This window comes from Cervus elaphus, chromosome 29 (genome assembly GCF_910594005.1).
Source record: "Cervus elaphus chromosome 29, mCerEla1.1, whole genome shotgun sequence".
Classification (NCBI taxonomy): domain Eukaryota; kingdom Metazoa; phylum Chordata; class Mammalia; order Artiodactyla; family Cervidae; genus Cervus; species Cervus elaphus.
In genome coordinates, this window is record NC_057843.1 from 42,162,227 (window position 1) to 42,426,627 (window position 264,401).

Sequence of the window (264,401 nt, forward strand, 5' to 3'; positions counted from 1 at the left end):
GCAGAAGACACCACCCTTATGGCAGAAAGCGAAGAAGAACTAAAGAGCCTCTTGATGAAAGTGAAAGAGGAGAGTGAAAAAGCTGGCTTGAAACTCAACATTCAGAAAACTAAAATCATGGCATCTGGTCCCATCACTTCATGGAAAATAGGTGGGGAAACAGTGGAAACAGTGACAGACTTTATTTTGGGGGGGGGGCTCCAAAATCACTGCAGATGGTGACTGCAGCCATGAAACGAAAAGATACTTGCTCCTTAGAAGAAAAGTTATGACCAACCTAGACAGCATATTAAAAAGCAGAGACATTACTTTGCCAACAAAGGTCTGTCTAGTCAAAGCTATGGTTTTTCCAGTTGTCATGTATGGATGTGAGAGTTGGACTATAAAGAAAGCTGAGCGCCAGAGAATTGATGCTTTTGAACTCCAGTATTAGAGAAGACTCTTGAGAGTCCCTTGGACTACAGGGAGATCCAACCAGTCTATCCTAAAGGAAATCAGTCCTGAATATTCATTGGAAGGACTGATGCTGAAGCTGAAACTCTAATACTTTGGCCACCTGATGCGAAGAACTGACTCATTGGAAAAGACCCTGATGCTGGGAAAGATTGAAGGCGGGAGGAGAAGGGGACAACAGAGGATGAGATGGTTGGATGGCATCACCGACTCAATGGACATGAGTTTGGGTAAACTCCAGGAGTTGGTGATGGACAGGGAGACCTGGTGTGCTGCAGTCCATGGGGTCGCAAAGAGTCGGACACGACTGAATGACTGAGCTGAACTGAGCTGAAAAAAAGAAAGCAAAAGGCAAAGAACTGAAATTGTCTCCCTCAGTCTTTTCTAACTAAAGGTGGGAAGGAAGTGCCACCTTACTATGTGCCCAGAGCAGGAGAGAACCAGAATACTTGAGGAACATCACTAAAGACTATAATCCACCCATGTGGTAACCCCCTATTCAGTTCACCCTCCTTCACATACAGCATGTTCATGCGTCTCTCAAGTACCCTTGGTGCCCCGAAGTCCCAACCAGCTTCAGGATTGAGTTCCAAGTTCAGGCTCTCAGGACTGTTCCTACTTTAATGAGTGAGTGCAGTTTCATCCACCTGGAGTATGGCTGCTCGTGATCTGGAAACCATGAGCCAGCAAGTGAGCTATTTATGTCCCCTTCCCCTGCCCTGATATGCAGAGGCTAAACACTCCAGCTGGGGAAGAGAGGAAGAGAAGATATGCAGCGGTCACGGGTCCACCGTGATTCAGAAACAGACTGAAGGTGGGCAGACACTCTGAGAGGCCCCCACCCCTCCACCCCTGCAGGGAGGGCTTGGCCCTGGCCTGTGTTTTCCATGGCTGTTGGCTCTCCTTTGCCTTTTCATCACTTTCCTTGGTAAATATTATCTGAATAGGACATTAGTCAGTGACCTCCTTGGGGATGAAAGGCTTTCTCAGTCTGTCTGCTGCCCCAAATGTGGCTGAGGAAACCAAGGATCATTTATAACTGCAGGAAGTCACAGGTATTTTTAGGTCAGACTAGTGATTCTTTTAGAAACATGGTCAGGGACTTCCCTGGTGGTCCAGTGGTTAAGAATCTGCCTTGCAGCATAGCAGATGTGAGTTTGAACCCTGGTCAGGGAACTAAGATCCCACATGACGCAGAGCAACTAATCTCATGTGCCACAACTAGAGAGTCCGAGCCACGAAGAAAGACCTCACATGACCCAACAAAGATCCCACCTGATGCAACTAAGACCTGATGCAGTCATATAAATAATAAATTGATTAACTAAAAAAAAAAACATGGTTGACTTCTTATCTGAGTCTGCATCTACTCAGATTCTTATGCCAGGAGCCATGTACATGTACATGTCTTTATCTACATATACTTCTTGATTTGCATTAGTTCTTGGCTTTGTGGCCCCCATGTCTCTGACCTCATGCATCTGTGGATACCTCGAGTTCACTAGGTTTGGATGGGGAAGACTCACCCTTGGTGTCTCTTCCCATAGCCATGGAAACCAGCAGTGTTCCAGAAGGTAGCTGCTCCATTAGCTGGTCCAGAGGGAGAACAATATGAACATGGAGTGGAGCCCTTAGCTCACCCTTGATGAAAATGTAGTGATGTGAGAAATAAATTGTTGTGGTTTAAGCCGCTTAACTTTTTAAATTAAAAACATTTTAAAACTTTGGTAAAATATATTTAACATAACATTTACCATCTTAACCATTTTTAAGTACTGTTCAGTGGTCTTAAGTATATTTACATTGTTGTGCAAACAATCTCCAGGATTCTCTTCATCCTATAAAACAGAAACTCGTTCTCATGAAACAGCAACATGTTGACCTCCCCTCCCCGCTGCCCCTGACAACCACCATTTAACTTTACGCATCTATATATTTGACTACACTAGGTACCTCATAAAAGTGGAGTCACACAAAATTTGTCATTTGGTAAATGGTTTATTTGACTTAGTATAATATCCTCCAGTTTCATTCATGTTGTAGCACGTGATAGGATTTTCTTCCTTTTTAAAACTGAATAATATGTCACATTTTGTTTATTCATTTATTCACAGATGGACACTTGGGTTGCTTCTTATTTTTGGCAGTTGTAGCTGCTATGAACTTGAATATACCCATATCTCTGTGAGATTCTGCTTTCGATTCTTTTGAGTATACACCCAGATGAAGCCTCTGAAATTTTTATGTTGTTTGTTTGTATAGCATAACTGATTCCATCCTGACAGATACTGCTATTAACTAGTCAAGTGTGCAGGATCTGGGAAAACTCATTTTACTCTGACACCCGTGGATAGTTGAAGATGGACTGCTCTTATACGCTTAGTTTTTTTTTTTTTTTCAAATGACCTGAACTAACCCTCACCTTTGGGGCACCTGACTCAGTCCCCAGAGAGGAGGTTTAAAGCCCGGCAAACATGTACCCTTCCATTCATCACACATACCTGTCTCAGAAAAGTTTTCTTCCTTCATCTCTAATTTATCCTTTGTGCTCTCCTTCCAGCCAAATAGTTATTAACATTTATGTTTATATCTCTAGTGCCTGACAATATGGTTGAAATATAACTATAATTTCCCCCTTAGTATCAAGGATTTTCCTGGGCACTAGAGATGTAAATCTTAAATGAGGGTTGTTCTAGGCCCGAAGGACATAAATATTATATGGGACGCACACTGTCTTGATACCTCGCATTTGCCCAGCCAGACCCACTCCTCACCCTCTTCACCCTGATCTCTGCCACAGAAGGGCAGTTCTGTGGACGGCATCCCTGGGCTCCCTGCCCTCTGGCATTGGCCCTCAGCCAACAGGGAGCCCTGGCGGAGACTGGATAGTGGGAATGGACTGAGATAGGGGTGTTGATTCCCCTGCTCTGTCCTTGCATGGTTGTGTCATCCTGTCCATGTCCCTCAAATGAAGGAGGCCCTGGCACATGACTCCTCCTGGCTTTACCAGCTCTAGGTGCTCCAGCGTTTTCTGTGACTTCCCAGTACCCAGACTTTAGCTTGGTGAAAGGAAAGGAAAGGAAAGGAAAGTGAAGTCACTCAGTTGTGTCCGACTCTTTGCTGACCCCATGGACTATAGCCTACCAGGCTCCTCCATCCATGAAATCTTCCAGGCAAGAGTACTGGAGTGGGTTGCCATTTCCTTCTCCAGGGGATCTTCCTGACCCAGGGATCGAACCTGGGTCTCCTGCATTGCAGGCAGATGCTTTACCGTCTGAGCTACCAGGGAAGGTAGTTCGGTAAATTATCCCTCTTTCTGAGCTTCCCAGTTTGGATGTGGCATGTTTCCTATTGAGACTGGTCCACAACTTTGCCTTATCAGGCCCGTGGAAAAGATAGACAATATGCACACTATATTGTGACAAGAACGACAACGCAAGAGGCTGTGGGAGCTAACCTGGGTGAGTAAGAGAAAACTTTTAAAGAAAACTGTTCTGCCAAGCACCTTCTGTATCCAGATTGGGCTTCCCTGGGGGCTCAGATGGTAAAGAATCCATCTGCAGTGCAGGAGACCTGGGTTCGATCCCTGGGTCGGGAAGATACCCGGGAGAAGGAACTGGCAACCCACCCTAGTATTCTTCCCTGGAGAATTCCTTGGACAGGGGAGCCTGGTGGCTGTAACCTGGTGGGTTACAGTCCTTGGAATCACAAAGTGTTGGACATGACTAAGTGACTAACGCTTTTACTTTCACACTTTCTGTATCTAGAGCAAGGTGCTCTAGATATGCATTTTCACATTCAGTTGTTGAAAGCACTCTTTCTCAGTGACTACCATGTTCAAAGCAGTATTCAATCTAGAATACATTTAGATTTTAAGGCACAATTTGATAAATGAAAATAAAGCAAAATAAATAGAAACGAAAGTATTGTATGTGCACTAGTGTTTTGCATGAAGGAGGCATTCCTGAATAAAGAAGTGCTACTTAAATCAGCCTCTAAGTGGTTCACATGGCCTCATCCCTAAGGAGATGCAGAGTCAGCTGTGCACATATGGTGGGGCTTTGTCCATGAACAATTGATATGTTCCTGGTTATGACTGCGGTCATCTGCCATCCCTCTAGTTCTTGGTTAGTGTTCCTGGGCTGCAGCGAGCTTTATTAATGTTCTTAAAAACGTCAAAGTCATTCCGCTAATCTGTAATTTCCTGTTGATCTTTTTCCTTTACTCTCTCAACCATTCCCGTAGTTACCTAGAGCTACTGTCAGATTTACACTTTAACATCTTCTTCTGCTTGTCTTTTTGCTTCTTTGTGATAGGTCTAGTGCTATACTTATGAACAGTTTTTCAGCCATGATAGGTGCAAACTGAAAGTAACTGGCAGAAAGAGAGGCTTCAGCAGAGTTACAAACACTGCAAAGCGCTCTCATCTCACCATGCCATGTGAGTCATCTTAGCTGAGCGCATTTACAGTTACTCACTGGCAGAGGAGAGTCTGTGGCCCATGCAGTATGGAGGAGGGTACTGGGATGGATTGTTTATTTTCTATAATAAGGATCTAATTAAGGAAAATATTTCAGAATGCATATTCAGTCCACACAGCATTGTGTCTAATGGCAAAAGGGGATAGGTGTGCTGCAGGAATAACTCAAAGTGATCACGGATGGAAGAGAAAGTGCTCTGGGACACAGGGTTACTTTATTATTGAGGCTCATCATTGGATGTTGATAAATTGATGAATATTTTGCTTAAGATGTGAATGGTTTGTTGGGGGCGGGTAGGGGGATAAGTAGGATTTAGATATGCAAAAATGAGAGATAATGGCCACACATGCAAAGGCTCTGAGGGGGAAATGGGGGCAGGGAAGTGGCAAGTGTGCAGGAAGGAGAGTGTGCTGGAGAGGTGGGTGAGGTCAGAAGAGGGAGGGTCATGTGTGCAAGATCAGGAGACTGGACTTCATTTTCCAGGCTGTGGACACCGGAGAAGGGATGGGTTCTAATCCAGGCAACCCTGACTGTAGTCTTACCAAGGACATTCCACCCTCAGACAGAGGGAGTGTCCTCACTGTAGGCATAACCCTCTTGATAAAGAAATTCTTTGTGGGTTTGAATAAACTGTTCTTAAGGGATTCAAAAAGATCCTTACGGATGGTAATGACACATCGAGGCAAGTGTAGATGAGGCGAGTGGTCAGATATTCTGGTGGAAGATGGATCTTTCAGCAATTTGCCCCTTTGTATGCAGCTGTAGTCAGAATCTCAAATATTAATAAAGAACATATATGTCCAGGTCCAACTATAATACAATACTGATATTTGCTTGGGGTACAAGAAACTGAAAGAGAAAGAGTAGGCTTGACATGTTTGAAACTGTTTTAAAATAAAGGTTTCACATTTTTTTCCTCCTTTATATCCTCCTGGGGTTTCCCAGGTAGCTCAGATGGTAAAGAATCTGCCTGTAATGCAGGAACCTGGGTTCGATCCCTGGGTCGGGAAGATCCCCTGGAGTAGGAAATGGCAACCCACTCCAGTATTCTGGCCTGGAGAATCCATAGACAGAGGAACCTGGCAGGCTACAGTCCATGGGGTTGCAAAGAGTCAGACATGACTGAAGAGACTTAGCACACATGCACGCACATCCACCCATTTCCCCATTCATTCTGAACTTTGGTTCTTCTGGTGGGTTCTAAGCAGAGGGGTGACATGACCTGACTCAGGTTTTAGCAGCCACTCTGGCCATGATGTGAAGAGGAGGGTCGAGGGCAAGGCTGTAGCAGGGGTCACTTAGGATAGGAAAAGGGCCAGAGGAGATGACAGCTTGGCCTACAGAAATAGTGGTGATAGTGACGAGTAATTAGGTAGACCTGGGTTATATTCAGAGATGGAAACAATGGAATTTAGTGGTGACTTGGATGTGGGGAGTAAGGGGAAAAGAAAAACAAAGGTGAGTCCTAGTTTTTTTGACTTGAGCAACTGGTACAGAATAACATAAAATAATCCCAGTGTTTTTGTTTAGTTGTGCATTTCTATTTTAAAATATGTAAAATATACTTCTGCAAGAGGTATTATTTACATGTGTGCTACATATGTGCAGTTTTATTACATACTATATATGGATTGAAGGATGGAGGGAGAGAAAGAGAAAAACACACAAAATTTTAAACTCTGGTTTTCCTACAGAAGTTGGGAAGGGGAATAAGGTAAAGAAGGAGAGGACGGATTTTCCTTTTTTAATGTATTTGCTTCTGCTTCACTGTAATTTTCAATTAAAGATGTATGAATTTTACCCAGAAGGATATAACATAGCTGTTAATACAACTGTAATTTCTGGATAATAAGAATATGATTGTTTCATATTTGTGTTAGCGGGTTGTGTTAGTTATCAGTTGCTATCTAAGGATATCACTATAAACCCAGTGACTTAAAATAATACACATCCATTATCTCACAGTTTCTATAGGCCAGGGGTCCAGGCACAGCTTAGCTGTGTCTGTTGCAAGGTTACCGTCAAAGTGACAACTGAGGCTGTGGTGTCATCTGGGGTATGAGTGGTGAAGGAACCACCTCCTTACTCACATGGTTGTTGGGCATATTCAGTTTCTGGTAGGTTTCATTCTGAAGGCCTCACTTTCTTAGGGGCTGTCAACCAGAGACGGCCCTCAGCTCCTCGCCCCATGGGTCTTCCCAACACGATCATTTGCTTCCTCAAAGCCTATAACGAAGTGAGTCTCTTTGCAAGACAGACATTACAATCTTATGTAACATCATCACAGAGGTGACAGCCTATCGCCTTTGCCCAACTGTATGGGTGGAAGCAAGTCACAGGTGCCACCCACTTGTAACAGAAGAGACATCACAAAGGTATGGACATCAGGAGGCCAAGATGATGGGGGCAGCCTCACTAGCCTTGTGGTAATAATTTACAGTGCACATAGAGCTTCTTTTACAAAAGTAAAAGTGTCAGTCACTCAGACATGTCCAGCTTTCTGTGACCCCATGGACTGTAGCTCGCCAGCCTCCTCTGTCCATGGAATTCTCCAGGCCAGAATACTGGAGTGGGTTGCCATTCCCTTCGCCAGGGGAATCTTGCCGACCCAGGGATTGAACTTGAGTTTCCTGCACTGCAGGCAGATTCTTTACCCTCTGAGCCACCAGGGAACCTCTGTAACAATGTACTACCTAAAAATATTGTATTGATTTTTGAAAATTTGAAAAACAACCGAGAAACAGATTATTTATAAAGACTAAAAGGCATTCATTTCTTTGTGAAAAGCATTTCTTAAGTTAGTTTCTGATTGTTTCCTAATGTTGAAATATGTTCAATACAGCTAATAGGAAAGATAATTTTTCCTTCAAAAGACCCTTTACCTCAAATAGGCGAGGGGTCAGTAAGGATTAAAGAGCATAGAAATACATACTCATTGTCTCTGAGGGCCATGTCTAGAAGGTGATGCTTCCTGTCCAGCTTGTCAAGTCCTCCTGGAAGTTGCCCTTCTCAGAAAAACCAACAGTTTCCTCTGGGACCTGTCCCTTGCCTGGGGACTATTGTGCTGCAGTAGAAGGAGACCTCAGCCAGAATGTGGAGAGCTTGGATTCTAGCTTCGAACAAACTATTTCTGTGACATCAAGCAAGAGGTCTAACCTTTCTGGGTCTTTGGTTTTTGTATATTTGAAGCAGGTATAAAAATGATAGTTGCATCAGTTGATTCTTTAGAAGCAGATGGATGAGATGAATCAATCTACAACAACCTGGCTTTATAGAAGTTCACTGTATAGAGTCTAGCCACCTGTGTTTTCTCAACCTTCATGATGACCTTACCAAGACCCAACTCACACTGATTCACTGTGACCTAATTCTGCATCTCAAGAGGGTTTTTTCCCCACAGATGTCCAGCTGCCTCTGCTATTTGATTCAGGCTCTCACATGGTTTAGTAAATACCCCCCAGAATGTCAGTCCAGCTCACAAGGACCCACCCCTTCTTTGTCTCTCTTAATTAACCTAGCACACCCCTGGCCTGGCCCAGTAGCAGGCCCCCAACCCAACTAGGCCAGTCAGTTTCGCATCTTTCAGCTCAGTTCAGTTCAGTTGCTCGGTCACATCTGACTCTTTGCGACCTCATGGACCGCAGCACGCCAGGCCTCCCTGTCCATCACCAACTCCCTGAGTTTACCCAAACCCATGTCCATCGAGTCTGTGATGCTATTCAACCATCTCATCCTCTGTCATCCCCTTCTCCTCCTGCCTTCAATCTTTCCCAGCATCAGGGTCTTTTCCAATGAGTCAGCTCTTCACATCAGGTGGCCAAAGTATTGGAGTTTCAGCTGTAACATCAGTCCTTCCAATGAACACCCAGGACTGATCTCCTTTAAGATGGACTGGTTGGATCTCCTTGCAGTCCAAGGGACTCTCATGAGTCTTCTCCAACACCGGAGTTCAAAAGCATCAATTCTTCTGTGCTCAGTTTTTTTTATAGTCCAACCCTCACATCCATACATGACCAGTGGAAAAACCATAGCCTTGACTAGATGGACCTTTGTTGGCAAAGTAATTTCTCTGCTTTTTAATATGCTGTCTAGATTGGTCATAACTTTCCTTCCAAGGAGTAAGTGTCTTTTAATTTCATGGCTGCAATCACCATCTGCAGTGATTTTGGAGCCTCAAAAAATAAAGTCAGCCACTGTTTCCACTGTTTCCCCATCTATTTTCCATGAAGTGATGGGACCAGATGCCATGATCTTAGTTTTCTGAATGTTGAGCTTTAAACCAACTTTTTCACTCTCCTCTTTCACTTTCATCAAGAGGCTCTTTAGTTCCTCTTCACTTTCTGCCATAAGGGTGGTGATATCTGCATATCTGAGGTTATTGATATTTCTCCCGGCAATTTTGATTCCAGCTTGTGCTTCCTCCAGTCCAGCATTTCTCATGATGTACTCTGCATATAAGTTAAATAAGCAGGGTGACAGTATACAGCCTTGACGTACTCCTTTTCCTATTTGGAACCAGTCTGTTGTTCCATGTCCAGTTCTAACTGTTGCTTCTTGACCTGCATACAGATTTCTCAGGAGGCAGGTCTGGTGGCCTGGTATTTCCATCTCTTTAAGAATTTTCCAGTTTATTGTGATCCACACAGTCAAAGGCTTTGGCATAGTCAATAAAGCAGAAATAGATGTTTTTCTGGAACTCTCTTGCTTTTTCGATGATCTCATCTTTAGGAATCTGGAATTGGCTGCAAGAGCTGCTGTCAGAAAGACATCCTTACCCTTAGCAACTGTCACTCTTATTCCCCATCTCACTGGGGTCCTCAGAAGAGAGGAGCATTGGGAAGGAAGCTGGACCGATGGCCTCAAGCTTCCTCCCAGCTACTAACTCATTCTTTCATTTGTTCTGGAAGTATTCATTGGTCTATGACTTGTTGGCACTTAATGACTTTTCAGAAGGAAAGCTATGACAAACTTAGACAGTGTATTGAAAGCAGAGACATTAGTTTGCCAAAAAAGGTCTGTGTAGTCAAAGCTATGGTCTTTCCAGTAGTCATATATGGATGTGAGAGTTGGATCAAAAAGAAGGCAGAGAATCAAAGAATTGATGCTTTTGAACTGTGGTGCTAGAAAAGACTTGAGAGTCCCTTCGAGAGCAAGGAGATCAAACCATTGAATCCTAAAGGAAATCAACCCTGAATACTCACTGAAAGTACTGATGCTGAAGCTGAAGTTCCAATACTTTGGCCACCTAATACTAAGAGCCGACTCATTGGAAAAGACCCTGAAGGCAGAAGGACAAGAAGACAACAGAGGATGAGATGGTTGAATGGCAAGACCAATTCAATGGACATGAACTGGGCAAACTCCAGGAGATAGTGAGGGACAGGGAGGCTTGTTGTGCTGCCATCCATGGCGCTGCAAAGAGTTGACCACAACTTAGTGACTGAACAACAACAACAATGATTTTTCATTTAATCTTGACAACAACATTACATCCATTTGGCTTGCTAGAAGTTCAGTAGCCACAAGTCAGGAGGCAGGTGTTTATTATCTACATTCTATAGATGTAGAAACGAATGCTTGAAAAGGTAAAGAATGCTTAAAAAGGTAAACGAATGCTTAAAAAGCTGCCCACGGTCTCAGCTGTGAAGGGGGAAAGCATGAGTCTAAAAGAGGTCTGATTGCAGAATTCCTTCATTTTACTCCTGGAGCTTGGGAGCACTTGTTCTCCCATCTCACAGAATTGGGGGTGGCCTGGGGAACAGATGTATGACGGGAGGGAGGACTTGATCCATCTCAGATGATGCAGGTCTGAGGACCATGAAGTACCCCAATGCAGACACAAGGGGGCAGAGAGCCACAGGACACACAGCTCCCCTGGCCTGGGCAGAGGGTATGGGTCTTGCTTCTTGCTTCCTGCATACTCTTAAGATATGTACAGCCATAAACTCTGCATTCTTTTACATTAGGAAAAGAATATGTACAACTATTAAATATATACACAAACTGTAAAATATTTCATAATTCATTACAGGAAACAGGGAGGACTGAAGAATAAAAAATGAATGTGGAGATAAAAAAATCAGAGTGAAAAAAAAAAGAAATCAGAGTAGCGACAAGTGTCAACACTGTAGGAGACCAAGATTCCATTAAATTTGCTTTTTTTTTTTAAAAAAAAAAAAGCATTTTCATTGAGATGAAACATTGCAAGAGTTTATCATTAAACAGTATTTTAATTCTCAGTTTTTGAAAGAAAGTAGACCTCTTTAAATTCTCTTTTCCTTATCTTTACTGGAGTGAAAAATATCTTTCATTTTTTATAATTTTATCTATTTTTGGTTGTGCAGGGTTTTCAGACTTCAGGGTGGTTCAAGCGGGAGATTCTTAATTTTTGCAAGGTTTTCTTGCCTGGGCTTTTCTCTAGCTGTGGAGAGCGAGGGCTGCTCTCTAGTTGCAGTGCGTGGGCTTCTCTTGCTGTGCAGCACCGGCTCTAGGGTCTCCTGCATTGGCAAGTGGATTCTTACTGAACCACCAGGGAAGCCTGAAAAAATCTAATTGTAGAACAGGAAGAGTATATAATCTCATTTTATAGGAAAGAAGTTTACTTTAATGATGTTTTATTCTAATCTCATAATATTTTAGAATGTTAGTACAAAGACAAAATCTTGGGTTTCTAACACAGGCCAAAAAAGGCTCATCTCTTGAGATTTCCCTGAGAGCGAGTGAAGTTAGGGTAAGAGCCAGATCTAGTTGAGCTGGTCCAGGGAGCCCTCCTCGGGCCCTCATCTTACTTGGTATGAAGTACGGTACGTCCAATAACCTGCAGGACAATGCAATTCTGCCTTTATCGTGCTTTCAAAGATGGAGAATCTCCCACTTGAACCACCATGAAGTCTGAAGCACTCTACTTTATATGCCAACATTCCTGGCCATTTAAGTTTCACGAGTGAGAAGAAACACTCTGCAGGGGAGGAGGCAAGCTTCCGGTCTAGTGAGGATGGCGGCACTGATGCTATCAGGCCGAGAGTGGAGAGAAGAGGGGCTGGGATGGTGCATCACCGCCCTGCCCCGAAACTCAGAACCAGTACAGGAGGCTGGTATTGGCCCGTCGGAACCCCTGACCAAGCTGGCTCCAGCGTCCACACTGACCACCTTCCTTCCCACCAGATGGAAGGATGTGTTAGGAGTGTGTCATACGGACAAAACCACACACACATTATAACCCTTGTTGGGGCCATGCTTCTCTGGATCATGCAGACACATTTCCTTGGCAAAGAACCCAGTGTTTGATGTTCGGAAGTGGAGAGAACTCAAGGAGCCTGAGCTCTCGTATGAACACACTGGGCGGAAGCTCTGAGTAACAAAGTGGATGGCTCGAGGGCTTAAGCTTAGGAACCCCCGTGGCAGTTTGGTTTGGCTCAGTTGGAAAGTGTAGGGGAAATGTGATGAGGCTGAACTCAAATTATGATGATGATTATTTCATGAAGCCAGACTGAGCAGGAAAGTGAGGGAGCCATCTGGTGGCTTTAAACAGGGAATAATACATCTGTGCTGAATAGGGACAAGCCTTGTGGTGGGGAGACCAATCCTGACACCCTCCTGCCAAACCAGGAGTGGGGGTGTCCCGAACTAAGGAATTGGCAGTGGGGGAAGGGAAGGGACACGGAGCTGCAAGGGAGGTGGGGCGGGTGGGCTTGGTGATCACCCAGCTAGTGGGATTGGATGAGGTGATGCATGTGAAGGGCTTAGCATAGAATCAGGAGAACAGGCAGGAACGGACAGATGTCAGCTGCTACTGCATGGGAGCACAGCTGAGGGAGCTGTAACAGAGGAGGGGATTGTGAAATACATGGGAGTGAGCCCTGAACATTCTACAGGGCAGCCGAGGGGAGTGATGGAGTCAGCCCAACACTGAGAGAAACACCAGAGTGAATGGAGCCCTGGCACTGCTCACAGCAGGTCCTAATTCCTTCATCCTCACACCCAACAAAGACAGGCAGCAGATTTCTCAGAAAACCTTCTTGCTCTTCCCCATCAGAGCCGCATGCCTAGGTTCGGTGCTGCAGTGGACAATCCAATCTGAACGAGGACGTCCACAACTTGGTCCATTCACACCAGCCCGTGCTGTCCATGCTCCTGGGGTAACTCGGAAGATGCTATTTCTGTGTGAGCGCCTGTCTGCTCTGGGAGCAAAACTTAGGATGATGAAAGACCATCTTGCCTCAAAGAAAAAAATTCCCTTATGCTTAGCAAAATAGTTAATGCTTCTAGAACACCTGTGCAAGTTTGCAAAATGCTTTCACAAGCGTGATCTCATGTGATTTCCTAATCACTTGGTGCTCCAAGCAGAAGGGGCTTGGACAAGGCAGCTGTGGAGTCTCTTTGTTTTTTTTTTTTTTAATAATTTTATTAATTTATTTTTGGCTGTGCTGGGTCTTCCTTGCTGCACAGCTTTCCTCTGTTGTGGCAAGTTTGTTGCAGTGTGAGGGCTTCTCATTGTGGTGGCTTCTCTTGTTGGGGAGCATGGGCTCTAGGGCACAAGGGCTCAGCAGTTGAGGTTCCTGAGCTCTACAGACAGGCTCAGCACTTGCGACGCATGGGCTTAGTTGCTCCACAGCATGTGGGATCGTCCTGGATCAGGGATTGAACCCTGTCTTCTGCATTGGCAGGTGGATTCTTTCCTACTGAGCCACCAGGGAATCTGCTCTTTGGCTTTTGTTCTTAAACTTTCTCTCTTCCTGGTCAGTGAGTCCTGGCTGTAGCTAGGGCAGGAGAGGTGGGTGCTTGTGTGACCCTTCTGGGGCCTGCACATTTCTGGCGGGCGGCTGAGCCTACAGGTTTTGCTGGTTTCCTACTGCCATGGATTCCTTTTGACCTCACCTCTGGACAGGGTCTTTGGCTTCCTTAGAACTCAAGGGTGCCCATCTGTGAAGACTGCTGGGCAAGAGGGGGATCATGGGCTGTATATGCAGAGCCAGGGCTGGGAGGTGTTCTACTGAGTTTCAGAGAACAGTTCTGGAGCTGCAGTCTCCAATCTGAGGCAGGAAAAACAGTTCCCCCATCCCTGACTGCATCACCTGATTTCTGTATTATCTGAATTCTGATACAGGAAAGCTTGGTTAATACAGGTGGGTGGGTGGGTAAGATTGGAGAGGAAATTTTCAAAATGGCCAGATACATAGACTCTCGCAGTGCATTTGTGCCCTTGCTTGCTGTTTAGAAATTTGTGCATCCTCAGTTGTGTCCAACTCTTTCTGACCCTAGGGACCGCAGCCCACCAGGGTCCTCTGTCCATGGGATTCTCCAGGCAAGAACACTGGAGCGGGTTGCCATTTCCTTCTCCAAGGAATCTTCCTGATCTGGGAATCAAACTGATGTTCCTTGTGTCTTCTGCATTGCAGGAGACTTTTTTTTTTTTTTTTACACCACTAGTGCCACCTGGGAAGACTTAGCAATTTGTAGCTTCCCCAAAGGAGATGTCAGAAGCCAGCAACTAGTTGCTTCGGGAGGACACTTTAACAGTCTTACCAAAACTACAGCCCCGTGTGCTGTGGTAGGTTAAGTTCTGTCCTTGTTGACCCATCAGCTGAAGTTCTTCGACTTCCTGGCTGAAACCACAACCTAGAGAACTCAGACAGCCACACAGAGCCTCTCGGGACTCAGACTTTCTAATAATACATCTTCTCGGCAATGCCTGGAAATTAAGCGTCCTTGTTTGTTTTACTGGAGACAGCGGGACTCCCTCCAATTTTCCTCCTCCTTAGGATGGGAGTGATTTCTTCAGCACTTGCTTTTCTGAGTATAAGAAGCTTGGAGAAAGCAGCTATGGATTTTCTTTGGTTTTCTTTCTAGAAGCTTCCATCGTCCTAGTCAACAAGTCACATGATGTAAATAGACCTGGGGCAGGGCTGTCGGGAACTTGTGTGACTCTTCTGGGTTCTTCAGGTAGCTGGCTTCACCCTAACTCCAGTGGCTGTGGTAGTCTGGAGAGTGACACTCAGAGGCACATGGAAAACCAACTTCACTCTCAGCGGTCAGGGCACCCCCAGGGTCAGACTCCTGTGCCTTTAACTGAGCAGAATCTAGAATGTTTCAAGGAACCAGTTCCAGGCCTGGAGGATGTTCCTTTGCCCTGAAGTTTCCAGATAATCCAGGTCAGGGGAGAAGCCTCTGTCCCTTGAGACCCCATGCAGACTTTAGAGCCATGGGCATTTGTGTAAAAGGCAGGTGAGATTCAACTTGCAGTCTTTTTTTGGGATAAACTTTCTTCCTGAGTTAATCTCAGAGAAAGAGCACTTGGAATTGAGTCTCTAACACTAGAAACTGGGATGTGTGGCTTTGGTGAAGACAGCTTTTCTCTCTATAAGGCTGGGGGCAGTGTGGTAGAGTCATTGAGTGTAGGGACTTTGGAGCTGGGTTCCTGGCCTGGCTTTGTCCCTTAATTGCTGTGTGGCAGTGGGCAAGTTCCTGAACCTCTCTGTCCTTATTTCCTCCTCTGTTAAGAGGGGAAAGTAATGCTCTACAACTACCTCACAGGTCTTGTGGTAACAAGGAAATGAGTTAACGTGCATGAGGCACTCAGAACAGTGCCTGGGAGGCAGTTAAGTGCTATATGAGATTTCGTTGTTGTTATTTTCACTATTTCAAACCAGAGGAGAACCTGAAGTAAAAGGATGTCATGTTCAGTAGCCTGGAGCCTAGGAGGTGGGAGACTCAGTCTGTCTGATCCGGCTTCCCAGTAAGTAATGGGGTGACCCTGAACGACTCAGAACTTCAGTTCCTTCACTGAAAATAAGGTGAGATAACCCAAGTCTCCATCCATAGATGGACAAATAGAATGTCACATACATATACAATGGACTGCTATTCAGCCAGAAACAGCAATGAAGTTCTGACACAGGCTAAAACATGGATGAAACTTGAAGACATTATCTTTTTTTTTTTAAGACATTATGTTAAGTGAAATGCACCAGACACAAAAAGACAAGTATTACATGATTTCACTAAATATCTAGAAAGGCAAATTCACAGATAGAAAGTAGAACTAACGTGACCAGGGGCAAAGCTGAATAGGAAATGAGTAGTTATTGCTCAATGGTTACAGTTTTGGGTGATGAAAAACATTTCAGAAATAGATGATGGGATTGATGATTCAACACTGTGAATATATTCAATGCCACTGAATCGTACACTTAAAAACAGTTACAACAGCAAGGGACTGCAGCTTACCAGGCTCCTCCGTCCGTGGGATTTTTCAGGCAAGAGTACTGGAGTGGGGTGCAGTTGCCTTCTCAGGAAAGTGCTTACAGATACACTGATTTCGTAACTCCTGACTGGCTCATGCGTGGGTGTGTTCACCACTGGCCACTAGGGGGAGCCGACACGCCAGGTTGCACAGATGAATGAAGTGAGCTGGAGGGCTCAGAGGAAGTGGACAGACAGCCGTCTCAGCCTTGGCGGGGACCTCAGCTTGCCTACACATCCCTTAACAAGCACCCTCACAGAGGGGCCAGCAGTGCTCATTCGAACTTTATTTAGTTGAACAAACATCTGTTTTGTTGACTTAGCTGAATGAACTTAGTTCCTGGTCCCTGTCTTCGTGGGGTGCCATTTAAATGTGTTGAGTGTGGGAGAACATCCCCGGTGGTCCAGTGGTTAAGACTGCGCCTTCCAATGCAGGGGGTGTGGGTTTGATCCCTGGGTGGGGAGCTAACATCCCACATGCCTCATTGCTAAAAAACCAAAACATAAAACAAGCTGTGTTCTAACAAATTCAATAAAGACTTTAAAAATGGTCCACACCAAAATATCTTTAAAAAAACATATGTTGTGTGGTGGTTGTTGGATTTTTGGCTTAGGACTCAGACCCCCTTCCTCCTGGGGCAACATAGAGCTCCTCTCTTCCCTTTAAAAAAAAAAAAAAAAAAAAGCTTTATTTTTGGCTGTGCCAGGTCTTTGTTGCTGTATCGGCTTTTCTCTACTTGTAGGGAATTGGAGCTACTCTCTAGTAGCCTGCGTGTGCAGGCTTCTCATTGTGGTGGCTTTTCTCGCGGAGCATGGGCGCCAGGGCATGTGGCCTTCAGGAGTTGTGGGTCTTGGTTTCTAGAGCGCAGGTTCAAATAGTTGTGTCAGAGGGGCTTAGTTACTCCACAGTATGTGGGATCTCCCTGGACCAAGGATCAAACCCATATCTCCTGCATTGGCAGGTGGATTCTTTACCACTGAGCCACTAAGAAAGCCCCCTCTTCCCTTTTTGCACAACTGCCCTTCAGATGTATCTCTGAATGCCTTGCATGAACGCCGTGCAGAATCTGTCCCGCGGAGCAGGTTCTAAACTGTACGACTCCGTGCCAGGCACCCTCCTCAGCCTCAGCACACGAGGCTGGTTGTGCATGCCATTTTGATTGTGGGGAAAGTGAGGCCTCTAGAAAGGAATTGCAGATGTAGCAGAGCCTGGCCCTGGTGATCCTGGAGCCCATGCACAGCAAACAATCTCCAAGCATGTCAGCTGTGGTGAGGACGCCTGGCCTGGCCTGGGCTCCCTCCCTCCCTGACACGGATGCAAGCAGACATCCATCTCAGCTCCTGCACAGCTTCCAAGTCCGCCTGAAGCCATGGGCCAACAGGCATTTCAGACTTCCTCCAGGAGCACCAGGAGCATCAAGCCTCAGCTGGTTAACCACATCATCTTCAGTGGCTCTCACCGTGTTCGATAGTTAACACAGTTCCTATCCTTGTTCTTCTACCGTCAGGTGTGAGAAGCAGTGTTAAGGTAATGACTGCTGTGTGCTCCAGTGGGACCAGGAATGCATGCTTCAGTATTTGAGTAGATTCAGTAGTGAGTAGACAGCTTATACCCAGAGTAAGCCAGAAGGATTACAATACCATTAAGGGATTCCTTTCACCTCATTAGCAAGCAGTAGAGCTCTCCTCTCTGCCAACTGCCCCATCCCCAACCTCGACATTCACACCCCCAGCATGGTACAACCAACGTCCACACTCTGTGTTACATGTTAGGCTAGGGCCAGCTGTCTAAGAGTATTTTTTTTTTTTTTGAAAGTCGCTCAGTTGTGTCCGACTCTTTGCGACCCCATGGTCTATACAGTCCATGGAATTCCCCAGGCCAGAATACTGGAGTGGGTAGTCTATCCCTTCTCCAGTGGATCTTCCCGACCCAGGAATCGAACTGGGGTCTCCTGCATTGCAGGTGGATTCTTTACCAGCTGAGCTATCAGCCAATCAAAGGGTATGGGTGATACCTTTTAGCGAGTGCCCAGAGACTGAGCTGGACTTATGTGGTAAGACTGGCTCAGAGCAACTCCATGGACAAGAATTCAGAAATGATTATGGGGCTTTTCTCTGTTGGCCGCAGGAAGTAGCCACAGCCTGGGGTGAAAATCAAGCTTGCCAGCTAAGTGCTTAAGAGGACTCCAACACGACTCATGTCGGTCATCTCTGATTCTGCCAGGAGGAAGCCAGAGGCTGTGGAGATCAAATTCCCCTCCCGCTTTCTGGTGGAGGCTCCCCAGAAAGAACAGACTGGAGCCATCTAGCTGCTCCCTCAATTGTACCCCACCCTGATCCTTCTCAAACGTTATTTACTATGGCGACTTCCCAGTGGTCCAGCGGTTGGGAGTCTGCCGTGCAGTGTGGGGGACATAGGTTCAGCCCCTGGTTGGGGAACTGGGATCCCACCTGTCATGAAGCAGCTGAGCTCATGAGCCACAAATACTGAGCCCATGTGCTCTGAAGCTCAGGAGACACAACTAGAGTCTGCGTGCCAGGAAGAAAGAGCCTGCATGATGCAATGACGATCTTGTGTGCCACAACTAAGACTCCGTGTAGCCAAAAAAATAAATATTAAGAAAAATGTTTACTACAAGCTCCCTGGTGGCTCAGATGGTAAAGAATCTGCCTGCAATGCAGGAGACCTGGATTCAATCCCTGGGTCAGGAAGATCCCCAGGAGAAGGAAATGGCAACCCACTCCAGTATTCTTGCCTGGAGAATTGCATGGACAGAGGAACCTGGTGGGCTATGGTCCATGAGGTCGCAAAGAGTCGGATATGGTGGAGCAACTAACACTTTCACATGTTACACAAGCTCCCAAGACTCTTTTATGACAACACTCTTCTCTTCCCTCTGATTTTGGGCCCTTTTCCCACCTCACCAGGATTTTCAACAAGCTACCATTTTCTGTCCGCTGCTGAGGTTCACAGTCACTGGATGCTCTGTGGCAGATAACTCTAGTTAGGAGCTCCCCTGTGGTGACAATCACGGTAGTTATAAAGGTATGCTGAGGACTTACATAAGGCCTCCTCTGTAAAAACGTTCTGAAACATCAGCCTCAAGAGAAGATGTGATTGAGTACCTCCATACTTTACCGCAGGTATTTAAAGAGGGTAATGAAAATGTATCTCTTAAGCAACCACCAAACCCTGGCCAGAACTATCATTGGGGGAGGATTTCACTGTGAAAGATTTACTGCATTTTATGGTTCTGAATCCTTTACTTTTTTGTCTACAGCCAAACACTCTGACGTGGCTTTTCAGTTCTTCTCACAAGAGGCAGAACTTGCTTCCTCATCTCCTTGAATGTGAACTGGTCTTGTGACTTTCTGAGGCTGAAAGAATGCCACAGAAATGATGACATGCCAGTTCTGAGCCTAAGCCTCGAGGAGCCTTGTTCACTTGTCCTTCTTGTGTTTTTGTTGCAGCCGTGAGAACACGTTTGGGCTATCCATGTGGCAGGAGGCATGTGGAACAGGCCTGAATTGCCTCGGCTGCCTGGCCAAAGCCGGCCTCAATCAGCTGACAGAAGTGAGTGAGACTGGCCAAGACTGGCAGAACCACCCCAGTGACCACCTGGACATGTGAGTAGCACCTGCTTATTGTTGTATGCCACAGGCTCTGAGAGCTGTGTGTTACACAGCATTATCGTGGCCATAGGTAACTGACACACCCACTTAGAATCAAGAGTGGGATGTACCCCTGGAAGAATTATTAGAAGCAACTTTCACCTTCAAATAAAACGGGTGCCTGTAGGTTGTTTCTTCACTAGCATTGATTACCCCAAAGTGAATATCTTTCTCTGGTCTTCAATTCTAGACAGATTTAGTATCTGGGTAGAAGCCAGCAAATGGGCCCAAGTGAAAAGTCATTCTTCATTATTAGGCATCACATGAACAGAGGTGGAGAAGCAAAGACAAGAAAAGTGACACCTATCTATATTTTCGTAGACTTCGGATAATATGTGACTTCCCTACCCAGATGTGGTGGGATGTTTGTAGCAGTTAGTATTTCCCATGTTGGCATCTACATGTAGAGGTCAGTACACATACAGATCGTGGGAAAGTAGTCTTTGTAAGACTTACTGGTGGGTAGTGGCAGTGCTTGGCTTCTGTCATTTCCGTGTAGATCAAAAGCACAGAAACAAACCTAGCAAAGCAAATTCATAGTCCCAAGTTCACTATGCTCTAGCGATTGTAGGATTACTGGCCTCCTGAGCTGGGGTCCCAAACTCTTGACACATGAAGATAAATAGAAGTACTCTCTCCTACCTTTTAAAATATTACGTAGACTAGAACACAGAGCAGGGTTTTTAAGATAGACACCAAGCTTCTGGCTATTTGGTTATACATACAGTCATATATTCTGACAATGACTGAGTGGGGCATATAGAGGAACGTCATTAATATTCTTTGGCCATTCAAGGCCTGTCATCAATCAATGTCAGCAAGTGTTCTTTCTGAAAGTGAGTCTTGTCTCTGAGAGATTAATTTATAGGTGGGGGAGCATATCAACAAGTTTCCCCCTTTCCCAATGAAACACTGACTTCTCCTCCCTCTTACTCATCTCAATTCAGTCTCTGACCCTGGGACTATGGACACGCACGTCATGCCTTTAGACAGGGAAATCCCTCAAGTTGGTTCTCGGTCCCAAGGGCCCCAGAGGCCGTCACTCACAGATGCCTCTGTTTCTCCGACCTTGGCATGGGTGTCTAGATGACCACTGTCCTGGCTCTGTAAAGGGAAACCATTGTATGCCTCTGCCTGATGGTAGAGTAAGAACACAGAGATGGAATTCAGAGGTGGCAGCTGAGAGACGGCAACGTTGCACACCCGATCCTCCCTGCCTCACTCCACTCCCCCCTGCCTCACTGGGGTTTCGGGAGGAGGCCGTGACTTCTCTCAATGAGCATTCATGAGGGAACAAGCCAACACAAAGAGACACTCAGTGGGATTAGCATAAATAAAGATTTCTTTCTAAGTGTTATGTGTGGGTCATTTTTTTCTTACAAGACTGCTGTGATTCAAGTAAAGTCTTCTGACCAAATTTTAAAACCCAATTCTGGATGAACACAGGCTTTATAAACATTCGATATTATACAAGCTGTAGAAAGAAAGAGTTGCCACCAGACAATCATAGCTTTGCAAAATTCCGTTTTTAAATTGGGGAGCAAAAGTTCCACACATGTAACAGGCTAACTGTAACACTTAAGTCACAGGAAAATGCAAACAAACAAAGGAAATCCCACAAAGATTAGAGAGTGCAGACACTTAGGTGTCCCATCCAGCAGGCACCTGTGGCTGAGACAAGGGGAAGTCCACTTATAACACTCCTTCCCTTGAGCTGTGGTTCTCAAAAGTGTGGTCTCCAGACCAGCAGCATCAGTATCACCTGGGAACTTCTTGGAAATGTCAGTTCTTGGGCCTCTTCCAAGACCTACTGAATCAGAAACTCCGGGTGGGGCCCAACAGTCTGTGTTGTTACGATCCCTCCTGGGGATTCTGATGCGTGATCAAGTTTGAGAAATGCAAGTTGGTAAGACACAGTCAGTCTCACGAGATAGTTAGGAAAGGGTTTTCCTTCCCAAAGAGATTGAGTCTTTAGTACACAAAGACATCTCAGTAGTGGGTTACCTTCTCTCCTGTGCATCAAGGATGGTCCTGAACTGAGAGCATCCTTGGAAAACTAAGAAAGAGCCATTCAAATAGTCTTCTGTATTCTGTGATTCAGCCCCCAATGACACTGTCCCTGCTGTCCACACATCAGCTGCTAAGCCCTTTGGTGACAGCAGCACCCACTTCCTGGCACCAATTTCTATATCAATAAAGAAAACCTAAGTTATGCTGTGGTTAACAAATTGCAGCCTAACATCCCTAACTTACTGTCATCAAGATTTACTGTACTGTCCATAATACACCTGCAACACAGGGCAGCACTGGACCCTGGGGCAGCCAGGCTGATTTCCATCTGCACACTTGAGTCCATGACCACCATGATGGGGAAAAAGAACCTGAGGAGCTGCACACTGGCTTTGAAAGCTCCCATCTGGAATGAACACGTCATGTCATTTCCACTGAGGGTTCATGGGCAAGGCAGGTCACACGGTCACGCCTACTGTCAAAAGTGGGAGGGCAATACCCAGAAAAACAACTGGAGGAGCTGAGAACAATCGGAATGACTCCTGTCGCAGGTGATACGCTTGGGTCACAAAGTCACTTGTGCAAAGCTGCACACCGACATAAAAGAACTGGCAGGGGCCTCCTTCTTCTGCCACTCCTGGTGCCGCTTGCGTGCTCCTTCTGTGCAGACCTGGTACCTCTTTTGTGAAGTGGCAGCTAGGAGACTCCAGCACTCACCATGGCAGATAAAAAGCCCAAGGAAGAAGTCAAGACTGAGAACAATGATCATATTAATTTGAAGGTGGTGGGGCAGGATGGTTCTGTGGTGCAGTTTAAGATTAAGAGGCCTTGATGCACTGGGAAGACCCAGAGGAATCGGGTGGAGGGGGGATCAGGATGGGGAATACATGTAAATCCATGACTGATTCATGTCAATGTATGACAAAAACCACCACAATATTGTAAAGTAATTAGCCTCCAACTAATAAAAATAAATGGAAAAAAAAGAAAAAAACAAAACAATATACAAAATGCATATAGTAATATCTTAAAAGAGTTTACACTTTATCCCAGGTTAGAAACTCTTGCCACACTTAGAGATGTGGAAAGATGTGCCTTTAAGAAAACTTGAATATGTGCCCTGTGAATGAATGAAACAAAAACCAGCAATCAAAATCAACAGATGATATTTAACTTTCAGGGACCAAACACATGCAAACCTAAACAAGGGAAGAATCTTCACTAGAGAATTTGAAGAGACCTAGGAAATCTTAGAGCCTATCTCAGCGTTGTTAATTGCAGGGTCTGCTATTATATAATTCAATGTAATTATATAATTCAATGTAAGTACTTTTAGCTTTTTATAAATCCCCTAGTTGCCTATTGCAATGATCTCTAAGATGGGTTGGGTATACAGTAGTTTTATAGCAATAAAGAACTGTCTTGTCGAAAAAAAAAAAAAAGATTAAGAGGCCTCTTAGTAAACTAATGAAAGCCTATTGTGAACGACAGGGCTTGTCAATGAGGCAGATCAGATTCCAATTTGACAGGCAGTCAATCAATGAAATAGACACAACTGCACAGCTGGAGATGGAAGATGAAGATACAATCGTATTCCAGTAGCAGACAGGAGGTGTCTACTAAAAAGGGAACCTGCTACTTTACTCCAGAATTCTGTTCTTCCAGACCAAGAAGACATTCTCAATTAGAAAACTGCAATTTGGTTCCACCACACTCTGACTACTACAGTAATAGTTTCTCTATTCTTTCATTTCCCCTTCCTCATTCCTTTATTGTACATAAAGTAACTGGTGTATGTATACAAGCATATTGCACTTTTTTTTAAACTAAATGGCCAATGGTATGTTATGATCAACATAAAATGGAGATGGGATAGGGAAAAACATTGATTCCATGAAAATACCCCCTTTTCTCCATTAGTGGCATGCTCATCAGCTCTTATCTTTATATTCCAGTAAGTTATTTTGCTCTCACTGTTTAACAAAAAAAAGAACAACATAAAAATTCTTGCATACCTTGTTCGATTGGAGAATTTTAATGTTTTTCATTTATCATTGTAAAACCAAGAACAATTTTATAACTTTTTAGTACGTAGCTGTTACATGTAGGGCAATATGTCTTTAAGCAGGGATAAATTACTCTAAAAGAAATGAATCCTAGACAGTTTTCCCTTCAAGTCAAGCGTCTTGTTGTTTAAATAAACTTGTTTACAAAAAAAAACACCTGGCAGGAACTGGCAGGGCATAGAGTTCTTAGTCTTACATTCACTATCTCTTTGTTCCTACAAACAAAATCAATATCTTTTTTTCCCCAAGAATATCTTAATTCATAAAATGTTTTTATTTTTTAATAAAAAATATTAAAGTTAATACACCCACAGGAAAGTACATAAATCATGAGTATACAGCCTGACGAATGATCACAAAGTAAACCTAACAGGTCAGCTACATAAGGCTAGGGGCAAGATTGCTGTCAGGGGTGCCCAGCCCCTCTCAGGCCTCTCCTTCCCCTTCCTAATGAGAACCCCCATCAGACTTCCAACACTCATTCATTCAACTCGGATTTATCAACCAGGGACCGGAACTCTTCAGTCCTGGCAGGTGTTACAAACCCAAGCAGGAAGGCTGATCTTATGAAGCTTCCTGTCAGAGGGCTGGCTTTTCTGGGGAGGGACATATTTCAGACAGGGTTTGGGGGTGTGTATTGCAGGGAGAACTCTCTGAACTTTCTGAGACCTTTATTGATGAGTGTTGCCTTTATTACCTGTTTGTTTAAGCACATTCAGCATTTCGTAACAGCAGATGGAGTCACAGCCAGAATCTCTTTGCTGCCTGACACATGAGAAGTAAGAGGCCCGCCCTGCTGGCACGAGGTCCCCGACAGCCAGCCTCTCCAGCATTGAGCTGCCCCTGACACCCCTGGGCAAACAGCTCCTGCCCACCTGCAGCTCAGGGGTTTTCTCTTCCTCCCCTTCATAGTGGTTCTAGGGCTGCGTTAACTGGATCTTTCTGAGTTGGGGAATGGGGAACAAATGTAAAACATATGTTTTCCCCAGGTATAAGAATGCCATTTGGTCTTAGGAATATTTTTTATGCAGCTTCTATTATCTGAAAGTTAGGGATATGGTGCCCATTCCCTTGTCTATGAAATCAGTAGTTTTTATGGAGAGGCAGAAGGCAGCTGGTTTCCTAAAATGCCAGCCCTTCGCCAAATGTCCTCAAAATCAGGCTACACCGGTACTTTGCCTTCCAGCTTCTCTACAAAATCCTTGCCAGAATTCAGGCCAGGTATCTCAGGGACACCATGACGAGTGCTGAGTTGCTCCATCTTTCACCCTTAAAGAGCTGATGTGACTTCCCAACTCCTCCCCATAGGAAGTAGCCAGGCCTTTGGTGGGGAGGGAGGGCAAGCCTGGGCAGCCCTGGAACACTGCGACCAGCGGTTTAGCCACATCCCTTCAACAAAATGTACTTTAAATATATTTTTATGATCAGCTGGGTTCTAAATTACAGCCATGCTGAATAAGAAGAGAGTAAACGTATGATTAGTAATTTCCGTATGGCAGAAAGCACCAAACAGTCTCTGGCTAAGGCCCAGGGCTCAACAAGAACTGTTCTTTCAGTAAAAAAGAATACAGAAAATGGCCTTTATTCCAAAGTCAAAGCCACAGGCCGTGACCTTCTCTTTCCTGTACAGTAATAAGTCTTGCTTCATGAGGAAGTGGGGAAGGAAAGAAAAGATGAACTTAGGAAAATGCTCCAAGAGCTGTCTGCCTGCTTAACTTCCATCACTCATTCATGTACAGAGCCACCTCCTCCTCCTACACCACAAACACAGTAAAAAGATCCTGGGCAGCCCTGATCCCTGGCCGTCTGGTAATGACTATTCCAGGAGATGCAGAAACATCACTGAACGTGGAAAAATGCCACACGAAGACTACTCACCAAAGATAATTGATTCAATGTCAGGTTTCTTGTTTGGCTATAGCTCTCCCCACCCCACCTAACTTGTTTGGAAAAGAACATATGAATAGCATCTCATAATTCAGGAATGATAACATTCTCGGTGTGGACCAATGGCCACACTGGGAAACACCTGGGATGCTTTGATAGCAGAGCAGATTCTCAGACCTTAAGAATTGGAATCCTCAGGGTGGGGCCCAGAATTTGCATTTTCATCAGCTCCTTCAGGAAATTCTTATGCATGCTGTGAACCAATTACACAAAAGCCTCAACAAAAATAAAACTGTCTCTACTTGCAGCAGGCTCCCTGGACCCCAAAAGGTTTTAAATCATTAGGATTTAAAGAAATGTTATCGCCTTTGAGGGAAAAAAAATAGCAGTTTTCTTACCTGATTCTATCTGCAAGAGCTGTTATATATCTGCAGTATTTCATTATTATTAATACAAAAGTCTAGGATAAAATTCTTCTTATTAGTGTACTGGTAACTTAGGAGAAGGGTCCAGTACTGCATGTATTTTGGGGACTACTGCCAAGAGCAAGGCCTCCTCCCCCATAGTAAGCATAGGATTTAGTCCATTTAATCATGATGGTGGAGGACAAGGGGTCAGTTTTGCTTTTTTTTTTTTTCAACACTACAGTCTCAAGTTTCCTGCTGCTTTATACCTTCTGTCTTGGGGAGGATTCCAGGTTAGCCTCCACATTTCTAGGACAAGGATGTCCGGGAAATTGGCTCTCTGTCACTTAAAGGTTAAGCCTTCTCTTCACTAAAGCTGGACAATACACTGAGGAGTCTCCAGCCCTCTGTTGCCCTCACTTGGGGAATGTGCCCAAGTCTCCTGCCACAAATCCCTTTATGGAATGGTGCCTCCATAAATCGCAGCTGTCCCAATGGGGGAAGTCAGGCTGGTTTTATAGTGTGCCAAGATCCCAAGATAAAAAGCATTCTAAGTGCCCAGAGCGAGCAGAGCAAACAAGGCACAAGCCAGCATATGTTACCCAGAAGTTAGCTCCATAAATACCTCCTTCCAGATACAACAAGCACTCATTTGCTTCTGCAAAACTCAGCATAAGAAACCTGAAATGCAGCATGCAGATGTAGGAATTCATTTTCTTATGCATGGAAGGTATGAGTGCCTTCCATTCTCAAATGAAACAAAGAAAATTCTGAGGACTGCAAACCACCTGAGATACTTCCTTGCTCAAAAGGCGTGTCATGCTGTTAAGTGGCAGAAAACTCACAGCCCCACTTCTCAAACACAAACTCTTCCACTTTAATTTATTGTCCTATTTCAGGTCTGAGGGAACTTGGGTTTGAATAACTATCTGAAATGAAATTTAGCACAGATCCCAGAGCAAGCAGATCCATCATGGGAGGGAAAGGGGTGCTCACGACTCCAAGTACCTCAGCCCTCACTTTCCTGGTTCAGTGATGCGTCTCCCATACACCCGGGCTCTCACAAATGGCACCGGTTAAAGTTCACCACCAGCAATTATGCCAAAACACAGTTGCATTTTGGCTGCCATGCTTCTTCATTTCATATGAGAATCATTCCCTTCACTTTTTACAAAGTATCTGAAAACAGGTGCTGCTGAGCCAACAGCACGCTGGAATAATGTGTGTATAGTTTCATCTTTCCCTTTTCATCCCTGCAGGTTTCAACCAGTCACCCAGCAGCTGCCCCCCAAACTAGAGTCAAGGACCAGTGCTGCTGCACCAGAGAAGAGTTAGCTTAGGAGTTAACTGTGAGGTTACCTGTCTGATGAATTGTCTGCCTAATTAGGTCTTAAGTCTGAGACTCCTGCTGTGCAACCTGAGTAATGAGCAGAGCTGGAGATGAAGTCATGCGCTTGGAGGCGTCTCCCTTTGCTGGAGCCTAAGACGAGTGGACAGGGCAGTCACCCTCCGCCCATCAGCTTTCGCTGCCACTGCTGTAAGTCAAAAGGATCGGGGCAGACAGCTGTCAGAAATGAAGCAGGGACAAGTAAAAGAGCTTAATGAAATTTTATTTTGAAAATATGGCAAGAGTCTAAGGCACTTCAAACATTTAAATACATATAAGACCAAAGTAAATGTGACATGGGATAAAGGAATCCATAAATACATGGAGAACTACACTATGTTTCTCTAGAGGCCAATGGATAGCCAATTTCTCTAACACAATTCAACTTTCATCATTAGACACAGAATTGTGCAATTATTAATAAAAATACGGCAACATTACATGTCGTTCTTCATGTCTTCAGTTACTATGGAATATAAAAGTTCAAAATACTGTGTCAATTTTATATAGATACCCTTTGTATAAAATGTCATATAATACAGCCACCTAGATAAAACCAACTGAATAGACTTCCTTTTGTTAAGTTTTATACTTATTGAGACATTCCACCTTTTATTTTTAAAACCAGAAACCTACCAGCCCAGGCCTGATTCATTCATGATCAAAGTCATCTCAACTTCCTTATTTTAAAATAATAAAGACAAAAGGAAAATCAACAAAACCATCCTGGAATGGAGCTTTCAAAGAACTTTCCAATGGGTCCACATTTAGTAAATATACCAATGGGTCCACATTTAGTAAATATAAATACTTGTGGAAAAGTTTTAAAAACACCATGCCAGTGAGAACTTGATACTTTTCAGCAGTGGTGGGGGTGTGGAGAGCAGGAACAGAAGTAACAGAAGTTGCCCACTCAGGTCAGGTTACAATTTCCTACAACTGTACATAACGGAGCAGAGACTCAACAGCAAGTGTGCCCTACACAGAGGGAAGATGGCCAGAAGGGAGGCCTGTGTGCCCAGCCAGAAATCTCTTGCTGGCTCAGCTTCCCCTGGCAGCTCCAGCCTTCAGCCCCCGGCTTTCTGTGTTCTGTTTGCTGGTGAGCTCAGGCACAACGTACATTCAGTCTGTCAGCCCAACAGGAACAATTAGCAGCTTAGTGGTGGCATGTAAATGGACGGCTATTTGCACACAATCAGTCAAATGACCCTCGGTGGGTGGGACCAGGAGATGTCTTCCTTCCAAGTCTAGGGGTGCCCTAGAGACCAGGAAAGGAAAGGAAAAAAAAACTGGGGGTTAGTCAGTGACCTCAGGTAGATGCGTCCTCTGTGACACAGGAACTCCATGAGTACCACGCATGAGCCAGAGCCAGGAGGGCTGGAACCCCATACACGGTCCTCCAGCGGGAGCTGCTCTCAGGCCAGTGGGCTTGGCAGAGCCACCTCCAGCTGTCCTGGGAAGTCAACTTCCTGCTGAGAGGAAACGCTGGGACCACGGGCTGCTGCTCACTGTCTGCTTTAAGAAAGATGCCAGGAAGGCAATGTGCATTTATGGGCTCAAAATGTGCCATTTGGTTAACTCTGTCCAGAACAAATCCTTCCTGTAAGGGTGTGAGGACAAGCAGGCATCCAGCATCTGCTGTGCTAACCATTAGCACTCCTGGCCCTCTGGGTGGGGCAAAAATGATGAATTCTTACACTCTAGACTCAAACTTTGGTTTTCAGAATCATCATGAAACCTGCGTGTCCTGTCAGTTCCCTGAGGAAGGGGGCCAACTAGTCTGGTGGCTGTCAGCCTGTGTACGAACGCCAGGTGGACAACACTGACCGGAGACTGGGCTTTGGCGAAGTTGACGTGGGCGTACAGCAGGACGGCAATGTCCTTGTGTCCGGCTTCCAGGGCTATCGAGAGCGCGGTGCTGCCATCCTGGAGATGAGACGGAAACAAAGAAGGTTGGGTTTCTCAAACTTCCCGGTAGCCAAGAGCTAACAGCACCGGTCCCTCTTGATTGGGTAAGGCTCCCCAGTCTAGCTGTTTGTTCAGTTCTTTAGGAAACTCTCTGGACCTCTTAGGCGCCAAGCCTGAACGATGTCAGAATGATAGAGGCACAACCCCTCAGACAAGGATCAGCCCGTTGCCAGTGTCATCGCCTCACAGTGGTCAGTGTGTATGTCTGCACACAGGGAAGTCTCAACAAAAACAGGCTGCCCAGGAAGGGCTCTAATTCACTCAGCTAGCCCATGGGCAGGGGGCAGTAGGCAAAGGCAGGGATAGAAACGTAACTTTTTTTTTCTTCTTATAATTACAAATGAGCCATCAAGCAGTGTGGTGTCTGTTCTAATGCCCTGCAATTTGCCAAGAATCTCTTAACTTTCCTCTTGGGGAGGGAGTGGGTCCTACAGCCCTAACCGCCCTTGTAGAACACTCCAAGTCACACCTACATTTAAGCACTGAATCCTGCTGCTTCACAGGAATATATCTTATGGATATACGAGGGGAAACACTAAATATGGGAAAGAAAATTTTCAGTTAGGATTCCATTAAAATGCAGGAATTTAGATGGATATAAAAGTAAAGTTATGAACAACCCAGATAGCATATTAAAAAGCAGAGACATTACTTTGCCAACAAAGATCTGTCTAGTCAAGGCTATGGTTTTTCCAGTGGTCACGTATGGATGTGACAGTCGGACTGTGAAGAAAGCTGAGCGCCAAAAAATTGATGCTTTTGAACTATGGTGTTGGAGAAGACTCTTGAGAGTCCCTTAGACTGCAAGGAGATCCAACCAGTCCATCCTAAAGGAGATCAGTCCTGGGTGTTCATTGGAAGGACTGATGCTGAAGCTGAAATTCCCAATACTTTGGCCACCAGATGCGAAGAGTTGACTCACTGGAAAAGACCCTGATGCTGGGAGGGATTGGGGGCAGGAGGAGAAGGGGATGACAGAAGATGAGATGGTTGGATGGCATCACCGACTCGATGGACATGAGTTTGAGTAAACTCTGGGAGTTGGTGATGGACAGGGAGGCCTGGCATGCTGAGATTCATGGGGTCGCAAAGAGTCAGACAAGACTGAGCAACTGAACTGAACTGAACTGAAAGCTGTATCAAGACAAAACAGCATACTGGACATCAACTATACTTTAACCAAAAGTAATTAACAATAATAAAAAGACAAAATATGGCACAACTTATTTTCTTTCTAGTCCTGGGATAAGGATTCCCTTCTGGTCACCAGCGGCAGGGAACAATCTGTGTGTGGTTTGAACCTTAGGGTCCTCCCTGCCACTCTGAATTCTGGGAGTTACTTTTCTTCCAGAGGCCAGATGGATAGCCTCTTGCTCCTTGAAGGATAAGGAAGCAAACAGGGGACCAGGATTTCTGGAAGTCACTGCGGCTCAATGGCCTCTTATTACGAGATCTACAAGCTGTTCTTTGCTGAGAGTAGAAGAGCAAACAGAATCAAGGCACATGAAACACAGACTGCTTTTAAGGAAAGAGAGCGGGAAGCTGGCCCTCCCCTGCAGCGGATGTGAAAGGAATCTGGAGCAACTGCAGCTCACGTGCTCCTGGGGAGGTTACTGCAACTGCGGACGCCAGTCAGTCCTTCCTGCCAGTGAATGCCTGCACTGACTGGCTCTTCCTGCTGGTGTGGGCCTACCAGGATCTCAAGTGTAGCGCAAAGGAGAATGTTTTCCCTCTAATCTTTTAGTGCTTGGGGCCAATGGAAGCCCCGGTTTCAACCTGTGCTCCAGAGAGATAAACTTTCAAAAACAGAACCAACCCAGCCAGTCCTCTGGGACCTTTGGACCTCTGAATCTTGTCACCACCCAAATGTTAGTTCCTGTGCCATGACCTATTGGTTCTCCTCCTCTTTGGTCTGGAGACACCCAGATCAGCAGCTTTCCTCAGAATTTTTTCCAGTTTTCCAGTCAAGGGGTTATCTGGGAATGGGAAAGTTTGGGAACTGGGAGAGGAAGGAGATGAAAGCGACAATGATGGGAACAGCCCGAGAATGATGTGCTGAAAGCAAGCCAAGATAGTCCGGATCCCCTAGCTGATGAAAGGGCACAAATTATTCACTCGGATGGGCCCCACTGACGGGTTTCCAAGTGGGCCAGGGGTGCGGGGGGGGGGGGCGGGCTGGTCCTCTTCACTCCGTGCACCTGGCCGTGACCTACACCGAATTCGCTTCTGCACTGTGGCTCTGCTTACCTCCCTTTAGTATACTGGTTCTCGTACATGCCCATCACCTTCTTCCTTTTATAAATTTTGGAGTGAGACCTATTTCACTTTCTGCCCTTGGCTTCAGTTAATGGGAATATTAGTCTGTACACAGAAGATGCTGCCAAGCTGGGCTGTGAAGGGAAGTGGCCTGGATGACAACACAAATCCCTGAGGAGGATAAAGGAGGATTTGCTCTCTCCCCTGGTCAAGCAGCACCGCCTCTCCCCCAGGTCCCTGCATGTCATTGGTCTTGAGGCCCCACCCGTGGAGACAGCTTACATTGTCCTCCAGGTGGCCGTTGCAGCCTGGCTGGGCCAGCAGCAGCTTGACGATCTCCACGTGCCCATGCTCACTGGCGCACATCAGGGCGGTGGAGCCCTCATCGTCCTGAATGTTGACATCAGCCCCGCAGGCCAGCAGGCCCTTCACCATGTCGATCCGCCCATGACTGACCGCCAGCATGAGGGCTGTCTGTCCTGCCTGTGAGGAGAAACAACAGCGGACTTGAGAAGCACATGGTGGGTTGGCAGGGTGTGGCCCACAGTGGGGCTGTGCTGGGGGAAGGGAAGCAGGGAGAATGACGACGGGAAAGAATCGACAGGGAATTACTTGGGGCTGGGTGGTGGCAAGCAGGGAGAAACTCACTTCTCGTGAGCTATGAAATCATAAGTAAGACCCTAAAGTCATGAGTCAGTTTTCCCTTTGGCTTGGAGGATCTGTCTCATGATAGCAAGGAGCTACAAAGTTCAGAAGATGGTCACAAGTCAACTGTGATCACATCTAGGTGAGGGGCCCTGTGCAGGCAGGAAGACACTGTGATCTGGAGACAGTCAGGGAGCAGCAGCCACTGGGTAGGTGGTGGGGACTCCCAGTCACCCACAGGCAGGCTGACCCACAATTCACGTGCACATGGCTTCAAACAGATGCACTGCAAGGCAGAGAAGGGAGAAGTTTCCACTGTGTGGTTAAGCCAGCGTTTCATGGGTGTGTTTAGTCATCAAGGACCACTGGGCAGCCACACGGATGGTGCTCAGTGGTTAGGAGCGTGGCAAGGGCACTTGTGCAGGTCACAGCTATGCCAACTAGCACAGAATCTGCAAGTAAGTGTGCTCACCTGGCTGGCTTTGGCGTTCACATCCCCACAGGCGAAGAGCTCTTCCACAACTTGCATGTCTTTCTCTGCTTCCACGGCAGCGAGGGCTGCCAGCATGATGGGGGTGTACCCTGCCTTATTCTGGTGATCCACGTTACACACGTCTGCAAAAACATGAGTCTCTTGAGGCAAGAGCCAGTCTTCTAACAGCATCAGTTGTCCTCCTAAACTGAAGGTATGGAGTATGGGAAAGCCCAGCGAAATGGCCTCCAGCAGTCAAAGTCCCAGAGTGAGTCAGAAGGAAATGTGAGAGATGTTTTCATACCGAACCAAAGAAAAAGTTTTTTTCTAGCTCGTGAGAAATGACAGCAAGCTTTCACAGCCCCTCTTGTTTGCAAATAGTGGTTGAACTAAAACAGCCTGGAAGTCTGGGAGGCTGTTCCAAGTAATGGTTGCTTTGAAGAATACAACATAATGTGGGATCTAGACACTAATCTCTGTCTAGAACATCACCGTTTTGGAGTGAAGAAGGTGATCAGAGCTACAAGAGAAAGAAAGATTTGTAGAGGCTTATGCAGGAACACTGAATATGGTGTTCCCCACTCATAAACCACGGCTCACTCTGAGACCCTGAGCTTGATGCTCCGACTCATTTGGGACCCTTCGAATCAGAATCCAATCACATGACACCCAGCTCTATGAACTGTGGTCTGACAGCAACTTTAGTTAAATCCCTTACAAACTGTCAGGGACTCCTAGACTCAATAAACCAGAGCTCTTCTAGTCCCGTAATTCTTAAGGAGTCTTCAGGGCCTAAATTAGGCTTCCCAGGTGGCTAAGTGGTAAAGAATCCATCTGTCAATGCAGGAGACGCAGGAGACAGAGTTTGATCCCTGGGTCAGGAAGATCCCCTGAAGGAAGAAATGGCAACCCACTCCAGTATTCTTGCCTGGAAAAGTCCATGGACAGAGGAGCCTAGCAGGCTACAGTTCACAGTGTTGTAAAGAGTCAGACACGACTAAGCATACATACACACACAGGGCCTAAATTATCCTGCAGGCATCCTTAAGTTCCTTCAGCACTTTCTAATAAAATGAAAGGAATGGACAGTGCAGGCAAGAAACTTTTTATGTGAGACCAGATATAATTAAAGTGCTTAGGGTGTTTCTGTCATTGAGATTGAGAAGAGACGGTATGGTGAAAACGTTCTTAAGTTCTAAAAAACTGCATACTGGGGACATAATGGTATTTACAATAGTGCATATTTTTTAACATAGAAAAGGGAAAAGAAAAGAAAAAAATCTGTCTGGTGGAGAAGTGGGTGAACAGACATGCTCTTCAAGGCTTCTTACTATCTCTGGCATTTGGCTCTTTGCTTATGTTACTGGTATTCTAGATTCACAAACACTCTTTATGGAGCCACAACCCCAGTCTATAAAGGTGAGCATTATAAAAAGTGAAGTAAATCCAGAAAAGTGATTAACCAAAGCCATCCAACAATGGAACTAAAATAATTTAGTTTACCAAAATATTCTGCCCATACAAAATTTCCAAGGGCAGATTAAACTGTTACTTTCAGAACCAATCCTGAAATCCTGTTCTTAGCTTTCCCGGATATTATCCATGTCTCTGTTAAAACAGTAACTTGTGCTGAGAGTATCACTAACTCTGTTTATAGTCTGGAAAGTCTGAAGGGAAGGAGGTTTGGAATTTCCTCCTTTAAACTGGAAACAGTTTTATCCTAACATGGCCCCTAAACTGAGAACAATCAAACTTAGAAAAAAAGATAGATTTGTTTGGTCTCTGCATTAATCCAGTGTTCCCAAAACAAAGCAGAAAAAAATTCGGACAGCTGGGTCAAGAAGCAGAATGGGAAAACTGGACAATTGCACTGCATATTCTAAATCAGATGTTCACACTGCATTCTCATTCATCAGATTGAGGTACTGTGGATTCTGTATCCATCAAATTAGAAGTAAAAATACGTATTTCAAAAAGAAATCAAGTGACTTACAGACTCAAGGTATCGATAACTTGAACAAAAAGTTGAAAGCTCCCTATTACTCAAGGCGACCCTTCTATGTAACACCCTCTCACTCCATGTTTAATACATCCATTGGCTATATTCTCAAATGGTTGAGTTCTAATTACTAACAAACATTTTCACTGTTCTTATTACTATGATTCAGATTCAAGAATAACACTTTCTTTTCTCAAAGCTGATTCCCCAGGAATAGGGTGCATTTTGGCGGGAACAGTGATGCTTCTACCACAATCCGTTGCAGCAGCTTTGCCTGATCGCCACTGTGATTAACTGCACAGCTCGGCAAAGTGGCTGGAGAGGGGTCATGGCCCAAGCAGAGAGAGCAGCCCACAGACAGGAAAGCTGTGGCTCTGGCCCCAGGAGGAGCGTTCTGCCTCTTGAGAATGAACCCGGCAAGCCTACCTGAGTCAGCGCAGGCGGGAATGTGAGTCATGTGTGTTACCAAATGTCAGTCATGTGTGCTGAACTGCAGCACGAATATCCTCAATGGCACCTTCCAAAACAGATCTGGAATCTGCTTCAAGCCTCCCACGAATGACTCAAGAATGAGATTCCTACCGTCTCATGGGGAAAAGCAATGGAAAGGTTTTTAGAAGGGTCACAGAACTGAGGAGTGGGTCGGCTAGCTCCTTCGAGATGAGTCACAACCTGAGCCTGCTGGAGGAGAGAAAGGGATTGCCAGCGCACCCGCGTCCAAGAGCATCTTCACGATCTCGAAGTTGGAGTGGGACACGCTGTAGTGCAGGGCGGTATTGCCGTTGCCGTCCGCCATGTTGATGACGTGACGCAGGACTTCCGGGGAGATGGCCTCAAAGGCGGCTATGTAGTCCCCCACCATGGCCGGGATGGCCGACTTCTGGCTGGACACGCGGAACCACTCGTGCTGGAGGGTGTTCAGACAGAACCGCTGCCAAGACACGAAGCGGTTGGCCATTTAGTAGTTCTATTTATAGACCTTTCTCAGACCTAGCTGAAAGCCCAAGAAATCAGGCCTTTTATAGTCAAAGTACATGCAGATAGAATCCGGTCTCAAAGAACAACTAATAAAACCCAGGGCCCTCAGAGAAGCCTCAAATTCCAGACTGAAGTTTATCTTCTGATGTGCACACATGCACATGTTCTAACTTCTACACCATCATGCAAGAATTATACCACGATGCTCAAATTCTGACTCTGCTATCGACGAGCTGTTCAAAGCTGGGTAAGATACTTACTCTGTGCCTCAGTTTCCTCATCTGCAAAATGGGGGTAATAAAAATATCTTTCCTTCACCATGTTTGTGATGACAAATGAGGTAATACATGTTAAGTCACTTAGGCCAGGGTCCATTTATTATTGAACTATTAATATTATGTAGGGAGGTTGGTCTTGAAAATGATTTTCATAGTAATCAGGACAGGAGAAATCATTTGACACAATTAGGTTGCCTTTTCCTGTCCAGTCCAACTTCAGCTCCTTCAACATCCATCTCCACACCACTAGGCTGGAGACCATAACCATGCAGGCACCTGATTCTTACTACATCCCAAATAAAAATGTTCAACCACAGAAAGAGAATAAAAAACAAATTACTTTTTGCTGAAACAAATTACTTTTCCCCATCAGGATCATCTGTATCTGGTCATCAGCCCCACTTGCCGTCCCTTAGGCTGTGGACACATGAAGTTGGCATTTCATAGTTTGGGTCACTTGAATGAAAAGGGTCCTGACCAGGAAAGAATTCATCTAATTTTTCTTTTCTTCTGCTCACTCACATATTCAGATTTCAATTCCTCTGGATACCTCACACAGAAGGAAGGGCAATTATGTCATTTGGGTGTCAAACTCTGTTATAGCTACATATTCAGTGTCCTGATATGGTTACATGGCCCTGGTGTTGTGATCATTCACATTTGGGACTTTTCATAGCACAGTACTTTAAACATGTCTTTACTGAATGAATATTCAATTAACAAAAAATGGACCAATCCTGGAGTGTGTGCTAAGAATATGCTTGACAATTGGGGCCCCAGAAATGTTAAGTCCTCCCTGAGGATCACATAACCTAGTATTATGGGTAGAGTCCCTGGTGGCTCAGTGGTAAAGAATCCACCTGCCAATGCAGGAGACACAGGTTCGATCCCTGGGTCGGGAAGATTCCCCGGAGAAGGAGATGGCAACCCACTCCAAGGAAATCCCATGAACAGAGGAGCCTGGAGGGCTATAGTCCATGGGGTCACAAGAGTCCGACAAGACTTAGTGACTAAACAGCAATAACAATGGGGAAGGTAAAAGTAAAAGTATATAACAGCTATAAAATCTGGGGTCTGAAAGCATCAGTTTTAAGTTCAGGTTAAACCTAGAGGGAAATATTAACACTGCAGTGACCTTTCCTGGTTTTATTATTTGTGACCAAGGTACAGACAGGCACTTAGTCTATACTGATAAGAGTTCAACATGTACATAAATGCCCCCCTAGCCCAGGGACTTCATTTAGTATTTCCTTCTGTAAACATCACTGCCATGCTCCTTTTCCAGAACAATATTTGAGGGTTAAGATTCAGCTGGCTCTGATAAATTTAAGTTTCTAAAGCAATATAAATAGATGTGAAAAGACAGCATAATTAAAAAAAAAAAAAGATGCCATATAACAAGGTAATATGATTTAGTTGGGATTAAAAAAACCACGGGATGAGAACTGAAGACAGATATCATCCATTCTGAGCACTAACTAGCAGCTACTTATAATCTTTAGGGCTTCAGTTAAAGCAGGATAGACCAGGATAGAGTGTCCTGGTGGGCACACGTATGTCCTTCTCCTGTGCTAGCCATCACCAATTTTTCTTCAGATTGTATTTGTTATATGAGGAAAACTATTTGCCTTTCTAGCATTAGGTAATTCCCTAAGTCTCTTCCAGTCTTAACATTTTGGTTTTATAACTCTACAATTTTGTGAGACCTATGAATCAACTTTCTCATCAGCTGTAGACTTTGATTATTTAACATAAAACTTCACATTAAATCTTCCACTAATATGCAAAGATTCAAATGAACATTACTATCTAGAATAACATGAAACGCTGTATCTTCTCAATGCACTGAATTCAAGTGTCTACCAGAAGGTTGGTCTAACCTATGAAAGAAACTGCAAATCTAAACATCCCTAGAGCAACATACTTGGCAAGAACATGTGATTCACCATGGCCATGGAAATATTTATCTGTCCCATGTTATGCTACTCATGTCCTTAAGGCAACTGTCTACCTCTTTGCTGCATGCTTCTAAATCTCTCAAGCTGTGAGAGGCCAACAAGTGCAGTTATTTCTAGGTTTAAAAATAGTGACTGCCTGCATTCCACATCAGAGCATAATACACAGTTTCATAATTGAAAGGAATGCTGACCTCGGCTCAGATAGGTTTCTCTTAAAAACACAGGCTAACTTAAAAAATTTCAGGACTCTGCTTCCAGGATCACAAGGTTCTGTAAGCACCCGGACATGCAGAAAGATGACGAATGGATGCAATTAGCCCTCCTTTCCATGACAAGTATTTGCCTCGCAGATGCTCAGCCCCCAAGAAAAGTACAGGCTGGAGAAAGGAGATCTGAAGTCAGGCCTGAGGGAGATATTCACAGAGTGGTCCGGTGCGCAGGGCAGCAGGATGGTCACTCTGCCTACACACACTAGGAACAGTCTGGGGGGAAAGAGTGCAGGCAACAACAGCCCAGGGGCAGCCTAGAGACAGGGTCTGTAGGTCAGACTCACCATATCCTTGCTGGTCAAAGCTTTGGGGTCATTTATATTATTTTTCAGTAAGTTGCATGCAGACAACATCTTTTCACTTAATTCATATCTAGAAAGAGGGAAAAACAGAAGAAAGAGTGCTCAAGACTGACTACAGAAGGAAAGGCATTTTTACCTCAAACTCTATAACCCTTTACAAGACCAGGAGCCCCAAGTCAACCTCAGCAGGTTGTGGTGGTGCTAGGTGCCTGCCTGGGAGAGTCCAGACATCCGAGGTCGGATGCTGCACACAGAGCCAAGGCCTCCAGCCAGAGCTCTGGCCTTAATTCATGAGGGTAGCTTTCAGTTTCACCACTTTGGCTTGTGTGGCATTATGGAGATTTTCCACTTCTTTGGTTCTAAGTTCTTAAACGTATTTTTACTCTTGAGGGGTTGAAGAGGTCTGAATTACCACACACCCATTATGCTGACCAGTAAACCACACATCTGAAATCACGTTTGGTGACTCTGGAAGGGTTTGTTTAACCCACACGAAAACAGAAACTTAAAAGTCAGATGACATATGGTATATAAAATATACCTCAATAAAGCTTAAAAAACAACAGATATCAAAATATTGAGCCATTTGAAAATACTTGAAGTATAAAGACACTTACCTTGTGTTAATGCAGTTAAATACTCATTTGCCAAATTAAAGTTTTCTGAAATGTTCTAGTTATACTTCACATGGTGAAAAAACATACTGAAATTTCCATCTGTTCTGCTCTCTCCTGTTCTATAAGCATCGATTCCATGTTTGCTAAGTCTTTAAAATTGGCTATACTTTTAGTACATGTTTTAGCCAACCAGAGTATTTGATATTTCAGCTGCTGTTTATGACAGTCCCAAAGCCATTCTTGTGGTGATCCCAATCCCTCAATGAGCAACAAACTATGGGCATGTCACTGATCACATCATCTCTACAGTAAATGTAACCTTTGGTAGAGACCAAAAACTGTTCCTGTCATATATTATCAGTATGGACCCATAATATCATTAAGGACACCTGTATAAGGATAAATGGGTAATGGTAAAATCTGAAACTTTAAAATGTGAAACATGTTGGTTACAAAAAATTCTAATATGCCTTTAACTACAAATGGGGTTGTTAAAACAATGGAAGCTTTAGTGGTGCTTAAGAGTTACGTGGATGGTGCCTCCACATACAAAGTTAGATATTAAACAGTTAAAGAAACAAAGGTGAACAGATACCAAGCCCTTCTCTTTGCTACCATAAGAGATCTAGCAGATTATTACTTCTGCACTTGTATCTACTAGCATCAGGACAAGAAGGACACACCTCTAAGGAACGGGTAAAGTTTAGCCCTTTGTTGGAGACTGGAAAGATTGATCTATTAAGATTCAATTGCACAATCTGCACAACCAGCCAATTCTACTGCTAAAGTACACCAAACGTGGGAAGGGTGAGGGGAGGGGGAGGATGTACCACACCTCTCTCTGATTTCCACCTTCTCAGGTTCACATTCTGGAACCTGCATTTCATCTTCCACCCTGGTGGACGTGAAACCTTCCACATTAACTGCGTGGTGGCCTTCCGCCATTCCCCGAGTGTCTTCATCCTCCTCTTCCTCCTCCTCTTCCTCGGGAGGATACTCAGGGACATCACACTCGTCATCTGACTCGGAAGAAGAGCTTTCATCTGAGCTGGAATCATCACTGGAAGTGGTTTCATACCTAGGTGGCAATTGGGAGTTCAGGAGATGCGAGGTACACCCATGAAGACCCAGTGACAGAAATGTTTATGAAGGGAAAGCTGCTAAATGACTCCAGAAATTTCAGAGCCTGCACTTAGAAGTTTGGAGTAAGGTCTACTTAGAAATCTGGTGGTTCTGAATGGGTTCTCACTTAAAAGGGATAACCAAGGTTGTTGAGCAGTTATCAGATAACCACTTGTAGAAAGTAATATGTATATATATAGCACCTCTGGCTTAATGTTAATCAAAGGAAACTTATTTTATGGAAACCAATTCTGCGGTTGTTCATCTTTCCTGTTCCTTTTCTTTCCCCTTTTCATTCTTCCTATTTTGTACCTTTAATTCTCCCATTGTCCAAGGTGAACAGATTATGTAAGTGACCAACAGTTCCTCTGGTACACACTCTCCAAACTGTGGGACACATTACCCAATAAAACATTAATGACTTGGAAAGCAGACACCACTAAGTTAAACCTTTATGGCACACTTTACAATAAATATCTCAACTAACTCTGCACTATTGTTTCTTGTTAAGCCCATGTATGGATTAATAGGATTAACTGCTTTGATTCAACTGTAGGAGGACAAACAGGCTTGACTATTTATTTACCTTGGCCAATTACAAGAGAAGGAATAAAACAACTAAAACACATTCCATTTAGAAAATGAAGAACTGACGGCATGGTGAGGTTACTCTTCGGGCGAGAGGCCCTACTATTTTGTCTGTAAGCCTGGAGAGCCAAGCACAACAACCCGTCCTGAAGGAGTGGATGACTGTCCCTGGCTCATGGAGCAATGCTCTCAGTCTTTGTTGCTCAGTCCTGCCACAGGCAAGTTACAAGCTGTCCAACAAGGCAGGCAACCTGCTGCCTGCTGCTTTCCTTGAAGACCATTTGTTTCACATCAAAGGTGAGAGGATGTAAAGGACTCAGCTTCATCAGGTATCCTTTCAAGAGCGAAATATCCTTACAGAGAGCAAGAAGAGAGAAGAGAGGCCCAAATGCACCTTTATGAGGAGGGAATCTTCTGTCACCCTATGCAGCAGCGTCCTAGACTAGCACCTTTAAATAGGACTTGGGTAGACAGGAGGCAAAGGAAACAGACCACGTATCAACACTGGTACCTCCATCTTTCCTTACCCTCCATTAATGCCAACAAACTGAAGATTCTTTTTTGCTCCATTTGAATCTTTGTTGGCATCTTTCTTCTTCATGATGGACTTCAGCGTACTTTCATTATTTGCACATACTGTGGAGAAGTGAATCATGGTGATCAAAATTAATATAATTCATACCCATATAAGTAAGTGAATAGGTATTCTTTATGTACATTCATTTTTTATTTATGTAACTAGAGATCTTGGCATGTATATATAAGAAACTTGTCCAAAATCCATTGGAAAATTGTGTGCATGCAGAGAAAATAATTCAAAGTTCCATTAATAACATTCTTTAAATGGAAAAAAAAAATCCATTAGTCCTTCCAGACATAACAAAAGCAGTGACAACTAGCATCTATATCAGGCTTTACTGTTTATAAAGTGATGTCATATCTCACTTGATCCTCAAAAACCATCAAGGCACTAAGACAGGGATTATTATTAATTTTTTTTTTTAAGTTGAGATAAACCTAGAAAAATTTATACCTGCCAGACTGTGAAACAGTGAAATGCTGTTTAAAATATTTTGTAATTTGCAACATCAGATGAGTTTTCTTAAGGGGACCTCATGGCTTTCTTTGATAATCTTAAGAGAGATTCTACGCCTACTTCCTAACAACTGTGTAATCATTCTTCCAGGTCAATTTATAAGGAACACGGGCATTAGACTGGAATGCTGACAACTCTGGTCCTAGAATCTGATGCTGAGAAGGGTTGTGAGTGAGGAAAGTTACCATAGAGGCCAGCGGCTATCTGGTCGTCTGTCAGGTTCACTGGAGACAGTGTGCTTTCCTGAGTGGGGAAGGTATCCTGGCTGCCGATGGGCTTCTCTTCCATGGTCCCCACCTCCTGAAGGGATGTCTGTGAGTTTAATGGCCCTCCTGACTGAAGGCCTCCACACTTACAGGTGTATTCCAAATTACTGCCTGTGAGGAAGGAGAAGGATGTACAAATGTGTGATGCTAGGACCAAATAAAATGGGCTAAATGGTTTTAAGAAAAATTCTTGCAGTTCATCCTTTTCTCAAGCACTTTTCTTGTGTCTTCTTTCTGCATAATTAGCACTACTATCCAAGCCATCTAAAAATCAAACCCCCAAGGCCTTCTTGACTCTGATCTCTTCCCTTTGACCACATCCGGATTGGTCCTTCTAACTCCGCAGTGCCTCTCTTCTGTCTGTCCTGGCGCTACCACCTTACCTTACACGGGGCCACCAGTGCAGCATCCTGACTGTCCCTCTTCCTTCACATTTACCCCTCTCCCATACTGCTACAGAGGAGAACTGCCACTCAGCTCAAATCCCATCCTTATTCCAGCTCAAACGCAACTTGAAAAACCTAAAAATCTCTCTACCACTCAGAAAACATAGTTCATACTATCAATACTTAGCCAGATAATTTAACATCTGCCATTTGGCACTAGCTTACCTCTCCAAGTTTATTTCCTGCTATACCTGTGGTCTTTTTGGGGTGCATCCCAGTAGGTGGAACTCCTCCCAGTGTAGAAAGTGGGGTCTCCTGTTTTCTTACAAGCACACCTGCCTTAGTTTACTCTCTTCTACCTGGTGCTGCTCCTTCCCTATTCTCCCTCACATGGCCAACCCTCCCATGACTTCCTCTTCCAAGCCTTCCCTCATCTCCCCACTGGAAATTAACTCTCCTTTCTCTAAACTCTCAAGGCTTGTCTCTGAGACTCTCCTACAAGATCTATAATACAAGGTACTAGCTGATTCCTGTGACAATCTTAGACTCGCTTCTTGTCTGTAAATATTTTAAGGGCCTACATAACTAATCTAATCAACTTTGTTTCTCTCACTGCATCTTCTAGATTGCTTTTGCTTATGTTAGGTACTTAATATTTGTTCACTGATGAAGCAGAAAAATTGGGTTATTATGTAATTAATATATATGTTAATTAATAATTATTAATAATAATTATTTTATAATAATATTTTTATTTATAAAAATAAATTTTATTTATTATTTATAATAATAATAATAATTTTATATATATATATAAAACCCATATATATATATATGTACAGCACAGAATTTGTGGGCTTCCCAACTGGCTCTAGTGGTAAAGAACCCACCTGCCAATGTAGAAGACATAAACACAGGTTCGATCCCTGGGTTGGGAAGATCCCCTGGTGGAGGAAATGGCACTCCACTCCAGTATTCTTGCCTAAAGAATCCCATGGACAGAACAGCCTCGTGGGCTACAGTCCATAGGGTCGCAAAGAGTCGGACATGACTGAAGTGACTAAGCATACACACACATAGAATTTTCAAAGTGGCTGACATTTCCTAATCCTGTTCACCAACAGCACAATGCTTCCTCCTTTAGTTCTGTAGGCACTGGGACCTCTCTGGTGCTTTCTTCACAAATCCACCTCCCAACTCAGCATGGACAGACAGTACTGAATGCAGCCCTTCAAATAATGTTCAACTGCCCCACGATCTGATGTGACCCCTGACAGCAAATAAAAAATGTCTCCAGTGCCTTTTCAGGCTCCAAAATCACTGTGGATGGTGACTGCAGCCATGAAATTAAAAGAGGCTTGCTCCTTGGAAAGAATGCTATGACAAACCTAGATAGCATATTAAAAAGCAGAGACATCACGTCACTGACAAAGGTCCGTCCAGTCAAAGCTGTGATTTTTCCAGTAGTCATGTATGGTTGTAAGAGTAGGGCTATAAAGAGGGCTGAGGGCTGAAGAACTGATGCTTCCGAACTGTGGTGCTGGAGAAGACTCTTGAGAGTCTCTTGGACAGCAACGAGATCAAACTAATCAATCTTAAAGGAAATCAACTCTGAATACTCATTGGAAAAACTGATGCTAAAGCTAAAGCTCCAATACTTTGGCTAGCCAAAGCAAAGAGCTGACTCATTGGAAAAGACCCCAATGCTGGGAAAGATTGAAGGCAAAAGGAGAAGAGGGTGACAGAGGATGAGATGGTGAGATAACATCACCGACTCAATGGACATGAGTTTGAGCAAGCTCGGGGAGACAGTGAAGGACAGGGAAGCCTGGTGTGCTGCAGTCCGTGTGATCACCAAGAGTCAGACATGACTTGTCGACCAAACAACAGCAACAACCAGTGCCTTTGCTTTACTTTAAGTAAACAAAGCAGGGCATTTCTCTTCATTCCTCCTTTTCTAACTTTATTCATCATTACTTCGAAATTACTACAGTAACCTCCAAAGAGTCTCAACAGTTAATCCTCAAGTGCCAAAACACTTCCTAGAGAAACACTTTCACTAAGCACTTCCGCATTCAAGAACCAAAAATGATTCTTAAAATGCAAATACATTAATAGTTTTATTGTTATGCAACAAACAGTCACAAAAGTAGAGAACGGTATAATAAATCCCTCTGTTTCCATCACTAGCTTCAATAATGATCAGCTATCTGATTTCATCTATACTGCCTCCAGCCATTCCCAATGATTCTTCTGAAGCAAAAGGTGAAGATCCTATCACTTTCATTCATAAATATTTCAGTATATATTCCTAAAACATTCTTAAAAAATAAGCATAAAGCTAAAACCATCAAATCTAAAAAAAAATAATAATTTGAAATTATTATATATCTAGTCAGTATTCAAATTTATGCAGTGATCTCTTAATGTTTTTTAATAGTGTTTGAATCAGAACCTCAGTCCTATATTTCCATTGGTTAATATGGTTTTTAAGTGTTTTAATCCATAGTTCTATTTCCTTTTAAACACAGCTTTAAAAATATTTTTTAAATTGACATATAATTTATATAAAATAAAATGAACAGAATTTCAGTGTAGAGTTTGATGAATTTTGGTAAATATAATGCATGTGTGAGCACCTCCCTAATTTAGCCACAGAACATTTCTGACAACCCAGTAAATGCACACTTCCCACCTGCTGTCCTTTTCTAGATAATCTTCTCACTGGAGGCAACCACTTCTCTTCTCCAGAACTTAGTTTTGTAAACTAGGGCTTTTAAAAGTTCCTCCAGTCAAGGTCCACCTTCTCAAGCAGGTGCCTGAGGATCCTTCATGGTGAACATGGACAGCTTCTTCTTGCCTGGGGTAGTTAAACTGCTCAACAACTCCTACCCTCTACTCACTCTGACTTAGTAAAACTCACCTCTCTGCCCTTCCTTACGAGGCTGTCTTAACAGGCCTGGAATTTCAGCTTCCTCTACCAGCAGAATTCCACTCATTCTTTTCAAGGGTTGGCATCATTTCTACTTCCTCTAGCCTTTACCATTACACAGAGATCTTTACCCCTCACTGTTCTGCAGTGCTTACTGTCCAGACCAGAATACATCCTGCCCTCTGTTTCCTTGGTCTTACACATCCCTTATGTGAGAATGTAAGCTCCTTGAAGTCCCTCCATGCTACATTATCTGTGTCCTCTGCAGTGCTCTGAACAGTGCTGGACAACTGAAAGATTTCAGTAAGTGCCTGTGTAATTGAACAGAAAGACACAGGGATTCTGCTAAGTATAACGAGCAAGGCAAAGAACAACGATAAATGTTAAACTAGTTCTCATTAGCTGGATCAGAGGAAATGTGTCACCTTTATTGTCAGAAAATACTTTTCAGATTGTGTTGAAACTCTGGCTGCTCTTGAGTGACCCAGAAACAATTGCCTGACCTTGATAAAGACCCATTGTGTTTAGTGGGCATAGATAAGATGACACACGCACCAGCATTAAGGCTGACAAATGACTGCTGTGTTCAAGTAAAACACATGAAAAGCGCAGCCAATAAAGTCAAAACTGAAGTGGCCAACAAAATTCATTGGTCTCAACCTGGTTGCCCTTAGAATGCTTGAGTTGGGCGTAAGATACAATGAACTATCTGCAGATGGATCCAGTGTTTGTGGTTTTTAAAGCTCTACAAGTGAGACTTCCCTCAGTGGTGAGGAATTGCCTGCCAATGCAGTAGACACAGGTTTGGTCCCTGGTCTGGGGGAATCTTGTATGCCTCGGAGCACTTAAGTCCGAGTGCCACAACTATCAAGACTGTGCTCCAGGGCGGGGGTGGGGTGGGGTGGGGGGTGGGGGGTGGTCCGTAACTACTGAAGCCCTCGAGCCCTAGAGTCCATGCTCCACAGCAAGAAAGGCTACCACAAACAGAAGCCTGTGTGCTGCACCTGGAGAGTGGCCCTTACTTGCCACAACTAGAGAAAGGCCCACTCAGCAACAAAGACCCAGAACAGCCAAAAATAAATGAATAAATTAAAAAAAAAATTTTTTTTAATTCTGCAAGTGATTCTAATGTGCAGCCAGGATTAAGAACCAGTGAATTAAATTAACCAATAAAAAATTTGCTGAAAACAATGTAAAACTTCACTGCAGTAAACAAGAGTTTAGATTTTCCTTTAAGAAGAGCCAACTCATTGGAAAAGACTCTGATCCTAGGAAAGACTGAAGGCAAAAGGAGAAGGGGGTGGCAGAGGATGAGATGATTAGATAGCATCACCAACTCAATGGACATGATTTTAAGCAAACTCTGGAAGATAGTGAAGGACAGGGAAGGCTGGTGTGCTGCAGTCTACAGGGTCACGAAGAGTCAGATACAACTTAGCAACTGAACAACAAAAACTGATTTCACTCTATCAACTTGGACCATGTAAATTATCAGGAATTATTGGTGCTTTAGTTAGCAGTCCTGGACCACTAATGGTAGAAATCCATGACTAACAGTAAATGCCATGCAGACAGTAAGGGTAAAACAACAGGAATAATCACCAAACACCTTCAGAATTCTGGTACACTGCCCAAGCTGCTCAAAATTCCCACAGTGGGCAATAGTTGTGCAGGTACCACTGGGGAATGAACAGGGGAGGGGACAACTGCAATCTTTGGTCATTAACTCAAACTTATAATGGCCATAAATGCCAGTAAAGCATGAGCTCCGTTTTACAACTTGACCAGATTAGTGATAACTAAGACACGGCAAGTGACAGAAATCTGTGTTCCAGAAAATAAGAGCATCCTTGAAGCATTCATCTAATTCTAAAGTACACTTAGCATTTAATATATGGATAATTTTACTACAAGCTAAGGCAAACAGTAATGAAAAATAAAAACTTTTTTCTTATGTTTTTGACTTTAGAAATGTTAAAGCTATGTGCACTCTAAGTCACTTCAGTCGTGTCCAACTCTCCATGACCCCATGGACTGGGGCCCGCCAGGCTCCTCTGTCCATGGGATTCTGCAGGCAAGAATACTGGAGTGGGATTGCCATGTCTTCCTCCAGTTGTCTCCTGCTTTGGCAGGCAGGTTCTTTATCACTAGAGCCACTTTTATATATTTAAAAAAAACCAACGAAAAACAGAGATAGAGAAGCTTTTAAAGAAATCACCTTCTACAGTCTCCTCTGTGATATTTATTTGTCTAGAATGGGTATTAGTTGTTGGCACATAACAAATATGTTTCTAAATTTGTTAGAAAATTGGCTTTTATAAATAAAATGGATTTTAAAAGTTGCTTTGTTCACATACTGTAGCTCTTCTGGCATGCTAACTCATATTTTTATTTATAATGCCAAGTGCTTTCTGAAAACACAACTATGAACAGTGTGGCCAACTATTTAATTATGTTATTTTTTTTTTTTTTCCAAAGAAAAAAAATTTTTTTTAATTGGAGGATAAATGCTTTACAATATTGTGTTGGTTTGTCGTACATCAATCAGCCATAAGTATACATATACTCCCCCATCTCTGGAACTACCCTCTCAAACCACCCGCCCCCCCGCCATGTTGTCAGAGCACTGGGCTGAGCTGTGTTATACATCAACTTCCCACTCTTGCGACCCCATGGGACTGTAGCCCACCAGGCTCCTCAGTCCATGGGATTCTCCAGGCAAGAATACTGGAGTGGGTTGCCATTTCCTTCTCCATAATTATGTTATTGTGCCAGATTTTCAGTTAAACATTTGATTTGATTTTTAAAGAACATCTAGCTTACTTGTCAAAAAGAAGTAGTACTGAACTTTCTGAGTCATAATGGAGGCCATTCATTTAGGCATTTTCTCAAAGTGTAACTAAGAATTCAAATGGGTCTAAAATAACACTTCTATTTTTTCCATAAGGAAAAGGGCTTGAGCACAAATGTTCCCTTTTCAGTGTACATGTTGGTTTGGGGAACAGACAGTAGAGATTATTCATGAATGATCACCTTCATTGGTACACATTACTTTTGAGTGGAAAGTATGTAGCTTTGATGGAGGAGACAGGACAATCCCTTTCTGTCTGTAGGCTCATCTCTCAGAGCTCTCCTTGAATACCAATGCTTGTGGCCACCAACATAAAGTCACTAAATGGTGAGAACTGCAGCGTAATAATTTCTAGGGCCATTTTAGGATTTTCCTGAGACCTACCAGACAGCTGTCATGAATGGATCTAAAAGTGGATATTTGGAAATTAAAATGCTAGAGTGTATCAAGAATCAGATTCTCCCTCACCACAACCCCACCCACATTTAATTACACACCAATTCTTGATCCAGAAAACACACACTGACAGGCTGCATTAACTAAAAATTGGGTTAAGCCGATGTGCTCTTGTGTTCTTCCAGACACAGCTAACGCTGTCCTCTCTATTCTAAGCTCATCTTCTCCCTAAACCTCAGGGAACTTAACTGCAGATGAATTCTTCAAGCACTTTTATTTTTACATTATTTGGTGGCTAACATATAACATAACCTCCATAGGTTATCATTCATATTTCTGGTATATGTGTTTTTTGCTTCCCAACTGGATTGCAAGTTCAAGGCTTATACCACTCTCTCTCTCTGTTTCAGTACCACACTTTGCATACAAGTGACAACGAATTCATAGCTATTAACTGATCTGAATAGAGATGGGGACAGAGCAAACTTTAAATATGTTTACTGAGATACAAATGACTTGCTGATTGAAGGAAGAACCAATGATTGTAACCATCAACCATTACCAACAATTCCCTTCAGCATTTATGAATGGACATCCAGGAACTTAATGCCACTTCTGTTCTTTAAAACCACCTATCTCTATGCTTTAGCCAGAAATGAACTGCATACTTCACAGATTCATTCAGAGTAGAAGTGTCAAAGTAAACTTGCATCTTTTCCCAGAGTGCATATACTTATTTCACTAATACTCATCTAAAATGATAAAGCATCAGTTTCTCTTTTAAGAAATTATTTTCAAACAAAAGTCAACTGAAGGGCTCACAAGTGGGGTGGACCGATTTTACATCTTTATAAAAGATTTTTCTCAGAGCTGAAGTGCTTTTCCCAAGGTCAATAACAGATGTCCTAGGTCTGTAATTTCAATCTGGGCATTGGAGGGGCGGGGTGGGGGTGGTTAGCTATCCCTTTTCAGAGTCTGATAAAAATTATGCACTTTCTTTACAAAAATTCCAAACACAAAACTATTTTATGAAGCTATGGAGCCCAGATTAATAACACTCACTTTAAGGCTGTTTATTCCACAATATTTCCTGGAAATAGGACCTTAGTGTGCCTTATTGAGTGGTAGCAGTGGGTGGCAGCAGAAAATCACAAATTTGGGGGAAAAACCCAAAACCCTAACCCTAATTTTTTCCTCAGATGAATCTGATGGGCAGCCTGGTGAAGAGCTAATTTTATAGAGTAATTCTGCTGAAAGGGACCCATGCAAGAAAAATCTAAACCTACCCTCTCATGACACAGGAGGAAACGGCAGCCCAACACCGCTCACCCCAGGTGTGACTGCAAGTTCTTGGGCAACTAGTACCAGACATCAGCTCTCTGACCTCTGGGTCAGAAGACTTTTACATCATGCTCTCACACACAATGTTCCAGAAACATTTGGTTTGGATTATTCAATTCTCTTATAGCATTACTAAAAGAAAATTGCGATTTTAAAGAGAGGTACTGGGACCAGTAAATGGTATATGATTTGAACTAAGAAAACTAACTAGAAATGACATTTTGTAACGACCTTATTTTCCCTGTTTTTGCCTTGGCTCGGATCTCTGTCTACAGAATTGCTTTCACAGTTACGGGAATGACTTCAAGTTCATAAATTTTTTTCTTTAGCAAACCCAAGATAACTAACAGTGCAAATATGGAAGCTGATTTAAAAAGCAGTTCTTTTATTTGAGTATGAGAGATGAATTTTCTATAAATCATGTGGCAGGCAGTTAAGTTCCACAGTTAAAGATAGTTCTGTTTGTTATTTGCTCAGAGACAATCACATATTTTTAGAGTGTTTGTAACTGCAAGTCATTTGTCTAGAATATTCTCTCTCCTTCTCCTCTTGCCAGAGGTAAAAAACAAAGAAAGAAAAAGTAACCCATTCCTCAAACCAAAACAATCCAGCTGATTCACAGAAAGAATAAACATGTTTTTCCTGAGGTTTCTGAGAAACTTATTTCCTCAACCTTTTATTCCATGAAAGAAAGTATTAAATACATTAAAAGTACTTTACAGATCATCTTTGATTATGATCAAATTCAGATGCATCAAAACTGTGACGTTATCTCTCAAATTCTGAAAAATATGTCTGTGATGTTTCATGTGAAAAATACATAGGCCAATATATATAATTCAAATACCAAAAAATGATTTCTCTGAAATACAGAATTGCATCCCTGAACGTGCCAAACACAAGGGGTTACTCCCGTGACAGCACAAGGAAGGCTCTCAGTATTTTGTGTTCTTCTGAACTGTTAACTTGTCATAAGCACATACTCCAGTTATAACTTCAAGAAACTGAATAGGAGTGCTAAGCATTATTATCATGCTGTTAAAATAATGCTATTTTGCATATTAAAAAGTTGTACCTTCCAATCTTCAACCCTTGGAAAACTGAAGAGGATTCTCTGGGCTTGGTACTAGTATACACCTAGTTTGATTTGGGGCTTCATTTTGAACTTTGACACAGATTATGGAAGAATCTGAATTGAAAATTTATTCTTCTCTTTTTGTGTTTTCTCATTGTTGTAGTTCTTTATCTTGATAAAAGTGTTACCTGGAGAGGTATAATAATGGGGGGCAGGGGAAGGCGATGGCTAGGCAGAATGATAAAGACAAAAATCTGCATTAAACACAAAAGACTATTCATAGCATGTTTGTTTGGCAGTTTGTTCTAGACCTACCTTTCCATTTTTGTAAGCATGGAAAACAGTTAACAGCAAGGACAGCCAGCATTTATACTTTGTGCTGCAGACTATTCCAAACGCTTCATTCATACTGATTCACTAAAGATTCATTTCAACCCTGTGAGGGAACAAAGACAACCTGTCCTAGTGACGAGAAGGAATTCGAACCCAGAACACCTGGCTTTGGAGCCCAAATATAAATTCGTTAAACTCAAATACTAGGTTCACATAAGTGATCATTTATATACCGAAATGTATTCTAGATTGTACCTGAGCAATATTCTGTAGTGTTCAGGGTGCACAATCAGCTGGAGTATACTTGTATATCAGTTGTCATTGTCATGTTCCTTCATTAGAACTTTAAAGCAAAATACAAATGTGATGGGAATTAGAGAGATACTTTAAAGTTGTTCTTGCATGCTCCAAGAGGGAGCTGCCACTATGATCAAATAAGTGCTATGAAAAATATTTATGTTTTGTTCATGAATGTTGTAGGTTTCCTGCATTTTAGCTGATTAATTAGGTGTTCATGTGCAGGGTCAGATCTAAACAGTGATGTCTGGAATGTCACTGTGACTGGAAATAGACCAAAAAACACTGCAACACGGCCAGACAAAACCTCCACCCGAGTCTTGATGCTCCGGGTATCAGGCAGATTACACCAATGATACAGCTGAATATTTCTGGCAAGAATGTGAAATAGAAACCCTGGTTTGGGGAGGAGGGAGGGAGGCTGGCAGGAAAACGCTCTTACAATGGATGACGTGTTGTACCATCTGTGTCTAGAGGTATTTAAGAGTCTCATTTTGACTTCAACATCTGACATCATGATTTTTAAAAAGTAGTGGAAACAGACATATTATTAGTTACTTAAGACCTTGCTTTAGTTCACACATCATTTTAATCCCTTTACTCTAACTAAAATGACTCCCTGTATATTCATTAGACTCTTGATTCCAAAAGGCAAAAATCTGTTATACATCAGCTGTCACTGTCATGTTCATTTTTTCTTCCACAGTAGGCTATCTGTTTCACAGCACAGTTACTAAAAACTAACAGTAATTCAGGTTTGCAGGTGAAACCTTGGAAGCTATAAAAATACTCTATTATGAAAAAACCGTGAAAAAAACTAATCTATTTTAGTCTATGTTAACCATTGCCTTTTTGGCTATAGAGGGAAACAAAGAATTTGAAATTTTTGTTAACTTATATTTAAGTCTCTGCTGCATGTTTTCACATAAAATTAAATTTAATGCACACCAAACCAATCATTTGAAGCATTTTAATTCATTTTATGTGTAGCACTTGGCTAGAGCAGACAGTGTGCATTTAGTAACTCTGCAAACCTCACACTACTGTTTAGCATGTCAACAAAAGAAACCAAACTGGCACGCCAGCAGCACTACCCCAAGGACAACAAAGGTCCCTGTGCTCACTGTAAGCCAGTGATGAACGCTGAAAATCTTATGGGATGGATGCCCTTCAAACGGCCATTTCACAACAAAGTATAAAGAAGGATGACTTTCCTTCCCTAAGTCACATCGGTTCATGAGAGGTGAAGAGACAGGAATGGAACTCAGTGGTAGGATGATAATATGCGCAATGAGAACCACATACAACTGACAAGAGAGCTCATTTTAGTGTGGCTCACAGCCTGTGTCACCAAATCTTCCAAGGTGATTTCTTCATTGTAGACTTCAATTTAAAGAAAAGCAAGAGTGAACAGGAATCCCAATGAACAAGGGAAAATAAGAGAAAGACAAAAAATCTAAGCCTCTAACAAAAGAAAGTGTTGGAAAAGCCTCCCTTCTCTCAGAGTTCTGGCTCCCTGTCAGAGAGGCCTTCCTGGACCATTCTATCTCCAGAAGTCCCCACCTCTCCACCATCACTCACTGTTTCTCTAACTGGAGTTCTTTTCTTCATAACATGTATCACTTCCCAACATATTTAAGTATATTTTTATTGCCTGTGCCCCAACTGGAGTAATGTTGAGTATGAGAACAGGACCCCATATCTATACTTAAAACAGAGCAGGAATTTAATCATTATTTGCTGAATTAATGAATTTGCATGAATTTGGACAGAGTCTCTCTCCCCTAAAAGTTTTAGTTAAAAATACTTCATACCGGTTTTTTTATTGATCGTATACAGGTAATTGTGGTTGAAAACAGTGCAAGACTTTTTTTTTCAGGCTGCCCTGTGTAAAACCAGCAAGTAAATAACTAAAAGACATCTATCAAACTAGCAGCCTCAGAAGACAGCCCCTAAGCCAGCCAACTCTAGTTTGCTTTTCTTCTTCTAGTCTTAGTCCTCAGCCAGGGGAACAAAACTATGAGATAATAAGAATCAGCAGAGCTGTTTATGGGTTTAGATTCTTGGTTTTCGTTCTACCTATTACCATTCTAAAGTTTTCTCTATGGTTCCAAAAATTGGCTCTAGCAGTTTAAAAAAAAAAAAAAAAATCCCTCCTGGATTTCCACTGTCCCCACCCTCCCTCACTCCTAGGTCCCTCAGAAGTGCCACCTACCTGTGACCTTACCCAAGCTGGTTTTCAGGAAGTCAGGGTGCCTGAGCTCTTCAAGGCTTGCAGACTTCATGACAGAGTTGATTGATGATAAAGTGCTGATGAGCTGGGAGTTGAGGGAGCCAATCTGTGAGTGAGGTTCCCCAAAAGCTTCTGCCAGTTCACTGTAGTTCTCAGCCAGCAGCGCCTGCTGTTCCGCTAGCAGCTTCTGGACACGCTCGATGTAGTGATCCAAGCCTGTCTCCATTCCAGATGGTGCCTGGGGCTGGGGGCTGTCCACGAACTCTCCTACAGGCTCGTCCCCAACACCTACACTCCTCCGGCTGCTTGTCGGCCCCACCGTCAACTGGGGAGGACCACATGCTATGGTCCTCATTTTGAGGCCAACCAGATAGTTGTCGTTAATACTGATCTGCCCCACGCCTGACTCTTTGGTCTTCACAGCTGATGGCCTGTCAAACCCAGCGTTGCCAGAGAGCACCGTCCCCACTCCGATGGACCGCATCTTGGTGGAGCTGACGTCCTTGACCCGGCCTTCTCCCACGGCTACCGTCCGCATCTCCACAGTGCAGGTGCTGGTCTGCTTATCCACGGTGCTCAGGGAAGTGTTGGTACAGGATTCTGTGAGTGTGGCCATCTCAGTGTTGGTGAACTGGCTCACCTGTTCTAGAACCGTGCTGGTGTGCTGGCTCACAGTTCGAGGCACGGCCATGACAGCAGCTTCCACCTGGCTGACAGCCTCTGTGTTCACGCTTCGGGAGGTGCACTCCTTTGGAGAGCAGATGGTCACAAAAACAGAACAATCTCCGCAGCCGATGGAGCGCACTTCTTTGAGATTCAGGTTGGTCCTGAGGAGTGCCAGGTCATTCACGGACTCCTCCGTGTTGCTGCCCGTTTCACAGACACTGATGTCCATACCTACGCTCTTGTCACACGTTTCCACCGACCGCCCAATACATCTGTCATGCATTTCCACCCTTTCCTTAACAATCCACCAATTCATGGGCAGCTCAGGTCCCACCTCTTTATTCTCATGATCGGGCTGGCAGGAGATGCCTACATTACTTGTCTGCACGCATGTTCCCACACATGTGTCAACCACATCCACGTGACTGCCAGCCATTTGGTCTCTGGTGGGTACCACTGCCTCCACCATCTTGCTGAAAACAAGCGGCTGGGCCATCATGGCTTTATCAACTTTTTTCCTTGAGCCAGCAGCTTGCAGCTCTTGCTTGAGTTTAGTCATCTCCCGGTCATGGGTGGTTTCTTTAAGCTGTACTTCCAGGCGATAGATCTTATCCTTTAAGGCTTCTATAGTCTGTTGTTGCAGCTCAATTTCTTTGTCAGCTTCAGTAGTCACTCCAAGCATGGCTTCTGTCACACTGACCCCAGAATTCCTCGTCTCAGTGACCATGCCCACGGCGGCATCCTTACAGGACCTGGCACCCCTGCGGTACACAACAATGTCGTTCATGTCCTCGTTGGCGCCCACAGCCACAGACCGGCACTCTCGAGGCCGACACTCCCCGTTCTCCCTGAGCTCTGAGGAGGCCTCGTAGCTGCTGTCCTGGATCTTCTGCTCCAGGGCCTGCATGTCTGCTGTGAGCTGCCGGAATTCTTTTATCCTCTGGGTGCTCTGCTCCACGCTCTCCATTTCTTCCTCCTCGTAGTCAATGTATAATTCCCCACCACTCCTCCGGGTCCTGGACAGCTGTTCCAGCTGGGATGCATTCCCAGCACTGTAGGACCGCTTTCTCACACCACAGACATCATTCTGGGATGCCGCTCTTTGGTTTTTCAGCTGTGAGGCCAACTGTCTTTTCTCCTCTTGCAGGACAGAGATCTTCACCTGGAGCACAGGGATGGTTCGCACCTGCTCTTCCAGCTCCTTCAGGCGCTTCAGGGCGATGGCCATCTGCTCCCGGATGTGCTGCAGGTGCACGGGGCTCACGTTGGTCACGGGGGTGGAGAGCCCTGAGCTCAGGGGGCTGTGACGGATGGAGCTGCCCATGGAGGAGGTGGCGGCAGCAGCCGGGGCACAGCCACCATAATCCCCATTACCTTGGTAGCCATTCTGAAGCTGGGGCATGGTGGGATTGTGGTTTCCAGAACCCAGAAAGGAGGAAAGGGAGCTGGTGGAGCCCATGCCTCCAAAACTGGCCAGCCTGGGCCTTCGGAACTCACCAGGTGCCATCTGCATGGTGACTCTCTCCTGCTCGAGTCTTCTCCGGGTCTCCATCAGTGTCTTGGTGACATGAAGGTTGTGCTTTGGGAGTTGTGGTGATGGTGGTGGCAGCTGTCGGCTTTCGGGGATGGTAAGAAAAGTGGGAGAGGTCTCCAGAGGGGCAGGTGGCTTTGGGATTGGGGTTGATGTAACTTGGCTTCGGGCTAGGAGGAATCTGGGGCACTGCCTGTTGTCATCACTGTTGGAGGATGAGAGGGATTCAGTGGAAGTCCACACGCCGTGCTGGCCAGGTGCAGCCCTGGAGTCTGGGCATGGCCCAGATGGCTTCCGCCTCTTCTGGATGTTCACTTTCTTGATGGTGTTTCCTTTCTGTATGTCATCCACGTATTTGAGGAAATCTAAGTCTAGTTGGTAACCATAGGGGGTCTCCACAAAATAAGGATCTTTTTGTTCCCTGTCTTGTTCTCCATTCAGAATATCATCTGCTTTTCCTGAGAGAGAGAGAGAGAGAGAGGAGATTATAATGCCATTAACACACACAATGAAAAAAACTAGTATTTGTGTATGTTGTAGCATGGTAAGCAAATATGATTTAAGAGCTGCCAAATCTATGTTCTAATCCTGAATCTACAACTTAACAAATGGGTGTTAACAAACCTCTCAGAACTTCAGTTCACCTCTGAGTACAAATGGAAATACAAGTATTTAAGTCATAAGGCTGTTAAAAGAATGTAATGAGAAAATGATTTTTAAGAGCCAGGCACATAGTAAGTCCTAACCAAGTACTTGAGTTTTTTAAAGAATCATTGAAGACTTGAAAGCATTTTCAAGTAGATAATTTCATTTTCTGTCTACAATCCCTTGAAGTATAGCAGTCACTAAGACTGCTATTTTATAAAGTGTACTCTGAGGCAGAAAAAGTGAGAAGTCTTAAAATAACGGACCAAGTCGGTGGACAGCCAGGAAGCCTGGACATGAGTTCGCCCACCTACTGCTCTTTTGGAATATATAAACAGTGGCTGAGGTACCCCAGTGCCTGACCACCCCTACAAGATCACAATTTGCCTAGACACCTTCCTTGCAGAGAACACTGGGGCACATGGGACATTGAGTGAGTAACTCCAGCAGCAAGGGGGCCAGGACAGTTTGTGGATAGACTACAACTATATTTTGTGGCTTCCTATTTAAAAACAAAACAAATTCTATCCCAACAGAGGAGGAGAAGTTGTTTTTGTTTCTTCCCCCCTCTTTGACTTCTTCTGGACAAAACATCCACTATTTCAAGAATACCTTGTTTTGTATTTGTGATGGCTCCCAACAGACGCAAAGGGAGAAAGGGCAAACGTACTCCAAACACTGGACCATACGGCATCTGATAAATGCTACTTCTGGCTGAACCAAATGTTCAGAAAAGGAAATATGAAACTTTCAAGGCACAGATCTTGCTGCTGACCTGAGCTATGCATTTCAAACTGAAAACCAAGGTTGTTTTTGTTTACATTGTAGGATTAAGCAATGTGTTTGCCTAGAGTCATGATAACAAGTTCTGCATCTGAGTGTTATGGGAAGGATCCCGAAGTACTGACTGAAAAGCCATCAGTACCCCTACCTCTAGTGTTAGTTGCTCAGTGCTGTCCGACTGTGACCCATGGACTGTAGCCCACCAAGCTCCTTTGTACATGGGATTCTCCAGGCAAGAATACTGGAGTGGGAAATCATTCCCTTCTCCAGGGGATCTTCCTGACCCAGGGATCCAAGCCTGATCTCCTGCATCACCGGCAGATTCTTTACCTTCTGAGCCAGAAGGGAAGCCCTATGGCTACTCCTATCCTGGGCATAAAAGCCCACCTGACTGGGTCAAGGCCCAGGTACTTGCAGCAATCTGGATTGCTGCTCTGTGCTTCCCACACTCAACAGTGCCACATGTGACACCCCACAGTGTGAATGCTCTGAACAAACCTTTTGCCTCCATCTGCCCGCTTCTCTCTAAAATGTTGGAAAGAAAAGTACAAAAAAGAAAACTGCCAGAGAGAGGAATAAAAACTACCCTTCGTATCATCATTTAAAACGCCATTAAGTTGTTTTAGCTGTTAAAATTTGTTAATAAGATTTCAATTCTAAGGCACGTGGATAAAGAATTCTATTGGAAAGAGGTGCTCAGCAGCAAACATTTTCTGATCTAAGGAAGGGCACGCTGACGAGGAGCGAGGCGCCGGAACACTTGTGCTCCCGCTAAGAGAATGTGTCTTCTTTCTTTCCTTTTTAACTCCACAAGGACAACATGCTCACTCAAAGTATGCAGCCAGACCTGTTTCCAGTGCTGTCTGAAACTCCATAAGCAAAGAAAAACTGCAGGCTTGGGACAGGTAGATTCTAAGCTGGGCTGGCTCAGACCTTTGAGGCCAGCGCTCCCCCCTGCCGCCCGCCCCGGCCTCGGCCGGGGGACTGAGCCCCTGGTGGGGGGCCCCTGCCGCCCTCCCGCCTGCCGGCCGCACACCTACCCGGCGCCCGCTGCGCTCTCGCCGGCTGGCCTGCCGCACTCCAGCTCGCGGGCCCAGGCTCTCCACCCTTCAGGGAAGGAGGGTGGACACCGGGAGACTCGGCAGCAGGCCGGGCGCACACGCCATAGGCCGGGGCCGCACCAATGAGGTCTCAGCGGCCCGGCGACCCCACCCCCGCACACTGAGCCGCTCCGTCCCGCGTTCGCACTGCAAGCAGGAAGCCCGGAGCTTTCTAGAACGTGTGTTCTTCTTGCCAGTTCTGCCAAGAGTCAAAATAAAGCCGGCAGTTTAAACGTCTCCACAGAGAGACTCTGTCTCTGTCGCACCGGTCCCTTCCTCGTGAAAGAGTGTGTGTTCTGCTGTGGCAACTGGCGGCCTCGGCTCCGGGCCACCTGAGCAAGTCGGGGCACAAAGGGCCCCACTGTTCACGGCGGGGTCTCAGCGCCGCCCCCCGCGCGCACGGCTTCCCAGCGCCCGGCTCCGCACACCAGAGTTATCCCTGAACAGTGATCTCTGCTGAGCCTTTGCCACGACTGAACGTTTCTTAAAAAACACTTTTTAAAAACCACCTTGCTTAAACAAACAAACAAACAAAACACCTATGCTGTACACACATATATAAATACAGTACACTAGTATAATATTGTAAAGCAACTATACTTCAATTTTAATAAGAACACGAAAAGGAATGTTTAAAAATCTTATGCACAAACCATTTAAAGAAAAAGTTACTCATATCTCACCACCTAGTGGCAATTGTTAGTATTTTGGTATAGCTCTTGTTTTTCTGTGTATGTCTTAACATAGCTAATTTTCCAACTTAAGCGTTTTCCTTAGAAAGGTTAATTTTTTTATTACTCTTCAAAACTTTTAAAGTGCATTAACGTCAAGGTTTAGAAAACAAAGCATGTCACACTTTCCAGAGAAATTCAACCGACTTATCTTTAGTTATTTCTGAAGTTCAGGAAAGGTACAGGTCACGCTGAATTATCCCCAGATGAACTTTGGACTTCTAAATCTGGGAACCAGGGGAGGTTAGAATTTAACCGTGTTGAGCTTGATTATTTCCTAATAGTGTTCGATTCAGATTCTCCCGAGGACTTGTAATCCAAGTTTCATTCTCTAACAACTAAAAAGGAACGTGTATTTCTCAAGGTGTCATTTTCCCAAACAATTCTTCATAGTACAGATTATTCTACTGTTAAGTAAAGATACCTAGTGTTATGATTATCTTATTTCCTGCTTTCTAATGTGCCTTTACATACATGAACACAAACAGAGCATTTACAGTGCCCTGACCTCCCGACTTTTTTTGTTTGTCTTTTCTCTCTGTACTAGAGTGAGAGCAACAAATTTAACTTTTAAAAGCTCCTCCCTTGCTCTCCCTTCCAACCACACAACATGAATTAACAAGATGCTATGAATAAAGATGTTTTATAATGTTTACTGAAGTAATAATTGAATATACAGTATAACCGAGATCTCTGAAAAACATGTAAATACTCTGTAGTCTGAAGTTGCTTGTTCTATATTACTGTTAAGGACATTTCTTATATGATGCTGTTTCAGTATTTATCTTTAGGTTCTGGAATCATGGGTGATTTTAATGTTTTTTTAATGGTTTAAAAAATTTGTACAGCATATAGGTATTCATCTTTTAAAAATATGATTACAAGTCACTGTTTTGAATATTGAAATAATACATTGAAATGTATTGGAATGTATTGAAATAAACTCCAAGATACCTCATATGACAGAGGAATGTATGGGGCAGTCATAGCAAAGATAACTAAATGTTCCTCAGTATGTGCTACCTCACCCTTCTACATGAATTGGACTCCCTTTGTTTAATTGGGTAAATATAAACACAGTATTTCCCCAGCTTCTTTCACTGTTACTATGTCCATAAGCAGATATGTCATGCAACAATCCCCAGAAGCCTCCCTTACAAGACACAGGACTAGTTCTTTGACATCCTTTCTCTTTGTTACTTCTTCTGTCCTGCTGTCTGGAATGCAGATGTAATGACTGGAACAGTAGCTGCTATTTTGGACTTGGGATCACACTGAGGGATGGAGGAACAAGGTGCTTGAAGGAACTTGGGTCTATAAGAGCTTTGCGGATCAAAGCACTATACTACTCCTGGAAAACTTACCTCTTTCTATGCATTTATGTGAATTTATATTTAATTTTGTTTAGCTATTGTTTGCTTGGAGTTCCTGTTACTGAGAGCTAAACTGAACTCTAATGGACACAGTACTCTTTGCCCAGTGTTGTCTTCTCCCCCTCACAAAAAAAAGAAAAAAGAAAATTAGGACCAGATATTGAAAAATGTTTAATAATAAACTGGGGCGATATTACATTAAAACATTTTCATCACAAAAAAATTGATAAATTCAAGAATTAAGGAAGTGTAAAAACAACAATGAAAAAAAGTTTATAAATAGGTTATTAAGGAGATTTGTTAACTGCCTAAAAAGCCCTTTTGGACTAACAGAGCTTATATGAAGCCAGAAACCACTGGCTGTTATCTGCAACTGGAATCCGGAAAGTAACAGCTTCCAGTTAAACAGTCTGGAATCAGAGGGGTGTCCCTGGTGTTTACAAGAATTTTCTGAATGTCTGGAAATCCAGAGGTAGAGACTGCTCCTGGCACCACCTCTACCTTCATTATATAGCATTTATTCAAAGCTCAATTGGGTGCAGAAAATGGTCCTATTCAGTGGAAAGAGGAGGAGGAAGGATTTATAAGAAATAAAAGGAGGTACAGTCTAGATGTGAGATAAATGCCAAACATCTGAAACATAACACTAAGTTAGGTCAATTACAAAAGTATATTATCAACAAGAACAATCTGATGATATATGAAAAAATCTGACCAGGAGATGAGTTCTGAAGACAAGGTAAGTGATGACAGAATAAAGTAGAAAGAGGGGTTGATGAGCCAGGTAAGAGCCTAGTAGTGCAAGGAAAGAGGAGGCCAGAAGAGGAGGCTAGAAGAGAGGGGTGACCTAGTACAGAAGGGGATACTGCACTGGGTCCTGGAGCAGGGGAATCTCATCACTGAGAGACTGCACACCAGGCCATGTGCTAGGGACTGAAACGATCAACAAGGAGTGTCTTCACAGCTGTGTGTGGATTAGACCCCGGTAGGGAAAGAGATTAAATTCCAGGGGACCAGTTAAAATGTTACACAGTACCCAAATGTGATGTGAGGACCAAATAAAAAAAATGACTCATATATTTACCCTATATGTATAGTTAATACTGATTCTCAAAAGACAATTTTAGTAACACCTTTCTCTCTCCCTCCCCCTTTCCTTCCCTTTCCTCTTATTACTATTTTCCAAGTACTGTTGTAGGAGCTGCGGGACACAGTGAACAAAGGAGACAAGGCCCCGGTTCTAACAATGCTCACAGTCCAGTGCGGGGGGCAGGGGGAGGGGGCTCAGGGGAGTGCATGGAAAAGAAATAAAAGGCAAGGCAGAAGCAAAGTGAAGAGGCAGAACCACCAAAATTTACATTTGTGTGTCAGCCTAAGTGGATGGGCTTATAATAGTGCTCTATGTCGCTTTTCAGGGTTGACCTACTTCCTAGACATCCAAGGTCAGAGTCCCTCTATCATCTTCTATCCCCTAACCCAGTTTGCACAGTTTGCAAACTGGGGAAACCAAACACCAAATGTGACAGCACCAACTGCAGACAGCGTCTTAAGTCCAGACCAGATCCCCAAGTATTCAGAGAAAAGCTGAAAACAACAAACTGATGGTAATTCTACTCTTTATTTATATGTTCACCAGCTATAAAACTAGTGCTCTGTGACAGAGCTAGTGCACAGACTCAAGAACAATTTGAAATGTTCCTTGCAATTTTTCTGCATTAACAAAGTGAAATGGAGATATGGCTATTTCAAAAGTCATTTTGTTTAGATTCATAAAGTGTTATATGGTTTTAACTTTTCAAAGAAGCTAAACTTAATGTCCAAATAATATTTGGTTTGGGAAGACATAAAAAGTAATGTAGTGGCCTGGAGGTAGAAGACTAGAAGGTAAGAAACTAGCCTGGGAGTACCAACCTGTTAGTGGTGTTTCTTAAATGGGGGTGATTTTGCCCCCCGGGAGATATTTGGCAAACTCTAGAAACAATTTTGCTTGTCACAACTAGGAGAAGGGGTGCTTTTGGCATCTAGGAGGTAGAGGCCAGGATGCTGCTAACATCCTACAATGCTCAGGACAGTCCTACCTTCTCTACAAAGAATTACCCGGTCTAAAATGTCAGTAGAGTCAGCCCTCTGAATTTGTGGATGTGAAACCTATAGATAAAGACTGTCAACTGTGCTATGTCATTTTATATAAGAGACTGGAGCAACAGTGGTTTTTCTGTCCCTGAGGGTCCTGGAATCAATCCCCTGAGAATACTGAGGGCAGACTGTGGTGTTGAGGCTGAGAGTGCCTGTACTAAAGACAGTGAGCAAGAGTAAAAAAATCACATATAGCAACTGAAAATTTGGCCATGTAAGCTGTGTTCTTCAAGTCTTCCATTTTTCAGCAGGACTACAGCATCAAGCTTAAGTGACAGGGTAATAAAAATGCCAATTTTGAGCCAGAAACCAGTAAATACTTTTCTTTTTTTTATTTAATTTTTTAAAATACTTTTCTATATACCCTACCACAGTGAGCCATTCTTTACTCTGAGTAAAAAGCACTGGAGGTTTATGAAATAATATGTCCTGGTGGACTTTTAAATGGGCAAAACTTTGATATTATTACTCTATCTATTAATTAGGATACAAAGACTTCTTTGTCCTGGTTTCACCACTGCATACTCTAGGCCCAATTACTGACTAGTGGTGCCATGAAAAATAATTGCACCCATGTGCCAACACTCTTTTATGTGTTTTTCTTCAGCAGATATTCTACCTGACTATTGAAACTGAAGAACTCTGCTAATTCCTATTACTGTATTGTCCCCTCTCACATGAAGCATGAAGATTTTTGCCTAAAGAGCTGAGTCAGTCCCCAAGAAGCACATAATTAAACACAGATTCCCATACTTAAAAGCAGCAGAGTGCAAGCATCCTGCTGTTTAAAGCAGTCAAAAAGATTCAACATCAGCTGAGGCCGAGAGGCAGGAAAGAAAAGCAGTAGGATCAACTCTGAGATGAACTTGATGAGAGAGAAGTTCTCATGGAGTTAATTACTCAGAGTATGAAAGTAATTGAGTTAGCAAATCAACTCTCCCCGGCATAGAGCAGGGATGAAGAAGACAATGATGTGGAACAGGTCCTTCTAGACAGGTTTAACAGGAAACTTCTGATGACACTTGTTCGAATTAAGACTGAGACCCAAGGAGCTTCTCACACCAAAATCTACGGGAAACCTTATTTTTTAGAGAATACACAATGTAACAATATAAGTGTTCCTCCTGTTTTTTCCAAGAATGTATGGCAAATGAGATTTTTCTCTTGCTCTTCCAATTACCAAAGAATTGTTTTTCTATCTGCTCTTTTCCCTTATCCATCCAATCATTCATTCAAATGATAAGCACCTATTAGAAGTCAGGGCTGGTTCTATAAAGCCTGAATCCCTGTTCTGTGAAGTTTATATTACCTACTTGATTTCACCTAGACTTCTTTTCGGGTTGTAGCTGTTTTAAATGGCTACCCAAATATGCTTTGTTCAAATAAAATGACAACATGAAGGAAAGCAAAAGTGGCTGCCAGAAGTTCATGGGAAATACCAGCTCAACATAACTCAGTTTTACAGGCTTGGTTTGTTTATATGACTAAGTTATAATGTGCTGTTGTTTCTTATATCTGGAACTCTTCATTACTGCTTCTGGCTTTTCCCCCTCAATCTTCAGATCTCCTCTCATAGCTCTTCTTATCTCTGCATTTGTAACCTGTCCCCACACACATTCCACTGTCTTCCATCACTGCTTCTTTTCATCCTGGTCCCACATTCCAGGTCTACCTGTCCCCACACCCCAGAGACGGAATGTTGACCTAGGGAAGCTGCAATTGTCAGGCTGAAAGATGGATTTATTCTTTCATTCAGTATGTATTTATTAAGAACCTACCATGCAGCAAACACTGCTAGGAGTAAATCAAAAGGGACAGAGAGCCTACCTGGATAGAACTTGTGAACTCTGGGAAACAAAGGATGCATAAAAAACTAACAACTAAGATAAGTGCTGTGAGACTAAAATCCAGGAGGTATGTGAGGACAGGGCAGGAACCTCTACCTGGGCTGGGCATAGAGAGTATTCTGCTAGGGTGCTGTATTTGAGGGGTCCACTGGGCGAAGTGTTTGTTTGTTTGTGGGGGTTGGGGGATATTTGTCAGGGAGACCAAGATGGGAGAAATTCTAGGCAGAGAAAACAGCGTATGTGAAACCTGCAACTTTTAGGAACTGAGAAGAGCTTTGCATGATAAGGAAAACACAAACTGAGGCAGAGGGGACTAAGCCCCAGTCACACAGGTCCCTGTGAGGCAGGTTTGTAGTTCTCAAGTGTATCAGGTAGCTACTGAACACAGGAGTGAAAAGATGAGATTTGTATCTTAGCAAGACTGCTCTGGCTAGATGCTGGAGCATGTATTAAAATTCTCTTCAGCAACCTTCATTAAGTTTCCACAGACTGCTCAAGTCCCTATGAATTTTTCTTGTGGTATCACAAATTCCTTTGCACTGTGTGAGTTTTAGTTACTGAACTAGGTAATAAGTGCTAGCCCTAGTGTTAAAACAATGAGAACTTAAGAGCTTGCCTGCATTTGGGGGCAGTCTGTGGCCCACATCCACATCGTCCCCCTAAGGTATTCAAGAGGAAACTGAGAAGGCCTGACACATCACAACTCCTCTGGGCGAGCTGCAGACAGGGATAAGGTCTTTGTATTCATCCTCTGGGGCTCTATCCTTGACCTCATTCTGCTAATAAGAAAGAAAATATTTTCTTTAAACCAATGGATGACTCACTGTAGAGAAAAATGATGGGATTTCCTTTTCAGAAGGTGATTTAAGTACAATAAATCTAATCTGGGAGGGACAAGGGTGGCAGGAGTGAGGGCAGGAAGAAAGAAGAGAGGACATTTTAGGGAATACAGGCCCTGATTGAGCCTGTTGAGATGCAGAGCACAAACGTGCTCCATATTTGAAACTAGAATGGGCACAGCAGGCGTCAAAGATGTCTGTGAAGCAAAGCTGGCTGACTGTGGCAGCCAGCAAGTGTCCTGGCGGAGGAGAGAGGGACAGATGGGCAGCATGCTAGTGCCAACCTGTAGTGCTCCCAGCTTCAGCCCCTGATTCTCTGCCCACGCTGATCAGGGGCTGAGCTACCCAGGGGAAGGCTAAAGACAGAGAATATGGACTGGGAGAACGTAAGAAATACATCCTGAAAATTCAAGACTTCTACCCACCACAAGGTCTCTGACAAGCTGAATTAATTTCAGATCAGCTGGCCTCTAACCACCTGAGTGCTCTCTGCCTGCCTGACAAGGATCTTGCTGCAGGGGACCCCTATTGTTTGAACTCAGACAGCAGGTTCTACCTACTCCTTATTTATCTCAGTTGTCAGCACACATCAGATTAGCTATTTAAAAAGAGTGTCAGGGGTCTAGTTAGCTCCCAAACTCACTTTTGGTTTCCACTGTCCAAACCTGGGATAATTTGGGCATCAAAATAATAGGATTAATGATAGCAGCAGATGACAGTCCACTGAATAAATCAGGTATCTATGAGTCCATAATGCTATAAGAAATATATAACAGAGTTCCAACTTATGTTTCAATAAATAAATAGTTAAGAAAACAGTAAATCACCATTTAACAACCATTGTAACAGTAGGTGACTCAAGCAGGAATCATCAACGGATGCTGAATCTAGTGTGCAGAGACTTCCTACTGAAGAACAGGAATTTTGGCCTCAGGATGCCTTGCACAAAACAGCTTTCAATCCCTAAGGAGAAAATGGTGATTCTATGGAGCAGAAAGCTGATCAAGAACCACGTGGACCAGGTGATAAAGGCTACAATCACATGTCCCTGAGGCCCTGCTCTGAGAAAGCACAGTATCAGTCCTCCTGGGTTTCTGCTTGGAAGGTATGGCCTAAATCTGGACATGTCAACAGATTTACTTGAAAGACATCCCATAAAAGGACAGGTCTCTTTCTATCTTTCTTTAGGCCATGCCACACAGCTTGCAGGATCTTAGTTCCCCAACTGGGGATTGAAATCAGGACTCTGGTAGTGGAAGCATGGAGTCCTAACCACTAAACTGCCAGGGAATTCCCAGGTCTCTCCTTTTAAAACTGTCAAGGTCATCAAAGAAAGGAAAGGCTAAGAGCTATTTCAGAGTGAAGGAGATTAAACAGATATGACAAAAGCATGTCTTTATATATACACCCACACATACAAGTACATGTATACATACAGAAAGAGACGAAGCAAATGTGGCAAAATATTAACCACTTGGGAATCTGAATGTAGGTGAAGGAGGCAAGAGAGTTTTTTTATAAATTTTCTATAAGTTGAAATTATTTCAAAATAAATTACATAAATGTAGATGATGATAACCTTCCTCTACTTGTGCCCCCAGTGTCTCTGGGGTAAGTGAGAGCAGCCAGCCCGTCACTGGGGACACAGCCAACACTCTGCTGCTGCTCATATGCAAATAGAGCAGTCTGTTTTTTATCAAGACTAATGTCTCCGCGCTTCTATATTACATATTCTTTGAGGAATTTTACATTTGTTTGAGGTATCCCTGGAAACTTGCAGAGCCTTCTCAAATATTAATCTTGCAGATTGGTTGCCAGGAGCCCCATTACAGAAAATACAGTTCTGAAGTTCATTTCTGTCGCATTAAAAGTCTTCAACAATTTGGCTCAATCCAGCACTTCCCAGTCCCCAACCCTTCTTCCTCCTAGAACCTCAACATACCAAGGCACTTTCAAGCCTCTCTGCCTTCGTTTACTCTGTTCCCTCTTCCGAGCATGCCCTTCCCCAGCCTCTTCCACTGATCACAGCTGGGGCCCAACCCCAAATGTCCCATCATTTGTAGAGTCTTCTCTTATTCCTAAAATTGCTCTGTCCTGGGAAGAAATGGTCACCTTCTCCCCTCCATCCTCCTGGAACACTTTGTAAACACACTGACCTGTGCTGTGAGCACCAGCTGCCTGCCTGTCTTCCCCCACCAGCCTGCGGGTGTGCTGGGGACAGAGCCAATTAATCCTTATTTTTCTATGCCTCAACGCCTAGCACAGTGCTTGGCACATAGCATGCTCAGTATTTGTTGAAATGAAAAGCTTCATGTCTAGGCATGTACCATTTAGATAAGTCTGGGAGGAAGAGCTGTAGTGATTAAAATCAGATACTCTGGGACCAGAGTGCCTGGGTTTGAAGCCTGGCTCTGCCACTTTCTGTTGGCAAGTTAGATTCTACTCCAACTGTGTAACTGGGAAAGTAATAGACCTGTTTCACAGTGTTACTGTGGAGCACTCAGAGCTAGGTCTGTGGTCTGCTATTATTATTTACTATTATTGGATCACCCTCATTGTTTGGTGAAGCATACATTCCTGGCACACTAGTCCAGAACTCCTCTCTTCCACCCTGCTTTTTTTCTCCCTGCCCATGGAGCTAGGGTTTGAGGTGTCTGTGATATTTTGCAAAGTCAAATAAATGAGTCTGCTAAAATCTTGAGGTCTACCTGGTTTCTGCTGGCTGGGCCCTGCAGTGGAGGTGCATGTGTCCGTGTGTGCACACTAGGGCTTAGGGTGAGTGGAGTGTGGATGCTGGTTAGGTATAGAGAGAGCCCTACTCCAGTGTCAATTATACATAGGGAGGAGGTAATATAAAACAAAGGCAAAAGCAGACAGACTTCTCCAACCTTTAAAGATATATTATAACCAAGAGGAAATATTTTCTCCTTACAATATCAAACAGTTAACCCTAAAGAAAATCAATCCTGAATATTCATTGGAAGGACTGATGCTGAAGCTGAAGCTCCAATACTTTGGCCACCTGATGAGAAGAGCCGACTCACTGAAAAAGACCCTGATGCTGGGAAAGAATGAAAGCAGGAGGAGAAGGGGACAGCAGAGGACAAGATGGTTGAATGGCATCACTGACTCAATGGACATGAGATGGAGCTAATTCAGGGAGATGGTGAAGGACAGGGAAGCCTGGCGTGCTGCAGTCCATGGGGTGGCAAAGAGTTGGACACAACTGAACAACAATAAAAGGACAAAGGTAAGCACTGATTTTTATGAACTATCCTTTTCTATCTCTAATTACGTCATGAGAGCAGAATATTTTTTAACACACTATGCACAGATGTGTGCTGTAGAATCACTGAATGCACTTCCATGTAGTTGTCCAGATTGGGGGGATGGGATAATTTTTTCACAAAACAAGTACAGGAGCTATAAATACTTCTGAGTTCACAGACCAGCAATGGGCAGCAAGGGTCTGGAATCACACACACAGCAACAAGGTCTGTATGTATAAAATGAGGATGTTGGTGGAACTCAATGATTTCCAAAGGTTGCTTCCAGACCACGACTCTCTCACTATACTTCACACAAAGTTCATAACATCACCTGTTAAGTGATCAAGTGAAGAAAGGAATAATTAATTGAAGCAGCTGTCAGGTCAGATGAACTCAGGCAGACGGAGCCAGGGGCCTTGCTCTCTGCCCCCTCCATTTGCAGCACTTTCCAGCTGCATGGTAACAGCTAACACAACCTAACAATCCCCAAAGGCAGCTTCCTTTTGCTGTATCATCATCCCACCCTGGGTAGGTCTTAGGGGTCTCGAAGCCAGGCTGCAGGTGAGCAGTGAGAGGAAAGAAAATGGAAAGGGTTACAGTTCCTGCGAATGGAACAGGCGATGTGTTAATAAAGGACACACTATAGCAAGGAGGCATGCGACATTACAGAGGCCGTGAGGGTCACACAACGGCCCTCTTCTCCAGGGCTCAGTGCCAACTGGAAGATGCAGCCACTCTACCCAAAATCTGTCTCCTAATAGTTGAGATACCTGGGCTCTTTAGGGCTTGTTCTCACCAGCCTCAGCAGTGCTGTCTTCTAATGTCCACCGTCTGATTTAAAGACAACTGCTGAACTGGAGCCTAAATTTATCATGCATGCACAGAAGGGAACTAGCTTGGGGACTAAATGCTATTTTCCAAACTTTCTTCAAAAATAACACACTGCTCTAAGCGTACACAGGAAATGTGCCAGTTCAGAGGGTAATTCTGTGAAAAGCAGAGAACCAGCATAAGCTAGGACTTTGGGACAGAAAGGCTTTTCTAACAAAACATTATGCCTTTTGGCAGGGTGGGAGAGGCTAAAGTAACTCTATGAATCCCAGCCCTTATTTTGTTTTACCATGTTTACATAGGAAAAAGAAACCAACTTCAAGGCACACTGAGCAGCTCATTAGAAAAACAGCTGAAAACAAATGACCAAAAATGGAGTTACCAACAAGAAAGGAAACTCTGGGAGTTAAGCAAGCCAAGAACTCAAACTTTAGCATACATATACATGCAACCTCTCATTCCCTTGACAATGACATCTTTATGTTAGAGCCATGGCTAAAGCTGAAACTGTCACTGAACCAAAAATCCAGGACTGAGTTATTCTTTCCAGTCTGTAAGAAAAGCAAATATTTTTCATAACATACAGAGCTTGAGTTTATATTTCACCAACCCCCACCCACACGTCACACTCTCCCCTGTTTTTCTTTTTTTGGGGCTTTCTTACTTACCCACCCAGAAACAAAATAACTTGTGATTTTCAGCCAGCAGGAAGCCAAATCTCGGGCCCACTTCCCTCAGCGTTATAGGGCCTGCACACGTTAGCAGGCAAAGAGCCCAGGAGCTGCTGCAGAGCATTTATTTATACCCATTTGGAATTTCCTGACCAACTAACAGCCTGCTGGCCACGGGGTTTAATTCCAGGACTCTCGGCTTCAGTGAGACAGCAAAAACTACTGACAAACAGAACCGCTACGAGGATCTCAGCAACACAGAGGTGAAGACAGGTCTCTCTGAGGCCCCTTCCGGTTTTTCAGACAAACTATGCTCACGTTCCTCAGACACATGAAATGCTGACCTAGAAATGGAGTTGTAAACCTGCTAACTCTTGGAAGAACACAGAGAGAAAGGCAGCAAATGCTTCCTCATTCTTCCTGCTGACTTGGTCCCTCCTCCTCTAAACCATCCAGGGCTGAGAAAAGCTCCCAGTCACGACCTCAGCCAGGGCGCAGGGCTGGTCTATGAAGGAAATGATTCAGTGCTATGCTGAACACAGGATCAGCTGGAGGCGAGTGATTCCTTTTCTTGGTTCATTCTTCTTTAATGGAACATGCAATTTGAAGGCTAAAAACACTCCCATTTGTAAACCACAGACCCAAACCTTTTTTTTTTTCTTCATAGTTCCTTAAACATTTTATCCCAACTGGATCACATGACTTTCAAAGACACAGAATTAGTTCCCAAACAAGTGCATTCTGTTTTAGGGGGATAACGTCTTTAAGTGATGTTTTGTTTCTGTTTTAAAAATCTAGTAAGAATCATCTTTCCCTCTAATAGTTTAAATTCATTCTCCCTAAAAAAAGAGGGAGAAAAAGTCCTTTCAAATCTGTTCTTCACCTGTGTGCCTAAGTACACTGGGTAAATGTGACTGATTCTAGTGGAATAAGACTGACTGAACTCTATCTACAGGGCAAACAAGGAAAGCCAGTTCTAAACAGTAAAATGGAGATTAACAAAGATTAAGGATGACTCTAAAGGGCCCGTTTTAAGAGGACAGCTATGAGGAGAGAGGCAAAGTTTTACAAGAATCCCCTGGATTTACAGTGTCTACCTGGTTCACCTTAGTGCTGGCGCACATCTTACCTCACTCCACTTAACTCCATACTTCACCCTCTGCTCCACCTGGTACTAAATGCTTTAAAAATGACAGTTTTTGAAACAAGACATTTTCCTGTGTGAAGCTACAGAGATCAAACTTTTTAAGATGATATGGGGCTCATCTGGGCTTGTTTTACACTAAATAAACTGATTCAAAGAGAAATAACAAACTAATAAAGAACAAAGTTTCAAGTGCCAGATACTTTGAAATATAGGATCAAAAAAATTCCAAATTATTTTACCCAACAACACCTACATTTAGTTAGACTAATTTCCCCCTTGTTTCTGGGCTTTATAATTTATTGAGGTATTTACTTACCATAAAATTCACCCATTTTAAGAGTACAGTTTTTGATGGGTTTTAGTTAATGTATACAGTTATTTACCCATCCCCACAATTCAGTTTTAGAAAACATTCATCATCCTAAAATTTCCTTAGGCTTGTTTTATCATTTAGAAGAGAAGTTTTCTCCTCTGTGCTTCTGAGAAAATTTTGTTACTATTTAGTTACGTTATTATATTCCAAACTAAGCATTAATATCAAAAGACTTGTTCTTAAGAATTAAACTGAGGAAGACAAAAGCATCTGAATGCAGTATTCCTTTCCTGGAAGGAAAAAAATTCAGTTAAATTTTTATTTTATAAATATTGTGTTCTGGTAAGAATAGAGTTTATTCCAAAAAGCAGTTGAATATAATTATTTTGTCTGTGTGCTTCTATGAAGCCGAGGTCTAACAGGAAAAGTCACTGTATTCAATAAATGTCTAGTCCTTATTCAAGGACAATTTGGGTGGTGGCTCAGATGGCAAAGTGTCTGCCCACAACGCGGGAGACCCGGGTTCAGTCCCTGGGTTGGGAAGATCTTACTCCAGTACTCTTGCCTAGAAAATTCCATGGATGGAGAAGCCTGGTGGGCTATAGTCCATGGAGTCGCAAAGAGTCGGAGACAACTGAGTGACTTCACTTTCACTTTATCAAGGATGACACAGGTTGGGATGGGGGAAGAATTAAAAATAGGAGCTCCTTCTGCCTGAAAAGTGTCAGTCACAAAGGTTCCCGCTGTCGGGAGAAAGACACACCTGCCTGTCTCTACTCTCCCTTAATTTATACACAAAAGAAGCCACTGAACGCGATCTGGGAGGATGAAGATGTACTCAAGGCTTTTCCTCTGACAGGCGGACAGTAGCCAGCAAAAGTGACTCCCTGTGAGAAGGGAAATGGGCTGCAGACAAAGGTTTCTGTGACACCATGCTGGCGGGCAGTGTCCCAACGGTCCTTCTCCCCTGGATGGTGGTGCAGGACGGCAGCCAAGCATATCTGTACCCACAGTACTTCTGATGCTTATGTAACAGGCTAACTGCATCAAGACTCTTCTCCCCAGAGCACCTGACCCCTAGTCTAGAGATAAAACCAAAGCTAAATGAACTACTGAGTAGTAACAGTGGATTACATTTTGGACAACTTAAGGTGCGTAATTCCTGACACAGCCTGAATTCACCTTCCCCTAATGTGTTCCTTTTCTACTTGTTACCAACTTCTTAACACCCTTCCAGTCCCAAAGACAAAGGACAAATGCCCGTGAATCATCAGTTTCATAAAGCCCTCCTTACACCCATCCTTCCTCACTGTCCACTGTGCACAATTATTTTGGACAGCACTGGTCTGAGGGCTTGGTACATGTATGAACTCATCTCATCTTCAAGACAACCCTATGATGCAGCTTACGTCATCCATGCTGCTGCTCCACTGACGTGTTAATATGCCACAGCACTGGACAGTGAGCACTCTTCCCTGGAGCCCTGAGAGGGCACAGAATAGTGTGAGGGGGAGGGAGCCGGCATTTCCGAAGGGTGGGGAGGAGAAAGAACATGCTACTTCTCCACTTCTGCTTGTTCCTTCCTCTTCTGGTGTGTCACCACCCCCTTCTCAATCTTTGCAGACAAAAATTTTCCCAGTTTGCAAAGACCAGCTAAATAAAGTATCAGTTCTGTTGGAAGCTGTCCCTTATCCTAATGTGGGGTCACCTCTTCCATCCAGGCTTTCAGTGAAGCGTGCTTTCTCCTCTATATGATTCTTGCACACATCTGACATCCCTACAAACTTATGGGAGCCCTTGTCTTCTTCATTCAACCAAGGTTGTGCCCCCGGCACTGCAGATGCCCAGGGCCCATTCGATCAATGTGATTCCTTCCAGAGGAGCCACACTTGAAGTGATTGTTTCCTTTTAAAGAACTGTATGATAATGTCAAGGACTCTGAGCCCATGCCCTGATTTCACAGCTGAGGCAGGACTCTGGGCCAGGGTGGTGGCAATGCTAACATCGGCTCTGCCAATCAAGGGGAAGGTGCCAAGGCTGGAAGCTGTCAGAGCGGACACCCCCATGCCTCAAGTTCCCTACCCTGCTGCACAGTCAAAGCACCTGGGGCTGCTTCCAAAAATGCTGAGTTGTCCCCCCATCTCCACCCCGATGAATCAGAATCTCCCAGGGTGGGGCCAGGGGCATCAGCAGTTTAGAAGCTTCAGAGGAGTCTATGCCACGGCCAGGGAAGAGAACCTCAGCTGTGAACTCTGAAGTTCTTAAGTGTGTTCTTCATCTTGGCTTAAAGGAAGCTGACAGTCAAAATGGGGGCAGCCCCTTAAGGAATTCAAGTAGCCTCAAGGGTCAGATCACAAGTTCAAATACCTTCAGCGGCCAGGTTAACAATGCAAAGGAAGGAGTTTGGAGGGGTTTGGGAGAGACTAGAAGGCACACGTCCTCTCTGGGTGACTATGGCCCTGTGGAAGTATACACTCAGTGATCCAGAAAGACGTTTCAAGAGTTGAAGAAACTGGTATTTTTATATGAAATTATTTAATGGAAAAATCTTGGCCATTAATTAAAATTAAAACAAGACCTTGGGTTGGTAAAATAGAATGCACTCCCAAGCCTCAGTTTAATACCAAGCAAGGACTTCACCATATCCATTTGGGATCCAATCTCATCCTGTTTCTGTCCCTTTCCTTTTCCCATTTCCCAGATGGCCAGCTGCTTTCTCCCTCTCATTTAAAATTGCTAGAGTCCTCGTTGAAACAAATACAAAGACAACAACCAAAACAAGAGCCTAGGATCCCTACTGCCATTTCTCTCACAGGTAATCTTCATGTGCAAAAATGCTTAATGTGCGAAAAGACCCATAAGTCTTTATCCTAAAAAGAGACAGGTTGATAGCAAGGTGCTCTGCTATCATGCTCATGGAGGGCCTGCATTATTTCTGCTATATTTGAGACTTCCCCTCAACCCCTGAAGAATTCAAATACCTTATTATGCTGTGTTAATCATCCTTTCCTGCCAGACTGGTGAAGGGATGTGACACTAAAACCTGGGTGTCTAACAGAACTGCAATGACTGAGAAAGTGTATGCAGTTCCTTTCCTCATCACCAGGGCTCCGTCTCCACCCATCTCCATCTTAGCCTGAGGGAGCTGACAGGACCTGAAGGGGATTACAAGGTTAGGACAGGTCTAGCAAGGACTTACAGCTCTTTCTCATCATAGGTGTGGACAGCATTGGGTGGACTGTCCTTTAGCTTCCTGGATTAGAAGGATCTGCACCTAAAACTTATTATCAGGGAGATTTTCCAAGGAGAGGCCACAATCAACATGAAAAGGGTGTGCCCTAGCGGAGTTGTGTGATTCCAGCTGGGAAAGTGAAATTAGGAAGAGGACGCCATGTATGATGGGCCTAATCTAAAAGACCAAAAAAGGATCTTGTCTTTGTCAAACTTGACCTAACAAAGTGCATTTCCCCAAACACATTTAAGGCTTAAATCTGGAGTCACACTGAATTTCTACACATTCAGTTCAGTTCAGTCGTTCAGTCGTGTCCGACTCTTTGCGACCCCATGAATCGCAGCACGCCAGGCCTCCCTGTTCATCACAAACTCCTGGAGTTTACTCAAACTCATGCCCATCGAGTCGGTGATGCCATCCAGCCATCTCATCTTCTGTCATCCCCTTCTCCTCCTGCCCCCAATCCCTCCCAGCATCAGGGTCTTTTCCAATGAGTCAACTCTTTGCATGAGGTGGCCAAAGTATTGGAGTTTCAGCTTCAGCATCAGTCCTTCCAATGAACACCCAGGACTGATCTACACATTAGGCTTTCTTTATGGTTTGGGTTGCCTCATGATTATTAATTTCATCAAATTTAAACTAGAGACTTTCTCACAATATATTTTCCTCCAAGGTTTGAAATCAACATTTTAAAAAGCCAAATGACAAAATGAACTGGGGCTTGAAACTAAAAGATTTAAAACTTTAAGTGAAATTACCACAGAGGCTATAAAGGCTGTAAAATGATGAAGCAGCAAGGACGGTTTATTTCCTTCCATGTAAAAGAGGTGATAGATCTGTAGAGACCTTTCCAAAAAAAAAAAAAACTGTGGGTGAGAAAGAAGGTAGACCAGTGGCCACACTCCCACCTTAGAGGCTACTAGCTCAGGTTCTCATCCAATTTCAACCAATGCACCAAACCGGAGTAGCTAATAAGCAAAAGGAATTGATTGGAAGCCCTCCTCACTCTGGTTGGATTGTTAACAGAGAAAGAAACAGAGAGGTCAAGGGAGCTAGAAAGAGCTTCCCAAACAGCCTCTGACAATATTCCTCTCTGGATGACCACGGTGTACCTGAACCCAAGGCATTTAACAGACAATACCATTTTAGGCCTATCTTAGGGGACATGATGGAGAAAATGAAGATACTATTAACTTCCACTTAGATTTGAGGTATGGGAAGGAAGAATGCAAATGAGTATGTGTGACAGAGTGGAGGCCACCTGTTCATGACAGGGGACTACCCAGGTGAACAGGCTGGGAGAAGGTTGCCCAGCATATGACAATTTAAGAATGGGAACTGGCAGGGCTCAACTTCACCTCAGATTCCTAAGCAGGCACTATGCCTGTATCTTACTCTATTAGCTGCCCAGTGTTAAGGCAGCACCAAGGAGGTGGGCTGTAAACCTTTGTTGGTTGAACACTGGCTATTTTGGGTATATTGCAAGCCACGATGGGCATACCATCATACCAGGATGAAGATGACATGAATCCTCCTCTTAAGACCTCAAAGGTACAGATTAGTGAGACACAACCACAAGTCTTACATAAAAAAGAGTGACGGCGACTATTGAACAGAATACAAAGCTCTCCAGGAATAAAGAAGAGGAAGGGGTGAATTCACACTGGGAGTATCTGAGGACACTTGTTCGAAGAGGTGAGACAGAAAGCAGGACTTGAAGCATAAGAAGGGTTCATATGAACAATTATGAGAAAGACAGCCAGGTCAAGAGAACAGTGCTTTGGGCAACACCACTAAGAGGGGAACAGGATAGGTAGCAGCTGGGATGGTGGATGAGCCTCTGCTTCTTTCACATGACTTTGGACGGAGCTATTCTCTTACTACCTGGAGTCAGGGAGGCCTGGGAAGGCCAACCATGATTTCTTCAGGCACCATGACTGAACAAACAGAAATAGACTATGATTTTTCAAAATAAGGCCAAACACAAAGGCTCTGAGTGCAGAGCAGAAAACAGAGATTAAAGTTACTGAAAGCTAAAATGTTTGGAGAGACAGAAAAAATAACAAAAGTATTAGAAAGCTCAAAGATCCTTAATCTTGCCAGCTATCCTTAATAAAACAAAATCACTAAGTAGTGAGAATAAGGCAAAAGACAGACCAACTTTCACAGAACCTCAGTATTGGTCCTTACACAAAGAAGGGAAACAGGCGCCCTCTGCCAAGTATATTTCTGTATAGTCATATAAAAGTGAGCTACTGAATGAATGAACTAACTGAACTGAATTATTTCTACTGAGCTTTGCATCATTCTTTCTGGTAATTCCCAAACCATACCATGCTCATTTCAATTGACCACGATTTGGAAAGCCTACCTTTTCATCATCAAAGTGTATAGAGGACAGAAAACCAAAGGATAATACCCTAGAGGAAAAGCCCCCAGATCTAAGCCCCCTTTACCTTTCTGGAAGCTTTTCTGTCTTGGATTTCTTCATTTAAAATCAGTATCCTGGGGTGGTGTAAGTTCCAGAGGCTGTTTTCTAGTGCCCAAATAATGTCTAAGCACCACCTTCAGAGAATCCGCAGCTCGTTATATGAGCACGTAGAAGGCAATACTCACAACTGCTGGGATTCCTTACAGGACAGGGTGACAGGTAACCGACCACAGAGCTTTGATGGGATATGACTGTTTCCCCTCACACTGCCAAACAGCTGTCTCTGTGGCAGAGCTGAAAGCTGTATAAAGTGTGGTGCTAATGGAAAAATCTGGTGGCACAGGGCTTCGGAATTTTGCAATCTTTTCCTGTAAGCTGCATTGTTGGAATGGTTTGACATGCGAACCATTCCCTCCTCCCTGACTGGCCTATGGACTTCCAGGTCTCCACCCTGCCGTGCTATAAAAATCAGTGCATCATCGGGCTGACTCACCACCTGAAGAGGCGGAGTACCAGCTAGGGGACATGCTGCATGCCATTAGGTACTTCTACCTGCTCCTCCAGGTCATGGGAAGACAAATCAGTCTTTGTCTCACAGTTGGAGGGAACATGCCAAATGGGCTGCCTCAAGAAACATTTCCAGGGGGTGGTCCTGATTTGAATGAAGCATCCTGGTCAATCAGTCTGAAATGCTAGGGAAAAGGAAAGTTTCTTGGTGGATACCCTCTCTGAGTATCCACCAAGATAAGGAGGACACTGAGAGCAGAGGGAGAGTGAACTTTTTTATGTTTTAGTTAGAAGAATATAAGAACTGATGTGTGTGACTAAGGCTTTAAAGATATTAAGCAGCCGGGCTTACGAATTATTAGAAATATCCCCTCTGTCACTCACTTATATTTCTAATCTAGGAATATTCTCCCCTTTTCTTTCAAGAGATTCTTAAATGTGCCTGCTGTATAGAACACTTGAAATGCCTTCAGCTAACATATCGACGTAAGAAAAAGGGGACTCAGAAAGTGGACAGGGAAATTTTGGCAGTACAAGCTGAATCAATGTTTTCACAAAGTTATTTGCAAAGTTGATGGAACTTATCAACTAAACCAAACATTGTGAGACTAAATTCAGAAAAATCCCATGACTAGCATTTGATTCTATCTAACAGAGACCATGTCCAAAATGCATAAGATCCCTTGGAGAGAGAACTGTTCCAATCAAACAAAATCACAAAAAAGGAACTAAAATAAATTTAGGACTTGTGATTAATGAAAAGAGCTATAAATAATAAAACTGCTTTCATAAACCATTACTCTAGCATCAGCTCCTCTAAATAAAGGTTTATATGATGAAATGTAGTCATGTCCACAACCTCTTATCCAGCTGATAGAAACGTCACGAACTACTCAAATCTGGCTTGTCACAAACAAGACAGTGTAACAGTACAAAGATTTAACTTTCAGAATAAGAACAAATCCCATGAATCCAACAATTTGTTTCTTGGCCCAGTTGTCCCTCATGTCTATAGTTCTGCTTTTCATTCTGTTGGTTAGAAAAGCCTTCTAATATTATAGAATATTATTTTATCTTCATTTTCAGCCATGGCTTGCTCCAAGAACTACTCGGATTAGAAATCTGGTCTCTATTTTAAAAGATCCTCAAAACAGCTACATACTTATTTTTAAGTTGTGAGATCACTTGTCCATATAGAATGGCCAGATGAGATCACTGATGCTATATATACAAGTGGGCTGCATATTTCAAACACTTTTCTTGTTTTCAGCCTTAATAAAGAACTGCAACCCAAAAACAGAACCAGGCTTATTCTCTAAAACATGAACATACTTTTCCTAAAGCATATGGAAATGAGTAAATCAGTTATAGCACACTCCAAATATATCTAACAGGGCAGCCAAGAGAGGAAAAACAGAATCATCACTTTTTTTGGACTTAGAACTTCTACAACTGTTTGAATGAATCTTATCAAGGCTCATTTCCTGGTTGGTTCTTCTTTGAGGTTTTCATTAGAGAAAGTCCACTCAATGCCATTTTAAAACACACTGCCAGAAAAGAGCAAGAATGCATTATTTCCGTGAATGTGAGAACACCACTAATTATTTTTCATGCCAGATAAAATTAAACAGCCTTTTATAGAAAAGGTCCCCAAAGCAGAAAGTGAGCTTTAGTCACTCATTTTCCTCCAAACGCATTCAAAGCTTTCTTAGAAATTACACAAAGGAGATGAACAAGAATTATCCCGTACAGAGGAAGAAGGAAGTTGATGGGCTCAACTAGCCTACCCAAAGTTCTTCCAGAAAGAGGGGAAGTGTATAATCAGAAACAAATGCCGATACTCACGATGGGAAGCTGGCGGATGAGCAGGGCACAGAATATTCAAATCCCCGTAGAAGGGCTGTTGTTGTAATCCTGTGCCTCGCTATGCAATCACCAAAAGATAGCAAGAGCTCAAGTTCTTAACATAGCGAAAACTCCCTGTTGGGATTTTGTGCTTTTTTCTTTCTTGCTGGCACCCACGGAGCACCTAGGCAGAAATCGACAATGGAAGGGTACCTTTGCTCAAGACCTAGGACTAGTAGGAGTCCGAATTCTATTTTTCTTACACCCAAGTAGGCTGGTACTTGCTGGGAGATAAGTCATCCTTCCTCGGCTTAGCCGGAGAGCTAATCGCCTGTCTGAAATCTGATGCTTAACCCATTATGACTCGCTCACGGTTTGAAGCAAAAATATTATAAGGTAAAGCTGGCTACAGCTTAAGACCAAAGCCTTGGAAGTTTATAAAACAGGCAAGCCCTGACAAGGGAGAGACTCTTCAGAGCCTCTTTGGGGCTGGATGAATTCTGGGGTTCTGATTAACCAGACAAGCAAAAGACTCTAAAACCCAGGGTCCCTGTTTGTAGGTGGTCTTGGCATTTTAACACTTAGGAAATTCAAATGTAAATACTTCTTACTTAAAAAAATAACTATCTTCCCACATGCCATCACTATAAGAAAATAAATTATTTCACTTAGAAATTCAGTGTGGAATTAGCCTTCAGTTAACTAACTAACAGTTTCATTTGAAGTTGAATTGATAATCTAATTAAATCCAGTTATTAAACACATCAAATAAAGGGTGAAACTGCATGAGGTACTAAATATACAAATATAATTTATGTATATATATATATATATATACATATATATGTATATGGTATTAGAATACACTTGGTCATTTGGCTCTATAGAACAATTCACACTAAGGAAAAAAATAATCCCTGTCAGGAGAGACATGTTATTTATAATCATTCTACTTTTGGGTTTTATGTAGTTTTCTGAAATATATACTTTCCCATTGATCTGTTCAATTAGATCTTCATAGATACTACACTTCTCATTTTTAATGTCAACAGAATGCCTCAAACAAAGAAAAATGACTCTCTACTTTCAATTTCTGGGTTAGCCATGGGGGCAAGTCATGTTTTGTCATCTGAACATAAAAGGGAGATCGAACAGAAGAGATCAAAATCCTGGCTAGCTCTTACATATGTTTTTATGTTGGGCAATTGTTACCCTCTCAGCTCTCCTGATAACCACTGAACATACCATTTAAGGGAAAATGCATTTAATCCTCTTGCAGATTGCATCAGGAGACCCCGGAAAGTCAAGAAAGGTGCCCACAAATTAAAACAGCCCCAGTTTCTCTTCAGCTCACCCTCTGTCTTTGGTGTAATACAAACACAGAGGTCAGGTCTGACTCACCACCACAAACACACCACCTCTGCCATGCTCTCTGACATTCTTTACAGATGGTCTTGGAAAACACCAGGGCCCCTCCAGGCAGACCAGTCAGTGTAAATTGGTCTTGTTCTTGACAAACAGCATTCATATCCCTGCTGTCAGGTTCACCGCAGTGCGCTCAGAGTTCTGTTTGAGAAATGCTCCTGCCCAGAAAAAATATTTACACAACGGAAAGTAGGCTGCACTGCACCATAGCCGTCTACCTTCTCTGCCACGAGACTTTGACTCTCTCTGATTGACCAGGTCTTATCTGTGGCCTTTGCACCTCATTTAACATCAGCATGGAGACAAAACTTGGAGCCAAATAACTGACGAGGTAACAAGATTTTATGAAAGTTATTTAAACATTTTAAATTAAATATTTTTATGCAAGTTATTTAATTTAAAATGAGAACCAAATGGTTAATGCAGTTCAATAAGTATATTGAATGAATAAATATGTATCTGTCTGGGAAAATATACATGTTTAGGCTGTGAAAGAGAATAGCAAGAGGGGAGAAAATGTAATAGACTAGCAAAGGTAAGTATTAGAAAAAAATACAAATGGTGATGGCAAGCATAAAAAGTCATTCACTAAGGCTCATATACCTATTTCATTTAACTGTCAGATACAAGACAATAATTAAGTTCTTTCCCAAACATCCCAGCATCTGACAGAGCCTGGCACACGGCACCTGAGCAGGTGTTTATTAGATCATGACAGAGATAGCAGGACAAGGAGGATGGTGATTTCTCCTGACTTCTGACCAGCACTTTACATCTTAAAAAGTGTTTTGACGGTTATTGTTTTATTTTTTTCTTCATAACAATCCCGTAAAGAAGGTAGGACAAGTATTATTATCTTTATCTGACAAATAAGTCACTTGTTATTTGACTTCCAAAGAGACTCTAAACTCTAATTAAAGTTTCACAACATTAATTAGTGTTCAGAGAGGCATCAATCAGTACACTGTTTACAATATGATGGGAAAACAGGAAAAAGCAGACTGTCCCTATCCCTAGATTCTGCAGAAATACACCAATTTTTCTAACCAATGACTCCCATTTACTTCCTACTTGGCTATAAACAAAGAGAACAGTTAGTCATGAATAATTTATGATGTTCATACTTCATTACATTAACAAATGACATTATGGCACCCCACTCCAGTACTCTTGCCTGGAAAATCCTATGGATGGAGGAACGTGGTAGGCTGCAGTCCATGGGGTCGCAAAGAATCAGACATGACTGAGTGATTTCACTTTCACTTTTCACTTTTATGCATTGGAGAAGGAAATGGCAACCCACTCCAGTGTTCTTGCCTGGAGAATCCCAGGGACGGGGTCGCACAGAGTTGGACACGACTGAAGTGACTTAGCAGTAGCAGTAGCAGTAATACCATAATAAAATGCTTTAAATTAATAAAAACAAAACTGAACCAATCAACAGAAGTAGGATGAAGGATCTGGTGAAAAAGACATAAAATTATGACAAACAATTGATACTGAGGGGGTGGGCAGTAAGAAGGAAGATGAATCTGGAAGGGCTTTACAAGTAAGTCTGCCAGGTTTAGCAAATAAGAGGACACCCAGTTAAATTTGAATTTCAGATAAATAAAGAGTTCTTCAATAGTGTAAGAATGACTCTCTTTTATCTGGATACTCTGTTCACATGGAGACTTCAACTTCTACTAATGTAAGATTCCTAAAGGCAGGGGTTTCTGCATATTTTGTTCCCTGCTCTATCCCCAGGGCCCAGTACAATGTTTGGCACATTATAAGTGCTCAAAATCACTGCAGATGGTGACTGCAGCCATGAAATTAAAAGACGCTTACTCCTTGGAAGGAAAGTTATGACCAACCTAGATAGCATATTAAAAAGCAGAGACATTACTTTGCCAGCAAAGGTCCATCTGGTCAAGGCTATGGTTTTTTCAGTGGTCATGTATGGATGTGAGAGTTGGACTGTGAAGAAAGCTGAGCGCCAAAAAATTGATGCTTTTGAACTGTGGTGTTGGAGAAGACTCTTCAGAGTCCCTTGGACTGCAAGGAGATCCAACCAGTCCATCCTAAAGGAGATCAGTCCTGGGTGTTCATTGGAAGGACTGATGCTGAAGCTGAAACTCCAATACTTTGGCCACCTCATGCAAAGAGTTGACTCATTGGAAAAGACCCTGATGCTGGGAGGGATTGGGGGCAGAAAAAGGGGGCGACAGAGGATGAGATGGTTGGATGGCATCACCGACTTGATGAGCATGAGTTTGAGTAAATTCTGGGAGTTTGTGATGGACAGGGAGGCCTGGCGTGCTGCGATTCATGGGGTCGCAAAGAGTCGGACACAACTGAACGACTAAACTGAACTGAACTGAAGTGCTCAATACATGCCATGTACTGGTAAAGTTTATTTCTTAGGCTTAGATGGTATGTACATGAATGCCTGTTATATAACCTTTACATATGTTTTAATGTCTGAAATGTACAGTAATATATTTTACAAGTTACAGTATTAATTAACCACTCTTATAAGGGGGAGGGGGTTAGGGGATGGAGTGGGAGTTTGGCACAAATAGAAGCAAACTATTATATATAGAATAGATAAACAAGGTCCTGCTGTATAACACAGGGAATTATAGTTAATATCCTATGATAAATCATAATGGAAAAGAATATAAAAAAAGAATGTACATATAGGTATAATTGAATCACTTTGCCGTACCAGAAACTAACATTGTAGATAAGCTATGTGTTAGTTGCTTGGTCGTGTCTGACTCTGTGCAACCCCGTGGACCTAAGCCCACCAGGCTCCTCTGTCCATGGGATTTCCCAGGCAAGAATACTGGAGTGGGTTGCCATTCCCTTCTCCAGGGGATCTTCTCAACCCAGGAATCAAACCTGGGTCTCCTGCATTGCAGGCAGATTCTTTGCCATCTGAGTCACTAGGGAAGCCTACTTCAATTTTTAAAAGATCAATACTTTTTACCCAATCTAACTGAAGGACTCAGTGGGGAATGAGACTGTAAAATGACTTGTGAATGGTCCCTTATTCAATTTAAACTCTAGACAGGGATGTGAACATGGGATGATCAGTCTTCAGGTGTGTCTTGCAGCAAGGGCACAGTGTAACGAGGTTGTGCTTTTCTCAGTTGTCTTCTTTTGCATCTGCTATATTCCTCAGACCATGAAAAGTGTTTCTTTCGCCAGTGTTCTGACTCCATCCTCACATGGGATTTCTGGTCATGTTCTGAGGGGCCCAAAGCAGTGATTTTTCAGGGGGCGGGGGTAGGAAGGAATATATGCTCTTTGGGGCATAACACATCTAGGGGAAGTATCGTTTAGGAAAGCATATTTAATATTATACTTTATTTTTGAAAATGAATAAAACATGTATTTACTTCACACTTAACACTCTACTAAACTATACAAATAATGCAGTTTTTTTTTCTCATGGGAAAGAAAGATCAGCCACCAGCCTTTATTAGCTTCCATAAAGCTCTCTTTATCCCATCTTAAATCTGAGTCTGTAAATGTTCTTAAGTTAACTACATTTCAAAAAGTGTATTTATAACTCACATACATTTTTGTATTGAGTTTGGCTTTTTTTGTTTTTTTTTTTTACAATGGCTAGGTATTTCTTCTGTAATACAAAGTGAGAAAAGAAATGTACAAATTCTTATAAGTATAATTTCAACTATGAAATATATAAAATTTATAAAATGAAATAATGCCATTTGCAGCAACATGAATGGACCAAGAGATTGTCATACTGAGTGAAGTCAGTCAGAGAGAGACAGACAAATATCATATGATATCACTTTTAAGTAGAATCTTAAAAAATGGTACATATGAACATATTTATGAAACAGAAAGAGTCACAGATATAAAAAACAAACTTATGGTTATGGGGGTCAGGGGTGAGAGGGGATAAATTGGGAGACTGGGATTGACATATACACATTACTATATATAAAACAGATAACTAATAAGGACCTACTGTATAGCACAGGGAACTCTACTCCATAATCTGTAATGGCCTATATGGGAAAAGAATCTAAAAAAGAATCGATGTATTAGTGACTAAACAGCAAATAACTAAATCACTTTACTGTGCACCTGAAATTAAACACAACATTGTAAATTAACTATACGCCAATAAACTGTTTTTAAAAAGTAAAATAAAATTTTAGAAAAGAGAAAAAAATAAAGGCTATATGCAAAACAAGCAAAACATTTATTTTGGAGTGGTGGTATTACCAGTAGTTCTTGCTTTATTTTTTGGAAAATACTAAGCTTCTATATTATAAAATTTTTCCTAATGAGTTTCATATATATGTGTGTGTGTGTACATACACACACACACACATATATGTATGTGTGTGTGTGTATATATATATACATGCACATATACACACATATATGTATATACAGTTTATTCATGCACATGTATCTGTGTGTATATATATACACACATATTTATATACATATATGCATATATAAAATAAAGGTATGTGTGACTTAAGTCTCTGATCAGATTTGTTTACAGGCTTACAGAGGCCATGGTGACTAGAATATACAAAGACCTTCTGTTGCCTGGTCCAGACACCTGTCTGCAATAACAAGTCATGCCCTGACACCCCAGAAGTCACAAATCAGAGAGTTTTTCTTTGCTTTCAGACTCAGTCCTTAGACCTGCTAGGCAGGCTACCAAGTGAGGAAGGAAGGTTATAACTGTATCATCAGACTTTAGGAACAAAGGAAAAGTGATACTCCAGGACAAATCAAGTTGGAAAGGCATTAGGGTCATTTGGGGTAAGTATCTAAACCCCTGAATATAGAATTTTGCCAGAGATACCAGAGTGTTTTGGAGAACAACTTCAAGCCCCCTTTCTCCGAGTGTGTGAAAAGAATTAGGGGCAGGAGAGGGAAAGGAGATGATAGCATCATGGGGGGATTGAAACCCACTCAAAACTCTCAAGAAACTTCACAGTGTTTCGATTTCTGCCCTTATCAAATATTTGACTAGAGAAACAAGTAATAATCCTGACTTTTCTTTCTTCACTTAGGTAAGTTACTGAGCTTCTCTGTGCCATGATATAGGGGCAACAGTGGTGATGGTGGCAGTGATGATAACACATACTTTCATAGGATTACAGTGATAATTAAGTATAATAATGCAGGCAAGGCATCTTGGGTACCATGGTAATACTGAGAGTTCATTAAATGTTAGGGATTGACAGCAATCCTAAGCAGAATCTCTTAAAGTCCTGAGAAGTCGAGCAGCAGAAAGGACAGGAAGAAGAATGAACGGATTAAGATCAGTTGTTCCATAATTAGCAATTGAGTTTATTTGGGTTTGATCTGGGGCAAGCTGTAGTTATCTTGTTAGAGGGGATGCTTGTAGCTGGGATTGCTGACATACAGTCTCATAGGGGGTGAGTAGGCCCATTTCAGAGATCTCCCCCTTTTCCTCCTGATGTTTTACAGCTTACACAACACATGTAGGCATGTTTCTGATGCTCTCATTGGTTCTAACCCTGCACATACTTACTGATGTTTTACACATGGAGAAATAGCCCTGCCCCATAATTCATGGTTAATGTAGGAGATGGGTCTCCTGACTCCAACCCTACATTCTCTTCATTACCAGTGCTCAGAGACAGCAGTGTGAGGACCTTGGATTCAAGTGCTCCACAAGAATTCCCATATATACAATTACTGCTCTCACACGTCCTGCTATCTGGCAGACAACTTAAAAGAAGAATGAACACTTGGAGTACCACTTTGGAGAGGTTGTCATCTCCTGCCATATATAGTCTCATATACTTTTCTCAGTGTTTGTCCTACAAATTTCTCCAAAATCTTATATAAACAATACAAATCATAGATATGCAAAATATATAGGCTTCTAATATAATCAAGTAAGAATCAGAATACAAATCTTTATGATTCATAATATCTGTAGCTTACTGTATATTTCTTTTTGGATAAGTTAAAGAATGAATATACCCTTCTCTTTGGGCAAAAATCAAACAAAAGCTGCTCGGGAATGGATACTAAGGGTTGGTTTTAAGCATTCAGACTCATCTCCTCCCTCATTCTTTGATCCCTCATAAAGAAGTGCAAGAGAAGTATACATTATTGTTGCATTAGCATTCAGGATTTTACATTTATCTTTCAACACTCCAATAGAGTTGCCTTAGATAATAATTTACCTAACTGATTTTTGTACATAAAAACTCTAAAGATAAAAGCAGATTCTGCAAGAGATTAAACAACAACAAAAACTTTAATGGACAGAAACTGCTTTGAAATTCTAGTTATCTAGGCAACTTATTATTATTTATCCATTATTTAAAAAGAAGCAGTATTAGTCTGAGCAAAGACACACACTCATGCACACAAACACACACACATACACACACACTCCAGAACATGGAGTTACCTGAGGCACAGCCATTAACCTTTGTGGTGTGAGCCATGCTGGCTTGAATCCAATGACAGATCCAGAAAGGAGTGAGGAGTCATGCAAATTTTATGCATCAAGTTCCCAAATGCATTCAACCTGAAACAATAAAGAGAGCCCCATCAAAATGAGTCATTTAAAAATATGTATAACACCAAATCTTAGCCTTCTGTTTACAAAGATGACTGCTAATGGACAGAGCAAATCAGAAAAGTGGGGAGAGACACCTGTGGAGCAAGGTGATGGCTGCCCTGTATCTGGCCACTGGATGTTTAGAGTGATGCACTTACAGATGCTCCCGTGAACAGGGGCTGCAAGCAGGTCTCTAAACACAATACTTCTATTGGAGATAAAATAGGTTCTCCAGAAATGTGACTTTTTGAGGAAGGTGTCCTTCAAATATAAATATGTATCATTTCACAAACTATTTCTGGTTTTTAAACTTATCTTCCTTTCCAAATTTTGATTCAACAGCTTCATTTTCTCAACTGCAATTTCAAAGCAGTTGTTGCACCAAATGTTCACATTTTTTAAAAAAGATTAATTTCATGTGAATTCTCTTGTGAGATCTCAAGTTTTTCACTGATCCAGTCTTTTAAAACATAAATCTCATCCAGGCAGTCCTCATCTTAAAAAAAAAAAAAAAAAAATTCTGCTCTGTTCTGTTGGATAAACTTCAAGTGACTTAGCAAGACATGCAGTTTTGAAACATCAGGGTTTATGTTAGGCAACATATTTCTTATTTTATATTGATTTTCTACTTTAAAGTTAACTGAGATTACTACAAGACATTACAATCACAACATTTAAAACAAAAAGAAAAAAGCCCACTGCTCCAACCTTTGCTTCCGCAAAATTCCTTTTGAAAAATATTGGCAAGGGAAGCAACGAAGGTACAGACAGGAATATTCCATTTCTTCCATTGTGCCCAAATTCTCACTCTAGACCAACAAAATCTGAAGAAATTGAGCTTAACAAATTCCAAGCTGAGAGATAAAGTGAAAATTGAAAAACCTATATAAACTCTCCCAAACAGGAAAATTCTAAAATAATAACATATCCATGTATCCTGTATCCTAATGCAGCTATTGATGTCATTTAAGAGCTTTTAATAATACAGTGAAATACTCAAAGTATGTTGATTAAAAAAACTATTCTGTCATAACCCATTTTGTTAAAAATACATATTTATACATCTATTTAAAACAATTAGAAATAAATACACCAAAACATTCATTGTGGTTGCCCTTCAGTGATGCAACTATCCATGATTTTAGCTCCTTCATTACTTTTGTAATAGTAATTATTTATAAAAGAGACATTAGATACTTCCTGTCAACTTGGTTTTGTTTGCTTTAAAATCAACTGGAGAAAGAAAAAAGCATTTTAAAATGCTATGCAAAAGGAAACTATCAAGCCACGGTCATGGAGATGGTAAGAGGTCAGAAATGTAAGTAAACAAAAAGGAAGGAAAGGGGAGTCGGCTAACCCCTTTGATCACACGGGGTGAGAATTCCTTACTGCTTAGCTGGGAATCTTTTCTTCACTGTCTGAATGGGTCTGCACTATGGTCAAAGCTGACTACTGTGAAAGCACTCTGAGGGACCTTCTACAGGCTGCTTCTGACAGGCGTGCTCCCTGGTGTGGCTTTTCCAGCTACGGTTGAATACTGCTCAGCTTGCCTGCAGAGACTCAATTCTCACTCTTCCACTGGCAGGCCTCCCAGCTCCCTGCTGGTCCCCAGTTTCTAACTGGCAGCTCACCAAGAGGACAGGACAGCTCTAATTTCTCTGACTATATGGTCATCACCTGACATTCTGTTGGAAATAGGCCCTGGTCCAGGTCCATGGCACTGAACTTGGGAGAGTAGGCAAATCCAAAGGCAGGGATAAGAGTGAGCATTATGTCTGACAAAGGTAGCTTTGTTAATAAAATAAGGTGGGGACTGGGAGAACTGAAGGAGGAGTGGGGTGACAAGGGGGCAAAAGGAAGAAGCCCAGCTTCTGGAATTATTCAAGCAATTATACTTTTAAAAGCCAACAACAGCAAAAACTGTTTACTGGTCTCAGTCAAGCCCCATGTGTGTGTGTATTCTTCCTTCATAATGGCTTGTAAATACCATCACTTAAACTCTTGAGGGAAAACTGAAGGCAAGAAGAAACATGCTGCTTGTGTTATGGGTGAATGAAGTATGTGTCAAGGTATTTGGATGGATATGTGCCCAGAATCTTCCGAGTCAAGCTTCATAAACTTTGGTCCAAGGTCCTCTCCTGTTCTTGAACATCTTTCACCTGGCAGAAGATCTTTGTCTCAGATCCAAATTGGTCTCTCCCACCCTCCCCCAAACTGAACAATAAAATCAAAATGAGGAGGAAACCTCAAATTAGGAACCACACACATATCACTGGTAAAATAACAAGACATACCTGTCACTGGGTGTGGATCCTGGCAGTGTCTGTGCAGAAACAAGTTTTATATTGTGTTATCGATCTTTCCCAGTTATTGTTCATGTCTGACAGGTGGCTTCAAATTGTGAGGACTTGGTCTTCTTAATGATATGCAGATTCTTATGTCAGTGCATTGTATAAACCATGAAAGGTTTGGCTGTGATCCACTCTCTGTTACAGATCAATAAACTGCTGCTTTTCTCTCTGAGAGAAGACTGCAAACCAGTAAATCTTAACTAGTACAACAGTGGCTTGGTTTTGCTGGCTAAGAAAAAGCACTTCTTTGAATGGATTTAGAAAAACACATCCACAGAGAAAATAATTTGCATTCTCGCCTGTTTATTTATAGAAACTGATTTGTGTTGAAGAACAGCTCCCCAAGTATGGTGCTGAAAACAACGTAGATGCATGAATTAACCTCGTAGATACATTAGTTTAATATGAAACAGATATGAAAAAGAGCTCACTTGATGTTTCATAAGAACATCAATGAAAACAAATAAGCAAAATTGAAATTTGATGTGCACTCTGAGCCAGTATTGCCAACCAGTCAAATGCCAATGCCCTGCTTGCAACCAAGATTATGATGGTGATGGTGACAACACTGATGACAATGCTGATGACCATCAGTGCTGATCAAGTGCTTACATTAGTTACTGAAATCTAAAACATCATCTACTCTACAGTGTACCGTTAAGTGCCACTGGTTAAAAAAAGATGTTGCTAATTAAATGCTAATAAAATGCTCCTAAAAATTACATTAATTGTAAGATATATCCTCATTTGAGAAGTGTTAAAATGTGCATCTTGAAATTGGTGAAATAATGTTATCTTTAAGGCACTTTAAAAGAACTTAACAGTTATTACATTAATAAAACCTTACAACAATCCTATGAAGTACCAAAATCCTCTCTCTACATTTTACAGATGGGAATCTGAGGTTTAGAATTTGCTGAGGTCACATAGCTGGTAAATGAAAGAGCTGCGTTTTAGAGCTAAGCAATGCACCTACAGCTCATATGCCATGTTTTGTGATTAGTGACTTAAGAGTGACAGCATGACTGCCGTAAGAAGTAAGAACTCATATGCATACAGTGAAGTCCCTTTCAAGGAGTTACCTAAGGGATGTATATGCTTACTGCAAGGATGCTTTGTTTTAATTCCTTTTAGGTAGAAAGTTATGTTTCAGAATTTTATGTAATATTGGTTTTAAGGCAATTACATTTCAAACTTTATTCTTTCAGATTAAATGTTTAAGAGCTTGAGGAGGTACCTCCTCAATATACCATGGTATACTCAATATACTATGACACAGAGGGTATATTTTAGCACTTAATGGTCATAATCTCTTCCAGACTCTACAAGATATCAATCTTGATTATTAATCTTGATTCATTAGACTTTGCCATGAATGCCATTTGACTCTTTCAAAAAAATCAGTGCTTAAGAAATTTTCCACCACCGAGAACATGTGGGAGATTGTCAATGGAACTGTAGGAGTTTAAAAAATGGACAGGATAAGACTGGTATAACTGGAATAAGAAACTTGCTGCTCAGAATGACAATGATGAAAGGGGAAACAACCATTTTGATGTGCAAGTTCTAGAATGTCTTTTATAACGTATTTTTTTTTAATAACTTATAAAGTTACAGAAGCAATGTAAAGAATTTGACTTAAAATCTGGAAAAGACAAAACATGCCAAAAAATGACAATTTACTATCTGACAATCCTAATGTTGTCACTGTTACCACCTGAGACTCTTTTCAATATATTGACTATATGCATATTTTGATTACCTCAATGTGTTTTTAATTCTACACCATCCTAGAATCTGAACCAGTCACTATTTTGTTTCCATTTCAGAGACATAAGATAAACTATCTTATGTCGGCGGCTGCACGGCGCAGGAGCTACCCCATGTCCAAGGTCAGCAGCAGCGGTCGAGAGGAGCTACCCCACGTCCAAGGTCAGGGGTGGCGGCCAGGAGGAGATACCACACGTCCAAGGTAAGGAGCAGCGGCTGCGCTTTGCTGGAGCAGCCGTGAAGAGATGCCCCACGTCCAAGGTGAGAGAAACCCAAGTAAGATGGTAGGCGCTGAGAGAGAGCATCAGAGGGCAGACAGACTGAAACCACAATCACAGACAACTAGCCAATCTGATCACATGGACCACAGATTTTTCTAACTCAGTGAAACTAAGCCATGCCCTGTGGGGCCACCCAAGACAGACAGGTCATGGTGGAAAGGTCTGACAGAATGTGGTCCACTGGAAAAGGTAATGGCAAACCACTTCAGTATTCTTGCCTTGAGAACCCCATGAACAGTATGAAAAGGCAAAAAGACAGTACACTGAAAGATGAACTCCCCAGGTCAGTGCCCAATATGCTACTGGAGACCAGTGGAGAAATAACTTCAGAAAGAATGAAGAAGAAAAAAAAAAAGAATGAAGAGATGGAGCCAAAGCAAAAACACCCCCCAGTTGTGGATGTGACTGGTGATAGAAGCAGGGTTTGATGCTGTAAAGAGCAATATTGCAGAGGAACCTGGAATGTTAGGTCCATGAATCAAGGCAAATTGAAAGTGGTCAAACAGGGGATGGCAAGAGTTAACGTCGACATTCTAGGAATCAGCGAACTCAGATGGACTGGAATGGGGGAACTTAACTCAGATGACCATTATATCTATTACTGTGGGCAGAAATCCCTTAGAAGAAATGGAGTAGCCATCACAGTCAACAAAAGAGTCTGAAATGCAGTACTTGGCTACAATCTCAAAAACGACAGAATGATCTCTGTTTGTTTCCAAGGCAAACCATTCAGTATCACAGTAGTCCAAGTCTATGCCCCGACCAGTAACACTGAAGAAGCTGAAGTTGAATGATTCTATGAAGACCTACAAGACCTTTTAGAACTAACACCCCCCAAAAATGTCCTTTTCATCATAGGGGACTGGAATGCAAAAGTAGGAAGTCAAGAAACACCTGGAGTAACAGGCAAATTTGGCCTTGGGGTACAAAATGAAGCAGGGCAAAGGCTAGTAGACTTTTGCCAGGAGAACACACTGGTCATAGCAAACACCCTCTTCAAACAACACAAGAGAAGACTCTACACATGGACATCACCAGATGGTCCACAGCGAAATCAGATTGATTATATTTTTTGTAGCCAAAGATGGAGAAGTTCTATACAGTCAGCAAAAACAAGACCAGGAGCTGACTGTGGCTCAGATCATGAACTCCTTATTGCCAAATTCAGACAGAAATTGAAGAAAGTAGGGAAAACCAACAGACCATTCAGGTATGACCTAAATCAAACCCCTTCTGATTATACAGTAGAAGTGAGAAATAGATAAGTAAGGTGAAAAGACAGCCCTCAGATTGGGAGAAAATAATACCAAATGAAGAAACAGACAAAGGATTAATCTCAAAAATATACAAGCAACTCCTGCAGCTCAATTCCAGAAAAATAAATGACCCAATCAAAAAATGGGCCAAAGAACTAAACAGACATTTCTCCAAAGAAGACATACAGATGGCTAACAAACACATGAAAAGATGCTCAACATCACTCATTATCAGAGAAATGCAAATCAAAACCACAATGAGGTACCATTACACGCCAGTCAGGATGGCTGCTATCCAAAAGTCTACAAGCAATAAATGCTGGAGAGGGTGTGGAGAAAAGGGAACCCTCTTACACTGTTGGTGGGAATGCAAACTAGTACAGCCGCTATGGAAAACAGTGTGGAGATTTCTTAAAAAACTGGAAATAGAACTGCCATATGACCCAGCAATCCCACTTCTGGGCATACACACTGAGGAAACCAGATCTGAAAGAGACACGTGCACCCCAGTGTTCATCGCAGCACTGTTTATAATAGCCAGGACATGGAAGCAACCTAGATGCCCATCAGCAGATGAATGGATAAGGAAGCTGTGGTACATATACACCATGGAATATTACTCAGCCATTAAAAAGAATTCATTTGAACCAGTCCTAATGAGATGGATGAAGCTGGAGCCCATTATACAGAGTGAAGTAAGCCAGAAAGATAAAGAACATTACAGCATACTAACACATATATATGGAATTTAGAAAGGTGATAACGATAACCCTATATGCAAAACAGAAAAAGAGACACAGAAATACAGAACAGACTTCTGAACTTTGTGGGAGAATGTGAGGGTGGGATATTTCAAAAGAACAGCATGTATACTATCTATGGTGAAACAGATCATCAGCCCAGGTGGGATGCATGAGACAAGTGCTCCGGCCTGGTGCACTGGGAAGACCCAGAGGAATCGGGTGGAGAGGGAGGTGGGAGGGGGGATCGGGATTGGGAATACATGTAAATCCATGGCTGATTCATATCAATGTATGACAAAACCCACTGGGAAAAAAAAAAAAAAAAGATTTAAGGGACTAAATCTGATAGAGTACCTGATGAGCTATGGACGGAGGTTCATGACATTCTCTACAGAAGGCAGGGATCAAGACCATCCCCAAGAAAAAGGAATGCAAAAAAGCAAAATGGCTGTTTGAGGAGGCCTTACAAATAGCTGTGAAAAGAAGAGAAGCGAAAAGCAAAGGAGAAAAAGAAAGATATATCCATTTGAATGCAGACTTCCAAAGAATAGCAAGGAGAGATAAGAAAGCCTTCCTCAGCGATCAATGCAAAGAAATAGAGGAAAACAATAGAAGGGGAAAGACTAGAGATATCTTCAAGAAAGTGAGAGATACCAAAGGACTATTTCATGCAAAAATGGGCTCAATAAAGGACAGAAATGGTATGGACCTAACAGAAGCAGAAGATATTAAGAAGAGGTGGCAAGAATACACAGAAGAACTGTACAAAAAAGATATTCACTACCCAGATAATCCCGATGGTGTGATCACTCACCTAGCGCCAGACATCCTGGAATGTGAAGTCAAGTGGGCCTTATGAAGCAACACTACAAACAAAGCTAGTGGAGGTAATGGAATTTCAGTTGAGCTATTTCAAATCCTAAAAGAGGATGCTGTGAAAGTGCTGCACTCAATATGTCAGCAAATTTGGAAAACTCAGCAGTGGCCACAGGATCTGGAAAAGGTCAGTTTTCATTCCAATCCCAAAGAAAGGCAATGCCAAAGAATGCTCAAACTACCACACTTTTGCACTCATCTCACATACTAGTAAATTAATGCTCAAAATTCTTCAAGGAAGGCTTCAGCAATAATGTGAACCATGAACTTCCAGATGTTCAAGCTGGTTTTAGAAAAGGCAGAGGAACCAGAGATCAAATTGCCAACATCTGCTGGATCATCAAAAAAGCAAGAGAGTTCCAGAAAAACATCTATTTCTGCTTTATTGACTATGCCAAAGCCTTTGACTGTGTGGATCACAATAAACTGGAAAATTCTGAAAGAGATGGGAATACCAGACCACCTGACCTGCCTCTTGAGAAACCTGTATGCAGGTCAGGAAGCAACAGTTAGAACTGGACATGGAACAACAGACTGGTTCCAAATAGGAAAAGGAGTACGTCAAGGCTGTATACTGTCACCCTGCTTACTTTACTTATATGCAGAGTACATCATGAGAAATGCTGGGCTGGAAGAAGCACAAGCTGGAATCAAGATTGCTGGGAGAAATATCAATAACCTCAGATATGCAGATGACACCACCCTTATGGCAGAAAGTGAAGAACTACTAAAGAGCCTCTTGATGAAAGTGAAAGAGGAGAGTGAAAAAGTTGGTTTAACATTCAGAAAACTAAGGTCATAGCATCTGGTCCCACCACTTCATGGCAAATAGACGGAGGGAACAGTGGAAACAGTGGCTGACTTTATTTTTTGGGGCTCCAAAATCACTGCAGATGGTGATTGCAGCCATGAAATTAAAAGACACTTACTCCTTGGAAGGAAAGTTATGACCAACCTAGATAGCATATTAAAAAGCAGAGACATTACTTTGTCAACAAAGGTCCATCTAGTCAAGGCTATGGTTTTTCCAGTAGTCATGTATGGATGTGAGAGTTGAACTATAAAGAGGGCTGAGCAACTAAAAATTGATGCTTTTGAACTGTGGTGTTGGAGCTGACTCTTGAGAGTCCCTTGGACTGCAAGGAGATCCAACCAGTCTATCCTACAGGAGATGAGTCCTGGGTGTTCACTGGAAGGACTGACGTTGAAGCTGAAACTAATACTTTGGCCACCTGATGCGAAGAGCTGACTCATTGGAAAAGACCCTGATGCTGGGAAAGATTGAGGGCAGGAGAAGAAGGGGACGACAGAGGATGAGATGGTTGAATGGCATCATCAACTCAATGGACATGGGTTTGGGTGGACTCCAGAAGTTGGTGATGGACAGGGAGGCCTGGCATGCTGCAGTCCATGGGGTCGCAAAGTTCGGACACGACTGAGCAACTGAACTGAACTGAACTGAACATGCTAAGATTTGCCTCTTTAGGTACAAAAGTGGGCATGGATACATCCAGCTCTCTCACAGGCTCTCTCCCATCCACATCCACTCTACATCACGGAAGTACATCAGCATCTTTCCAAGAGTATGCATAAGGAAATGCTACCAATGAAGAGATTAAAACCATCTTGGAGCCTCCAGATGCCTCACAGCCCTGCATGGCTCTGCTCCAGCTGGGTTGCTGGGAACCACACAGCTTCCTCAACACTTAGAAGTAATGGTGGCAAATTTTCTTTCCAGGAAATTTTCTGTGATGGACATTTATCAGCTCATAATCTAGGCTGAAACCAGGTACTTCTCTGTAAAAAAAAAGAGTAAAAGACAGTCTGGAGAAGAGTAGACAAATTAAAATTAGAATTATTAAAGTTTTTTAAAAGTTTACCACCTTCACATTTTTTACTTTAAAGGGAAGTAATGTTATGACTCAGGACAGGCATGTGAAATGGTATTTATTGACTGCACTGGTTCACCTCTAAGGGGTTTAGGGAAAACAGACCATAGCAGAATCCTAAACCTTGATGTTATAAATAGTCTATATTAGTGAAGTCTTGCTCTTACTTAGCAAGCATCTCTCCTGGTGGTAGATTATGAGTTAAAGTATCAGTGCTTTTGCTTAGTCAAATATTAAAAAATCAAACCAGTTACTGATAGAATTAGTTTGGAACAGTTTGAAAGGCTTTTCCTTCATTTCCTATTTAAATTATTTTAAATGTGCAGCTCTTTATTTACTGCTGTAGCAGACATTTTCCCTTTATTTCCTTCTGGATTCTTATGTGATAGTCTCTGTAATTACTTTTAAATTGATCAATATTGTTAATAACAAGTCCAAGGGTACCTGGACTAAATAAAAGGGGATCACAACACATTCTTAGAGTCTTATCTTCCAAAGAGTAGGTTTCCAAGTGTGGTTCCCAGACCAGCAGCAAAGCATGACCTTCTGGGACCTACTCAGAAATGCAAAGTCTCAGGCCGCTCCATACCTCCTGAATCACCAGCTCCAGGGTGGACCTTAAGTCCAGGAGGACTTTAAAGCCAATTAGTAACATTATATAAATGATCTTATTTTTAAGTAGTTTGCTTAGGCATTTTACTATATTTAAGGAGAGGTAGGTCAGGGCTTCTTCAGTTATAATATCATGGGGAAAGGACACTGGATCTGGACCTTCCAGGAATGGTTTATTCAGACCAGTCCTTTGATTTTAATTTTCAAAAAAATTTTTATTTTCTAATCTTTAGAGCAGAAAGGTTCAGCCATGCTACACAGAAACTTCTCAGATATTCTTATATTATCGCCAGAAGAAACAAGTTTATTTAAGGGAAACTTAAAAGAGGTCAAGTGCCTAGATCAGAAGGTACTTTATAATTTGCTGCCTGACAAAAGTTCCTCAAAAGTTAAACTGTGTTATCAATACAGCATATGCACTTCAACTGAAAACGGTTATGGGAAAAGCTGGAACCAGAAACCGAATCCAGAGATGTAAAAAGACAGCACTAGTATCTACTGTACCTCATTCACAGTCAAGTTCAAGTTGCTCTAAACAGGCCATTCAAGCTATTCCAGTAAGGCTGGAATACTGCTTTCCTTCAGCTGAAATAAATCTCATTTATGCTTTTATATTTTTAATATAGACTCAGAACATTCTCTGCTATTTTATTGTTTCAGGCTTTCCAGCTGGGATAAGCAGACTGCTTTCATGACTGTGCAAAAATCTAGCTGATGTTCATCTACCCATGCTTGAGGGCAAATTCTAGTTTACGCATGGTGGGGGTGTTGGCATCGCCGTGGAGATTTCATTTAAAACTGGGAAATGGCTGAGAATCCCTGTTTCCTGCTGGTGTTCCATTCTACTGAGGGATGCTCCGGGTAACAGCAGTGTAGTGACAGCCTGACCGGTCTCAGGTCACACCCAGGAGGAAGATCTTTGTCCTCTTGTCAGCATGGGAACTGTGGACTCCTGGGGTTATTCCCACCAAATTCAAATGGGGAGAAGTCAGAGATGCTCCTTTCAGTGCCAATTCAGAAGCCATCAATCACCTAACACTTCTGCCACAGGCCAAGGGAAGCCGACTCCACGACAAAGACTTAAAACCCTTTCTCCTCATTTAAGGTCCTGCCTCTTCCTTCTTGAGCATCTCCATTCCCCCTTCTAAAAGACTCGGACAGCAATGTCTCAACTCCATCATGCTAGGAAAAGTAACAGAGCATGGAACCCACCAGAGAAAAGGCTTCACCCCTCACCCAGGGCAGAAAGGTTGGGCTCAGGCCAAAAACAAACTGAAGCCATGTACCAAGAAGTCTGGCTCACGAAGTGTGCAATCTAGCAGCACTTTGCAGCCAAATACCATCAGCTTCTGAAATGAGGGCCTTGGGGCATTAATGAACATTTAGGTTTCTGCGTAATAATACCAATTGGGCAGAGTCTGAGACAATGAGGTAGAGAGCAAGATCCCAAATTCAGAAAGACAGGGAACAATGAGATCCAGACTTGGGGGGACAAAAGACCTGATAGTATATGTCTATCATACTAAAGCAAAGTTAATTCACAAACATTTGAAACTACAGATAGTATTAGAGAGAAACAAAAACAAAAATTTCTAGCCATCAAGGGAAAAGAAAAGTTCATTAATGGCACAACAGCTTTATTTTTAATTTAAAATGTCTGGCAACTGTGTTTCTATTTGTTCTACACTATTTTAAAAAAATAACGCTTGTGTTGATGGACATTTACATGTGTTGGTCAATATTTTCTAAGCCCCTTGCTACTCAAAGTGTGGTACCCATGTCAAGAGCAGCAGCATCTGTGTGACTTCTTAAAAAAAGTAGAATCTTGGACCCCACTGAAGATATACTGAATCAGAATCTGCATCCTAAGAAGCAACCCAGGTGATTCGTACACACACTGATGTGGGAGAGGCACTGGCTTAGCCCTATTTTACCCATCAGGCCTTATGCTTCTGAATAGGTTACCTTGTATCCCAAGGGACCCACAGCACTGGAGTTATTATACAGGTCCAAGTACATGACTGGTAATTATATGGTGATATGGTGTTAATTATGGTAATAATTATCCATGAAGTACTCTGTAGGGTTGGGGCCCAGACAGAAGTATTTTTTAAGGAGACCTTCCTTCCCTGGTGGCTCAGAGGATAAAGCGTCTGCCTGTGATGCAGGAGACCCAGGTTCGATCCCTGGGTTGGGAAGATCCCCTGGAGAAGGAAATGGCAACCCACTCCGATATTCTTGCCTGGAGAATCCTATGGGCAGAGGAGCCTGGCAGGCTATAGTCCATGGGGTCGCAAAGAGTCGGACACAACTGAGCGACTTCACTTTCACTAGGCGATGCCAATGTGCTATGTTTGAGTCACTGGTCTATTTAAGTGGTTCTCAAAGTGTGACCCCGGACCAGCTAAATTACCAGGGAACTTCACAGAAATGCACATTTCTTTCTTCCTACCCTCCTTCCAGCCCCCTGCTTTGCTCACAGTCACACACACGCGTGCATGCACCAAGACTGTAACTGTCTTTACAGAAAGAGAACTCAATAAAACCTCAGAGTTCTCAGAAGGCAGGTGTTCTAGTGTCTCTTTTACACCATTTATTGAACACCTGAAATAAAAATATGTTTTATAAAGATGGCATAAAAATCAATTTAAAATGAGAATGAAGACAGATAGATACATGTCTAGGGGCTGAGGGCATCATAGGGTCAAACATGCAATGGATGGAGGAACCGTGGCTGAATGGTAGGTAAATTCTACTGTCCCCTGGTGATCTGCAGGGTGTTTACCTGATAGCAATAGTAGTTCCCCAAGTCTGAAAATGCAGCATCCCAACACTCCCCAGAGATTCTGCTTCAGTGAGTCTGGAATGGAGTTGAAATGTATATCCTTCACACACATCCAAGTGGTTCTTGTTATCAGAAAAGGTTGGAAAACACACTGCCTTACAGACTTCTACTCCCTAGGTCACTGTTCATCAAAGTGTGGCCCTGGACCACCCATGCCAGCATCACCTGGGAACAAGAAATGCATATCCTTGGGCCCCACCAAATCAGAAAGTCTTCAGGTGGGTCCAGTGGTCAGCATGTTCACAACTCCTCCAGCTAATGTGAAAATCATGGCACCAGGCTATTTTCAAAACTCTAAAGTATTATAAGTGGAAACTGCCTGCTCTTTTTCAGACACATAGGTTTTGGTGAGAAGTTCTAGCCTCATCTGGGGCCCTGTCTGTGTCTTTCTCATGGAAGGGACTGTCCTCTTCCAAAGAACAGCATGAAAGAACACACTGAAGACAGTCTTTGGTTGTCATCATGAATTATTCACCTGGACAGGAACAGAGCAGAGTGCACTGCTAGAATGAAACCAGTTACGCTAGTATGGTAGGAGATTTTAAAAATAACATAAAATTTCACTTTTATTGGAAAGACAAATCCAGCAGTAACAGGAAACAAAACAAATGGCTAATGCGGTGAGATGGCCAGATCTTCCTAGTTCCTGTCCTTTCTTTCTCTCTTTCCAGACTGTTGTTCTCTCAGAAACATGTTTAATGCATATATATGGAATTTAGAAAGATCGTAATGATGACCCTATATGCAAGATAGCAAAAGAGACACAGATATAAAGAACAGACTTTTGGACGCTGTGGGAGAAGGCGAGGGTGGGAAGATTTGAGAGAATAGCACTGAAACATGTTATTACCATATGTGAAATAGATCACCAGTCCAAGTTCAGTAAGTGAAACAGGGTACTCAAAGCCAGTATACTGGGACAACCCAGAGGGATGGGATGGGGAGGGAGCTGGGAGGGGGGTTCGGGATGTACACCCATGGTTGATTCATGTCAATGTATGGTAAAAACCACCACAATATTGTAAAGTAATTAGTCTCCAATTAAAATAAATAAATAAATTTTTAAAAAAGAAACAAGTTTAATGCAAAGGTATGAAAACCAGTTCATAGTCTCACTGTGTTCAAAAGCAAGAGAACTTACTTGAAAACGTAGAGAACACAAGATAACATTGACAATAAAGCAACAAGTCTCAGACAGCTTTTGAAACCCCTAAGCCAAATGCAAAGTTTTGTGGTTTCTAGCAAACCTACATTGTTCAAGAGAGAGGTTCTGAGGCTTTATGAGGCATCCCAAAGAGGCCGGGACCCAAGGAAAGTCAAGAAGCCCTGAATTTTCATATATTTCACAGGACACAGATCTGGACAAAAGGTCTAAGAAGTTAATGTCCTAAGTTACAAGAGAAAACTGATCCCCTTACCTGGAAACCTCTTTTCCTCTGGCCTTTAAAGCTGCTTGTGAGAACTGGTGACTCATCCACAGCAGCAGAATTCGGGCATAAGCTATACAGCAGTCCAAGACAATGAGCCTGGGAACTGTGTCTTCATCTCGACTTGGCCTCGAAATACCTCCAGGGCTATGAGAAAGTTACTTATACACTCTAGACCTCCAGTTCTTCATAGCTGGACTTGGACAGCCCTACAGACACTTCCAGACCTGACAGACATTCAGTAATTCTGTTCTTCTAAATCCTGGACCCAAAGGAGCATGTGAGGCTCCCTAGGGCTGATATTGCCAGACAGGGTAAGGCTGAAGGGGACCTTGTGCATAGGTCAGCAGGACAGGGATCTCGTCTCACAGGCCCCCACGGCCTCCCAAGTTCTTCCTGGTACAGCAAAGGCCAGTCAAAGAACTCCTGCCAATCAACATCAAAGGGTTGCTGCAACAGCAGGGCTCTCATTTCTCCTCCAATTCAGTCCCAGAGTGGCTGCTTTTTTCTGCAACTTTCAAATTAAGTTATCTTTACCCTCCTCAATGTAATAGTACTACATTTCCAACAATAAAAGTTGAGAAAGAGGAAAATCAGCTGTAATTTCATTACTATCAACATTTTGCTATATAGCTTCCTAATTCTTCTCTGTGCTCACATACACATGGGTGTACTTTTATATTTTTCTCCAAATATGTTATTTTTTTATTTTAACATTATTGCCATCTTTTACAGGTTCAGTTCAGTCACTCAGTCATGTCCAACTCTTTGTGACCCCATGGACTACAGCACACCAGGCTTCCCTGTCCATCACCAACTCCCAGGGTTTACTCAAACTCATGTCCATTGAGTCAGTGATGCCATCCAACCATCTCATCCTCTGTCGTCCCCTTCTCCTCCTGCCTTCAATCTTTCCCAGCATCAGGGTCTTTTCAAATGAGTCAGCTCTTTGCATCAGGTGGCCAAAGTACTGGAGTTTCAGCTTCAACGTCAGTCCTTCCAATCAATATTCAATACTCATTTCCTTAAGGATTGACTGGTTGGATCTCCTGACAGTCCAAGGGACTCTCAAGGGTCTTCTCCAACATCACAGTTCAAAAACATCAATTTTTCGGTGCTCAACTTTATAGTCCAACTCTCACAACCATACATGAATACTGGAAAAACCATAACCTTGACTAGACGGACCTTTGTTGGCAAAGTAATGTCTCTGCTTTTTAATATGTGATCTAGGTTGGTCATAACTTTTCTCCCAAAGAGTAAGGGTCTTTTAATTTCATGGCTGCAGTCACCATCTGCAGTGATTTTGGAGCCCCCCCAAAATAAAGTCTGCCACTGTTTCCACTGTTTCTCCATCTATTTGCCATGAAGTGACGGGACCAGATGCCAAGATCTTAGTTTTCTGAATTTTGAGCTTTAAGCCAACTTTTTCACTCTCCTCTTTCACTTTCATCAAGAGGCTCTTTAGTAGTTCTTCACTTTCTGCCATAAGGGTGGTGTCATCTGTATATCTGAGGTTATTGATATTTCTCCCAGCAATCTTGATTCCAGCTTGTGCTTCATCCAGCCCAGCATTTCTCATGATGTACTCTGCATATAAGTAAGCAGGGTGACAGTATACAGCCTTGACATATTCCTTTTCCTATTTGGAACCAGTCTGTTGTTCCATGTCCAGTTCTAACTGTTGCTTCTTGACCTGCATACAGACTTCTCAGGAGGCAGGTCAGGTGGTCTGGTATTCCCATCTCTTGAATTTTCCAGTTTCTTGTGATCCACACAGTCAAACGCTTTGGCTAAGTCAATAAAGCAGAAGCAGATGTTTTTCTGGAACTCCCTTGCTTTTTCAATGATCCAGCGGATGTTGGCAATTTGATCTCTGGTTCCTCTGCCTTTTTGAAATCCAGCTTGAACATCTGGAAGTTCATGTATTGCTGAAGCCTGGCTTGGAGAATTTTGAGCATTACTTTACTAGCCTGTGAGATGAGTGCAAAAGTGTGGTAGTTTGAACATTCTTTGGCATTGCCTTTCTTTGGGATTGGAATGAAAACTGACCTTTTCCAGTCCTGTGGCCTCTGCTGAGTTTTCCAAAATTTGCTGGCATATACAGTGCAGCACTTTCACAGCATCCTCTTTTAGGATTTGAAATGGCTCAACTGGAATTCCATTACCTCCACTAGCTTTGTTTGTAGTGATGCTTCTTAAGGCCCACTTGACTTCGCATTCCAGGATGTCTGGCTCCAGGATTAATATCCTGGAGAAGGGAACAGCTACCCACTCCGGTATTCTGGCCCAGAGAATTCCATGGACTGTATGGGGTAGCAGAGTCAAATACGACGGAGTAACTTACACACACACCTATTAATATATCTCTTCTTTTGATAGCTGCATAGCATCCTCTTTCATATTTATGCTATATTTGACCTTTATTTTTGAGTATTCAGATTCTAATTTTTTCCTATTACAAACTCTTTGAGGAACATATTTTTACATACAGCTTAGTGTACTTATTCAATAATTTGCTGTGAATCAATTCCAAGAAGTAGATTTGTGAGAAGAAAAGGATGAGCCTGCACATTCTGATGGATAATGTCAGGCTGCCCTGCAGAAAGGTGCCAATTAAAACTCTCACCAAAGCTTTGTGGGACGGTCAATGAAATTGGACTCCATGCCGACCTAAGTTTCTTGTTTTCAGTACAGAAACACACCCTCAACTCAATGTATTTAAAATCTCTCTGTACACAAGTAATATGTTTTCACTAAGTTTGTATTTAATAACAACAATTTTAGTTGCTCAATATGGAATTCTACGTTCATTCTTCATCCTTGGCTCAGAGTGATTTATCTTTTATAAAACTCAACACTGTCTCTGAGGGTAAATTTATAGAAAAAATGAATTCTTTCATTCAGAAGTCTGAGGATGAGAAATGCCTGACTACCACATGATATGGGTCTTGGTATGTAACCAATTAGTCAGAACAGAGATGAGAATAAATTCCAGACTTCTGTCCTAAGACTGAAGGGGTCATGATGTTGAAGGAACACAGTTACGGCTGGACCCAAATTACCTTCTGGAACAAAGACTCCTTCACCCTCTCAGAAGAGGTATCTAATGCACACACATCCCCAAAACAAGTAGATGCTTAAGAGAGAATGCTGGTAAAGCAGAGAAGAAAGTTCTAGCTATTGCTGGAACAGTGAGACCAGATTCCTTAAATTACCATTATGGAGCAGAAATTTATACAGCCAATTACAGGTTAACATAAAAAAAACTTTTGAAGTTATGAAACAAAAGTAGACTTTTTAAAAGAAAGAGAACCAGGAATATGTGGGGGAAATACAAAATTTATATGTACTAACAACATTTATTTTGGAGGTGCACTTGCAGAAATAAAACTATAGTGTTAAAGACACATGTATATTTTATATATAGTACTGTATGATCATAAAACTCTTAGTTGCTATGCTTTACAATAGAAAAGGCTCTGATAAAACCATCTAAATCCTTCTTTTGTAGATGAAGGACATTTTGTAAAATAAGTTAAATAGCCAGAATATAGTCAAACAAACTAGTCAGTAGAGGTCTGTGTCTTTATTTAGAGAAGTTCGGAGAGGAAGGCACATCACAGCTTTTACCTATGAAAGAGGCAGGAGGGGATGGAACTTTCCTTTTCTGAATTTCCTCTAATTTTCTATTTATTTTCCTAATCTTTTGCTCCCTACTCCTTTCCTCATAACCCTTAATAGATATAAAAGGAGCCAGTTCCTGGCATCCCAAGCCCATGCAATGTATATTTCTTTATTCTTCTCACTAGCAGGAACATTGGGCCTCTGTAGGGGATACCTCAAGGGTTCTTTTTAAGGAGACAGGGAACAGTGTTTAAGCCCTAAGTGTCCAGACAGCTCCTCTTGCTCTAACCTCCCACTAAAACACAGCACCTCCTGACAGAGGAGGGGCGCTCCTGCCTGAGTCACTGCGGTGCAAGAGTGACCTCCAGAGTCAGAACCCATCTCAGCACTCACTTCCCAACAATTCACTAGACAAGCAGTGGCCCGGGGTCCCGCAGCACCAGCACCACAAACGCAGAATCTCAGGCCCTCAGCCCAGACCTACTGCCCAGAATCTGCATTTCAACAAGAGTCCCACATTAAAGCGAGAAGCACTGTTTCAAGGGAGATCTTTGTACCACATTTGCCTCTCTACAAAGGGAAACGGGGTAGTGGTAAAAGGATCCATTCCACTGATTCTTCTTTATTTTTTGAATTTCCACCTTCACTTTCAAAGTCTTAAATCATACACATTTCTTCAGGCCTAATGAACACACAGCCCAACCCCAAAGTCCAATACTGCTGTCAACAGAGAATGGCAGAGTTATGCATTTGCTTTTTTTCCTTTTAAGGTTTCAGAGGTGTTTACTATTTGTATTTTTTATTTGTTTTGCATTTGCTTTTAAACTAGCAAATTTGCAGTGAACTTGATCAAACTGCCATGCTTTGACGACCCTGGGACTGCATACACTAAAACAGTAAAGTATCCTCTTGATCTGTTTTTAAAAAATTGAAGTATAGTTGATTTACAAGGTTGTGTTAGCTTCAAGTGTACTTTTTCAGATTCTTTTCCATTACAAGTTATCACAAGATATTGAATATAGTTCTCTGTGCTATATATAGATATATATATATAGGTCCCTGCTGTCTATCTCTCCTTGACTTAAAAACAAATTATTTATTTCTTTATTTTTGGCTGTGCTGGATCTCTGTTGCTGCACAGGCTTTTTTTCTAGTTATAGCAAGCGGAGGCTACTCTCTAGTTGTGGTGTGCGGGCTTCTCGTGGTGGTTTCTCTTGTGGCGGAGCACGGGCTCCAGGGTGCATGGGCTTCAGCAGTTGTGGCTCCCAGACTCTAGAGCACAGGCTCAGTAGTTGTGGCACATGCGTTTAGTTGCTCTGTGGCATATGGGTTCCTCCCGGATCAGGGATTGAACCTGTGTCTCCTGCATTGGCAGGTGGATTCTTTACCACTACCAAGGAAGCCCTTCCCTTGACCTTTATTTAAAAATTCATATTAATGCTGGCAGGAAGAGACAAGGAGTATCATTCCATTATAATAGGGATTGCAAGTAGACACACAAAATGGCACCTTTCTCTTTGTAGAATTCTCTGTTTTGGACCTTTCGCTCCAACTTTCTCACTCTGAAAGGGGAGGAGGCTGTGGCAGAGAGGCTGCAACATGGGCCCGTCCCTCTAAGCTGAATCTTTAATCACAACACAAGAGCCATACAGGTGGGGAAGGGGCGATAGACATGTTTTACAACCCCACTGGTTGGCTGCTGTGGGTGAATAATGGTCAAAAACTGGATCAATACCATCTTAATGCATATGTTCACACTAAAGGAAAACCTTGAGGGGCCCTTAGGAGGAATGTTAGCCTTCAAGCTCCAACAAGTCATACCAAAGTGAGAACCTTTCAAGTGCAAAAGCTGCTGTTCTGAGTCTGGGTGAACAAACACATGCTCTAGTCGTAACAGCTCACTAGAACCCTGCTGTGATATGAACTGATAATCAGGCACAATACAGTGACTTAAATCTCTAAGTTGAATTCCACGATATTACTGGACCAAGTCCACACTCTGAGATCAGTTTCCACAGATCTTTACAATTCCACTAATTTTCTGGTTCCTTCCTCATTTTCTCTTATGCCTTGAGCCAAGGTGGCCACATAACATATGGTCCAGATTGGAACATTTTTAAGTATGCTAAAATGATAAAGAGATGGGATGCTAGGACAACAGGCAAAACCTAAGACTGTCTCAGGAAAACTGGAACATATAATATTCCTACCTGTAAAGAACTAATAGAAACAAAAATAGGGAGGGGAGGGAAAAACAATAAATAGAAACACTGGGAGACTGCTATAAAGACACTCTAGAAACCAACTACAAAATGGCATCTTATATATTTCTCACTGCCATGGGGTTCATTCAATACACCCTTATTAATAAGATATAGTAAAAATGCACTATGAGTGCTAACAAAGGCTGATAGTAATGTGTTATGTCAAAAGAAGCTATGTTATTTCCAATAACACTTCACATAAACGCCAGTGAAATAATTTCTAGGATGCAAGGCTCCTAACAATACAATCTCAAAACACTCTCCTGGGAATGAATCACATTTGACATGCATTGTTTTTCTCACTTTATCCAGAGTCTCATAACTGGGTTATCTAAATGGTTTCAGGATTAAAATTCTCCCAGCTTCTATTTTTAAACCAAACATGACAACAAACACGTCCACACTTTATAATTTTACAATGCTTTCACATGCATTATCTTAGCTAAGCTTTCCAATAGCTTTGTGAGATACCTTCTCCTGAAACAGATAAGAAAACTAAAGCTCAGAGAAGTGAGCTGCATGCATGACTTACGGTGCAAGTGCAATGATTATGTCACCCTCGTTTTCTGAGTATCTGACACTCAAAGCCTAGGATACCTGGTATTCAAAACTATTTTTAATTAATTAAAACTCCTTTTTTGAATGAATGAATAAATTTCATAAGAAAAGGAATTGGTCCATATTTATTCCTGCATCTACGATCTCACTTTATGACCCAGAGAAGGCAAATCTAATGCATATACAGAATTTTTTAAAGAATATGGGGATGATCCTAATAAATAAAGATGAAAGGAACAAAGAATTTACTATTAAGTAGCTAGTACATCTTAAAGGAGAAGGAATATGCAGAAATGGTGATCTCTAATAGGTAGTAGATGGGCTGGATGAAAGTGAAAGTTGCTCAGTTGTGTCCAGCTCTTTTGTGACCCCACGGACTATACAGTCCGTGGAATTCTCCAGGCCAGAATACTGGAGTGGGTAGCCTTTCCCTTCTCCAGGGGATCTTCCCAACCCAGGGATCGAACCCAGGTCTCCCACATTGCAGGTGGACTCTTTACCAGCTGAGCCACCAGGGAAGCCCAAGAATACTGGAGTGGGTAACCTATCCCTTCTGTAGTGGATCTTCTCAACCCAGGAATTGAACTGGGGTCCCCTGAATTGCAGGAGGATTCTTTAAATCCAGAAGGCTGAAATGTACTAGAGCAACTAGATCCTTTAGTTTTCCACCTGATTTCCTTGGACTTCAATATCAATGCTATGGATAACACTTTCCCCAAACTACTCACTGAAGGTCTTGGATTGGAGCTGGTGTTTCATGTCTCTGTTATACATAACTATGGGCCAAAAGAAGTGAGGTCCTTCAGCGTCTTTACTATTTGTTCTTTTGAGTCAACAAGGAAAAAGTAGCTTGGAACACTTCATGAGACCCTGGCAAGAACTTTTGCTTCCAACACACTTTCCTTTCAGTGTTTTTCCTCACTTGATACCACGGGTGCACACAACTATATTGAGTTTTCTCCTCAAAACCACTCCCTTAAAGCAAATTGGAATGATTTTTTTTTTTTTTAAGTGCATGTATGTGTGTATACTCAGTGATGTCCAACTCTTTGCTACTCCATGGACTGTAAGACCTCCAGGTTCCTCTGATTTTCCAGGCAAGACTACTGGAGTGGGTTACCATTTCCTTCTCCTAGGAATCTTCCTGACCCAGGGATCAAACTCGCATCTCCTACATCGGCAGGGGGGGTTCATTACCACTGAGCCACCTGAAAGTGAAAGTGTTAGTTGCTCAGTCGTGTCTGACTTTTTGTGACCCCAGGGACTGTGGCCCTCCAGGTTCCTCTGTCCATGGAATTCTCCAGGCAAGAATACTGAAGCCGGTTGCCATTCCCTACTCCAGCAGACCTTCCCCACCCAGGGATTGAACCTGGGTCTCCTGCAGTGGCAGGCAGATTCCTTACCATCTGACCTACCTGGGAAGCACCTGAGCCACTTGGGAAACCTTAAAAAACGAGTGAGGATTAAATACACATTTAATGGAAAAAGATTATAGAAACTAAAACACTACACTTTTTTTCTGTAACTTTCATTAGTTTGAGATCTGGTCAGTGCTAAAGGTAGATAATTATAATAGAGTAATGAAGTTTCATGGAAAGGCAGAGAAAAAAAACAAACAGGTATGAAGTGATAGTTCTTCTTAAATTTCAGCTTCTGTAACTGTTTATCATATTTCAACAATATAATAAAAGTACAATATAGCATACTTATAATACCAAGAAATATCATAAAATATTAGTATGTAATGAGATATCTACCCAGAACTTACTTATCTAGCCACTCTGGAAAACTAAAGAGAACAGTTTCTGGAAAACTAATGAGAACAGAAAATAATCAAATAAATAAACCATAAGTAAAATAATATCTATGAACTTAGCTTATACAGAAATCCCAAACCCATGGCCAATTTACTCTTCTCTCACATGTTCTAAATATTAAATTTGGTTGTTTGGGTACCATATCCCCAGTAGAAGGTCTGTACAGTCAAAGCTATGGTTTTTCCAGTAGTCATGTATGGATGTGAGAGTTGGACTATGAAGGTAGAGTGCCGAAGAACTGATGCTCTCGAATTGTGGTGCTAAAGACTCTTGAGAGTCTCTTGGACTGCAAGGAGATCAAACCAGTCAATCGTATAGGAAATCAACCCTGAATACTCATAGAAGGACTGTCACTGAAGCTGAAGCTCCAATATTTTGGCTACCTGATGTGAAGCGCCAACTCACTGGAAAAGACCCTGATGCTAGGAAAGATGGAAGGCAAAAGGAGAAGGGGGCAGCAGAGGATGAGATGTGCAGATAGCATCACCGACTCAACGGACATGAATTTGAGCAAACTCTGGAAAATAGTGGAGGACGGAGGAGCCTGGCATGCTGCCGTCTATGGCATAGCAAAGAGTCAGACACGACTTAGCAACTGAACAAAACTCCCTAGTAGCCCTGGTCAGATTATAAAGTTATGGGGATTGCTTGAGAAAGTCATAGTAACTCAAAGGCAAATTCCTACAGCAAGAGAAGAGATTTTAAAATAATGTTTAAAAAGCTGAAATGTTGGAGCAAACATCCCTATAGCTCTATGTTTCCTGGGGACAATAATCTTATTATAAGCATAGACCTAACTTTCTGTAAGAACCTTAAATTTTGTTCAGTATATTGTTTAAGAAAGTCTGTAAGAAATGCTCTAAGTTCTTTGGCTATGTTTTTCTCTTTAAAAAAATTAAAGGTATAATTCACATGCAGTAAAATTCACTCTAAAGTTTTAGTATACAGCTTTGCAAGTTTGGACAAACATGTGGTCGCTTCATCCCCATTGCAATTGAGATACAGGTTAGTTCTATGACCCGGACAAATTCCTCTATGCCCCTCTGTAGTTAATCCCTTCTTCACCCCTGTCCTCTGGCAACAACTGATCTGGCTTTCCAGTTCCTATTTGGCTTTTCCAGAATGTCATATAAACAGAATTGTGCATTATTTTTAAAAATGTCTGTAAGGATATAATCAATTTCAGAAAATTTTCAAACCAAAATGGTTCAAGTGAGAGAGGGACAGAGAAGATATAATTTGAGGGATAAATTCTGAGCCACTGAGAATGCTCAGCTCTCCAAAACAGAATATTCTCTGGTGAAGAAGCACAACCTATATTTTTACTGAAATATTTTAAAAATAATGCCTGGGGATACTTATACTTTCCAAAGGTGTGTATAACTGTCTAGTTAGGGACCCTAAACAAACTTAGAAAGACATAAAAGTAAAACAAAGGGTCAAGCAATGACAGTATTAGATGCTGCTCTGCTCTTAACAGTTAGTCCCAGGAGTCTACCGTCATGCTTTTGGTCCTCTTGTTATTCCTGCATGTAGTCTAGACTACTACTAAGCACACAGTAAACACTTAACAAACGCTTGTTGGAAAAAAACATTTAATTTTGTGGCCAAGCCAGATCATTAAGGCCAAAAATTAATTTGTGATCAAATCACAAAATAATGCTTGCCATTGTTTCAGTTGCATAAACCAATGTGTATATTATTAGTTTTTAAACACTAGAGATTTCATTTCTTAAAAATATGACATCTCTTATTTCACCGATTATTAACTTTAGGCCTAATTCTTAAACTCCTAAAAATTTCAGAGCAGTCCTTTTTACCCAGGTCAATGGTAATACTTTTCTGAAAACAGCAGTTACATACATAAAAAGCATGGGTATTTACCATCTTAACTTGAAAGCACAGTGAGTACACATCAACTTAAAAATCTGTACTTTGCTTAACTGCTTTCCCAGAAGACTATACATAACTCAGTCTGTTAGGTTAGGAGTCACTCCATTTCCGTTACAGAGGTTAAAAAGACCAGCCTTACCACAAACATTGAATGGAGAAGAACCAATCGTGGCAAAGAATGATGCATTTTTTATGTAATGACACATCAACGACTGCACTAAAATATACATTTTCCCACATACAAGACAAATCAAAGCTAAACCTAGTTCATTTATGTTAAAAATCCTTTGCTTTTAAACCAGATTCTTAAGGGAGAAACCTCCTAGAATCTGAAATAGAATTTTGCATGGACAATAAACAAAAAAATGTATTGCAGAAAGGATCATATGCTGTAAAACAAGCATTTAAAGAGTTAACTAATGTTGAGAGTTGTTTTTAAAATGACAAAGAGCAGATCTTAAAATAAGGAGAATAAAAGTTATAGTTATCAAATAGCTATTTTAAGGTAGTAGATTTGAAAAAGCCTGTGAAAGTTATGAACCTTTTCACCAGAAGATGCACATACGTACACACAGAGACACACACATCTAAATGAGATTTCAAAAGGAGAGGGAGGACTGTCTCCCTACCCTCAACAGATCCAAAGTTTAAAACTTTTGTTTTAAGGTATAGTGAAAGTGGAAGTCGTTCAGTCGTGTCCAACCTCTTTGCAACCCCATGGACTATACAGTCCATGGAATTCTCTAGGCCAGAATACTGAAGTGGGTAGCCTTTCCCTTCTCCAGGGGATCTTCCCAACCCAGGGATCGAACCCAGGTCTCCTGCATTGCAGGCAGATTCTTTACCAGCTGAGCCACAAGGGAAGCCCTTTAAAATATCAGATCTTTCCAAACTGTGATCTAACCAGACACTTTAAAATGACCATTACTTTGCTCTTTTTCAATGTTTCCAAATAGGTTTTCCTCTTTTTTTCATTTTGTTTATAAAAAGGTTCATAACATATTAAACATGGAGCTATAAAGGAGAAGAAAAAAATGATAAATTTACTCAGTTGGAAACATACATTAGGTTTTCCCAGGTGGCTCAGTAATAAGTAAAGAACCTGCCTGCCAATGCAGGAGATGCAGGACACATGGGTTCGATCCTTGGGTTTGGAAGATTCCCTGGAGGATGAAATGGAAACCCACTCCAGTATTCTTGCCTGGGAAATCCCATGGACAGAGGAGCCTGGTGGGTTTTGGTCCATGGGGTTGCGAAGAGTTGGACACGAGTCAGCTACGGAGTACAGCACACACAAACCCGCATTAAAAAATATTCTACAACACTAGGGATACTTACCCTCATCATCACTCCAACACTGGCTTAGGAGAGGCAAAGGCTCCAAGGAAAGGCACAGAAATAAAACTCAAAATACTAAAAGGAAGTACTAACTTTCTTCCATCGATAATAGAAGCTAAACAGATGGAAGAGAAGAAAAAACGTGACAAGTACCTATTTACTGTGAATGACACAGAGGGAAATTAATTTGCTGTTAGAAATTCAATTACATTTCAAATGAGAATTACCTGCCACATAAATTCTTGTCTAGCTTGAATTTTTCTCCCTCTCAAAGATGGCGAATTCTATCAGCTGATCACTCACAAAGCCACAAACCATCCCTCAGTTCTCATGGCTGAGTGTGCCCATGAGACAGGAATTTGGGGTAGGAAATTTACAAAAGCACTGCTGAGATTAGCAAAATCAAACACTTGTTCAAAACCAGACCTGCCACTAAATTCCACTCTCCAATTTTCAGTTTGCTGAAATCTAAGTCAATTTAGAAGTGTTACTGTGAAAGTAATGTTTGTTTTTTAAGGTTTGAGAGGATAAGGAAATGAGTCTTCGCATGTTACCCTCAGAGTAGGTTGTTCTCTCCCACTACTTTTGGAAAGCATAGAGTGGCATGAGGATGTCTCCTTCAAGTTCCTTAGGTGCAAAGCCATTTGCTTTAAAAAATTATTTGGAATTCCAATGCTCAGAACACCCTGTACATTGCTTTGTTTATGTGTTAATGATAGTGGTGGTGATGATCTTATTAGCTATTTCACAGAACAATCCCTGTTTGGAAAAGACAGAAAGAATATTAACAAAAATAGGATTATCAAGATGGATGTTCTTTACATTCAATAACCAAAGTACATGTGATAAGGTAGATTTTAGTGCAGGAAACAACACTTAGGTAAAGGACTTTCACTTGTTTATCTGATAAAGACAGAGTAAATATACACAAGCTCAGACTACCTCTAACCATACTGCACACACCTAACTGCATTAATTATCACTTTCATGGGGAATCACATTTCTTACAGATGAATTTCTCACCATTGCAGATCTTTCCCCCACACAGGACTATGTTTTTCAGGTCTGGAGTATCATTGATGGTAAATGAAAATTTGATTTGGGCTAACAAGACAGCTCTTGCCTACATCTATTTAAAAATTGAAAATAAAATGGAGCACGCTCTTTCAAAATTTCACTGCAACCTAGGCAGACATTTTAAAATGTTGATGTGTGTTCCAAAAAGGTTTTCCATTCAAACAGACTTCATCTGCCTGAGCAGTTAGGACAAAGCTGAATAGTCAAGAGTCTAATACTTTACAAAGCATAGGATTTGGGATGAGAGATTTGGGGTTCCCTAACTCAGGTGTGGAATTATTCTAAAATAAAGCTATGTACCATGAAGACTTTACCTAGAGCCTGAGACAGGCAGGCAGGCATGTGTGCGCGCATACACACACACAGGAAGGCAGAAGGGAATGGCACTGCTTGGTAAAATCATCTAAGATCAGCAGATGGAAAGAAGATGGGCTCTTGAGAAACTTACTGCAAATGATAAGAATGAGAGAAAATTAAAATGGAGACACATATTCAAGTAAACTATAGTGGAATATAATCCTAGACAAAGTAGAAGGACAGCTTGGAAACACCTGATGAAGCCTGGTGAAACCACCTGTTTAGCATCAGATCTCTGCGGGAAAAGTACTTAGAGTGTTTTTATGGCTGAGCCTGGTGGGCTACAGTCCATGGGGTCACAAAGAGTAGGACACGACTTAGCAACTGAGCCCACACATGGGGATCCTTTAGGAATGCAAGACTTACACGGAGATATGGTTTTTTATGTACTATGCATTTTATGACACTTTTAAGTCATCAACCTTGTTTAGGTGAATGTATTAAAATACACAGAAATAAATGTAGTTAAATCCATCTGTACTGCCGCAGGTTACAGAGAGTAAACAGGTCCTAAATTGTTGACCTTGTTAGGTCCCTCTGCTCTCTGGCCCCAGCACTGGCACAGTCAAATTGACTGGCAGCAAGAACCATCCTGTGGAGGAGTCAGAAGGGAACTTCAACACTTAAATAATTCGAGGATCAAAGGAATCTATGGGAAAGAACTGTGGGGAACCAAGTGCTTCAATGGCAGAAATCAAACTCACCAAGTTTAAGACAACAAAGCTAGGCTCTCCTGAAAGGATGGACAACTTTTGTTTGCCCAGAACTTGGGAGTACAGAACCAAAACATTCTTTGCCAAATATTCTGCCTCAAGTTAACAATACACATTGGGACACTTCACAGAGCTGATGCCAACAAGATAATTTAAGCACCAATGGTGAGGAACCATTTATCTGAGATTCTATCACTATGCTTATCCTGAGCAAAATCAGAGCATCCCTGACACAGTACCTATAGTTACATCCATGACAAGCTATAGCTAACCTCCTGGAAATGCAAGATGGTGGCCCAGAAGGCAAAACCTCAGGAAGGTATAGGAGAAGAGAGCTCCTCTGTCTATGGGATTTTCTAGGCAAGAGTACTGGAGTGGGTTGCCATTTCCTTCTCCAGAGGATCTTCCCGACCCAGGGATCAAACCTGGGTCTCCCACATTGTAGGCAGACACTACCGGCTGAGCCACCAAGGAAGTTGAAGATAGAACAGAGGTGGTTAATATGGAACAGGTGACTTCAGCCAAGGAAGCTTTATAACTCCACAAGTAAGAAAAATAGCAGGAGCAGGGAGCCTATGTGAGTGAACTCACTGCCCCTCCTTTCCCATTCATTCAGTCAAATCCTGTTCGTGATCAGCCTCTGATAGAGAAGGTGTTGTCTACATTTCATGTCATGTTGGACAGGTCAGGGTTCCAGGCAGTGAGATGAGACCTATCTTTCTTCATGGCACTGGTCTGCCAAAAGAATCCCTGGAACCGCAAGAGTCTATGATAATGTCATGAAAGTATTCAGATGTTTTAGAAGCTGATGAAAAGCCTCAGATGATTACAGTGTCAGTGAGAAAGAACCACAACAGTACGCTTCTTGGATGAGCAATGTCTTAGTCTACCACTAATGATGGAGAACATGTAGCTAAATTAATTTGCCCCTCAATGACTGCTCTACTCATACCTTAATCACTATTTTTGATAAGAACCCCTGGATCTTCAATTTCAGTTTTCCCAACAGTGACTGCTGCTATATAAGCTAGGATATAAAACAGTGGACATTCCATAAGGGCTTACAGAAAATGAAGCTGACAAACAATGCTCAGGATCTGGGAAAAACTATACTCTCTTGATAGAAAACGACTGAGCTCCAGTCCTCATTACTGCCCAGAATGATCTGGAACAGAAGGGAAATGAGATGCTTGTGACCCCGGTGAGGAAAGGGAAGAGGGAAGGTGGATACTAAACAAACAGAAACAAGCACCTAGCCTGCATGGTTAGATGAGCAAATAATGAGAAACAAGAAGACATGCCAACTATCTGGTACAAGAACACTGAGAAGTCTGAAATTATTCTGATAATAATCACCAAGGATTTGGCGTATGGATATCTAAGAGCAATTCCTCACTGTCTCCTGGGAAACTCCTAAATCTCATTTTATGAAAACAGACTGGGCTCTATTTCGGACCAACTGACACTTAAATATGACACCTGAATGTGCACATTTTAAAAAAGCTCCTCCAATAATTCTGATGTATTGGGTTGGCCAAAATGTTCATTTGGGTTTTTCCATAAGATGATATGGAGAACCAGAATTAACTTTTTGGCCAACCCAAAACAATGAAGAAAGAATCACTGTCTGAGAGGATTAGAAAGATGGTCAAACTAAGAACATCTAAAGCCTCTATGTACCACGCATAGGTGGTTCAGTGGTAAAGAATCTGGCTGCCAATGCAGGAGACACAGAAGCACGAGTGTGATTCCTGGGTCAGGAAGATCTCCTAGAGAAGGAAATGGCAACCTACCTCAGTATTCCTGCCTGGGAAATCCCATGGACAGAGGAGGCTAGCAGGCTATAGTCCATGGGGTCGCAGAGTCAAACATGACTGAGTGAGCACACACCATGCAGAAACTCAGTTTATGATCCCTTATAAAAGGGCTAAAAAGGAACGTGAGTGAATGGATAAAGAGAGAATATTAATAAATTGTGAATGCTATTTTTACTTTTTATTGTTCTTACTTTCTAATAATAGAAGGGATGAATATTCTATTTTAAGGACCAGGGCTTCCCTGGTAGCTCAGTTGATAAAGAACCTGCCTGTAGTGCAGGAAACCCAGGTTCGATCCCTGGGTGGGGAAGATACCCTGGAGAAGGAAATGGCAAACCACTCTAGTATCCTTGCCTGGAAAACCCCATGGACAGAGGAGTCTGGTGGGCTGCAGTTCAAGTGGTCGCAAAGAGTTGGGCATGATTGAATGAACTAACACGGTTCTCAAAGGGGCTTCTTATCAATAAGATGTAACAACATTTCCTTCTATGGGTTATACTGGTCTTAATATTTTGGAGAAAGGGTAGGCACAAATAAATTCAGGATCTCTGGTTCTCTGAAAAGTACACTAGGAACAAAGAGAAGAGCAGACATCATGCCCAAGGACCTCAGAATCTCGTCAGAGAGATGTGACCTTCACAAAGGTGCCAAATGATGAGAACAGAGAGTGGGCAAGGAAAGTTCCATGGAGCAGAGGACCTGGGAGAAGGGGATACCTAGGGTATGGAGAGAAAGAGAGCAGGTTTACTGACAGTCAGGCACAGGCTTTGTAACGGTCACCATGGGAGGCCAAGATATCTAGGGGTGGGTTGGGGAGGGGGCTATATAGTGGGAAATACGCAAGGCCTGTAGTCCTGATGACTGACTCTTCCCATCTGTTCTACCTAGGTTGGTTACTGTAGAAGCATCATTCCCCTTGGCAGTGACTGGTTTGGGAAAGGACACGTGACTCAATTCTGGTCAGAGGGCTTTAAGGAGACAGTCTCTAGGAAACTTCTGAGAAAAGTTTCCTCAATCCTAAAGGAAATACACAGTGCTGGCCTGGATGTGGTGCTCGGTGCTTCTGCAACCATTCTGCCACCAAGCGGAGGGTGAACCAGCAGATGGTGAATAACAGAGTGAAATGACATTAACAGCCTGGGCTTCTGATATCATTGGGCTACTGAATCAACCTCAAAAGCTGCTCTCTAGACTTAAGTTATGAAAAAGATAAAATTTTCTTATTGTATAAGGCAATTTGATTTGGGGTTTTCTTTGGTTGTTACTCACACTTAAAACATATTCCAACATGAGTACTAGAAAAATGAGCTGGAATGAACTTTTGGGGGTCCCCAGACCAGGTTCAGCAATTTGCAAGATGGGCAAAGAGAATTTATTAATTAGGAGTGGCACTGCTGGTACTAACCTGAATGTCAGGAAAAAGTATAACAAGTATTATTATTTTATTAATACCCATAAATCTTTCATTCTTTATTTATTTCCTTATGGGACAGAAAAAGTAAGTGAGTAAAAAAAGTCAAGATTGGTTAGAAAATGGTACAGAAACTCATAAATTGTGGAGAGAAAAATCTGTTTTCTCTTGTCCTATTTGCTTTGCTAAAATATTTCCTTTCATTATATTCTTTAATGAGGTACCGAGACAACGTCCCTGTGGTAATCAATTCTAAGTTAAACCCTCAGTGCAGCTTATAAGAAAGGAAATGTCCCCCAGTCTCTTCACACACAGACAATGTGTAGATACAGAATTATGAAAAGTCCCATTTGAAAGGAAGGCTGTGCTCTATGCCCTGAAGGTTGCTACACTTGCATCTGAAAGTAGAAGTTATTAAAAAGACAAAAATGATCAACTGCTTTATTTTGCATGAAACCTCCATCTGCACCAGTTACAGTATATATAATGAGTAATTATCTTCTCCTAGTAATTATCTTCTCTAGCCAGTTTTAAAATATTTTCCATTCAAATTTCCTTTTAAGATTAACAGTACAATTACCAAGCCATTGATTCTTTTAACTTCTCTTAGAACCTCAAGGGAAAGCACAATTATCTAGACAAATAATCACATGCTGTGGATATATCATCCCAGAGATCAAAGTGCTGCAGTATGGAATTTCAGCAACATTTCTGGCCAAGAAAATCTGGCTGCTAATATCTGATTGTAAAGGAAAACATGAAATCTGACTTCAGTAGAAGTTTGATGCCATTTTGTAAGACCTGACCAATGACTGACCAGTCATCCTAAACTGAGGGTCACATGCCCCTTCTTTTCATTCAAATCTTTATTAGGTGACTACTAAGGTGCTGGTCCTAGGGAGGCAGGGATCAATGATATTGCCCTTGAACTCACAGAACACAGAGTAATGGAAGGAAGTTATTACAACATACTGTAATTTAACTGTATGTTAAATACTGATCCTATTAACATGAGCTGAGATGTACAGAAACACAAAGGAATGGCAGATTACCCAAACTGGGATATGGGGAAGGGTTATCAGAGGACATTACTCTCGAAAGGAACTTTAAAGATGACTAAGTTGTTGGCCCTGAAGGAGAGGATGTGCAGTCTTCAAAGAAGACATATAGCAGATGCAAAGGCAGGAAGATTCCAAAGCGGTATGTATGAGGGAGTTGTGGGAAAGTAAATATGCAGGGCTTCCAATCTGGCTCAGCTGGTTAGGAATCAGCCTGTAATGCGGGAGATCTGGGCTTGATCCCTGGGTTGGGAAGATCCCCTGGAGAAGGGAAAGGCTACCCACTCCAGTATTCTTGCCTGGGGAATTCAATGGACTGTATAGTACAAGGGGTCACAAAGAAATATGCAAGGGCTGGAGATGACTAAGGGCTTTGTATGCTAAGCTGTGAGGATCACAAGAAACTGTGGAAAATTCTGAAAGAGATGGGAATACCAGACCACCTGACCTGCCTCCTGAGAAATCTGTATGCAGGTCAGGAAGCAACAATTAGAACTGGACATGAAACAACAGACTGGTTCCAAATAGGAAAAGGAGTACATCAAGGCTCTATATTGTCACCCTGCTTTTATTTAACTTATATGCAGAGTACATCATGAGAAACGCTGGGCTGGAGGAAGCACAAGCTGGAATCAAGATTGCCAGGAGAAACATCAATAACCTCAGATATGCAGGTGACACCACCCTTATGGCAGAAAGTGAAGAAGAACTAAAGGGCCTCATGATGAAAGTGAAAGAGGAGAGTGAAAAAATTGGCTTAAAGTTCAACATTCAGAAAACTAAGATCATGGCATCCAGTCCCATCACTTTGTGGCAAATAGATGGAAAAACAGGACAAACAGTGGCTGACTTTATATTTTTGGGCTCCAAAATCACTGCAGATGGTGACTGCAGCCATGAAATTAAAAGACACTTACTCCTTGGAAGGAAAGTTATGACCAACCTAGATAGCATACTAAAAAGCAGAGACATTACTTTGCCAACAAAGGTCCATCTCATCAGGCTATGGTTTTTCCAAGTAGTCATGTATGGATGTGAGAGTTGGACTATAAAGAAAGCTGAATGCCGAAGAAACGATGCTTTTGAACTGTGGTGTTGGAGAAGACTCTTGAGAGTCCCTTGGACTGCAAGGAGATCCAACCAATTAATCCTAAAGGAGATCAGTCCTGGGTGTTCATTGAAAGGACTGATGTTGAAGCAGAACCTCCAATACTTTGGCCACCTGATGCAAAGAGTTGAGTCATTTGAAAAGACCTTGATGCTGGGAGGGACTGGGGGCAGGAGGAGAAGGGGATGACAGAGGATGAGATCGTTGGATGGTATCACCGACTCAATGGACATGAGTTTGGGTAAACTGCAGGAGTTGGCAATGGACAGGGAGGTCTGGCGTGCTGCAGTCCATGGGGTTGCAAAGAGTCGGACATGACTGAGCAATTGAACTGAACTGAACTGAACTGATGCCAAGCTAAGGAGTTTGGATTTTATTTTGAAAGCAGTGGGAGTCACTGAAAGTCATCTGAGCTCCAAAGCCACAGGTTTGGGTTGGTTTCAGGAACTGATAACCTGGCTGACATGAGGAAAATGACTTGGTGAGTGGAAGAGGAACGTGAGAGCAAGGAGACAGAGTCTTAGTAATTGTTCCATCCTGAAGTGTGAGCAGCATAACTTTCACAGATAATTCTGTCTGCTGGGCATAAATTGCCCTGTATATTTAACCAGTTTTTAACTCAAGTTGTGAATTCAAGTCTTCTGTCTCAAAAGCAAAGGAATAAGAAAATATCTGTCGGTGGGTGGGATGCAAACATGCTAACACTGAACAGAACCAGCAACATCAGATACGTATCCTCCTAGAACTGCTTGTACCAAGGCAGCTGTTCCCATCAACCAGTCACATGCTGACCCTGCCTTTTTTTTTTCCCCCAAAATTTATTTATTTATTTTAATTGGAGGCTAATTTCTTTACAATATTGTAGTGGTTTTTGCCACTGCAATTTTGCCACTGATACATTGACATGAATCAGCCACAGGTGTACATGTGTTCCCCATCCTGAAACCCCCTCCCACCTCCTTCCCCATCCCATCCCTCAGGGTCATCCCAGTGCACTGGCCCTGAGCGTCCTGTCTCATGCATCAAACCTGGATGGGTAATCTATTTCACTTATGGTAATATACATGTTTTAATGCTATTCTCTCAAATCATTCCACCCTCACCTTCTCCCACCGAGTCCAAAAGTTTGTTCTTTGTATTTGTGTCTCTTTTGCTGTCTTGCATATAGGGTCACTGTTACCATCTTTCTAAATTCCATATATATGCGTTAATACACTGTATTGGTATTTTTCTTTCTGACTTACTTTGCTCTGTATAATAGGCTCCATTTTCATCCACCTCACTAGAACTGATTCAAATACGTTCTTTTTAATAGCTGAGTCGTATTCCATTGTGTATATGTACCACAGCTTTCTTCTCCATTCATCTGCCGATGGACATCTAGGTTGCTTCCATGTCCTAGCTATTGCAAGTAGTGCTGTGGTGAACATTGGGGTACATGTGTCTCTTTCAATTCTGGTTTCCTCGGTGTGTATGCCCAGCAGTGGGATTGCTAGGTCGTATGGCAGTCCATTTCCAGTTTTTTAAGGAATCTCCACACTGTTCTCCATAGTGGCTGTACTAGTCTGCATTCCCACCAACAGTGTAAGAGGGTTGCCTTTTCTCTGCACCCTCTCCAGCATTTGTTTGCAGAGTTTTCGATAGCAGCCATTCTGACCGGCATGAGATGGTACCTCATTGTGGTTTTGATTTGCATTTCTCTTATAATGAGTGATGTTGAGCATCTTTTCATGTGTTTGTTAGCCATCTGTATATCATCTTTGGAGAAATGTCTGTTTAGTTCTTTGGCCCATTTTTTGATTGGGTCGTTTATTTTTCTGGTATTGAGCTGCATGAGCTGCTTGTATGTTTTGAGATTAATTCTTTGTCAATTGCTTCATTTGCTATTATTTTCTCCCATTCTGAACGCTGTCTTTTCACCTTGCTTATAGTTTCCTTCTTGTGCAAAAGCTTTTGAGTTTAGTTAGGTCCCATTTGTTTATTTTTGCTTTTATTTCCATTGCTCTGGAGGGTGTGACCCTGCCTTTTTGTTAAGACAACACTCAGGTCTTGACTAAGTTTTCTGTAGCCTCTCTCGTTTCCCCTTGCTGACGTTCCATGGAAAACTCATCTTTGCTTTCAATTAATTACCTTTATTCCTAGCATTATCCCCTTTCTTCTTAAAATGAGCACTCATGTTCCACTAAGAGATGAGCTAATATATGCAAAGTGCCTAGAACAGGGCCTGACATATAAAGGGTATGAAGTAAATAAACTATTATTATTTTCTGCTGTTTACTGCACTTTTCTCTCCCCCAGTATAAGCCTTGGGAGGTCCTGAGCCCAGTTCTCTCACATTTGGACTGTAAACTGCAACTCCGAAACACCGTTTCTCTAGTGAGAATTCAGTAGTGTTGCTCTGGACCTTCACTAGCAGAAAGAAGATTCAGTATTTGTTATTTATATTTGCTTCAGAGACCAATGCATTTTCTCTCAAGACATGTGTCTGGATATTTATAATCTGTTTGTCTATGATGTGCCTTACAGGAGCCACAAGGATAGTTAAGTTACTGAATCATAAAATGTCATTGCTTTTCCTAGCAACTCATCTCAGCAGATGGCAAATGACTATTTTTACTGCTTGTTTCTCTATTACATGTAGAAATATTTATTAACATTGTATTTCTGTTGCATGTGTGCAACCAAGTTAGGCAGCTGCCAGGAAGGCTGGGGGAAGGGAGAGTGAATGGTCATACGTTCAGGATTTTGTCTGAGCAGGTGAGCAAGCCTCACCTTGGGGATGGAAAGCAAGGAACACCCACTAATTCCTCTGAAGTAAAAAAGATGTTAAGCAAGGCAACACCAACAGTCACTCAGAGTTGCTCTCGCCGCATAAGGCTACATTTCATTAAATCTGAGAGGTCACCATCACAAAATGGACAGTATTTTGTGTACCACTGAGAAATCAAAAGCACTTATGTGGGGAACTGAATAGACAGAGGAGTCCTACCTGAAGCTGAGGCACCAAAAAGCCACAGAGAAGTAAGCCTGCCACACAGAAAGAGATGGCAATGAGAACCCGGAACTGCGTGGAGGAAGGGGACCTTCCCAAGGACTTGAACCACAAGCCCATACGTGGGCAGGCTTACATCCTGAATTCCCACTGCCAGTTTGGTCTAAACACCCTCAGGCAGAGACTCTCATGCCTGGTCTCAGTTTGGCAATGCCCAGTGACTGGCAGAGGCAAACTCTCAGAAAGACATGAACCTCATTGGCAATTATAAGATGCATCCCAATCTCAGATATATTAATGCATAAAACTAGGTACACTGGGGAACAGAAATACAGAAGTGCTCACCTACTGTGAGGTCTATCCCAGGCATTATTTGGAGTCTGGAGTGGAGAAAAACGAAACCCAGGAAGAGGGCAAGACAGAAACCAAAGTTCAAAAAGCCAGTTATCCAATAGGTAGCCTAATGCAGGGGATGAAAGCACACAGGAGGCAGGTAGGGCACCAGAAAGAGGTCTGGACAAGTGGGCTGGGCACGGGGCTAAGCCTCCATCCACTTGTTTCTCTGGCTTTCAGAGTGGGGACAGAATCTCTCCCAGCTTTATGTCCTTATCAATAAAATGCAGAAAATACTTTCTATAGGATTACTGAGGAAATAGAACAAGCAACTGCATTTTATAAGTATTTCATATACTATTAAAAAACACTGTGACAATAAAAATTATGCTTATTATTCTTGATATAAATATCTTGAATGCTCTTTTAGTCAGACTTTGTGATTTCTACTTTATTAATATAATTGTCACTTAGCAGATAGCTATGTATAGGTCAGGCACTTAATAAATCCTTATGAACTAAACAAATAAACACTACTACTTTGGGCCCAAACCTTACCCCACCCTAAATTTCTGAGGGCTGGGTACCATCATTGCTGAAAACAGAAAGGGGAAAAAAAACAAAACACCTGACCCCTGCCTCAGTCTAGAACATGATGTATTTACACTTAAATAAATACACAGATCCTACACATCCACCCTTGGTCTCCCTGAAACTCACATCACAACAAAATCAAAATATTAGCAGGGATGAAGTGCAGGGATAAGACCAACAGATTGAAGGCAGAATCCAGGAGGCAACATTATAATGGACTCAGATAGATAGAAGATAGGCAGCTTCAGTATGGGAGGGTTATTCATTACTGGCCAAAAGACCCTCAGCATCACCAAACAGTATCTTTGACAGAAGAGACCAATGTCCTGTGGCATTTGCCAGTCAAGCTTATTAACAGAGATCAATAGGGAAAGGAGGTCCTTGCCAAGGTACATGTTTGAAATGGGAGGGGAAATAAAGTCCTAGGCTGGATAAGAAACTTGAGGTGAAAGATGAGGGCCTCCATTTCCAACCTGAGTGGACCTGGGTATTCTAAGGAGATGCTGTGGATGAGGGAGAACAGGAGGGAAGGGAGACTTGGGTTTATCCAGCCTCTGTCCTCATCTATCACATGCCTCTGAACTTAGCCATCAAATGAGGAGCAAGACAGGATGTTCTATGGCACAATCTGTCTCTCACACTTTGTGATTTCAGATGCTGTTAATCAAGAAATCTCTTGCTCACTCCACTCTTGGGCCAGGAGTAGGGGAAGAGTGCTAAGGAGAGAACAAATCAAATAAATAGGAATGAACAAAGACAAAATCGGTGGCTACAAAGCCATGAAATTAAAAGACGCTTACTCCTTGGAAGGAAAGTTATGACCAACCTAGATAGCATATTAAAAAGCAGAGACATTACTTTGCCAACAAATGTCCATCTGGTCAAGGCTATGGTTTTTCCAGTGGTCATGGATGTGAGAGTTGGACTGTGAAGAAAGCTGAGCACCGAAGAATTGATGCTTTTGAACTGTGGTGTTGGAGAAGACTCTTGAGAGTCCCTTGGACTGCAAGGAGATCCAACCAGTCCATCCTAAAGGAGATCAGTCCTGGGTGTTCATTGGAAGGACTGATGCTGAAGCTGAAATTCCAATACTCTGGCCACCTCATGTGAAGAGTTGACTCACTGGAAAAGACCGTGATGCTGGGAGGGATTGGGGGCAGGAGGAGAAGGGGACGACAGAGGATAAGATGGCTGGATGGCATCACTGACTTGATGGGCATGAGTTTGAGTAAACTCCGGGAGTTTGTGATGGACAAGGAGTCCTGGTGTGCTGCAATTCATGGGCTCGCAAAGAGTCGGACACAACTGAGCAACTGAACTGACTGACTGACTGACAGAGAACGGTAGAAGGGGTAAGCTGGAAAGAAAAGATACTCAGAAATACTGGTGTTCACACAGAAAATACAAAAAGTTAAAGGGAAGGTTCAAAAAGTTGAATAGAATGCAGGGAAGTTTTTGAAGTAATTTAAGGGTGGGTTCAGGATGAAAATTATAATTTGGAACAATGGACAGTGGCTGAAATTGGGAAATGACCTGAGTGATCGGAGAGATGAGCAGTCTAGAAAGAGGGCCAAGTTCTCAAAGTCTTCAAGTATACAGTATGTTCCCCAGGCCAACCCACTCAGGAGACTGATTGTTTTAAAGTATGAGTCCATGTTTGGCAAAAATGGCTTGAAACTTCTTTTCATTGATTTTATTCTGAACATTTGTTTTAGTATCTCTCAGGATATTTCTTTGGGGGTTATTTAGTTAACAAATTGGGGGAAGGCAGAGACCTATTCAAAATTTTAAAAAGTGATTAAACAATTTTGAGTTCTGGTCTTTTCTAGACATTCTGTACAGAAGCAGGGATATAGAAATATAGAACTTTTGACAATGGATAATTATCAGAAGATTCAGCACACCTTTCCTGTGGATAAAAAGAGAAAAGACAAAAACATGGAGGCCTGGAACTCTCCCAGAAATAAACCATTTTTCTGGGAAACTTGGATATAAGGTTTATTTTACCTAGGTCAGACTACTAGCCAGCATTTTTGTTGGACTCGAGTTCTTAAAGATTTAAATGTTTCCTATTCTCAACCTTTGGCTTACAGCTAAATACTTAACAGTTCTTATCTGGGGGCCCTACTTGATAAGAACTTGGGAAAATGTACTAAAAATATGTCTTAACAAATCTTTCTCACGATAGGAGCAGACTTTTTCCTCTTGGAGGAAATCTGGCTCTTATTGCTAATCTGTAGGAATCTGCTACTGAAGAAGGGCCCTGTAGGCTTGTGGGGTCTGCTCTGGACATTAACAATCTTAACTGCTGTATCACCTTGGCAGCACCTTTCAGATCCCAGAGCATCTTGTAAATATGGATTTCTCTGACAGTTACATTAGGTTGCACTGCCATTTTATTTAGAAATAAATTTAGAAATCAAGGAATAAAAAAGTTAAATAGTTTTCTCAGGGTATAAGCAAGTCCTTTTCAAGATTTCAATTTTAAACTAAAGACTGGGTGTATGCCTCTTGTACTTAGAGGCAGTGTCTCTTTGGTGGTTTATTTAGGAAGTTTTAAGTTGCATTTTTAAAGGAGATAAAAATGCTTTTGTGTAGTGCAACTTTTAGGATGCTTCTCTGCAGCTCTCCAGGTACATAATAGATTCACTTGAAATTTAAGTAATCATTTACGCATTTATCACTTGCTCCCATTGGATTTTAAGCTTCTTCCAGGACAAGACCCATGCCTTACTCACCCTCAGCCATCTTTCACCACGCCTAGGGCAGTGCCGCATCATACAGCCTTAGGGGCCATGAGTGAGGAGGTTCAAAGATGACTGTCTTCTTTTTGCTCCAAGGGAAGTCTTTTACAGAGGTTGAAAACACAAGTCATCAATTCCAAATAAATTTTATCAGGTTCCAGGAACTGCTCTACTGGTTCAAGTCAGACTACTCCTTTATCCCCTTCTCTTCCTCCCTTGTCGAGTGCCAAGACACAGCACAGCAACAGAAGTTGTCACAGCAAAGTGTGTGGTATAAGCTTAAGGAAGGGTTGAAAACAATTCAGTGAAAAATATACTTCATATTAGAAGGAAAAAGCTGACTAAATTTCACTTTTGAAATTCCTGATTCAGTATTTCTCTGAATATCATGCAAAGTTTGCATTTGCTCTCCCTTTGTTAATAAGCAGCTTATGTACAGGCCACCAAGGATACAGAGCAATGCATAATTAAGTCCAAACCCCCATTACATAGTCTGAGCTCTGTCAATAACAATCTATGAATAACTAAACCTCTGCACTTGCGCAAACCGCTTACCTCTTATAAAGATACACTCTTTTTCTTTTAAACCTTGAGGGACTATTCAGAAAATCAGTACTTCAATCTACACAATACTTCGAAGTGTGAAATTTTATACAGCTTTGTATATTTGTACAATGAGAATGAGTGGTAGAAGAGGTTTTTACTGCTGTTATTGTCCAAAAATAACTATTCAACAATTCAGTGGAATTCTAGAATTATTTTTATCTTCCTCTGTTTTTCTATATTGATGACATTTGTTAGAAATGAACATGTATTTTTTTTTTTACCAAGCCAATAGTTTTATTTTTTTAAATAAAAAATTTTGAGTAGTAAAAATGGAGGAAATGGGTTTTAGACAAATTAAGAATTTCATGACAGTGAAAAAAAAAAAAGTGCTGACAGGATTCATGAGTACATGGATTCCTGCTAGGTTTACTCAAATGTGTGAGAGAGAGGGCCTCAGTAACCATGCAGAACTCTTGGGGGACTGGTAAACCGTCAAATGGATACGCTCTGAGGCTGGGAGTCCTGAGTTTCAAGTGTCAACTCAGCCACTACCTGGCGTGGGACTCTTGTCAGATAGTTTAACCTCACTGTGGTTTCCTTATCTGCAAGAGGGACTCACATACACACACACACACCACACACCATACACACAGGAGTGACAATAACACAGTCAAGCAGTTTAATCTGGGCAGTTAAGGTCTGGGTTTCAATCAGTGTCTCCAGGGTGGCAGGCAGGGAAGTGAATGTGCCAGAAAGATGCAAAGCTGCCTGGTGGTGACAACAGCACCCATCAGTCTAGGCACCGGAAAGCCTGGTCAGAATATCTGATTTGGCTCCACTTTACTGGGACAAGTCACCTTGCCTCTATATCGGTGTCCTTAAGTGTTGGTGGCAATGTGGTTGTCTTTCTACTTCCTGGAATTATTTTGAAAATTAAATAAGATAAACACAAAAGCAACTTGAAAGTAAAAACAAAAACAAATTTAGAAGTATTCTGAAATTATTTCAGCACTTTAGCCCTTAAAGTTTAGATAAGCCAGATGGGAGAAAATAAATTAAAGAATTTGACCTAAGAGTCAACTCTGATGAATCAAATTTGACTACTACTTTTCAATCTGGAATAGGATCAATTAAAAAAAAAAAACCACATTGTGCACAATGATGTTAAAATGTGAAATCATATATACAGCACTAAGTACCCAGGGGATGTTCAGCAAATGAAAGTGGCTTGCACAGAAGCAGAAGCCTGGGCCTCCTAGAGCATTTACAACACCATGTGGTAACTGGATGTCCACCTTCGTGCATCTTCCACCAGGACGTGTGTGAGCTTCTAGATTGCACAGGTGATTCCATGGGTTGGGGGTGAGGCCTGGGTGAGTGTATTTAAGAAATCCAACTCACTGAGGATTTTGATGGTGTATAGCCAGGGTTTAGACCTACTAACCTAATCCAATACGGTAATCTCCGTCTTCCTCACAACTAAAGAGGTAAGATATTAACAAATCATCCTTCCATTCTAGTGAGAGGGAACAATCAATAATAAGACTAATTTTTACTGGGTACAGAATTGTGCAAATCCCTGTTGCATGCTGAGAGGATTCAGGAAACCTATTCATGACTGACAAAAGACAAGTACACCTAGAAAACTTCTTCCAAAAATCTTTCTGAACTTCTCTTGTAGGCTTTCTCTTCAAACAGTTAAGGGGCTCCAATATTAGCTTCAGGAGCTTTGGAATGATCAAAAAGTCAATGAATCCAACAGGTAAGTTTATAGCTGTAATCTGCCTATTTCATCCAAGATAGCCTTTCATTATTTCTTGTCATGGGCTTCCTAAGGCAGTTTTGGGAATTTGTTCTTATATTCTCGTTCTCTCTCTCAATATCTCAATATCAAGAGGCTTAAGCAACACCAGAGGTTCTCAAGACAAGCCAAAGCCTTTTGGCAGAGCGTCCAGACTGTATTCCCTTCACTGGTAAGGGCACAGTCCACACAGGAGAGTAATGTAAGATGCCATATGGGTTATGTACATGCGGAGCAAGTGAGAGAGCAGGCAGGGCTGGCAAGTGGGTTCTGAGCTGTGCTTGTCTGCTTAGAGGAGAGGGCAACTCATGATCTTGATGAGAGAAACAGAAAGAAAATGTCAACACTGGATGGAGGAATGAATGTCCATTAGTCACGGGAAAGGAGGAAGTGGATGATCATGAAGTTTCAGACTCTCCATCTCTAATTGCCCAGAATCTGTGCTCCTTGAAGATTTAGAAACAGAGTAGATTCACCAGTACTAGATGATTGATGTCTAAGGCCTTTAAGTCTACTTTTTTTCCCTCCAGTAATGGGCCACGGGGATGTTAGAAAACCCTGTGTGGATTCAGATTCCTTTTTTGACATGATGCCTTGAGAATCTCCATGCTGCTAAGTCAGTATGAAACTCAAACCTGACTTGAGTGCATGTGGGGGCTTTCCATACACACGTTCAATAAGGTCAGTAATGCTTCATAAAGCTCACATATAATGATCTAATTCTGGCAGAATACAAAGAGTTCAAAATTAATTTATCCTTGATAGCACTTATTAACCATTTACCCTGCTAACTTTATCTGATATCCATCAACAGTTCAGTTATTCTTTTTATTAGATGAAACCCAAAAGTACAATTCTTAGCTATAATACATCACTTTCCTCAAAGGGTGAATATGGACTTTAACGAAGGAGCATGAAAACCAGAGAGACAATTAAACATCTTAGATTTCTGGTATTGAGTATTCTGAAATTATTTTGGCAGTTTAGCCCTTAAATAAAAGTTTAGATAAGCCAGATGGGAGAAACGCAAATTAGAGAATTTGACCCAAGAATCAACTCATAAATCAAATGATTACTACTTTTCAATCTAGAATATGATCAATTCAGTTAGCAAACTGGTGCCTTATATTTAGGTCAAGAGAAAAACTGTCAACAGGACTGTAGTCACTGAAAAAAAGAAATGCTACTTTTTATTGCTAATTCTACTCTATCCCAACTTTTATTTTTCTTGCACATTATTACCTGTGGCTTAATCTGACCCACAAAATCTGGCTTTAGATGATGGATTGTTAAAGAGTCAGTGTCCTATTCCAAGAAAGCGTGGGAAAAGAATGGGATGTGGTTAATGACACTGAGTAACACAGAGTAAGAGCTTTTCAGAAGATACCAGTGGCTGAACAGTCTTGTGGCTTGCCCAGACAGAAGAATTTAAACCAGCTAAATATACCTGGAGAAACACTCCCACCTGAGGAAAATCTATAGATTTTAAAGTATTTTTAAATTATAGCAAAGAACTAAAACTTTAATTAAAAACTTTTCATATGGGAATATATTATATATAAACCCTCTGAAAACTACAGTAATGCTAACTCGAGAAAATCTGTGTTCTGTAAACTGTATGTACCTAACAATTTGAAGGCAAGATTTCTTGTGGATTATGAAACATCTTTATCCATTCTGTCCCTAGCTGAATACTGGAAAGCTATTATGATTCCATAGCAGTTCATCTGATTATAAAAGAACGGCATATTTAGCTATTCTGATTTAATGCCAGCTCTTCTTTTTGTAAATACACATTTTCAAGGTTTAAGGCAACTGGTATGTTTGATTGCTCGGTTGTGTCCAACTCTGTGACCCCATGGACTGAAGCCCATCAGGCTCCTCTGTCCATGGAATTCTCCAGGCAAGAATACTGGAGTGGCAGATCTTCCTGACGCAGGGATTGAACCTGGGTCTCCAGCATTGCAGGCAGATTGTTTATTGTCTGAGCCACCAGGGAAGCCCTAACTAGGCCCACCCAAATCTGATGCTATGCAAAGGGTAAATTATGCTTAGCATCTGTCCTGAGGTATAAGTTGTTAGGATACCAGCTCACTGCTGATTTAGTTTCATTCTACCTGTTTTCTCTTGCCCTATCTTCCACTCAACTAGATAAAAAAAGACCAAGCATTGAGATACCTCTAAGTACTGTATGGCTTGAAAAATTACACTTATAAAAACAATTTTTGAGGCATGATATGATACCTATCCCGAGCCTCTCAACATCCCCTACTCCTTTAAGACAAGTATGGGCTATGAAGAAAGAACTGAAGATTTGGCCCTACAGGGGATATTTAAATGACCTGAGCATGTGCTTCTTTAAAAAGAGTGGCTTGCACTTAGTTATGGCTTATAGTTTTTTTCTCCTAAGGGTGCTATGGATTGTCACCAATAGATAGTAAATGTAAGTTCAGAAAACGTTAAGTCCACATTTAAAACCATTTTCTTAATTTACAAGTTACCCGAATAAACAATATTAATTCCCTACTTCTTTCCTCCAACAGCTTTATTCTCTATTTTAAGGCTGCAGGTAAGTTTGTTCAAACTACTAGAAGGAGGAGATTGTACTTGGAATAATAGGGTGGAGCCAGTTCTGCCTCAGGACAGACAGGAGATGGTAGGAGCCAGAAGAGAAAAGGCAGTCTCCCCACCCCATGTGTACAAGGCTTTCCTACTGAATCAAAGTATCTCTTCCCAGACGGCAAGTTGAGTCCTGTGGTTGAAGACTTTTTTTTTTCCCCATTGATCAAGCTTCCTTATTCATAATCATTCAAAAAATTATTTCATGGACATGAAGAAGTGAATTAGGTATCTAAAAGTGAACATGTTTTCTTTAAAACTGAAATCTTTGCTTATAAAGCAATTATGTCCTGATAAATATTTTGACAAAGAGACAAAACTATTTTCCTGCATTAAAAATGTAGACCTGTTGGAATTCCCTGGCAATCCACTGGTTAGGCCTTGGTGCTTTCACTGCCTTTGGCCAGGGTTAGAACCCTGGTTGGGAGAACACAGCTGCAAGCTGTGTGGCATGGCCAAAAAGAAAAAAAAGTGATCTGGAAGTGAGAATAATAAACCTTTTCTCAGTGAATGCCTCAGTTCTACACCGCACGGGATCTAGATCTAGAACTGTCTAATGTATTCTTGGAAATACTGTTCTTTATCCAAAGTAAGCTAACCACAGTAGTATTAGCAGAAATAATCTTCAGGAGGAAGTCTAGTGTGCAGGGTAGATAACAGGGGGCAGGTGGGCCATATGTAATCTTTGGTAACTGCCCACCATAAGTGTGGTGTCCAGAGGGTGGTTCCATAAATACTGTTGACTGACAACATCCAGGATTCATTCCTTCCTACACTCTGCCCACACCCTCTTTCCATGAGATATTCCATTCTATAAATATGTTTTCTTTTTGACAACAAAAGTGATAAGCCTTAAGTGGAGCTTATTCCTGAGAGAAACTTAAGCAAGAAAGAGGAAAACAGAACAAGTAGTGCAAAGTGTGTATAGGTGTGTGTCAGGAACTGGCCTGCTGATCTGAGCTTATGCCAAAGAAGATAGGTGCAGAGCAGCACCCTATCTGCCTAAACTGACAGTGGGAAAGATTCAGTCTGAGAAGCAATTTTTCCTACCAGCCCATTTTGTGAGTGCCTCCTCCCACAGCCAAATGAAAGAAGAGTAGCTGGCTCCCTTGAATAGCTGCTCCCATGGAGCAGCTGAAAAGGTGACATTGGGCTCTTCCTTCCAGGCGGGCTCCTGGCCAAGAGGAAAAATATCTTCTCAGACTAAACAGATACCCAGATGAGCAAGGGCTGCTGTTTTTTTAAAAAATTAATAAGAAAGTAAAAACCAGCATAGTAGACATTTGCCATTCCTCACTCCTTTTTCCTTCCCTCCAAATGATTCCATTTTCTTTTTGAAGACAAAGGATACATCTGGCTTTGAAATATAAATGTCTAACAGCAAAGCTGATAGGTGACAGCTGTTGGGTACAAATTGTTAAACTAAGCCACTGATAACCGAAAAATATAAACCTTTATTATACTTTATTGATCATAATAGATTCCTTGCAAGAATAAAAAAAAAAATCAATCTGGCTGACCCACCCTTCATTTATAGTACTATGTTTTGAAAAGTCAAGCAAGAAACTACTCTCTTTCAGACTATTAAGATCTAGGGTAGGAACAGTATTTTCAGACACATGTCAGATAATATTACTGTTTACCAAAATTTTCTGCCCTTTCCCAAAGGGAAATTATATAGCACCTCCCATGTTGCACTCAAGTGTAGCCATGTGGCTGGCTTTGGGCAATGACCACATATCACTTCCAGAGGAAGCTTGAAGAGCTAGCATGGAACTTTACCTTGCTCTTTTATCCTCCTTGGCTCTGAAGAGCAGCAGTGATGCAGACTGGGGCTGCTCCATCAACAGACAAAAGGTCAACACAGAGCAGAGCTGCAGCTGACCCACAAGCGACATACAGGACAACTGAGAGAAAGCCACTGAGACACGGGGCCATGTAGGATGATTACTATCTTGACTGTTGTTATGTATCTAACCTAGGGCACTTAAAAGCTTGGATGGATGGATGGGTAGATGGATGGATAATAGGAAGTTCACTGGTGAAACCTGGTAGGTACCAACTGAATATAAATCAAATATTTCTTTGGGGGGGGTGTGGAAACATGCAGTTTTTAGGTTAAATGACAGTTTAGAGAAGTGGTAAGCAAAATAAGGGCTTTGTACATTAGAGATCCAGGTTATGCAGTTTGACAGCAACTTAACCAGCACCCAGCTTCCCTGGTAGCTCAGACGGTAAAGCGTATGCCTATAATGCGGGAGACCCGGGTTCAATCCCTGGGTCAGCAAGATCTCCTGGAGAAGGAAATGGCCACCCACTCCAGTATTCTTGCCTGGAAAATCCCATGGATGGAGGAACCTGGTAGGCTACAGTCCATGGGGTCGCAAAGAGTCGGACACGACTGAGCAACTTCACTTCACTAACCAGTATCCAAAGTATCTACTCTCACAATCAGCATAAGACCTGCCATCTTTAATCCACTTGCTTCAGATGTGAGTAGAAAGAATATCAACTAGCCCCTGAGGAGTCCTTGAAGTAACTGCCAAAACAGTGTCTCTTTAGTTCCCATGGATACATCTTGTAATAAGGTAGCTCTAGGGATGGGATGAAAGTTAAAAGCCTAGTAACGCAAACAAGTACTGAAGATTACCTAAACCTTGAAAGTCCATCTTGTTGATTGACATGTTTTACCATTAAACAGCATTTCTTTATTGAGCTGCAGTCAGGGGTGTGGTTCTAGGCTGATGCTGGGTGGAGAATTAAGGCTGGTATGATGATTACAGAAGAGTCACTGCTGCCTCTTAATAGGAGAATTCCCTTCTGCTTGTGTGCCTTCAGAGGTTTGTCTGGGAGGGCAAATGGCATCAACTCTGGTGCATGGCATATGTTATCAGCTGGCATCACCTCTGGACCTTGGTATTCCAAGGACCCAGAGTAGGTCAGCATTTTTCCAGGTGGATTCAGCAGTTGTCCCTCTTCTTTCATTACACACGGATCTTTTGTTAGATCAGGTGCCACTCAGAATCCCCTCTACCACTATCTTCTGTCTTTAGACATCAAAGGGAAGATATAAAATTTACTCCTAATGTCTTTGGCATACTTTATAGTGACCCAATCTATATCCAGAAGCTGGTATTAACTGTACAAATGCAAAGACCAACCAGGGAAGGTAATTTGGGACACACCAACTATATAATCTTTACCAAGAGAATATACTATGGACTAGCCCTGAGCTGGGTACCTTGAGAACAAACTGGAGTCCTAGGGTCCAGGCCTTAAAGTCAAGTGGATTTTTTAGTTAGCTGATGAACAAAGAAAAAGAGAAAGAAAACAAGATTACTCTCTTCTCAACTGGCACAACCTAGAAATGAATAGCATGTGTGTACACAAATCGTAACTCAGAGACACATGAGATCAGTAAGGGTTGAAGAATGCAGGCAAGACTTTCTCCCATCCAGAGAAACTTTTAAGGGAGAAAAAAGGGAAGCCTAGCAAAAAGAAGAATGTATGATGCTAGAAAGACTAGAAGAGAAAAGAATACAATTCATCCTTAAGTTATTTGTATACTAACAGTTTCAATCAAAATACAAACAAAAAAGATACTTCATTGTTCTCAAGAAAATGATACTAAAGCTGACTTGTGAAAAAAAAATGGTTGTAACTTTAAAAATAGGAGGAGGAAGCAGGGTGGAGGAGAATGAACTATCTGCATGATGTGTAGGTTAAATAGAAAGACAGTAAAGAGTAGAAGAAAAAGTACATGATGAGTTTATACAAAAATGATACATTTACAGTTTTTTACTACATAAAACTGTGCTTATGTAGAATTAATTGAAATCACAACCATTAATAAATGCAAATGAGTAAAAATTTAAGATTTTTAGAGTAGAAAATTATTAACGAACAATTTATGAGATCACGCCTACTACATTCCATAAATTCCTTTACTTAAATCAAAACCTCTAATCCAGAGGTTCTCAACCCTGGGCAACACCCCTTCCCTTCCTTTGCCCTATTAAGGAGGATCATGGGAATTTGTGTCATGGGGTCATCATAACGACTCAGAGGCATGACTGGTACGTAGCGATAAGGGCCAGGGATGCAGAATGCCCTACGGCACACGGGACAGTAGTACACAATGAAGAGCTGTCCTGCTCAAGACACCAGCAGCATTGCTATTAACAAAAGGCCAAGAGGACAAAGACCAACTCTTCTAAGGCTGCCCACGTGCTACCCAAGATACACTGCACGTGCTGCGTGTGTGCTAAGTCGCTCAGTTGTGTTTGACTCTTTGCGACCCCATGGACTGTAGTCCACCAGGCTCCTTTGTCCTTGGGATTCTGCAGGCAAGAATACTGGAGTGGGTTGCCATGCCCTTCACCAGGGGATCTTCCTGACTCAGAAAATGAACCTGTATCTCTTACATCTCCTGCTCTAGCAGGTGGGTTCTCTACATTAGCGCCACCTGGGAAGCCCTAAGATACACTGTAAAAACCCTAAAATCCAACCAAATACTTCTACCTTTATAACACTATAATTTTTAAAGAAGTCCAACTTTTTCACTAAAAAAAGCTCTCAAAATGCAGTCTCTCCTCAAAGATGGAAATGGACAAAGGATTTTTACATAAGTAGGAAAACATCAAATCATCTCATTTCCTGAGACAGCTTAATATTGCTTTGATGCTAGAAATGATATCTGAACAAATACAGAGGGCCTAAAAGTTATCCCCACTTACTAAACACATTTTTCACCCTATCATTCACTGCTATCCCATAGCTGGTCCAGAATCACGGTCAGCCACTCCTGCTTGCTTTTTGTGAAAAAGCGCACTCAGTGCCACCCAATATGCTTGCAGCTACTATGGACAGCACCTTCCCATGGCCCGGAAGAGAAAGGAAAGAAGAAACAGAAAAACTCCCTTTCCTGTGAGGTATAGAAATGAGATCCTGCATGTTCAGTTAAAAGATTTTCCTCCTTTTCTGCGTCTTCAGTATTTAAAGAGATGTGAGATCACATTTAACTTTCCAAAAGGCTGATGATACTGCCATCTAGTGAACTCAGTCATTATACCAGAAAGACAAAAATGTAAGTGCTCATGGGCCCATTATTTCTAAAGTAGAGTTCAGTAAGTATAATAAGTAACCCATTTTAATCTCATAAGTATCACTTATTATAACATTTTAAAAGACCGGAAAAGGTACTAAAGGAAAGCTTGCAGCCTGTATTATTCTTTGTATTATCAGCACAATAGGGGCATAGAAGTAAAGCACAGAAGCCCCGCGCTTCCTCCAGCAGTGAAGGCTACGGCTGCACTTAGGATCAGCACTTTGTTGACGGTGTAGCCCACTAATCCACGTGTGGTGAGTACCTGTGCTTTTTTTGAGGAACTAGCTTATTGAATCCTAAAGACCCCGTGAGCCGTGGATCCGGTCACAGTTCTTTCCTTGCCTTGGCTGCTGGACAGCACAGAGTTAATCAGCCTATGTCTAGTGTATTTACAAGCCCTTACACAATACATGTTCTATCTTCATCCCTCACTTCCTCTTCCGGCCATTTCCCTCTGTCTGAGTAGCCTCACCCACTGATCATTAATTTCATTCTGTATATCCTTAAGTCACCATAAATTCTTTTCTGAAAAATTGAGTACGTACAAACGAAATCCATTCTTGTCATTTGTTGTATGTATGACGCCGCCGTGGGAACCCTGGAATAAATATATGGAAGACAAGTGTCACAGGTCATGGTGATTCCTGCCTTGTGTGGGTCCCCTTTCCAGTTGTTAACTCCTCATTAGAAGAACAGCGGATGGTCAAAACCAGGATTCAGAGTTATTTCTCACTTACAGTCACTGTCTTCTACATATTCCAGTATGGCCTCAGATGACATCATCATCTCAGAGTGAAGGTTAAATTCATCCTTAGGGTTTCATGTTAAATTCCTATAGCTTCTTCACCTTAAGAGGACTGCTTTTTCATTTTCCATCTGACAAATTCATTGACTCTCACTGCTTTTATACCTTGTCCTATTTCTAAATACCTCTGGAGAAGGAAATGGCAACCCACTTGGAGATACATCTAGAAACCCAGTTTAACATACTGGAAGCTAAAGTACCGAGTCAGTGAGGAATTTGGCCAGGTTAGCAGGACTCTTCGTTCAGTGACAATTATCTGAGACTTACTAAAAGATTCCTTAGTTTGCCTATTGTTTTTACAGGTAAAAAGCATGGACCAGGCACAATACTAGCAAATGGAATGCTGGGGACTGACAACTAACAACCCCAAAGGCCAAAAACCACCATGCATGTCAGGTCAACCTTCCGTATGAAATGAGGATGGAGACACGGTTGACAGGCAGAGTAATAAGGCAACCTAATTACACTCAGCCTGGAGTAGCAAAATGAGCACATACAGGACAGAGAGGACATATTTTAGAGAAAAATAATTGTGAATAATTCAAAGAAACAACCAAATTGCATTATTCTTCTATGGACTCATGGAATAAATTAAACACTTCCATGAAGAATGATCTTATGTATGGGCTTCTTTCTCTTTGCTCAGCCACAATTCCCAGAAAAGTGGGAAAGACTACACATCTGATTTCTGCTGGTAGGTCTAGAAGATGAAATCAAACAGACACTCAGGTCACAGACATGCAGCCGAAAGCATGTTCTTCCTTTAGCATACCAGAACTGTCTCCACTGGCCCTCCGGGCTTTACAAGCCTAGTCATCACTCCAGGGTACACAATTCCTCTTTTATCTAGAAGGATTCTTCAATGACCTTTAAACCCAGGAAAGCTCAGGCCTGCTGGTTCCAGCTACCTCTTGATAGAGTCAAGGGGGCTTGGAAATCACTTAACATTACCTGATACAGGAGATTGCACTTTGTCAACCAGCTACTATAGTAAACCAACACTTCATACTGCTGTGTCTTGTCCAAAGAAGGAACTGCTTGGATTTCATTTTTCAAATCATACAAAAAAAACTAGTACTTTATTTTTAAACTACACAGTATACCATCACTACTTCCATATCATTCCATGTATCACTACTATCTTTTCTCATTCAATAGGACCTTTGCTTAAGGGCTCACTTGGAATGGGACTGAGGTCCCACAGAGAATTTGTATTTTATATATTTCTACACCATGCTCATTTATTAGGATGATCATGCATTTATAATCAAAAAAGTCTTTGATAAATAGAAACTCTAGCCAAATCAAACCTTTAGTCTTGTTATTCTTGTGAATTTACCACAAAGAAATAATTTATAATGGCCTGAAGAAGTACCAAAGAATTACACACAATCCACATTTTTAATTTTAGGAAAGTGGTTTATAGATTATGGTACTTTAATATGATTAAATACTATTTATCATTATAATTGTAAAGGCTTTGTAAATGAATGGAAATCTGTACCATCTTAGGTAAAAGTAGTATTCCAAATATACCACATAACTAAAATGTAAACTAAATGTATGTAAGAAAGATGAAATCTGTTATATTAGAGTAGTAGAATTTATATATAATTTGAAATATTTCACTGATTTTCTTTTAACAAATAAACAGAAAACACCTGCTACACAGTGGTTTGAGGAAAATTAATTTTACTGTAGTTCCAGACTAAGATACTGACCTACCTCTCCTTTATTTAGAGTTACCTTCATTGTAATTTACAAGCATTCCTAAATTTTGCTGAAGTTCACTAAAGAAGTCCCAGTGACTTAAAAGATAAAACATAGTAGCAGGATCAAGGTCTACAGGGTATATTTAAAATGGACCTGAGGTAGGGATTAGAAGTTTAGGGAATTCTTAGAATTTACAAACAAATCCATCTAAAATATAAGTCATAAACCTACCAAAGTTCTTTCTAAATTAAAATACTTCAATGGCTATCACAAAAACATTATAATAATCAGTCTAATAACATGTAAATTTTTTCTAGTCAAAGCCAACTATTAGGTGTGGACAGTCTTTTAAAAACATTTTTATTGTTTCAACTGACTTTCCAAAGCCTTAGGGGTTAAGTTTTCTCCCCTTCAGATTCTCAGAACATAAGGATTTTCAGTGATCTTTCAGAAGCTCAAGTCCCAGTGGGTGGGTGGACAAGAAGGAACAGCAGGAGACCAGTGGTGACCCAGAAAGCTACCAACAAGTGTGAGTACATGCTCATGCGTTGCTTCCCATGCTTCCATCCAAGAAAATGCTGTATCGAAACAATGGGTATGAATGCATCCATTATGCCTTATCACCACTGCCTTATCCCACTCACAAACTTAATACTGGCTCAGCTCACCTCCCTTGGAGACAATCTGGACCATCAACTGGGGTGGAGGCTCTTAAGTAACTTTATGAGTTGGCTTCATCTAGGTAGCTTCTCAGGTATGTTTCAAACGGTCACACCCTAAAAACTGACATTTTGTGAACAATGTGTCAAGTCTGTTTATCCCCTTGGTTTGAAGAAGGACAGACTGACCAAATCAGCCCAGCCTGGGTAATGACTGCACTACTCTGAGGTAGAGATTGCAAATACAGCCCACCGTTGTGATCCTCAACTCACTCACAGTTTGCATAAGCAAATACCCCAAGGTTAACTATGGTCATCTCAGATGGTCTAAGACAATCACCTTTTTCTAATATAACATTGCTAATATAGCATTGTTCAATAGAGAATTTTTTTAAAGCAAAATATTTCTTTTAGGTCTTTAAGAAAATACACAAATACTAATAAAGGATAGTTGACCTATTTATCAACATAGAATGTGAAACACATCAAATGGGTCATTTATGTTGTAACTCTGAAAGTTTTATATGCTTTACTTCAAAGATTCCATGGTACTAGATACATCACACAGATACACATACACATGGAAATTTTCAAAGGGAAAACAAATGATGTATACTATGCACAACTAAGTAAGGATAGCAGAAACATGAAAGAGGGTTGCTATGGGGCTTCCCAGCAATCAGCCTAATTTCAATACCACATCTATTCCACTGCTTTTTTCTTTGCCTAAAAGTCCTTGCCACCTTACCAAGTGCTTCCCTCCAAGCACAGGAAGTTAAGAGAACAAGGAAAGGGAGAAGTTACAAACATCCTTACAGCCCTGGAAGCAAACATTTCTAGAACTCTACTTCTGGGTTGGGTGAAGAAAGTCTAAGGCCGGCCCTTCTGGATTGGGGTGAGGCAGGTATGTGCAGCTGATCCTGGAACTGGGCGGAAGCAGGAATCTGCACAAGAACCAACAAGTTCGCAGGAGAGGCAGCGACTGAACGTGTGTTTAGCAGTCTTAACCATCTGTTTTCAAGTGGATTAAGATTTGCCAAATTTAACCTCAGTGCCATCCTGAATGACCCAACAGCATGCAAAGGGATTAAGGAAGGTGAAACAGGGTATCATTTACTGATGACCAGTCTAAGAGTTAAACAATGATCCATGAAAAATTCATAAACTGGAATTTAACTCCCACCCCCAAAGTTTTTCCTAAGGATAAAACACTTAAAAATCTGTGTTTGTTTTCTACATCTGTGATTCTACTTCTGTTGTGTAAACATGTTCATCTGTACTTCCTTCTTTTTAGATTCCAGAAAACAAACTTATGCTTACCAGGTGATAATGGGGAAGACAGATAAATTGTGATACTGGGATTGACACACACATACACTATGATATATAAAACAACTAACTAATAAGAACCTACTGTATAGCGCAGGGAACTCTACTCAATATTCTGCAATGGCCTAGATGGGAAAAGACTCTAGAAAAGAGTAGATGTATCTATATGTGTAACTGAGTCACTTTGCTATACAACCGAAACACAACGTTGTAAATCAACTATACCTCCAGTAATTTTTTTTTTTAAAGCTACTAACTAAGGGAAAAAAATAAAGATAAAAATCTGAATGGATGATTATGCTTCACCAGTTTCTTCAGGGAGAGGGGGGGCCCCCAGGGAGACCTCCTTCCCTAGCTCCTTCTTTGCCCTATAGCTTTGCTCAACCACTGTGAGCCTGGACCAGCCCATTTACTTCCTGGGTAAAGATGATCCTGCTTTTTTTTTTAACTTGGAATATTCTCATAGCATGTCATCCACAGCTATTATTTTTTTAATTTCCTCACCTCTCCAGCTGTGGAGAAGGGATGTGTGTGTGCATGTGCGTATAATATATATTTACATAAATATAAATATGTATATATTTCTTAGTTTTTATGTTTCTTCACCTCTTTATCCCTTTGTCCAGGCTGATCACCTTGCCTACCACAGGAAGGCTTCTTTGTTTTCCTCTCACTCCTTAAAGCCCAGTGTAGATACTTCCTCCTATAGGAAGCCGTTCCTGATTTCCTCACCTCACCCCACAATAAATGCCCCTTTTTAAGTGCCTTCATAGTGCTCTATGCATAACTTCAAAGGGCTTAACATACTGTTAAGATTCTGTTTTCACTGCTTTTTTTTTTTTTTTGGTTCTTTCTTCAATCAATCCATTAGTTTCTTTGGGGGATGGAGTCTTCTATTTCTTTACTCCAGCATTGACCCATATAGCAAATAATAACTGCCTAAAAATCTTTGCTCCATGCTTGAATGAGTTCGACTTTGCTCATACACATGTTGCTGGTAACCTCCTATATTTTATGCAAAATGGCATACTTAAATGCCTCCCTTTCATCACTTGGAAATCAGATATTATTTCCCTCATAAGATTGCCCTATAGAATCACTGATATTAAAAAGTGATTAACAAATAGGAGGAGTTCAAGTTCTAGTCTCATACTTTCTATATGCAGCATCTCTTTGAAAACATTTTAACCATAAACTTATAGTACATACACTTTACAAAATATATTTAAAACACATCCTTATAGCAAGACATTTTGTAGTGAAATGTATTTCAGACTCTTCAGCAGATGGACCTGACGTGCTCCAACCACAATACTGTGAAATTGCTTACTTCACTGCATAGAGTTCAGTTTTCCCATGTCTGCCATTCTCACTGCTACTCATTCTTCAGGTTGTTTTTGTTTAGCTGCTAAGTCGGGTCTGACTCTTGGCTAGGCTCCCCTGTCCATGGGATTTTGCAGGCAAGCATACTGGAGTGGGTTGCCATTTCCCACTCATTCTTTAAGACCCCAAAGCAAACGCCACTCTTCCATGGAGGCTTCCTCAAACTAGACAGAAAGCATCCTCCCAGGCATCCCTTAGTCTCCTACAGTGTTCTTTGCCTTATTTGTCTTTGTATCATCCTCCACAGCATGATGCCACATATGTATATGAGCATATCCAACAGATGCTCAACAGCTACCATAGCAACAATGGCCCTTTACAGTTCTTTGTATGTATAATAGAGAAAAACGAGAAACAGACTAAATATTCAACATCAGGGGGACAGCTTAGCAAGAACCACGGCACATAACACAACAGCATATTATGTTCCTAAAATATGACTTCTGTCCATTTACAAAAACATGCACATAAATTAATGCTGTGTAGAAAAATACACAAACAGAATTTGAATGATGGTCCAGTTTTTAAAATTTCTGGGTGCACATTTACCAGGCAATTTTAAGTTAAATAAACTTGACATTAATTCATATTATTTTTTGTTTATATTCATAATATATCACATGACACTTATCTTAAATTCTTCTACATTTAATATGTAGCCAGGGTGGTCTCACTACCTTAGAAATTATCAAAAGCATCCCCAGTAACCAATGTCTAAGAATCCTCTTAAGTGCTTTAACACTGTTTCAAGTCCAAATTCTCAACAGACTTAGAGAAGCTTTACTTGCTATTCAATAGCTGCTTTGAAACACACCCTATCTGAAACCATCAAACCAAGTCATACAAAAAGCTAACTCAAAGCTGACCTCTGTACCCTTGGCCAAGTTAAAAGCAAGGGATTCAGTCAGTCTGAGTGTTAGGGAAAGCCATGGAGACCAAAAAAACCAAAGAAAAAAGGATGAGAACCGAAAGAGGGTGGGGGAGGGTTTCAGTCATTCTATCACTGCCCGTGATCTGGGCCTTCCCCTCCCAGGGACTGCACGCAGCATGGACGACAGGGCTCACTCTCCTTCCATGCACACCTGAACTTCTCACTGCACTGGGTCATGAGTCCAAATATTCTAAAATAAAAAAATTCTAATGACAAAAAGACGTTTCATGTCAAGTATCTGACTTTAGGGAGTCAGACCTCAGTGTGTTCTACTTACGTCAATTCTTCCCAAGTTTTAAGAGTCTGCAAATGGCACATATTTGATTTTAACAATCTTTTCCCTACATCTCATTTTCTAAGTCACTTCCTTAGATGTCACTTAAAATACAAGGCAGTAATAAGATACTTCCCATCTCTGATGAAAAACGGACCTGGACTAATTTCTTCTTCCCAATATGGTAATGTCTTCAATAGTTTCTTAGTGCAATGACAAGAACTTTCTCTGAAAGATAGGTTGTGAGCAGCTGGTGGTTCTACCGTCTGCCTCAGATGCACATATAGTAAACACAAAATGCTCTGACAATTTCCATTTCCTAGTGGAAGTGTCACTCACATGAAAGTCACATGACTGTTTTATATACAAATCCAATAGTCAAACACAATCTTTTAGTGTTTCCTTGTGATTGTTGTGTTTATGCTATCCTTCACTTCTCTTTTTAGCCTAAGAAGGAAATTTTCAGACTATGTAAGATGGATAGCTCCGTCACATCCCAACCCATCCATCACAGCAAAACCCTTTAATATCTTAAGCCCAACATCTACAAGCCTACTTGTCCAGAATCTGTAAGGCAGGTTTTTAACGATATGCCAGATGAAAATCCACCCTCCTCCTTTTCTCAAGACCACCTTCTTCCAAAAGAATATCTCATCATGAGCTCAGCGTCATCAGATGCTCACACTTTAGCAATTTAGGAAGGGCTACTGTACATGGGGCTGAAGTTAGGGCTTTTTACTTATCCAAGGTATGTTCCCAGTTGCACCATTCTGCCAGGCTTCCTGAATACAAACTGTACAACATTAACGAGTGTGGGGTGAAGCCACGGGCATTCATACCAAAGGTCAAGGCAGTTACAACCGACTCATGTTTATAGTCTACACACTGCCAGGTTCAGTGCTTCATTTTCTCTGCCATTAAATACAACACTCTTCCAGCTTGAGGCAGGGGTCCACTCACAGGAAAGAAAGTAAGTCTAAGAGAAAAGTTATGTTAAGGTTCAAGAAAAAGTATGATTGTATTATCTAGGAGCAATATAACTTTCGTCATATCTAGTATTTTACATCTAGGAACCAAAGGCCTGAAAAGAGCTAAGCCCAAAGGAAAAAACCCCTAATATTAAAAAATCATTTTAAAAACCCTTTGAAGTATTTTAGAATATAAAATCCTCTGAAGTATTTTAGAATATAAAAATACTCTGAAGGAAAGGCAATCATAGAGGCACTCTCATCTTTATTGACATGAAGATAGCCACAGTATATACTATGGGGAATGAGCAGTGAACTCAGACAAAATGCAGACCGTTCTCTGGCTAACTGTGCAATCCTGGGTAAGTCATTTAACCTGCCAAGCACTGAGTTCCATTTCTAAAAAATTAGGAGGTTTCTATTAGGATAAAATGAGATGATATTTGCAAACTCCCCAACACAATGTCTGGTATATGGTGCCTATTTAATAAATGATTATTATTAGCTTCATCATCATTATTTATCATGTCTCCAGGAAAGAAGTGGAATAAAGAACCCAAATAATCAGAACAACACTTGTTTGGTACTTTGAATATTACCTCTAACTTTAACCTTAAACATATCTATCAACTGTACCCCAAAGTCAAGATTCTATAGGATAAGAAGGTTTTTGCTGAACTATAGGGCCAATGACACTCCACCTGCTTCCTCAACCATGACTTAATGTAAAACAAAAGCAAGTATGGTAAGTTTAAAACAATTTTGGAAATTCTAAAAGAGAAAAATTTAAACAAGTGCATTTGCTATTTTTAATTAAAATAGAACACATTAATACTAACACAATAAGTAAAATATTTCTCTGTTCTAGATGAGGGAAAGGAAAAGATAATGATGATTGATGTAGGAACTATTAAGAATAAGCAACTACTAAATGTTAATGTGGTGTCTCTCCACATAACTAATTACAGGCATTAGGAACAAGTCTCAAACTACTAACCTTTACACTGGACGCAAGACACCCAAGCTATTCTCTGTAAATTCTTTTGGCTGACTGACCATACAATGATTAGTTATCAAAGCTACTTCAAGCTCACTTAGGGCTGCAAAGATAATTTATACATTAAAATGTCAAGAGATAGCCAGGTATATTTTCAAATCATTATAACACCAGGCTTTATTTACCAGCTAAGGATTATACCATATTATACCTAATCCTACTCCCAATTAAAGTGTACCGGAAGTGGGAACGATATGAAAATTTCTTACAAAATGCCAAAGCCAAGAGGAAAATGTACCTGAAATATTAATCTTTTAAAATTCTGATATAAACCTAATTCTTGTTGAAAAAGGAACAAGAGACACTTTCTCTCTACATAAGAAACAGTGGTAAAACCCAAGAATGAATTTTGAAATAGAGCAAAATGCTTAGGAAGATCATTATCACTGTAGACAAATTGATTTGCAACTACTATCACCTCAATCATCACACATAAAATATGCCTTAAATTATGCTTTGTTTTCACAGAAACTGCTAGCCAAAAGAGTTTGGATATAAGAACAGAAATACAGAGGACCAAAAATTATTCTGATTACTTTAAAATACAAAATGGACTGAAAATGGAGAGTCAAAAACCCACAGAGAAACTGATACTAAGTAACCACTCACTAAAAGCCACAACATCACTTTTGCTGTATTCTTCCCTCAAAAGCATATATAACCTCAGAGTAAACATCAGAAAAGCTCAAATTCAGAGTCACTAAACAAAATAACTGACCGGTACTACTCAAAAATATTAGTAGCAAGATCATGAAAGACAAGAAAAGGCTGAGGAACTGTTGCAAAGTATAGAAATCTCAAGAGACAGAAAAACTAAATGCAGTTTGGATCCTGGAACAGAAAAAGGACATTAGTAGAAAACTGTATGTAATGCTAATAAGGTCTGTAGTTGAGCTAAAAGTATTTTGTCAACTTAAAATTTCCTAATAACTGATAAGAACACTATGGTTATGTAAGATGTTAACATTAGGGGAATCTGGCTGAAGGGTATATATGAACTCTGTATTATCTTTTGCAACTTTTCTTCAAGTCTAAAATTGGAGAATAAAGTAATTTTTATTATTTCAAAATAAAAAAGTTAAAAAAAAAAACATATGGATGAGGAAAGCAACTGTTGTATCCTTACTTCTCACTTCCATTTGGTTTACTTTGAGCATATTTTTTTATGAAAACATATTCTTTTATGAAAAAAATATATTCTTCTGCTTTACCTAGTTAACCACAGACAAGTAGAGAAAGGTGTGAGATAAGATTCAGTGTGAAAGAATATCACAGTGACCTTCCCCCAAAATGAATATGGTCTGCTTTCTCAAGTTTAGCTAAACTTTTCAGTTAGTCCAGAACAAAACAAAGTCTAACTTTAGAACATGGTAGCAAATTCCCAAAGTGGTCCTTCTTGGATGGCCAAACAAGAAAATACTAGGTGTTCAAAGAATCTGTCAACCAGGCAAAGATCTTTTAGCATAAAATTCAAAGATATTTAACAGTGACTGCAAGCAGTGGGTGGGTGGGGGGCGGTTAAAGAAAGATATGTTAGGAGTGGGGTGGGGTATACAAAAGGCAAGAGAGAGAAAAGCTCAAGAGGTGTCTATGTGCTACTAGCTGCTTCCTTACCTGACAATAGTAAACTGGACCGACAGTGAATTTTAAAACACCTTGTTCACAAATCTTACAAACATACTGAAAAGGATTTTATTACTTACATTCTATTTAGATTACTACATTTATTAGTATCTTATATGGGTTAGTCACACTCTTTCCTCCTCTTTCCCTCAAACATTTAATTACTCATTGTGATGCTCTTAGATAACACTAAACAGCATCTATGCCCACAGTAGATAGGCACTTAAAAACAAAAACAAGAACACTTACTGTCCATAAAAGATATATGCACTTTTTTTTGCCTAAGTAATTTTATTTACAGGAATTTACCTTAAAGATATACTCATATAAGTATACACTGATGAAGGTAAAGATTGTTAATTTTTGCAATGTTTAAAACAGAAAAAAACTGAAAACACACTAAATGCTCATTAAAATATAACTTTTAAACAAAACAGTACAAAGAGGTACTCTGCAGCATTTAAGAAGAATAAGGTCCATCTAGATGTACTGACAAAGAATGTATTCATTATCTATAATTAAGTAAAAATAAGTTAAAATGTAGACAAAATATGAGTCTACAAAAAAGTGTATATGTGTATATATATAATATATGAAAGGATGTATACCAAACTTAAGAAGAGTCACTCTAGGAAAATATCTGTAGAGACAGTGGGGTTCTTAACTAATTTTTAAAATGACCAGTGGAGATCATTCTTTTAACTTTAAATTTTAAAAAAGTAAAAATAATGTATAAGTAGTTGTGTTTCTATACATCAAGAACAAACAATCTAATAGAAGAAAACAAGAAAATGACTTATGATTGTATCCAAAGAATAAAATACTTAAGAATAAATTGAATGGAGACAAAAGACTTACACACTGCAAACTACAAAACACTGCTGAAAGAAAATAAGGAAGACCCAGATAAACAGAAAGACATCCTATGTTCATGAATTAGAAGACTTAACACTGCTAAGAAGACCACACTACCCCATATCATCTACAGATTCAACACAATTCCTATCAAAATTCCAACAGCCTTTTCTACAGAAATGGAAAAGCTGATTCTTAAATTCATATGGAAATACAAGGGAGTCCTGAATAGCTAAAATGGTACCGAAGAAGAAAAACAAAGTTGGAAGACTCACATTTCCCAATTTCAACTTACTACAAAGCTACAGTAATCAAAACAGTGTAGTATTGGCATAAGATTAGGAATATAAATCAATGGAGCAGAACTAAGGTGCAGAAACAAACTCTTACACACATGGCCAACTGGTTTTTCAAGAGGGTGCAATGATTCTTCAATGTAGAAAGATAAACTCTTCAATAAATATGCTGAGACAATCAGATATCCACATACAAAAGAATCCAGTTGGATCCTCTACTGCACACAGTATGAAAAATTAACTCAAAATGGATTAATGTACTAAATACAACAAATAAAAGCATAAAATCCTTAGAAGAAAATAAAAAGGTGAATCTTTCTGACTTCAGATTAGGAAGCAATGGATTCTTAGATGTGACCCCAAAAGCTTGTCCAACAAAGCAAAAATAAAGATCTCTGAACTCCTTCAGAAAAAAAAAAAAAACCACTTTTGCGCAAAGGACCTTATCAAGACACTCCTAAGCATATATCTGGAGAAAAACATAATCCAAAAGGATATATTCACCCCAATGTTCACTGCAGGACCGTTTACAATAGCCAAGACATGGAAGCAACCTCAATGTGCATCGACAGATGAAAAGATAAAGAAGACTTGGTACATATGCACAATGGAATATTACTCAGCCATTAAAAAGAATGATATAATGACATTTGCAGCAACAGGAATGGACCTAGAGATTGCCATACGGAGTGAAGTAAGTGAGAGTGAGGAGAAAAACTATATGACGTTCCTTATATGTGGCATTTAAAAAGAAATGATGGGGAGGAGCCAAGATGGCGGAGGAACAGGACGGGGAGACCACTTTCTCTCCTACAAATTCATCAAAAGAATAACTGAACGCAGTGCAATCTTCACAAAACAACTTCTGATCGCTAGCTGAGGTCATCAGGTGCCCAGAAAAGCAACCCATTGTCTTCAAAAGGAGGTAGGACAAAATATAAAAGGGGAGACAGGGGAGCTAAGGACGGAGATCCGTCCCGGGAAGGGACTCTTTAGAGGAAGTTTTCAAGCACCGGGAAACCCTCGTACTGGCGGGTCTGGGGGAAGTTTTTGAACCTCGGAGGGCAACCTGACTGGGAGGGGAACAATAAATAAAACTCACAAAGTGCCTGAAAGCAACTCCCAGCGGAAAAGTACCCCAGACGCCCGCATCCGCCACCAGCAAGTGGGGGCAGAAAGGAGAGGAGCGGGCGGCATTGCTTAGGGTAAGGACCGGGCCTGAGTGCCCTGAGGACAATCAGAGGGAGCTTTTGTGAGTTACCAACTTAAACTGTGGGACAGTAAAAGAGAGAGAGAAAATTAACCGGCCGGAACACACTGCCGGCGTTCGCAGAACAAAGGGACGGAGAAAGTCCAGAGAAGAGCTCGCAGGCTGCGGACCGGCCCAGCCCGGCCGGAGCCAGGAGGCAGGGGGGAGGGGATGGGGAAGGCTCGGCCCCAAAGACCGCATTCCCCTGCCGCTCTGCAAACAGGCCCCCAGTTTCTAATCAGAGACCTCCTGAGATTCTGGATGGTCGACATCCGCCGGGAGGGTCGCAGCGAGACACAGGGCGCAGGCACCCGACCGGCGCGGGCGGGGTCTGGGGCTGGGGATGTGGAGGGCAGAAGGCGCACGCACCCGACCGGCTCGGGCGGAAACTGAGACTCGGACCGCGCAGGGCAGAAGAGGCGCCGCACCCAGGGAGAGAGCGCCCGTCAAGCCCCGGGCTGCCTGAACCGCTGGGACGGGGAAGGCACAGGGAGCAGGCGCAGCTTTGTGTTCCGCGCTTTTGTGGAACACCCGAGGGCTGGAACCGCGCGCAGCGCAGGGCACGCTCCATACAGAGCAGCCGGGAGCCTGAGCAGAGCAGACGGAGAAAGCAGCGCCAGCCCCTCCCCGCAGCTTGACTGAACTAGCAACCTGAATAAGAGACCACCTCCGCCCGCCTGTGTCAGGGCGGAAATTAGGCACTGAAGAGACCGGCAAACAGAAGCCAAATAAACAAACGGAACCGCTTCAGAAGGGACCGGTGCAACAGATTAAAATCCCTGTACGTAACACCGACTACATGGGAAGGGGCCTGTAGATATCGAGAAGTGTAAGCTGGAACGACGAGATATCTGAAACTGAACCGAACCCACACTGACCGCAACAGCTTTAGAGAAATTCCTAGATATATTTTTACTTTTTTTTTTTTTTTGAGTAAAGAAAAAAAAATTTTTTTTTCTTTTTTATGTTTTCTCTTTTATTTTCTTTTAAAATTCCCTATTACTCCCCCATTACTCCTTAACTTTCATTTTCAAAGACTTTTACGATTTTCTTAATTAGGGAAGAAAATTTTTTATTTTTTTTACTTGTGTTTTTTTCTTTTTTCTTTCTTTTTCTTTTTCTCTTCTATTTTCTATTTTTCTTTTTCTCTTATCTCATTTTAAAGTCCTCTATTACTCCTCTACTACTCCTTAATTTTCATTTTCATTACACTATAACCTTACAAAAAAAAAAAAAGAGAGAAGCCCTATTTTTAAACCGAACTTCTCATATATTTCTAAAATTTTTTTTGTGTGTGTGTGTTTTGGTTTTTGCCTTTAATATAGTATTTTTAAGAGTCTAACCTCTACTCTAGATTTTTAATCTTTGTTTTTCAGTATATGATATAAATTGTGGACATTTAAGAATCCAGTATTCAGTTCCCATTTTTATAAAGGAGTGTGTTGATTATTCTCTCCCAATCTTGACTCTCCTTTTTCTACCTCAGAACACCTCTATTTCCTCCTTTCCCCTTCTCTTCCCAATCCAATTCTGTGAATCTTTGTGGGTCTCTGGGCTACGGAGAACACTCTGGGAACAGACAACTACATAGATCGATCTCTCTCCTCTTGAGTCCCCCTTTTTCTCCTCCTGCTCATCTCTATCTCCCTCCTCCCTCTCCTCTTCTTCATGTACCTCTGTGAACCTCTCTGGGCGTCCCTCACGGGGGAGAATCTTTCGCCATTAACCTAGAAGTTTTATTAGCAGTGCTGTATAGTAGGAGAAGTCTTGAGACTACTGGAAGAATAAAACTGAAACCCAGAGGCAGGAGACTTAAGCCCAAAACCCGAGAACACCAGAAAACTCCTGACTACATGGAACTTTAAGTAATAAGAGACCATCCAAAAGCCTCCATACCTACACTGAAACCAACCACCACCCAAGAGCCAATAAGTTCCAGAGCAAGACATACCATGCAAATTCTCCAGCAACACAGAAACATAGCCCTGAACGCCAACATACAGGCTGCCCAAGGTCACACCTAACACATAGACACATCTCAAAACTCATCACTGGGCACTCCATTGCTCTCCAGAGAGAAGAAATCAAGTTCCATGCACCAGAACACTGATGCAAGCCTCCCTAACCAGGAAACCTTGACAAGCCAAACGTCCAACCCCACCCACTGGGTAAAACCTCCACAATAAAAAGGAATCACAGACCTCCAGAATACAGAAAGCCCACTCCAGACACAGCAATCTAAACAAGATGAAAAGGCAGAGAAATACCCTACAGATAAAGGAACATGAAAAATGCCCACCAAGTCAAACAAAAGAGGAGGAGATAGGGAATCTCCCTGAAAAAGAATTTAGAATAATGATAATAAAAATGATCCAAAATCTTGAAAACAAAATGGAGTTACAGATAAATAGCCTGGAGACAAAGATTGAAAAGATGCAAGAAATGTTTAATAAAGACCTAGAAGAAATAAAAAAGAGTCAATTAAAAATGAATACTGCAATAAATGAGATCAAAAACACTCTGGAGGGAACCAAAAGTAGAATAACGGAGGCAGAAGATAGGATAAGTGAGGTAGAAGATAAAATGGAGGAAATAAATGAAGCAGAGAGGAAAAAAGAAAAAAGAATCAAAAGAAATGAGGACAACCTCAGGGACCTCTGGGACAATATGAAACGCCCAACATTCGAATCATAGGAGTCCCAGAAGAAGAAGACAAAAAGAAAGGCCATGAGAAAATACTCGAGGAGATAATAGCTGAAAACTTCCCTAAAATGGGGAAGGAAATAGCCACCCAAGTCCAAGAAACCCAGAGAGTCCCAAACAAGATAAACCCAAGGCGAAACACCCCAAGACACATATTAATCAAATTAACAAAGATCAAACACAAAGAACAAATATTAAAAGCAGCAAGGGAGAAAAAACAAATAACACACAAAGGGATTCCCATAAGGATAACAGCTGATCTATCAATAGAAACCCTCCAGGCCAGAAGGGAATGGCAGGACATACTTAAGGTAATGAAAGAGAATAACCTACAACCTAGCTTACTGTACCCAGCAAGGATCTCATTCAGATATGAAGGAGAATTCAAAAGCTTTACAGACAAGCAAAAGCTGAGAGAATTCAGCACCACCAAACCAGCTCTTCAACAAATGCTAAAGGATCTTCTCTAGACAGGAAATGCAGAAAGGCTGTATAAACGTGAACCCAAAACAACAAAGTAAATGGCAACGGGACCACACCTATCAATAATTACCTTAAATGTAAATGGGTTGAATGCCCCAACCAAAAGACAAAGATTGGCTGAATGGATACAAAAACAAGACCCCTATATATGCTGTCTACAAGAGACCCACCTCAAAACACGAGACACATACAGACTAAAAGTGAAGGGCTGGAAAAAAATATTTCACGCAAACGGAGAACAAAAGAAAGCAGGAGTCACAATACTCATATCAGATAAAATGGACTTTCAAATAAAGGATGTGAAAAGAGACAAAGAAGGACACTACATAATGATCAAAGGATCAATCCAAGAAGAGGATATAACAATTATAAATATATATGCACCTAACATAGGAGCACCGCAATACGTACGGCAAATGCTAACGAGTATGAAAGAGGAAATTAATAGTAACACAGTAATAGTGGGAGACTTTAATACCCCACTCACAACTATGGATAGATCAACTAAACAGAAAATTAATAAGGAAACACAAACCTTAAATGACACAATGGACCAGCTAGACCTAATTGATATCTATAGGACATTTCACCCCAAAACAATCAACTACACCTTTTTCTCAAGTGCACACGGAACCTTCTCCAGAATAGATCACATCCTGGGCCACAAATCTGGTCTTGGACAATTCAAAAAAATTGAAATCATTCCAGTTATCTTTTCTGATCACAGTGCAGTAAGATTAGATCTCAATTACAGGAAAAAAATTGTTAAAAATTCAAACATATGGAGGCTAAATAACACCCTTCTGAATAACCAACAAATCATAGAAGAAATCAAAAAAGAAATCAAAATATGCATAGAAATGAATGAAAATGAAAACACAACAACCCAAAACCTATGGGACATTGTAAAAGCAGTGCTAAGGGGAAGGTTCATAGCATTACAGGCTTACATCAAGAAACAAGAAAAAAGCCAAATAAATAACCTAACTTTACACCTAAAGCAATTAGAGAAGGAAGAAATGAAGAACCCCAGGGTTAGTAGAAGGAAAGAAATCTTAAAAATTAGGGCAGAAATAAATGCAAAAGAAACTAAAGAGACCATAGCAAAAATCAACAAAGCTAAAAGCTGGTTTTTTGAAAAAATAAACAAAACTGACAAACCATTAGCAAGACTCATTAAGAAACAAAGAGAGAAGAACCAAATTAACAAAATTAGAAATGAAAATGGAGAGATCACAACAGACAACACTGAAATACAAAGGATCATAAGAGACTACTGCCAGCAGCTCTATGCCAATAAAATGGACAACCTAGAAGAAATGGACAAGTTCTTAGAAAAGTATAACTTTCCAAAACTGAACCAGGAAGAAATAGAAGATCTTAACAGACCCATCACAAGCAAGGAAATCAAAACCGTAATCAGAAATCTGCCAGCAAACAAAAGCCCAGGACCTGATGGCTTCACAGCTGAATTCTACCAAAAATTTAAAGAAGAGCTAACACCTATCTTACTCAAACTCTTCCAGAAAATTGCAGAAGAAGGTAAACTTCCAAACTCATTCTATGAGGCCACCATCACCCTAATTCCAAAACCAGACAAAGATGCCACAAAAAAAGAAAACTACAGGCCAATATCACTGATGAACATAGATGCAAAAATCCTTAACAAAATTCTAGCAAACAGAATCCAACAACATATTAAAAAAATCATACACCATGACCAAGTGGGCTTTATCCCAGGAATGCAAGGATTCTTTTTTTTTTTGCAAGGATTCTTTAATATCCGCAAATCAATCAACATAATACACCACATTAACAAATTGAAAGATAAAAACCATATGATTATCTCAATAGATGCAGAGAAAGCCTTTGACAAAATTCAACACTCACTTATGATTAAAACTCTCCAGAAAGCAGGAATAGAAGGAACATACCTCAACATAATAAAAGCCATATATGACAAACCCACAGCAAGCATTACCCTCAATGGTGAAAAATTGAAAGCATTTCCCCTGAAATCAGGAACAAGACAAGGGTGCCCACTCTCACCACTACTATTCAACATAGTGTTGGAAGTTTTGGCCACAGCAATCAGAGCAGAAAAAGAAGTAAAAGGAATCCAGATAGGAAAAGAAGAAGTGAAACTCTCGCTGTTTGCAGATGACATGATCCTCTACATAGAAAACCCTAAAGACTCTACCAGAAAATTACTAGAGCTAATCAATGAATATAGTAAAGTTGCAGGATATAAAATTAACACACAGAAATCCCTTGCATTCCTATATACTAACAATGAAAAAACAGAGAAATTAAGGAAACAATACCATTCACCATTGCAACAAAAAGAATAAAATACTTAGGAGTACATCTACCTAAAGAAACAAAAGACCTATACATAGAAAACTATAAAACACTGATGCAAGAAATCAAAGAGGACACAAACAGATGGAGAAACATACCGTGTTCATGGATTGGAAGAATCAATATTGTCAAAATGGCTATTCTACCCAAAGCAATCTATAGATTCAATGCAATCCCTATCAAGCTACCAACGGTATTTTTCACAGAACTAGAACAAATAATTTCACAATTTGTATGGAAATACAAAAAACCTCGAATAGCCAAAGTAATCTTGAGAAAGAAGAATGGAACTGGAGGAATCAACCTGCCTGACTTCAGACTCTACTACAAAGCCACAGTCATCAAGACAGTGTGGTACTGGCACAAAGACAGAAATATAGATCAATGGAACAGAATAGAAAGCCCAGAGATAAATCCACGAACCTATGGACACCTTATCTTTGACAAAGGAGGCAAGGATATACAATGGAAAAAAGACAACCTCTTTAACAAGTGGTGCTGGGAAAACTGGTCAACCACTTGTAAAAGAATGAAACTAGAACACTTTCTAACACCATACACAAAAATAAACTCAAAATGGATTAAAGATCTAAATGTAAGACCAGAAACTATAAAACTCCTAGAGGAGAACATAGGCAAAACACTCTCCGACATGAATCACAGCAGGATCCTCTATGACCCACCTCCCAGAATATTGGAAATAAAAGCGAAAATAAACAAATGGGACCTAATGAAACTTAAAAGCTTTTGCACAACAAAGGAAACTATAAGTAAGGTGAAAAGACAGCCCTCAGATTGGGAGAAAATAATAGCAAATGAAGCAACAGACAAAGGATTAATCTCAAAAATATACAAGCAACTCCTGCAGCTCAATTCCAGAAAAATAAATGACCCAATCAAAAAATGGGCCAAAGAACTAAACAGACATTTCTCCAAAGAAGACATACAGATGGCTAACAAACACATGAAAAGATGCTCAACATCACTCATTATTAGAGAAATGCAAATCAAAACCACAATGAGGTACCATTACACGCCAGTCGGGATGGCTGCTATCCAAAAGTCTACAAGCAATAAATGCTGGAGAGGGTGTGGAGAAAAGGGAACCCTCTTACACTGTTGGTGGGAATGCAAACTAGTACAGCCACTATGGAAAACAGTGTGGAGATTTCTTAAAAAACTGGAAATAGAACTGCCATATGACCCAGCAATACCACTCTTGGGCATACACACTGAGGAAACCAGATCTGAAAGAGACACATGCACCCCAATGTTCATCGCAGCACTGTTTATAATAGCCAGGACATGGAAGCAGCCTAGATGCCCATCAGCAGGCGAATGGATAAGGAAGCTGTGGTACATATACACCATGGAATATTACTCAGCCGTTAAAAAGAATTCATTTGAATCAGTTCTAATGAGATGGATGAAACTGGAGCCCATTATACAGAGTGAAGTAAGCCAGAAAGATAAAGATCATTACAGCATACTAACACATATATATGGAATTTAGAAAGATGGTAATGATAACCCTATATGCAAAACAGAAAAAGAGACACAGATGTACAGAACAGACTTTTGGACTCTGTGGGAGAAGGCGAGGGTGGGATGTTTCGAGAGTTATCTATGGTGAAACAGGCCACCGGCCCAGGTGGGATGCATGAGACACGTGCTCGGGCCAGGTGCACTGGGAGGACCCAGGGGAAACGGGTGGGGGGGGGGGAGTTGGGAGGGGGGATCGGGATGGGGAATACATGTGACTCCATGGCTGATTCATGTCAATGTATGACAAAACCCACTGCAATGTTGCGAGGTAATTAGCCTCCAACTAATAAAAATAATTGAAAAAAAAATAAAAGAAATAAAAAGAAATGATATAAATGAACTCACAAAACAGAGACTCATGGGAAGGGACAGTTAGGGAGTTTGGGATGGATAGGTAAACACTGCTATATTTAAAATGGATAGTCAATAAGAACCAATTGTACAGCACATGGAACTCTGTTTAATTTTATGTGGCAGCCTGGATGCGAAGGGAGTTTGGGGGAGAATAGATACATGTATATGTATGGCTGAGTCCCTTCATTGTTCACCTGAAACTATCACAGCATTGTCTGTTAACAGGTTATGCCCCAATACAAAATAAATTTTTTTTTAAAAAGTGAAAAGACAATCTAAAGAATGGGAGAAAATATTTGCAAACTATATATCTGGAAAGGGTCTAATACCCAGAATGTAAAAGAACTCTTATGACTCAACAATAAAAACAACACAGTTTTAAATGGGCAAAGGACTTGAATAAACACTCCTCCAAAGAAGATATGCAAATAGCCAATAAGCACATGAAAAGATGATCAACATCATTAGTTATTAGGGAAATATAAATCAAAACCATAATGAAATAGCACTTCATCTTAAAAATGACTATAACTTTTTTTTTAATAAAGGAAAAATAAGTGTTGGCAAGGATGGAGAGAAATAGGAACTTTAAGCATTACTGGTGGGAATATAAATGGTTCAGCTGTTACAGAAAACAGTTTGGCAGTTTTTCAAAGAAGTTACACAGAATCACCATACAACCAAGCAATTCTACCTCTAGGTACATACCCCCAGGAAACAGGGACTCGAATACTTATGCATCCATGTTCACAGCAGTGTTACTCACAACAATGAAAAGGCAGAAAAACTCAAATGTCCATCGAAGGTGAATGGATAAACAAATCGTGGCATATCCATACAGTAGAATATATTATTCAGTCATAAAACGGCTGATACATGCTACAACCTGGATGAACCTCAAAAACACACTAAGTGAAAAAGCCAGACACATAAGATCACATAATGTACAACATCTACATGATACATCCAGAATCATGACGTGATAGAGACAGCACAGAAGGGGCTGCCAGGAGCAGTGGCAGGAGGGAACAGGGAGTTACTGCTTAATACATCTAGGATTTTCTTTTGAGGTAATAGAATGCTTTGGAACTAGAGAGAGATGGCTGCTGCATAACACTCTGAATGTGATAAATGCCACTGAATTGTTCATTTTTAAATGGTTCCTTTTTGTTGTTTGTGTTATATGAGTTTCATCTCATTAACAATAAATACAACTTTAGAAATAATGTACAGGTAAGATCAAAACACCAATTGCCACTGAGTTACTTTACCCTGGAATAGTAAGACTGATACCAGCATGGATGGGCATTTGCGGCACGCAGATGCCTCTCTGTGGAACGCTCTAGATAAAGGACTGTCACCAGGGGAGAAGAAAACGCACTGAAAACCAGGGACTGTGAGTAAGCACTGTCCCCGGGGCAGCAAAATGATCCCTTGCCTGAGACACAGCCTAGTTCAAGTTAGGATAAGGGCTGAGAGGACAGACGGCCCTGGATGCCTTCAGTCTCTCTTCTCACCAAACAATCTACAACAATGAACTTCTAAGGAAGTACCACCCTCCTTTACAGGTGAGGAAACTGAACCACAGCTCAGACGTAGGACGCTGGGGATGAACCTGGAAAAGATGTAACTGATTTGGTATAAAAGCTTCTTGTTATCATTTTACCAAGTTCTAGAAATCAGCATTTCTCCTATTCTTTCAGTACAAATATTCTCACTACTAATCTAGTTGGAAAAACACCCCAACAGCAGTAGAATCGGTTTGCAGTTGATTCTCTGGTTCTCCTTTTTGTGGTGGGAAATCTCCTTCAGAGTGCAGTCACACCGGAAGAAGTAATGTCCTTTTAGCTACTTGTTTTCTGGGTCACATTAATTAACTCTTAGTTAATCCTTCTCAACAGGTATCAACAACTGCATTTTACTTTAAGCTGTTTGTTTTGGCCATTTAATGTGATCATTAGCACACAAGAAGGCAGCCTCTCATAACTTCTTAAAATCAAACTGTTTCTGTAATAAGAACTTTTATATCTTTATAAAAGATTTCCTTTAGGATTGACTGGTTTGATCACCTTGCAGGTCTGTAGAGTCAAAACTATGGTTTTTCTAGTAGTCATGCACGGATGTGAGAGTTGGACCATAAAGAAGGCTGAGTGCCAAAGAATTGATGTTTTTTAACTGTGGTGTTGGAGAAGACTCTTGAGAGTCCCTTGGACTGCAAGGAGACCAAACCAGTCAATCCTAAAGGAAATCAGTCCTGAATATTCACTGGAAGGACTGATGCTGAAGTTGAAGCTCCAGTACTTTGGCCACCTGATGCAAGGAGCCGATTCACTGGAAAAGACCCTGATGCTTAGAAAGACTGAGGGCAGGAGAAGGGGACAACAGGAGATGAGATGATTGGATGGCATATCTGACTCAATGGACATGAGTTTGAGCAAACTCTGGGAGACACTGAAGGACAGGGAAGCCTGGTGTGCTGCAATCCATGGAGTCACAAAGAGTCAAATATGACTGAGCGATTAAACAACAAATTTCTAAAATTATGGAAACTAACAGTTACTACCCTGTTCAATATATTTGAATATTCAAAAACATCTACACTTGTAGATTTGAGTTATTTCTCTACTTCAGCTCACTGAACTTCAAGATATTCTACAAAATATAAACAATCTCAAGCTTATTAACAATTTAAGATTTTAAAGTGTTTCTGCTTCTCTTCAATCCTTGGCAGGACTGGTTCCCATCATTTTATCAAGAGTTCCTGAAATGAGAACTCTGTGTTAAGGTGGAGGATTTAGAGACTTACAAAGTCAAAAAGAAATCATAACTCCTACATTTTTAATCATCCATCCTCCTGGTGTATGATTTACCCCATAATTCCCACAAGAAAATGAAGAAAGTTTTGAAGAACGAGTTATTCTCAATGTAAATCTTACAGTCAGCCTCTGTCAATCATGTTAGCCTTTTCCCCTGGTTAGCCATTCTCCACCTCCTGCCAGAAAACTACACCACTATTTAATTGCTTTGTGACTTCACATTTTATTAAGAGGCAGAAAAACATAAAGAGCTAAAACAAGGAGATAAGCCCATTGCCGTAAATTGTCCCCTTAAGCAATGAAACTTGCCTCTCTAGTGTAATAAGGTGGGCACTGTGGAAAAACCCCGACAAGTGCAATTCTGCATAAGTCCAGAGACCCCATCACTTACAGAAACCCTTATAGTTCTCTGGACTGCAGTGCCATAGATCAGAACCTGGGGCAGCCAACTTGCATGCTTTCGAATGACAGTGTGAAGGGCATAGCCCAGTGAGTCAATTTGCTCTCCACTCTACTCCACCTCAAATTTATTTTCTATTCTCATGGACCAAAAAAAAGCGGGAGGGGGGGAGCAGAAGAGAATGAAGAGAGACAAAGTTGTGAAAAACTGCAACCTGAGAGCATGCCATCTGCCATCCTGTTTCCCTGGAAATCAAACCACTTGTTATGTAACCCAGTGCAACAGTTAAATGTTCACCCTTGTGAACTCGGAAGAATTTTTTCCTTTCCTACTCTACTGGCTTCCCTGTAAGTCTCCACTCCTTCCTCTGCAGTGAGATGGGTATCATTATCAGACCACACCACATTCCTGAATGTGCCCTAGTCCCTACCCTCTGGAAGACTATATCCAGTGACTCCCACAAACTAAGTAAGCCTTGGTGTTTAAAGCCCTGAGAAATTATCAACTAGTAACTTCTCTAGGATGCTGCCAGCCAGGACACAAAGGGTTCAAGTGTTTTTAAAGCCCACTGATGTGTAGAAGAGAGTGGGTTTAAGACATTTTTCAGAAAAAGCATGCAAGTATATGAGTGGTGTATGTGTGTGTGTGTATAAACATCTAATATATTTAGTAAGCATAAAAAAGTCATAAAAGGTATACAATAAACTCAGCAGTGGTTATATTAAGGTGTGGGATCAGAAGCTGGGATGCAAGAGTCATTTTTCTTTCTGTATAAATGCTTTATGGCTTGAATATGTGCCAATGGATACGTATTATTTCTATAATTGATTTTAAAAGCTAAAATATGGAAAAGAATGGTGACTAAAAAAAGAAAAAGAATGGTGACTAATCTTTTGAAACTAAAAAATCAAAATACATGTTCTACCAAAGCATTTTTGTCCCTCATTTAAGTGCAAGAGGCAGTTAACTAAAAGTAATTTAGTCATTGGAAAACTTAAGTTTCCAGGTTTCAATTTTTTTTTTAAGGTAGACATAGTATCTAAAATATGACTGTCAAAATTTCAAGATTGTCAAAAAAAACTCCAGGTTTCATAAGGTTGCTGTTGTTCAGTCGCCCAGTCGTGTCTGACTCTGCTACCACAAGGACTGCAGCCCGCCAGGCCTCCCTGTCTCTCACCATCTCCCACAGTTTGCCCAAGTTCATGTTCATTGCATTGGTGATGCCACCCAGCCATCTTATCCTCTGATGCCCTCTTCTCCTTCTGCCCTCAATCTTTCCCAGCATCAGGGACTTTTCCAATGAGTCGCCTGTTCACATCAGATGAACAAAATACTGGAGTTTCAGCTTCAGCATCAGTCCTTCCAACAAGTATTCAGGATTGATTTTCTTTAACATTCACTAGTTTAATCTTCTTGCTCTCCAAGGGACTTTCAGGAGTTTTCTCCAGCACCACAACTTGAAGGCATCAGTTATTTGGCATTCTGTCTTCTTTATGGTCCAGCTCTCACAACTGCACTTGACCACTGGAAAGACCATAGCCTTGACTATACCAACCTTTGTCAGCAGAGTAATGTCTCTGCTTTTCAACATGCTGTCTAGGTTTGTCATCGCTTTCCTGCCAAGAAGCAATCATTTTATGATTTCATGGCTCTTGTCTACATCCACACTGATTCTGGAGCCCAAGAAGAGGAAATCTGTCACTGCTTTCACCTTTTCCCCTTCTATTTGCCATGCAGTAATGGGGCCGGATGCCATGAACTTAGTTTTTTTAATATTTAGTCTTAAGTCAGCTCTTTCACTCTCCTCCTTCACCCTCATCAAGAGGCTCTTTAGTTCCTCTTCACTTTCTACCATTAAAGTGGTATCAACTACCCATCTGAGGTTGTTGATGTTTCTCCCACCTATCTGAATTCCAGCTTACAACTCATCCAGCTTGGCATTTCTCATGATGTGCTCAGCATATAGGTCAAACAAACAGGGTGACAACAGACAGCCCTGTTGTACTCCTTTCTCAATCTTGAACCAGTCAGTTGTTCTATATAGGGTTCTAACTTTTGCTTCTTGACCTGCATACAGGTTTCTCAGGAGACAGATAAGATGGTCTGTATTCCCATCTCTCTAAGAGCTTTCCACTGTTTGTCATGATCTACACAGACAAAGGCTTTAGCACAGTCAATGAAACAAAGACAGATGTTTTCCTGAAACTCCCTTGCTGCTTCTATAATCCAGTGAATGCTGACAGTTTGATCTCTAGTTCCTCTTCCTTTTCTAAACCCAGCTTGGACATCTGGAAGTTCCTGGTTCACATAATACTGAAGCCTAGCATGAAAGATTTTAAGCATGACCTTACTAGCATGGGAGATGAGTGCAATTGTCCGATGGTTAGCACATTCTTTGGTACTACCCTTCTTGGGGACTGGGATGAGGATTGACCTTTTCCAGTCCTGTGACCACTGCTGGGTCTTCCAGATTTGCTGACATAATGAATGCAAAACCGTGATGGCATCCTCCTTTAGGGATCTGAATAGTTCTGCTGGAATTTCATTGCATCCACTAGCTTTATTAACAGCAGTGCTTCTTAAGGCCCTCTTGACTTCCCATTCCAGAATGTCTGGTTCTGGGTGACTAACCACACCATCACAGTAATCTGGTTCATTAAGATCTTTTTTATACAGTTCTTCCATGTATTCTTTCTATCTCTTCTTGATCTCCCCAGCATCTACTAGGTCTCTACCATTTTTATCCTTTATTGTGTCCATCTTTGGGAGGAATGCTCCCTTGATGTTTCCAATATTCCTGAAGAGAACTCAAGTCTTTCCCCTTTTGTTGTTTTCTTCTATTATCAAACATGGTTCATTTAAGAAGGCGTTCTTGTCTCTTCTGGCTATTCTTTGAAACTCTGCATTTAATTGGATATACCTTTCATTCTCTCCCTTGCTTTTCACTTCTCTTCATTCTTATGCTATTCGTAAAGCCTCCTCAGATAACCACATTCATGACGTTAGATATTGAGCAAATAGAACAAGTCCCTAAATTGGCAACATTATGTCTTTCTTCCTCTTGGAAACTAGGCCATGGTAGGTGACCCTAGGAACATCCCTCCTGATGGTGGGCCAGCATACTCAGGAGGAATTCTGCTTAAGTCAATGAATAGTTTCTGTATTTACTTTTTGCAAAAGGACTACCCCAGGAGAAAAAAAACAAAGGAAAGAAACAAAAAACAACATCAGAGTCCCTAAGGGCTGTAGTTTGGGTTGGACCTCTCTTTAAAAGAATTACAAAAAATGTAATTGGCTACTCTTTAGGGAAAAAATTAATTTTCATTCATATCTCAAGTCATACTTCAAATAGTTTCATATAGATGAAATATTTTAGAGTGTGAAACAGAGCCATAAAAACTACAATAAGAAAATACAGGTAGATTTCTACGCAATCTTGTAGTTAGAGATGTTGCTATTCATTCAGTCATTCTATAAACACTATGTGCTAATAAGCATTAGAGACCCAGTAGATCACACAGACACAACTCCTGTCCTGATGGGAGTCACAGGCTAGAGGGGGAAATAGGAAAAAGAAAATAAATGAAAAATAACTGCATATTGATGCATGCTCAAAGGGGAAAATCCTGCAGAATTATGACATTGAGAATACTAGAGGGAAAGACCAGCACTGAATAGGAAAGCATTCTGTCTGAGGTGAAATTTAAAGTGAAGCCTGAAGAAAGAGGACTATGACAACAGCTAACCACTCATATTCTTGTTCAGGCAAGGTTCAACTTTGGACTTCCCAGGTGGTTCAGTGGTAAAGAATCCTCCTGCCAATGCAAGAGGCACAGGTTCAATTCTTGGGTTGGGGAGATCCCCTGGAGAAAGAAATGGCAACCCACTCCAGTATTCTTGCCTAAAAAATCCCATGGACAGAGAAGCCTGGTGGGCTACAGCCCCATGGGGTTGCAAAGAGTCAGACATGACTTAGTGACTAACAATAACCCACTCATGTTCACTCTATGAACGAGGTAGTTTTCTAAGAGCTGTGAATGAATTAACCCACTTAATCCTCTTCAACAAGGCGAGTTAGGTACTGTTACAATGATGACTCCCATCTTACAGGTGAGGACAAGGAGAAGCAGCTTGCCCAAGGATGCAGAGCTAGTGAACAGGGGAGGCTAGTGAACAGGGAAGGCAAGTGAACCCAAGCAGCATGCTCTGGAGCTCTTCTTCTTGAAACTGGCTCTCTAGAGGAAGAGTCGGCCATAAGGAAGGTGCATGAGTACATGTGTGTGTACAAGCACATGTCCCAAGCAAAGGAATCCTGGGAGCAGGAAAGAGGTTGACGTGTTCCATGAATTGAAAGAAAGCCAATGTGGTGGGAACATGGTGTTCAAGTATGAGTGACAGAGGTGAGGTCAGAGGGCAGGCAAAGCTGGATCATGCCAGGTCTTGCAGGCCATGGTTAGGAGAATACCACAACTGGCTTAGGTGGGGGTGTGTCAAGACGTGATTACACTTAAAAGAGATCACTCTGCTATGTGAAGAACAGACTTTCAGGGAACAATATCAAGGCCTTCTTGCTTCATAATTAGTCTATGTGGAACCATAGAAAAAAAATTCAAACCACATAAAATTAAATACTTGTTTTTTAAAAAAACTGTACAAAATTCAAAGGCAAAGGAGACAGAGATCTATAAAATTTTTTACAATTAAAGATAGTTTACAATAAAAAGATTTGCGAATTAGTAACACAAAAAGAAAAAATCCCTTTGGAGAAATGGGCAAGGAACATGAACAGAATATTCACAAAAGAAGAAATACAAATGGCTTATAAACATATGATAAATGTTCACTTGTGCATACAACTGGAAAAGAATTTTTAATTCTATGATCTAATGTTAAGAAGAATCTAGGAAAAGAAAATACTTATATACTGTCAGTGGATTGTAAATTGGTTGTTTTTCAGGTAATACAGAACAAAAACCTCTTTCTTGACTTTACATTAAGAATAATTAAGAGTAGCCTCAAATTATAGTTAGGAGGATAAGCATTGACATGTGTCTAGAGGGAGATATTTTAAGTACATACATTCCTAAACCAGACTCTTTGTCTACCTTTAATAATTATGCAGCAATGACGCTGATATGGAGAGAAGTTTCCAAGGTTGCATATTTGTATTTAATATTTTTATATAAGCATATACACATGGAAAAACCTCTGGAAGAATATTAACAGTAGGGATTTAATGATGCTAGGACTGTGCATTTGCTTTTTTTTATTTTCTAATTTTCATACAAGTTTTAAAGGTTACACTCTAAATTAGTTATTACAAATATTGGTTCTATCCCCCATGTCGTACAATACATCCTTGTAGCCTATATTACACACAAGGCTTTGTGTGAATACATACAAAGTGTATCTTTGTTTGTACCTCCCACTCCTTCACCTCTATATTGCCCTTCCTCCCTGCTCGAGTAACCACTAATTTGTTCTCTATATCTATGAGTCTGCTTTTTTTTTTTTTTTTGCTATATTCACTAGTTTGCTGTATTTTTTTAGTGACATAAGTGATAATGGCTTTTAACACCTATGAGTGCTCAGTCACTCAGCCATGTCTGACTCTTTGCTACACTAGGCAAGAATACTGGAGTGGGTTGCCATTTCCTCCTTCAGGGGATCTTCCTGACCCAGGGATTGAACCTGCATCTCCTGCACTGGCAGGCAGGTTCTTTACTGCTGAGCCTCCGGGGAAGCCCTTGTAGGAGACACAGGAGACATGGGTTCGATCCCTGGGGGAAAAGATCCCGTGGAGGAGGAAATAGCAACCCACTCCAGTATTCCTACCTGGAGAATCCCATGGACAGAGAAGCCTGGCTGCTATAGTCCATACGGTCGCAGAGTCAGACATGACTGAGCACACATGCATTTACTTACTTACACAACTGATGCAACATTTATCTTTCTCTGTCTGACTTATTTCCCTTAGCAAAATGCCCTCAAATTCATCAACGTTCCTGGAAATGGCAAAATGTCATTCTTTTCTTATAACTGAGTAGTATTCCATTGTATATATATATACAACACCTTTATCCATTCATTTGTTGATGTGTATTTAGGTTCCTTCCGTATCTTGGCAAGTGTAAATAATGCTCTGGTGTGAACACTGGCGTACAAGTATCTTCTTGAATTTGTGTTTTTGGTTGGTGTTTGTATTTTTTTTATATACCCATGAGTGGAATTGCTGGGTCATATGGTAGTTCTATTTTGAGAAACTTCCATATTGTTTTTCACAGTGACTGCATCAATTTACATCAACAGTTTAAGACAGTTCCCTTTTCTCCACACCCTCACCAACATGTGTGATTTGTGTTCTTTTTGATGACAGCCATTCTGACAAGTGTGAAGTGACAGCTCACTGTGGTTTTGGTTTGCATTTCCCAGATGATTAGTGATGTTAGGTCATCTTTTCATGTGCCTGATGGCCAATGGTGTTCCTCTTTGGAAAAATGTCTTTTCAGTCCTCTGCCCATTTTTTAATCACGTTGTTTAATTGATGTTGAGTTGTATGAACTGTCTATGTATGTTGGGTATTAATCCCTAATTGGTCATATCATTTGCAAAAATTTTCTCCCCTTCAGTAGGTTGTCTTTTCGTTTTGTCAATGGTTACCTTTGCTGTGCAAAGGTAGTAAGTTTAATTTGTTTACTTTTGTAAATCCCATTTGCTTTTGCTCTTATTTCCTTTGCCTTAGAAGACAGAGGAATCTATCCTCTGTCTCTTCCTTCTCTCCTCCCTGCTTGCTGCAAAGAAGGAGCCTCCTCCTTCCAGGTGCTCAGCCAGCCCATGGTCCTGCAGTCCCGGCCCCTTCAATTTCCTGCTCTCTTCTTGATCTCACTACCCATCCTCCTTCCCTTCCCTCCTCCCTGGGTCCCTGCCTTCCTTTTAATATGTCCTTACCCCACTCTGCTGCCTCCTCCCACGGCATCCCTCTTTGCTCCTTCCCTTCCCAGTATGTCTCCACACCTGGGCAGGTGTACATCTGTACCTCTTTGGCTTATCACTGTGCCCTGTAGCATCAAGAGTACGGATTTACAGTCAGAGGCCTGGAAGACACACTCAGCTCTGCCAGAGACAGCTTCCATGACCTCAAGTGAACAAGTCTCTTAATTCCTCCAAGTCAATTTCTTCCTCTTTTCAGTTCAGTTCAGTCATTCAGTCATGTCTGACTCTTTGCGACCCTATGAACCACAGCACGCCAGGCCTCGCTGTCTATCACCAACTCCCGGAGTCCATCCAAACCCATGTCCATTGAGTCTGTGATGCCATTCAACCATCTCATCTTCTGTCGTCCCCTTCTCCTCCTGCCCTCAATCTTTCCCAGCATCAGGGTCTTTTCAAATGAGTCAGTTCTTCGCCAAAGTATTGGAGTTTCAGCTTCAACATCAGTCCTTCCAATGAACACCCAGGACTGATCTCCTTTAGGATGGACTGGTTGGATCTCCTTGCAGTCCAAGGGGCTCTCAAGAGTCTTCTCTAACATCACAGTTCAAAAACATCAATTCCTTGGCACTCAGCTTTCTTTATAGTCCAACTCTCACATCCATACATGACCACTGGAAAAACCATAGCCTTGACTAGACGGACCTTTGTTGGCAAAGTAATGTCTCTGCTTTTTAATATGCTATCTAGGTTGGTCATAACTTTCCTTCTAAGGAGTAAGCGTCTTTTAATTTCATGGCTGCAATCACCATCTGCAGTGATTTTGGAGCCCAGAAAAATAAAGTCAGCCACTGTTTCCACTGTTTTCTCATCTCTTTCCCATGAAGTGATGGGACCAGATGCCATGATCTTAGTTTTCTGAATGTTGAGCTTTCAGCCAACTTTTTCACTTTCCTCTTTCACTTTCATCAAGTTCTTCTTCACTTTCTGCCATAAGGGTGGTGTCATCTGCACATCTGAGGTTATTGATATTTCTCCCGGCAATCTTGATTCCAGCTTGTGCTTCCTCCTGCCCAGCGTTTCTCAGAATGTACTCTGCATATCAGTTAAATAAGCAGGGTGACAATATAGAGCCTTGACATACTCCTTTTCCTATTTGGAACCAGTCTATTGTTCCGTGTCCAGTTCTAACTGTTGCTCCCTGATCTGCATACAGGTTTCTCAAGAGGCAGGTCAGGTGGTCTGGTATTCCCATCTCTTTCAGAATTTTTCACAGTTCCTCTGTAAAACAAGGTTAATGATACCTGCTCCACCTGTCTCAGTTATGTTTGAGGATCAAGCAAGATAATGCATGTAAAAGTGCTCTGTTAGCTAATATAGCAGTTTAATATTCTATTTATTCCTGTTACTTCTCTTCCTTCAATATCCTGACCCTGCATCATCAAGGGAGCCTGACCTTCAGGCTGCTCATGGTGTTAACATGTAATAACAATGTCAGCATCTGTAGTTTCTGCTGTGAATTACTACTTCGATAATGATCACATTTAATTTAAAACAAGTACAGTTGATCCTTGAACAACATGGGAGTTAGGGGTGCCAACCCTCTACACAATCAAAAATCTATAGTCGGCCCTCCATCTATGCCTTCCTCAGAATCCAGAGTTTCACATCTGCAGGTTCAACTAGCCACAGATCATCCAGTACTATAGCATTTACTACTGAAAAAAATCTGTGCACCCATGCAGTTCAAACCCATGTGGTTCAAGGGTCAACTGCACATAACCTATGGTTTTTCAGTTACATGAGCATGGACTTTTGGAAGACAACAGCGGTAGCCAACAATTACTGAGCTCATACCAGGAGTCATGCACTTGCTCTAAAATTGCTGGTCAATCGCTCAGCTGTGTCTGCCTCTCTGCAACCCTAAGCACCAGCCCAGGAGAAGGCTTTATTATTATTTCCACTTTTTGATGGGGAAACTGAGGCAGAGCAATACTGCCATGATTTGAATCCAGGCATCTAGCTCTAGTGTCCATGTTTTTACCCATTGTCCTGCAATGCCTTTAATGACTAACTGAGGTCTACAGTGGAGGGACAGAAACCAGTCAGGAGGCTAAGGCTCTAAAGGATTAGAGATAAGAAGATGGACCTGACCTGGACTCTTTTAAAAAGGCAAATCAAATTATTCATTTGCCAACTACCTATGCTGTTGAGGACTTAGGGTCATCAGGTACTTCCATGCTCTCCTGGTGGGAATATAAACTCCCACAACCTTTTGAGAAGGCAACTAGCAGAATGCATCACACACCTGAGGGATTCATTCCCACCCCGTGGGCTGATTCAGCAATGCCACTTGCAGCAATCCGCCCTAGACAGACAATCATGGATGTGCACCAAAGATGTTATTAGAATGTTGTTTCTGAAACTAAAGAAGGAAAAACAAGTAAATGTCCAACAAAAGGAGATGGGTAGAGAAACCACTGCATACCAAAATAAACGAACACCATATAATGTGAAATGCTGCTGTAGAAGAGAAGGCAAAGCACGCTGTCAAGGAAAAAAGCAAGTAAAAAAGCCTGCTGGTAGGGCTTTGGCATCTGACTGGTTCAAGCTCTGAGTAGGTTCACCAGTTTTCTGAACGTGGCAAGTCATTTAATTTTTCTGAGCTTCAACTTTCTCGTGTACAGATGGGGATAAAAAAAGCACCAATCTCCTAGGGTTGTGAGAGTCAACAAAGTAATGTATGTAAAGTGGTTGGTACAAAAGCCTGGCATGGAATAAGCCTGTGATAAATGTTTCTCATTTGCAAAAATATAACAAGTTAACACATGTGACACACACACACCCCATTACAAATATTTGTAAAAACAAGAATCATAAATAATGTAGCAAAATTTTAACACTGGTTATCTCTGGAAGTGAAATAACAGATTTTTTTTTTTTAAGTTCTATGTATTTTCTAAATTTTCTTTATTTGAATAGAGCCTGCAATATATTAACACTTAAGTATCTTCATTTTTTTAAGTAGTCTTAACAATAAATATTCCTTTCAATCTATTAAGTTTCTCTAGTATAAACCAGTCTATGCATATTGTGTTTAAGGAAATGGGGTACTTTTATTGATTTAATCTGAAGAGTAATACACCTCCCCCTTTATTTTTCAAACAGCTTGCTCATATTTCATTATATAAAAGTCTTTTCTGCACTCATATTTTCAGATTAAGAGCACTCTGAAGGGATTATTAGAGCATAAAAGCTAGAAGAAAAGAATAGATTAATGTCTCTTAAAAAGCAAAGTTAAAGAAAAACATGACAACTTCATGATAGTTATATGGGAAAAAAGTATACCTTACCTTAAGTATGTAAGGCCAGAAACTACTGCAATAAATATCTCAGCTCCATGGACAATTTCTTAGTATGGTCAAAAGATGGAAGTAATTCAACAGTTCAGCAGTCCATCCAGTACAGTGACAATCATTCTGAAAGGAAAAAAGAGTCTCATTGTGGGCAATGTGATGGGGCAATACTCCTTTCTAACAGGAGAGGGGAATCAATTACTAAAGATAGCTATGTGGTTTATTATGGTTAAGGCATTTTCTGGTTACAGGTGGAAGTGGCAGACCAGAATTTAAAAAGCCTAGGATATCACCATACCTCCTTTCCTTTAGGTAAAAGCTAGTCACTAGCTCTTGGGGTGTCTCACCATCAGTTCACTTCTGCTTCATGTACTTCTCTTCATGTATCCATCAATTTTGTACATAAATCAGCTCACAAATACCATTACTTTTTATATTTGGTATCTTTGTCATTTCAGAATCAGACTAGCCCATAAGAAATAGATGGCCTTTCTCTGAAAATTAGCTCCACTGAGGATTTTCACTGTGAACTGCAGTTCCCCTGGATTAAAACTCTGGGACTGTTTTCATGTCATCCCCCTCCATCAAGTCCACCACCACTTTCCCTTGAATGTCCCACTGCTCTCTGCTTCTCTTTTTTACTCCTATGCCTGGTACCTCAATGGGAAAGAATCTGCCTGACAAGGCAGGAGATGTGGATTTGATCCCTGAGTCGGGATGATCCCCTGAAGAAAGAAATGGCAACCCACTCCAGTATTCTTGCCTGGGAAATCCCAAGGACAGAGGACCCTGGCGGGCTGCAGTCCATGGTATCACAAAAGAGTTGGATATGACTGAGTAACTAAACAACAATAAAACATGCCTCCACTAGTACCAAATTCTTTGGCACCCCCACCTGTTTACAACAGCAGCCTCTAACCTGGCCTCTCTCTGCAGATCACTACCTATCCAACTGCTTTCATTCCATTACTTGGGTAACCTTGGATAGTCCCCCATCTTCTGGGTCTCAGTTTTCCTGAGTGTAAAATCAGGAACTGATTTCAACATTCTCCATCCTTATTGTGCTTTGAAGTCAGACGTGTTCAATTCTGGCCTAAGTACTCTAAAAACTCAGACACATTGTATTTCCTCAGAGCTCATTTATTATACATGAAATGGGGATGATATCATCTACCTCTAAGGTTGCTGTAAAAATAAGAACTATTCGATCTTGCACCTGACATACAGCATGTACAGCAAATATTAGTCACCCCCACCTCACCTTACAGGATACTCCAACTCTGAAGTCCTTTGTTCTTCTCATCTCCAAATCTAGCATTCTATTACATCCACATCTCTTATATCCACAGTCATAATACATTTCTCTTCCATTAAATGTAAACTCCTCTGCTGGCTTTCAGGTTCCTTCATAATCTGGCTCTACTTTATCTTATCTTCCTCCAGCTTCCAACAAACACCTTCTGTCCCAGGCAGGTAAGTCTTGTTACGTTTCAAAGAACACATACTCCTCTGACCTGCTTTCACAACTATCATTCCCCACACAAGACACAGCTTTTCTTATTCCCTCTGTGAAGCCCATCTCGGGTTCACAGACTCAGAGATCCCACCTCCCAGATAATTTAACCCTCACACAGTTTCTCAGTGGTACTGGCCCTTGTTTTGAGTTTATTGAGCTTAGCTCTCCAACTGGAAAGTGACTATTTTGATTTTTTAAACTTGTTTTTCATTTTGGCAAGGACTACATCAAAGGTTTTACAAATATGGTATATATTTTTTGTTTTTTTGCATCATCTCTACAAATGCTCACTGAAATTTATAAGCCTTTGTGCCTTGACATAAGATTCTTTTATTAATTCCACTATTTTTGTTGTATGGAGAGAGGCTCACACAAGGAGCTTATAACATCATCAGTAAGTAGACCATTCATAGGCAACCCACTGTCTTTTCATAGAGCCAGAGATGACCTCTAAGTGTCTCCAGTGTCTGTAGATTTTGAGTCCAAGCAAACATATTCTAATTCCAAAAATCATTTTATGACCCAAACTCCCAGCAGCAGCAGGAATGACTCACAGTAAGGAAAGACTAGCTGCTAAACTTTTACCTCAAATAAGATGAAGCACTAGGAAAATGAAGGTTGTAAGGGGAATTAGAGGACACAGTGAAGGTTCAAGGGAGATGGAGGAAGATGAGCCAACGAAAAAGACAGAGAGTGGTTACAGAGGCAGAAGAATAACTGTGAGGGTAGAGAGGCACATTAACCCAAAGAAAGACACGTGACCTCAAATGCTGTGTATGGAGAACAAGATGTCCCTGGATGTAACAATTACTAGAGAGGTCACTGGGGACCCCTGAGGACAGTTTTCAATAGGGCTGGTCCAGGATGCAGACTAAAAAGGATTGAGAAGAAGCTGGGCGAGCAAATGGAGACAAGGAGAGAATTGTGTCAAGAATTGTGGTTATCAAGCCAAGAGGGTTATGCTGGTCATTTTCTACCCTGAAGTTTACTTAACAGTCTGATAAAAACCCTCATTCTTATTTCCTTGCTCTATGCCTTTCCATATACACAGAGCTTGGCTACTGAAAATAATTTAATGCAAATCCTTCCAGCCTTTCTCTCCTGACACCACTCTTGCGTGCCTGGTTTTGGTTCTCTAAGAAACCTTACAGAACCATTCAACAGCTATATGCTATCAAGTCTGAACATCTAAATTATATTTTCCTGCTCGAGATAAATGATAGCTATTCATCTAACAAAGAAAAGGAAATGTATCAGATACACTGAAATGTATCAGATCAACAGAGCAAAAGTCCAGATTCAGGTCAGATATCATATGACTACCTTTGGGTAACCTACATAATATATGCTGATTTGTCAAAAAGATAACTTTAAATGTTTCTTCTTTCTTTAAGGGTCTTTACCAAAAGTTTATAAAAATCAAATATGAATAACAAAGAAAATTTAAGCACCATTAGCATTTTTTACTCTCCTTCTATTTTGATATGATGATGTCACATTCATAAACATAATAAACAAATGAGTAAGCATATGAAATTTTTATTAAAAGTGAATTCTAGGCATTATTTTGTAACCTGCTATTCCCATTTATTTTTCTTTTGATGGAAGTGTTGTGTCACTTATTAACCTCTTATGCCTTCAGTTTTAATGAATGTACAATCATCAATTTTAATAAACGTCCCTGAAGCATTTAAGTCACTTTCAATTTTTTAATATGTAGATAATGCTAAGACGGATATCCTCAAACACACCACTAAGTACTTGCCAGGGGAGAAAGTCATGGGTCAAACATATGAAAAAATATGCATTTGATATTATTGATAGCTTGTCCTGCAGAATGTTTCACTCGATGTCTGCTTGCGTGGTATATGAGCAGCATATAAGTGGTATACTTCTCTACACTCCCTCTAAACATGGGCAGTATTAATTTTTAAATTATCCTCTTATAGATTCCATAAGTTCCCTATTATTAACATATCTCTGAGGTCGAACATTTTTTACTTTTTTGCACTTCTCATATGTCCTTTGTTTTTCTGCTAGTGTCCACCTTATTGACTTGTAGCATCTCTTCATCTATGAAGGATATTATTAGCTTGGTACGTTAATAATGCAGAGAAGATGGTATACTAATTGGGAATCTTTGGGTATCAGGAACAAAACCAGTTCTAGCCTCTTTGAGCCAGAAAGGATCTCCATCACAGGATACAGAGGCATCCTTCTATGAGGATGCTATGTATGAACTTTGACCTAAGTGCAGCAAATAGTTTCGGTTTTTAACTTTACTCTAAAATGGTCCACAGTTCACTGGTCTACTTCAAGAATTAAAGAAAATGCAGGTAAAGACATGAATGGAAGCAATTATTGTTAAAACAAACGTAAACTCAAAAAACAAAAAATGCTATTTCTTACCAAACCCTTACTAAGGTGCTTTATTCTTTTGATTCTTACAATGAGCCCATTAGGCAAGTATTATCATTCCTCTTTACAGACGAGATGAATTAAGCACGTATAGTTAGTAAAGTTATAATCAGATATTTATTTAACAAATGAGCTTTGCACTGATTCTAAAAAAAAAAAAGAGAGTTGATAACAGAATTATTCTCAGCTGTATTTTTAATAACATTTCTTAAAAGTCATCTCAGGAACTACTCCAGCCCCTGTACCAACAGTAAACCAGGTTACTAGCTTCTGCACCATCTATTCTTTTAAATTTCACATTAGTAACCTCTCTTCTCTAATCTTCCTCTATGATGTGTCTTTACTAATAAGTGCCATTCTGGCAACAAAATAAACAATTCTGTTTAGGAACCAAGGCCACTTCTTCAGTTACTACTAACTGAACCCCATGACAGACAGTTTACTTTCTAACATTCCAAACACTCTTAAAGGTGCTTCAGTTGCTTATACGTTAGTGATGTCTGTAGTAACCGCATACACCTGAACCTATGCTTTTGTCAGGGTTGAAGCAGCACTGTGCTGTATAAATATTTTATAGACAGCTTGTACTGAAATTCTAGATGAGGAGGCATTCACAGATTCTATGTAATATACTGACTGCTCAAGACCACATATTTTTTTATTAATGCTTTGTGCAAGCTTTGCCATTTTCTATGGCACTCCCCTTGATTTAATCTTAAGTATATCCTTCCAAAATATTTTTATTTTTTAATGCATTAGTTGTGCTGTGGCCAAAGCAGGGTCTAAAGTAATGGCAAAAGGAAGGTAGATGATCACTGAAATTGGATGCACTCACAATTAGTCTAGTCACTGAGAACTCTGAGGGCAAAAGTGCATATATGTGAGCCAGGGAGACAAGTTCCTCTGCAGGAATATTAACAGAACTAAATTATCCACTGCCAGAAAAGGGAATCTTTCCCCCACCCTTTTATAAATTCACTAAAGATTTAGAGAAATGCTCACTAAAGATTTATAGAAATGCTCACTAATTTGAATGCTATTCTGGCCTTCCCAGGTGGCACTAGCGGTAGAGAACCTGCCTGCCGATGCAGGAGACGTAAGAGACTCAGTTTCAACCCCTGGGTTGGGAAGATGCCCTGGAGGAGGGCATGACAACCTACTCCAGTGCTCTTGCCTGGAGGATCCCACGGACAGGGAAGCTTGGCAGGCTACAATCCACAGGGTCACAAAGAGTTGGACAGGACTAAAGCGACTTGTCACTGGGCTTCCCAGGTGGCGCAGTGGTAAAGAATCTGCCTGCCAATGCAGAAGACACAAGAGACACGGGTTCAATCCCTGGGTCAGAATGATCCCCTGGAGAAGGAAATGGCAACCCACTCCAGTATTCTTGCCTGGAAAATTTCATGGACAAAGGAGCCTGGCAGGCTACAGTCCATGGGGTCGCAAAGAGTTGGACTCAACTGATCACACACACGCGCACACCACTAGAGTAAACACGTTTACAAAATATGGTTTTGGAAACATTCAAGCAACAATAAACACCTAAAACTCCTGCCATTTAGGGGCAGGTACAGAACCCATAAATTAGCGGCCATGAGGAAGAGCAGGTGATGCCTCGAAGCGCGGCTGTACCCACCGGTGAGTGACTGCAGAGGAGGCAGAGCCGCCACACTGTCTTCCGTAGCCAGCGCTTGGACAGTCATTGCCTCTAGGGCACGAGGCTTCCTCAACGGTTTTCTCTCCGAATTCTCCTCATTCACATGGGGAGGGGGCTTTGGCTTCCCTGCTTCAGGGAGCCTGTGGTTGGGCTTCCTTAAGGAAAAAGGGGTTTGAGAAGAGAGAACCACCACCACCACCACCACCACCTTCCTTCATATTAAGAGGAGATTCTTGGAGGAGAATGACTGTGGGACTCAGATCTGCAGAAGATCATGCCTATTCCCTGGAGGCATCCTCAGATGTGCCAGAGCCCCCAAAGTCTGACCAGATGCTGAGCTTAGCCTCCCAGCTGTGACAAAGCATTCTCCCCAGCCTCAAACATGCTCCCCCAGAAGCAGCGGGGACCAGTATCAACAGACGACCCAGGGTGCTTTCCTGACCTCATGAATGATAGTAAGAATCTGGAAGCTTGGCACAACCCTGGGAGAGTGGTGTAGGAAAGAGATCAAAGTCTAATGAAGGTTAGTTACTTTCCTGCTACCTTAAGGAAGCAGAGGCTTACAGTCAAAACTAACTTGATTCAGGAAAATGCACTATTTCCTGCACTGTTAAGTATGTGGACTAAGAGTGATTTCCAATTCAAATTAACAACTGAGCGAGGAAACGAAGGAAGAAGGGTTAAGATCTAGTAACCTACATATTTTTCTGATAATATTAGTTTAACTTCATTGGCTTCCACCCGTGGATCAGAATGTTATTCAGAATAAAGAACGCTTTTAGAGGTTCATGAGGCTTTTGCGTTATGCAGGCATTTCACGAAGAACACTCGGCCTCGCTCACCAGCCCTGCTGTTTAAAGGGTCTGCACTAACAGAGACGGGGGCTCCAGAGGCATCTGTTGCTGATAGCCGTGAGGCCTCGTGGAGTGTAGTCACTTTGGAAAATTCACTGCAATTCATGATCCTGATTCAGAGTCTGGCCCAAGGTTTTTTAGGTCCAATGTCCAGATTTTCTTGGAGCCAAAGATGATTACTCCCCCAGATGGGGTTAATGAATAAACCCACAGCAATATGTTAATGGTATGTGTGTGGGGGAATGCTTTTGTCCCCTCTATGCAAACTACTCCCTTCTTTGGAATGTTCTGAGGCAGCCACAGGGTCAGAGGTGGGCCTCCCGTGTTGTCTCCCAGTGCACACACACATCACCGGCCCACTGGACTGGCACACTCCCACCGGCCCACTCCCACCCGATCACTGGACCACTTAAAGACATCAGACCCAGGCTGGACAAAACTGTTCTCCTCTGGGGCTTGGAAATAGGGGCTGAGGAGCTGCCGGCCAGGCTCTGGAGGCCAGGGGATCTGTGAACAGCACCACAGATAGAGCCGGCCTGTAGCAGAAAGGTGAAGATAAAGCTGAGGGCAACAGAGCCAACATAGTCTTTCAAATTCCTTGCGCTTTCCTGTTTTTGATTCCAGCTTGTCTCTGAGGATCCTGGATTCTTTGGAGTACCTGGATTCTTTGTATCCTGATAAAATGCTCCCTAAATCAGTTTACTCCTTGTAGTCGAAGATTCCCAACTGAATACCATTCTTTCCCTGTTACCATGTTATCAAGCTAACAACAGGGTGTGCTGGGTGAGCACTGAATCAGACCAGAGGGAAGTAGACCCAGGGTGGGGTGGGGTGTGGAGGGGGGAGGCGGCACAGTACAGTCCAGGCCCTCAACTAGAAACACTTCCCCACTGACTAGATCTCTCATCCCTCCATTTCAGTGTTTCTCCTCTGACACAGTGTGCTTCACTGAAACCCATTTTTCCAAGCTTGCAGGCTGAATACTAAATACATTAAAAAAAATACATATTCAAACCTATGTTTGATCAATTTTTCCTATTTTCAGCTGCAGACATTTTATTAAATCAAGATGTAACAGTAAAACTCTGAGAATTATGAGTGTGCTCTGCTCTCAGGGCCCACCCACCCTTTGCATAGGCTTGATATCTTAAAGATGAAATTTTTAGCATAGCTTGGGTCAACATTTCAAATAAAAGCTAAATATTATATACATAGATGAGACAAAACAGTTGTCAGAATACTATGTTTTCTGACAGGGAACTGGTAGGGTCTGGAATAATTTCTCCCACAAACATCTAAGTACAGCTTCTTGAAATGGTAAAGAATAGTTCTGCTTGGCAATGAGCATTTTATTTTTAATTGTCATCCTTGATTTCTCCTTAAGAACTTGTATCAATGTTGTGACAATGTATAAATCTAGCTGCTTATGCATGTATTTTAAAATCAACAATGACTCAAACTGTGATACAATCTGGGGGAAAAATGAAATATATAAATATATTAAGTTTTTAAAATACTGTATATAGAGGGCTTAAGAAAAAAGTTTTTCTCTTTTAGGATTAATCAATCAGAAATGAAATATCTAACTGCTATCCATGTAAATTATATTGGTAATATACATGATTTTGTTACCCTCCATTGCTTGGAAAAAGCAAAAAAAAAAAAAAAAAACCACATGCATACGGAATAAGGATCATTCAGTCATCTAAAGCAACTTCTTTACTTGGTATCTATATTTATGAAGTAGGAAGAATATTTCCACTTAAAGCAAAGAAAGCAAAAGTGTGACGGTCTTTGTTGTTTGTTGGTTTTTATGATCAGATCTGAAAGTGATCACCTCTCTGATGGGATTACCACCTGGCTCAATTTTGCCCTTTAAACCATAAGCCCCAGGATGGAAAGCTCTATACCATTCAGTATTTCTCTCTCTTCTTTCAGTTTTCTGTGAAGGAAGGGAACACATCCGAGGGTGACCTGGCGATGTGGTGGCAGGAAGTCCCCCTTGCTGGACTCTGCACAAGGGAAGGGAGTGTGAGCAGGAAGTCTATCAGCAGTCTGCTCTCAGATGCTCTGAAGGATGCCATACTACCTTCAGTGTGTCCTCATCCCCAAAGTTCAAGTGTGAATCATCTTTACTACCCCAGAAAACTGTAACAGAAGGTACCATCTTAAAAAACCAAACACCTACTCCTTTTGCCCAAAACCAGCAGTTCTCAAATGTTAGCATAAATAGCAATCACTTTGAGGGATTATTAAAGTACAGGTTGCTAGCCTCACCTTCAGCATTTCTGATTCAGTAGGTCTAGGGGAGGAGGATGGTTGCTGCTGCTGAGATGGGGAAGGGTGACAATTTGAGAACAACTGCCTTCACCAAATCGTACAGGGAATACAATGCTTTACAAGAAAAACAAGGTCCTTCCTCTCCTCCTCCCAACAAGCCTGAAGTAAAACTGCTGTTCCAGGAAGAAGCATCTAGTTCAGAAAGAAGCTTTCTACTTCTTGAACACAAATGGCACGCCCTGTGAGCCAATGCTCAGCTCCTCAAATGAAAGGGATTATCAACTCTCAGCAATCATCAAAGAATCAAGGCAAATAGCTGAGACTGAGGTTACAACTAAAAAATAAGTCCCCATGAGGTAGGAGGAACATGCTAATGGCACAAACATGATTGGGGTAAGGACTGAATGTAGGAGATCTCATGGAAAGCCCCTTTAGTGCATGGCATGGCAGAGGCAACCCAAGTATCTGTTCCTCTTCCACCTCCTTACTACCCTCTCTGCATCTTGTAAAGACAGGTTCTGAAAGACTGCCAAGGTCATCTACTCTGGAGCCTCCAGGGAGGCTGCCCACTGCTTCCTACCTGAGGTGCATCACCTCAGCATCAGCAACCCCAAGTGTTTTAAACTACATAAACAATTATGGAAAGACTGTATCAAGCCAGCAGTTCTTAAAGTTCAGAGTACATCACAAGTATGAGGAGGGCCTTTAAAAAACACAAAATGCAGGAGTCCCACTTCTTGAGATTAATTCAGTAGGTCTGGGGTGAACCCTAAAACAAGCTCTCAGATGATGTGAACGATGCTGGTTCAGGATCACAGTATGAGAATCATTTGTTAAACTTAGTCTTTGCTTACATAAAACAGAAGTCTTTTCTTACACAAATGACTGAGAATATGGATGATGTCATCATCATGTGACTTATCTCAGGCAAGTACTGTACTACTTTGTGATTTAACTCTCCATATGTAGATTGAGATAATACTGTAAATCTGATGGAAAGTTTTTACTGAATAATTTTAAGGATGTTACCAAGTATCCACTGTTTTTTTTTTAATAATACTTTTGACTGTTTTAACTGAAATAATTTGTAACATTTAAGACAAGTATCTGATACCCCTCATTCACCAGAAAAGATAGGAGAACTCTTTATCCTTGAAAAAAGATAAAGCCTAGCAAGTGTTAGCCTTTCTCAAACTTCAGAATACTCTGAGAAGATCCTTTTGATTCTTCCTCATGAAAAAAAAAAAAAAAAACAAACTCAGGTTCCACAGGGTTCAAATTTTTAAAATATACATACGCTTAAAAAAGAGAGAGTATGTTCAATAAAGAACTAAAAAATATAAAGACTTCCTCCGATTGTTAACAGGATGGTACAGGTGTTCATGTCAATGTGGTGGTCCATTGTTTCAAATTGAAACATATAAGCGCCAGAGGTCAATCTTGGGAAGAAAAAGCAGGAATCAAGGCCCATTTCCCCAGAGTGACCCAGTCAACTGGGTCAGGCAGTAGAGTATGCCAAGGAAATGTTCTCAAACTTCATTAATTACTAGAGCCCTGGCTCTGGTATTTCAGCACAGACAGCTGGTGCCCTGCCCACTCACCCTCCTTATGCTCCTTAGCCTTTATGGAATGTTACAGACACAGAACTCCTGTCTTCTTTCCTGAGAGAGGAGTGGGTCTGAGGTGGGCCTTTCAAATATTTGCAGTCACAGGGCCAAGGCGAGATGCTGCTAGTGATGCATCAGTGATTCCTACTTCTGTAGGATAAGAACACTCCTTTCACTATGAAGACAGACCTAGGTTGCCTTGGCAAACATCCTGGAAGCACAGAGCAGAAGTGGATGGGCAGAGCCCCATTAATCTCCCTGCCTGACCGCTATAAGTAACTCCTAGCTTTCTACTCTGAGCCTCTAACTATAGCTAACTGAAATGACAAAAATAAGAAGTGTGTTGTTCCTCTAAAGTCAACATTAACCTATAACATATAACAGATAAAATCTAATATAAACATAATAGTTGACTTTTTTTTAACATTAGACTGTTTAATAGTCTAAGTATGTATATACTGCCATTACCTTGTAATGTAACAAGATGGACCTTCTCCCAACCATCACACTGATTACAAGGAGGTAATTCTTCACCTTTTCATTCAGAACTTTTAAAAGTAAACAACTATCAATTTAAGGGTGAGGGCTGAGTTAGAGAACACCGTTAATTATTTTGACATCTGCTTTAAAAATAAAAGCAAAATGATGCTTTTGGACTTCCCCGGTGATCCAGTGGCTGAGAATCTGCCTGCCAACGCAGGGGAAGCGGGTTCAACCCCTGGTCTGAGAAGATCCCACATGCTGTGGGGCAACTAAGCCTGTGAACCACAACTACTGGGTCTGTGCTCTCAAACAAGAGAAGTCACAGCGAGAAGTCCGCACACCACAACTAGAGAGTAGCCCCCACCCGAGGCAACTAGAGAAAACCCGTGTGCAGCTACCAAGACCCAGTGTAATCAAAAACAATAAATTAAAATTAAAAAAACAATGCCTTTGACTTCTGTAATCCCTTCTACCCTCACTACCTTTCTTTCCCCACTGATAATGACTTCTGTTATTTCTGACATAAAGAAAAAAGAGTCCCAATTTCTATTTATTAGATAAACTTAGAGACTGACCAGTTACAGCAGCAGCACATCAGCATCATGAATTCTGAAAGCCAGACTCTCTTCACCCAGCCAGTAATTAAAATTAGCTCAAATATTTCTCTGCAAACATGCTGAAAAGTAAAGACAGGTTCCTGCTAAACCTAACGTCTACTGTATTAGGTCGTATATTATGGCAATGTTTGATAAGACTGCCAAGTATGAAAAAGTAATTCAGGAAGAAATCTGCCGCTTGTTTTAGCTAAGCAAGAAATCACCCTGTTCTAGCCCAAGGAAATCATATTTCAGAAATTTTCTAAAGACAGAAAGATGTATCATTCTGCCAGAAATAGCCACTGTTGTCTGGTCAGTTAAAATGATGCAAAGAATGCACTGGCATATAAAAAATTCCTGCTTGACAAATATGCTCTTTAAAAAAGGATATGGATAAACAACAAGTTCTTATTGTACAGCACACAGTACTATTAATATAATCAACATCTTGTGATAAACCATCATGGAAAAAAATGTATATGAATAACAGAGTCACTTTACTGTATAGCAAGAATCAATACAACATTGTAAATTAGCTATTACTTCAAAAAAAATTTTAAAAGCATAAATGTTTTTAATCACTGTTTTTTTTAAACCATTACAAGCCAAAGGTATATATTGGAAAATGGAAGGAAAACATTGACTTTCAGTTCCAACCTGTTTTAAATGGAAATACCTGAATAAAGGAAAATGTCTATTTCCTGGGTGTAATAGCAGACAGATATATCCAACTACAACGATCCCAAATTCTTTTGCACACAGAACCAAAAAGAAAATGGGAGGAATAGCACTTGGTGAATTTAGGACTTAATTTTATGAGACAGGAAGCTGATAAACAAAATCTGAATCTCTACCAAATACTTCTTAAGCATTTTCCTATGAAATTTTCCATATTTCTTTGCATTGACTTTCAAACAAAATTAGTTGCACTTAATTAATCTCTATGTGTCTAAGTTTCTCAGCTAAGACTCTGCTTCAATAACATTTCAGCATCCATTAAAAAATAGAATTGTGATTTCTCCATTTTCATTTCTAATTTTACTGATTATTTCTTCTCCCTTTTTTCTTGATGAGTCTGGCTAACAGTTCGTCTATTTTATTTATCTTCTCAAAGAACCAGTTTTTACTTTTGTTAATTTTTGCTATAATCTCCTTGTTTCTTTTTCATTTATTTCTGCTCTGATTTTTATGATTTCTTTCCTTCTTCTAATTTGCGGTTCTTCTTTTTCTAGCTGCTTTAGGTGTAAAGTTAGGTTGTTTATTTGATGCTTCTCTTGTTTCTTGAGATAAGCTTGTATTGTTATGAACCTCCCTCTTAGCATAGCTTTTACTGAATCCCATAGGTTTTGGGTTGTTGTGTTTTCATTTTCATTTGTTTCTATGCATATTTTTATTGCCTGTTGATTTTTTCCATGACTTGTTGATTATTCAGAAGCGTGTTGTTTAGCCTCCAAACATTTGTATTTTCAATAGTTTATTTTTCCTGTAGTTGACATCTAATCTTACCGCATTGTGATCAGAAATGATACTTGAAATGATTTCAATTTTTAAAAATTTACCAAGGCTAGATTTATTGCCCAGGATGTGATCTATCCTAGAGAATGTTCTGTGTGCACTTGAGAAAAAGGTGAAATCCATTGTTTTGGGATGAAATGCCTTATGGATATCAATTAGGTCTAACTGGTCCATTGTATCATCTAAAGCTTGTGTTTCCTTGCTAATTTTCTGTTTGGTTGATCTATCCATAGGTGTGAGCGGCTAATTCATGTCAATGTATGGCAAAAACCATCACAATATTTTAAAGTAATTAGCCTCCAATTAAAATAAATTAATTAAAAACACAGAATTGTGTTATGTCTCTTAAGTGTAAATTTAAAGGATATAAGTGCCTGGAAACCAGAGCACATAACCTGGTCATTGCTTTCTTGCTAAAAATGTGTTCCTCTAAGTATTTTTTTTTATTTAAAAGCAAAGCATAGCTATTTCCTCATTAATTTTTTTAAGCAACCTACTTTTCTTTAACTTGTGATCTTATTTGCTAAATCTTAAGCAATGCATTCCTGACTAAGGCTTTTTATTTTATTACTATATTTCCCCAGTGTAATTTTCATTTGAGGAGGGCTCCAATATTACAACAAATCCATTAACACGTGTTGCCAAAGGAAAACTATGTAACTTCTGCATTGCCACAACCTCTAGCAATTATCAACAATCCCTCCAGTGAAGCTTTTCTTTGGCTCTGGCAACACAGCTGTATCAAGTGTCGCTGTTTGCTTTGGTAACAATGCCTTTTCTTGTGGAGAAGACATATGACACCGCCTTGTTACTCGAAACACCCACAGCAGAGTTGGTGCAGGATGGAACACCACAGCTGGGTGGAAGGGATGTAGAACCATTCATCTGGGTTAGGTCTGCATGGGGACAGGCACTCACACGCCACCACGGGAGTGTCAATTTTTCCATTTTGAAAAGAAATCAATTTGGCAAAATGCATCAAGGGTCTTTAGAGTGGTTCCAGTAATTTTATTTATACATATACATATACACACACATATTAATAATTTCGGACCCATTCATTTTGCTTCTACTTATATACACTAAGGGGACAATGTTCAAGAAAATTCCTCAGATTTAGGCAAAAATAGATTCACTGCCCCCCTACTGTAACAGCAGAAAGTCAGAAACTTTAATTATTGCTAAATTATTATGCAGAGATTAAACATATTTAGGAAGTCTCATGATTAATATAGGGAGTCTTAAATAACTATTAAATTCACACAGATATATCCCTCAAACTTTCAAAAAACAAATGTTGAAATACTTAGTATACATGACAATTAGTATAAGTTATTGGAGGCAGATAGTTTTAAAATGGAAAGTAAGTCTCCAAAGCTCAGTTTCCAAAATAAATAGTGTGAAGCAGGATGTGTTCAGATTTTATCAAATTAGTCTTGCCTTTTACGATGATGAGAGTTTCTCTAACAGTCAGTTTAACTTTCTAGTCAGAGTACCTCAGGGACAAAGTCAAGGTCACAGATTAGGTTTCTAGGGACCTGAGTCTTGATTTCTTTCCATATCACAGGCTGTACACCCAGCTGGGCCCACTGGGAAACAGTGCAGCCAAATAGGGAGACTCAGTTATCTCAAACTGTTAACCATGATAGGAAAACAAGCCAAGGCTTCAAATTCAGGGTATGTTAAAGACATCATATTTTCATGGTGGTGAAAATACTGTAAAACTTTTTTTTAAATTAAGTCTAAGCTAACTCTACAGAGATACAGCTTTCCTAAATGTCCATATATACACACATATATTTATAGATCTTTAAGTATACATATGAGGAATTCAACACATTCTGCAAAGCAGCAAGGACAGACCATATCCCAAGCAGATTACAACAAAACTACCACAGAAATTAAAAATACACATTTAAACAAAAACTCAATACATGAAGAAAAATAAACTATTCTCCTAAATAACTGTTTCAAACAAATATAAATCCTAATATGAGACTGTTTTGAAAATAACAAAATGACTTAAGAGTGGGAAAGGCATAGAATAAATAAAAACAGAAAGTCTACTGATTAAGTCCTAAGAGACCTGGTCAAGGTGAGCAAAGAGATAAATACAAGCCTTAAGTAATCAAAATAAGTGGACTACATCTCCAAATGAGGAAAAACACTCAACTCATTTGTTAAAAGTTACAAAACAAAATACTTCAGGAACAAAGGCATTAAACAGAAAAGAACAGAAATAGTAAATCCAAGAGCTTGTTTAAAAATCCAGAGGTAAATCTCTTGTAAGTCTACGTAGAAGTGAGAACAATTAGAGACAAGGTAAGTACTATGACACGCTGATGGAATATAAGGAAGATAATGATAAACAATACAGAAGTATGAAGTTATGCTTTTCAAAGTGCAGTTGACATAACAGAGGGGCAGTAGGAGGCCTGGCAGAGAGGGCAAATAGTTGCAAATGCAGACTGAGAAGAGATCTCTCCCTACCAGCCTCCCAACACCCCACAGTGGAGTGGATCCAGGATGGAGCACCACGGCTGGGTAGAGAAGCGCTGGAACCATCTGTCCCAACCCCAGGGGCTAGGTCTGCAGGGAGACAGGCACTCACAAACTGCCAGGCAGTGGACAGTGGTGCCCTTTTCTAAAGAAACTGGTTGGGCAAAATTTATCAAGCAGTTACAGTTTTAAAAATAAATATTTCTAACTTCTGACCCTGCAATTTTGCTTCTAATAATACACACTAAGAAAATGTTTAAAAATAAAATAAACCACAGACTTAGGCATAAATACATTCAGTGCCCCACTATTTTAACAGAAAAGCATCAGAAACTTAAATTATTATTCAGACTTTAATATTCATGAAAACATTAAAATGAGAACATCCTTCATTTATAAAGTTACATGAAAGTGGGAATAAAGTTGAAGAGATTATACAAAAATATATACAAAGGAAGGACTGACTGGAAGGAAAATATATCAGTATTTTAAAAGCGTTTGCCCTTGGTCTAAAAACAGTCTTGAGAGATCGATTTTTTAAACCTCTGATGCTTAAATGTGGTGAGAATGAGTAAGATAATGCATGTTAAAATGCTTATCACCAAACCGGGCATGGAGTTCCTTAAGAGAAACTTAAGCGATCCACATGTAGGGTGACCTTCTACCTCACACCTGACTGGTTTGTGCCTTTAGTCAAAACTGATCTGTGTTTAACTTCTGACCTTTGTTTAAAGTGTGAACAATCATAGTTACCTGATAGGGGCATGAAGATGAAACAAAGAATGCAAACTGCTGAACTTAGGCATTCAATAAATGTTAGTATTCTCTCTTCTCTTTCTTTTTAGGAGACTATAAATTTTGTTTATACTAAACAGTTCTGAGGGAGTTTAAAAATTGACTCTAAATTCAATATCACTTAGTCAGTTAAAAAACATTTGCAGGAACATACTCAAATAAGGTCTGACTCCAAAAAGCTCATGTACTGCTCCAGGTGCCAAATAGGCTTTAAAATAGAGCAACACTGACCTAAAGTTCTGCAAGGAAGGGACCCAGAATGCCGCTTTTCAAAAGAAAACATTCTCATGGATGTATAAATAGGTTTAACATTCCCAACCATGGCTTCATTTATATGGTACTTCCAAACAAGGAAATGCTGCAAAAAATTTCCCTGTTGATTCCAACCTACTCAGAAGAGACTTAGAAGAAACGAGTTGTGTTCTCTAGAAGAAATCTTTAACCTAAATCTGTCTGCATGAGGCTCAATGGGAGAAATCATGAAACCATTCTTTCCCAATCAAATAAGTACAGTAAGTTAATTCTTAAACATACAGCTGCTACCATTTTCTCCCCACTAGTAACTAGACAGGAAAACTAGATGGATAGGTGGGGAAGAACTTTATAGGACTAAATGGTCTCCAGTTCTTTGGTTTACTTAAGTTACAAAACTTTGCCTAATAAGCCTTTGTTCAGTCATTCAATTGTGTCCAACTCTTTGTGACCTCATGGACTGCAGCACTCCATGCTTCCCTGTCCTTCACCATCTACCGGAGCTTGCTCAAACTCATGTCCATTGAATTGGTGATGCCATCCAAACATCTCATCCTCTGTTGTCCTCTTCTACTCCTGCCTTTGATCTTTCCCAGCATCAGGGACTTTTCCAATGAATTGGCTCTTTGTACCAGGTGGCCAAAGTATTGTTAAAGCTTCAGCTTTAGCATCAGACCTTCCAATGAACACTCAGTACTGATTTTTTTTAGGACCGACTGCTTTGATTTCCTTGCAGTCCAAGGGACTCTCAAGAGTCTTCCCTAACACCACAGATCAAAAGCATCAATCCTTTGGCGGTCAGCCTTCCTTATGGTCCAACTCTCACATCCATACATGACTACTGGAAAAACCACAGCTTTGACGAGACAGACCTTTGTCAGCAAAGTAATGTCTCTGCTTTTTAACATGCTGTCTAGGTTTGTCATAGATTTTCTTCCAAGGAGCAAGTGTCTTTTTAACTTCATGGCTGCAGTGATTTTGGAGCCCCCCAAAATAAAGCCCCCCAAAATAAAGTCTCTCACTGTTTCTCCATTGTTTCCTCATCTATCTGCCATGAAGTGATGGGACTGGATGCCGTGATCTTCATTTTTTGAATGTTGAGTTTTAAATCAGCTTTTTCACTTTCCTCTTTCAACCTCATCAAGAGGCTCTTTAGTTCCTCTTCGCTTTCTGCCATAAGGGTGGTGTCATCTGCATATCTAGGTTACTGATATTTCTCCCAGCAATCTTGATTCCAGCTTGTGCTTCATCCAGCTTGGCATGTTGCATGATGTACTCTGCATATAAGTTAAATAAGCAGCGTGACAATATACACCCTTGACATACTCCTTTCCCAATTTTGAACCAATCTGTTGTTCCATATCTGGTTCTAACTGTTGCTTCTTGACCTGCATACAGGTTTCTCAGGAGGCAGGTAAGGTGGTCTGGTATTCCCATCTCTTTAAGAATTTCACACAGTTTGTTGTGATCCACACAGTCAAAGGCTTTAGCATAGTCAATGAAACAGATGCTTTTCTGGAATTCTCTTGCTTTTTTATGATTCAACGGATATTGGCAACTTGATGTTTGGTTCCTCTGCCTTTTCTAAAACCAGCTTGAACACCTGGAAGTTCTCATTCACGTACTGTTGAAGCCTGGCTTGGAGAATTTTGAGCATTACTTTGCTAGTGTGTGAGATGAGTGCAATTGTGTGGTAGTTTGAACATTCTTTGGCGTTGCCTTTCTTTGGGGTTGGAATGAAAACCGACCTTTTCCAGCCCTGTGGACACTGTTGAATTTTCCAAATTTGCTGGCATGTTGAGTGCACCACTCTCACAGCATCATCTTTTAGAATTTGAAATAGTTCAGCTGGAATTCCATCAACTCCACTAGCTTTGTTCATAGTGATACTTCCTAAGGGCCACTTGACTTTGCACTCTAGGATGTCTGGCTCTAGGTGAGGGATCATACCATCATGGTTATACGGATCATTAAGATCTTTTTTGCCTAGTTCTTCTGTGTATTCTTGCCACCTCTTCTTAATATCTTCTGCTTCTGTCAGGTCCTTACCGTTTCTGTCCTTTATGTGCCAATCTTTACATGAAATGTTCCCTTGGCATCTCTAATTTTCTTGAAGAGATGTCTACTCTTTCCCATTCTATAGTTTTTCCTCTATTTTTTTTTCATTGTTCACTTAGAAAGGCTTTCTTATCTCTCCTTGCTATTCTTTGGAACTATGCATTCAGATGAGTATATCTTTCATTTTCTCCTTTGCCTTTTGTTTCTCTTCTTTTCTCAGCTATTTGTAAGGCCTCCTCAGACAACCATTTTGCCTTTTGGCATTTCTTTTTCTTGGGGGTGGTTTTGATCACTGCCTCCTTTACAACTTCTGTCCATAGTTCTTCAGGCACTCTATCAGTTCTAATCCCTTGAATCTATTTGTCACTTCCACCGTATAATCATAAGGGACTTGATTTAGGTCATATTTGAATTGTCTAGTGGTTTTTCCCATTTTTTTCAATTTAAGTCTGAATTTTGCAATATAGAGTTCATGATCTGAACCACAGTCAGCTTCCAAATCTTGCTTTTGCTGACTGTATAGAGTTTCTCCATCTTTGGCTGCAAAGCATATAATCAATCTGACTTTGGTACTGACCATCTGGTGATGCCCATGTGTAGAGTCGTCTCTTGTGTTGTTGGAAGAGGGTGTTTGCTATGACCAGTGTGTTCTATTGGCAAAACTCTTAGCCTTTGTCCTGCTTCATTTTGTACTCCAAGACCAAACTCACCTGTTATTCCAGGTATCTCCTGACTTCCTATTTTTGTCCAGTCCCATATGATGAGAAGGACAACTCTTTTTGGTGTTAATTCTAGAAGGTCTTGTAGGTCTTCGTAGAACCATTCAACTTCAGCTTCTTTGGTATTAGTGGTGGGGCATAGACTTGAATTACTGTGATACTGAATGGTTTGCCTGGGAAATGAACTGAGATCATTCTGTCATTTTTGAGACTGCACCCAATCTGAATGCACTGCATTCAGACCCTCTTGTTGACTAGGAGGGGTACTCTATTTCTTCTAAGGGATTCTTGCCCACAGTAATAGATAAAATGGTCATCTGAATTAAATTTCCCCCTCCTGGTCCATTTTAGTTCACTGATTCCTAAAATGTCAATGTTCACTCTTGACATCTCCTCTTTGGCCTAATAAGCCTAGTGGTCTTCAAAAGGATATAGGAGTGGACTTGCAAAGGAAAAACAGAGGATGTCAGATTTTATTGTCTCTTTTAGACCCTCAGGCATAACTGTGTAAAGGGTGAGGCCAGTCACCATTTTTCAGTGAAGTTGTCCCTGCACATGCCTTGCTGCCTGAGCAACCACATTTGTGCCAAGTGACTCTGTCTCCCACTTACTCAGCACCTATGAGTACCCCATACCAGTCGGGTGTTTATACCACTTTCTAGTGATCAAACAAGCTACCAGGATTGAACCGAATTTGTTGGGTCAGAGTCCCTCAACATTTCTGAACCACAGACTAATTTGAGATTCTGATAGGAAAAAAAGCAGTGAGGGTGGAGGGAACCTCAGCCAAACAAAGCATACATAAACAGATAATTCTGGATTCAATTTCACTGACACTTTTCACCTAAAGCCCAAAGAATAGACACTGGTGGTGATTCTACTTCCTATTTGAAAATACAGAAATACATGTATACTCAAGCAATTCTAAAATGAAAGATTGTATGTTTCAACAATGCACAAAGTACTTATGAGGTTTACTCACATGTTTCAATACCTTATTATGAGTGGCAATGAGAGAAGTCCCATCAGAAATAAAACAGCACATTTATTCTCAAACACAGTGCATGGAACTAACACAGACAGAGTATCACTCCAGTCACACAATGGCTATTCAGAGCTCTCAGTTAATGGAATATTCACAGTTTGAGACTGAACACAATGCACAAAGAACAGAAACACAGACAAAGTTGCCATGTTAGGGGCATGGATAACAGAATTAGTTTCTGAGCAACAGAGACTTTAGTAAGGGTTTTATATAAAATAAACAAAATTAGTTTCTATTAATGGTCAGTATATAAAAATAAAGTCTGACAAAATATTTCATCAGTTTGCTTTGAACAGTTTTATGTGACAGAGCTAAGCTATTCAGACTTGCTTTGCTTTTTCTCTTAAACAACCAAAAAAAGTACTTGTTGTAATTCCTTCTACATGTGATTAGATATTATCTGAAATTATAGTATCTGGCTGTCAGATTGATTTGAGAATCAATGCATCTGTTTCCCAATTTGCAAGATATGAACAATAGTACTTTTTCCACAAAGATGAGAAGTACATCTTTTCAAGGAAAAAAAATGTTTATTTATGCCAGTTCAGCCTATATTCCACAACAATTGTCTTTCGTTCATTCAATAATTATTTAGTGAGTTGCAATTATGAGTCAAACATTAAAAAGATGAAATTCAGTTGTGTCCGATTCTTTGCAACCCCATGGACTGTAGCCTACCACAATATATGTTAAATTTTACTTTTGAATTATCAAGTCAGTATTCTTTTAACTTTACTCACATATTTACTTTTAACTTTATCCACATATTTACCTTTTTTTAAACTTCATCCACTTATTTTCCTGCAACTTTCTGCTTCCATCTGTGATCATTTTCCTTCTGCCCAAAGAATCGCCTTTACTTTTTTTTTCCTCTACAATCCTATTTAATTGCAGAAATCTTCAACAATGTTTTCCTTACAGATTCTTAACAATAAGTTTGCTACAACAGTATAACTGACATGCTAAGACTAAAAAATCACATCTCTAGATAAAATAATCATCTGGTCCTATGTAAAAACTTTCATGGTGTTTTTCAAGGGTTGCAGATCATGGTCCAACATACAACCCACTGCCAAAATCCCTTCTACAACATCTCTGATTTGGGGTGGAAGAGGGCAATCCAAAGTCTTTAGTATGTCCAGTTCTACTGGTAAGACAATTTGGCAATAAGTATCCAAAGCCTTAAAAATATAAAATGACTAACTCAGACCCAGTTATTCCATTTCTGAGAAGTTGTCCTAAGGAATTAACCTGACAAGCACAAGAGTGATGAGAATATCTCAAAAATGTTCACTGTAGTGTTGTTGTTTATGATATTTAAAAACTGGAAAGAATCAAAATGACTAACAGTAAGGGATGATTTCAATAATACAGGAGTGCACTCATATAATGGAATGCTATGCTCCCATTAGAAATGTAATACAGATATACAACATGAAACGATACGCATGCTATATCCAGTGAAAAAGCAATTACTAAATAGTATAATCCCCATCTTACCTATGTATGCACAGAAAAAAATCTTGAATTAATTGACAAAGAAAGGAATCATCTTCTGTGCCTATTCAAAAGTTCTAACTCTGCCCCCTGAGGCTGAAAATTAACTTTGCTCTCCTTTTCACTCAACAGCCTTTCAAATGTTCCTGGCAGGGCACTGTTTCTAGTCCATTTACCTCCCTGGTTTGCCCTCTGAAAATGTGAAGCTCAGAAGTGAACACAAGCCCTCAGAGGCATCCTGACCAAGGCAGAAAACAATGGGATGATTATCTTGTTTGTTCTGAGAGCTGTGACACTAAATCTGTTGGAGATGGCCAACTATGTCAAACGGCTGGCTAAAACCTAAATCTCTTTAAGGAGAGCTGCTATTGATCCAGGTCTCTTCAATTCATAGGCACACAACTCACCCCTGCCCCCTCCATCCAGATATCAGGGAGCTGCATTCAGTAGAACTTAGTTGTATATTTGTTCATGTTGATGGTCTTTAGCTTTTGAGAACCTTTTTCTATCCCAATTTCTGACAATCCATTGCTCAGCTTCCCTCCCATCTCTGGAACATAGATTTGACCCACCTTTCTTTATCAAAGATCACTTTTTTCAAACCACAATACCAAGTAATTTTGGAAGGGTTATTTAAACATTTATAATAATTTAAAATGTTTTTATGTTAAAACAAATATAGGTAAGTTAAAATGTGAAATACAGAGTGGATTGATCTTTGTGAAAAGACAGGAAACAAAAGAGAAGGAACTCTCTCAAGGAAAAGAACTAAACTGGAAGCCTAGTCAACAAAAGTAGAAAAGTAAACAAATAAAACTAAAACTGCTGGAAAGTCATGACTCAGGGAAGTAGCCAGAGAGAAAGCACCAAATGGGTTAGGAACTTAATTTGAGTAAGTAAAGTAATTGGATAAATGATTGAATTATCTTAATGGAACAAGGACATTAAATTTTAAAATCCCACTTTGGATCAATGGAGTAATGAAAAAACAGCTACTAAAAAGGAAAACCATATAGTCACTGTGTCTAATTTATTTCATTTTATAAACCTTAGTTTTCTAAGTATCTTTTTATACACCAGGGCACCTTAATCATTATACTATAACTTTAAAGTGATCTTGGGTATATTTATATTTTATCTTATCAAAGGGACCAAAGTGAAATAAGACTAAAATACCATGAAAAGTAAATAACACTGATGCAACTATTTCCACCTCTTGTGTTCTTATCCAGATCACTCAACATACTCAGAATCCTTTATTTTTCTTGCAAAAAGAAAATGAAAGTAGTAGTGCAATTTATCAGGATGATAGCTAATATTACAGATTATTTACTAAGCACTCTACAACCACATGGTTTATAATATGATTATACCTACTTCATAAATGTGGAAACAGACTTCATGATTAAATGATATTGTATTATTAGAGTCACATCTAGTAATTGGAAGCACTGGGACTCTAAAATTGGCATGGCTGACCCTGCAGCCTAAAACTCAACCCACACTCAATCAGAGGAGAGCGTAATTAAGAGAGATTAAGGTCCCCAAATGCTTCACTGGGAATTACTAAGCACACTGAACTTCTGTTTCTATAGCACACACATATATGCACAAACAGAAGAATTTTTATATGGGCAATATCTATTCTTTAATTTAAACATAAGGAAATTAAATAAGATAAGCTAATTAATAAACTTTAATATGCCTCAAGATCTTTTTGAGGTTCATTATCAGATGTGGCTCCAAAATTTCCCTTCCTCCTCAAAATAAGACTTTAAAAAATGTGTCTCTATTCAGTTACAACTTTTGGTTTCTTCTTCTAAACAGAACAGATTCCAGAGAAAGAAGAAATAAGAATTGCAATCTAGCCACCCCTTTCCTGTCATCAACTCTGAAGTAATATTTTCATTAGAGTAGAAAGATTAAAAAGTAGTTTTCTTAAGTATAGCTCTGTGAAGTTTAAGGATTACTTTAAATATGACCAAATATGTTTGTCTACACACAATTTAATGATGTTATTATAGCATCATGAAGTTAAAAGTTTTTTTTGTTTTTATTTTTTATTTTTTTTATTTTTATTTTTTTTTTTTTAGAGTTAATAACACTGTATATTTGAAAGTTGCTAAGAGAATAAATCTTTAAAGTTCTTACAATGTAACTGTATGTGGCGAACTAAACCTCTTGTGATTATCTCACAGTATACACACGTATCGCATTATGTCATACACCTGAAACAAGAATGAGCTGTACTCATTCTCCTCAGGCGCGTCCCACTCTGCGGCCCCATGGACTACAGCCCACCAAGGTCCTCTGTCCGTGGAATTTTCCAGGCAAGAATACTGGAGTGGGTTGCCATTTCCTTCTCCTTGTTTTTATTTTAGAAGGATTTGTCAGCATCTTTATCACCACTAAAAGGTAATTTTAACTTTTCAAAGGAATATTTTCCTAATTGTATTTTGAGAAACACATTTTCAAAAACATTCACACGTTGGCAACACACAGACCTTGTTAAATCAAATATTTCATATTCCAGTACAAGTCTGGACTCATCAAATCTGAAAGAATTTCTGAAGGCTTTCCAAACCAGCCTATGGGATTTAATATCCAGCCAAATAGGAATCTTAAACTTTTGGGTTACGCAGCTAATTCTCAGTCACTGCAAGGAAAGAAAGAGAAATCCAGCAAAGCTTCTGGCACCAAAACATCCCAGAGTAAGGACAATTCCCATAACATGTAAATTAGAATACTTTACCTAATTGGATTCAGAATCCTGATATATGTTTATTCATTTGACTCAATTTAGCAGTACGGGCAATTATGTCATATATCTAGCACAATGGAAGAGTTCAATCATTCCAGATTGATACAGTATGCACCTGGCATGTTTAAGTTACATGTTGTCAAGACAAGTGTTGCAGGAAGAAGAGGCAGATCACCTGCTGTTCTCCCAATAGTGGGGATGGCTCCATGGAGTCACTGTCCCACCCATGACCCTGGTGGACATCAGAATAACATTCTGCTTTGGGTTGTGGGTGCAGTCTGAGACTACAAAATGGCCTTCTCAGGGGCAAGCTATTGACCCATCTAATTACATCAGCATTTCTGTCCCCATACCATTCTCCAGGCCTCTGTTTTCATGAATATGGAACCAGCTCTTTCTAATGGAACAAACTGTGAATCCTAGAGTGTGGACTGATAGAAAAACTGTGGGTCAAGCACAAAATGCTGTTCCTGTCTTTATCAAGCTCAATGACCGTCATCTATTTTCACATCAAAAGCAGTATCCACTAAAGCTGGAGGTTAATGAATGGGCAAAATCTTACTGTACTAACTTCTTTGATATAAGTGGGATCTTAAAATCTAAAGTTCAGAGCAACAATGCTCCACCTTTAAAGCTGCTGTAACTCAAGGGGTGTTGATAGATCTAGGAATAGAATATCACTTACACTGTTCTGGAGAACCCAATCTTTGGGAGAGGTAGAAAAAAGCTAATGACGTTATTAAAAGACACCTGTGTAAGCTAACTCAGGAAACACAAGACAATTGGTTTACAGTTCTATCCATAGCTTCCCTGGTGGCTCAGATGGTAAAGCATCTGTCTACAATGTGGGAGAGCCAGGTTTGATCCCTGGGTCGGGAAGAGCCCCTGGAGAAGGAAATGGCAACCCACTCCAGTACTCTCGCCTGGAAAATTCCATGGACGGAGGAGCCTGGTAGGCTCCATGGGGTTGCAAGAGTCAGACATGACTGAGCGCCTTCACTTTCTTTCTTCTTTCTTTCTATACCATTCTTGAAGGATGGTCCCCAGATCAGCAGCAGCAGCAGCAGCATCACCTGGGAACTTGTCTCAGCCAAATCCCTGACCTACTGAGTCAGCAAGTCTGGGGACAGGGCCCGGCAATCTGAGATTTAAAAAAAACACTTACTGAAGTACAGTTGCTTTACAACTGTTGTGTTATTTTCTGCTTTATAGCAAAGTGAATGTATATACACATACACATAGTCCTTCTTGTTTGGATTGCCTTCCCATTTAGTTCACTCCAGAGCACTGAGTAGAGTTCCTTCTGCTATACGGTAGGTTCTCATTAATTATGTTTCATACACAGCATCAATAGGGCATCTATGCCGGTCTCAATCTCCCCATTCACCCCCTTCTCCCGCTTGGTGTTCATACATTTGTTCTCTATTTCTGCTTAGCAAATAGATTCATCTGTACCATTTTTCTAGAATCCATACATATATGGTAATATACGATATTTGTTTTTCTCTTTCTGACTTCCTTCATTCTATATGACAGCATCTAGGTCCATCCACATCTCTGCATATGGCACAATTTCCTTCCTTTTTAGGGCTGAACAATATTCCATTGTATATGTGAACCACATCTTCTTTATCCATTCCTGCTGATGGACACTTAGGTTGTTTCTAAGTCCTGGCTGTTGTAAAAAGTGCTGCAATAAACCGTAGGCTCCATGTATCTTCTGGAATTATGATTTTCTCTGGGTATATGCCCTGAAGTGGGATTGCTGGGTCATATGGCAGTTCTTTTTTAGCTTTTTAAGGAGTCCCCATACTATTCTCCATATATTAAAACTCAGACTGCAACCCTCCTATACTGTAGATAGCAATCTGAGTTTTTAGATCCCTGAGGGGATCAGATGAACATTACTGTCTGAGAACCGTTGCTATAAATGATATTTTTTAAATGATCATTCACTGAGATTATCACTATACTTCGGTTTAATTTCCAATATAACCACTAAGAGTAATTTACTGATCTTCCCAAATTCCTATAAAATAAATTCAAAGGGAACTTTGAATTTACCAAAAGTTCAGGGTAAAAGTAATAAATGTCAAATTTACCAATTAGTTCCTATTCTTTTTTATTATGTGGTCTCTAGAACAAAATCCTCACTATAGTTAAGAAAATACTTCATTACATTATTCAAATTTACTGAATCCTCTATATTACTCTGGTTCCCCAGTACATGACTCTCTGCCGAAAACAAACTTGACCCTGAAACCAGAATTGCATGGGGCTTCAGAGCAAGGGCCTGAGTTCCTCTCAGATGTCACTTTCCACATGGGTGCTCCCAAAAAACTCAGTCACTTTAAGCCTCAATTTTCCCAAATGTGAAAATGAAAATTACGGTACAATCTTCATCATGGGGAAGTAGTCAGAATCAAAAACATTTAAAACACATAGCCTGGCACAAAGCAGCTCTCAACACACAATAGTAATTTTATCGTTATCAGCTAACAGAACTATTCAATATTAAATACTTCTGAACATGCTTAATTCTTTAAGAAGTAGAGGATGTAAACATCTAAATCACTTTCTACAGGAAAGCATCTGAAAGGTGATTCTTAAAAAAAAAAAGACGACAAAGTTACAATAGCATTTCATTCCTAGCAAAGGATCCCATGATAGAAAAATAGCTCATTCTGTAATAAAAGGAGTGTACGCAGTATCTAACCGCAAATACCCTGATCAAGAGAAAACATTTCAAAATATTTTCTTTAAAGATCTCTAAGCTGTAACAGGGGGTAAAGCCAAGGCATAGTACAGACGTGAGCAGATTAGTCAAGAATGTGATTGGATGAATAAAGAAATTACATTTTGGCACGGCTGAAGTAGAAGGCTGGCAAAATTCCAAGTTTCTGCTGGTTCATTCAAATGAGTACTCCCCCTTTCTTTTTGCAGCTGATAACTTAATATTAAAACACATTTTGTACTGTAATTAAAAAATCAATGCATGCTCAGTTACTTCAGTCGTATTCGACTCTTTGCAACCCCATGGACTGTAGCCCATCAAGCTCCTCTGTCCATGGGATTTCCCAGGCAAGAATACTGGAGCGGGTTGCCATTTCCTGCTCCAGGGATCTTCCTGACCCAGGGATCAATCGCGTCTCCTACATTGGCAGGTGGGTTCTTTAGAAGCCAAGAGTTTCAGAGGAAAAGCATGTCTAATCTTGAGTAGATTTTATTTTACTTAGTATTTTGACCTCTATCTCTATTAGTAAAATTCACCTATAGTTTTCTTCCTGTCTGTCCTTGGATTTTGGTGTCTTTTCCTTGTTCAGTTGTATAAAAAGGATAATTATCTCTTTATAGAATGAGCTGGGAAACTTTTTTTTTTCCTCATATTCCAAAACATTTTTAGAGCACAGAAATTAAGTTTCTTGATAGTTTCATGGAAATGCCCTGCAGACCATTTGGGCCTATTTTCAGGCAGTCTTAACCTTTGCTGATGCCACATTGATGCACAGCTGGAACACAGATTCCTACAAGTTATCTTTCTTTTCTCTTAGGCAGTTCTCTGTCAAAAGAAATGTTACCTAAGAATCTTTTAAATATGTCCTTGATTACCAAATATTATTTAACAAGCAATGATGATGTCTTTATCTTCCTGGTATCAACCAGGAACTGCCGGGCACCCTGTTCATGTCAGGTTCATCTACTTCCTTCAGTTTTCTACTCTGCTCTCCTCTCTAGCCTCTCATCCCCTTTCCAGCTTTCCTTTACTCTCTCCCACTCAACTTTCTCAAGATGTGAAACACAGCACTCAGGCAGAAAGATGGCTGGATTTAAAGTGAAGACTTCCAGAGAAGTCTACATTACTTTGGAGCAACTGCTAAATATATGGCAGGAGATTATTTTGGAGTGTGGGAATAGGGGAAAGGGGGCTAAAGAAAGTTAAAAGACAATTCAGGGGAAGAATGGGAAAAGAAGGTGGATAAAATGGAAGCGTTATGGGAAAGAAGGCTACAGGGCCTTTTTCTTATAACTAAACCTCTCCCTACCATAACCCCAAGAGCTACAGTTGAGACCTTGTATGTCCTCTCAGGCTGCCAGCCATTGCCTCTCACTCCTAAGACTTAATTCTGTAAGAGTCCAGCTTATTTTCTATTTAGGGTTTTTTGAGAAGATGCTTATCTGTTCTTGCTGCTCAGCATGAAGATATATACTATTAAAGATCTGCATTCACGCTTATGCACAGATATGGGGAGCAAAGAGTGGCTTGCGCCATCTTTTTAAAATGAGTGGTGAGTGGTTTTTGGTAATAAACACCCTAATGGCTACCATAAAACCTAGTTAAAGATCAGAGCTTCTCTTTAGAATTAATAATATCTAAAAGATACTACATATTACAAACCTCTGAATGAACCAATCAATGGATTAAGTCGACTTATTTATCCCACCTGCACTGTGTTTTTTCCCCCCATAGGAAATTGTTACTCTGAGTATCTGCATCTAATCCAGCGGTACTGAGACCACTGAAATACCAGACACGCCCACATCAGAAAGTAAGTCCTTTTTTTGTGTACTTAACTGCACAGTACTGTATAGACTACATTAGTACAGTACCTTTATTTCAAGCCCAGGATGTCCGGAAACATGTGTAAAAGCAGCAGTATATAGCCGAATGTGTTAGCTGGGTACTAAGGCTAACTTTGTTGGACTTATGAACAAATTGGACTTAAAAGTGTACTCTCAGAAGGAAATTCATTCATATGCAGGAGATGTCCTAACAAGACAATTCTACAACTCAGAAAAGGGCCATCATCTGCTACCATGATCTTGTACCTATGGCCTCCAGAACTGTGTGAAATAAATTTCTGTCATTCACCAAAAAGAAAAAAAAGAAAGCAAGTCCTTGCTCCAAACAGCCTCAGTTATCGTGGAGGGAAAAGACCAAAGCCCACCAAGGTGGTTTTCCCTAGGAAGCCTCTTGACCCCAGGACTCTGTGCAGACAATCACCCCACTCCAGTTAAGGACTGTTCTGCCCTTTAGAAGCTATCAGAAGATGAAAGCAGCCCCAGGAAGAACCCTGCTCACTTCCTTTAGACAGACAATAGGCAGCCACCTGCTCGGGGATTTATTCACCAGCTTCCGAGTTCCTATGTCATAGAGTCACCACAGCTTGGGCCCCAGAGGACCGGGAGAAGAAACAAATAAGCCAGGTGGCGGGGGCAGACGGAGAAGTCAAACCCCTACAGGGCGGCCTGGGGCTTGTGAAAGCCAGCTTGCTCCCCATCTCAAGCTGTGTGCTGAGACACATGTTTGAGTGGTAATAGGAAAAGGAAGGAAAAACAGTTTTTTATTCTAAAGGAATGAGAAACAAACAAACATGAAACAGAGCCTGCCTTGAAATACTGTGGGGCTTTCCTCTATCAATCTAGCTCAATTCTGCCACAAACAACTTCTTGGCAGTTTTCTTCACTAATAAACTGAAGTACTTTAAATGAACTAAGTCAGCCACAGAATGAGGCGTTATCACTATGTACTCAGTAAAGCACTCTTTTCCCACAGGACTGAGTGGGGTTTTAAGAAGGCAAGGAGCCGGTAGTCACACCTGGAGGAAGTTGGGGGAAGATCTTGCAGAACAGTTTTAATGGGGCATTCTCCACTCCCTCTCTAAGGTTTTGGAACAACACTCCTGGACAAACTATTGAAGTAATAGAGAAAAAATAAAATCAGAAGAAAAGATAAAACACCCAAAATTCACATATGCCTCCCTCCCATCTGTTGTCCTATGGAAGAAATACAAAAAAATCTAAAAAAAAAAAAAAAAAAAAAAAACTTCTTTGGAATTACTGATGGAATTAAAATGAAAAAAATTAATTTTACACAATTAATTTATATAATCTTATCTATAACTTCATGCAATGTATAATTTTTTTTCATTTATTTTTATTAGTTGGAGGCTAATTACTTTACAATATTGTAGTGGTTTTTGTCATACATTGACATGAATCAGCTATGGATTTACATGTATTCCCCATCCCCATCCCGATCCCCCCTCCCACCTCCCTCTCTACCGGATTCCTCTGGGTCTTCCCAGTGCACCAGGCCCGAGCACTTGTCTCATGCATCCAGCCTGGGCTGGTGATCTGTTTCACCCCAGATAATACACATGTTTCGATGCTATTCTCTCGAAACATCCCACCCTCGCCTTCTTCCACAGAGTCCAAAATTCTGTTCTGTACATCTGTGTCTCTTTTTCTGTTTTGCATATAGGAATGTATAATTTTTTAACCAGACTATGAAATCCCTGCCATTTATGTGTTTATACTCACTTCCCTCTTATTTTTATTGTATAAATATAAAATGTTCATCATGAAACTTTTAAAAAATCCCAAATAGAAAGAAATTTCAAATTATAATGCCAAAAGAAATTTTACCACTGTTAATACTTTAGGATATCCATTATATTTATTTTTATGCATATATATATATATATATATATAAATACAAGTGAGTTAATTGGTGGGGGATATTTGTTTATAAAAATTTCTTCATACTACATCTATTGGATTTTTTCTCATAATACCTGTCTGTTTAGTTAAATATAGATTTGTTCACATTTTCTTTTCAAACATTCTTAGCAAATACCTTTGCTATTTATAATGAAAGTTATCACAGAAAGCAAACAGAGGCATCTATACCTGCTGCTGAGGGTTTAACAGCCAAGGAAGTACCAAGTTCACCTGCAATGACCACAACGTCAGGGATCCACCATGTATCATTGACAAAGCTTTGGAAAGCCCTCCTGGGTTAATAACTAAATAACATAAAGATCATGAACTCCTTATTGCCAAATTCAGACTTAAATTGAAGAAAGTAGGGAAAACCACTGGACCATTCAGGTATGACCTAAATCAAATCCCTTATGATTATACAGTGGAAGAGAGAAATAGATTCAAGGGACTAGATCTGATAGACAGAGTGCCTGATGAACTATGGAGTGAGGTACGTGACATTGTACAGGAGACAGGGATCAACACCATCCTCAAGAAAAAGAAATGCAAAAAAGCAAAACAGCTGTCTGAGGAGGCCTTACAGATAGCTGTGAAAAGAAGAGAAGCAAAAAGCAAAGGAGAAAAGAGGAAAGATATTCCCATTTGAATGCAGAGTTCCAAAGACTAGCCAGGAGATATAAGAAAGCCTTCCTCAGTGATTAATGCAAAGAAATAGAGGAAAACAATAGAATGGGAAAGACTAGAGGCTTCTTCAAGAAAATTACAGATACCAAGGGAAAATTTCATGCAATGATGGGCTCAATAAAGGACAGAAATGGTATGGACCTAAAAGAAGCAGAAGATATTAAGAAGGGGTGGCAAGAATACACAAAGAACTGTACAAAAAAGATCTTCATGACCCAGATAATCACGATGGTGTGATCACTCACCTAGAGCCAGATGTCCTGGAATGCGAAGTCAAGTGGGCCTTAGGAAGCCATCACTATGAACAAAGCTAGGGGAGGTGATGGAATTCCAGTTGAGCTATTTCAAATCCTAAAAGAGGATGCTGTGAAAGTGCTGCACTCGATATGCTAGCAAATGTGGAAAACTCAGTAGTGGCCACAGGACTGGAAAAGGTCAGTTTTCATTCCAATCCCAAAAAAAGGCTATGCCAAAGAATGCTCAAAACTACTGCACAATTGTACTCATCTCACATGCTAGAAGTAATGCTCAAAATTCTCCAAGCCAGGCTTCAGCAATAAGTGAACCATGAACTTCCAGGTGTTCAAGCTGATTTTGAAAAGGCAGAGGAACCAGAGATCAAATTGTCAACATCCGTTGGATCATCGAAAAAGCAAGAGAGTTCTAGAAAAACATCTATTTCTGCTTTATTGACTATGCCAAAGTCTTTGAGTGTGTGGATCACAATAACCTGTGGAAAATTCTGAAAGAGATGGGAATACCAGACCACCTGACCTGCCTCCTAAGAAACCTGTATGCAGGTTAGGAAGCAACAGTTAGAACTGGACATGGAACAACAGACTGGTTCCAAACAGGAAAAGGAGTACGTCAAGGCTGTATATTGCCACCCTGCTTATTTAACTTATATGCAGAGTACATCATGAGAAACGTGGGGCTGGAGGAAGCACAAGCTGGAATCAAGATTGCAGGGAGAAATATTAATAACCTCAGATATGCAGATGACACCACACTTATGGCAGAAAGTGAAGAACTAAAGAGCCTCTTGATGAAAGTGAAAGAGGAGAGTGAAAAAGTTGGCTTAAAGCTCAACATTCAGAAAACTAAGATCATGGCATCCAGTCCCATCACTTTGTGGCAAATAGATGGAGAAACAGGACAAACAGTAGCTGACTTTATATTTTTGGGCTCCAAAATCACTGCAGATGGTGACTGCAGCCATGAAATTAAAAGACACTTACTCCTTGGAAGGAAAGTTATGACCAACCTAGATAGCATACTAAAAAGCAGAGACATTACTTTGCCAACAAAGGTCCATCTCATCAAGGCTATGGTTTTGATTTTCACTGAGGCTTGCAATATGGTAGAAAGACTACTGATATTATGAAGGTATAAGGCTTCCTTGGTGGCTCAGATGGTTAAGAATCCACCTGAAATGCAGGAGACCTGGGCTTAATCCCTGGAGAAGGGAATGGCAACCCACTCTAGTATTCTTGCCTGGAGAATTCCATGGACAGAGGAGCCTGGTGGGCTATAGTCCATGGCATCACAAAGAGTCACGACTGAGCAACTAACACACTAACACAAGGATTATCTTAATTGCTTTTCCTTAATTATTTATCCATAAAAATATTCTTTCCTCCATCAAAATACCAATGGCATTTTTCACAGTACAAGTAATTCTAAATTTTACAAGGAAATATAAAAGACCCCAAAGAGCCAAAACCATATTAAGAAGAACAAAGCTGGAGAGATCACAATCCCTGGTTTAAAACTATATACTATAATGCTACAGTCATCAAAAACAATATGGTACTGACACAAAAACAGACACACAGATCAGTGATACAGAAGAGAGAGCCCAGAAATGAGCCCACACTTATATGGGCAATTCATCTCCAACAAAGGAGCCAGTAATATACAATGGGGAAAAGACAGCCTCTTCAGTAAATGGTGTTGGCAATATTGGACAGCTACCTGCAAAGGAATCGAACTGGACTACTTTCTCATACCATCTACAGAAATAAACTCAAAATGGATTAAAGACTTACATGTAAGATCTGAACTCACAAAATTTGTAGAAGAAAAAAATAGGCAATCTGCTCTCTGACAGCAGTTTTAGCAGTATTTGTTTGGATACATTTCCTTAGGCAAGGGGGTAAAAAAGAAAATAAATAAATGGGACTACATGAAACTAAAAAGCTTTTGCTTAATAAAGGAAACTATCAATAAAATGAAAAGCCTACTTGAATGAGAGAAGATATTTGTCAAGAATAAATCTGACAAGGGATTAATGTCCAAAATATACAAAAAACTTGGCATCAAAAAAAAGAACCCAACTGAAAAATGGACAGAAGTTCTGGACAGACCTTTTTTTCAAAAGAAAACATACAGCTGCCCAATAGACATGTGGAACACTCAACAACACTAATCATCAGTGAAATGCAAATCAAAATTACAATGAGCCATCACCTCACACCTGCCAGAATGACCATTATCAAAGAGAATCCTTGTGAATTGTTAGTGGAAATGTAAATTGGTGCAGCCCCACCACTATGGAAAACACTAATTCCTCAAAACCTTAAAAACAAAAATACCACATGACCTAGCAATTCAACTCCTGGATATTTATCCAAAGAAAACAAGAACACTATAGAAAAGATGTATACAGCACTATGCTCACTACAGCATTATTTTACCATTGCCAAGATATGGAAGCAACCTAAGTGCCCATCAATAGGTGAGTGGATAAAAAGGATGTGGAATGTATATATACAATGGAATATTGCTCAACCATAAAAAAGAATGAAATCCTGCCATTTGCCACAAGATGGATGGACCTAGAGAGTATTATGCTAAATGCAATAAGTCAGAGAAAGACAAAAATTGTATGATCTCACTTATATGTGGAATTTAAAAAACGAAACAAATGAACAAACTTAACTAAACAAAAAGAGTCACAGATACAGAGAACAAACATGTGGTTGCCAGAGGAAGGCAGTGGAGAGAGAGATTAAGAGGTACATACTTTCAGTTACAAAATAAATGAGTCACAGGTATAAAACGTACAGTGTAGGGAATATAGCATATATTATCATAATATTTTTGTATTGTAACAGATAATTAGACATACGGAGATCATTTTGAAAAGTAAAGAAATGTGAAGTCACTATGTTGCATACCAGGAACTAGCATGTGAATTATACTTCAGCATCAAACAAATTCACCAAAAGAGATCAGGCTTGTGACTACCAGAGGCGGGGTGGGGGGCTGGGGGGTGCATGGGGAGGAGGTTGGATGAAGGTAGTCAAAAGTTATGAAATTCCAGTTATAAGATAAACAAGTAGGAGGGATGTAATGTACAACATGATAAATATAATTAACTCTGCTGTGCATTATATATGAAAGCTGTTAACAGAGTAAATCCTAAGAGTTCTCATCACAAGGAAATACACATTTTTTCCTATTTATTTAATGTATCTATGTGAGATGACAGATGTTCCCTAACCTTATTGTGATAATCATTTTATGATATATATGTCAAATTATTATGTTATATATCTTAAACTTATAAAATGCTGTGTGTCAATTATATCTCAAGAAAACTGAAAGTATTTAAAAAATTCTCTCACGGAATTACCATAACAAATTTTTAGTACCTTAATAAAAGAATTTGGCAAAATCAAAGACACATGAGAAATAGTTTTCTTAACTATACATAACCACATGCTATTGAAGTTATGAAGACAGACTATGAATTTCATAGTATGCTGCTCCTGCTAAGTCATAGTATGGAGAACTTTAAAAGTAGGATAAATGTTTATCAATATTTCCTACAGTTCTGACTAGGGAAAAAATTAAAAAATGTGAAGTGATCTCAAACTGTTAATCTTAACTATATGATCAAAGAGTTCGCCATATTGGAAATAAGATTTACATCAATATTCTTTAGCCTAAAACTTCCCACTTTCTCCCCACTACCACTTTGCCCTTTCACAGTATTGGTTGGTCCACTACAGAAATTAAGAAGCAGTGTATTTTACCATTTTGTGATATTGTAGACTTAGGCTATAAATGCAGATATAAGAAAAGCATGGTTTACCATTTGTATATGGCACTCACCATGCAGTAAGAGTTTGTATCATTAGCTTTATCTTTTTAAATTATACGAAAAATCAATTTTACAGGGAGGGGCCTAAAATAAGCCTCTACATATAATAATTAATTCAGAAGCAACATGTCCACAACCAAGGCATATCTTGCATTCAACGCGGCAGTTCATTTTAATTCACCTCCGCTACCACTATTTTAAAATTAAGATGTTTTCCTGTTCTTAACCCTTATATTCTCACTGTCTTACACACTCTTTGCCAAAACTTAATATTAAGTTTGTTTTCATTCTTCCAAGAGCTTTAGAATCACCCACTGTTGCAGGGTAAAATATTTCTGAAAACAGAAAAGGTAATTTAGTTCATCAAACTTACCCAGGATTCCCCAAGGCTGTTCTGTGAATTCAAATGCTTTCCCATTGACAACACGTTACAGTAGATTTTCTTGTTCATTGGACCCAGGACACTGGCAGCCTCAGGTTAGAGGGGCTCCCAACATTTAGCCAGCAACCTTTCTGTACTGAGCAAAACACAGATTATCAAATGAGCAGCCTTCATGTCTGAGGGACTCAGGCTGCAATCTGAGAAGGCTGAAAAAGGACACCGAGAGACAGAGCTGCTAATTAATTCTTCTCCTCATCAGCCCCAAATGTTTCAGACAGCAACTGGTCTGGGAACACAGTTTTGACATCGTCAAGATAATGACTTGATTTGTTCCCAAAATGCTGGGAGAGCTGCTGCAACCCTATCTGGTGAGAACCATTTGTACTCTTTTCTTCCCAAAGCCAGAAGCAAGTTTTGCTTCTAAAGACAAGAAACACTTCCTGTCTTTTCTCCAAGCTTGACAGTCAATGGGCTGGCTGGCTGTGCATTAAAGCCTTATCAACCTGACACTGAATTATGGGCTACTTTAGGTTAGCTAAAGCAATATCCGTCCCTGGGTTGCCAAAACAGAATTTCCTAACCAATGGTATTAAAATACAGACGTCTTACAATGTGCCCAGAGACAGAATTTAGGACACAAGGTTACCTTGCATTAGAGTATTTATTAGGGGGTGGGTGGTGGGTAGTGAAAATGACTAAAGGAAAAAAACCAAAAAACAGGTGAAAAGCTACAATGTGCTACACAGCAGCATCCCTGGCCTCTGCCTACTGGGTGACAGTCCCTCCCATCCCCCCAGGTTCAACTGTAACAACCAAAAATGTCTTCGAGGGCCCCATGCACAAGGGGTGCAGTTTGCATACTAAACACAGGCACCAGCTAAGACGGTACATAGAAACTGAAGTCTCACTCATCACCCACTCGGGACTGCCTCCACCCACAGGGGCACAGTTTTTCCTAAAGGCCTCAAAGGCTCCACCCAGACCAGCAGAAGCACTGCATGGACACATGCTGTTTCTCCTTTCTCACTTCCCACCCACTCCTCCACCCTCTCTGCTCCGGGCCCAGCAGCCATCAAGCTTCTGAAACTGTTCCTGCTGCCAAAGCCACCAGATATGACCCACTTCTCGTGGCTCCACAGGATCAGACACCAGTAACTATTTCTTCCTTGAAGTGCACTCTTGAGGGCTTCCTCTGACCTTTCTGACCATCCCTCCCAAGTCTCCTTTGCAGGCTGCCCTTCATGGTTTAGCCCTCAGCCCTCTCCACCACCTACCCTGATGGTCTTATTACCTCACAGCTGCAATGACAATCCATACGGGGGAGATTCACAGAATGCAACTCACTGTGCTCTTCCTCTTTTTCCTCAACTTTAAATTCAGACTTAAGCTGACATCTCCCTTTTGATGTCCTGTAGACCCCAGAACTCAAACCAAACTCACTGTCCTCCACCACAAACCTCCTAGGAGTCATCTCACCTGGTAGCAGCTGGTTTTCTCAGAAGGCTAGGCACTGTACTTCACTCTTCCTCCCCAATCATCTCTGAAACCTCCACTCTGCCCATCCTGCTCCAGCCCCTTGGCCCATGCCCTTGCCCAGACTAAGACTTCTCCTACCTGGGTATCACTACAGGTGACTCAGTTCTCTGGCCATCCTCACATCCCCCAAGCCGGAGGGAATTTTCCAACCTGTCCTTCTAGTTACAGCAGTCAATGGCTTAAAACTCTATAATAATTTCTTACCACTCTTGAGATAAAGATTTCAATTTCTTAACATGGTCTGCCAGGCCCTTTACAACCTGTCTCCCCATGCCACACCCTCCCATACCCAACTGTACCCCCCAATCTGAAATCACAAACTAAACTCACTTTGCTTCTGAAATACAGGATGTTCTCCCCCTCTATCTGGAACAGCTTCTTGCCCAAATCCACAACTTCACCTGGCTAACCCCACCTCACCCAACAGGTTTCCACTTAAACTCCTCTGACCCCCACGTCCCACTAAAGTTTCTGGTTTCAAGTGCCCGTAATAGCCTGTACTTCCCCTATCAGAGCACTTACTTTGCTTATTTGCCTGATTGCCCAACTAAACATGTGGTTTCTCTTCTTTTCACCACTCACCAGCTTCAACCTCACTTATTCCTCCCATAGAGTGTTGGCTGTTCCCTCTGTTAACTGCTAATCTCAAATCTGTTATGACTGATTTATGTTATATCAAAAGTTTATGTTATAAACTGATTTATATTATGTTATATCAAAAGTTAATATAATAAGTAGTAAAACTACAGAATGCCCCTCTCTGCACCAGAAGCTATAGTGATAAACACACATATATGAAATGGAACTAATCCTCAAGGGAAAAAAAAATCAAAGTGGGCAAACAGCATAATATGAAATGTTCTGTTTACCAAGCAATAGATCTACAAATGCAAGTTAGTAAAGGCAGCTTGAAAAAATGGGTGATTAAGAGACTTGAAATGGAGAAATTATCAGGATGAAGCAGAGAGAGTCTGTAGCCTCCTTCTAGAGAAAAGAATTTGGACTTAGATTTTGAAGGTGGTGAGGGGCAAACTGACAGGCATAGATATTAACTAAAGAAATATCAGCTTTTGCAACCATCACCAACTCTGTAAAATCATGTTATAAACTGCCTCATGCTAGTTTCTGGTAGCACTGAGAGCATGATATGGGATAGTCATTCTTCGGTGGCGTGAGAGCTGTAAGGCACAGAGATCTGTGCTGATTCTCCCTCCATAAAAGCAGCAGCGAGTTCAATTTTCTCAAATACACTGCTGCTGCTGCTGCTAAGTCGCTTCAGTCGTGTCCAACTCTGTGTGACTCCACAGATGGCAGCCCACCAGGCTCCCCCGTCCCTGGGATTCTCCAGGCAAGAACACTGGAGTGGGCTGCCATTTCCTTCTCTAATGCATGAAAGTGAAAAGTGAAAGTGAAGTCGCTCAGTCGTGTCTGACTCTTAGCGACCCCATGGACTGCAGCCTACCAGGCTCCTCTGTCCATGGGATTTTCCAGGCAAGAACACTGGATTGGGTTGCCATTGTCGTTTCCATCTCAAATACACAATTGGACAGAAATACTAATAAATAGTTTGGGTGAAAATTTACTTCTTGTTACCTCTCATAACATTTACAAACGTGACATTTTAAAATTGGAAAATTCTCAACCAATAACCTTTACATATCATATGAAGTCAACGTGAAAGTGTTAGTTGTTCAGTCGCATCCAAATCTTTCATGACTCCCCATGGACTGTAGCCGGCCAAGATCCTCCATCCACAGAATGCTCAAGGCAAGAATACTGGAGTGGGTAGCCATTCCCTTCTTCTGGGGATCTTCCCTACCCAGGGACTGAACCTACATCTCTGGCATTGCAGGTAGTTTCTTTACCATCTGGGCCAGCAGGGAAGCCCCACTTAGGAAGTTAGATGTCTTACACACATGCTTTCATATGATTTTTATGGCCACCTTCTGAGAGAAGCAGTATTATTCCCACTTCACAAGTGGGAGAGCTGAGGCTGTGATCAGAACAGACAGAATTCTCTTAAATCTGACTCCAAACCCTATGTTCTAAGCTGACTCTCAAAATAAGTAACTGAGCAAGAAGTGGCTTTTGCCAAATAGCAACTGATGGCAGAAATCCACCTGTTTGAAAAGGCACCTTTACAGGTATCTATAAGTAAGTCAGCAATGTTCCAACTCAAACTAGTTTCTGTCAGTTTAGTTTTTTAAATAGCTCTAGTCTGAGGCAAAACATGCCTCTTAGGTACTTTTCAGACTCTTTTGTCAATCATGGAGTAACCTTTACTGAAAAGCTTTAAGTTCTCCTCCTTCCCAGAGAGCTGAGAACAACCCAGAATACTTAAGAATTTGTGTCACTCTTAAATATGCAACTTAGAAAAAGAGAGAGAGGTCCTAGGCTCCTTGGACTTTGAGCATGGCCTCCTGCTAAGTTGCCTAGGAAAAGAACACATCTATCGAGCAGGTATTACATGCCAAACATGTTGCAACACCATCTTTCTTAAATTCGGAAACTCTAAATTGGGTACTACTGTTACCTCCATTTTACAGATGGGAAAGCAGAGGCTGAGAAGTCCAGAGCCTGTGTTCCTTCCACTCTCTGCATCATGTGGCCTTTGCCACTACCTGGCAAACACTGCTCTCAAGAGCTCTGCTCTGAGACAAAAAAAGATGAGTACGTTAACAAGGGTGGCAGGAAGAAATCCGCTCCATAGACGGGCCTCTTAAGAGCAAGGTGTTATGTTGAGTGAGAAACTAAAAGGACTGAAAACCTCACAGAGATTGTCTATGTGTTAAAGACACAGCCAAATCAGTGAAAAATAGAAAACAATCCCTCTAAGGTCTCTTAAGGCTCAGCACTATTGACATTGTGGGTTGAGTAACTGTCTGTAGTGGGAGCTGTCCTGTACATTGTAGGGTGTTTAGCAGCATCCCTGGCCTCTACCCATTTGATTCCCCTGAATCATTAGAATAAAAAAACTCCTCCAGACATCACCAAATGCCCACTATGGTGCAAATTCACTTCCCCCCTCCCCATACTGCTTGAAAACCACTGCTCTAAGTGACATAGGTGTTGAAATCCACAGAAATAACTGGCTGCTTCAGGGTCTTATCTGCATTAAATGCAAGTCTTTTTTTTTTTTTTTAACATAGTAAGACACAAGCCAACCAAATGCAGAACTATCTTAGAAGAAAAGAAAAAAAAAAGGAATCCTCCTCAAACTACTCCATCATAAAGGACATTAGTAGCACTTGAGACGATGTTTACATTCTCTCAGACCTGTGGTTTGTTGAAAAATTAATTTATCCTATCTATGCTTTGATCTTCAAGCAAATTATTTCCTGAGACAAGATTTAACTTGTGAGTGCCCAGCTAAGCAGCTGTCAGAGGGGAAGTGGCATCAAATTCCAGGTGGCAAGCAGAGAGGGGGCTTCCCATCCACCCAAGCAGACCCTGCTCAGAAATACACCAAGTGCCTCCGAGGGGTCCAACTTTCCCATGAAGATCAGAGGTTCAAACTACAATGCAGCTGAGCTCTGTCTTCAAAGAAGAAAGAGCTTATTAAGACGTGGGTCTATTTTATATATGAGCACTAGTGTTTCCATTAGGAAAGCCTTTTTTGTTGTTATTGTTTTAGCTTTAGTTCTTAATTTCACAATAAGGAAGACAGTCAAAACTCAAGTGGTCTCCCTGCTTCTATCCCTCCTTTTTACTAAAAGAGGGAAGGGGGAAGCTTCCAGTCTTCCAACAGCTTTTGCTCATCTCAACCCTGTCCTGCAAGGTGCATGTTGCCAACCAGATGGAACTCATGAGCCCTGAATAAAATATTTGTTGTATTAAAAACCACATGCTTGACATATAGGAATGCTGGCTGCAAACCAAGACCAGAGTTAACTGTGTAATCTGTTCATACTGTGCCTTCCATAGTAAGCAAGATAATGCAACCCCCAGATACAAAGATGTCCAAGTCCTCATTCCCAGATCTATGACTGTCTATGATACATTACATGGCAAAAAAGGACTTTGAAGATGTGATTACAGTTAAGGACCTTTGAGGATAGGAGATGTCCTTGGGTTATCCACATGGGTCCAATGTAACCATGAATCCCTGAAAGCAGAGAGCCTTTTCTGGCTGTGGTCAGAGACAGAGAAGTAGCAGCAGGAAAAACTCAAAGCACAAAAGGGATGCAAGTCACTGAGGTGGCTCTGAAGATGGAGGAAGGGGGTCATGAGCCAAAGAACACAGGTGGCCTCAAGAAGCTGGAAACAACAGATTCTCTCCCAGAACTAGCCCTGCCCACCCCTTGATTTGATTTTAGTGAGACCTGTGTCGACCTTGTGACCTACAGAACTGTAAGATAATACATTTGTGTTGTCTTATACACTAAACGTGGATTTTGTTACAGCAAGGTTAGAAAAATGAATACAGATTCTGGTACCTGGAAGTGGGGTGCTGCTAGAAGAGATCTAGCAATGTGGAAGTGGCTTTAGATTTGAGCAGTGAGTGGAGCCTGGAAGGCTTCTGGAGAGGATGGTAGAGAACGTCTAGATTGCCTTGGACAGACCTGTTTGTGGACATACAGGTGTTTGTTAATGATTGCAAAGGAGGACTCAGAGGAAGTGAAGACCGTAGCAGAGAAAGCATAAATCGCCTTAGAGAGATATACCTAAATGGTCAAGAGCAGAGGAAATCACAAATACTACCATATACCACACTGCCTACTGCGCTCTCAGAAAGTGAAGCCCCAGATGGGGGAAGGCCCCTGACAAACTGGGGACACCTTTGCCACCCAGCAGCTTCACTGGACTGACCGTCTCACTCTGCAATGCGCAAGGCCACTGTCCTTGGAACGCTGCTACATCCCAGCCATGTGACCCGGGACAAACGGCCTCTCTGACCTGCATGCAGTGATAATGCTAGCACCCGTCTCACAGGACTGTTCTGGGGATTCAGTGAGGGTCATGCACAGCAAGTCCTTGGTGTGGTGCTGAGTGCAGAGTTGGCGCTCCAAAGTATGAGCTATTTTTCTGACCCCGTCTAGAGGGAAAAACAACTGGACAGGAATATAGCCTTCCTTTCTCCCACAGAAAAGTCTTCCCTAGACAAGACTTAGGGCCTAAGCATGAAAGAAGAAAATAGAGGCAAATACGATGCTCAGGAAGCCAGTGCTCTTACAAATCAAAGGCAAGGTTTGAGGACTCAATAGGGCTATTCCAAAAAGCAAGGGACAGATGGATGGAGGGCTGGGGAAGCTGCCCAAGGAAGCAGAGAAAGACAGAAAGGAGGTTGAGTTGTTCCTGCTGGTGACTCTATTACTGGAAACTTGCCAGCTGCAGTCTGAGAACACTGGGCAGAGATACTGTGCCATCGCCAGTGCCAACTTGGACAGGAAGTGATGCTGCTGGGTCCCACGGTCAAGAGGCGAGCAGGAGGGGGTGAAAGAGGCACCCTTAAAGAAAGGCATCATTTTTAATTCTCCTGCCTGGCTTCCTACCTCAGCCTCCCCTCTTCATCCACGGAATTATAAAACACAACAAAAATTAAAAGACCACAGTTATTCATACAGGGGTAAGACAAAGCAAAATTTTATAGAAACTCAGAATTTTCTACTGAGGAAAGCTTTTTTTCCTATTGTAAGTTTTTGTTTGTTTTGCTTTTTAGTTTTGGAGCTTTCATAAAGTTTCTGGGACAAGACATCACTGGGAAGAAAAGAGGCCCTAAAAGCATTTGAATATCTCTTTCTGTCTCTGTACTCTTGATGGTAAATTACAGTAGTTCATTCTCCAAGATTAACAGTCAATAGTTAAATGTCAGCCAGCAGGGTACTGCATAACTAAGAGGGGCGGGGGGGAAATTCACCTTAGGAATGATTATGAAAAAACCAGCTGGCAAAGAACTAAATCATTCTCCACTAGTATGTTTATAAGATAGAATATATACATCTGCCAACACAGTCAGCATTTTCTGCCTAAGAGAGGCATTTTCCTCCTTTCTTCTTCTCAAAAAAAATCTCCTGGTGCCTGTTGAGAAGACATCACATCTTACATTACTTTGTTGGCAGTAAAATTCACAGCCTCCCTGGCAAAGTAATTAAGGCACACATTTTTATGACGAAAGCACATGTACCCACTGAACACAATAATGCTTTCAAAAAGAACAAACAAGTTTCAAAAGTTCTTCCAACAAGCCCATTGTTTGGGATTTACAAGCTGGAGAAACATACGTTTCTACGTTACATTTTCTGAATTTCCACAAGCTGGGTGGCTCTAAGGGCTCATTCTTCATACTCCCACTGATTATTCAGGTCCTTTCCCAGTAAACCCAAACAGGCAATTATCAAGGCAGATGCATCATTTGGGTGCATATGACAACAGAACTGGATCTTTCTTATGCCCACCCCTTTCTCTGCTCCCCATACTGCAAATCTCTCCTAACCCTTGTGGGTAAAAAAAGAGTGGTAAAAGGACTGGGTGACATATTCTTCTCCTTATGTGAACCCAAATCTGTGAACTCTGGGAGTGTCAGCCAATCTCCAGATCCTCCTACAAGGATGGTGTGAGTGCACAGTGACTTTGTTTTGCTTTTCACAAGTCTGGAGACAGGAGGTATGGCTTGGAGACAGTTAGATAACGAACTTAGCTATGGAAAACAAATTCCAGACTACTTTCTGAAGAATAAAACAACACAAAGGGTAGGAACCATTCCAAGTTCACATAACCTTTGCATCTGCCTCACTGAGTCTATCAGGAACTAGTAATGACAACCTGGTTTTGATCGACTGTGCCAAAAACCAGCCTCTGTTATCCCTGACTTCTCACTAGGCAGTGTTTGCCTTCAATCAGGATAGTCCAGACATCCAAACGTGAACAAGGAAAAACTATCTGGGATGCAAATAAGTCAAATAACTCAGACTGGAAGATCAAGTATTTTGGAGGATAAAAATATATATGTATATAAAACTTTTCATTTTAAATGTTTCTTTCAGGGGCAAAAGAGGTTTCATATAACACTTTAAACGCCTATGCGTTATCTCATCTGTTCCTTACAAAGATCCTAGTAACTGTCTCCATGTCTATTCTCAGACGAACAAACTGAGAAAGGGGAAACTTATAAAGGTTAAACAACACGCCCAAGTCACAAATCCGCAGACCTAAACTCTGACCCCAAATTCACGCTCTTAACTCAGGATTAACATCTATGATACACCGTTATGAGCAGCAAATTCTTAAAACAGCTATGATTTGTCCAAACTGCCCTGCAGGTTCAACAAATTTTACTGACGATATTAATTATTGTCTCCTGTTTTCAACAATTTTTGTTCCTGCGTTATGAAAACCTCACATACCCCACCTTTGCTTCTGACTGGCCATCAGTCACAGTATCTTCTTGGCACTGGCTTCAAAGCAATGCAAATATTCACAAGTGCCTTTCTTGTCAAAGAGTTACCATCACTATAGGACAAAATCCAATTCCAAAATGTTCTGACCAGCAACCACACAGTGCCAGACACTCCACCAACTTCAGAAAGTTTCCTAGGGTCTCTGATCACAGTTACCTTCCTGCCCCCTCCTATGGCTGTGTACAGAAGCTTTATCATAACCACAACGGCCAGTTTTGTTTTCTGGCCAAGAGAAACGATATGCACAGTTGACCGAGATGCTACCACGGGTAAGGAAATCTCTGATCTACTCTAGAAAACTGCAAATGCATTTCTTCATAATAAACTCAAGCAGTTTTACCCACTTCCAAGATGTTTTAAAACCAGTGATTAAGAGTGAATTTTAATCACAGGCTTAACCAGCAAATTGTATGCTCAAGCCAAGTAGCTTGGTGAAGACTTTCAAATAAGAAATGCTTAGCTTCTGAGTATCAGCTATATATCTAAACATAAAATAAAACAACTGGAAAGTAGCACAGTTGCTGTCAGGGGGAGGGGAGGGGAATTAAAGAGTTGGTATTTAGTGGGCACAGAGCTTCTGTTTGGGAAGATGAAAATACTCTGGAGATGGATGCTGCTGACGGGTGCACAGCCACATGAATATACTTAATACCACTGGACTGTACACTTAAAAATGACATTAAAAAACATAAACAGGAAAATGTATGCTAGCATTCAAGCGACTGCTTCTGTTTTGAAATTTCTCACTTATAAAGGGAAATGAGGCCACAGCAGCACCTTTTAAAACAAACCTCTGAAAAACCCTGGGCCCACTCCAGGCATTACAGGGAAGATTTTAAACCCAAGTTTTAGGTCCAGAGTTCCTAAAGGGAGATGAACACTCTCAAATTACTGTTCAATCTATATACACTGTAATGTCTAAATAAAGTTTCCTGAGAGTCCTCTGAAGAGAAGACTGACCATGGGGCTCGGAACAGCTCACCCATCATTTTACAGTCCTGTTATAGACTAAACATCTGTAAACCCTCCAGATTCACACGCTGAAGCCCTACTCTCCAGTGTGATTGTATCTGGAGGAGGGGCCTCTGAGAGGTAATTAGGTTTAGATGCAGTCCTGAGGGGGAGCACCATGATGGGATTAGTGTCCCTGCAAGAAGAGGAAGAGGCCAGAGCCCTTCCTCCTTCCACACAAGAGGACACTGCAAGAACACCACTTTCCACAAGCCAGAAAGTGGGCTCTCACCAGAACCCAACCACGAGGCACCTTGGTTGGACCCCCCACCTTTCAGAACTGTGAAAATGTCTCTTAAGTAACGCAGTCTGCAGAATTTTGTTAGAGCAGTCTGAGCTAAGACAAGTCTACTCCAAATATATCTGTGCTTGCACCCATAATCAATTAATGTTTTAAACTCATTAAAACAGTTTCTGAAATGCTTCACTCATGAGTATGCTTCTGGGGCACTACAGCTCAGGTGGCCCCCTAAACAAGTCCTCTTCTTTCTCGCTGTCACAATATTAATACGGCAACAGTCTGGCTCACACACACACACACACACACACACACAAGTGGAGACTGTTTTTTCCATTTTACAGTCTATTCGGAGCAACACTGAGGAGAGGGGCCAAAAGGCTGTCATGGTTCAGAATGAAACAGTCTCCGGTTCACTGAGTCTCTTTTCTCATCTCAGATGGATAAAGGCTTTTCACTGAAGGAAAATCGCCAATGTGACTTGCACTACAGCTGACTACTGATCATGTATTTTCATCACCTGAGAATGAACTTAAGTTCATCTCAAATGACTTAAGTGTTCCCACAATCAAGTCTCTTCAACTCTCAAAGCTGAGTTTTGCTGTGCAATTGCTGACCTATGTAATCATTTTCTTTTCTCTCCCTCAAGGCTAAATATTCTGATGTGTAAGCCAGTTTTGATGCCAAAGATGAATAATCAAGTACCTCTTACCCTTGTTTTGGCATCTTGCTTCCTCCTCATTGGAAAAAAGAAAGCAAATTTTGAGTTAGAAAACTATGACCTTTACCTAGGGTGGTGTACTTCTTTTTACACTATATAAAATTCTGATTGGTTTCCTTTAAAATTTACATAATTCAAGTGTTAGTGCAAAATGATGATTAACATCAACAATAAAATAAAAATAAAAACTTAATCTTCCCTAATACAAAAATATGTTGGAGAACTTTTAACAATTGGAATAATGTTACAAATAAAATATGAATAGCTCAGCAGAGCAATAGAACAGAAACAGACACAAAAGCATATGGGATTTTGTACATTGTAAAGCTAGGTAGCATTTGCAATCAAAAAAAGAGAAAGAAAAATGAATTATTAATAAATATTGGGAAAACCAGCAGCCATCTGAAAAAGGTAAACTGAGATCCCTACTTCCTTAAGATGGATTAATAATTTAATTATAAAAATGGAAACCATAGAAGTACCAGGAAAAACCCAGGTAGACTATATAAAAATACCTATTTTATAAAATACCTAAAAATATATATTTTATAAAATATACAAAAATATATATTTTAGACTGGAGAAGACTTTTTTCCCTTTATGGCATTCAATTCAAAGGTTTTAAAACAAGCAGGTGGTAAATTCACCTACCTGAAGAAATGCAGCATAATCCAAGTTCATAAAATGAATAATAAACTGGGAACAACTCCAATTCTTAGTACCAAAAAAGGTCCTATTTCCTTTATAAATAAAGTGTCACAACTTGAAAACTAACAGCCCAATAGCAAAGGATAAAATAGTTCACAGAACGGTAAATACAAATGGCTCTTATAGACTCATAAAAAGATACACAACTCTTAAGACAAATGCACATTACAACCACATGAAATAGCATTTTTCACTTATCAAACTGCCAAAGATTAAGCAGTTTCATAACATAATATGTTGGCACAGATGTAGAAAAAGGTACTTTCATACCTTGCTGGTGATAATTATACATAGTAGCACAATTTTTATGGAAGACATTTGGGGCAATATTTATTAAATTTATGTGTGTGCATGCTCAGTCGTTGTCCAACACTTTGCAACCCCAAGGACTGTAGTCAGTTAGGCTCCTCTGTTCATGGAATTTTCCAGGCAAGAATGCTGGAGTGGGTTGCCATTTCCTTCTCCAGGGGATCTTCCCAACTTAGGGATCGAACCTGCATCTCCTGTGTCTCTGGCACTCCTGTGTCTCTTTACCACTGTGCCACCACAAATCCTTTCAATAATTCCATATTCAGAATTTGTTACATGTGAACAAAACAATGTTTATGCAAAATTATCTCTTGCACCATTGTTACAAACAGCAAAATCAATAGGAAATAGTCAACAAAACACAGAGTATCTGTAAAAAGAAATACTACGCTGTTGTGTTTAAAACTATAAAAATACAGGAGAAATTGTACCTACACCAGAGAATCTCGAGGCATGATTACATGAAAAAAGAAGGTGCATAAAAAATGTAAAGTATGGTATAATTTGTGACTTTAAAGGGGGAGAGAATATGAGAATAAACCCATATTCAATTTTTATATACAGACAGAGTATTTCTGAAATGAATGGCACTGTCTCTGAGGAGGGAATGTGGTGGCCAGGGGCAGGAACTGGGAGGCTTTTCACTTTTCTCTTTTATGAGGAGCCTGGTGGGCTATAGTCCATGGTTATAGTCACAAAGAGTTAGATACGACTGAACGACAGCACATACACTATCCTTTATATTTGAGTCATGCATTACCCGCTTGAAAATTACTTTTTAATTCAATACAATGGTCGTAAGTAAAGCTGAAGAATTCAATCCAATATTGAAAAAAATAGACAAAGATCTAGGAGAAAAAGGTAAGAAAATTTAGAGGACTGCCCCAGAAGATCACTATTTGAAAACTGAAATTCAATCAAGAGAAAAAGTTATCAAAGATAATTCAATAAATTTCCCAATTACTGAAAAACATAAGTTTCTAGATTGGGAAGACCACTCTGTGTCCAGAAAATTTAATGAAAATAGATCAATGAAACTACCTGGGACAACCAGCTGAGCCACAAGGGAATCCCATAAAAGACACTAAAAGCTTTCAAAGAGAAGAGAGGGAAAAGTTCCAGCTTTCATAAAAGGCTGGAATTTTTTGCAAGAAATCCTGTCAGTTATGAAGGAAAAAGATTTCCAAACCAGAAAAGTACATTTAGCTAAACTATCAAGAGTGTGGGAGTTGGGTGGTATAACTTAGACATGCCAAATTTCATGAAAATGTATCTCTCATGTAAATTTTCTCAGAAGCTGCGGCTAATGCCCTCCACCAAGATAAGAGACCAAGAGAGACCGCAGGGAAAGGACACATCATGGGATCCAGGAAACAGAAACAAGGGGCATCTCTGGGCTGATAGGCACACTTCATAAGGAATGCCTTCAGAAGGAAAGGATCAAACAGACAACTATCCTGAGGTCTTTAAACATAAAGAAGAAGGTTGGGCTTCAATCTGGGTATGAATCAGTGAGAGGCACATAAATCTAACAACTCTTAACTCTGGGTGAGAAAAAGGGTGTATTTGAGGAAGGAAATGTCATTTAAATGACACATCTCAGTTGTGAACAATTTTCATAGTCACTATAATCTAAATATTATATATCAATCAAATTAAGCAACTAGGTTTACATTAGGAGCATTTTAGAAAAGACTGTATGGGAGATGTTATGAGTTATCGTCTCATCTTCCACAGTATGAAGACAGGAAACAATACCCAAATTCAGATTTTAAAAAATCAAGAAATGACAGAACAAGCATATTTTCTCAAAATACTGCCATTTCCACAGTCACAAGTATCACCATTTTCAACAACATTAGGAGAAAAACAGATTTCTAAGTAGTTTTCTGTAAGGAGAAGGAATCAGGGGAGAAAAGTAGGGCAAAGGGGCTTCTACTTTCATTTACAGGCATTACAGGGTAATTTAACTTTTTAAAGTATATACACACAAACATACAAAATGTTGACATTTTCCATAGAGCCAATATTCATGTTTTTTTTTAACCACATGAGACTCAATGGTGGGCTAATCTGAATTACCAATGTAATAAAATCCATATTTCAAATAGCATCTAAGAACAACCTATGGTTTTTAGGTGACTGGTGCTGGTACTGTCCACCAACTCCAATCTGAGGGTTGGAGACATGGGCATCCCCTGGTTGACCCATTCATTAGGAGAATGCCTCAGACACAATGTCAGATGGATATACTCTTTGAAGGTGTGTTCCCAGTACTCTTGTGATTTCCATTACCTCATTCTTATGAGAGGTGAAGTTAGGGATGTGTGTGGGTTTGAATGCAGGACTTGATTAAAAGCAACTTGAATAGGAAACTGAACTGATTTGTAAGAACCCATGGCTTTAGGTAATCAGATTTTTTTAAATAAATGGAAACTACTGATCCTCTGAGTGACAAACTCAATTTGTTGAAAAAAAACAAAAACACTAGTTGTGGGCTTTCCCGGTGGATCAGTGGTAAAGAATCTGCCTGCCAATGCAGGAGACACAGGTTTGATCCCTGACCCAGGAAGAACCCACATGTCTCAAAGCAACTAAGCCCATGCGCTTCAACTACTGAGCTTGTGCTTTGGAGCCTGGGAACCATAACTACCGAGCCCATGTGCCTCAATTACGGAAACCTATGTACCCTAGAGCTCATGCTCTGCAGCAAGAGAAGCCACCACCACGAGAAGCCCCCGCACTGCAATGACGGTGCCGCTAGAGAAAAGCCCACACGGCAGCAAAGACCTGACACAGCCGAAAATAAGTGAATTTTAAAAATTATATATGAAAAAACGTGTGGTTACTAAAAAAGTCACTGCAAAATTCCCATTTTCAGTTCTAATGCTTAAGTAACAGCCACAGAAGCAGGGAAATTGGCACAAGCCTTGAGGCTTACACTCCTAGATCATGGGGCTAACATCACCACATGCCTGCTTAAATAAAAGTACAACATTTACTAGAATTATTAACTCAGATTTGACCAACTCATGAATGTTATGTTTTGCAGATTTTTTAAGCATCTTTGTGACAGAACATGGCCGAACTGAAAAGTGGTTTCTCTAAAAATTTCAAGCAAAACTGAAGTTCTAGGCTTTGGACACCCCTAAAACAACTCTCATTTTAAAAGCAAGTGCTAGGACATCAGTTAGGTGTCCAGACTGAACTGCCTTCTGTTAATTTAATCCTCCCTGGTTTTAGCCAAAAATCCCTTTTATTGAACTGGGGCAAGAAATTGCTCAAATTTTCTGTCGGAAATAAAGGCCGTTGGGTTTAAAAAGCAAGAATTGGGGATTGACTAGCCTTAGACAATGGCAGCTTACAAGTACATTAATACCTGTGTAAGTATAATTCAATCAAATAAAAGCCTATGAAGAGATAACATATCCAAAATTGCTGTTTCAGAACACTGATCAAACCAGTAAGCACAATGCCTGAAACAGTCATGACGACCTGGATGAAAGCTCAAAAGAAAATCAGCTATAAGCTAAGACAAACAACTCTCTGATAAACTATGACTTCTTTGTAGAACAGAAAAGAATTCTTACACACCAATTACTCTAAAGGTTACTTGAATGGTCTAACAATAAAAGGCACAGATCTTGTCCAAAAACAAAGAAAAAGAACTACAAAACAACTTATCAGCAAATGAAAGCTAGCAGTAGTAGAGTTAGTCGCTCAGTCACGTCCGACTCTTTGAGATCCCATGGACCATAGCCCGCCAGGCTCCTCTGTCCACGGGATTCTCCAGGCAAGAATACTGGAATGGGTTGCCAATTCCTACTCCAGGGGATCTTCCTGTCCCAGGGAGCCAACCTGAGTCTCCAGTATTGTAGGCAGATTCTTTATCGTCTGAGCTACAGGGAGGGGAGACAGAAAAGGAGGGGAATGATTGTATTATTCTACCTACATATTGAAACAGAATCACTATCAAAGTTGAGAGTAAAACTTACTTCCTGGCATCCTGGCAGCCAAAGCATAAATGGAAACTGGATGAGGTACACAACTTTCATGACTGGGAGAAAAATGTCCCAGTTCATCAGAGAAATACTGTAAACGCTTTTCAAACAGTGAACTTAAACATACACTTCCTTCTCGGAGGGATTCTGAATGACACAGCAAATCCTCATCAGTAGTTTGTTCAACAATGAAGATGTACTGGGGAATGTAAATTGGTACAGCCACTATGGAGAATGATATGAAGATTCCTTAAAAAATTGAAAATTTGATTCCTTGAAAATTCCTAAAAAGAGAGCTACCATAAGACCCTGCAATCCTACTCCTGGGCACTTATCTGGAGAAAAACAGGGTCTGAAAGGATTCATGCACCCCAATGTTCACTGCAGCACTGTTTACAATAGCCAAAACATGGAAGCAACCTAAATGTCCATCGACAGAGGAATGGATAAAGAATATGTGGTACATACAATGAAATATTACTCAGTCATTAAAAAGAAATAATGCCATTTGCAGCAACATGGATGGACCTAGAGATTGGCATACTGTGTGAAGCAAGTCAGAGAAAGAGAAATATCATATGATATCCATTATATTCAGAATCTAAGAAGAAATGATACAAATTCACTTCAAAAAAAATAGAAACAGATTTAGAGAACGCACTTAGAGGACTAGGGGAGGGAATAGTTAGAGAGTTTGGGATTGAAAGGTACACACTGCTATATCTAAAATGGATAACCAACAAAGTCCTACTGGATAGAACAGGGAATTCTGCTCAAGGTTACATGGCAGGCTGGATGGGAGGGGAGTTTGGGGGAGAATGGATACATGTATATATTCCACTGAGTCACTCTGCTGTGCAGAAGAAACTATCACAACATTGTTAATCCACTATACTCCAACACAAAATAAAAAGTTTTAGAGACTTCCTTGGTGGTTCTCTGGTTAAGACTTCGCCTGCCAGTGCAAGGGGTATGGGTTCCTTGATAGATGGTAAATACCCCCAAACTGTGGCTGTCTTTGCTCTCCGTTCTTTCCTCTCCACCTTGAATCCATTAGCAATTCCTGTTAACTCTACCTTAGAAATATATCCAGAACCTGTCACCTCTTCCCCCTTTTCCACTGCCATCATTCTCTCTTACCTAGATTACTGCAGTAGCCTCATGACTGGTCTCTCTGCTTTTGTCCTTACAGTCCATCCTCAACAGTGGTCCTTTAAAAACAGAGGTCAGATGAGACACTTTTCTCCTCAAACCCTTTCTTGGCTTCCTGTTTCTATAAGAGAAGTTTTTACAGTGAACCCTGTTACTATCAAGGAAGACTGTGGTAAGAATGAGTTTGGGGGAAAACCAGGAACTCCATTTCAGCCCTGCCAAGCTTGAGGTGGCTATCAGACATCCAGGTGGGAACACCAGAAGGTAGTTGGACATATAAGTGTGATATTGGGAAAAGAAGTCACAGCTGGAGAAACAAATGTGAGAATAATCGGAATATGGATGGTACCTAAAGCTTTGAGATTGGATGAGATCACCAAGGGAGCAGATGTCTAGAAAAAGAATCAAGGACTGAGCCCTAATCATCTGTGCAACCCCCTCCCCCACACACCTTTCCAAAATCATAGCTATGAAGAACTGGCAACCTTCAAAACTAGACTAACTTACCTTAATTTTAAAAACAGAAAAAAAAATGGCAGTTTAACAGTGCGATATAAACTTGACAAAAGCAATAAGGAAACTGCATCTCTTACAAGAGTCACAGTGTTCAGTCAATCAAATATTCTTCTAAGAAAAGTCCCAGCACCGCCCAATAGGGAGGCCTAGGACAGCTTTTCCAATTGTTCTTCAGCAAAAGGCTGCTGAGAGACACAAAAGAGCTCACAATGTGTGGCAGGTTCCTGTATGGTTTCTTAAACTCTTCACTATCTCTCGATACAAGCTAAGGACATCACATATATGATTCATTAAAAGACATAAGAAGTTAAAGAAAGTGCAGCATTCCAAGAACCCAGTGCTCTGATGGCACTAGTGTGTGAGATCCTTTAGAATTTCATCAATGAGCCCTATTTTTCTGTTTTCATGAGCAGCTGGAGCAGGCAAATGCTTAGGAAGAACCCAGAGTGCAACAGGCAATGTCACCAATTGAGGGTCCACTTACTGTAAAAGTCAGCCAAGGAGAAGAAACCTCATCATTCTCAGAAAAATTACAGAAACTATCCAAGATTCTTGCTCAACAGATTGCCCCCAACTTCATGCAAAGGCTGTGAGGGTAAACATGTAGGAATGACCAAGCTCCCCCAATCCTGAAAGAGTTCTGAATTTCTCCACCATATAGATGGTGAATAAACAACCAAGGCACTGAAGTTCTACATCTCATAGTAAGTATGGTATAACTTGCCATCTTTCTTTAAATGATTCTGATTTTGTATTTTTTAAATAAGACAGAAATTTCACTTGTGAGAGAATATTTACTAAGCCCCAATAAATTTTAGTTTTGCCAAAAGGCCCCTTCTCTACTCTTCTTTTGACAGAACCATCTGCCTTTTATTGACTAGAAAGACCATATCAATACAGATAAACAAAAAACAATGACCAATAAGACAGCAGTAGTACATGGAAAATTAAGAAATAAAAGTCCGGAGAGTAAAAGAGTCACTTCCAGATTAAAATATAGATCGAGAACCTTGAAAAACCATGAGTGGAAAGTTACCAAATTGTGGGTACAGCTCTGCAGTTCATAAAAGATTCATCAGTTCCAAGCAAAAACTAGACCTGTTTCCCATATCTAGGCAGATTTCTGAAGCATAACCTTTTCAAAAATACAGATTTAATCAATTCTCAAAGCTGTTTCTAAATCAGCATCCTGGCCATTAAACTTCTTTGAATTAAACATAGTTTTCCACTATGGTAGATTATGTTGTTGTTTCAATTATTTGCTGTCCTCCCCATAAGAGGATTACACCTCCTATGCCATGTGACTTACAGAGGCTCCAGATGGAAGAATTAATTACACGTCCTACCCTATTGTTAGTAGGCTTAGCCATGTGACTTGTTTCAACAAACTGGATGTGAGGGGAAGCAGCATATAAGCAGAAGCAGTAACAGTCATGAATGGACTGGCCACTTCCTTTCTTGCCCCCATGAGACCATGTCCCAGACTGTGTGGTAGCTCCACAGGCCTGGATCTAGAGCAAAGACCACCCTTGGAGCAGAGCCAGAGCTGTCACGTAATGTGAACAAGAAATTAAAATATGTTGTTTTAAGCCATTAAGCATCATCTAGTCTAAGCTTAGACATGAAACCAATGCTTCCTTTAAAAAAGTGTTTTAAGGCTCAATGAAATAATTAATACTCAGAGCAACCTAATAAAGTTGGATGAACAAGTAGGTTTTACTGCCAGTGAATTTTCATGCTAACCATCTGCATAAGAATACAATAAACTGAAAATAACTTTCTGGCTTTTTTAAAGTTTTTACCTTATAAATATGTGCTTTAGGGGGAAGGGGAAAACTTAAGCTACTTGTTTGACTGACCTTTAGAAGATCTTGTTGAAAACAATAGTAGGTTCAAAGAAGATAAGGTTCAAACAGCTCACCCTTCCACAGGTATGTAATTAATCTCTAACTGATGTGGGGATAAAACAAGAATCAAGGTTATAAACTTAACTGGCATATCAGTCTCCTTGCAAAACAAGGAAATGTAACTGCCTAATATTTTATGGTATGTAGAAACCATTCTTTTCAAAGTCTAGGTCAGGTTCATTCAATTTTTATTATTAGTCCCTACCTGGAAATCTTAACTCATCAGATATAAGATTTGATGATGCAAATAATTTTTCAAATGATCAACTAGGATAGAACTTAATGAAAATTACTAGATGTCTCAATTTTTTTCCCAAAAGCCAAAGAAAAACAATGCCCAAAGTTAATACTCCTCTCATAGTTATTCTGACAAAAATATATATGAATTCACCTAAAAAGTTAATTTCTGAAGGAAAAATATTCAACAACACCTCTTACAAATTGGTGGTGAGGTACTGGCGAGCTAGAAGCCCAGAGAAACTCAGAACACATACTAAGACTAAGCTGAGAAGGTGTCATATTCATAGGTTATAGCAAGAGTCTGTTTAATTGGGAGGAAACAAGTGGGGAGGGGGGAAGGCACACTAAGAAGGTGCCTAGTGAAAAGTGAAGGGTAATTCTAAAAAACCCTATTCAGGAACAAACCATTTTCTTCCCACATACATTTCCCCTTTTTGAAAAATCCACCCAGCCTCAGCCTTGGCTGCTCTGTGTTTTGTGTGATCCCAGACTCTCTGACCACAGCTGACGGGACCACACAAAGGTTCCCATTCTCAGAAGGGAAAAAGAGGCAAAGGCAAAGCTGATCCGCCAGGAATGAGAGAGGGCTAAGAAGAGAGACCCATATGGTCCAAAAACTTAGGCTTGAAATGGGATGTCATGATAAGCAAGGACTGTAGTGCCATTCTCTACCCAAACGTGAGTTGAAGCAGAGAAAGATGATCTACAGAGAAAAGCCAAAGAATGGTAAAAATGCTAGAGACAAGATATCATGAGTGTTCAAAAGAAATCGTAACTTCCAGCCCTAACTTCCCAGTTCCCAGGAAGACCGCCTGGCTATCATGCACTTGCATTTCCACTGGATTCCTTCCAACAAATTCCTTATTGGGTTGGTTGCTATTTGTTTGTTTTGGTCAAACTTCTTATTGCTGATGCTGGTTTGTTGAAGCCAGCTTAAATGAGTTTCTCTTTTATGCAGCCAATGGGAAATAGATGGGGAAACAGTGGCTCTCTTTATTTTGGGGGGCTCTAAAATCACTGCAGATGGTGATTGCAGCCATGAAATTAAAAGACGCTTACTCCTTGGAAGGAAAGTTATGACCAACCCAGACAGCATACTAAAAAGCAGAGACATTACTTTGTCAACAAAGGTCCATCTAGTCAAGGCTATGGTTTTTCCAGTGGTCATGTATGGATGTGAGAGTTGGACTGTGAAGAAAGCTGAGCGCCGAAGAATTGATGCTTTTGAACTGTGGTGTTGGAGAAGACTCTTGAGAGTCCCTTGGACTGCAAGGAGATCCAACCAGTCCGTCTTAAAGGAGATCAGTCCTGGGTGTTCATTGGAAGGACTGATGCTGAAGCTGAAACTCCAATACTTTGGTTACCTCATGTGAAGAGTTGACTCACTGGAAAAGACCCTGATGCTGGGAGGAACTGGGGGCAGGAAGAGAAGGGGACGACAGAGGATGAGATGGCTGAATGGCACCACCAACTCGATGGACATGAGTTTGGGTAAACTCTGCGAGTTGGGGATGGACAGGGAGCCCTGGCGTGCTCAGATTCATGGGTTTGCAAAGAGTCGGACACGACTGAGCAACTGAACTGAACTGAAGCCTTATCACTTTGTTTTAATTTTTGATTTATTTGTAAATGCTTGATCTTAATAAACTTTTTAAAGAATAACACATACAGTAAAGCACATAAATCTTAAATATTTATCATGATGAATTTTTTCATGAACGAATATATCCAAATCACCATCATCCCCTAAGTTCCTTACCAGCCAGTACACCCTTGTGCCGACTTCTGTCACCATCGAGTATTCTTGCCTTTCTTTTGATGTTCATATAAATGAAATCATACAATATGTATACTAATTTCTGAATTCCTTTACTCAATATCTCTGAGATTCGTCAAGTTTTGTGTAGCAGTAATTTGGTTTTTTACTGCTGTGTAGTATTTCAATGCATAATCATACCACAAATATTTATTCAATATCTGGCTTGCTTCTATTATGTTTCTATCATTCCATTATAAACATTCTTGTAAATCCTTCTGGTGCACATAAGCACTCATTCCTGTTAGGTATACATATCTGGGAGTATAATTACTGAGTAAAAAGATACAGGTTTGTTCAGTTTTATAGATAAGTACAAACAGCTTCCCAAAATGTTAAACCAATTTACATACCTATCAGCAGTGTATGAGAGTTTGAGCTTTTCTATATCTTCATTTGGTTGTTAGGATTTTTTTTTTTAAGCCATTTGGGTAGGTTTGTATTGGCATTTTATAACAATTTTAATGTGCATTTTCCTGATGACTGATGATACCAAATGCTGTTCTGCTCATTTTTAAAATTATATTTTCAGTTTTTCTTATTAATTTGTAGCGTTCTTTACATATTCTGGACAAGTTTCTTGTTGGATATATGTTATGACTAATATCTTCTACTTTGTGACTTGTCTTTTTACTCTCAATTTGTACTGTGGAATGAAAGTTATTAATTGTAATGAACATGAGAACAGACAAAACAGCACATGTTGCTGTGAGAAACAGATCAAATCCTCTGGGTCCATTAAGACACTGATTTAAGGAAAGTTAACCAGTTAACTGTGGGGGTGGGGGGGCATGGTATCCAGCCTTTGCACAGGCCCTAGTGTGCCCACAGTTTATTAAGTATATTTATGCATCATACCCTGGAAATATTTTTATGAATGGTGAATGGCTTTCACCACCAGCCCTTAAAAGTCTAGCAGCATGTTTCCAGCACCACTCAGCATAATTGATGGTCCAGACTACTTCCCAGAAGAGATGTTCAGAGGACAGACTTAGGGTACTAAGAACATATTGCGTCCCTCCCCATCCCAGTGCCCCTAGAGAAAAATATCCTAACCTCAACAATTTCCTGGCAATTACCAGGAATTCTATTATCTTAAACAGCCTGTGAAAGCTTCCTTGGCCTGGGACAGCAAATGGAGCAACAGTGTTCTCCAATGATCATATTTCAACAGAGCTTGGGTAGAGCCCACACATCTATTACCTCATTGATCCTCTTAGCTCCTCTGTGCAGGACCTCTCATTATCTCCATGTTCTAAGCAGAGAGAGATCATTTTGCTCAGCCAAAATTGTGGAAGAATTTGCAGAGAAGGGAGAAGGGTGGTGGCACTTAATGGCGTTGGGGTTTCCTACTGGACCCAGAGCCCTGAGTCCTCCTCTTTTTTTTTTTTTTTTTTGGTCACTGGGTACTGACACTTTCTCTAACTGCTGCGAGGGTAGGGGGGTGGGGAGGGACTACTCGTTGATCTGGTATGCAGCTTCTCATTGTGGTGGCTTCTCTTGTTGGGGAGCAGAGACTCTAAGGTGCACGAGCTTCAGTAGTTGCAGCGCACACACTCATAAGTTGTGGCACACACACTTAGCTGCTGCACAGTGTGTGACCTCTTCCCGGACCAGAGGTCAAACCTGTGTCCCCAGTGCAAATCTGCATTGGCAGGCAGATTCTTATCCACTGCACCACCAGGCAAGTCGATTCCTCTGCCTTGTTACTAGCTCCCAAGGTTCTTCTCTGATCTACTGTGTGCCAGCTGGGATCACAATCCTTTCTCTGTTTCTCTGGTCATAAACAAACAAAATAGCTCTTTTGAGATTTTTTTTTTTGTCCCAGGGAGATTTTTAGTCAGGAAATACTATGTCCTAAATGTTCCTTCTTTTATCTTCCCTCTCTTCTCTGTCTTCCTTCTCCCTCCTCCAATGAAGACACACTTAAACACCTAGGCATGATTATATTACTCTTCCTTTTCAGACACACAGAGGCAAAAGCAAAAAAAAACCTGCCTGGCAGGAAGTAGCAGACTTGAGGCTCTGGAGTCCAAGCTCCTAACCACTGCCTTATATTGAATCAGGTCCCATCAATGTGACCTATCCAGAAATAAAGGTTAGGAGAGGGGAAAGGAAAGGCTTCCCTGGGTCACTGAGGGTCACGTAGGAAAAAGGAGATGCTCAGAATGAGACAGTTTCTATGGATTCGGTACCTCCAATCCTGCCTGGGATCCAGGCTAAAATACAGATATTGACATGTGAAGAACAGCCTGAAGTCAGGACTCAAATCAGGTCAAATAACTGGCAAGCACAGTTATTTGGCTAACTTGGATGAGAGGCCAGAGGCAGGTTTACAACACACCTTTTCTTTGAAAGTTCCCAGGAAAAGGATTCATAAACTATATGAACTTCAAGCCCTTAAGCAGTATTTCCTTTTTTTGCTAGCATAGGTGAAAGGGCAGGAAAGTGACAGATTTTTTTTTTCCCTGTACTAAAGCTATTTTATTGAATCTTTCTGGGCTCACTAAGAGTCCTCAAGGTCTTCTTACCCATTCTTGACTTCAAAAGGTGAACTCTTGGCAGACTCTGCCCAAAAACAGGCAGAATTGAGCCCAGACACAGTAGCTCTTTATTTCTGAGTGAGAGAGAGTTTGGTTCTCTAGAAGGTGTGAAAAAAAAAAAAAACAAAACCCAAACCTGTATGAGCACAAGGGACTGCACCAAAGGAAAACAAAGTCTTTCCAATTAGCTTTTCCTGGTTTCCAAACAGTAGCCTTTTGTTTCCTGAGGTTGGCTTAAAGAAACCTAAAAAACAAACAAAAGAAACAGTTCTCTTTCTCTATTAGCCTAAAAATAGATAAAAACTCTCCAAAAAAGTCCATGAAATGTGGGGAAGATAACTTATAGTAAGTACCCTCATGTCTCTAAGTTCATACACACGAAAGGTGTATGTCAAAGAGGGGCACTGGAGAATCAACACCTGACTCACATACACACCTGGCAGGTGGGGTCAAATCTTGTTAGGGCAAATCTCTTTATAACCAAACTGTTTAAATTTCAACAGATGGAAGCATGAAATTCCTGATCATCTACAGGATAGGTTACTATTCAGTGGGCACCTCAAACCACTATAAAAATTAATGAACTGGTACCCTTGTGCAGATCTGGCAGCCCTAGTATGTCACTGATGAAAGTATACACATTCATTCAACATATACTTTTGAATGCCTACAAAGCATAACTTGGCTATTCCACAAAAAGCCCCTCTTGTTCCTCAAGGCAGTGTCTCCATACTGTTTGCCACCCACATGGTTGTCATTTCCAACGTGATGAACAATTCTCAGACCCCAGTCTACAGCCACAACCGCTCCCCTTTCCACTCCCCCCAGTAAAAACATAACAGAACACAGGTAAGTTCACATGACTTCATTCAAGGACTAACCTTGAATTCTCTCAACATTAAGAAAAAACCAAACAACATACACAAACTTTCAAAGCAGTGAACTATTTGAGTTGCTTCTCCCAATTGTTAGTGAAACCTTGCCAAGGCTGACAAACTTTGAGTAAGTTAACCCCAATCTTTTCTCTCCCAGTCTTCTCTCCTTGATAGGGATTCAGCGAACTCTCCTCCCACTCCTGAATCATAACTTAGAAAGGAGATCAAAGGGTGATGTTTCTGGAGGCAGAGAAATCTTATTCTGCCCTCAAGGTCAGAAGCCAGCATTCTCCAAATACCCTTCAGGTTATTCTGCACAAGATTCAACCCTGCCAGAAAGAAACCAAACAGTACCCACAAATACCTTAAAAGTATTTAAGACCAACAGTGTCTATCCCTTGGTCAGTATTACCCCTAGTAATATTTAAGGGAAGACAGAACATTGAATAAGTTCAGAACTAGGCTGCATTCTTAAAGAGGAATATAATCCTTAAAAAGAAACAACTGGGAAGATAAAATAGATGCCCTAAAAAGAAGGATGAAATTTCAAAAGGCCAACAGAAAATAAATCAAAACAAACTCAAGCACACCAAGTCAAATGTTAAGTTTCATTGAAACTATTTACTTCATTTTTAAAGAAAAGGCAAAAACTTTCAACATGGACACTGAGGCTTTAGAGTATCCAATTTATCCTTGTGTTGACAACTGCTGTTTTTCCTTTAAAAAAAAAATATGCACCAAGAACTCAAATATTCTTTTGTATTTTCAGGTAGAAATCTAATTCCTGGCCAACTACAGAGCATGACTCAGGCAAATCCCCTATTAAAATGTCACAGTAAATGGCAAAAATCAATAGATTGATTTTGCAAACTAGAAAAGTTGAAAGATTAAGACAAAATGAGCAAAATTTCAGTCTTTCTATATATTGAATACTTTTATTCTCAGAACCAGTAGAGTTTATTCACAAACTTTCATTTTTTTAAACTTTTTTTATAGTAAATCTCTTGAGATGTATCTCCCGCCAGTTAAAAGAAAAAACTCACAAGAAATGAATTATACAGCAAGGAGAAACAGAAAAGCTAGACTGGTTTAAAAAAACTGATACAAAGTCTCAATTAATTCTTTAGCTGGCCTGACTTTTCTATCTCACCATGCTGTAAAACAAAAAGAATAATGAGCCATCTTTGAGGTGCTCATCTTCATAAGTCATGTGGGGAATTCAATAACACTCATTTACCTGAATAGCTAAAAGAGGACAATAGACAATAACAAGCATTGGCAAGGATGCAGAGCAACTAGGACTCACATAAACTGTTGGAAATATAATTAATAAAACCACTCTGGCAGTATCTACTACAGCTAAACTGAGTGGCTCAGCAATTCCACTCCTAGATACTTATCCTATCAGAAATGTATACATATGTTCATGAGAAAACTTGCACAAAGTTGTTCATAACAACAATGTTCATATTGGTCCAAAATAAAAACAACTCAATGTATATCTCCAGTAGGATGGATAAACAGTAGTATATTCACACAATGGAACACAATAAGAAATGAAAATAAATAACTCATAGCCATATGAAACAACATGGATCAATCCTACAAATATGACACGGAGAGAAGCCAGACACAATAAAGTACATGCTCTGTGACTTTATATGTATTAAAAAAAATCTGACAAAAGCAATCAATGATATTAGAAGGATACCCTTTGGGCTAGAGTAGTGAATAGAAGTGAGTATAATACAAAGATGATCAGCTTGGGTCTATGGCTCTATGGGAAGGCAGGCAAGGGGGTTATCTGATAGAAAAGTGAGTCAAAACATCACATAATATGGACAACTCCAGCCCCTAAAAAAATCTGCTCTTAAACCAGCATTTTTTATAGGAAAGAACAATTCTATTAAGAGGAATACAAAAAAAGAGAGGGATTGGAGAGAGAGAGGGAAAGGCACAGGGAGAGGAGGAAGGATAAATAAATTCAGGCTGAATAAATTTGATTTCTACCTATGCTCTAATTATTTTTTCATATTTTCTCTAAGATCAAAGGGTAAACAAGTCAGAATTACCAATAGAAATCTGAACAAACATAGCCAAAAATGCATTGCTAACAACAAATTTAAGTTTTTGCCTCTAATCAAGCCAAAACTTATATAAAATATCAAAAGGAGTCTTAGCTTCAATGCAATAAATGGAAACCAGCAAGAATGGAAGTTCCTCTTGTATGCTTCTCAAGGGATTAGATAATTATAAAAATGCATTAGTATGTCTCCTGAGACTTTAAGCCCCATTGCTCAATTCCATTAACTAAGTGTTTTTGTTTTTTTTTTTCCTGGCTGTGCTGCAAAGCTTGCAGGATCTTAGTTCAATCAGGGATTGAACCCAGGCCCCAGCAATGAAAGTGTTGAGTCCTAACCACTGGACCACCAGGGAGTTCCCCAAATGAAATTTTTAAAAAAGAGAAAAAAAAAAAAAAAAACCACCCTACAACAGAACTACAGGGTTCCTGAAATATATAACTCTTTCCAATTAACTGATTGCTTCCGTAACAAAAGAAACGAGGATACTTAATTTCTGACAGGCTTTTCCGGTGTATATACCTGTACACTAATAGCTAACTCAACAGTGTATCTATTCCGAGATTCTTCATCAATGAGACTATCATTTGCTTCCAGCATTCATACTTTAAATGTAAAGCTGAAGGAAGGAAAAGGCAAAGGAGTACCTGAGTTTAGAAGTCAAAGAGAGAAAATTAAAACTGCTGTACTGTATCACCTGCTCTGCTTATGGAGAGTACCCGCTCACAGGCAATTCACACACCTAGTAGCTGGTGTGTTTTCATAAGAGCCTCACTGTCAGGATCCTCCATTCAAGACAGTTCTGTTGTTCTCTTTCACTGCCCTTTCCAATACACACACACACACACACTCCAACAAACATGAGCTTGCCACCTCTCCACAGCCTTATCAAGTGTGGAACGCTTTATTTAAAATTACACACATAACTGAAGAAAGAGAACTAAAATTAATAAGATAAAAATAATAGGGTACCTAATAAATAATGGGAAGCAAAGGGGGAAGGAAGAAAAAAGAGGTGGGAGATAATAAAAATTCCACTCCTTCCTTAGCAGGGAGTTAATAGCTATAGTTAAATTTGTGAACTCAAGTGTAGACTGTGGCAGCCTAAAATGCAAGCTACACATTCTTTGACACTCTTCCCATCAAGTGGCTGGTCTAGATCCCCTCCTCTCAGTCTGAGCAGGCTTTGTGACTGACTCAATCAACAGAGTTTGGTGAAAAGGAAGTTATGTAACTTCTGAGATTCGGTCATAAAAGGTCAAGAAGATTCCAACTGGTTCACTGAGGCACTCATAGCTCAAGTTAACTGTATGTGTCCACTTGGAGGGTGTTTTGGGATGAGATTAACATTTCAATTGGTGAATTCTGGGTAAAGCAGATTGTTCTCCGTAATATGAGTGGGCCTCACCCAATCAGTTGAAGGCCTGAATAGGACCAAAAAGAGTGGCCTCCCTGAGCAAGCAGGAATTCTCCAGAAGACTGCCTCGAGTCTTCATCTGCAACATTAGCTAACCTGGATGTCCAGGCTGTTGCCTCACACCGCAGATTTTGGAAATCACCAACCTCCATAATCTTCAGCCAATTCCTTATAATAAATCTTTCTATAAATACATGCACATCCTATTGGTCTGTTTCTCTTCAGACCCTGATTAATATCTGGGGAAAGCTGGTGGTCATGTAAGTAGAGAGACTACCTGGGGCCACCATGCTGAAGCTGCCACGTGTAGGTATTCCAGTCAACAATCAGTATGCGCCCAGTCTTCCAGCCATTCATCCCAAGGCACATGGCATGGAAGTAAAGCCTTCCTGGACCATCCAGCCCAGCCAATTCACCAGCTGCATGCTACAGAGAGACCTCAGTCAATGCCTCAGGAGGAGGAGAAGCCAGGCCCTACCTGCATCCTTGACCCACGGAACACATAATACCATGAAACAACTGTCTAAGCCACTGAATTTTAAGTTCAATGATAACCACCAAAAGAACTAAAAACAGAAATAGTTTACGGTTATCACACTGGAGAAGAGACTGTGGCTGAGCTGGGATCAGAAAGGAGTAAAGGGTTTTAAGTTTTCACTTTAAACACTGTTTTGTTATCTGCATTATTCTTACTATGTACAGATATTACTACAGAAATTTAAACAATTTTAAATTAAAGAAACAACAGCAGCAAACATGTTCAGCACTTACTGTGTACCAAATTTCAATGTGCTCTCTGTGCTGTTTTAACTAATTTAATCCTCAAAATAACTCCATGAGGGGAGTGCTTTTATTATCTCTTTTTAATAGATGGGAAATTGAGACACAGAGAGATTCAGTAACTGTATTAAAGGTCACACAGCAAGCAGCAGCACCTAGACTCAAACTAGCCAGTCTGGATTCAGAGCTATAACATTTCCACAAAGATTACTATGCTGGTTCAGCAGTCACAAAGTCATTAGATGAAGGGCACAATCTCAAATTGCCATTCACCTGGGTCTCCAAGCATGTGACTAACAATGCTATCATGTGTCAAGCACTGCTGGACTTCCTTGCTTCTTCAAAGGCTATGAGCTAAACTGAAATGCCTTTTACTCTAGTCCCCACCTGTACACATTCTTCAAGGTTCAATCTCCCTAAACATCACCCAAATCTCTCTCTTCAGTGTTACTTTCCCCTACTTTTCCAGTGAGCCATTTTATCAGATATTCCCATCCTTCTGCCTCCAATTCAATTTTCTATCTTTCCAACTCCCCATCTGCTATGAACCAAATGAGGGTCTTCAACTCTGAATTCTCCCACCAGGCCCTTGCATAAAATAAAAATGTAATTATCACTTATTAAAGCTCACTGACGTTCTTTTATTCTAAATGAAAGTTAGTGGAGCAGCCTTCACCTTAGAGAAATTTTCACCGAATTTTATTTGAGAGCAAAGAGGGAAGAGAGGGGTTAAGCACAATTCTAATCAGTATATACTACTCCTCAGTATATACCCTAAACACAAATTTGTAATGTATATCAAGTCATACAGTAGAATGTTCAAGTCACACTATTCCCCATGGACAAAATTTGGAAACTATTCAAATGCCCATCAACCCTAGAATGGATAAACTGTGGCGTAGTCACAATGAAACACTGGAGAGCAATGATAATGACTGAACTACAGCCACATGCGACAACATGGCAACGTATCACAAACATAATTTTGAGTGAAAGAAGTCAGATACCAAAAACAAAACAAACAGGAAAACCACAAAAACATACTATATGATCCCATGTATATAGATCACCAGGACAGGCAAAACTAACCTATGGTTGAGACAGTAGTTACCTCTGGGAAGAGAGTATGACTGGGGAAAAAAAAGCATGGCATTGCTCTGTATCTTTATCTCAGTGCTGGTTATAAGTTTATGTTCACTTTGTGAACATTCATCAAATTATACACCTAAGATGTATATGTGTCTTATAGTTCAACTTTAAGAATTACTTTACAAGATGCATAAGCCAAGCCACCATATAGCAGGCATAAAACACCCTGTAACATTTGAAACCAACTTGGCTTCATTCGATTTGAGGGCAGAAGAGAAGTGCAGTGGTTGTTGCATAATTTGGATAGCTTCAACTCTGCTCACTGAAATGTGATTTTTAGAACATGCACAAATAGTCCAACAAACACCTAAGTGAAACATTTGAAATTTCTCACTGAGATCCCCTTTGCTGCTTCTGAATGTGCTCACTCTTCTCCATTTTAACACACTTCAGCTCCCACAAGTACTCCCCTTTCAGGCTTTCTCCAATCCTTTCCTCAATTTCTTAAATTACCTCCAACTAGACCCTTTCCCATCCTCTTCCTCAGACCAGGGGTTATATGAGAGCAGATGCTCTCTCACTGGCTTCCCTGATGGTTCAGCAGGTAAAGAATTTGCCTGCAACGCAGGAGACATAGGAGATGTGGATTCTCAGCACTCACGCAAGCAGGTACCTTACTCACCAAATCATTTCAAGTCTGAATGTAACCATCCTAACGGCTATTTGCCTGTGGTTTCTTTCTTTGGGGACAGTGGATACTTTAAAATCTAGAGTCCTTTTTTTCCCTCTAACACCTCCTCCCAAAACAAACATACACATACATAAAATAGAACTTAACATCTGCTGAGGTAGAACCTCAACTAGACTGATTTGTGGACTTGGCAAATCTAAAGTGCAAAAAGTGTCCCAAAGCACGAGTGTGCCCTTCCTACAGTGATAAAATGCAGTCCTAATTTGTGTGTTTTTAAAAGAGGCAATTATTCCTCTACTGGAAGCCTCTCCTCCATCCTTAGATACTGTAATCTCCAGAGGACAATGTCCAGAGACATGTCCAGACAACCATTCTTTATTTTTCTTCCACTGCTTCAGCAGCTACACCTCTTCCCAAATCTACTAACTGAAAAAGGACTGAAGTTAATCTGTCAGTTTTCTCATTCAATTTCCATCTTGAGAAAGCTTCACCTTAGAATGAGGGAGTGGGAGGCAGGGGGAAGGGGAGTGGGGAATAACTGATTAATGGGTAAGGCGTTACTTTGGGAGGTGATGAAAATGTTCTGGAATTAGATAGTAGGGATGCCTACACAACTTTGTGAATAAATTTATGGCACATTTGTCATGTGTCAACTTTTAAAATAAATAAAATGTGGGAAAGCCTAAGGTTTCTGTAGAGAAAGTTGGATGAAGCGAGCAAATAGCAGATGGACAGCTAAGTACCACCTAAAAACGAAGCTGAATAAATTCACGGAAGTAAAAATGAGGAAACTGGCCCTGACTTTTCATTCAGCTCAGAGATGGATGGGATGAAGCTGGGGCAAGAAAGTGCACAATTACAGAACTGGGTAGTTAACTTTCCTTCTTGGTCTCCAAGCGCCTGTCTTGATATAATACTTCAATTAATTCGACGAGACGAACCTCAGCAGAGACCATGTGCAGACAGCGAGCGCTGGGGGACGCCATAGATTGTTTTTAAGGCTCACTCAACAAAGCCCTCTCCAAGCCACCCCGGTGCAGCACAGTTCTTGCTGACTTGCAGGACCTGCCGCGAAGAGTTGCCTCTGAGAGTTCCACACTGACCGGGTGAAGAACGGGCAAGGGGAGGACGCTGCTGTGGCCATGGGAAGTGGGAGGAGGGGGAGTTGAGGGTCCAAGTCTGCTTAAGGGCGCTCGCAGCCTCCCTCGACGACCACCAGAAGCCCCCGGAGACTCCAGAAGCCCACGCTGTCCCGGCGGGGTTCGACTGGCCGCAGGCCCAGGGCGCCCACACCCCTCCCCCACCTCCCGGCCCCGGCAACCTCGGCCGGAGCCATCTCCAAGTCGGTTGAGGGAGACCGAGGCCACCTGCCGCTCCGCCGCTGAGGAAGAAAGTGGTCGATTGCCACTCCCTCCAGCGGAGCTGAGCCGAAAACTTCTCGGGGAGACGCCTCGGAGAGCTCTCTCACTCGATCCCGGACTAATGAAAGGGCCCCGGGGCCACAGGGCCGTGAGTCCCGATCCGGGACGCGTCCGCACCCTCCCGCCTCCTGGCCCGGCTCGGACTTTCCCGCTGACCCCGAGCCGGGCGCGCCGCACTCCCCTTCCAAAACCCCCGAGCCCCTCCGCCAGTGCGCCGAACCCCGCGGGTCGCGGGGTCGCAGGAACCTCTCAGACCCCGTCCCTAGGCCCGTCCTGAGGCCGCCGGGGTAAACCCGGCAAAAGAGAGCCTGCGAGGGGCTGCCCTCCGCCACCGCCACGGCCGCCGTGCGCCCCGGCGCGCCCCAAGCTGGCCTGACTGGGCGTGGAGACCAACCCGGAGCAGGGTCGGAGCCCCACGCCCCCGGCCAACCCGCCCGGGAAGGTGGCGCAACGCAGCCCTCAGCTCCACTCACCTCCAGCAGCTTCTCTCAACCTGCGGCGCGCGCCGGCCGCTCGCTGCCTCGCCCGCAGCTCAGGGACCTCGGAGAAGGGGGCGGGGCGCAGGGGGCGGAGCCGGCCCCGGGCTAGCGAGCGCCAGAATTAAACCCCGAACGTACCGGATCAACCCGGGCCCCGCTGCTACCGCAAAGGCAAGGAAGTCGGGGGCGACCCGCAAGCCTCCGACTCCGGGCGGGAAACGGCTGCGGCTGCGTCCCGGAGCGGGACGGAGGGACAGCTCGGGCCTGCAAAACCCCAGACGGCTCCCGGGACCTCAAGGAACCCTGGCTTTCGGCGGCGCTCTCTTTGTACCCGCGCGAGCCGGCCGGCGGGCAGACTCCAGTGCGCCTGCGCGCCGATCAGACTCTACCAGGCCCACGGGGCACCTTCGCGCACCTCCACCGCCTCACCCCGGTCCGCTGGCTTCTGCACCGCGAGCAGCAGGCAGAGCCGCTCCTTCCGCCCCGGCACGCTCCTGCTGCAGCTGTGTGTTTACTTTCTTTCCCCGAGGGAGAGGAAAAAAATCCATCCCTAGTGAGATGTGCGTCAGTTCGATTCTATCAGCTCTTACCCGGAGGGGTACCTGGAAGCTGGAGGCTGGCACTGGTAACACGCCGGCTTAGCGCCTTTTACTGGGCCTTCCCTCCTCACCAGCTAAAGAAATTGATCAGGGACTGTCGGCTTGTTTCCTGGCCCCTGGTGACAGCGGGACTCTGGAGCATGCAGGGATCTGGTTTTCTGCAGGTGCCTGAGCTGGACGAGCCGTGTCCTCCGTGCGTTCCGCCGGCTCGGCTGCAGGACGGGTCCTCTGTGAAAAGGAGAGAATGCATGTCCAGAAGGGTGTAGGTGTTGTGGGGACTTCAAAGAAGACGCAGTGCCTGGCTAGGCAGCTTAGAAGCGAACTGGGAAGTCAGACACTCTCAATCCGCAGCAACCTAAGCGGGTGCAAGGGAGGCTGTGACTTGAATCTTCTTTCAAATTGAAGATGGTTTGAATAAACAGGACGGGAGGACCGACAAATATTACCAAGAAACACTAATGCCAGCTCTCCAATCACTGATTTTTCTTAAGCTCGGGGCGGGGCTGTTCACCCACTAAGGTCTCCAGCGCAGCACACCTCCCAGAGGGGCTTTAGGCAGTCACAATATTTTTGCAAGTAGGTTAAAGCAAAGAGTCATTATGAGATGCTAGCCTCTGGGGAGAAGAGGCTGTGAAATCCCTATATGTTCACAGCAAAGCACACCTGCAGATTCCTGAAACTGATGGCCCCTGCCTGTGAAGATAAGCGAAGGACAGCTCAAAGATACATGGCGGCCTGAAATCTCACTTAAAAAGCTCAGACCCTTTGCAAGCTCATCAGGTGACAGTAAACAAACTCTTCTCCTTCTCCTTGACCTCCGTTTCTTTATTTGTAGAATAGGCTATATGGATTCAATAGATCTTCTTTAAAATTCCCCCTGCCCCAAATGTCTATGATTCTATGTAAACAATACTTTCATTGTTTATTGTTTTATTGAGATGGTTGGATGGCATCACCAACTGGATGGATATGAGTTTGAGCAAGCTCCAAGAGTTGGTGATGGACAGGGAAGCCTGGTGTGCTGCAGTCCATGGGGTCACAAAAAGTCAAACACGACTGAGCCACTGGACTGAACTGAAACAATACTTATTCCCAAGGGGGGTCCTGCATACACAAAGGATGCCATCCATCCTTTTTTTCTCCTTGCTTACATTTACTCAGTAAACATTTATTTCATAGGTCCTATTGGCTCAGTGGTAAAGAATCTGCCTGCCAATGCAGGAGACACAGGTTGATCCCTGGATGGGAAAGATCCCTGGGAGAAGGAAATGGCAAGCCACTCCAGTATTCTTGCCTGGGAAATCCCATGGACAGAGGAGCCTGGCGGGCTACAATCCACGAGGTCGCAAAGAGTCAGACAGACTGAGTGACTAAACAGCAACAAATGAAGATAAATCTAATCAATCAAAACCATGGCATGTGCGCTAAGTCGCTTCAGTTGTATTTGACTCTTTGAGACCCCATGGACTGTAGCCTGCCAGGCTCCCCTGTCCATGGAATTCTCTAGGCAAGAATACTGGAGTGGGCTGCCATTTCCTCCTCAAGGGGCTCTTCCTACCCAGGGATTGAACCCACGTCTCTTATGTCGCCACACTGGCAGGTGGGTTCTTTACCACTAGCACCACCTAGGAAGTCCCCCAAAGTATGGCAGATTCTGAAATTTTAGCAGGCTTATATTTGAAGTTTTCTTTATTTTTAGTCATTTTTCTATTGAGATGCAATTCACATAGCATAAAATTTGCTCTTAAAGTGTATAATTTCGTGATTTTGAATATATTTAGTTATGCGACCATCATCACTATCTGATTCCAGAACATTTTCATCATTTTCAATAACAAACTCCATACTCATTAGCAGTCACTCCTCGCCCACCCTCTTAGCCCCAAGCCACCACTAATCTACTTTCTGTCTCTATGAATTTGCCTATTCTGGACATTTCATATAAATAGAAGCATGTAATATGTAGCCTTTGGGTTTGGCTTCTTAAACTTAACATTTGTAGGGTTCAACCAAGTTGCCACATGTATTAGTACTTCATTCCTTTTTATAGTTGAATAATCTTCCACTGTATGGATAAGAAAGACCACATTATGTTTATCCATTCATACATTGATGGGCATTTTGGATTGTTTCCACTTCTTGGCTCTTAAGAATAATGCTGCTAAGACATTCGTGTACAATTTTTTGTGTAAACACATCTGTTCATTTCGCTTGTATATATGTCTAGGAGTAGAATTTCTTGGCTAAACTTTTTGAGGAGCTAATACCCTTTTCCAAAGTGGCTGTACTATTTTATATTGCTATTATGAGGGTTCTAATTTCTTCAAATCCTTACTGACTGTTGTTATATATGTATGGTAGGTGGTAGTTCAAGATTTTAATTTGCATTTCCCTAATGACTAGTAATGTTGAGCATCTCTTCATATCTTTATCGGGGCCACTTGTATATCTTCTTTGGAGAAATATCTATTCAAATACTTTGCTCATTTTAAAATTGGGTTATGTGTCTTTTTACTGGTGGTCTTTATAAGAAGTCTTATATCTGATAAGTAACACTAGTCCTTTATCTGATATTTTCTCCTATTATGTGGCTTGTCTTTTCACTTTCTTGATAGTGTCCTTTGAAGCACATATGTTTTTGACAGTCATATTTTTACATACAAAATAACATATGGTAACACATAACACTTAAGAGTTTTCTAGACTATAAAAGTGATTCATACCCATTATAAGAAAAAATTAGAAAAATATACAAAAGAATAAAGAAAAATAACAATTGCTTATGGCTGTGTCCTAGATTGGGCCTTCTGTGGTGGCTCAGTGGTAAAGAATCTGCCTGCCAATGTAAGAGACACGGGTTTGATTCCAGGGTCAGGAATATTCCCTGGAGAAGAAAATGGCAACCCACTCCAGTATTCTTGCCTGGGAAATCCTGTGAACAGAGGAGCCTGGTGGGCCACAGTCCATGGGGTCGCAAAAGAGTTGGACACAACTTAGTGTCTAAACACTAATAATTATCCTTCAGGGCCTTTCTAACACTCATTATTTATTTATTTGATATCACCCTCAATGGCATCATGTGGCCCCATGCTCTATACTTGTGGTCATATTGAGAACTGTCTTACTGGCAGCATCTCCATATTCAGAACCTTCTCCTCTCCCTCCTTTCCCATCAAAACCAATTTGTCCTGTGCCCATTCCCTCAGGATTCACTTAAGGTAATCTAGTGTATTGATAATGAACATGATGCTTATGCACACTTGGCAGTTAAGGAACATCTGCTCTAGTTTTGAGATATATTCTATCAGACCACTTACATTGTGGCCTTTCATGTAATGGTCATCTGCCATATACTAAGAACTATGTGCAAGTACCAGCAGCCAACTCTAACCTCCCTGAGCCTCAAGCTCCTTGTCTAGATAATGGGAGAATACCTACTGTGCCTGCTTCACTTTACTACACTTACTACACTTCACCTTACTACAGTAAGGATCAAACCTCACAGAATGAGTTGGGTCAGAATGGACCCTGGATATGCTGCAGCTAAGAATCTGGCACCTTAAGTGTCCCATACACTCAGGCCCAATAATGTACATGGCAGCAAGGAGAGATATCAGGAGAGAATCAGGAAGACATGGGAGGTCACCAAAGTTTGTTAAGACTTTGGTAAGGTCACCAAAGTTTACCAAATCTTAGGGGCAGGTAGAGTTGGGACAGGCTCTGGAAGTAACTTTTTTTTTTTCCTTCAGTTTTATTTATTTATTTATTTTTTACTTTACAATACGGTATCGGTTTTGCCGTACATTGACATGAATTCGCCACGGGTGCACATGTGTTCCCCATCCTGAACCCCCCTCCCCCCTCCCTCCCTATCCCATCCCTCTGGGTCATGCCAGTGCACCAGTCCTGAGCACCCTTTCTCATGCATCGAACCTGGACTGGCGATTCGTTTCACATCTGATAATTTACATGTTTCAATGCCATTCTTCCATATCATCCCGCCCTTGCCCTCTCCCACAGAGTCCAAAAGACTGTTCAATACATCTGTGTCTCTTTTGCTGTCTCGCATACAGGGTTATCGTTACCATCTTTCTAAATTCCATATATATGCATTAGTATACTGTATTGGTGGTTTTCTTTCTGGCTTACTTCAGTCTGTATAATGGGCTCCAGTTTCATCTACCTCATTAGAACTGATTCAGATGTATTCTTTTTAATGGCTGATTAATATTCCATTGTGTATATGTACCACAGCTTTCTTATCCATTCATCTGCTGATGGACATCTAGATTGCTTCCATGTCCTGGCTATTGTAAACAGTGTGGCGATGAACATTGGAGTACACGTGTCTCTTTCAATTCTGGTTTCCTCGGTGTGTACGCCCAGCAATGGGATTGCTGGGTCATATGGCAGTTCTATTTCCAGTTTTTTAAGGAATCTCCACACTGTTCTCCATAGTGGCTGTACTAGTTTGCATTCCCACCAACAGTGTAAGAGGGTTCCCTTTTCTCCACACCCTCTCCAGCATTTATTGCTTATAGACTTTTGGATAGCAGCCATGCTGACTGGCGTGAAATGGTACCTCATTGTGGTTTTGATTTGCATTTCTCTGATAATGAGTGATGTTGAGCATCTTTTCATGTGTTTGTTAGCCATCTGTATGTCTTCTTTGGAGAAATGTTTGTTTAGTTCTTTGGACCACTTTTTGATTGGGTTGTTTATTTTTCTGGAATTGAGCTGTAGGAGCTGCTTGTATATTTTTGAGATTAATTCTTTGTCCATCGCTTCATTTGCTATTATTTTCTCCCATTCTGAAGGCTGTCTTTTCACCTTGCTTATAGTTTTCTTTGTTGTGCAGAAGCTTTTAATTTTAGTTAGGTCCCATTTGTTTATTTTTGCTTTTATTTCCAATATTCTGGGAGGTGGGTCATAGAGGATCCTGCTGTGGTTTATGTTGGAGAGTGTTTTGCCTATGGAAGTAATTTCTAAATACTCATCTTCATCTCCCCCAACTTCAATTATTTTTTTTTTACAGTGGATGTACACCATAGTTAGCATCAAGATTTTTTTTAAGTTTTGTTCATTCTCAAATCTTTTACAGAGATGTGAAGGAGGGTTTTTTTGCTGTCTTCATGCCAGAGTGTTAAAAGTCAAAGTGGCAGGAAGGTTTGTGTATGCATATGTGTGTGTGTGTATGTGTAAGAGAGAGAATGCATTCACAAACCTGAGCACAAGTGAGTCTCCCTCAAAGGGCAGGTGAGCTGTGGCGCAGGGGACTGTACCACAAAGACAGTGGATTCACCACCTGCAGACACTTTGCCAGTGCCAATCTTGGAAGCTTCCTAAGGGAAGCTGTGTGTTTCCTCGCCCTTGCCCAAGGTCTGACTGCTGCTAAGGAGTCTTCTTTTTAAGGAACATTTATTAATATTACAAAACCCTAGTCTCTAACTCACAATCTGGAAGACTTATCTTCTGCCAGTGGCTCTGTGGTTTCCTCTTCCAAAAGAGAGCTTCAGCTTCTGTGGCTGGAGAAAGCTAAAAGAGAGAAGCAGAAGGGAATGGCCCATACAGCTGGCTTCTGCTTCTTTCTATATCCCAAGGCTCATAACTTACATTTCACTAGTTGGTTTGTTACTTAGTTGGAAGCATTACAAAGCTTATGAAATGAATGTAAAATAATCTAATTGCCAACTGTCATCAGAAAACACATAAGGCAATGATTATCTAAATCTAGAAAGAAAAGAAGGTCTCATTTATTTCAACCTGTAATGGTTCCTGGAAATGACTGCTTGAAAGGTAAAGGACTCATCATCAACTCACTTGCTTTCATTATTTTACAAAGCAAGTTAGGGTTCAGTTTGCAATAGGCTGAAGCCCTTTGTGAATGTTTTATATGTTGCAGAACGACTTAACCCTAGTTCAGGAAATTTAAGCTAACAGCAATCTGTATTTATGATGATAATCATTATATCATTGTTACTATTATAAAATATTTACAGAGCATTCAAAGGTGTATGATATTCTCCTAGGATGCTAAGTGGAGGGATTATGTGTACAAGCCTATCCCTGCAGAACCACTATATTTAGAACAATTATTTATTTAACAGATACTTACTGAGAGTCTACTGTACCCAAAGGATTGTGTTAATTTTTATAAAAGACACAAAGATGAAGAATCCCAAGTGACTACCTGACATTTTGGGGTGTTAACACACACACTATAACACATTAACTGTAATATAATAGACTTTGGCTTGAAAGATGTAAGTATTAATAATGTAGGTATTATAGCTACTATAATACTTATACGTTATAATATATAATACTTATAGCAATATAGCATTATATTTAAAAATTTTAGTAATTGATAGCACTTATTTTTTTATAGCACTTATTAAGAACTTGCTTGTCGACATACAGATGGCTAATAAACTCAAGAAAAGATGCTCAACATTGCTCATTATTAGAGAAATGCAGTTCAAAACTACAATGAAGTATGACCTCATACCAGTCAGAATGGCCATCAACAAAAAACCTACAAACAATAAATGCTGGAGAGGGTGTGGAAAAAAGGGAATCCTCTTGCACTGTTGGTCGGAATGCAAACTGACACAGCCACCATGGAGAACAGTATGGAAATTCCTTAAAAAAAACTAGGAATTAAACTATCATATGAGTCAACAATCCCACAACTGGGCATATACCCTGAGGAAACCATAATCAAAAAAGGGACATGTACCCTAATGTTCACTGCAGCTCTATTTACAATAACTAGGACATGGAAGCAACCTAGATGTCCATTGACAGGTGAATGGATAAAGAAGTTGTGGTATATATATATACACAATACACTATTATTACTCAGTCATAAAAAGGAACACATTTGAGTCAGTACTAATGAGCTGGATTAAACTAGAGCCTATTATACAGAGTGAAGTAAGTCAGAAAGAGAAAGACAAATCATATAATAACGCATAGAAATGGAATCTAGAAAGATGGTACTGATGAACGTATCTGCAAGGCAGCAGTGGAGATGCAGACATAAGGGAATGGATTTATGGACGGCGGTAGGGAGAAAGAACTGAGAGAGTAGTACTGAAACATATGTATTACCATGTGTAAAATTATTATGTTAGTGCAAAAGTAATTTTGATTTTGCATTGTTGAACATTGCAATTTGATATTAGAATACATTCTTCAATAAATGTGGTTATGTTGTTAAAAAAAAGAACTTGCTTCTCCTGTGAGATAGACGTGATTATTATTCACAATTTACAGAAATGAAGATGGAACTTTAGAGAGGTTCAAATATCTGCAGAAAGCCACCACAGAGGCAGGACTCTCACCCAGGTCGCAGGAGTGCAGAGCCAGGTCTCAGCAGTGATTATTCCAGCTAGGACAGCACGTGCCTTACATTGTTTTGTTTTGCTTTTGCAACCATGTTAGCGATAAACTTTGAGTTGAATCACTGTCACTGAAGCCTTTTCTTCTTTGGCAAGGAAACCCTGACCCAGTGACCTTTTGACCTTGACCTCACAGCACCATTCTCTAACTCTGGAGTTTTCAGACAACTGAGCTCTCTTTTGAGCCTTGGAGACTTCTCATCAGACAGACTTTTAATGGGAGATAAAAATGAAGTTTCCGTGAGTGAAGCTGACAGGGAGGGGAGACTTGCATGGGTGGTAGGGGCATTGGGGAGGGGAAAGAAGGAAGGAGGCTGCCCCACATTCAACTGAAGATAATCACAGCTGAATCTTAATCAGGAGAGCTGATGTCAACACAACCTCAGTCTCATCTTTAAAGAAGTGTTAACTTTCCCCCTCCTCCCACTGGGAAGGCTGCATCTCAAGCCTCATCAGGTTCCTGCACATTAACTAGACTGACGGTCATGAGCCTGATGAGGTTTTAAAATTAATCCGGTTTAACGTTTCTCGATATATTAAGTGTGGTTCCCTCCGATCACAAATTATTTTTTAAATGTTAAAGATGGCTTGCCTACCTGGAGGTCCTCAAAACCCCGTAAGGAATGTGGGTGAAGTCAGAGCTTGAGGACCAGAAGCAACCAAGTTGAAGAAATGATGACTCCCCACTTACAGGATCTGGTTACGTAAGAGCCTTTTAATGAATGGCGTATTCAAAAGGAGACCTGGAACGTGTAACATCGTGCTGGATTTCAACAAAGAAGGGCTTAGTCAACTTCACAGTTGTAGAGCCTGACAAAGCACAGCCAAAGAAGGGGAGGAGAATGGTTAAAGCGAAGGAGGCAGACACAGAGTCTGGGGACAATGGCTTTCGTTCAGGGGGATCCTCTCTGAAATTCTGCTTTGAGACTTGGAGAGAAGGTTTTATTGTCTCCTGTCATTCCTATATTTCAGCAGGAAAAACATCTAGTTCTAGAAAGCTACTATTATTGTCTTCACAAACAGGTTCACTCAGCTCCTTTGCACTCACCATCATGCTGCTGCTGCTGCTAAGTCAGTTCAGTCGTGTCTGACTCTGTGCGACCCCATAGACGGCAGCCCACCAGGCTCCCCCGTCCCTGGGATTCTCCAGGCAAGAGCACTGGAGTGGGTTGCCATTGCCTTCTCCAATGCATGAAAGTGAAAAGTGAAAGTGAAGTCACTCAGTCGTATCCAACTCAGCGACCCCATGGACTGCAGCCTACCAGGCCCCTCCGTCCATGGGATTTTCCAGGCAAGAGTACTGGAGTGGGGTGCCATTGCCTTCTCCAACTCACCATCATAGGCCAGCACAAAGTGCAGCTCACTTATTTAGCCAGCACTTGTCTTCAATATCTGTTTGTAGTGTGCATACCTTGGAGGACTTGCCCCCTCTGTATTGTCTTTTATGTATCTAAGAGCAGGGACTTAGTCTATTTAACTCTCAGTCATAGCTTAGCTAACTGGCACCATTTTTATAGTGCCAGATGTTATTTTAACAGTTGAAATGAACTCAAATGTCCTGCAATAGGGGATATTTGAGAGGATGTGACATAGCCACAGGGAGGAATGCTATACAGACAGTAAAAATGCTAAGAATGTTGCAATCTATTGCTATATCTGAAGTGATTTTGAGGGGAAAAATCAAATATAGAGAGGAGTGTATTATTGATAACATGTAAAAAATAAATGCATGTAAACTATCAAGGATCAGTGGTAATCTCTAAAGATCAAAATTGATAGAAAAATGACAAAAATTGGATTAGTTCCAATAAATTCTATATTTTCAAAAGTTAATTAAAACATATATGAATAGGTATATATGTATACATGCGCAAAACAAAACTGCTATACATATATGCATATGTGTATGTTTCAATTAACCTGAAATATAAGGGCTTCCCTGGTGGTTCAGGTGGTAAAGAGTCTGCCTACAATGCAGGAGACCCAGGTTTGATCCCTGGTTCAGGAAGATCCCCTGGAGAGGGAAATGGCAACCCACTCCAGTATTCTTGCCTGGGGAATTCCATGGACAGAGGAGCCTAGTGGGCTACAGTCCATGGGGTTACAAAGAGTCAGACACAACTGAGCGACTAACACTTTCACTTATGTAAATATATGTATATGTTTTAATTAACTTTTGAATACACAGACATACAGTATGGTATTTGTTGTTTGTTGCTGCATGAACAAATTACGCTAAAACTTGGAAGCTTGAGACAACAAATGTTTATCAATTCACACACCTTCTGAGGGTGAAGAATTTAGGTTTTGCTTAACTGGATGGTTCTGGCTCAGGGTCTCTTGTGAAGTTACAAAATGCCAGGAAGAACTGCTGTCATCTGAACCCTTGGCCAGGTCCACTTCCAAGAAGAAGGCTCTGACTCATATGGTTGTCGGCAAAAGGCCTCAGTTTCTTGTTGTTGTGGATGTCATGTCATAGGGGGGTGCCTCTCCAAGCGCTGCTCATGACATGGCAGCTGATTTCCCTCAGAACTAGTGATGACTGAGAGAGAGAAAATGACCAATATCACAGCTGCAATGACTTTTATCACCTAATCTCAAAAATGGCATGCCATCACTTCTTTCATATTCTTTGGTCCCATAGGCCAGCCCCGGTGCAATGTGAGAGGGACTGTACCGGGGTGTGAGTACTCAGAGACAGGAATCATTGGGGATCATCTTGGAGGCTGGCTGTTACAACTATTAGAAACATTAATAAGATTTTTGTACAAAAGCATGTTTTGGTTATTAAATATACATTTCAAATATACATTGAAATAGGTGTTTTGAAATACCTAATCCTCCTAGCGATACTTTTCAAGGAATAATAACAATATTTATTTGGCACATTTTATGTGCCAAGCCACTGTGCTAAGCATTTTACGTGGACCTTCTCCTATAACCCTGAGAACTTAAAAGGAAGCACTTTTAGTTGCTTCATTTCGTAGAGATGGAACTTGAGGCACAGAGAGGTTGAGTAACTTACCCTAGGGGACACATCTAGCAAGTATGGAAACCAGAATGTAAACTCAGATCTATCAGTTAAAGGACATACATCACCACCAAGCTACACTGATTTTCTCTAGTCATAGTTTTGTGAAAGAAATCCTAACCTACTCATGTTTTACAAATTAAGAACCACCATTCTAGGTAAGTAGTTGAGGATTTCCCTGCAGTCAGAGTAAATAAGCTAAGACTCTAAATTGGAAGTTGGGTTCGTGGAGAACTTTATCATGATTAAGACAGTAACAGTTGCCTAGTCCTCCCTCCTCCCCTTTTCCGTCTCTCCACTCCAGCCAAACTGGCCTTGTTCTTGGAGCACTCCAGGCGTGCTCCCCCTTCAGGTCCTTTGTGCTTGATGTTCCTCTTCTACTCCCCTAGAGCAGCCTGGCTCCTGCCATCACCTTCTTTTCTCAAATATCACCTTCCCAGAGAGGCCCACTGTTGCCACACTATTTAAAATTGGCCACTCCATCCCATCACTTAGCCCCATCGTCCTTCTCTTGTTCTCCTATGACATGTATCGCCATCTGTAATCTATAGAATTTACTGATGCAGTATGCTCATATTTCTCTCCTGATCCTAGAATACAAGCTCCTCAAAGACAAGGATGAGTGTTTTGTTCACTGACTCCCACATTGTTCAATGAGGATCTCTAGCACAACAGTGTCTGGTACATAGTATATGTTCAATAATAAATGTGTGTTAGATAAACGAACAGAGAGCAATAGGGGGCACAAAACATGAAGCTGATATTAGAGCAGCTCAGCTGAAAATGTAATGGTCAATTTATTTTCCAGCCATACCTCTTTAAATTTAATTTTGAAATTATCTACAGATTTCGCCCAAATAGATGGTTCTAGAGAAAACTGCTTTCTGTTCATGGACATTTTACATTTATCACCATGTGTGTTTATTTTGTAATCAGAGTAGATGTATTAGAAATCTCTAGAAACAAAAAAGTTCTAGAAACAGAAGATGCTTTTACCTAGAACACAAATAAACTAGGTCAGGATTGAAGTATTTCCACTGTCCAAGTGATAACCTATCCCTCTGTCTAGTGACCCTACAAAACCTGGAGATCAGGCAAATATTTACCTTACCTTTCACATTAGACAAAGTCAGTTAAGCAAATGACATTTCATAATGAATGAAATGAAAGAACTTCCTTCCTATATTTATTCTGGATAATCTATTAATTTTTAGTACGTTTTGTTCCCCCAGACATAGAGCTATTGTTTGACAGAAGGTCAGCATTCATTCTAACTTTTCCTAGGTCTACATAGGACTATTAACTATAATCTTGGACATTTCAGAATGCCAACTTACTAGTTGCCAGCATATTCAATAAAAGTCTCATTGATACTGAGTTTTGTTTCTTCAAACCAACTAAACATACCAACTATAGTAATAACAGCTAACCTTTATTAGATACTCACCAGGTGCCAGCCATTCTGCCTATATGATCTCTAACACTTCCAGCAACTCTACAAGAGAGATACTATAGTTAATGATGCCCAGCGAAGTTAAGCGATTTGTCAAGATCATGCAATCAGGACAGAGACTCAAACCAAGATTTCTGTCTGATTCCCACATCTGGGCCAGTTTCAAGGTACCACTCTCTGGCCCTATCAGCTGAAACAGTAGACTTACCTAGTTATCTAGGTAACAACCAAATATTGCAGGGCATTATATTCACACTAAATTTTTTTCATTGTTTGTCTGAAATCAAATTTAACTGGATGTCTTATATTTTTCTGACCCATAGTCAGATGCATTTTTTACTGTACCACTGGCCCCCCTCTGGATGTCGTGTACTTTTTATTTGCTAAATCTGGCAACATGTGGAAGGAACTTTAGGAATTAAGTTTTGTGCTTCTTAGGAGTGTGTGACAAAATGATCGGGAGGGCCTTTTCAATGTATCTACACAGGTTCTACCCCATGTTGCTAGGATTCTAGAGTGAACTCGGGCCTGTTTGTTTATTCAAAACATGTATTGATTGAGTTCCTACCCTGTGCCAGGCACATCTCTAAACTCTGGAAACACAGCAAAGAGATAAAACAAAAACTCTAACTTTGAGGATCTTCCCTGGTGACTCCACAGCTCACCCCTGTTAAGAAACAATGGATCAGGATTTTCTTGGTGGTCCAGTGGTTAAGAATCTGCCTTCCAATGCAGGGGATGCAGGTTTGATCCCTGGTCAGAGAACTAAGATTCCCACATGCCCCGGGGCATCTGTGGAGCCCACGCACCAGAACTAGAGAGAAGCCTGTGCACCACAATGAAAGGTCCCATGTACTGAAAGACACGGCCAAAAATAAATAAATATTTTTTAAAAAGAAAAAGAAGCAATGGGTCAAGCAGCTTCATTTTTGAGACCCAGAACAGTGCCATGATGGCTCAAGATCACTGACAGAGGAGGAACTGGGGATCGAGTCTCCTCACTCCTAGTCTAGGACTTTTAAAAACTCTCTGCTGACTTTCTGTCCTCAATTTTTCCAATACTCCCTTTTCAGTATTCTGTTTTCCCTAAAATTACAATCATCGCTAAGCAAAATATGGTCCCAGAAATTGCATCATCCTTAAATACTTAATACTTTATAATAAATAAACTTAATAATAAATAAAGCTAATAATAAATAAATAAATACTAAATACTTAATACTGCTTGAGACTCACTTGAAACCATAACACCAAGATGATAGGCGTCAACAGATATCAGTAATAGAGAACCATGACCCCAAATGAAAGTGGTGTTCTTACAGATACTTCACTGTCTGTGTGCAGCATTTTTCATAGGCATTGATTTATACATCCTCCCAATAACCCTGGGAATGAGATAGGAAAGATGTCACTGTAACTGTTCATGTATCCAAGTTCAAACAACCCATAAATGGCCAAAAACAGGGCTCAAAATCAGGTTTTTCTTTCTCCAAGTTGGAATAAAATAATCTGAAGGTGAATGAGAACTTGGGCTTGTTTCATTCTTTCTTCTTCCAGCATAGGCAGTAAAGTCTGAAGACACTGTGGCTGGTGAGGCTCTAACCTCTCTGCCTACTCCAAAGCCTCTCCCTCCCCAGGAGCACTGCCCTCCTCTCCTCTCAGGCTCCACATCCCCACCACATAGGACAGTGTGAACATAGACCACTGATGGCAAAAAACAAAAGCAAAACTTCAACTGAAATGCACACAAGTTACCAAGATTCACATGCCAGCGCATCCCCAGATTTGTAGGAATTCGTGGAGCAGAATGATTAGTTTGGTACCAAGTTCATAGGGAGTTAATGGCCTTGCTGGACCATTTCCTTATAAGATAACTATGAAATCATGCTGGGCCACAGAAGAAGAAACTTGGAGATGAGCGCTTGGGAAAAGTGGGGCCTAGGTTTGATGGGGAAGATGTTGACTCCTTGTCAAATTTGCATGAGTCCCTAAAGTAGGCACACCCTTTTTTAGGGAGTGAAATGCAAATTCCACAAGAATTAGAAAATTAAAACTGGCCGAGGTTACTGACATCTGTGCCTCACTAAGCCTTATGTTCAAGCTGCCTCTTGCAGTGAGGGATCACTAGCCAGGCATTTAGAACCCAATTCTAAACCACCTCCATCATTTGACAACTGCTCAGACTTGCCCAGGATAATTGTCCAACTTCCACCACCATCAGTTCCTCCAAATCATACTGGCACCCTCCAGCAAACCCATACCATTGTTTTCCAATTATTTACCACTCCCTTTATGCTCTCCAGTGCCCTACTGAGGACTCGCTGATTTTAACAATGGCATTAAAACTTGAAACTTCTGTTACCCCTGAGATCCAAGTCAGTCTTAAGTACTGGAATGCGTGTTTGCTTAGTTGCTTTAGTCATGTCCAACTCTTTGCGACCCCACGGACCGTAGCCTGCCAGGCTCCTGTATCCATGGAATTCTCCAGGCAAGAATACTGGAATGGGTAGCATGCCCTCCTCCAGGGGATCTTCCTGACTCAGGGATCAAACCCACATCTCCTGCATTGCAGGCAGATTCTTTACCGTGAGCCACCAGGGAAGCCCAAGTACTGGTATAGACTTTATTTAAACACAAATGCATCTGAGGTTTCTGCAAAAGCAGCCTCCTAAACCACTCTTTCTGTCTTTAATCCCCACAGATCCTCCCAACCATCCTATATGCACACACCTGTTGAATTTTCTAAAAGATCACCTTTATCCTGGCATTCTCCTACATAAAAATAAATTCATTCTCCTATGGACTGATAAAAGTTTTCCATGGTACTGCATTACAAATAACAATGCTTATACACCAGATAATCCTTGTCCAATCACATGACAAGTGAGGATCAACTGAGACAATGTGTGTGAAAACATTAAAGAATATAGTATGTTGTTACATTTATATAGCATTTCAGGGCTTTTGAAGTACTTCACATGTACCCTGTGGTTTCAAAAAATCAGAGAAGACAGAATTTATGTCACTTTTCATATGTATATTTGTTTCTAGAAGAAGGCTGCTAAATTCCAAGTCTTTCACTTTTTTGCCAATCAACTGATATGAAATGTAAAATTTCATGTTAAATTCTGATATTAAATATCAATTACTGTAACATTATCAATTGAAATTCATAAAACAGAGCACAAAGTTTTTCATCATAAAAAGTCCCTAAAATAAAACTTTTGCCTCAGTTAATCCTTATTTGCAGTATGTATTGAGAAGAACAGAACAAAATTATAAGAAGCACAGAAGTCTATGGGTCCTTGAAATCAGGTGGATAAAAATTGTTTTATATAACTGAACAGCATACAAACTATGGGAAAATGTGGGGGGTTTGTTTGCTTTATTTTAATAATGGACAAAATGTAAGTTCAGGGAAAAAATGGTAGTGCCTCTGCATGAAAAACCAATGTAACTCTGACTAAAAGCTGATGTTAGGTTAATTTTAATTTACAAGAGACATCATAGTGCACTGATTAAGAGGATGGCTCCTGTGGCCAGCATGGCTGCATTCAGATCCTGCTTCTGCTACTTACTCACAGGCTGTATGACCTTGAACAAGTTACTTAACCTCTTTAGACCTCAATTTCCTCTTCTATAAAATGGGAATAATAATAGTACCTACCCATAGAGTGCTTGTGAAGATGAAGTGATTTAATATTTACACAATGCTTAGAATATATATTAAACACCTTATAAAAGGTAATGGCAATGTTAATGATGATGACAATGGTGATGATCTGAGGAGCAAAGACACAATCAAATTCAGGGTTATGCAGAGTCAAGGGCTTGTTCAGGTTCTGCTCTGTATTCTGGTTAAGAAATCTACCTTTGTAGGCCTGAATCCTCATTTGAAAAATGGCTCTTTTGTCATAGGTAAAACAATTCTGGAATTACAACAGATCTGAAGGTGGGTATTCCTTTCTGAATATCCACTTAATAAAGGTTTCAACTTTAGTCACTAGAGTCTGGTCAATCGTTTTTGGAGTCAGTTGAGGATTTTTCTCATTGCAAAAGATGGAAAACTACCAAGCAAACTGGCTTATGACAAATGGGAACTTGTTGGTTCATATGACTTGAAAGTCCAGGGGAAGGACTGGTTTCAGACTGGCCTTGATCAGTCTCAACCAGTGACCTCAGGACCCAGTTTCTCCCCATGCCTTAGTTCTCTCTTCCGTAGTTATTGCTTTATTCTCAGGTTCTTTGTGATGGCACCTTACAGCTCCAGGTTCTGGTCATCATTACTGCAAATAGGCCCAGTCCAAAGGAATGTTGAGAAGCTCCACAGACTCCTCAGCTAACATCTCCTTATGATTGCAAATGGGTGTGAGATCTTTTGGGAATTATGGAAAAGTTCTAACGTTTGACTGTTCTGATGGTTACTCTATAAATTTACTAAAAATCATTGAATTATATACTTCAAAAGGGTGAATTTCATGGTATGTAAGTTATACTTCAATAGAACAGACTTCCCTTATATCTCTCTGGCTCTGATAGTGTCACACTCCCATTTCCGAATCTACCACCAGGTCAGAGGAATGCGATGCTCAGGGTAGCCTGGCCTGAGTACCACACCCATATGCTGAAGATAGGGCTAAAGTCAGTTTCATCTAAAGCAAAGGGACTGAGGGTGCAGAGAGAGTGGCTTCCCAGTTGAAAACTGGGTTAGTGGATTTTGTTGCCTAAGGCCCAAGGACCAAAGTTAATCTAGGACCAGTCCAGGCTTTCAGGGTCTCTCTGAACTCAAACTTGGGCCTGACATGAGCCAAACTACAGACACATGCCTGTCTTGTGAGGCCTAACTTTTGTTCTTCTTGACTTTTCCATGACAAGTGCCAAGGTGGGATGGTGAACCACACATGCTGGATTCTCTTTCTTGGAAATGAGAGATGTCCCCAGTTAAACCCAGAAAGCCCTCCTCTCAGGGCTCAACACCCATCATTTCCTGCCGTGTGGACCGAGTGTGGGTGCTGCCCAGCGCTCACTGAGGCCATTGCAAGCTGGCAACACGGGAGGAGTCCTGTCACTTCTCTCTGCCCCACTCGGCGAGCCGTCAGCCCCATGCTCCCTGGGAACAACCAGAAACAAATCCGCCACTCTTTTTTTTTGTCATTTTACACCCTTTATCTCACTTCTCACTATCTCTTTCAGACTTGATTCTCAATGCTTGTGACTGTGGGTCCAAAGGAGGGATAAGGTAATGGATTAGAATGAACTGGATGGCTCTGGAATAAGTGATCTTCCAGGGCACAGGAGCAGACAGTGCTTGAGGCTCTTCTTTCTGGAAGAACAGCAAAAATCAGACAAAAGTCAACACATCTGAAGCACTTACTCAGGTGGAGGCACTGAGCTGAGCGGCCTGCATCCACTGTGCTTTTATTTCTCACAACCGCCTCGAAGGGTAGATCATCTTAGCCACATAGATGGGGGCAAACTGACTCAGAGGAGTGAATTGAGGCCTTGGAGGAAGTCGGAGGAGTGCTGGGCTTAGAGTGGGAGCTGTCTGCCTGTAAGGTGGGCGTCTTTAGCCACTTGAAGCTGCCTATCTGCTTCTAACCAGTCTGGCTGCGGCCTGCAGCCCCCTTCACTGTCATGGCCAGTGTCCTTGAAACCCTTGGAAGGGCAAGTGGCTGCTGGCAGCTCACCTGTGCAGAAGCAGAGGAGAGGCCCCAGGGGTGCAAGCTGACAGCCCACCAGCTGCATAGGTACACAGATGGGCCTGTCTGGCCAGCAGCGCATTGTCAGTGTTGTTATTTTTAAGGAATTGGATGACCTCCATGGGGCAGGTAAAATTCACACTGGATTTCAGCACTCCTTACAGTGGTAAAGCAGTTACTTCACACCTGCAGGTTAGCTGTCTGGCTCTGAACAGCATTTGCCTTTAAACCTTGGAAAGCGCTAACAAGTTGTCAGAAGGGCCTGCCCAGGCCCCTCTTCTATCCTGTGCTGTCAGGAGGTCTGCATGGGAAGCAGGAAGAACATCTTTCCTGTTTGCATAAGAAACCATAAACTTCAGCCTCCTTCTGGATCAATGAGTCTTCTAGGTGTAGGACTAGGGACCTAACCATCATTGCATACCACTTATAGTTTGCCATATAGTATAGTGCATATATGGTATACAACAGTGATTCAATTATATATATATATATAATATATATGTGTGTATATATATATATATTATTTTTCTTAGCTTGATTTTAAATATAACAACTGTTTAATCATAGGTGGTGAATTTACATGGTTGACATCCATTATCAGAACTCAGAACTCCAGCATTTGTACAAATAACCACCAGGCTGGCTTATAAAATTTGAAAGCTAATAGTATAACCTGAGAAAATGATGGTTTTGCTATGTATTTATATGTATCTTGAGAGAAATTAATTAAAGGAGATAAAAAAGCAGTTGAAGCCTCTGGATGGTTGGAATTATCTGAGTAAGTGTGATCTTGACTTTCATGAATTAACAAGCTTCTTGCTCTAAGCATTTAATTAATTTTAAACCACATTTGATTTAGAAATCATTAACATTTAATTTATGGTCTAGTATTCAATTAAAATCATCTCCACAATTATGTGCAGGCACTAGATCCTATTCTTGCATCAGTTTTGTTACTCTTCAGCCACTGACTACCACTGAGGAGTCAGCTCCCCTCAGATCATCAGCTATTGGATCCTGGAGGTGGGGACCCATGCTCTAGGGGCTGGGGTCGAGGCCTCCATGGTGTTTGGTTTTTTTTTTCCTTAACTGTCCCAGGTGATGCTAGGCTTTCCTGGTGGCTCAGCTTGTAAAGAAAGTGAAAGTCTTAGTCACTCAGTTGTGTCTGACTCTTTGAGACCAAACGGTTTGCCTATGGGATTCTCTAAGCAAGAACTCTGGAGTGAGTTGCCACTCCCTTCTGCAGGGGATCTTCCTGACTTGGGGATCGAACCCAGGTCTCCTGCATTGCAGGCAGAGTCTTTACCATCTGAGCTACCAGGGAAGGCTAGTTTGTAAAGATTCTGCCTGCAATGCAAGGGACCTGGGTTCGATCCCTGGGAAGGGAAGATCCTCTGGAGAAGGCAATGGCAACCCACTCCAATATTCTTGCCTGGGAAATCCCATGGACAGAGGAGCCTGGCGGGTTACAGTCCATGGGGTCGCTAGAGTCGGACACATCTTAGCAACTAAACCTAACCTACCTAGGTGATGCTAATGTGGTGAGAAGACTGCAGGATTTGGAGAACTGGTGATACAAATTTCCATATCAAGTGGATGCCTTGTTTGGGAGGTGGTGGACGTTTCCATCTAAGTGTAGGCCAGCAGATGTCTCTGGAAGTGGAGTGCGTGTTTACACATCCACAGTAATGATACAGGAATAGGAAAGTTGTACTTTGTGATGGTTAACCGTTAAGTCAGTTTCTGGAGACAGAGGTGTTGTGTTGGAATCTGTGTTTCTCATTGATTGGATGACTTGGGGCAAGTTATTTTACTCCCCTGAGGCTCAATTTACTCATCACTAAAGCCAGGATAATAAAGGACTCCACCTTAGAGGTTGTTGCGAGGAGCAAGTGACAGCGTGCATACACTGAACTCAGCACAGGTTTTGGCACCTTCTGGGCAATTAGTCACTGTTAGCTACCGCTGGCGATGAACACGGCACCAAGCGCCTGCTATAAACACTAAGTCGTTTCAAAGACAAATTCAAATTCTTAAAAGGGTTTCTGCCTCCTCACTTCTGATCCGCAAGGTTTTCGATTTACCCTCTTCACTTGAACTCATTTGCCTTGGCTTAGCATCAGGGGTAACTGCACACCGCGTGGGTGGTTAGCCTGTTGACAGTCTGCAGGCAGTGGAGCTGGGGTGTGCAACAGGCAATACAAGGAAAGTTCTAAGGGCTCCAGCTGCAGGCAGTGGGGCCCAGCTAAGAGAACTGGGGAAAGCCTTCAGGTCCTAGTGAGGGAGAGGTTGGAGGCTGGGGAGGAGCAGGACCCAGCCTCAGAAGAGAATACTAGGATCCAAGGACCTCCCTTCTATACTGTCCCCAGTCCCTGCCCACCTCTTGCCTTTTGGCCTTGTCTTGGGGGCAGGAGGAGGGGTTGTTCTGACCACCTAACAACTCTCTACTCTCCATTTATCTCACTGTTGTTTATCATTTTATACTCAAATCAAGCCTTGGATATTCTGTGCCTCTTTGAGGACCAATCTAGATGACCAATCTGGCAATACTTCCTCTGAGTGGGTATAGGGCTTTGTAGCTGTGCCTGGAACTGTTAGTTGACTTTACACGAGCATGTGCTGCGTGCTTAGTTGCTCAGTCATGTCCAGCTCTTTGCGACCCCATGTACTATAGCTCTCCAGGCTCCTCTGTCCTTGGGGGTTCTCCAGGCAAGAACACTGGAGTGGGTTGCCATGCCCTCCTCCAGGGGATCTTCCTGACCCAGGGACTGAACCCAGGTCTCCCACATCGCAGGCAGATTCTTTACTGTCTGAGCCACCAGGGGATATGTATAAGCATATCTTGTTTAAAAAGCATTTTTGAGTTCTAGAGGTTGGAGACCATATTTTACACTACTAAGCAACCCCTCCTCCTCTTACCACAAATGTTAACACAAATGTTTGGCTCTTAGATAAAAGGGCATTCTTTCCACATACAACAGAATCCAGAAGTCAAAGAAGGCTCAAAGATCTTTCAGTCCAGGAGTAGCAACCTGTCCTCTTGACCCACAGGCTAAATCCTGTAGATACGAGTTATTTGCCCAGGCCAATGCTTTAAAAATTTCACACAATTTATCAGCCAGATCTCTAAAGACATTTGAGTCTGTGAGCCTTAATCTGAGCCCAGATCTCCAAATTCTTGGATCTTTTCCTCCTACGACATCTCTAGTATGTGGCTTTCCTTGCCTATTCTCCTGGAAGAATGCTTCCAGAATTCTTTCTGAGCAAAAGTCATGACTTAGAGTTGCCAGCTGAAATTAACCTGCTACAAATTAACTACTTTAAATTCTTGGTAGCTCACTGTCAACTGCTGAGGCCATTTCCCATTAGCAAGCACTCTATCTCTAGACTGGTATAGCCTTTTAGATACATTTTCCAGCCTGTTCTTCAGGAAGATGACAGGTAACTTAATTTAACTTTGTTCTGCAACTCTGGTCATCTTAAAATGACCTTGGCAAATAACCCTCTTCACTCTTGCAGAATACTGGCTGCATGTGTCCATCCAGCCTTTTTTACTTAAGACCGAATTTTCTTCATCATCTTGCAATAACTGTGTATCTGTCTAGGTCATCTGACTGTGGGTGCATTGAGAGTCTTGGACGCAACAGCATCGCAGAGGGCTACAATTTGAGGATGGGAGAGATCTAAGTAGATCTTATCTGCCATGCCCCGTTAGGCCCAGAGGTTTTCATGGCCTCTTGCTGAACAGAGGTTAGCTCATGCCTGAATGCACAGGAATGCAATCCCAGCAATTATTTACCAGATGGAATGTGTTCTTTTTGTGTGTTTCTCTCTGTCTTAAGGGAACTCTGTCAAAGGTTTTGGTTCTAGTTTTGACAGGTGGATTGCAAACCTGTTATAACCTGATGAGCAGGAAGAAATTCCAGATTTTTGTTTTTAGGAAAAATAATTTCTACATGAAGAATTTATACATCTGGAGAACTAGGTGTATAATAAATCACTGTTAACACCAATTATACATACTGGGAGCCCAGTTATTTTCTTGCAAGTAGAGACAGGAGGATGTGGTATTGGCTTCTGAACGCAGTATTGTCAAGAACCTCCTTGTAGGAAAGCCAAAGGCTGGGAAGCACAGAGTGGCTATGGTGGGGAAAATGGAAGATCATTAGGATTTTTCTCTTTTCCTTCAGCTGGAGTCTCCACAAAAACCAAATAGTTTTTATCCCTTGCAGCTTTTCTTATATACTTTTAGAAAGTATTATCCTTTGCAATTTGAGCTGAACCGTCGATCTTAATCAAGATGAAAGTTCTCAAGTCAGTATCACTTAGTAACTGAATCACCTTAAGCCTCTCCTTCCCACTTGGAAAATGTGGCCAAAGGACATGAACTTGTGTGTCTAGCCTCATGGCACACATGAATTCTCTTCTCTTGCAAGTAAAAAATCTCAAAGAAAAGGAAGTCTAAACACAAATGACTTAACTAGTATAATTTCAAACAGCAAAAATAACTAGAAACCATCTAAATGTTAAAACAATAGGTTGGGAGACTTCCCTGCTGGCCCAGTGGCTAAGACTCCACACTCCCAATGCAGGGGGCCTGGGCTTGATCCCTGGTGAGGGAACTAGATCCCACATGCTGCAACTAAAAGTTTGCATGTTGCAACTAAAGATTCCACATGCTGCCATGAAGACAGAAGATTCAACATGTCTCAACTACAGTCGAACAAATAAACAACAAAAGCCCACAACAGGTTGCTCAAATTATTTATGGGTTGTAGATATTAATTACCCTTCTTCTATTAACAGATTTTACCCCATCTGCCCACTACAGGAGTAGAAAATCAACTCAGAAAGGGCCACTGCTCCCATCTGTTTCATCATAGTGGTTGGTCCAGGATGGACATATGATCTAATCCAGGTCAAATGTTTCCCTTAGATTTTTCTGCAGAAAAGACTTTGTCCTCCCTGTTGGCAGAA

General features: G+C 41.1%; 2 protein-coding genes and 2 non-coding genes across 8 annotated transcripts; 2 read left to right on the forward strand and 2 right to left on the reverse strand.

The window, feature by feature from the left end:
* Positions 1–3,669: 3,669 nt before the first annotated feature.
* TRNAC-GCA lies at positions 3,670–3,742 on the reverse strand. Its single transcript has one exon. It is a non-coding gene; the product is annotated as a tRNA-Cys (tRNA).
* Positions 3,743–22,575: 18,833 nt separating this feature from the next.
* On the forward strand, positions 22,576–23,730 carry LOC122685795 (small ubiquitin-related modifier 2-like). Its single transcript, XM_043890723.1, has 2 exons — positions 22,576–22,682; positions 23,309–23,730. The coding sequence occupies exons 1-2, from the start codon at positions 22,576–22,578 to the stop codon at positions 23,457–23,459; spliced, it is 258 nt and encodes an 85-aa protein (XP_043746658.1). The 3' UTR covers positions 23,460–23,730.
* Positions 23,731–27,807: 4,077 nt separating this feature from the next.
* Positions 27,808–241,337, reverse strand: KANK1 (KN motif and ankyrin repeat domains 1). Of its 5 annotated transcripts, XM_043890720.1 has the most exons (13): positions 241,234–241,337; positions 172,079–172,204; positions 88,015–88,134; positions 54,242–56,914; positions 42,335–42,526; positions 41,581–41,689; positions 40,179–40,421; positions 38,709–38,796; positions 35,653–35,872; positions 32,943–33,085; positions 32,108–32,308; positions 29,429–29,527; positions 27,808–28,859 (listed from the first exon to the last, which is right to left on the reverse strand). In XM_043890720.1, exons 3-13 carry the CDS (start codon positions 88,049–88,051, stop codon positions 28,797–28,799), a joined length of 4,068 nt encoding a protein of 1,355 aa, XP_043746655.1. In that variant the 5' UTR covers positions 88,052–88,134; positions 172,079–172,204; positions 241,234–241,337; the 3' UTR covers positions 27,808–28,796. The 5 variants fall into 5 exon arrangements, with proteins under 5 accessions (XP_043746655.1, XP_043746654.1, XP_043746653.1 ...); XM_043890719.1 differs by lacking the exons at positions 88,015–88,134; positions 172,079–172,204; positions 241,234–241,337 and adding an exon at positions 81,558–81,674; XM_043890718.1 differs by lacking the exons at positions 88,015–88,134; positions 172,079–172,204; positions 241,234–241,337 and adding an exon at positions 70,679–70,831.
* TRNAH-GUG lies at positions 100,072–100,143 on the forward strand. The gene has a single exon. It is a non-coding gene; the product is annotated as a tRNA-His (tRNA).
* Positions 241,338–264,401: the final 23,064 nt, after the last annotated feature.

Excerpts from the sequence above, each read along its gene's own strand:
- KANK1 (XM_043890718.1), bottom strand. The coding sequence starts at position 70,805 with ATGCTCTGCAGCAGCTCCTGGGCTCTTTGCCTGCTAACGTGTGCAGGC. Across the intron at positions 41,690-42,334 it reads GATAGCCGCTGGCCTCTATG|TATGTGCAAATAATGAAAGT; the intron begins GTAACTTTCCTC and ends ACTTCTCCACAG. Across the intron at positions 28,860-29,428 it reads TCGCCAAAGCCCAGTCTCCG|GGCACCCCTAGACTTGGAAG; the intron begins GTCAGTGTTGTC and ends CCTGGTCTCTAG.
- LOC122685795 (XM_043890723.1), top strand. The coding sequence starts at position 22,576 with ATGGCAGATAAAAAGCCCAAGGAAGAAGTCAAGACTGAGAACAATGAT. Across the intron at positions 22,683-23,308 it reads GTGCAGTTTAAGATTAAGAG|GCCTCTTAGTAAACTAATGA; the intron begins GCCTTGATGCAC and ends AAAGATTAAGAG.